This window comes from Mytilus californianus, unplaced genomic scaffold (assembly GCF_021869535.1).
Source record: "Mytilus californianus isolate M0D057914Y unplaced genomic scaffold, xbMytCali1.0.p SCAF_3, whole genome shotgun sequence".
NCBI classification, from domain to species: domain Eukaryota; kingdom Metazoa; phylum Mollusca; class Bivalvia; order Mytilida; family Mytilidae; genus Mytilus; species Mytilus californianus.
Genome location: NW_026262679.1, coordinates 7747070 through 8035427, shown reverse-complemented (window position 1 = coordinate 8035427; position 288358 = coordinate 7747070). Strand labels below are relative to the sequence as shown.

The window sequence follows — 288358 nt, the reverse complement described above, 5'->3', positions numbered from 1 at the left end:
CCAATTTACACTTTCATATTGATTATGACACTTCTTACATGTACAAAAAACTCAAATACTTTCAAGTGTGTTTCAACTATGCAATAGAGATTATATGTTGGCATATGGTGATAAATCATTTTTTTAACATGTATATTGTTATCCACATATGACATGTTTTAATACATGCTAAATTCATAAATACCATGTTTTCGCAACGAATCGTACAGTATAAAAAAGTGTACAGATCGATACGAAGCGTACACAATTTGAAAATAAAGACATGTAAAACCATGCATTTTTTTTTGTTTCTAGATAACACAAAAACCTACAGTCTTAACAAGTTTGATAAGTCTTAACTATAATATAATCAAAAATGTATGTTTTAAAACATATGAGGCACCATAAACTTGAAATCTATAACTATTGAAAAAAGTGAGCATGCTTTTATCAGTGGCAAGGTCGTGCGTTTTTTGATATTTGCCTATAACGATATAAATTTAAAAATCCTTGCAGTAGGTCTAGAGATAAGTATTACAGCAAATAATATATTGACGCACAATATCCGAAGAATTAATATTGGAATTTCCCTAAAATTGTAAATTCTTCTCTGTCTGAACTCCGTGGTACACGGTGTATTCGATTCGAACGCGTCAATGTCCGGATTCATTTGTATCGGGGTTATCGATACGGGGTGAACATATACGGAATTAAGTCACGCCAGCAAAGATCTAGACAAACTCACCTGCACGGAACATTCTGTCGCAGAACAACCTAGCCCATCGTGTCAGCTGTGTTTTAACGTGATAGTTTACAAGTTAACCGTCCAAAGAAAGACACGTAAACTTACAGTGCTCTTAAAACTGCGTTATCAGAGGAGAAGCCTTTAAGTCTTTGATTGTACAATTCCAGCTCTCTCGGCGGGCAGGATACATTAGTGATAAGTACTTGTGTAATCAGGTACTGTAAGCTAGGACGTTCAAACGATAGTTTAAGAGAAACGAGAAACACGTGGATGAACTCGTAAAACCAGAAATAACTTTCTTTGTTTCTTGACTATTAACAATCTACCTTTTGAATATATCGTTAATCGTAAATTATCCAGATCAGAGATATCCAATTAGTACACAGATGACGATGCCATTAAAATGCAAGAATATCACTTAAAAGATAATTATTTCTTGTTTTGTTGTCTTGGCCTGGGTTTCTCATCAACAGTTTTTGTTATAAGTATATAACAAGACAGTATGATGTGTTGAAACGATTTTTCACTACTGTTTCTGTTATATAATAGTCTGAAGAGTAGCATAACATGATGTAATTGTTATTTTGAGTCGTATCAGTAAACATAAACAATCGATAATATAGATAATTGATGAACGTTTTTGCAGACTCCTTTCTTACATTAAGATAAAAAGATGCATGTGATGTAGGTCCTGTACAGTTATAGATAAAAGTATTTGTTCGAGGCTAGAACTGTCCTATATTGTTTTAGGGTAGAACTATCCAAAACTGTTTTAGGGCAGAACTGTCAAAAACTGTTTTAGGAAAGAACTGTCTAAAACTGTTCTAGTGTAGAACTGTCCAAAACTGTTTTAGGGTAGAACTGTCCAAAACTGTTCTAGGGTAGAACTGTCAAAAACTGTTTAAGGGTAGAACTGTCAAAACTGTTTTCGGGTAGAACTGTCAAAAACTGTTTTAGGGTAGAACAGTTTACAAAAATTCTAGGGTAGATTTGTAAGAAAAAACTGTTCTAGGGCAAAACTGTCCAAAATGTTTAAGAGAAGATCTGTTAAAATAGTTAATATCTGTCATAGTTTGTTACAGGGTAGAACTATCCAAAATTATTCCAGGGAAGAACTGTTAGAATAGTAAACATACGTCAGAATTTGTTCTATGGTAGAACTGTCCAAAACTGTTCTAGGGAAGATCTGTTAGAATAGTAAACATACGTCAGAATTTGTTCTAGGGTAGAACTATCCAAAACTGTTCTAGGGAAGAACTGTTAGAATATTAATAGTAAACATACGTCAGAATTTGTTCTAGTGTAGAACTGTCTAAAACTGTTCTATGGAAGATCTGTTAGAATAGTAAACATACGTCAGAATTTGTTCTATGGTAGAACTGTCCTAAACTGTTCTAAGGAAGATCTGTTAGAATAGTAAACATACGTCAGAATTTGTTCTAGGGTAGAACTGTCCAAAACTGTTCTATGGAAGATCTGTTAGAATAGTAAACATACGTCAGAATTTGTTCTAGTGTAGAACTGTCCAAAACTGTTCTATGGAAGATCTGTTAGAATAGTAAACATACGTCAGAATTTGTTCTAGTGTAGAACTGTCCAAAACTGTTCTAGGGAAGATCTATTAGAATAGTAAACATATACGTCAGAATTTGTTCTAAGGTAGAACTGTCTAAAACTGTTCCTCATGTCAGTTTGACTCGTACTGATCTACGACACAGGTAGCTATTATAGTAAAGACTCATAGACATCATGACAGTTTGACTCGCACTGATCTACGACACAGGTAGCTATTATAGTAAAGAATCATAGACATCATGACAGTTTAACTCGTACTGATCTACGACACAGGTAGCTATTATATTAAAGAATCATAATCATCATGACAGTTTGACTCGTACATGTACTGATCTACGCCAAAAAAATCACACCTAATTAAATGGGCATTTAAAAAGTCAGAATGCGAATATATATGTTCTAACTCTTTTAGGTCATTTTTTAGTAACAACAGACAAAAGAACTATGTCAATTGGACCTGCTTTAATACGATAACTGACCTTGAATTTTTACTAGATAACATTTTGTTCGCTATGGAGATTCCGTATATCGTCAAGTTATCGGAATTCCAATGGAGACTAACTGTGCACAACTTATTGCGGACCTGTTTCTGTATTGTTATGAGATACAATTTATGACTAAAATCAGCAAAGACCCATCTGATACAAAAAATTTAATAACACTTTTAGATACTTATTTGGATTTGGATGATATATTGGCTCTCAATAATGATTTCAGTATGTACATTAAAGAGATTTATCCTGCTGAACTGACTTTAAATAAAGCTAATACTAACAATGAACACTGCCCTTTCCTGGATCTTGATATCTATATCTTTAACGAGAAGCTTGATACCAAAATTTATGATTTGTATTACTGACAAATCATAACACCAGGGTTTTCGATATCACAAACTAGTCAAAACATTTATCGTTACAAGGACATCATTCGTAATTATAAATCAACATGCAGACATTTTATACGTTCAGGTATTTCACATCCAATCAGTTATTTTAATATTCTAAAAAAAGAACAAAAATGTCGACATTCACCTCAAAATTAACCATACATTTAAACAGACTTATTCAGAAGGGATATAATTACGATACTGTTGTCAGGTCATTAAAGATGGCATATTTTGGTATTAATATTGATTCCCTCATAGGGTCTTTGCATCGGAAATAAACACATTTATTCTAAAACCAGTTGTTGGCATGATACCGGTTATGTTCTCACATATTTTATGATGGTATGATACTAAACCCATAACATGAGGGATTGTGCTTGATTTTCATATGATGAAGACATAATCTTTCAATCAGTTTAATTGAGGTCTGGAGCTGGCATGTCAGTAACTGCTAATAGTCCTTTGTTGATTTATGTATCATTGTCATTTTGCTTAGTTTCTTTTGTTACCTATTCTGACATCGGACTCGGACTTCTTTTAACTGAGTTTTACTGTGCGTATTGCTGTGTGTTTGTTTATTCTACATTCGGTAGAGGTATGGGGGAGGGTTGAAATCTCACAAAACATGTTTAACCGCGCCGCATTTTTGCGCCTGTCCCAAGTCAGGAGCCTCTGGCCTTTGCTAGTCTTGTATGTTTTTTTAATTTAAGTTCATTTATATGTTTTGGAGTTTGGTGTGACGTCCATTTTCATTGAACGAGATATAAGAAGATGTGGTATGAATGCCAATGAGTGTTTAGGGGCCAGTTGAAGCCCGCCTCCGGGTGCGGAAATTTCTCGCTGTGTTGAAGACCCATTGGTGACCTTCGGCTGTTTTCTTATGTTTGGTCGGGTTGTTGTCTCTTTGACACATTTCCATTCTCAATTTTACATATAAATAAAGAGGGTATCTATACCTTTTGCCATTTTGTATTGCTTTTTCATTGATATATTATAAAAGCCATTTTTTGTCTCCCGTATCCTATACGTTAGCACTGGCCAAGCACTTTTAACACAACAAAATAGGTATGCATAATTGACTTTGGTTGGCTTTCCTTTAATGTTGACAACACAAGTATGTACAATAGATGAGGTATGTATTATTGACGTTGGTTGGCTTTCCTTTAATGTTGACAACACAAGTATGTACAATAGATGAGGTATGTATGATTGACTTTGGTTGGCTTTCCTTTAATGTTGATAACACAAGTATATACAATAGATGAGGTATGTATTATTGACGTTGGTTGGCTTTCCTTTAATGTTGACAACACAAGTATATACAATAGATGAGGTATGTATTATTGACTTTGGTTGGCTTGTCTTTAATGTTGACAACACAAGTATATACAATAGATGAGGTATGTATGATTGACTTTGGTTGGCTTTCCTTTAATGTTGACAACACAAGTATGTACAATAGATGAGGTATGTATTATTGACTTTGGTTGGCTTTCCTTTAATGTTGACAACATAAGTATATACAATAGATGAGGTATGTATGATTGACTTTGGTTGGCTTTCCTTTAATGTTGACAATACAAGTATATACAATACATGAGGTATGTATTATTGACGTTGGTTGGCTTTCCTTTAATGTTGAAATCACAAGTATATACAATAGATGAGGTAAGATAGGATCTTGTCGAGAGGAGAGGAAAAAGTAATATTTTTTTTTGTACTGCTAAAACAACCACGCAGTCCTACCGGTTAAAAATTCATTGTACTGGAACATAATACTAAGTTGATCTATAACTTGTCATGGTGTAAACTTTATAACAAATATCAAGTCAATATCTTCAAGCATGACGAAAAAAAATGTGCAAAATTGATCATTTGAGTTAATTTTCCAAGTCCAAGGACCATAACTCTGCACAAAATCATCAGACCGGAACAAAATTCGCACTTGATCTGTAAATTATCATGATAAAACTATATACCAATTATCAAATCAATATCTTCAAGCATTACGAAAAAAAATGAGCCGGAAGACTGATTATTTTAGTGAATTTAGAAATTTATGTGCATCCTTATCAGATAATACTAGTTAACTGTACAGTTCAGGGCGAGGTTAATAACTATAGTTGTAGCCAAAAACATATACCGTCGTATATTATCAGATTAGAAAGTCACTTGATGCTCACAAAAGTTATATTAATTATACATTTTATTGGTTTAATCTAAATTTTTGTGAGGATCACTTCCAGACGTGACTTTTAATTTTCTAATTAATCATATGAATAGAAGTGTACTTTTTAATGGTGTTTTTTGCCTCTGAAATTTCAAAAGAGGACATTGTGTTCAAGTAATTGAGCCATGATGTGTTATTAGTTTTTAACCTTTGATAAATTGATATTTTCCTACTATTTTAATGGTTTTTTTTATAATGTAAATCCCCCATATACTTTTTGACTGATTTAAATCCCCTATATCCTTTTTGACTAATGTAAATCTCACATATCCTTTTTGCTCATGGTAATCCCCATATCCTTTTTGACTAATGTAAATCCCCAATGTCCTTTTTAGCTCACCTGGCCTGAAAGGCCGAGTGAGCTTTTCTCATCACTTGGCGTCCGTCGTCCGTCGTAGTCCGTTAATTTTCACAAAAATCTTCTCCTCTGAAACTACTGGGCCAAATTTAACCAAACTTGGCCAAAATCATTATTGGGGTATCTTGTTTAAAAAAATGTGTCTGACGACCCCGCCTGCCAACCAACATAGCCGCCATGGCTAAAAATAGAACATAGGGGTAAAATGCAGTTTTTGGCTTATATCTCTGAAACTAAAGCAATTAGGAAATCTGACATGGATTAAAAATGTTCAACAGGTTTAGATCTATTTGCCCTGAAATTTTTAGACGAATCAGACAACCCGTTGTTGGGTTGCTACTCCTGAATTAGTAATTTTAAGGAAATTTTGCCGTTTTTGGTAATTATCTTGAATATTATTATAGATAGAGATAAACTGTAAGCAGTAATAATGTTCAGCAAAGGAAGATCTTCAAATAAGTTACTGTAAATTCAGAAATTATTGCGTGCATTTATTATTGCGATTTTGTCATTTTAGATGCGATTTTAATTTTTGCGATATTGAGAAAAATCCTGTTTAATTCATATAAAAAATTTCAAAATGCGACATGACCAAAGCTGTCAATTGACCCCTCAAGGAGTTATTGCCCTTTATAGTCAATTTTTAGCAATTTTTCCTAAATTTTTGTAATCTTTTACAAAAATCTTTTCCTCTGAAACTACTGGGCCAAATAGAACCAAACTTGGCCACAATCATCATTAGGGTATTTAATTTTAAAAATGTGTCCGATGACCCCGCCTGCCAACAAAGATGGCAGACGTGGCTAAAAACAGAACATATGGGGTAAAATGCAAGTTTTGTCTATTATTCTAATAACCGTTATAAATAGAGGAAATCTATTCGGGGTAAAATTGTTCAGAATGTTGAACTCTACCAATTCTCCATATACGTCAAAACTGTCAGACGATTTCATGTAGGAGTTATTGCCCCTAACTCACAAATTTTACCACTTTTTTCGATTTTTGCCTATTATCTTGTAATCTATAATAAATAGAGAGAAACTTTAAATTGCAAAATTGATCAGTTCAACAAATAAGTTTTATGGTTGAAATCGTCTGTTGATTCCTTATTAGAGTTATTGCCCTTTGATGAGGATTTGTACAAATTTTTTTTGCGTTTTTGTCTTATATCATAAAACTTATAATAGATACAAAGAAACTTAGATATACAAAAATTATCAGCAAGACAAGATCAACAATTAAGAAAAATGGCGGAAATTGTCCGACAACTCCTTATTGGAGTTATTGCCCTTTAATGACGATTTTTAATATTTTTTTATATGATAAAAGTTATAATAGATAGACAGAAACTTAAATAAGCAAAAATGATAAGCAAGACAAGACCTACCAACAAGTCATATTTTGCTGATATAATTAGTAGACTGTTACTCTTAATAGGAGCCATTGCCCTTAAATTAGGATTTTTTTTTTACTTTCTTTTGTGTTTGGAGCAAAAGCTAAATAAGATAGAGAGAAACTAAATAGACTTCAATGCTCAGCAATATAAGATAATAAAAAAAAAAACAGAGATTTTTGTCATTGATTCTATTCTCGTCTGCAATGTTGGAGAGTGTCCTTTTTTGGATATGCATATAGACCAAGGTGAACGACACAGACTCTTTAGAACCTCTAGTTTTAAATGTAAACCCCATATCCTTTTTTTAAAGTCAATCTCTAATTTCCTTTTTTTAATGAAAATCCTCATATCCTTTGTTTTTAATGTAAATCTCAAATATTTTTTTTTTGTAATGTAAGTTCCCTATATCCTTTTCGACTATTGTAACTCCCCACATCCTTTTTTGTAATGTAAATCCCCCATATCCTTTTTTTAATGTAAATCCCTCATATTACTTTTTGACTATTGTTGTTGTTTAGAATAATGACTTATACTGTAATATGCTCTTGGCGAGCCTATTTAATGGAAATAAAACATCTTCGTCTATACATTTAATATGCTGAGGACCACCTCCGGGTGCGAGATTTTCTCGCTGCGTTGAAAACCCATTGGTGGCCTTCGGCTGTTGTCTGCTCTTTGGTCGGTTGTTGTCTCTTTGACATATTCCCCATTTCCATATTCAGTTTTATTTACAATAAAAGAGAGGCGAAAGATAACAAAGGGACACTCAAAAGTCGAAAAATAAACTGACAACGCCATGGCAAAAAAAGAAAAAGACCAAAGGACAAACAACCGTATACAAAACACAACACAGAAAACTAAAGACTGATCAACACGGTCACATTTGGGGAAAATGAGGGCGGAATTGTGGTTACAACGATTGGAACATATCCGTCGTCATCTGTAAAATAGATATCTCGTAACGGTCAACCAACTCTTGTGGCCGTCCGTAAAATTTTGGAAGAGATGATTTCAACTTCACCACTTGGAACTCTTGGTTTAATAGCTTCCTTGTGAGCAGCAACCTTCTATTATAGAAATCATTGATAGGACATGCAGGCCTTGAAATATCGTATCAACTGGGAGATATATACAATATATGCAGGCGCTGCTGGAATGTTGCTACAAAGAAATGGAAAGATCTCAATTGTGACGTAGAGTTTTGGTCTCAACCGACACTCATTGTCAATTTCCAGATGTAAGTCAAGATATGAGGAAGAGTTAACTGTATCTAATGTATCCTTTATTTTAAATTCGATGGGATAGATGCGTTCAACAAAGTCACCAATCTTTGAATTATTTAGTGAGAGGACATCATCTATATAGCGTAAAGTGAGGTTAAAGGACAATGCTACATGTAGCTTCTTTTCATTCTTCCTAAGAAGCTCCTGATATAAATATACATTAAATATGCTTACAATAAATATACATTAAATATACTTATGATATACATTTAATTTACTAACAACAAAGCCAAACATCATTCGGACCAAGAACTGCATTATAATGGACATAAACACAGAATACATCAGAATTATTTATATTATAGATGACAGGTACATGCGCAAACATAAAATATTTAAAACTAAACCAAACGAGGAAATTCTAACTGAAGTAATATATATTAAAAGTACTGATTGCCTTTACTTGAGTTAAAAGAAAAGCGTTCATAAGTAACATAGATCACATTGAATTATCTCGCTTTAACCAGAAAACTAATTAAAATATATGTTTCATCTGATATGTCCGATACTAGAGAAAAGTCTAACTCATCTCGCTTGTCTGAATCTATAAATAATTGGCAGATGATTCCTTACAGCACTAGCAACACGTGTATTATTATTGAACGAAGGGTTTTATACTAACCAGGTTCCCAAAGGAATATTATTATCATCGTCCTTCGTCGGTTTAAACCTGATGGTCATACAACACCTATAGGTGTATGTAGCTCCTGGTGGCACGGAGTTGTCTTTTTCTTGTCCTGCTGTACCATCCATGTAATGCGCCTTGAATAATCATATTTATAGTTTTTAAAACCTGTCATCACGGTCAGTTTCTATCTTAAATCGATGTTTAATAGCAACATGTAAGTCCTGGAACTATCAAACATGGGAAAAATACAATAGTAAAATAACTGTAGGAATCCTGACTTTTTTTCAGAGGTGACCATTCAAACGAATGTAAACAAGTTTTGTTTTAGAGGCGACCATGAAAAAAAAAACGTTAACCTGACTTTTTGGAAAGCGACCATGGGAAAAAGTAAACAGGCAATCTACTATCAACATTTACAATTGCACAGTCATGGATCTTTTACGTGAATTTCTATGCTCATTTACTTAGTATTAGACGTCCTGTACATTCTATGAGAAATAAGAAGAACGGTAATAAGACCTCCTGAAATAAAATGAGTCATTTATAAGTCTTTATATGAAATAAGGAGACGTGGTATGATTTCTAATCAGAAAAATATCCAACACAGTCCAAATGAAGTAGATTTAAGCACCCATAGGTCACTGTACGGCATTCAACAATGACAACAAACCGTAAAATCAGCTATAAAAGGCCCCGACAAGACGAAATACCAAACGTTTGTGTCTTTTCTTTTTAATATTAGTTAGTTATGTGCATCGTGCCGACCTCTTGACTCAATCCATATACAACTGATTTTTACAGTTTGTTCTTCGCTGTAATTCAGTGGTTGTCGTTGGTTGCTGTCTTTCATACTTGCTTTTCATGTATCAAGCTGTTGATTTTTCCGTTCAAATTGTTTTACATTTTTTCACATCGGGGCCTTATCAAGGGCCCATTAATGATGTTGTAATTTTGGGCCTTATTAATGATGCTGTCATGTCGGGGCCAAATTAATGCTGTTGTCATGTCGGGGCCTAATTAATGCTGTTGTCATGTCGGGGCCTAATTAATGCTGTTGTCATATCGTTGCCTTATTAATGATGTCATGTCGGGACCTTACTAATGATGTTGTCATGTCAGGGCCTTATCAATGATGTTGTCATGTCAGGGCCTAATTAATGATATTGTTATATCGGAGGCATATTAATGATGTTGTCATTTCGGGGTCTTATTAACGGTGATGTCATGTCTGGGCTTTATTAATGATGATGTCATGTCGGGGCCTTATCAATTATGTCATGTCGAGGCCATATAAATCAAGATGTCATGTCGGGTCCTAATTAATGATATTGTCATGTCAGGGGTTTTATTAATGATGATGTATTGTCGGGGCCTTAATAATGATGTCATGTCAGGGCCTTATTAATGATGTTGTCATGTCGGGCCTAATTAATGATGCTGTCATGTCGGGGCCTTACTAATGATGTTATCATACCGGGGTCTGATCAATGGTGTTATCATGTCGGGGCCTTATTAATGAAGATGTCATGTCGGGGCCTTATTAATGATGTCATGATGGGGCCTTATTAATAATGTTGTCATTTCAGGGCCTTATTAATGATGACGTATTGTCGGGGCCTTAATTATGACGTCATGTCAGGGCCTTATTAATGATGCTGTCATGTCGTGGCCTTACTAATGATGTTGTCATACTGGGGTCTGATCAATGGTGATATCATGTCGGGGCCTTACTAATGATGTTGTCTTGTTGGGGCCTTATCAATGTTGTTGTCAAGTCGGAGCCTTTGACTGCACTAGCATGTACCGTGACAAATTGTTTTCATGTGGAAACAAAATATTCCCTTTAAAGGTGTCAATGTAAGATATTTTTATAGCATTCGAGCTAAAAAAAGCTTCAATTGTGATTTACTGAACCTGATATATAACCAAGCTTTTTCTGTTGATTTACTGAACCTGATATACAACCAAGCTTTATCTATTGATTTACTGAACCTGATATACAACCAAGATTTATCTGTTGATTTACTGAACCTGATATATAACATAGCTTTATCTGTTGATTTACTGAACCTGATATACAACCTAGCTTTATCTGTTGATTAAATGAACCTGATATACAACCTAGCTTTTTCTGTTGATTTACTGAACCTGATATATAACATAGCTTTATCTGTTGATTTAATGAAATTGATATATAACCTAGCTTTATCTGTTGATTTACTGAACCTGATACACAACCAAGTTTAATTTGTTGATTTACTGAACCTGCTATATAATTAAGCTTTATCTGTTGATTTAATAAACTTATATATAACCAAGCTTTATCTGTTGATTTACTGAACCTGGTATATAACCAAGCTTTATCTGTTGATTTACTGAACATGATATATAACCAAGCTTTATCTGTTGATTTAATGAACCTGATATATAACCTAACTTTATCTGTTGATTAACTGAACCTGATATATAACCTAACTTTATCTGTTGATTTACTGAACCTGATATACAACCAAACTTTTTCTGATGATTTACTGAACCTAATATATAACCAAGCTTTATCTGTTGATTTACTGAACCTGATATATAATCAAGCTTTGTCTGCGTTATCACGATGGCAGTGAACTGATATATATATAACCAAGCTTTATCTGCGTTATGACGATGGCAGTGAACTGATATATAACCAAGCTTTATCTGCGCGATCACGATGGCAGTGAACTGATATATAACCAAGCATTATCTGCATTATCAGGATGGCAGTGAACTGATATATAACCAAGCTTTATCTGCTGACTTACGGAACCTGATATACAACCAAGCTTTATCTGCGCAATCACGATGGCAGTGTACTGATATATAACCAAGCTTTGTCTGCTTTATCACGATGGCAGTTAACTGATATAACCAAGCCTTATTTGAGTTATTTCGATGGCAGTGAACTGATATATAACCAAGCTTTATCTGCAATATCTCGATGGCAGTGAACTGATATATAACCAAGCTTTATCTGCGTTATCATGATGGCAGTGAACTGATATATAACCAAGCTTTATCTGCGTTATCACGATGGCAGTGAACTGATATATGACCAAGCTTTATCTGCGTTATGACGATGGCAGTGAACTGATATATGACCAAGCTTTATCTGCGTTATCACGATGGCAGTGAACTGATAACCTGCGAGTTTGGAACTAATTTAGCATCGGTGATATTGACCATTTCAACATATCTTAAATATGTCAATTTTTATGAAGCATGTACATACCTATTCGAGTGTACGAATGTTGATATTCTTTTTACAGCATTGGTGGAGGCGTTGTAGTGTAGTTTGTATTGGTGGAGGCGTTGTAGTGTAATTTGTATTGGTGGAGGCGTTGTAGTGTAGTTTGTATTGGTAGATGTGTTGTAGTGTAGTTTGTATTGGTGGATGCGTTGTAGTGTAGTTTGTATTGGTGGAGGCGTTGTAGTGTAGTTTGTATTGGTAGATGTGTTGTAGTGTAGTTTGTATTGGTGGATGCGTTGTAGTGTAGTTTGTATTGGTGGAGGCGTTGTAGTGTAGTTTGTATTGGTGGAGGTGTTGTAGTGTAGTTTGTATTGGTGGATGCGTTGTAGTGTAGTTTGTATTGGTGGAGGCGTTGTAGTGTAGTTTGTATTGGTGGAGGTGTTGTAGTGTAGTTTGTATTGGTGGAGGCGTTGTAGTGCAGTTTGTATTGGTGGAGGCGTTGTAGTGTAGTTTGTATTGGTGGAGGGGTTGTAGTGTAGTTTGTATTGGTGAAGGCGTTGTAGTGTAGTTTGTATTGGTGGAGGTGTTGTAGTGTAGTTTGTATTGGTGGAGGTGTTGTAGTGTAGTTTGTATTGGTGGAGGTGTTGTAGTGTAGTTTCTATTGGTGGATGTGTTGTAATGTAGTTTGTATTGGTGGAGGTGTTGTAGTGTAGTTTGTATTGGTGGAGGTGTTGTAGTGTAGTTTGTATTGGTGGAGGCGTTGTAGTGTAGTTTGTATTGGTGGAGGTGTTGTAGTGTAATTTGTATTGGTAGAGGCGTTGTAGTTATTGATTGGTGCGTTGTAGTGTAGATTGTATTGATGGAGGCGTTGTAGTTTAGTTTCTATTGGTGGATGTGTTGTAGGTTTTGGTGGATGTGTTGTAGTGTAGTTTGTATTGGTGGAGGCGTTGTAGTGTAGTTTGTATGGTGAAGGTGTTGTAGTGTAGTTTGTATTGGTAGAGGTGTTGTAGTGTAGTTTGTATTGGTGGAGGCGTTGTAGTGCAGTTTGTATTGGTGGAAGCGTTGTAGTGTAGTTTGTATTGGTGGCTGTGTTGTAGTGTAGTTTGTATTGGTGGAGGCGTTGTAGTGTAGTTTGTATTGGTGGAGGCGTGTTGGATAAGTTGTAGTGCAGTTTGTATTGGTGGAGGCGTTGTAGTGTAGTTTGTATTGGTGGAGGCGTTGTAATGTAGTTTGTATTGGTGGAGGCGTGTTGGATAAGTTGTAGTGTAGTTTGTATTGGTGGAGGCGTTGTAGTGTAGTTTGTATTGGTGGAGGCGTTGTAATGTAGTTTGTATTGGTGGATGTGTTGTAGTGTAGTTTGTATTGGTGGATGCGTTGTAGTGTAGTTTGTATTGGTGGATGCGTTGTAGTGTAGTTTGTATTGGTGGATGTGTTGTAGTGTAGTTTGTATTGGTGGATGTGTTGTAATGTAGTTTGTATTGGTGGAGGCGTTGTAGTGTAGTTTGTATTGGTTGAGGCGTGTTGGATAAGTTGTAGTGCAGTTTGTATTGGTAGAGGCGTTGTAGTGTAGTTTGTATTGGTGGAGGCGTTGTAGTGTAGTTTGTATTGGTGGAGGGGTTGTAGTGTAGTTTGTATTGGTGGAGGCGTTGTAGTGTAGTTTGTATTGGTGGAGGCGTTGTAGTGTAGTTTGTATTGGTGGAGGTGTTGAAGTGTAGTTTGTATCGATGGGTGTGTTGTAATGTAGTTTGTATTGGTGGAAGGCGTTGTAGTGTAGTTTGTATTGGTGGAGGTGTTGTAGTGTAATTTGTATTGGTAGAGGCGTTGTAGTTATTGATTGGTGCGTTGTAGTGTAGATTGTATTGATGGAGGCGTTGTAGTTTAGTTTCTATTGGTGGATGTGTTGTAGGTTTTGGTGGATGTGTTGTAGTGTAGTTTGTATTGGTGGAGGCGTTGTAGTGTAGTTTGTATGGTGAAGGTGTTGTAGTGTAGTTTGTATTGGTAGAGGTGTTGTAGTGTAGTTTGTATTGGTGGAGGCGTTGTAGTGTAGTTTGTATTGGTGGAAGCGTTGTAGTGTAGTTTGTATTGGTGGCTGTGTTGTAGTGTAGCTTGTATTGGTGGATGTGTTGTAGTGTAGTTTGTATTGGTGGATGTGTTGTAGTGTAGTTTGTATTGGTGGATGCGTTGTAGTGTAGTTTGTATTGGTGGATGCGTTGTAGTGTAGTTTGTATTGGTGGATGTGTTGTAGTGTAGTTTGTATTGGTGGAGGCGTTGTAGTGTAGTTTGTATTGGTGGATGCGTTGTAGTGTAGTTTGTATTGGTGGAGGTGTTGTAGTGTAGTTTGTATTGGTGGAGGCGTTGTAGTGTAGTTTGTATTGGTGGAAGCGTTGTAGTGTAGTTTGTATTGGTGGCTGTGTTGTAGTGTAGTTTGTATTGGTGGAGGCGTTGTAGTGTAGTTTGTATTGGTGAAGGCGTTGTAGTGTAGTTTGTATTGGTAGAGGTGTTGTAGTGTAGTTTGTATTGGTGGAGGCGTTGTAGTGTAGTTTGTATTGGTGGCTGTGTTGTAGTGTAGTTTGTATTGGTGGATGTGTTGTAGTGTAGTTTGTATGGTGAAGGTGTTGTAGTGTAGTTTGTATTGGTAGAGGTGTTGTAGTGTAGTTTGTATTGGTGGAGGCGTTGTAGTGTAGTTTGTATTGGTGGAAGCGTTGTAGTGTAGTTTGTATTGGTGGCTGTGTTGTAGTGTAGTTTGTATTGGTGGAGGCGTTGTAGTGTAGTTTGTATTGGTGGAGGTGTTGTAGTGTAGTTTGTATTGGTGGAGGCGTTGTAGTGTAGTTTGTATTGGTGGAAGCGTTGTAGTGTAGTTTGTATTGGTGGCTGTGTTGTAGTGTAGTTTGTATTGGTGGAGGCGTTGTAGTGTAGTTTGTATTGGTGGATGTGTTGTAGTGTAGTTTGTATTGGTGGATGCGTTGTAGTGTAGTTTGTATTGGTGGATGCGTTGTAGTGTAGTTTGTATTGGTGGATGTGTTGTAGTGTAGTTTGTATTGGTGGATGTGTTGTAATGTAGTTTGTATTGGTGGAGGTGTTGTAGTGTAATTTGTATTGGTAGAGGCGTTGTAGTTATTGATTGGTGCGTTGTAGTGTAGATTGTATTGATGGAGGCGTTGTAGTTTAGTTTCTATTGGTGGATGTGTTGTAGGTTTTGGTGGATGTGTTGTAGTGTAGTTTGTATTGGTGGAGGCGTTGTAGTGTAGTTTGTATGGTGAAGGTGTTGTAGTGTAGTTTGTATTGGTAGAGGTGTTGTAGTGTAGTTTGTATTGGTGGAGGCGTTGTAGTGTAGTTTGTATTGGTGGAAGCGTTGTAGTGTAGTTTGTATTGGTGGCTGTGTTGTAGTGTAGTTTGTATTGGTGGAGGCGTTGTAGTGTAGTTTGTATTGGTGGAGGTGTTGTAGTGTAGTTTGTATTGGTGGATGTGTTGTAGTGTAGTTTGTATTGGTGGATGCGTTGTAGTGTAGTTTGTATTGGTGGATGCGTTGTAGTGTAGTTTGTATTGGTGGATGTGTTGTAGTGTAGTTTGTATTGGTGGATGTGTTGTAATGTAGTTTGTATTGGTGGAGGCCTTGTAGTGTAGTTTGTATTGGTTGAGGCGTGTTGGATAAGTTGTAGTGCAGTTTGTATTGGTAGAGGCGTTGTAGTGTAGTTTGTATTGGTGGAGGCGTTGTAGTGTAGTTTGTATTGGTGGAGGGGTTGTAGTGTAGTTTGTATTGGTGGAGGCGTTGTAGTGTAGTTTGTATTGGTGGAGGCGTTGTAGTGTAGTTTGTATTGGTGGAGGTGATGAAGTGTAGTTTGTATCGATGGGTGTGTTGTAATGTAGTTTGTATTGGTGGAAGGCGTTGTAGTGTAGTTTGTATTGGTGGAGGTGTTGTAGTGTAATTTGTATTGGTAGAGGCGTTGCAGTTATTGATTGGTGCGTTGTAGTGTAGTTTGTATTGATGGAGGCGTTGTAGTTTAGTTTCTATTGGTGGATGTGTTGTAGGTTTTGGTGGATGTGTTGTAGTGTAGTTTGTATTGGTGGAGGCGTTGTAGTGTAGTTTGTATTGGTGGAGGCGTTGTAGTGTAGTTTGTATTGGTGGCTGTGTTGTAGTGTAGTTTGTATTTGTGGAGGCGTTGTAGTGTAGTTTGTATTGGTGGAGGTGTTGTAGTGTAGTTTGTATTGGTGGAGGCGTTGTAGTGTAGTTTGTATTGGTGGGTGTGTTGTAGTGTAGTTTGTATTGGTGGAGGCGTTGTAGTGTAATTTGTATTGGTGGAGGTGTTGTAGTGTTATTTGTATTGGTAGAGGCGTTGTAGTTATTGATTGGTGCGTTGTAGTGTAGTTTGTATTGATGAAGGCGTTGTAGTGTAGTTTGTATTGGTGGAGGCGTTGTAGTGTAGTTTGTATTGATTGGTGCGTTGTAGTGTAGTTTGTATTGGTGGAGGCGTTGAAGTGTAGTTTGTATTGGTGGATAAGTTGTAGTGTAGTTTGTATTGGTGGAGGCGTTGTAGTGTAGTTTGTATTGATGAAGGCGTTGTAGTGTAGTTTGTATTGGTGGAGGCGTTGTAGTGTAGTTTGTATTGATGAAGGCGTTGTAGTTTAGTTTGTATTGGTGGATGTGTTGTAGTGTAGTTTGTATTGGTGGAGGCGTTGTAGTGCAGTTTGTATTGGTGGAGGCGTTGTAGTGTAGTTTGTATTGGTGGATGTGTTGTAGTGTAGTTTGTATTGGTAAAGTCGTTGTAATGTAGTGTGTATTGGTGGATGTGTTGTAGTGTAGTTTGTATTGGTGGAGGTGTTGTAGTGTTATTTGTATTGGTAGAGGCGTTGTAGTTATTGATTGGTGCGTTGTAGTGTAGTTTGTATTGATGGAGGCGTTGTAGTTTAGTTTGTATTGGTGGATGTGTTGTAGTGTAGTTTGTATTGGTGGAGGCGTTGTAGTGTAGTTTGTATTGGTGGAGGCGTTGTAGTGTAGTTTGTATTGGTGGATGTGTTGTAGTGTAGTTTGTATTGGTGGATGTGTTGTAGTGTAGTTTGTATCGATGGGTGTGTTGTAGTGTAGTTTGTATTGGTGGAGGCGTTGTAGTGTAGTTTGTATTGGTGGATGTGTTGTAGTGTAGTTTGTATTGGTGGATGTGTTGTAGTGTAGTTTGTATTGGTGGATGTGTTGTAGTGTAGTTTGTATTGGTGGATGTGTTGTAGTGTAGTTTGTATTGGTGGATGTGTTGTAGTGTAGTTTGTATCGATGGGTGTGTTGTAGTGTAGTTTGTATTGGTGGAGGCGTTGTAGTGTAGTTTGTATTGGTGGATGTGTTGTAGTGTAGTTTGTATTGGTGGATGTGTTGTAGTGTAGTTTGTATTGGTGGATGTGTTGTAGTGTAGTTTGTATTGGTGGATGTGTTGTAGTGTAGTTTGTATTGGTGGATGTGTTGTAGTGTAGTTTGTATTGGTGGATGTGTTGTAGTGTAGTTTGTATTGGTGGATGTGTTGTAGTGTAGTTTGTATTGATGAAGGCGTTGTAGTGTAGTTTGTATTGGTGGATGTGTTGTAGTGTAGTTTGTATTGATTGGTGCGTTGTAGTGTAGTTTGTATTGATGAAGGCGTTGTAGTGTAGTTTGTATTGGTGGAGGCGTTGTAGTGTAGTTTGTATTGATGAAGGCGTTGTAGTTTAGTTTGTATTGGTGGATGTGTTGTAGTGTAGTTTGTATTGGTGGAGGCGTTGTAGTGCAGTTTGTATTGGTGGAGGCGTTGTAGTGTAGTTTGTATTGGTGGATGTGTTGTAGTGTAGTTTGTATTGGTGGAGGTGTTGTAGTGTTATTTGTATTGGTAGAGGCGTTGTAGTTATTGATTGGTGCGTTGTAGTGTAGTTTGTATTGATGGAGGCGTTGTAGTGTAGTTTGTATTGGTGGATGTGTTGTAGTGTAGTTTGTATTGGTGGATGTGTTGTAGTGTAGTTTGTATTGGTGGATGTGTTGTAGTGTAGTTTGTATTGGTGGATGTGTTGTAGTGTAGTTTGTATTGGTGGAGGCGTTGTAGTGTAGTTTGTATTGGTGGAGGCGTTGTAGTGTAGTTTGTATTGGTGGATGTGTTGTAGTGTAGTTTGTATTGGTGGAGGCGTTGTAGTGTAGTTTGTATCGATGGGTGTGTTGTAGTGTAGTTTGTATTGGTGGATGTGTTGTAGTGTAGTTTGTATTGGTAAAGTCGTTGTAATGTAGTGTGTATTGGTGGATGTGTTGTAGTGTAGTTTGTATTGGTGGATGTGTTGTAGTGTAGTTTGTATTGGTGGAGGTGTTGTAGTGTAGTTTGTATTGATGGAGGCGTTGTAGTGTAGTTTGTATTGGTGGAGGCGTTGTAGTGTCATCTGTATTGTTGGATGCGTTGTAATGTAGTTTGTATTGGTGGAGGCGTTGTAGTGTAGTTTGTATTGGTGGAGGCGTTGTAGTGTAGTTTGTATTGGTGGGTGTGTTGTAGTGTAGTTTGTATTGGTGGAGGCGTTGTAGTGTAATTTGTATTGGTGGAGGTGTTGTAGTGTAATTTGTATTGGTAGAGGCGTTGTAGTTATTGATTGGTGCGTTGTAATGTAGTTTGTATTGGTGGATGTGTTGTAGTGTAGTTTGTATTGGTGGAGGCGTTGTAGTGCAGTTTGTATTGGTGGAGGTGTTGTAGTGTAGTTTGTATTGGTGGAAGCGTTATAGTGTAGTTTGTATTGGTAAAGTCGTTGTAATGTAGTGTGTATTGGTGGATGTGTTGTAGTGGTGTTTTGTATTGGTGGAGGCGTTGTAGTGTAGTTTGTATTGGTGGGTGTGTTGTAGTGTAGTTTGTATTGGTGGAGGCGTTGTAGTGTAATTTGTATTGGTGGAGGTGTTGTAGTGTAATTTGTATTGGTAGAGGCGTTGTAGTTATTGATTGGTGCGTTGTAGTGTAGTTTGTATTGATGGAGGCGTTGTAGTTTAGTTTCTATTGGTGGATGTGTTGTAGGTTTTGGTGGATGTGTTGTAGTGTAGTTTGTATTGGTGGAGGCGTTGTAGTGTAGTTTGTATGGTGAAGGTGTTGTAGTGTAGTTTGTATTGATGAAGGCGTTGTAGTTTAGTTTCTATTGGTGGATGTGTTGTAGGTTTTGGTGGATGTGTTGTAGTGTAGTTTGTATTGGTGGAGGCGTTGTAGTGCAGTTTGTATTGGTGGAGGCGTTGAAGTGTAGTTTGTATTGAGAGGCGTTGTAGTGTAGTTTGTATTGGTGGAGGCGTTGTAGTGTAGTTTGTATTGGTGTAGGCGTTGTAGTGTCATCTGTATTGTTGGATGCGTTGTAGTGTAGTTTGTATTGATGGAGGCGTTGTAGTGTAGTTTGTATTGGTGGAGGTGTTGTAGTGTAGTTTGTATTGGTGGAGGCGTGTTGGATAAGTTGTAGTGTAGTTTGTATTGGTGAAGGCGTTGTAGTGTAGTTTGTATTGGTGGATGTGTTGTAGTGTAGTTTGTATTGGTGGAGGCGTTGTAGTGTAGTTTGTATTGGTGGATGTGTTGTAGTGTAGTTTGTATTGGTGGATGTGTTGTAGTGTAGTTTGTATTGGTGGAGGCGTTGTAGTGTAGTTTGTATTGGTGGATGTGTTGTAGTGTAGTTTGTATTGGTGGAGGCGTTGTAGTGTAGTTTGTATTGGTGGATGTGTTGTAGTGTAGTTTGTATTGGTGGATGCTTTGTAGTGTAGTTTGTATTGGTGGAGGCGTTGTAGTATAGTTTGTATTGGTGGAGGTGTTGTAGTGTAGTTTGTATCGATGGGTGTGTTGTAGTGTAGTTTGTATTGGTAGAGGCGTGTTGGATAAGTTGTAGTGTAGTTTGTATTGGTGGATGCGTTGTAGTGTAGTTTGTATTGGTGGATGTGTTGTAGTGTAGTTTGTATTGGTGAATGTGTTGTAGTGTAGTTTGTATCGATGGGTGTGTTGTAATGTAGTTTGTATTGGTGGAGGCGTTGTAGTGTAGTTTGTATTGGTGGAGGCGTTGTAGTGTAGTTTGTATCGATGGGTGTGTTGTAATGTAGTTTGTATTGGTGGAGGCGTTGTAGTGTAGTTTGTATTGGTGGAGGCGTTGTAGTGTAGTTTGTATTGGTGGAGGCGTTGTAGTGTAGTTTGTATTGGTGGAGGCGTTGTAGTGTAGTTTGTATTGGTGGAGGCGTTGTAGTGTAGTTTGTATTGGTGGAGGCGTTATAGTGTAGTTTGTATTGGTGGAGGCGTTGTAGTGTAGTTTGTATTGGTGGATGTGTTGTAGTGTAGTTTGTATTGGTGAATGTGTTGTAGTGTAGTTTGTATCGATGGGTGTGTTGTAATGTAGTTTGTATTGGTGGAGGCGTTGTAGTGTAGTTTGTATTGGTGGAGGCGTTGTAGTGTAGTTTGTATCGATGGGTGTGTTGTAATGTAGTTTGTATTGGTGGAGGCGTTGTAGTGTAGTTTGTATTGGTGGAGGCGTTGTAGTGTAGTTTGTATTGGTGGAGGCGTTGTAGTGTAGTTTGTATTGGTGGAGGCGTTGTAGTGTAGTTTGTATTGGTGGAGGCGTTGTAGTGTAGTTTGTATTGGTGGAGGCGTTGTAGTGTAGTTTGTATTGGTGGAGGCGTTATAGTGTAGTTTGTATTGGTGGAGGCGTTGTAGTGTAGTTTGTATTGGTGGATGTGTTGTTGTGTAGTTTGTATTGGTGGAGGCGTTGTAATGTAATTGTATTGGTGGATGTGTTGTAGTGTAGTTTGTATTGGTGGAGGCGTTGTAGTGAAGTTTTTATTGGTGGAGGCGTTGTAGTGTAGTTTGTATCGATGGGTGTGTTGTAATGTAGTTTGTATTGGTGGAGGCGTTGTAGTGTAGTTTGTATTGGTGGATGTGTTGTAGTGTAGTTTGTATTGGTGGAGGCGTTGTAGTGTAGTTTGTATTGGTGGAGGCGTTGTAGTGTAGTTTGTATTGGTGGAGGCGTTGTAGTGTAGTTTGTATTGGTTGAGGCGTTGTAGTGTAGTTTGTATTGGTGGAGGCGTTGTAGTGTATTTTGTTTTGGTGGATGTGTTGTAGTGTAGTTTGTATTGGTGGATGTGTTGTAGTGTAGTTTGTATTGGTGGAGGCGTTGTAGTTTAGTTTGTATTGGTGGATGTGTTGTAGTGTAGTTTGTATTGGTGGATGTGTTGTAGTGTAGTTTGTATCGATGGGTGTGTTGTAGTGTAGTTTGTATCGGTGGATGTGTTGTAGTGTAGTTTGTATTGGTGGAGGTGTTGTAGTGTAGTTTGTATTGGTAGAGGCGTGTTGGATAAGTTGTAGTGCAGTTTGTATTGGTGGATGCGTTGTAGTGTAGTTTGTATTGGTGGATGTGTTGTAGTGTAGTTTGTATTGGTGGAGGTGTTGTAGTGTAGTTTGTATTGGTAGAGGCGTTGTAGTTATTGATTGGTGCGTTGTAGTGTAGTTTGTATTGATGGAGGCGTTGTAGTTTAGTTTCTATTGGTGGATGTGTTGTAGGTTTTGGTGGATGTGTTGTAGTGTAGTTTGTATTGGTGGAGGCGTTGTAGTGTAGTTTGTATTGGTGGAGGCGTTGTAGTGTAGTTTGTATTGGTGGATGTGTTGTAGTGTAGTTTGTATTGGTGGAGATGTTGTAGTGTAGTTTGTATTGGTGGAGGCGTTGTAGTGTAGTTTGTATTGGTGGATGTGTTGTAGTGTAGTTTGTATTGGTGGAGGCGTTGTAGTGTAGTTTGTATTGGTGGAGGCGTTGTAGTGTAGTTTGTATTGGTGGAGGTGTTGTAATGTAATTGTATTAGTGGATCCGTTGTAATGTAGTTTGTATTGGTGGAGGCGTTGTAGTGAAGTTTTTATTGGTGGAGGCGTTGTAGTGTAGTTTGTATCGATGGGTGTGTTGTAATGTAGTTTGTATTGGTGGAGGCGTTGTAGTGTAGTTTGTATTGGTGGAGGCGTTGTAGTGTAGTTTATATCGATGGGTGTGTTGTAATGTAGTTTGTATTGGTGGAGGCGTTGTAGTGTAGTTTGTATTGGTGGATGTGTTGTAGTGTAGTTTGTTTTGGTGGAGGCGTTGTAGTGCAGTTTTTATTGGTGGAGGCGTTGTAGTGTAGTTTGTATTGGTGGAGGCGTTGTAGTGTAGTTTGTATCGATGGGTGTGTTGTAGTGTAGTTTGTATCGATGGGTGTGTTGTAATGTAGTTTGTATTGGTCGAGGCGTTGTAGTGTAGTTTGTATTGGTGGAGGCGTTGTAGTGTAGTTTGTATTGGTGGAGGCGTTGTAGTGTAGTTTGTATTGGTGGAGGCGTTGTAGTGTAGTTTGTATTGGTGGATGTGTTGTAGTGTAGTTTGTATTGGTGGAGGCGTTGTAGTGTAGTTTGTATTGGTGGAGGCGTTGTAGTGTAGTTTGTATTGGTGGAGGCGTTGTAGTGCAGTTTTTATTGGTGGGTGTGTTGTAATGTAGTTTGTATTGGTGGAGGCGTTGTAGTGTAGTTTGTATTGGTGGAGGCGTTGTAGTGTAGTTTGTATCGATGGGTGTGTTGTAATGTAGTTTGTATTGGTAGAGGCGTTGTAGTGTAGTTTGTATTGGTGGATGTGTTGTAGTGTAGTTTGTATTGGTGGAGGCGTTGTAGTGTAGTTTGTATTGGTGGATGTGTTGTAGTGTAGTTTGTATCGATGGGTGTGTTGTAGTGTAGTTTGTATTGGTGAATGTGTTATGGTGTAGTTTGTATTGGCGGAGGAGTTGTAGTGTAGTTTGTATTGGTGGAGGCGTTGTAGTGTAGTTTGTATTGGTGAAGGCGTTGTAGTGTAGTTTCTATTGGTGAATGTGTTATGGTGTAGTTTGTATTGGCGGAGGAGTTGTAGTGTAGTTTGTATTGGTGAAGGCGTTGTAGTGTAGTTTGTATTGGTGGAGGCGTTGTAGTGTAGTTTGTATTGGTGAAGGCGTTGTAGTGTAGTTTCTATTGGTGAATGTGTTGTAGTGTAGTTTGTATTGGTGGAGGCGTTGTAGTGCAGTTTTTATTGGTGGAGGCGTTGTAGTGTAGTTTGTATTGGTGGAGGCGTTGTAGTGTAGTTTGTATTGGTGAAGGCGTTGTAGTGTAGTTTCTATTGGTGAATGTGTTATGGTGTAGTTTGTATTGGTGGATGCGTTGTAGTGTAGTTTGTATTGGTGAAGGCGTTGTAGTGTAGTTTGTATTGGTGGATGCGTTGTAGTGTAGTTTGTATTGGTGGAGGCGTTATAGTGTAGTTTGTATTGGTGGAGGCGTTGTAGTGTAGTTTGTATTGGTGGATGCGTTGTAGTGTAGTTTGTATTGGTGGATGTGTTGTAGTGTAGTTTGTATTGGTGGAGGCGTTGTAGTGCAGTTTGTATTGGTGGATGTGTTGTAGTGTAGTTTGTATTGGTGAATGTGTTGTAGTGTAGTTTGTATTGGTGGAGGCGTTGTAGTGTAGTTTATATCGATGGGTGTGTTGTAATGTAGTTTGTATTGGTGGAGGCGTTGTAGTGTAGTTTGTATTGGTGGATGTGTTGTAGTGTAGTTTGTTTTGGTGGAGGCGTTGTAGTGCAGTTTTTATTGGTGGAGGCGTTGTAGTGTAGTTTGTATTGGTGGAGGCGTTGTAGTGTAGTTTGTATCGATGGGTGTGTTGTAGTGTAGTTTGTATCGATGGGTGTGTTGTAATGTAGTTTGTATTGGTCGAGGCGTTGTAGTGTAGTTTGTATTGGTGGAGGCGTTGTAGTGTAGTTTGTATTGGTGGAGGCGTTGTAGTGTAGTTTGTATTGGTGGATGTGTTGTAGTGTAGTTTGTATTGGTGGAGGCGTTGTAGTGTAGTTTGTATTGGTGGAGGCGTTGTAGTGTAGTTTGTATTGGTGGAGGCGTTGTAGTGCAGTTTTTATTGGTGGGTGTGTTGTAATGTAGTTTGTATTGGTGGAGGCGTTGTAGTGTAGTTTGTATTGGTGGAGGCGTTGTAGTGTAGTTTGTATCGATGGGTGTGTTGTAATGTAGTTTGTATTGGTGGATGCGTTGTAGTGTAGTTTGTATTGGTGGATGTGTTGTAGTGTAGTTTGTATTGGTGGATGTGTTGTAGTGTAGTTTGTATTGGTGGATGTGTTGTAGTGTAGTTTGTATTGGTGGATGTGTTGTAGTGTAGTTTGTATTGGTGGAGGCGTTGTAGTGTAGTTTGTATTGGTGGAGGCGTTGTAGTGTAGTTTGTATTGGTGGATGTGTTGTAGTGTAGTTTGTATTGGTGGAGGCGTTGTAGTGTAGTTTGTATCGATGGGTGTGTTGTAGTGTAGTTTGTATTGGTGGAGGCGTTGTAGTGTAGTTTGTATTGGTGGATGTGTTGTAGTGTAGTTTGTATTGGTAAAGTCGTTGTAATGTAGTGTGTATTGGTGGATGTGTTGTAGTGTAGTTTGTATTGGTGGATGTGTTGTAGTGTAGTTTGTATTGGTGGAGGCGTTGTATTGGTGGATGTGTTGTAGTGTAGTTTGTATCGGTGGATGTGTTGTAGTGTAGTTTGTATTGATGGAGGCGTTGTATTGGTGGATGTGTTGTAGTGTAGTTTGTATTGGTGGATGTGTTGTAGTGTAGTTTGTATTGGTGGAGGTGTTGTAGTGTAGTTTGTATTGATGGAGGCGTTGTAGTGTAGTTTGTATTGGTGGAGGCGTTGTAGTGTCATCTGTATTGTTGGATGCGTTGTAATGTAGTTTGTATTGGTGGAGGCGTTGTAGTGTAGTTTGTATTGGTGGAGGCGTTGTAGTGTAGTTTGTATTGGTGGGTGTGTTGTAGTGTAGTTTGTATTGGTGGAGGCGTTGTAGTGTAATTTGTATTGGTGGAGGTGTTGTAGTGTAATTTGTATTGGTAGAGGCGTTGTAGTTATTGATTGGTGCGTTGTAATGTAGTTTGTATTGGTGGATGTGTTGTAGTGTAGTTTGTATTGGTGGAGGCGTTGTAGTGCAGTTTGTATTGGTGGAGGTGTTGTAGTGTAGTTTGTATTGGTGGAAGCGTTATAGTGTAGTTTGTATTGGTAAAGTCGTTGTAATGTAGTGTGTATTGGTGGATGTGTTGTAGTGGTGTTTTGTATTGGTGGAGGCGTTGTAGTGTAGTTTGTATTGGTGGGTGTGTTGTAGTGTAGTTTGTATTGGTGGAGGCGTTGTAGTGTAATTTGTATTGGTGGAGGTGTTGTAGTGTAATTTGTATTGGTAGAGGCGTTGTAGTTATTGATTGGTGCGTTGTAGTGTAGTTTGTATTGATGGAGGCGTTGTAGTTTAGTTTCTATTGGTGGATGTGTTGTAGGTTTTGGTGGATGTGTTGTAGTGTAGTTTGTATTGGTGGAGGCGTTGTAGTGTAGTTTGTATGGTGAAGGTGTTGTAGTGTAGTTTGTATTGATGAAGGCGTTGTAGTTTAGTTTCTATTGGTGGATGTGTTGTAGGTTTTGGTGGATGTGTTGTAGTGTAGTTTGTATTGGTGGAGGCGTTGTAGTGCAGTTTGTATTGGTGGAGGCGTTGAAGTGTAGTTTGTATTGAGAGGCGTTGTAGTGTAGTTTGTATTGGTGGAGGCGTTGTAGTGTAGTTTGTATTGGTGTAGGCGTTGTAGTGTCATCTGTATTGTTGGATGCGTTGTAGTGTAGTTTGTATTGATGGAGGCGTTGTAGTGTAGTTTGTATTGGTGGAGGTGTTGTAGTGTAGTTTGTATTGGTGGAGGCGTGTTGGATAAGTTGTAGTGTAGTTTGTATTGGTGAAGGCGTTGTAGTGTAGTTTGTATTGGTGGATGTGTTGTAGTGTAGTTTGTATTGGTGGAGGCGTTGTAGTGTAGTTTGTATTGGTGGATGTGTTGTAGTGTAGTTTGTATTGGTGGATGTGTTGTAGTGTAGTTTGTATTGGTGGAGGCGTTGTAGTGTAGTTTGTATTGGTGGATGTGTTGTAGTGTAGTTTGTATTGGTGGAGGCGTTGTAGTGTAGTTTGTATTGGTGGATGTGTTGTAGTGTAGTTTGTATTGGTGGATGCGTTGTAGTGTAGTTTGTATTGGTGGATGTGTTGTAGTGTAGTTTGTATTGGTGGAGGCGTGTTGGATAAGTTGTAGTGTAGTTTGTATTGGTGGATGCGTTGTAGTGTAGTTTGTATTGGTGGATGTGTTGTAGTGTAGTTTGTATTGGTGAATGTGTTGTAGTGTAGTTTGTATCGATGGGTGTGTTGTAATGTAGTTTGTATTGGTGGAGGCGTTGTAGTGTAGTTTGTATTGGTGGAGGCGTTGTAGTGTAGTTTGTATCGATGGGTGTGTTGTAATGTAGTTTGTATTGGTGGAGGCGTTGTAGTGTAGTTTGTATTGGTGGAGGCGTTGTAGTGTAGTTTGTATTGGTGGAGGCGTTGTAGTGTAGTTTGTATTGGTGGAGGCGTTGTAGTGTAGTTTGTATTGGTGGAGGCGTTGTAGTGTAGTTTGTATTGGTGGAGGCGTTGTAGTGTAGTTTGTATTGGTGGAGGCGTTATAGTGTAGTTTGTATTGGTGGAGGCGTTGTAGTGTAGTTTGTATTGGTGGATGTGTTGTAGTGTAGTTTGTATTGGTGAATGTGTTGTAGTGTAGTTTGTATCGATGGGTGTGTTGTAATGTAGTTTGTATTGGTGGAGGCGTTGTAGTGTAGTTTGTATTGGTGGAGGCGTTGTAGTGTAGTTTGTATCGATGGGTGTGTTGTAATGTAGTTTGTATTGGTGGAGGCGTTGTAGTGTAGTTTGTATTGGTGGAGGCGTTGTAGTGTAGTTTGTATTGGTGGAGGCGTTGTAGTGTAGTTTGTATTGGTGGAGGCGTTGTAGTGTAGTTTGTATTGGTGGAGGCGTTGTAGTGTAGTTTGTATTGGTGGAGGCGTTGTAGTGTAGTTTGTATTGGTGGAGGCGTTATAGTGTAGTTTGTATTGGTGGAGGCGTTGTAGTGTAGTTTGTATTGGTGGATGTGTTGTTGTGTAGTTTGTATTGGTGGAGGCGTTGTAATGTAATTGTATTGGTGGATGTGTTGTAGTGTAGTTTGTATTGGTGGAGGCGTTGTAGTGAAGTTTTTATTGGTGGAGGCGTTGTAGTGTAGTTTGTATCGATGGGTGTGTTGTAATGTAGTTTGTATTGGTGGAGGCGTTGTAGTGTAGTTTGTATTGGTGGATGTGTTGTAGTGTAGTTTGTATTGGTGGAGGCGTTGTAGTGTAGTTTGTATTGGTGGAGGCGTTGTAGTGTAGTTTGTATTGGTGGAGGCGTTGTAGTGTAGTTTGTATTGGTTGAGGCGTTGTAGTGTAGTTTGTATTGGTGGAGGCGTTGTAGTGTATTTTGTTTTGGTGGATGTGTTGTAGTGTAGTTTGTATTGGTGGATGTGTTGTAGTGTAGTTTGTATTGGTGGAGGCGTTGTAGTTTAGTTTGTATTGGTGGATGTGTTGTAGTGTAGTTTGTATTGGTGGATGTGTTGTAGTGTAGTTTGTATCGATGGGTGTGTTGTAGTGTAGTTTGTATCGGTGGATGTGTTGTAGTGTAGTTTGTATTGGTGGAGGTGTTGTAGTGTAGTTTGTATTGGTAGAGGCGTGTTGGATAAGTTGTAGTGCAGTTTGTATTGGTGGATGCGTTGTAGTGTAGTTTGTATTGGTGGATGTGTTGTAGTGTAGTTTGTATTGGTGGAGGTGTTGTAGTGTAGTTTGTATTGGTAGAGGCGTTGTAGTTATTGATTGGTGCGTTGTAGTGTAGTTTGTATTGATGGAGGCGTTGTAGTTTAGTTTCTATTGGTGGATGTGTTGTAGGTTTTGGTGGATGTGTTGTAGTGTAGTTTGTATTGGTGGAGGCGTTGTAGTGTAGTTTGTATTGGTGGAGGCGTTGTAGTGTAGTTTGTATTGGTGGATGTGTTGTAGTGTAGTTTGTATTGGTGGAGATGTTGTAGTGTAGTTTGTATTGGTGGAGGCGTTGTAGTGTAGTTTGTATTGGTGGATGTGTTGTAGTGTAGTTTGTATTGGTGGAGGCGTTGTAGTGTAGTTTGTATTGGTGGAGGCGTTGTAGTGTAGTTTGTATTGGTGGAGGTGTTGTAATGTAATTGTATTAGTGGATCCGTTGTAATGTAGTTTGTATTGGTGGAGGCGTTGTAGTGAAGTTTTTATTGGTGGAGGCGTTGTAGTGTAGTTTGTATCGATGGGTGTGTTGTAATGTAGTTTGTATTGGTGGAGGCGTTGTAGTGTAGTTTGTATTGGTGGAGGCGTTGTAGTGTAGTTTGTATTGGTGGATGTGTTGTAGTGTAGTTTGTTTTGGTGGAGGCGTTGTAGTGCAGTTTTTATTGGTGGAGGCGTTGTAGTGTAGTTTGTATTGGTGGAGGCGTTGTAGTGTAGTTTGTATCGATGGGTGTGTTGTAGTGTAGTTTGTATCGATGGGTGTGTTGTAATGTAGTTTGTATTGGTCGAGGCGTTGTAGTGTAGTTTGTATTGGTGGAGGCGTTGTAGTGTAGTTTGTATTGGTGGAGGCGTTGTAGTGTAGTTTGTATTGGTGGAGGCGTTGTAGTGTAGTTTGTATTGGTGGATGTGTTGTAGTGTAGTTTGTATTGGTGGAGGCGTTGTAGTGTAGTTTGTATTGGTGGAGGCGTTGTAGTGTAGTTTGTATTGGTGGAGGCGTTGTAGTGCAGTTTTTATTGGTGGGTGTGTTGTAATGTAGTTTGTATTGGTGGAGGCGTTGTAGTGTAGTTTGTATTGGTGGAGGCGTTGTAGTGTAGTTTGTATCGATGGGTGTGTTGTAATGTAGTTTGTATTGGTAGAGGCGTTGTAGTGTAGTTTGTATTGGTGGATGTGTTGTAGTGTAGTTTGTATTGGTGGAGGCGTTGTAGTGTAGTTTGTATTGGTGGATGTGTTGTAGTGTAGTTTGTATCGATGGGTGTGTTGTAGTGTAGTTTGTATTGGTGAATGTGTTATGGTGTAGTTTGTATTGGCGGAGGAGTTGTAGTGTAGTTTGTATTGGTGGAGGCGTTGTAGTGTAGTTTGTATTGGTGAAGGCGTTGTAGTGTAGTTTCTATTGGTGAATGTGTTATGGTGTAGTTTGTATTGGCGGAGGAGTTGTAGTGTAGTTTGTATTGGTGAAGGCGTTGTAGTGTAGTTTGTATTGGTGGAGGCGTTGTAGTGTAGTTTGTATTGGTGAAGGCGTTGTAGTGTAGTTTCTATTGGTGAATGTGTTGTAGTGTAGTTTGTATTGGTGGAGGCGTTGTAGTGCAGTTTTTATTGGTGGAGGCGTTGTAGTGTAGTTTGTATTGGTGGAGGCGTTGTAGTGTAGTTTGTATTGGTGAAGGCGTTGTAGTGTAGTTTCTATTGGTGAATGTGTTATGGTGTAGTTTGTATTGGTGGATGCGTTGTAGTGTAGTTTGTATTGGTGAAGGCGTTGTAGTGTAGTTTGTATTGGTGAATGTGTTGTAGTGTAGTTTGTATTGGTGGAGGCGTTGTAGTGTAGTTTATATCGATGGGTGTGTTGTAATGTAGTTTGTATTGGTGGAGGCGTTGTAGTGTAGTTTGTATTGGTGGATGTGTTGTAGTGTAGTTTGTTTTGGTGGAGGCGTTGTAGTGCAGTTTTTATTGGTGGAGGCGTTGTAGTGTAGTTTGTATTGGTGGAGGCGTTGTAGTGTAGTTTGTATCGATGGGTGTGTTGTAGTGTAGTTTGTATCGATGGGTGTGTTGTAATGTAGTTTGTATTGGTCGAGGCGTTGTAGTGTAGTTTGTATTGGTGGAGGCGTTGTAGTGTAGTTTGTATTGGTGGAGGCGTTGTAGTGTAGTTTGTATTGGTGGATGTGTTGTAGTGTAGTTTGTATTGGTGGAGGCGTTGTAGTGTAGTTTGTATTGGTGGAGGCGTTGTAGTGTAGTTTGTATTGGTGGAGGCGTTGTAGTGCAGTTTTTATTGGTGGGTGTGTTGTAATGTAGTTTGTATTGGTGGAGGCGTTGTAGTGTAGTTTGTATTGGTGGAGGCGTTGTAGTGTAGTTTGTATCGATGGGTGTGTTGTAATGTAGTTTGTATTGGTAGAGGCGTTGTAGTGTAGTTTGTATTGGTGGATGTGTTGTAGTGTAGTTTGTATTGGTGGAGGCGTTGTAGTGTAGTTTGTATTGGTGGAGGCGTTGTAGTGTAGTTTGTATTGGTGGTGGCGTTGTAGTGTAGTTTGTATTGGTGAAGGCGTTGTAGTGTAGTTTGTATTGGTGAATGTGTTATGGTGTAGTTTGTATTGGCGGAGGAGTTGTAGTGTAGTTTGTATTGGTGGAGGCGTTGTAGTGTAGTTTGTATTGGTGAAGGCGTTGTAGTGTAGTTTCTATTGGTGAATGTGTTATGGTGTAGTTTGTATTGGCGGAGGAGTTGTAGTGTAGTTTGTATTGGTGAAGGCGTTGTAGTGTAGTTTGTATTGGTGGAGGCGTTGTAGTGTAGTTTGTATTGGTGGATGCGTTGTAGTGTAGTTTGTATTGGTGAAGGCGTTGTAGTGTAGTTTGTATTGGTGGCTGTGTTATGGTGTAGTTTGTATTGGTGGATGCGTTGTAGTGCAGTTTTTATTGGTGGAGGCGTTGTAGTGTAGTTTGTATTGGTGAAGGCGTTGTAGTGTAGTTTGTATTGGTGGAGGCGTTGTAGTGTAGTTTGTATTGGTGGAGGCGTTGTAGTGTAGTTTGTATTGGTGAAGGCGTTGTAGTGTAGTTTCTATTGGTGAATGTGTTATGGTGTAGTTTGTATTGGTGGATGCGTTGTAGTGTAGTTTGTATTGGTGGAGGCGTTGTAGTGTAGTTTGTATTGGTGGAGGCGTTGTAGTGTAGTTTGTATTGGTGGAGGCGTTGTAGTGTAGTTTGTATTGGTGGATGCGTTGTAGTGTAGTTTGTATTGGTGAAGGCGTTGTAGTGTAGTTTGTATTTGTGGAGGCGTTGTAGTGTAGTTTGTATTTAGATTCAAAAGTTTTCACTTGTAGATATTTTCTTTTGTAATAAAAAAAAGCTGTTAATCAAGAACACATTAATTGTACCATTGTTTAGGATAGTTTCTATCTCATATATCTATATCTAAAACTATCACATGCTGTAAATCACGAAGTTTTAATTTCGTTCATTCAGAGAAAACATCAGTGACAACGCCCACACTGTTATATGTACCATAGTTTAGCATCATAAAGGCAAAATGTTAGGAATTCGAGACTATATCGACTACATTGAAAAAAAGTGTTCATATGTATAAATGAAATTACCTTCTCCGTCTTTAAAATACTAGACACCATGAGGATGTAAGGAGTATTCACTTGATGCTAGGTTTTTAACAATCTCCGTACAGCGCTCGTTTCCTTTCCGTATACTCTGTACACTACAATACAATGACCTCTGCCGTACGTTGTTCTTAAGCCCGCCTCTTTATGCAAGATAAAGCACTTCTTTCCAAGTCTCTAAAAAAATATTATTAATAAAATATTTTGATAAGATTACCAAAACTGTCTGTCAATCACACCAAAAAGTCTTCTGTAAAAGATCTAGAGATTCTTGTAAAGTGTTTCAAAATTGTAGATCCTTTTAAATATCACAAAGGTAGAACTTTGAAGTCCTTTGGTAACATCAGAAAAGACTCTGATAAGATAATAAATATGGAAGAAATGTTAGATTTAATTAGGAAGAAAGTTAGGAAATTCTTCATTGATCATTCATAAGCACCTGTAGCTCAGTAAATATTAATCTCTCTCACATTCAGTTTTATTCAATAAATAGTACTAGAACTGGAATTTGAAATGTAATTCTAACAAATCTATTTTAAATCATAATTTTTTACTTAAAATATGTTATTCATCCTTTTTATATGATATTTTGCTCTTCTTGATGAAAAGCTCATAGTTCTGTGATAATGTGTTGTATAATTATAACTGTGATCTATCTTATATAAGTGTGTTTGTGTGTGATACATATAATTTCAATATATTTTTTATCTAATTTTTATAACATTGTGCTTTCATTTTTGATGTAATTTTTCATCTATATTTTAAATAGTTTTAGGTAGTGTCAGAACGTGTATATAGCTAACATTGTAAACCTGTGTAGATTCTCATCGAACTTCGAAAGAATAAGAAAAAGGATAGGGGGTTACTTTTTTTATTATTCTTTTTATAAAGTTATGAATTCAAAATAAGATTAGACAATGAAAGGCACAAATTGGGTGAGAGTCTTTATTATGACAGAAGTATTTGGAATTGACAAATTTAATGTTAAAATTATTTTCTAAGTAGTTTTATTTAGTGGCTTACCATTTGATTCTAAGGGGGTGGTTCAGGTATATTGATTATCTCTCTTTCTTAAAAAAAATTATATTTCACTTCTTAATAAAGGGTGTTACAATGTTTTAAAGAATATATAAAATGCCCTAAAACGGTATCAATTGGAAAACTATTAAATGTTTTAAAATCTATGTATAGCAATGTTAGAACCTGTATTAGATTCAATGGGCTAAACTCTGGTTACTTTTGTAACAACCTTGTTTAATGCAAGGGGAAGTTCTATCTCCTATTACTTATTTCTACGTGAATGCTTTTGAAAATTGAGTTAATTTGTTATGGCAATTGTGCCTTAGAGTTTTTATTTTTGTTGACGTATGCTGGTGATATATATTTGATGTCTGAAACAACAGATGGTTTACAGGAAAATGTTGAATACTTTGTCAATTTGCACAGAAAAATGGGGCTTGTCTCTTAATACAAAGAAAACATAAAAATGTTATATTTCGGAAGGGTTGAATTGTATGACCTAATAATACATTGGTCTATAACGGTCAAACAATGGATGTTGTGAAAAAAATTTGTTCATTAGGTGTATCACTACCTTATAATTGTAAATTTTTTAATACACAGAAATAGTGTGCAGAACAAGGTAGAAAAGCTATGTTCAGTATGAGGAGAACTACTCCATCTCTATGTTTAAATATATTTACAATGATTAGTCTGTTTGATACTAATTAGTATAGTAATGTATGGGTGTGAGATAAGGGGGTTTTGCATATCTCCTATGATAGAAAAGGTTCATTTGGACTACTGTAAAATGTTATTAATTGACAAAAGAACGACCTGAAATGTGACGGTCTACTTTGAATTAGGTGAATTTCCACTGCAGTATGAGTGTAATATTAGAATACTTAAATTTTTCGGTTCAAAATTTTAGTGAGTGACAATTGTATATTAAGGTGTTGTTATAAAGAGCCTGTGTTAAATTGTTTATAATGTATAAATTGGACAACATATGTAAAAAGATTGTTATATAGTCTTTGGTTTGAATAATTTGTGGGATAATCAGTGCATGTTGAATTTAGACAGCTGATATTTACCTTTAATAAGACAGCGTTTGTTTGATCAAGCTAACCAAGAGTTACATTTTTTATTAGATTCTTCTGCAAAGTGTAGATTCTTATATAAGTATGTGGTAACAAATGTAGTTTTGCAATTTTATTTAAAGAAATTCATTCCTGTACTTGATCTCAAATGTATAACAAGGATCCGTTTGTCTTCACATAACCTTTGTTTTGAAACTGGATGTTATGTTAGTACTATAAACAAAATGCTTCGCCGAGCGCAGCCTAATACGACCCCAGAGGTCGAATCCTGAACATAAATAAAACTTCAAAAAATTAATTTTAGTTGAAATCAAACAAAGTTTAATTTTGGACCCTTCAAACCTTATTATGGACTAATTTGAAAACAGGGCCCAAAATAAAAAATCTAAATGCACAATAAGATTCAGCATATCATAGAGCCGCAATATAATTCAGTTTTTGATGAAATCAGACAAAGTTTAATTTTAGACCCTTTTGACCTCAATGTAGACCAATTTAAAAATGGGGCTCACTATCCAAAAAAGTAAAACAAGGTAAGAACCCCCAAAAATTAAAGACTTAATTTAATCCCATTGAAATTGGTTAAAAGATTTGTATTCATTTTCAATTGAAGATGTCTTGCTATTGCGCAATACTGTGCTGTTGCACAATTCTTAGTTATCTGTTATATATAATAATTTACACGCCCTGTTTGGTGTGTATCTACTTGTCACATCAGTATTTGTTGCTTTTATATATAAATCAGAAATAATCAATGCAAAAATGGAAAATTTTGGGGAAAAAAAAAATTATGAAAAAAAAATTCCCCCCAAAAATTTGTCCCCCCAATAAAAAAATTGAAATTTTGTTAAAATCTTGAAGAAAAAAATATGAACCCCCCAAAAAAATTGGAAAAAAAATCCCCCCCCCCCCCCAAATTTTTTTTGAAATTTTGCTGATTATTTTCTTTTCAGAAAAAATGTACAATTTCAGAGAGTTCCATAAACTTTAACACAAGTTATTGTCTGGAAACTAGAAAAATGCTTGTTTTTGGCCCCTTTTTTGCCCTTATTTCTAAACATTTTGGGCAATTACCCCAATCTCAATCCCAGCCTTCCTTTTGTGGTATGGAACCTTGTAATACAATTTCAGAGCAATCCATACACTTAAACATAAGTTATTGTCTGGAAACTAGAAAAATGCTTGTTTTTTGCCCCTATTTTGCCCCTAATTCCTGAACGTTTGAGGCAATTATCCCCCCCCCCCCCCCAAACTCAATCCCTGCCTCCCCTTCGTGATATGGAACCTTGTGGTACAATTTCAGAGAGATCCATACACTTACACACAAATTATTGTCCGGAAACTACAAAAATGCTTGTTTCTGGCCCCTAATTCCTAAACTGTTTGTTCCATAACCCCCAAAATCAATCCGAACCTTCCTTAAAGATCCATTCACTTAAACTAAAGTTATTGTCTGGAAACCAAATGTGTCTTCGGATGACGACGACGACGCCGACGACATGATAGCATTATACAAACGCAATTTTTTTGCGGTCGTATAAAAATGAAAGAAATTGTATTTTTTTGTGATTTAAGGGTGATAGAGGATGAATTTCATTTCGTCCTACATTGTAGCCGATATCCTTATTTGCATAAAAAATATATCAAAAAACATTACTGGTCTATGCCATCAACTATTGAGTTAATAGAATTATGAAAACACAAAACAGCTTTGTAACTTAGGAAAATATATACAGTTCTCTTTTAAGTTAAGGAACAGTTTATTGTAAAGATATTTTGTAATCATAAAACTTCTGACATCACCTATTGTTATTTATACATATTGTTGATATTGTTTGTAATATGACATATGTAGCTATGTCAGGAAAAAAATAAAATTTCACTTTCCATATATTTTTTCTAAATATTCAGTAATTTATGACCTTCACCTGTCTCAAAACACTAAGCAATTCTATTGGTTGTCTCTTTAAACTATGCAATTCCCCTTTCCAAAAATATGACTACATGGGGATTTTCCATTCAAAGTGTTTTGGCCAAGAGAGGTAACTCTAATTTATTTTTGTTCCTATCATGGAATAAATGACACTTTGCTTTTATAGTCTGTTTCTTCAAATTAGTTTCTGCAAAGATCAAAGGAAAGTTATATTTTATTGATATTTATATATAAATGATTGTTTTATATTTTCAAGAAATATTAAAACATGATTCTAAAAATCTTAATTATTTTTTAATAGTTTAAAAAAATATGTAATCTAAATTTTATCACATGATTGAAACCTAACTGTCTTGTTTTTTTTAATGATATATTATGTTAGTATGCACCTTGTATAAATAAACATCACAAGTATGTAAATAAGTAAGTGTCGTTTCTTGCTGTATATCATATCAGCTTTTCATTTATCATTTTGTACATAAAATCAGGCTAGTTAGTTTTTTTCATTTTAATTGTTTAACAATTGACAATTCATGGCCTGTTATCGCTTACTATGCAGTATGGGTTTTGCTCATTGTTGAAGGCCATATGGTGACCTATAGTTGTTAACTTTACGTCCTTTTGTCTCTGGCGAAGAGAGAGTTGTTTTAATCATGCCACATCTTCTTATTTTTATATAAATCTGCTAAAATGCTCAATATATATTGAAACCTTGTGCTCGCACATGCAATTACGTACACTTGTCTTACTTAATACAAATAACAAACAGTTTTTGCCACGTACTGAATTGCGCAGTGACCACCTCAAACTTTATATTCAAATATGCAATACTTATTTATAGTATTTAAGTTTATCATGAAATCAAATTATATTTTTGAATTGTGTATGGTATGATTATAATAAGAAATTATTCTGAACACATGTGAGTTTAGGTGTTGCAGTTGAACAGAATATGGCTGTAAGTATTTAAGAATTTGAAACATGAAGGATTTATGGATACCTTGAATAAAAATTATAAAAATTAAAAAATTATATCATAAATATAAATAACATTCCAATGTCTTTTTCGGTTCAATTGTGATCTTTGGTTTCTGTCCAATTGCATATTAAAGAGTTCTGTCCTTTATTACTGTTTTATTAAAATGGTTTGTTATTCAAAAATAAGAAATGCGTGAAATTTATCGATGGATGCATAAGTACAAGGTTGTTTTTTTTAAACGACATTGACTATCAAGTATAACTGATTGAGGGTGGTTTATAAGGATCTTTACCCATGAGAGGGGGGATTTTTAACAATCTTGACTACACATGAGGGTTTTGCAAGGTCTAAACAATGATTAGCATCAACGACGAAGATTGTTTCTAACATCCTTGATTATACCCATGACAGTCTTGCACGATAATTTACATTGACGCGAGTAGTATTTATGGACCATGATTACCCATATATATTTTTTTATCTTTATCCATGATTACCCTTTTTTTTATCATTATATCCATGACTACCCATGAGAGATTTGCAAAGTCCTGGATTAAACCAATTTTTAGAAAGAACTATATATAAAAATATCAAAAGTTCTAAATTTTGGTAAACAAAAAATCAAAACATTTCAAAATAGACAATAAATAACTAAATGTTGATAAATATTTTATACAATTAAAATTATAAATACTACTATTTATTAATTGTTATATAATTTATAATGATTAAACATCAAATTAAATAATTATTAGTAAATTGAAATAACGAGCTTGTTCAAGGGAGACAACAAACACAGTTCAAGTGGTTTCTTGTATAGATTTCATTCACAGTAAATCTATTCATTCATTAATTATCTCCACCCCCATTTTAATGTGGATAATTGAACAATTTGTACTTATGATGAATAAATAAACACTATCATTATTTAAAACAGTTGTTGATTCTGTAGTATTTCTAATGAATTTTACTGAATATAAATATGTGTGAATAGTGAATTTTATCCCATACTACACATAAGAACGGACAGGGTCACCCTCATCCCCTCAACTCCAAGCCCTTAAAAAAAAACAACAATTCACACATTCTCATATGCTTTCATCCAAAAAATAATTGTATTTTGTATGAACTGACAACAGCAATAAGGTGGGTTTTTTTCATATCAAATTTATATCAGCAATAAACGCAACGCATAACCAAAAAAAATAATAGACTATAATGTCAAGGAAGACTGTCAACTATCGACATGCTTTTTAAAAAGATTCATTTGGAGATAATTAGACATTTTATTTTTTTTTAAATTACATGAAATGTCTTTAATTATCAATTTTTCTTGTATATGACTTTTTTAAAAGATTTTTGAAGGTATCCACGTTAAACAAAATATTTTGCCTATATTATTCAATAACGTCACCGTTGATTCATTTCAACAAAAAGTAAAGCTTAATAGTAACACTTTTACACTTTTGTTTGTTACAAAACATATTTAAATCGTTAATATTATGCTTAAGGATTGATATCAATGTGGTATTTTGATAAATAATCACTTGCCTACTTCAATTTTGTTATCCGTCAAAATATCCCCTGTTGAAAGTAAAACACGTGGTATCAAAAGTGGTTCAAGGCCAAATTTGTTATAGAGTTATCGTTCTTGACGAACTCTTTTGTGTACCTCCTTTTGTCTCCTGACGATGCTAACATATGTGTATACACTGTATTTGAAAACACTGATGAGCCATAAGGCTAAAAGTTAATAAAGAATTTGAGTTAAACTTCTAATAAAGATTGCATAATTGTTATTAGAAATCTATGCTGGAAATGTACATATTAAATGCAACCTGTAAAAATATTATTTAAATGTGTTTTGTTTTCATTCTGCTTGATTGAAAGAACAAAATCTACATCAAATCAGATTTTGAAATTTAAGTAAACAATGTTGGAAAAGTATGGATTAACTTGAAGCTATTCCTTTATAATTCAATTCTTAAAAGCTCACATTCAATACATGTGCAACTCTCTCTACAGCACCTACAACATTTATGATCAATCGTGTCTCCTTTCTTAAAACCAAACTGACCTAACATACATGAACGCAAACATGTATCATCATTACAGTATTGCACTATATCATTTTTAATTTCTGGTACATTACTTGATATGTCCCGTTTACAATAAAACAATGTTGACCTAGCTGTTCTGCCACCCTAGCTACCAGCACGTCCTATTTCTTGGACAAAATCAGACAATTTTCTGGGAGGCTTTGTGTGAATGACACAATCAATAGATGGGGAGTTGAACCCCATACCAATGACAAATGTACAAACAATTAATCTGATTCTTGGTGCCTTTTTGCCTAAATCTGTCAAAATAGTCGCTTTGACTTTTTCATCTTGCCCACTACACAAAGCACCATACAAACAGTTGTGTAAATTAGAATCTCTAAAAATAAATCTACAATAAGCAATTGCACTGCCCATGTATTGAATAGGAATGAATACAAGAGTAACAGGAAAATTTTCATTCTTTACAAATAAGTCATCACAGAGAGGCTTATGTATATTCTCAAACATTTCATACACATCATTTGATGAACCCTTCAGAGTTTTTTCCAGATAAATATTTGTTCTATCAGGACTTTCTTTAACTATACATGGGGTTTTCATACCCAGGGCTTTGACTATATCTTTCTCTTCTTTAAGGGATACTGTGGCACTTAAACTAAGTCTAGCTGCATCTGGTAGAAAAGCTGGTATATCCTGGATATGCTTAAAAGCAGTACGGCATGACTTTCCCCTAAATAAAAAAAATGAACAAAATATTCTTGTTTGCAGTAATTAATATATAGTATTCATTATGATAAGCTACACATGAAACACTTATGATCTTAATATGTTGCTATGTTTAATTCAAATGTCTATGAACATGTGTTAAAGACAGTCTTGTATATGCTAAAAAAAATGTATATATACCGGTATATTTTATAAGTAGAATGTGTCTATGGGTCACAGATGCCCCTGCTTTCACAAAGTGCATTGCACGATTTCCAGTTATAAAGAGGCATAACTCAAGATTCTGAAAAGTTACAATATCCAAATTTCAGGTTAATGTGTGTTTTGTGACAATAAGTATTGTACCTGATTTTCATAAGATATGGTAGAGGCAAACTAAAGTAAGAGAATTAAAACACATTTACGAATGTTTGTACAGACAACGAGAGAGGTAAACCTGAATAATCATGTTGCCAACTACAAGAGCATAAAAGATATGCAACAGACCTTGGTTATATTAAAATGTGTTTTTAATTCTATTACATATCAGATCACCTTGATGTTATCAAAGATTATTCATCAATCAGAAATCAGTTGAAACTGGATTTATTTATTGAGCATGGATTTACCTGGTACACATTTATCATAATCAACATTAAATCATAAAAAAATCTACAAAAAATTTTAAAGTTAGGAGTAATATCAACTTGGTACCTTTTGATAAAAATAGCCAATATTTGTCCTAAACCTACCATCAGTGTCATGTAATGCTTTTAAGATATTCCAGACAGGAATTAAATAAACCATGATGAAAATGAAAGACAAGAGAAAAATGTTATTGAGATGCTACTATATAATTAACACATCACTAATAACATGTCAAATTAACTGTAAGAACAACTTCATTCTCCAACTGATAAAGAAACTTGTAAAAAATTAAATCAAACAATTCAATAAATACAAAATGTATGTATATCATGTATATTGCAATAATATTAATACAAGACAAACATATCATTGCACAAATTGTACAACATGTTGTAAAGTCTAAATACCATTCATGAACCATGTGACATTCATCAATAACAATAGCTTTCACTCCAGATTTAAATCGATACATGGTAAAGAAAAAGTGATTATGTAATAAATAAATAATCATATGCTTAAAAAAAAGAAATAATAATTCTTATATTTGCAGATTAGGAAATACATTCATATGATAAGAAAATGATGAGAAACATTGTAATGATAACATATGTCGATGTACGATAACTAGCCTAACTATTATTATGAGAAACATTATAATGATAACATATGTCGATGTACGATAACTAGCCTAACTATTATTATGAGAAACATTGTAATGATAACATAAGTCGATGTACGATAACAAGCCTAACTATTATTATACACATGTGCATGTTTGCACTCCAGAGGCATGTTATGACTTAAATATATTGGTATTTAATATCACAGGTAAAAATTTAGACAGACATATACATGTTTAACCATTTAGGTACTCATAAAACTCAGCAGAATTCCACTGCATGAATACTTTAAATACTTTTTTAGTTTTTACTGGGCATTGCCTTAGTCCAACAGACTTTTGGAATTACTGGGATTCTCATACATGTAGCTACAGAAGAAGATCAAGAACAGTTTTAAGGATCTTTACTTTAGGAACATGTTAATATATAGTCAATTATAATATTTTTCACTATAGGATTAAACACCCTTTTAAAAGAATTTGAATAATTCACCCACAAACAAATAATGATACATGTACGTTTGTCGGTGACTTGGCATTCTCTATATGTACAACATATAATATTTCTATAATACCTGTCACAATCTATTAGTTGTCTACCCTCCTGTGTATTATAAAGAGCTTCAGGGTGTGCAAATATAAGATGACTACAGTAGATTTCTTCTAGTGTGGAATTTGACTGCAAGTCTACCATTTCTTCGTCTAAGTCAAGACCAGTGATAATTCTACCCTGTATATAAGATAAGAAGTTTTATCATCAATCAAGGGACAAACAAGGACCAGGATCATTACAGTGCTTACATAAATATGATAATTTAATACATTAAAGTTATATTAAAAAGATAACCATATATGTTCCGACTCTTGCAAAGACCTTTCAGGCTTTACAACACTCAAAACATAGAATATATGATGAAATATTCCTAATTAGACCAAGATATAGAAGACAATGAAAAATTGAGGAGAAAAATTGTCAAGTATATGGAATTACATTCTTTCATCATATGTTTTGACTGCTATGTTTAAAATTTTGTAGAATGTGTTTAAATAATAACCATCTGAACAAATTTTATTATATTATTATGATGGTTTAAAAGAAAAATTGCCTTTGGCATTTTAATCAAGGGACATTCTTGTAAAATTGGTTAAGTTAAAGGAAATATCCTGAGGTTAGATTATTGTTAATTGTTAGAACAACATATTTCAAATTATATGGCAATCATGTCAATAAATTGTTATTGTTTATAATTTTTAGATTTTTTATACATGGTAAAAAAAAATAAATAAATGAATTAAATACAAATAAGGATTATATTACTTGCTATAATGATTAATGAAGTACTTTTATGAAGGAATGATATATTTTTTCAACACATTAAAATATTCATAAAGTATTAAAAAAATCAAAGTACCAAGTTTCTGATGTGTAATTGGATCAGAAAAGCCCCACTTGTTTAAAATTTCCAAGCAAATATCTAAATGTAATTGAAAGTACTTGAAATGTTATTCATAATTACACGACAAAAAGGCAATGTAATTAATTACTTTCAATTACCTGTAATTAAAAATATGTTCAATTACACATTACACTGAATTACTTTCAAATTTGTAATTACATTTTCGATAACACCAGATCTAGTTCTTTGTATCAGTTTGTTAGAAAATCTGCAAATTCAAACTTCAGTTAAGAAAATGTACTTAACGATTGGAACGAACAAAAACAAATCATCAATAAACAGTTGTAATTGTCATTAAAAGAGAACGCAATGTGTACTATAGGTTTGCTACAGAAATACATTTCATAGTCAAAATCATTTTGCCAAAACCACTCCTGAACCTGAGATTTATTCGTTATAAATATGTTTATGTTGTCAAGAAACATCACAGATGATATATTTGCACTATACTACATGCATTGCCAAGTTATTCATACATGAACCAATAAAGAATAATAACGTCACAAAATAATCTCAAAACATTTTCTCCCTTTATCATGTGATTGCTGTCTCTTTATCGTTCACCAAACATCTCCCCTTATCATATGGATTGGTGTCTCTTTGTCGCAGTACCCATATCTCCCTCTTATCATATGAATTGGTATCTCTTTGTCGTATACCCCAGATCTCTCCTTATAATATGGATTGGTGTCTCTTTTTCGTAGACCCCAGATCTCCCTTATCATATTAATTAGTGTCTCTTTGTCGTATACCCCACATATCGATTTATCAAACGGATCGTTTTCTCTTTGTCTAAGACCCCAGATCTCTTATCATATGGATTGCTGTTTCTTTGTCGTTTACCCAACATCTCCTTTTATCATATGGATATGTGTCTCTTTGTCGTAGACCCCACTTCTTCCCTTGTCATATGAATTAGTGTCTCTTTGTCGTATACCCAACATTTCCGTTTATCAGACGGATTGTTTTCTCTTTCTCGTAGACCCCAGATCTCTAATCATATGGATTGATGTCTCTTTGTCGTAGACCCAACATCTCCTTTTATCATATAGATTGGTGTCTCTGTGTCGTATACCAAACATCTCCTTTTATCATATGGATTGATGTCTCTTTGTCTTAGACCACACTTCTCTCCTTGTCATATGGATTGATGTCTCTTTGTCGTAGACCCAACATCTCCTTTTATCATATGGATTGATGTCTCTTTGTTGTAGACCCAACTTATCCCCTTGTCATATGGATTGCTGTCTCTTTGTCGTATACCAAACATCTCCTTTTATCATATGGATTGGTGTCTCTTTGTCGTAGACCCCACTTCTCCCCTTGTCATATGGATTGGTGTCTCTTTGTCGTATATCCCACATCTCCATTTATCGTACGGATTGTTGCCTTTTTGTCGTTACCCCAGAACTCCTTTTATCATATGGATTGCTGTTTGTTTGTTTCATATACCCCACACCTCCATTTTTCATACTGTTGATTCATTTATTTTCCAGGGTACCAATGTTTATTGACTGAAAACATCTTGCATTTTCGTGTAAATTTTAATTCGTCTATCCACAAAATGCATGAACAGCAAACAGTATGTCTGAAAAAGGAAATGGGGCAACATGACCAACTTAAATCTCGAGTGGAAGACAAACATGCAGTACCATGATCAAGTAAAATCCACGAAAGAAATAGGAAATGGCAGCTTCATGACCAAGCAAAATAATGACTGGCAGAGGAACAACTGCAAGTTGACTAGACAGAAGTAATGACAGATGGACTGGCATCAACATGACCAAGTAAATACCGTGATTGACAGAGGATCTGACAGCAGCATGACTAAGCAGAATAATGAGTGTACGACGAACTTGCAATACCATGACCAAATAAAAACCATGACTGGAAGACTAATTGACAGCACCATGACCAAGCAAAAACTATGACTAGAAGACGAACTGTCAGCACCATGACCATTCAACAATTATGACTAGAAGACGAACTGACATCACCATGGCCAAGTAAAAACCATGTCTGGAAGAAAGACTAAGGCACTATGAACAAGCAAAAAATCATGACTGGAAGACGAACTGGCAGCACCATGACCAAGTAAAAACCCTGACTGACAGATGATCTTGCATTACCATAACCAAGTACAGTAAAAGCTGGACGAGCATATCGCAGCTTCATGGCCTAGAAAATATCATGACTGGAAGTAGAACAAGAACCACCATGACCAAGTAAAAACCATAATTAGGCGAGCAACTGGCAGCACCATGACCAAACAAAAATCAAAACATGACTCGAGATGACGCAGACGTCACTTGAAAATGAACAAAAAATCAATTTATTTACATTAAGTGTCCAATAAATGTAAAGCTGTTTTTAATCATGGTCCGTGTGTATTCAGACATAATATGTCTGGCAGCACCCACGACCGAGCAAAAATCATGACTGGAAAAGAACCTGGCAGCACTATGATAAAGCAAACACCATGCCTGGCAGATGAGTGGTGTCAGTACGAACAATCAAAAGTAATGACTTGCAGGTAACTGGTATCAATATGAACAATTAGAAGTAATGACTGGCTGTGGGCTGGTATCAATATGAACAATCAAAAGTAATGACTGGCAGTAAAATGGTGTCAAAATGAACAATCAAAAGTAACGATTAGCAGATAACTGGTATCAATATCAACAATCAAAATTGATGACTGGCAGCGACCTTGTGTCAATATGAACAATCAAAGATAATGACTGGCAGTGGACTTGTGACAATATGACCAATAAAAAGAAATGACTGGCAGGGAACTGGTATCAATATGAATAATCAAAAGCAATGACTGAGAGTGGACTTGTATCAATACGAACAATCACACTAATGACTGGCAATGGACTGGCATCAATATGAACAATCATAAGAAATGACTGGCAGAGGACTAGTATCAATATGAACAATTAAACGTAATGACTGGCAGTGAACTGGTATCAATATGAACAATGAAAAGTAATGACTGGCAGAGGACTGGTGTCAATATGAACAAACGCAGTAATGAACGGCAGAGGACTTTTATCAATATGAACAATCAAAAGTTATTGACTGGCAGTGGACTGGTGTCATTATGAACAATCAAAAGTATTGACTGGCAGAGGACTGGAATCAATAAGAACAATGAATGTAATAACTGACAGAGGACTTGTGTCAGTATGTTTGAACAATTGAAGTAATGACGGAGAGTGGACTGGTATCAATATGAACAATTGAAAGTAATGACCTACAGTGGACTTGTATCAACATGAACAATCAAAAGTAATGACTGGCAGTGGACTTGTATGAATATGAACAATAAAAAGTAATGACTGGCAGTAGACTGGTATCAATATGAACAATAAAAAATAATGACTGGCAGTGGACTGGTATTAATATCGACAATGAAAGTAATGACTGGCATTGGACTGGTATCAATATGAATAATCAAACGTAATGACTGGCAGTGGACTGGTATCAATATGAACAATCAAAAGTAATCACTGGCAGTGAACTGGTGTCTATATGAACAATGGAAGTAATGATTGGCACTGGACTGGTATCAATATGAACAATGAAAGTAATGACTTGCAGAGGACTGGTGTCAATATGAACAATGAAAGTAATGACTGACAGTTGACTTGTATCAATGTGAGCATTGAAAGTAATGACTGGCAATTGACGGGTATCAATATGAACAATCAAAAGTAATGACTGGCAGGGGACTGGTGTCTATATGAACAAACAAAGTTATAAATGACAGAGGACATTTATCAATATGTACAATCAAAAGTTATTGACTGGCAGTGGACTGGCGGCAATATGAACAATGGAAGTAATGACTGGCAGTGGATTGGTATCAATATGAACAATGAAAGTATTGACTTGCAGAGGACTTGTGTCAACATGAACAATGGAAGTAATGACTGGCATTGGACTGGTGTCAATATGAAAAATCAAAAAATATTGACTGACAGTGGACTGGTATCAATATCAACAATGAAACTAATGACTTGCAGAGGACTGGTGTCAATATGAACAATCAAAAGTAATGACTAACATTTGACAAGTATCAATATCAACAATCAAATTAATGACTGGCAGTGAACTGGTATCAATATGAACAATCTAAAGTAATGACTGGCATTTGACAGGTATTAATATAAACAATCAAACGTAATGACTGGTATCAATATCAACAATCGCATTAATGACTGGCAGTGGACTGGTATCAATATGAACAATCAAAATAAATGACTGGCAGTTGACAGGTATCAATATCAACAATCAAAAGTAATGACTGGCAGTGGACTTGTATCAACATGAACAATAAAAAGTAATGATTGGCAGTAGACTGGTATCAATATGAACAATCAAAAGTAATGACTGGCAGTGGACTGGTATCAATATCGACAATGAAAGTAATGACTGGCATTGGACTGGTATCAATATGAATAATCAAACGCAATGATTGGCAGTGGACTGGTATCAATATGAACAATCAAACGTAATGACTGGCAGTGGACTTGTATCAATATATACAATCAAAAGTAATGACTGGCATTTGACATGTATCAATATGAACAATCAAAAGTAATGACTGGTACTTGACAGGTATCAATATGAACAATCAGAAGTAATGTCTGGTAGTGTACTGGTATCAATATGAACAATCAAAAGTAATGACTGGTAGTTGACTGTTGTCAATATGACCAATGAAAAGTAAGGACTGACAGTGGACTTGTATCAATATGAACAATGAAAGTAATGACTGACAGTAGGTATGTATCAATATGAACAATAAAAGTAATGACTGGCATTTGACAGGTATCCATATGAACAATCAAAAGTAATGACCGGTAGTGGACTGGTATCAATATGAAGCATAAAAAGTAATGACTGGTAGTGGACAGGTATCAATATGAATAATCAAAAGTAATGACTGGTAGTAGATTGGTGTCAATATGACCAATCAAAAGTAATGACAACAATGAAAGTAATGAATGACAGTGGATTTGTATCAATATGAACAATGAAAGTAATGACTGGCATTTGACAGGTATACTTATGAACAATCAAAAGTAATGACTGGTAGTGATCTGGTATCAATATGAAGCATCAAAAGTAATGACTGGCAGTGGACTGGTATAATATGACCAAATAAGAATTCTGACTGGCAAAGGAACTGGCGCACCATGACCATGCACAAATCATGACTAAAAGGCAAACTGGTAGCATCATGACTAAGCAAATAAAAAAGATGTGGTATGATTGCAAATGAGACAATCCACTACCAGAGACAAAATGACATTAACAACTAAAAATCAGCGTACGGCCTTCAACAATGAGCAAAACCCATACTGCATAGTCAGCTTTAAGACCGGGAAATGACAAATGTAAAACAATATAAACGAGAAAACTAATGGCCTGATCTATGTATAAAAATATGAACAAAAAACAATATGATATGCAATATCAAAGGACAACCACTAAATTACAGGACTTGGGACAGGCACATACAGAATGTTTGCGGGCGCCCAAAACTTACCCTAACCTGGTACAGTGGTGTAACAGCACAACATATGAACAAACTATAAATTAAGTTGAGAGGGGCTTAACTAATCAGATCCATACAACGCAGAAAAACAAGTAACAAAACCACAGACAGTACGTAGCAAGGTATTTATACATCCCAACAACAGGAAAGACACCCAGTACAGATTGAGAGTACTCGTAGTTTCTGCCAGCTAGTTCAAGACAAAAAACAACTAATAAGATTTAGTTACTTAACAATTCAACGATTTTCGAATCCATGTGTCATTTTTTTAAAACCGTCTGTCTAAGTGTATTACATTTCTTTCATATTGCAACTGTAGTCAAATTTAACAAAACGTGACAGAATAACTAATGCTTTAAATGTTCTGTATACAGAAGTTTGACAGAACATACAACTTTTACAAGCCTTTTACATGTAGACGTAAATATTACAGACAATATGATGAAAAATCCATTGCCAATGCTAAACCTGACGTACTACCAACTGCAAACACATCACAACATACATGTGTGTCCTCTAAAACTATTACGTTGCTTTTATCTTCAACTCATTGTTGTTTCTTTCTCAACAAGGCTTAATAAATTTGCACAAAGGAATATTATAATACATGCAGGAGGTAGATGTTGCCCTGGCCATATTTCTGATTTGAATTTCAGTGAAAAAGCCCTTGACTGTTTGTCAGACTAAAGAAAATCAACAGATTTTAACCGAAGTGACATTTTGGACCTACTTCAAAAAATAAGAATGCTACTACTAAAAATGATGACAAAATATTATATTTTGATAAAGACTCAGCATTAAGTGATGCAGAGTACATCAGCTTAACAGGCATTGATATAACATCATTCAATGATTTAGCTACACATCTTGTTTCTATTAGAGATACGAAGGTGTGTAGTTCCAAAACATGCTTAGACATTTTCTTGACGAAAATGAAGTCAGGAATGTCCAACAAACTTTTGGCTACTATTTTTAATGTAGGAAAAGATTCGATCCGCCGAGCAGTTGCAACAGTACGGAAAAATCATATGCAGACAATCGTACCAAAACACCTAGGATTCAATCATATTTCTAGAGAAAAATTGATTGCAAACCATACTAGACCTCTTCCCAGACATTATTTGGCAATGAATTTAATCCCACAATTCTTGTTATAGATGGAACATACATATATATATACAGAAAAGCGGTCAATTTCAGTTTCAACGTTGTACATTCAGCATGCACAAGCATCGGCCTCTTTGTAAAACCCATGGTTTTTGTAAGCCCTACAGGTTATTTTGTCAGCGTGATGGGTCCATACTTAGCAGATAGCAAAAATTACGCCATCATGCTAAATGAAGGCAACAGTAGTATACCGGTGTTCAAAAGTCATAAATCGATTGATAGAAAACAAATCCGGGTTACAAACTAAAACCGAGGGAAACACATCAACTATAAGAGAAAAAAAAGGAACAACAGGAACACTAAAGTGCAACAAAAACAAACGCCAACATACATAGAAACGAACTATTTGATAACAACTGCCATATTCCTAACTTGGTACAGGACATTTTAAGAGTAAATGGTGGGTTGAACTTGGTTTTATGGCTAGCCAAACCTCCCGCTTATATGACAATGCTAAAAAATGTCGCTAAAATGACAACACTACGTGACAGAAATACAGCACAAACACACACAAGAACACTCATCACAAACGCACAAACAAATAATATAATAGACGACACAACTAAACCGCAGAACAACAACGAACATCTTCCATCAACGACAGACACCACAGGACATCACAAACAGTGACGCACTTACGTATCGAACATGCAATCTCGAACTTTATGCAATTATTTTCACAATACCAGTCCAAACAATTTTCATGACAATGATGGTATTGATAGGCTATTTTATAATTATTTGAACTACAAACGATAAGACATAAAAAGACAAACAGACAAATAATAGTACAGATCACACAACATAGAAAACTAAAGACTAAGCAACACGAACCCCACCAAAAACTGGGGGTGATCTCAGGTGCTTCGGAAGGGTAAGCCGATCATGCTCCACATGTGGCACCCGTCGTGTTGCTTATGTTATTACAAATCCGGTAAATAGTCTAATTCGGTAAGTCACATTCGTGAAAAGGGAAGGATATTGTAGTTACGACATAAGGAACATATCCGATATCATCTGTGAAACGGTTATTCCATAACGGTCAACCAACTCGTGATGGCGTCCGTAAAATTTACGAAGGGATGATTTCAACTTCACCATTTGGAACTCTTGGTTTAATAGCTTCCTTGTGAGCAACAATCCTCTATCAAGGAAATCATGATAAGAAACACAAGCCCGGGAATATCGTATCAATTGAGAGATATATACTCCGTATGCAGGCGCTGCTGGAATGTTGCTACATAGAAATGGAAAGTTCACAATTGGGAAGCTGAAATCATCTCTTTGGTCGTAAAGTTTTGTTTTCAACCGACCCTCATTGTCAATTTCTAGATGTAAGTCAAGATATGAGGCAGACTTAACTGTATCTGTAGTATCCTTTATCTCTAGTTCGATGGGATAGATTCGTTTAACATAGTCACCAAATTTTGTATTATTTAGTGAGAGAACATCATCTATATAGCGGAACGTAGAGTTAAAGGATATTGCTAACTTCTTATCTTTCTTCCTAAGAAGTTCCTGTATGAAGTCAGCCTCATTATAATAAAGAAACAAGTCGGCAAGAAAAGGGGCACAATTGGTTCCCATTGCAATTCCGACAGTCTGTTGAAAAACACGTCCTCCAAACGTAACAAATATGTTGTCAATCAAGAAATCAAGCATCTTGATAATGTCAGTTTCAAAGAATTTTTTGTTTGAATCAGAGTGATTCTTTACAAAGTAGGATTTATCCCTCCCCAAGACAAGATACTTGTATCTACGTTCGCCATTCTTTTTAATGAAACAAAGTAATACCAACTCTTCCAATTTGTCTTTTAGTTTGTAATAACACATTATCCAACCGAAACCATAACAGAAACATCAAAAATAAATACATGAATGTTGGATGTATAAAATACCGAGACACGTCGTATGGCAATGCAAATTCAAACTCGGTATAACAGTCATATTCGGGAATAGGTCACGTTCGGTACTTAGCAGACAGACGAAATAGATGTTAAACCACAATCTAAGACGTGAAAAAAATGGCATTAGTTAGTTTAGACACAGACACATTGTATAGATCAACCAATTCGTGATGTTGTCCATAAAATTTACGGAGTATCATTTTTAATCTTTCCTCCTCATAACTCTGTTGGAGCCGTTTCTGCGTAAGGAGCAAACTCCTGTATATGAAGTCAGTATAGTGTGAATATGCACAAGCATAACGTATCAATTGAGATAAGTAAACACCACACGACAGATCAGAGAGTATGTTACTGCTGAGAAATGGGAAATTGATAATTGGGAAGTTGAAATCATCCCGTTTGTCATAGATTTTAATGTGAAGTCGTCCATCTGTGTCAATATTGAGGAAAAGATCAAGGTATGAAGCAGTCCTTCTTGTATCAATAGTATCCTTAATTTCAAGTTCGCTGGGATATATGAGATGCAAGTACTGACTGAAATATGGGTATAATTGCTTCAGACAATGAGCAGATTAAAAGTTGGTTGCAGAAAGATGATGTTGTCATTGTTGACCGTGGATTTCGTGATTCAGTTGATCTTCTGGAGGAATTAGGAATACAAACAGAAATGCCATCGTTCTTAAATAAAGGTCAGTCACAGTTTACCACAGAAGAAAGCAATACTTTAAGATTGATAACAAAGATTCGTTGGGTTGTTGAATCTGCAAATGGCAGAATTAAGACATGAGTGTTTTTCAACCATGTTATGCCAAACTCCCAAATACCATAAATTGGAGAGTACCTACGCATTGTTTGCTCAATATGCAACAAGTATTTCAAGCCACTAAGTTCTTCAAGAAGACCAATTACTTGGGTGTAAAATTATTTATCTTTCTAAGCAAAAGAAAAAATTGAGTCGGAAAATCTTGACCGCATTAGAACTTCTAGTTGGTGCAAGACTGATGCTGCATCTGTTGATTTTCCTTCGATTACGGTAAAGATCTCAGAAACCTTAGGTGTTTACTAGATAAAATTGGCCAAGTCATACGCTGCTGAACATATTACTGAAAACAATGACTTTGAGGTACTGGTACATAAACAGGAAAACAATTTAATATGTGCCAAAATCAAAAGTAGACATGTTTCAGCAAGAGCTTATTTGTTATGGATTCAAAACGATGAAGTGACTTTTCTTGGCTGGTTCTGTAACTGTCGTGCTGGAGCAAGAATAGTTGGTATGTGTGCACACGTTTCAGCAGTAATCTGGTTTTTAATAGAGGGACGAAAGATACCAGAGGGACAGTCAAACTCATAGATCGAAAACAAACTGACAACGCCATGGCCAAAAATAAAAAGACAAACAGACAAATAATAGTACAGATGACACAACATAGAAAACCAAAGACTAAGCAACACGAACCCCAACAAAAAATGAAGGTGATCTCAGGTGCTCCGGAAGGGTAAGCAGATCCTGCTCCACATGTGGCACCCGTCGTGTTGCTTATGTTATTTTTAAGTTATGCTCGCTGTTTGAACATACCCTATTGTTCTGGTGACGATTGGACAAAATATCTAACAGATGCATGTAACATGCCAGATCCCGAGATCATTGATGAAAGTGATGATAGTGACTACAATGAGGAATGATTGCATAGCTTATGTCAAACTTTTGTCATTTACCGAGTAAGATTAATGACATATATATAATTGTATTTCATGATGTTTGCAATCTATCATATTAAATCTTTCTTCGGTGAGAGTCATGACAACAAAAAGGTTATACATGTATAACCCCTTTCACGATTTGAAGAGTATGATTTCTTAGACAGGCGAAATCGTCGATAAAATGTTGAATTGAACCTAACTTTTAGTACATTGCATTAGCATATTTATATTTTAACAAATGTTATTACTGTAAGAGACATATAATATAATGTATACATGTAGTATATCTCTGTTACTGAATAACCATCTGTTCATTTACAACAAAATCTGTTGTAGAGTCGTTACTGGTTCAGACGTACTTATATATATATATATATATATATATAGACGAAATTATATTAAACATCATCTTAGTTTCTTTACGTTTCTAGGCAATTGGATAATTTTTGGTTACATAAACATAAAATAATATCATCTTGAAAAGTGTGTTTCAAATTGTTAGTAATTTCAGAAATAACAATTAAAAATATACTTTTGATTATTTACACTGAAACAAAATTTCCATGCACCGTAAAAATCGACAAAACGTAAGATTCTGACATATATCTATGTATTTTGAAGCCATAGTAACGGTTGCCATGGTAAATACAAATAATCAGGGACCACAAAAGAGGAAGTATATTACTCTGACATTGATTCATAGAACGTCCTTTTGTATATTTTGTATATAAGAAGGTGTCTTTGTTTAAAATTGTCAACTTAAATACGTGCAATAACAACAGCACTAGTTTAAAAATTGATTAAAAATTCATGTTTGGTATTAATAAAGGGATACAATTTGACAACGTCATATTAAGTGATTTCAAGTAATATATACAAAATATATATTTTTTTGGAAAGCAGACACCTATAAGATATTTTGAGAGAAAAATCATCTACTTTTGACGTGGGGCCGATTTCGACCCTTAAAGCCCCTACTCCTTTGGCATAGGATGAAAATCCTTAACCAACGAAAGTATGATAGATTATGGCTTTGACATATAGAACATATCCGTGGTCATCTATATGACATAGCTATCGTAACAGTGTAATTAACTGAAAGTTTCCAAATGGAACCTCGCTTTCGCCATAATTTGAATTTTCTGACCTGAATGAAACGATACCTGAATAAGGGTGTCTTGGATCGGATAGAAGAACCAATAAGGAAGAAAATGAGGACATTGGTAAGGTATATGGTTACATAGGAATGATTTTGATATTTGTTTTTATTTCATGAAGGACGTACAATTCAAAATGGCGACTTAGATTCATTTCGAACTTTTCAGTATACGGTTATGGATAGTAAACTGAACATTGCTAGAAAACAACGAAATATAGATGTCAACGTTAAATACGTTAATAACGTTCTACAGTTAGACAGGAAATACGAAATTAAAAAAAAAAACCAATACTGATTGAACTTTATTTACTATGCTGAATAAAATCATCAAAGATAGATACATGATTTAAATTTGTACGTCAGACGCGCGTTTCGTCAAATTTGTAAGTCAGACACGCGTTTTGTCAAATTTGTACGCCAGACGCGCGTTTCGTCAATTTTGTACGTCAGACGCGCGTTTCGTCAAATTTGTATGTCAGACGTGCGTTTCGTCAAACTGGTACGTCAGACGCGCGTTTCCTCTACAAAAGACGCATCAGTGACACTTGAAACAAAAAGTTAAAAAGGCAAAACAAATTACGAAGTTGAATAGCATTGAGGACCCAAAATTCCGAAAGGTTTGCCAAATAATGCTAGGGTAATCTATTCCTTTGATAGGAAATCCTTAGTATTTTTAAAAAAATCAAAGTTTTGTAAATAGGTAATCGAGTCCCGGTGGGCCTAGTAAATTCAAAAGATATGCTGTCCTGTTTTATAGATATTTTAAACTCATTTTTTCGAAAGTTAACAAACCTTGTATATAAGATTAATAATTACAACTAATCATGTGTTGTAACAAGGAATGCGACCTTCTTTGTTTAATGGAACGTATCATGTACGATGACACATAGTTTTTAATTTTCATTTGCTTTTCAAACTTTTTTTTCTACTTTTACATTTCACAATGAATAATAAGTCCCTGACCACATGTCACCATTTAATTATATACAGAAACTGACAAGTATGAGATAAAGGGAAATTATCAAAGCCAAGCATACTTGTCTTTGTACGTATCACTGTAGCCATGGTCTCATCTGTCCTCCGATGGAGTATTTTCATATCGATATTCTCGTCCGTTTGCTGTTTAAGACGAGATTATTTTATAACTGCTGAGGAACAATGGTGGGACTATGCACCGAGTAAACAGAACCTTATAACAAACGACAGAACGTATGTATAAAACCCTGATAATGTAGTATATTTTTAAGTTGTAAATAGTCTTTTTGATGTACTGTTAAACTGTAGTTCGAATCAAATTATTTGTTTCTTGTCACCTTAACAGCATTTTTACATTGATTTATTTATTCCGCATAAGCGAGCTTTATTTCATTCTTTTTAAAGCATAATGTTTCCGCAAAAATTGACGAGAAAACGACTACGGTTATCTAGATAATCAAAGCTGCCAATATTGTTGAAGTCTTAAAATCATTTAGAAAACTCTAATGTAGTATTTAAACTCCTATATGTTGGGCCAAACAGAAAAACATGTGTGTGCTTGTGTTTCCTCTTTCCAAAACTGTTTGTTTTTCATTTGCACGTAATGATTCACAATATCGTTACGTTTCATCCCTTCGTAAATTTTAAGGACGCCATCACGATTTGGTTGACCGTTATGGAATAACCGTTTCACAGATGATATCGGATATGTTCCTTATGTCGTAACTACAATACCTTCCCTTTTCACGAATTCGACCTACCGAATTAGACTATTTACCGGATTTGTAATAACATAAGCAACACGACGGGTGCCACATGTGGAGCAGGATCGGCTTACCCTTCCGAAGCACCTGAGATCACCCCAGTTTTTGGTGGGGCCCGTGTTGCTTAGTCTTTAGTTTTCTATGTTGTGTCATCTGTACTATTATTTGTCTGTTTGTCTTTTTATTTTTGGCCATGGCGTTGTCAGTTTGTTTTCGATCTATGAGTTTGACTGTCCCTCTGTTATCTTTCGTCCCTCTTTTACAGTATATTTGCGTTTGTATATTGTTCTGTGCGGAGTCTGTAAAAAGCTTTATTTTGCCTAAGGAATATACTCTCGCATGTTCATAGTTATGGCGTATGTATTCACCAGTGGCCATTTTGTTTGTTGATTAAGTCAATCCGAATTATTAACCATATGCATATGTAGTTTGCTACAAAGGCATTTCTAAATGTGTGTAATGTTTCTGATTTTTTTATAATGAGATTGTAGAGTAATTCAGGACAGTTTTGTTAGACTTCTTTGCCAGATAATTTGTAATTTGTTGATATGTGACAGCTGTGTTCTTCATTAGCGAAGACAATAGCTCGAGTCCTGTGCTAGGGACCGTCTTAAACTTGCAGTTAGTTGAAAGTAATTTGTTCAATGTTGAAGGTCTAAATGAGACTTAAAAATATATCTCAAAAAAAAAGCGCTTTTTCTCTACAACTTTTTTTATTGTAAGACCGAGCGAAATGATGCTTCTCTTATTTGGACTTTTATTTAAAATTCACAATTCTGATATTTGGGACTTAAATTCATTGTGTTAACTATTTATTTTATAGTTTGGTTTGTACTTATATTTCGTATCAATAACTACTTAAAGGGGCAGAAGCGGTCAAATTTATGTTCACCGATTTGATAGAAATTCTCACATTTGATTTATAGCACACTAAAATGTATACTAAAATTACAAAAAGTCTGCACTGTTTAAACAAATGTCATTTTCTAATTTCCGTTTGCTCATCTATATGCCTTAATATCCATTTATTTTTTCCTGTTCAAAACATGTTAGTTCTATATACGCAGAACTCGAATTCCATAAATAGTACACTCAGTCTTACGAAATCACTATCCCAAAATTTCCATGATGAGATCCAATTACTATTGTTACTTCAACCATAATTACAATGCAATAGACCTAATAATTTACATTTGATTTTGATCAAATATTCTGTAACAAATATATTTGAAAATCTCTCACATGTATTATTACTAACTTATGTATTTATGCATAATGAACATTGTATATTATTGAAATATGTGTATATATTTAAAAGAATATTCTGAATTATGAGAATACAAGAATATTGTTGGGTAAGCTCAATAAACATTCAAATAAATATAACACAAATGAAATACTTATGACAAAAACAATTCATATATGTCAAGGTCTCAGAGTAAAAGATAAAAGACAGAGATTATGTTTGTGGATGAAATATCAAAAATGTAATGTTTTGTTTGTTCAGGAAAGTCATTTCACTGAAAATTTTGAGAAAGACTTAAATACTGAAATTAAAGGTCGACAATATCATAGCTTTGGAACCTCACAGTCCAGAGGAGTTTCAATTTTTATTAACAACGATTTAGAATGCAAATTTATAAATATATTTAAAGACCAAGAGGGCAGGCTACTCTTAATAAATGTTGAAATTGAAGACAGTATTTATACATTAGTGAATGTTTATGCACCAAATATACCTAAAAAAAGATATTTTTTTTCTTCAAAAATGTTAAAGAAGTAGTTACTAAAAAAAGTTTAGAAATGGTTATAATTGGAGGAGATATGAATGATACTTTAACAAAAATAGATAATAAAAAAAAAATGTAACAAAAACGTCATTACCGAGAGGTTAAATTCTTTATGAAAATACACCAAAATATCGTCCTCCATTTAAAATAGATTGGAAACAGTGTCGTCAGGTCAATAAAGACGCTCTTTAATCCTATTGTAAAAATTGACGCAAACGGGAAAAATCTTATAAAATATCTTTCCGAATAAATGAATAATTTAATATCACATTTTGAAAATCATTTAGAAAAAACAAGAGGGTACATAATACGCCTAATACGCCTTATTATAGAATACGAAGAAGAGTTCAAGTACTCGCAAAGCGCTTTGTGTTCGTACTGGCCAACACAGCAGTCACTAATGCGGTGGTGGTGGTATGACGTAAATATTAGGAAGTTCTTCAGAATGAAATTATAAATTCGTTTTTACTAACACGTGGGTCCGTGTGCTCCACTTTGGTTAATGAGCAGTGGTTCTTTTTATAATTGTTCTTTTCGCTTTACTATTATTAATTCGTAATGAAAATATCAAGTGTGTAAGGCGTGGTCACTTTTTTGATTTTTTAGACACGTTATACCTGTTTCTCCGATACCTTTATTTACAAATTTGGTGATGCTTAGCATGAGAACACGTGTATTTATGATTGAGGTATGTTCTTGGACAGATAATGTTTGTCAGGAGGGGGACATTGGATGCTGTCATATTTCACAGTAAATGGAAAAGCTTCTCAATAATGAATTATGTAAATGATATAGCATACGCTGCTTTAAAAGAACGAGGACAAAACAAAACTATGTGTTTTCAAGATTCTCCTGCCTATTTCATGCTTCAAAAGAACCATAACGAATGTTCTCATTGGTTCCTTAAGAAATAAACCTCACAAAATTTTATTCTTTCTTTAAATACAAGGTCATTCAAAAAGAAAAAAAATATTAAAGGAATCCTATCTAACTACCTCATATTCGTTAACGAATTTAATGCTTGGTGATTCGTGATCTCTTAATCAAATTCCTTTTTTGAATGGGTTTTTTCGTTTCTCGTTTATTGTTTCTACATAAATTGGGTCGTTAGTTTTCTCGTTGGAATTGTTTATCATTTCGTGTATAGCTTGCTATGTGTTATGGGTTTACCTCATTTTTGGAGGCTGTACAGTGACCTATAGTTGCTATCCTTCTACGTCATTTTGTTTCTGGTGGGGTAATCATGCCACATCTTCTTAATTTTATATTATTATGTATTAGTAAGCTGAATAACTCGTTATACTAATATTTGTCATCGAACTGTGAAGACTTCGTTATGCATTTGTTATTATTCGATATACAAAAGTTTGTAAATACGAATTTAATTCTTTATAAAAATGTTTTTAAATACATTGCAGGTCCTGTTTATTTTCTGTATTTCATTCAAACACAAAGAAAGCATACATGATATAAATGGATTTATACACAAAGGGGTATTTTGTTTGATAGATGTCTTGAATGGAGTTTTATATACAATGTTCAGACTGTTAAATCTTCAACCTAATTTTATATATATGTTTTTTGTGATTTATATATTCACCTAAGTCTGTATGGCCTTTTGTGTTGCATATAAATTAGACAGTAGTTACTTCATTAATCAAAGTCTAACACATCCGTGTCCGACAATACGCTACAACGTATTTTCGATTTAACGCATACAATACTGAAAAGTAAGTGGATATCTACTCACCTCGTTTCAAGAATGAAAGACGATACTGGGAGAATATCGGAAAGCACCACATTAAACTTTAGATATGACTTAGGGTAAAATCTAAGACTATTTGAACCAATTAATTTTATATCAAAGTTAATCTTTTTAAGACCTCTTTTAGATAACGCTGACCATGCACAAAATAAATACATCTTAGCAGTAGAACTGTTTTTGTTATCAATGACCGATGCACCACATTCGATATGATGAACATTCTGTTGTCTCCCATTTGTAATTCTGAATTGACAATTGATCGATACATACAGAGATTTTTTTTATATGCATAGTCATTCTAAAATTGTCTTTCTCATTTGATAAACATTATAATTATAAATAAATCAAAGTCAACAACTCTCTTTATTTTGGCTGCAATATTTGTGCGTGCAGTTTTCCAGTTTTAATCAGCCTATTACCATTCAAACTCTGGCTTTTACAAATCTAGAAAAACAGGGATTAAATTGTAAATGTTCAACATAAAACATAGTGTACTTGATATTTTCATTACAAAGAAGTTACGAACTGATAACAGTAAAACGCACAGAACAATCATTAAAAGAACAACTATTTATTAACGAAAGGACCTACATGTAAATGTAGAAAAATTCATAATTTGATCCTAATAACTACCGGGTAGTATTAACGATATTATAATATTATTAATGTTTAAATATACTTTTTCACTTTTTTCGTCTTTTGGAAAATGTTGTTTGTGCTGTATTTAGACCCCTCTACCAAGAAATTTGTTTTGCATGCACACGTATAAAAATTGCGGTTTTTATCCAACGCATTCATAGTTTTGAACGTTGTTTTCAATTTAAACTTATTTATATTTTTTTCGTTTGGGCTTGTATTATATTTGTCTTCGGGTTTATATGATCCGTTCATTCTATTTCGACTCTTCAAAATTCAAGAAAATCCGATTATGGTGTACAAATTTTTGCACCTCATGTTTGCGGTATACCATCTTTTCCGCAAGTTTATTGTTTTCTGTAGGTATTAAATTAATATAAAGATCCATTTTGTTACATCTTGTGATCCGTTTATTTGGCAATCGCCAATGGCAGTCAGCAAGGTTTAAGAACATCCGTTGTTCGACCTGTTAGTCAAATGCGTTTTGTTTAAATATACTTTTTCACTTTTTTGGTCTTTTGGAAAATGTTGTTTGTGCTGTATTTAGACCCCTCTACCAAGAAATTTGTTTTGCATGCACACGTATAAAAATTGCGGTTTTTATCCAACGCAATCATAGGTTTGAACGTTGTTTTCAATTTAGACTTGAATATATATATCTTTGCACCTTTGTTTGCGGTATACCATCTTTGTCGCAAGTTTATTGTTTTCTGTTTGGTATTAAATTTTTAATTAAGATCCATTTATTACACCTTGTGATCCGTTTATTTGGCAATCGCCAATGGCAGTCAGCAGGGTTTAAGAAAATTTGTTGTTCGACCTGTTAGTCAAATGCGTTTTGTTAAAATATACTTTTTCACTTTTTTGGTCTTTTGGAAAATGTTGTTTGTGCTGTATTTAGACCCCTCTAACAAGAAATTTGTTTTTGCATGCACACGTATAAAAATTGCGGTTTTTATCCAACGCAATCATAGGTTTGAACGTTGTTTTTAATTTAGACTTGTTTATATTTTTTCGTTTGGGCTTGTATTATATTTGCCTTCGGGTTTAGATGATCCGTTCATCCTAATTTGACTCCTCAAAATTCGAGAGTCTATCCTAAATTGAGGTAAATTACACGGCCTTCCAAATACTGTTTCGATTCCCAACATCACTGAACAGACATTAATTGTCGAAATCCGGATATGGTGTACAAAAATCTTTGCACCTTTGTTTGCGGTATACCATCTTTGCCGCAAGTTTATTGTTTTCTGTTTGGTATTAAATTTTTAATTCAGATCCATTTATTACACCTTGTGATCCGTTTATTTGGCAATCGCCAATGGCAGTCAGTAGGGTTTAAGAACATTTGTTGTTCGACCTGTTAGTCTAATGCGTTTTGTTAAAATATACTTTTTCACTTTTTTGGTCTTTTGGAAAATGTTGTTTGTGCTGTATTTAGACCCCTCTAACAAGAAAATTGTTTTTGCATGCACACGTATAAAAATTGCGGTTTTTATCCAACGCAATCATAGGTTTGAACGTTGTTTTCAATTTAGACTTGTTTATATTTTTTCGTTTGGGCTTGTATTATATTTGCCTTCAGGTGTATATGATCCGTTCATCCTAATTTGACTCCTCAAAATTCGAGAGTCTATCCTAAATTGAGGTAAATTACACGGCCTTCCAAATACTGTTTCGATTCCTAACATCACTGAAGAGACATTAATTGTCGAAATCCGGATATGGTGTACAAAAATCTTTGCACCTTTGTTTGCGGTATACCATTTTTGCCGCAAGTTTATTGTTTTCTGTTTGGTATTAAATTTTTAATTAAGATCCATTTATTACACCTTGTGATCCGTTTATTTGGCAATCGCCAATGGCAGTCAGCAGGGTTTAAGAACATTTGTTGTTCGACCTGTTAGTCAAATGCGTTTTGTTAAAATATACTTTTTCACTTTTTTGGTCTTTTAGAAAATGTTGTTTGTGCTGTATTTAGACCCCTCTAACAAGAAATTTGTTTTTGCATGCACACGTATAAAAATTGCGGTTTTTATCCAACGCAATCATAGGTTTGAACGTTGTTTTCAATTTAGACTTGTTTATATTTTTTCGTTTGGGCTTGTATTATATTTGCCTTCGGGTTTATATGATCCGTTCATCCTAATTTGACTCCTCAAAATTCGAGAGTCTATCCTAAATTGAGGTAAATTACACGGCCTTCCAAATACTGTTTCGATTCCTAACATCACTGAAGAGACATTAATTGTCGAAATCCGGATATGGTGTACAAAAATCTTTGCACCTTTGTTTGCGGTATACCATCTTTGCTGCAAGTTTATTGTTTTCTGTTTGGTATTAGATTTTTAATTAAGATCCATTTATTACACCTTGTGATCAGTTTATTTGGCAATCGCCAATGGCAGTCAGCAGGGTTTAAGAACATTTGTTGTTCGACCTGTTAGTCAAATGCGTTTTGTTAAAATATACTTTTTCACTTTTTTGGTCTTTTGGAAAATGTTGTTTTTGCTGTATTTAGACCCCTCTAACAAGAATTTGTTTTTGCATGCACACGTATAAAAATTGCGGTATTTATCCAACGCAATCATAGGTTTGAACGTTGTTTTCAATTTAGACTTGTTTATATTTTTTCGTTTGGGCTTGTATTATATTTGCCTTCGGGTTTATATGATCCGTTCATCCTAATTTGACTCCTCAAAATTCGAGAGTCTATCCTAAATTGAGGTAAATTACACGGCCTTCCAAATACTGTTTCGATTCCTAAGATCACCGAAGAGACATTAATTGTCGAAATCCGGATATGGTGTACAAAAATCTTTGCACCTTTGTTTGCGGTATACCATCTTTGCCGCAAGTTTATTGTTTTCTGTTTGGTATTAAATTTTTAATTCAGATTCATTTATTACACCTTGTGATCCGTTTATTTGGCAATCGCCAATGGCAGTCAGTAGGGTTTAAGAACATTTGTTGTTCGACCTGTTAGTCAAATGCGTTTTGTTAAAATATACTTTTTCACTTTTTTGGTCTTTTGGAAAATGTTGTTTGTGCTGTATTTAGACCCCTCTAACAAGAAAATTGTTTTTGCATGAACACGTATAAAAATTGCGGTTTTTATCCAACGCAATCATAGGTTTGAACGTTGTTTTCAATTTAGACTTGTATATATATATATAGTCTCTCTAATGTTAATTATTGTTGACGCGTTTATTTATTTACTCAGTATATCAGGGACTTGTACGTATAGTTTTTCAAATATTAGAGATTGTTGACGTGTTCATTTATTTATTCAGTATATCAAACAGACTCATACATATAGTATCTCCAATGTAAGATATTAATGACGTGTTTATTTATTTATTCAGTATATCAGACAGACTTATACATATAGTCTCTCCAACGTTAGATATTGTTGACGTGTTTATTTATTTATTCAGTATATCAGACAGACTTATACATATAGTCTCTCCAACGTTAGATATTGTTGACATGTTTATTTTTTTATTCAGTATATCATACAGACTTATACATATAGTCTCTCCAACGTTAGATATTGTTGACGTGTTTATCTATTTATTCAGTATATCAGACATAGATATTGTTTACGTGTTTATTAATTTATTCCGTACATCAGACAGACTTATACATGTATTATCTCCAATGTTAGATATTGTTGACGTGTTTATTTATTTATTCCGTACATCAGACAGACTTATACATGTATTATATCCAATGTTAGATATTGTTTCAGCAGCGCCTGCATACGTAGCATATATCTCTCAGTTGATACGATATTACAGGCTTGTATATACTTTCAAATATTCCTGACAGAGGGTTGCTGCTCAAACGAAAAAAAAAGTAAAATAACAAAAATACCGAACTCCATACTTCTAGATATTATATATTTGAATACATTTGAGTACATTTCATATTGTTTTGTGTGGCAGCAATTTTCACTCTATATATTGTTCATGCGGCAGTAATTTTCACTTTAAAAATGTATTTATATTGTTTCGAACTACAAGGGAAATTCAAAACGGAAAGTCCCTTATCAAATGGCAAAATAAAAAGCTCAAACACATCACACGAATGGAAATCAACTGTCATATTCCTAACTTGGTACAGGCATTTCCTTATGTAGAAAAAGGTGGATTAAACGACTTAAAATTCCATAATATTGACAACAATATGTGAACGTAGTAAACAGACATAATAGGAAAAATATATTAAAAATAAGGGTACAGCAGTCAATATTGTGTTACAATCTTAATCACTATAAAACAAACAAATATGTCGACAAAGAAAAACAAAATGACATATAGACAAAAACAGCTATTAGATCAAGAGTTGGTGAAGTTGAAATTATCCCTTCGTAAAATTGTCGTTACTTCAATACCGTTCCCTTTTTCCCTTTTCCCCTAATTATAATGTGACCTACCGAATTAGAATTATCACCGGATTTGCAATTACATGAGCAACACGACGGGTGCCACATGTGGAGCAGGATCTGCGTACCCTTCGGGCTTACATGAGATCACCCCAAGTTTTTGGTGGGGTTCGTGTTGCTCAGGTTTAAGTTCTCGATCTTGTGTTCTGTTTACTATTGTTTGTCTGTTTGTCTTTTTCTTTTTTAACCAAGGCGTTGTCAGTTTATTTTCGACTTATGAGTTTGAATATTCCTTTGGTATCTTTTGCCTCTCTTTGAAGTTTTTATTTATTTATTGAGTATATTAGAAAGATTTATAAATATAGTCTCTCCAATATTAGATATTGAGTGACGTGTTTATTTATTTATTCAGTTTATCAGACAGACTCATACATATAGTCTCTCCAATGTTGGATATTGTTGACGTGTTTATTTATTTATTCAGTATATCAGACCGATATATACAAACAACAGAGGATAGAATAGGAAGTGTTTATAAGAAAGTGATGTTAAAGCAGTTCACTGATGGTTTCTTCCAAAGGGAGATAAAACCAGCACCATGGATGGGATATGTTGGGCCTACAATTAAAGGAGAAACTGGTGATGTGTTGTATGTTCACTTCCGGAACTTAGCATCAAGGCCTTATGGACTTCATCCTCACGGTGTACAATACTTTAAAGACAGCGAAGGTACTTCATCTCAGGTCTCATAATGTTTTGCTAATAAATATGTATTTAGTGTACATTATATAGTAATAATTTCTGGATAATAATAATTATGAAAGGAGATGCGGTGTAGAACATTTAACTCAACGACACAAACTACTAACATATAGGTCGGAACATACGGTCCTGCATTATAAGGTGTGTATGGAAATAAAGAAGAAATAGACATTAAATGATTTTAACATGAGATATTTGAGGATGCCGAATGTATGGATATCCTATATATATAGTTTTTGTGCCGTACACTGTATCTTCCTTATTTATTTCAATCAAAAATATATGTATAACACAATTCGTCTCAATTTACATAAATTAAACATTTACAATGGTATTTACATAAATCAAACATTCACAATGGTAATTTACATAAATCAAACATTCACAATTATTACGGTAATTTACATAAATCAAACATTTACAATGGTAATTTACATAAATCAAACATTCACAATGGTAATTTACATAAATCAAATATTCACAATTATGGCAATTTACATAAATCAAACATTCACATTTATTATGGTAATTTACATAAATCAAACATTTACAATGGTAATTTACATAAGTCAAGCATTCACAATGGTAATTTTTTTAACGTTTGAGTAAGATTACAAAATGCTGCATATGATCTGTGTATGATATCTCATTGAGTTATGTTGATACAAAGTGGCATATACCAAATGCTGAATATGGTCTATATATAATTGTTTTTTGTTAATTTTTTTGTACATGAATTAGGCCGTTAGTTTTCTCCTTTGAATTGTTTTACATTTGTCATTTAGGGGCCTTTTATAGCTGACTATGCGGCATGGGCTTTGATCGGTGTTGAAGGCCGTACGGTGACATATAGTTGTTAATGTTTGTATCATTTAGTCTCTTGTGGAGAGTTGTCTAATTGGCAATCATATCACATCTTCTTATTTTTATGTGTATACTATCTCATTGAGTTATGTTGATACAATTTAGGATTTAGGTGTCAAACATTATCACCCAATCTAGGATGTAGGGGATCAAACATTATCATCCAATCTAGGATGTAGGGGATCAAACATTATCATCCAATCTAGGATTTAGGGGTCAAACATTATCATCCAATCTAGGATGTACGGGATCAAACATTATCATCCAATCCAGGATGTAGGGGATAAAACATTATCATCCAATTTAGGATGTAGGGGAGCAAACATTATCATCCAATCTAGGATGTAGGGAAGCAAACATTATCACCCAATCTAGGATTAAGGAGTCAAACATTATCATCCAACCTGGGATTTAGGGGGTCCAAATTGGCCATTACCGTAACTCGTTCCTCAAATAAATTTCCCTGGGCAATTTTTGAATAAGAAAAACGGAATTCTAACATGTTTGTAAATCGTTTGATTGATAAATGATTGGTTCAGTGGCAAATATTCCTGCATGTTCAGGGCGACTGATGGTAAGGATGGAAAAAAAAAGAATGGAGTTTGATATTCATAAATGTACATACATTCTACAGTTAATAATCATGCTAGTACAGATGTATTATTTGTTTGTTGAATAGGATCGTTGTACATGGATGGCACTTCCGGTAGAGATAAGTTAGATGATGCTGTACCACCAGGACAGACGTATACATACAGATGGTTCATGCAAAATACGTTTGCCCCAACAAAAGATGATGAGAACTGTATCCCTGTTGGCTACCATCCACATATCAGATCAACAAAAGACGTCGATACTGGGTTGATTGGGATCTTATTGATATGTAAACCTGGTAAGATTGTATACCATAAAAGCTCGGTGTCAGCAAGTAAATGTATTCATATCTGGTAAGTAATCTTGGTGTCATCAAGTAAATGTATTCATATATGGTAAGAATATCACACACGGTGTACAATCTTAATCTTTTCACTAACGTGTTCGCCTTTGCACGGTGTTGAGGATACCACTTTTACTGAAGAACAGATTTCAAATGCTTCTTTGTATTTATTTTTTTTTTGTCAAATGCGATTCGGGATTTTCTGAAACAAATAATACTAATACACCATATTCTACCTTTTCCGTTACTTGCATCATTTTTTATTATTACTAAATTACTCAACTGTCAGGGTATATTTTTCGTGATCAATAAATAAATAGAATAAATATTCATACGAAACAAGACAAAAAACAAAAAGGACAAAAAAAAAAAAAAAAAAATAGAAAATAAGAAATAAAATTATAAGAGGACGTTTACTTTTTCTAGACTTTCAGACTGAAGTTTCTTTCAGAAGTCAGCCCCTCCCTAACACTTTTTGAGTCTACTCCTATGCCTCTGAATGTGTCTTTTACGGCATATTTTGTTAATAGTGATCAAAAAAGGTAAAACATGCTACAGAGGAACAAGTCATCAGTATGCTGGAGTTAATATTGTTGAATTTGGAGGAAGACTTTTTCAACAAATTGTCGGTATTCGTAGGGGAAGGAACTGTGCGCCTCTCCTTGTCGACCTCTTCTTATTTTCTTATGAGTCGGAGTTCCTTCAGACACTTGTCAAAAAAAAAGATAAAAAAGCAAGATCATTTAATTTCACATTCAGATATATTGATGATGTTCTTTCCATTTACTATCCAAAATATTCTGGTTGGATTCCAATAATATATCTTCAAGAACCAGAAATTGAAGAAACAACAGACACGGCTTCCTCTGCCTCATCATATATCCCAGTGAATTTGAAATTAAGGATACTACTGATACTAGGAGGACTGCTTCATACCTTGATCTTTTACTCAATAATGACACAGATGGACGACTTCAAACTAAAATCTATGACAAAAGGACGATTTCAACTTCCCAATTATCAATTTCCCATTTCTCAACAGTAACATAGTATGGTGTTTACATATCTCAGTTGATACGTTATGGTCGTGCATGTTCACACTATACGGACATTATATACGCAGAAACTGCTCCAACAGAGTTATGGGGAGGACTCCGTAAGTTTTATGGACACCATCACGAATTGGTTGATCTATACGATATGTCTGTGTCTAAACTAACCAACGACATTTTACCACGTCTTAGATTGTGGTTTACCATCTACGTCGTCTGGTCTTCTAATTACCGAAAGTGACCTATTCCCGAATATGAGTGTTTTGCTGCGTGTAAATTCGCATTGCAATTAGACGTGTCTCGGTATTTGTACATCCAACATTCATGTATTTAGTTATGATGTTCCATTTGTAATTCTGGTTTTTTCATTATGTATGTAAAAGTAAAGATATTATTCACCTAGTTCATTTATAAGATTTTTAGGTTAAAAGCACAGGATTCATTTGTTTTTTTACAGTTTGATTTAGAAGAAAAACCATAGTTGAAAATTCAAATAATTACACCATTACTAACACAGTTCTACATTAATATTCTGGTAATGGTTAGAAAATACATCAAATAACACCATTACATACTTAATCCCAATTTCATATTGTATTTTTAGAAATTTACCCGTGACGTCACTTTTTGTGGCGTTGATACATTCGTGGGACTCATAGTTCATTATTCTATTGTGCTGTATTTGTGTTCTTTCGTAAATTAATTTAAGGTGTTTGTTGTTATTCTGTGGTTTACATGTTGAAATGGACTATTATTTTATTTATTTATGTATTTCTCTGTCCTGAAAGTTTATTTGTACTTAATTCCTGTCACGTAATTTTGTCATTTTAGCGGGATTTTTTAACATTGGTATATAAGCGGAAGGTTTGGCTAGCTATAAAACTAGGTTCAACCCACCATTTTGTCTTAAAATGTCCTGTACCAAGTCAGGAATATGGCAAATATGGCAATTGTTGTCACATAGTCCGTTTTTATGTTTGTTGACGTTTGTTTTAGTAGCAGTTCAGTGTTTCTGCTGTTCCGTTTTGTTTCCTCTTATAGTTGATGTGTTTCCCTCAGTTTTGGTTTGTGACCCGGATTTGTTTCAGTTAAATCGATGTATGACAATTGAACAGCAGTATACCACTATTGCCTTTATTTAGACTTATACCTCAAATTTGACATAAGCGGTCATCTCAGTACCAGAATCTATGACAAACGAGACGATTTTGATTTTGAAATTATCAATTTCCCCCACCTTAGTAGCAATATACCAACTTCACCTGCATTTGGGATATACATTTCCCAACTCATTCGATATTCAAGAGCTTGCAGCTGCTACTCAAACTTTATAAAACGTCACCAGTGTCTGACCAGAAAGTTGATGAAGCAGGGTTATGTCAAAGAACGAGTCCTTTTCTAAAAATGTTCATGGGAGGATACCAAGACCTTGTTGATAAATATTCTGTATCAACTTCACAAATAATACATGATTGTCTTGAATTATAGATTCTAGGTGCTGACGTTGTATTTCATCTTAATTACGTGTTATAGTGTTCTTTTATTTGTCTTTGTAAATTATTAGCCTTTTACTATTTAGTCTTTTTTTGGTAATATCCTTTTGGCGTGGCTCGGTACTTATACATCCCGCCATTGTTTTATTGTGCTATGGTCTTTTTTGTATTCTTGTCTTTCGTTTTTGCTTATGTGCTTTGTCTATATGCCTTTTTGTTTTTCTTTGTTGACATATTTGGTTTTTTTTTTGTGATTAGAATTATAACACAATGTCGACTGCTTTACCCCTATTTTCGATTTTTTTCCCCCTATTATATCTGTTTGTTTTGTTCACACGTTGTTGTCAATATAATGGAATTATATGACACTGTAATATAAGTGAGAGGTTAAGCTAGCATAAGACCAGGTTTAATCCACCATTTTCTACAAAAGGAAATGCCTGTACCAAGTCAGGAATATGACAGTTGTTTTCCATTCGGTTGATGTGTTTTTTATTTTGCCATTTGATAAGGGACTTTCCGTTTTGAATTTCCCTTGTAGTTCCAAACAATATAAATACATTTTAAAGTGAATATTACTGCCTGAAAAACAATATAAATGTATATATACAGTGAAAATTGCTGCCACAGAAAACAAATTATGAATTATTACAATGAATGTATAATGTGGATACTACTGCCACACAAAACAATATTCAATGTATTCAAATATACAATATCTAGAAAGGTATGTACTTATCCTTACCTGCTATATGAGTACATGTATTGTTTATCTCACACTTACATGGCGTATTCTGAGTACATGTATTGTTTTCCTCACACTTACATGGCGTATTCAGAGTACATGTATTGTTTTCATCACACTTACATGGTGTATTCTAAGTAAAACTGAGAATGGAAACGGGGAATGTGTCAAAGAGACAACAACCCGACGAAAGAGCAGAAAACAGCCCAAGGCCACCAATGGGTCTTCAACACAGCGAGAAAATCCCACACCCGGATGCGGGCTTCAGCTGGCCCCTAAACAAAAATGTGTACTAGTTCAGCAAAATAGACGTCACATTAATCTCCGAAACATATAAATGAACCAAAATTTAAAAAAAGCCCATGTATTGTTTTCCCCACACTTACTTGATGTATTTAGAGTAGATGTACTGTTTTCATCACACCTACATGATGTATTCAGAATACATGTACTGTTGTCATTACACCTACATGGTGTATTAAGAGTACATGTATTGTTTTCATCACAATTGCATGGTGCATTCTAAGTACATAGATTGTTTTCCTCACACTTACATGAAGTATTCAGAGTACATATACTGTTTTCATCCCACCTACATAGTGTATTCAGAGTACATGTATTGTTTTCATCACACTTGCATGGTGTATTAAGAGTACATATTTTGTTTTCCTCACACATACATGATGTATGCAGAGTACATACATGTATTGTTTTCCTCACACATGCATTGTTTTCCTCACACTTGCATGATGTATTCAGAGTAGCAAAACTGTCAGACGACATCTCATAGGAGTTATTGCCCTTAAATGACAAATTTTACCACTTTTTTCATTTTTGCCAATTATCTTGAAAACTATAATAGATATAGATAATCTAACAAATAATCAGCCAGACAAAATCTATAAGTAAGTTTGCATTGTTGAAATCGTCAGTCGACTCCTTATTGGAGTAATTGACTTTGATGACGATTTTTACCATTTTGTTTGCGTTTTTGCCTTATATCTTAAAAATTATAATAGATAAATAGACACTTTAAGTCACAAAAATGTAAGCAAGGCTGGAACTAATAAAAATGCGGTAAACCAACACCTTTCTTATAGCTTTCAAAATTACTGCAGTGATGATTGAGTAAAACATTAACACATGACATATACATGACAGGAACATTGAATCCAGATAAATCTAGGAAGGATGTTGACAGAGAGTTTGTTCTGTATGCCGATATCATCAATGAAACTAATAGTTGGTTGATAGACCAGAGCTTAAATCTATGTCGAAATCCACAACGCTGTCGACAACTTTTCGACCAGAAAAATGTGCCTTTCATTTCGGACACGTTAATGTATTCGGTAAGTTTCGAATAACCGAATACCATAATATGTATCAATTATAGATGAAACGTAGTAACCGTTATGAGATTTTGGTAAGATGCTTTTATATATCTTTTTATAACTATTATTATTATTATCACCATATACTTAAAATTAACTATTTCTCGGGAAAAACGTTTTAACACAGTTGGTGTTGATAGTATGCTTTTGATCCGTCAATTAAGAAATGTTCGCGTGAGTAGGCGGAGCTTAACGCATTTGTCGTTTGCATCCCCAAAGGTCAAACATTTAATAGTCTCATCCTTGGTGAATTTTTTTTAATAATTCAATAATTTTATTTCGGTGTAATGCTATTTTTCAAATAGTGGACATTTTGATATTAATGTAAACACTGATTTGGTTGAGTCTTGACTGTCAGTACATGTGCATAACATGAAACGTTTTGTGTTGAGAATTGACTTTAAGAAATATAAGCCTCAGTTGAAAACAACACATTTTGTCAACATTATTCCTTAACTATAATTATAATAATTGTATAATATCATTCATCATTTGTTTTTGGTCTTTATTTTTAAGATTGTTTTTAGTGAGTAACTGCTTATTGGAGCCTCTAATCTTATTAAATAATAAAAAAAATATTTGTTAGAGATCAGTTTCAAAAATCAAAGTGATAAATATATTGACTTGATTATCATAACATCCAATGTGTAAAAACATGTAATAGACTCGATTTGTTTTTAATTATTTGGTTCTTTAAAGAGTTTTTAATATTTCTAGATAAACGGGTATATTTATGGAAATATGCCTGACTTCCCAATATATGAAGGAGAGAAGGTAGCATTTTATGCCATGGGATTAAACTTGGGACTACATGTCTTTGGTGTACAAGGACAGTCATTTAAGTTTAAGCGTACAAGGTCTGTTACTTTTATATATTTTTATTTATAATAATAGGTGAACAAATACCGCGCCAACTGCTTAAAGGAGAATAATTTTCTCTTTAATAGTCTTTTATTTGGTTCACAGTTTTTGGACGATTCACACCGTGACATATTTTGAAGACACTTGTTGATATTCAGTAATAATACGGATCAGCTACTAGACATTTCCTTAGGTTATCATTTGGATTTCTATAGTGCTATCAATTTCCATTTTCTCGAAACCGCAAGGAAAATTTTCTAGTGGTACCATTTGCTTTCTTTAGTGTTAGTAACTTAAACTGTGTCGGAACCGCAACAAGAAGTTCCCTTAAGGTATCATTAACCTTTTTATAATGTTATCAACTTCCACTGTGTAGGAACCGCTACAAGACATTCCCTAAAGGTATTTTCTTCCTTTTTATAGTGTTTTTAACTGCCATTGAGTCGGAACAGTCACAAGACATTCCTTAAGGGTATCTTTTTTCCTTGCTATAGTGTTATTAATTTCCACTGTGTCGAAACCACCACAAGACATTCCCAAAGGGTATCTTCTTCCTTTCTATAGTGTTATTAACTTCCACTGTGTCGGATCCAATACAAGACGTTCCCTAATGGTATCTTTTTCCTTTTTATAGTGTAATTAACTTCCACTGTGTCGGTACAGCTACAAGACGTTCCCAACGGGAATCTTCTTCCTTTCTATAGTGTTATCAACTTCCACTGTGTCGGAACCGCTACAAGATGTTCCTTAATGGTATCTTCTTCCTTTTTATAGTGTTATTAACTTCCACTGTATCAGAACCGCTACAACATTTTACAAGATGTTCACTAAAGATATCGTTTTAGATAAGAAGACGTGGTATGAATGCCAATGAAACAACTTTCCACCAAGGTCACAATGTATAAAAAGTTAACAATTATAGGTTAAAATACGGCCTTCAACACGGAGCCTTGGCTCACACCGAAGCCATAAAGGGCCCAAAAATTACTAGTGTAAAACAATTCAAACAGGAAAACGAACGGTCTAATCTATATTAAAAACGAGGAACGAGAAGCAGCTATGAACCACACTTACAAACGACAACCACTGAACAACAGACTCCTGACTTAAGACCGGTGCATAAAAATGCAGCGGGTTTAAACGTTTTAATAGGTGCCAACCTTCACCCTAACCTGAGACAGTAGTGTAACATTACAACATAAAAAACACACTATAAAATATCAATTAACCTATCTAAATAGTTATTAACTTTCACTGTGTATATAAAGTTACATGACGACCCCTAAAGGTATCAGTTGCCTTTCTATAGTTTTATTAACTTCCACAAGTGTATCAAATCCCCCATCTTTATTGTTATTAACTTCCACTCTTGCCAGAACCGTTACCAGACGTTCCTACTGGGAATATTTTGCCTTTCTGAGTGTTATTAACTTCCACTGTGTCGAAATTGCTACGGCACGTTCTTTAAGGGTATCAATTCCACTGTCAGCACTGTTATAAGACGTTCCCTTAGGGTATCATTAACCTTTCTATACTGGTATCAGCTTCCACTATATCGAAACCGCTACAGGACGTTTCCCTAGGGTTTCATTAACCTTTTTATAGTGTTATTTATTCCCATAGTTTCGAAACCGCTACAGGACGTTCCCTAGGGGTATCATTAAACTTTTTAAAGTGTTATTATCTCCAACTGTGTCGGAACCTCTACTTGACGTTCCCTAAGGGAATCATGAACCTTTCTATAGTGTTATATGAACTTCCACTGTGTCGGAACCGCCACAAGATGTTCCCTAAGGGTATCATTAACCTTTCTTTACTGATATCAACTTCCACTATATCGGAACCGCTACAGGACGTTCCCTAAGGGTTTCATTAACCTTTTTATAATGTTGTTAACTACCACTGTGTCGGAACCGCTACAAGCCGTACCCTAAGGGTATTATTAACCTTTTCATAGTGTTAATAACTTCCACTGTGTCAGTACTACTACAACCGGTTCCCTTAGGAAATCATTTACCTTTTTATAGTGTTATTATTTTCCACTGTATCGGAACCAATACTTGACATTCCCTAAGGTGATTAGGGACTTTCCGATTGAATTTTCCTCGGAGTTCAGTATTTTTATGATTTTACTTTTTTCATTAACCTTTTTATAGTGTTTTTATCGTCCACTGTATCGGAACCACTTTTTGACGTTCCCTATGGGTATCAATAACCTTTCTATATTAGTATCAGCTTCCATTGTATCGGAACAGCTACAGGACGTTCCCTAAGAGTTGCATTATCTTTTTTATAGTCTTATTTACTCCAACAGTTTCGAAACCGCTACAAGACGATAACTAGGGGTACTATTAACCTTTTTATAGTGTTATTAACTTCAACTGTGTCAGAACCACTACTTGACGTTCCCTAAGGGTTTCATTAATCTTTCTTTCCTGATATCAACTTCCACTATATCATAACCGCTACATGACGTTCCATTAGGGTTTCATTAACCTTTTTATAGTGTTATTCACTCCCATAGTTTCGAAACCGCTACAAGACGTTCCCTAGGGGTACCATTGAACTTTATATGGTGTTATAAACTCCCATTGTGTCGGAACCACTATTTGACGTTCCCTAAGGGTATGGCATGGTATTGGTTGCAAAAATTTGATATTTTTCATTTAAATGCAATATTTCTTATTTAATTGGTATATTTCTTCATTTAAATGCAATATATTTTTATTTGAATGGTATATTTTTTCTTTAAATGCAATATTTTTATTCAGATGGTATAATTTTTCATTCAAATGGTATAATTTTTCATTCAAATGGTATAATTTTCGTTCAAATGCAATATTTTTTATTCAATTGGTATAAAATGTCATTTGAATACAATATTTTTTATTCAATTGGTATAGTAGTTTTTTTTATTTATATGCAATAATTGCATTATGGGAAATTCTTTGACGTCATAAGGTCAAATTTACAACAACGTTTGTGATTGGTCGGTAATTGTTTGGATTTCTCCCCTTTCTTTCTAAACTTGAGTGACCAAGAATTAAAAAACGCGTCAGAATATCGCCCCTCTAACTAAATTTGGCGTTCGTGCGAGTTCGTGCACTGGCTGTTAATGCCAATAATGGCCAGGACGAGCAAAAAATGCGAAAGACAAGTAATGATAATTGATTTGACACACAACTTGTTCATGGATAGAAACAGATGCCTGCGTGCATGGCAAAAACACCTCCAATGAAAACCTTTTCTGAAGAAACTCTCCTACAGTCTACACATTGAAATAAAAAAAATACATAGCTAGCCGCCCTCCCCCTTCTAAGTCCAGATACATGTAATCATGACGTTCTTTAGTAATGTGCTATATCATTTTTTACTTTTCTTGATCCTCAAAGACGTTGCAGGAAGGCACACATGAAAAAAGAATGAAAAGCATCCAGGACGTTACAATTATTTGGACTAAACCCCCTCTTTTGTACTACATGTAATCACCTAATTACGACAGCAGAACCAGAAACCCACAAGTAGAGACATAAGCTGTTATACTCCGGAACTAATTCTTTAATAAAAACAATTCAGGATAAATTGGAACCAGTTACTAACCCATGTTACAACAATAGTCCCATGACATAGGACTTCACTATATGAGGCGTGAACTTCATATTTAATACTATCTATAATATGTGCACTCATGTCTTATGCTGCAAATCATTTTACATTTAGAATTCGTTGCTGAGCTTTTTTTTACTGTTCTCGTCTCCGAATCCCTTAAATAGATTTTTTCAAGCCCCACAGCAATTCAATAATTACTATATGTCTTTGCATAAATAAGTATGCAGGGCATATTTCAAAACATACTTTATCTTCAGGACTTTTAAATGATTTACTTTTCAAGGGGGGTATACAAGTTTATTTTGTGACACATTATATAATATAATTAGTTATCCAACAAATTATATGATTGTACGTTTAGCTATTATCTAGACCCGTACAAAATGTATATAATTAGACACGTTTAACAGGGGCGGATCCAAAACCTCGGTGTCTAGATGGGGGGAGTAGGTTCAAATTTAGATATTTGTATAGAGATGTGTATACTAGTATGCGAGTATTGGCAGTAATGGTTATGGTGTGTGTGTGAGGGTAGGTGTTTCAGATCAAAGATCGTTTCTATAATTCTAAATCTTTTAGTTTTTACCATTTCACTCTATTCTTTATCTTTTGATCTCTACTATATTTGTCCTAAACATGTTTTTTTTTGTTCTTCGGAAGTGAGCCAGAAGAAGTCCATTTCTGTTTTTTTTTTGCATTGGGAAGATCTTCTGGCTCTCTTCCACCTCTTCTTTTTTGATAGGTTGACGGCAGAGGCACATAACAAACATGGCGTCGTTTAGTCTAAATGAAATTAATAAATTTATGAATGCAGATATATTAGAATGTGAGCTGTTTTATAAACGTTTTTATGGTATGACAGCCTTAGTAGGAATCACTGTGGGACGATAAGCTGGATAAATATAAGAACTACACGGACAATAACAGTTAAGGGACGATTATTTGATATTCTAGGGAAGGGATTTTGATTGATTGGTGTGTAACGTTACTTTCAACACTATTGGGCTATTCCGTGGTGGTCAGTTTAAATTTATAGATGAAGGATGGGGAAGGGAAGAGAGGGCATTATTATTCATTTCAATCTGTCGTTAATCATGCCTATTTTTCAGCTCTTACCAGGTAACCATATTCATATATGAAATCCTTCTGTCCCCTATCCCAACAAATAAATAAATATCAAATGGTTTTCCTCTTATTTAACACAAGTTTAAATTGATTGATTGTTTGTTGCTAATTTTAACGCCCAGTGAAAATTATTTCATGCTTGTTCAGGAAAACACGAGTTTAGAAGTCACGTATATAATATAAAAATGAAGAGATGGAATATGATTGCTAATAAGGCAACTATCCACCGGAGTTCAAATATGAAGTGGATGTAAGCAATTATAGATAAGATAAGAAAAGATAAGAAAAATTTATTTTAAGTCGGGTTACATGAAATACTACAAACATAAGCTATGTAGAGCTTTTTGCCGTCATGTAGACAAATGCTTTTTGTAGACAATCGTAAGGCCTTCAACAATGACAAAAACCTGATACTGTAAAGTCGTCTATAAAAGGCCCGACATGAAAAGTGTGAACAATTCAAACGAAAAAACTAACAGCCTAATTATACATAACAAAACAATTTACAAAATATCAAATATGAGTCGAGACAGGAACCAACGACAACCACTAAACTACAGGCTCCATCCCTGGGACAGGCAAATAAAGAATATGGCAGGGTGGATATAAAAACGAAGATGTGGTATGATTGCAAATGAGACAACTCTCCACAAGAGATCAAATGACACAGAAATCAACAGCTATAAGTCACCGTACGGCCTTCGACAATAAGAAAAGCCTACACCGCATAGTCAGCTATAAAAGGCCCCGAAATCAAAAATATAAAACAATTCAATCGAGAAAACTAACGGCCGAATTAATGTACAAAAAAATGAACGAAACACAAATATGTATAACAAAGCAACAAACGGCAACCACTGAATTACAGGCTCCTGACTTGGGACAAGCACATACATACAGAATGTGGCGGGGTTAAACATGTTAGCGGGATCCCAATCCTCCCCCTAATCTGGGACAGCGGTGTAACAGTACAACAACATGTTTGTGAGCAACCCATCCCGAAGCGGGAACAGTGGTGTAACAGTACAATAAAATAGCAACCTTCACAAATCAGCAAATTAACTCAAAAGATCGGTACGAAACACACAAAAAAACTAACATTAAGACAATAGACACAAAGCACCGACATAAGATTATTTGCAATTACTGGAAGTTTGCTCAAACCTAATTACAACATTTAATGAAATAAATCTTGTTCTCCCAGACTGAGTTATCAATCAGTACACAACGCGCGGCAAAGGATTTATTAAAAAAGAAAACAGTCTGAGAAACGTCTGGTTTACGTTGTATATAGATATAAGAAGATGTGGTATGAGTGCCGATGAGACAACTCTCCATCCAAGTCATTATTTGTAAATGTAAACCATTGAAGGTCAACGTACGGTCTTCAACACGAAGCCTTGGCTCAAACCGAACAGCAAGCTATAAAGGGCCTCCAAAAAATAGTAGTGTAAAACAATTCAAACGGGAAAACCAACGGTGTCTAATCTATCTAAAAAAACCGATATACTTGCATATAAATCCATATACAATGAAACTGTTTTTTAAAAGTGGACCGAACGTTTTGACCATCAAAATTTTGCAATAGAAATACTAGTTATGACCACAAGATTTTAACAGCCAGTGCAGGACTCGCACGAACGTTAGATTTAGTTAGAGGGGCGATATTCTGACGCGTTTTTTTAATTCTTGGTCACCCATGTTTAGAAAGAAAGGGGAGAAATCCAAACAATTTCCGACCAATCACAAACGTTGTTGCAAATTTGACCTTATGACGTCAAAGAATTTCCCACAATGCAATTATTGCATAAAAATTAAAAAACTACTATACCAATTGAATAAAAATATTGCATTCAAATGACATTTTATACCAGTTGAATGAAAAATATTGCATTTGAACGAAAATTATACCATTTGAATGAAAAATTATACCATTTGAATGAAAAATTATACCATCTGAATAAAAAATATTGCATTTAAATGAAAAAATATACCATTCAAATAAAAAAATATTGCATTTAAATGAAGAAATATACCAATTAAATAAGAAATATTGCATTTAAATGAAAAATATCAAATTTTTGCAACCGATACCATGCCATATAAGGGTTACATGAACCTTTCTATAGTGTTATTAACTTCCACTGTGTCAGATCCGTCACAAGACGTTTCCTAAGGGTATCATAAACCTTTCTACAGTGTTATTAACTTCCACTGTGTCAGAACCACTACTTGACATTCCCTAAGGGTATCATTAACCTTTCTATAGTGTTAATAACTTTCACTGTGTCGGAACCGCAACAAGACGTTCAATAAAGTTATTATAAACCTTTCTACAGTGTTATTAACTTCTACTGTATCAGAACCACTACTTGACGTTCCCCATTGTGTCGGAACCGCTACAAGACGTTCCCTAAGGGTATTATTAACCTTTTAATAGTGTAAATAACTTCCACAGTGTCTGAACCGCTAAAGGCCCGTTCCCTGAGGAAATCATTTACCTTTTTATAGTGTTAATAACTTCCACTGTATCAGAACCACTTCTTGACGCTCCCTAAGGGTATCATTAACCTTTCTATACTGGTATCACTTTCAACTGTATCGGAACCGCTACAGGACGTTCCCTTAGGGTTTCATTAAACTTTATATAGTCTTATTTACTCCTACAGTTTCGAAACCGCTACAAGACGTTCCCTAGGGGTATCATTAACTTTTCTATAGCGTTATTGACTCCCACTGTGTTGGAACCACTTCTTGACGTTCCCTGAGGGTATATTGAACGGTTCTATAGTGTTATTAACTATCACTGTGTCAGATCCGCCACAAGACGTTCCCTAAGGGTATCATAAACCTTTCTACAGTGTTATTACTTCCGCTGTGTCAGAACCACTACTTGACATTCCCTAAGGGTATCATTAACATTTCTTTACTGATATCAACTTCCACTGTATAATAATCGCTAGAGTACGTTACCTTAGGGTTTTATTAACCTTTGTATAGTGTTGAGAACTCCCACTGTGTCGAAACCGCTACAAAGACGTTCCCTAAGGGTATCATTAACCTTTTTATATTAACTTCCACTGTGGCTGAACCGTTACAAGCCCGTTTCCTAAGGAAATAATTAACCTTTTTATGGTATTATTAATTTCCACTGTATCGGAACCACTACTAGACAGTCCCTCAGAGTTATAATAACCTTTCTACACTGTTATCAACTTCCACAGTATCGGAACCGTACAGGACGTTCCCTAAGGGTTTCATTTGCCTTTCTAGGGTGTTACAGTGGTCGTAAATTTTACGGACGCAATCACGAGCTGATTGACTGTTGTGAAATATCTGTTCCACAGATGACGACGTTCCCTCAGGTTTAAATTGCCTTTCTATAGTGTCATTAACTTCTACTGTGTTCGAACCACCACAAGACGTTCCCTAGGGTATTAATTGCTTTTAAATAGTGTTCACATCCACTGTTTCGTTACCGCTACAAGACTTTCCCATAGTGTACCAATTGCCTTTCTCTAGTGTTATTATTTTCTATTTATATTCACTTACTTATATGTATCATGTGACTTTCTGTTGTACTTTATTTACCTACAATGTGTAAGAACCGCTACTGTACTGTTCCTTAGGTGTCATTTGCCTTTTGTTGTACTTTATTTACTAACAATGAATAGGAATTTCTTAACGTTCCCTTAGGTATTGTACGTTATTAACTTTTTTACGTCTTCGAAATTTTATAACTTCCTTTCGTCTTTTCTTTTTCCTATAGTCATTGTGGTGTCTAGATAGATATAAGAAGATGTGGTATGAGTGCCAATGAGACAACTCTCCATCCAAGTAAAAATTTATTAAAGTAAACCATTATAGGTCAAAGTACGGTCTTCAACACGGAGCCTTGGCTCACACCGAACAGTAAGCTATAAACGGCCCCAAAAATTACTAGTGTTAAACCATTCAAACGGGAAAACCAACGGTCTAATCTATATAAAAAACGAGAAACGAGAAACACTTATGAACCAGATCAACAAACGACAACTACTGTCCATTACTGGCTTATGCTTGTTTTGTTACCTACCTAATATCTTCTAACTTTTTTCAGAACACATGCTGTTGTGTTTGGTATAGCACGGTTTGAAGGGTTATACATGACAGCCAGAAATCCTGGTAGATGGATGATATTTTGTAAAGTCAACTACCATTTTGATCGTGAGTCGTATATACGGTTATCCAGAATGTATACAGTACGCAACCATTACTGTAACAGTAATAAAATAGCAGATATATTTCAAGGTTACCTCGAAAAATGATAAATAATTATGCAGAACTCTGATTATATAGATTATAAAATTAGTACTGAATTCATAAGAATTCATATAGCGCATCTATGAACTTCGGCAAACTTATGTTTATAAAATCGAGCTGGATTAGAATGAGGATACCATAATATAGATAATTGCAAAATTCGCAAGTTGTAATTTTGGCGATCTGAACACTTGTCAAGTAATTATTTCAATTCTTCTTCCTTATTACAAAAGCATAATACGATAGTTTTAAGTAGAAGGATAGAGATGTATCGATTTATGTATAAAAACGTCAAATTAAAAACCAGACAAACTGTTAAAAGGGTTTTAACTGGATTGATAAGATAATATTTTAGTAAGAGAACACGATATATAATAATATAGATAATGAAGTAATCATACTTTTTTTGAAATAATAGATGGAATGGCAGCTTTTGTAAATGTGATGCCAAGACCAGGAGTATTGCCGCCAACTAAAATAAGAAGAACACGTCGTTATTTCATAGCTGTAGAAGAAATTGTATGGGATTACAGACCGTCTGGTAGAGTATTGGCGAGAGTTGGTAAAGGTTCAACTGAAAGATCAAAGTAAGCGTGCCTGGTGAAGAGTGTAGCCTTTTAGTGTAAAATAGAATATACATTGTATTTGGACCAAAAAACCTAGTATAGCTGTATTCAATTGAGAATTAGTTTCTTTCAATATTGTAGTTACCTGTTTGATTTATCAAGAAATAACATGAGAGGACATAAGTATATCAACTTGCGTTGAACAATTCTAGGTAGGTTCATCATTTATGGATTGTAAACACGATCAGTTAAGCATACTTTTAATTGTTTTAAACAAAGATTCAATGTAAATATAACTAAAGGATAGTGACGGGAGCCATCACTGAGGGCTCACTTTGCGTGAATAAATAAATTGTAATGCAATTATGATTATTTCACTACATATTAACAAGGTGTTTTAGTAAAACTAGCTTTTTGAGCATGATCATCAACGTACGATTTTCTTCTGTTCCTTTCATTAGTGGTGAATGATTATCCCGACTTCTAAGGGATTTTAACGTAAAGGCGAGGAAACGATTTTTGTAGATATGTACAGGGATTGCAAAGTTGAATTACGAAAGTGTTTTCATATTGACGCATACCTTACGTTTACTTCTATTCGTTTCTAATATATTAAAGGCCAGGCGTACAAAATGTATGCCCAACATTTCCTTCAATTTGTATATATGCTGTGTACAAAGAAATTTTACTCCAATTTTGTATAAATTGTAATTTGTACAAGCACTGTTTGTACAAGTTACAATTTGTACAAGGTCAAAATACAAATTATAATATGTACAAAATACAAATTATAACAACATATATAAAAGAGGAAGAGTTTTTTACTACCTTTAACGCCGAAATTTGTTCAAGAAATATCCTTCTGGCATTCAAAGGAGCAATCTTCCGAGTATAAACTATAGAAAACACCGGTTTGAACAAATACGGTCAAACATTGAATAGGATAAAGCGTCCGTTAAATATTCTTGGGATAACTTTAGGGTTAGGGTTAGGGTCAAAACCGCTATAAAGAACATCGGTTTTTACAAAAAAGGTCAAACATTTAATCAAATAAAGCGTAACCTCGGGAGTGTGCGAATCGCATCATTGAAAACGAGTGCATGCTAACCTCGGGAATGTGAGTATGGAATAATCACTGGTAACGGGTGCAAGGTAAACTCGCGAATATGAGTATCGAATCACTGGTAGCAGTTGGATGATTTCCTCAGGACTGTCAGAACTATTTTTTGTATTTTGTAAATAAGGATTATAGTGTGGTCATTGAATAAAAAAAAATTTTTAGTATGTATCAATGCTTTTTTATAACGAAATCCATACTATAAATTATTGTACAAGTTCTGGGTAAATTTTACTCAAATTTTGTGTAAATAGTAATTTATACAAGCACTGTTTGTACAAGTTACAATTTGTACAAGGTCAAAATACAAATTATAATATGTACAAAATACAAATTATAACAACATATATAAAAGAGGAAGAGTTTTTTACTACCTTTAACGCCGAAATTTGTTCAAGAAATATCCTTCTGGCATTCAAAGGAGCAATCTTCCGAGTATAAACTATAGAAAACACCGGTTTGAACAAGTACGGTCAAACATTGAATAGGATAAAGCGTCCGTTAAATATTCTTGGGATAACTTTAGGGTTAGAGTTAGGGTCAAAACCGCTATAAAGAACATCGAACATTGGTTTTTACAAAAGGTAACCTCGCGAATTTGAGTATCGAATCACTGGTAGCAGTTGGATGATATCCCCAGGACTGTCATAATCAAATCAGTGTCAACATGTGGATTATAACCTAGGAACTGACAGTACCAAATCACTGACAATTGGTGGATTGTAACCTAAGAGTGTCAGTTTGAAGCAGTCATAACGGACGCATGGTAAACTCTGGACTGTCAAAAGTCCAGGTGTTATAGGTGGATTGTAATTTCGGGAATGTCAGTAGCCCGGTACAAACAGGTGGCACGCAACCTAAGGAATGTCAGTATCGAACCACCGGTTACAGGTGAATGGTTACCTCAATCTGTCAGCATCGAAGCAAATGTTACCTCGATATACTCGCTTGAGAAAGATTTTGGATAAGAAAATTAAACTTTGACCCCAATGATTCTTTTCAAGTGTTGTTTATAAATACATTATTTGTATGCTATGTAAACGTAATCATATAATTTGTCTTGAAGCCATTTGGATATTAAATAGTCTGAATGAATTGAACACCTACTGTAAAAGTATATAAGAAAAGCGCATTGACTTCGTGCCGAATCCTTATGTCAAGTTAAAAAGTTGAAAAGAGTTGCCATTAGTATGCTACAGACACAACTTCTATGTATTATCCTATTACATTACAATCTAGATTGACTGTTAGTATCAAGTCAATATCTTAAAAACATTTATGTAGTAGATCAACTTAATAACCCAATACTAGAAGGCCAATTTTCATTCATATTTTAGAAATGTATATCCAATTGATATGCCTATGTAACAAATGGATAATAATATCATGTTTATATTCCAGTTATATGATACTTCAAATTATAAAAAATGTTATAAAAAAAAACCAATCGGGAGGCGTTCTTATATCAAATTGTGTTTTTTCAATAAAATGCAACATTCATGACTGCACATGATTGTCATGACAACTTCACGACAATGCATAGGAAAATTAACCAAATTCCTGATAAAACTAGTCATTTTATGGTAACGTTAACGTGGTAGTATATATACATCTAATAATAAGAATTGAATCTGCTTTTTGTAATTTTATGGAGTGTTAAACGTTTGTCTTGCGCATATTTTTAGGATGAAGCGCTACGATCAACGCTTAAACATTCCCAATACAATGACAGGATGAAGCATGCAATTTCTAATTAGATATGATATTCATATTATTAGTTTTATAGTTATCCCTGTCTAGTCGTCTAAACAGTAACAGTTTAATAAATGTCAAAACTATTACACATATTTAGGATAGAGGAACGATTCTTCACAAGCGATGGAGCTGTTGGAGGCCGTTTTGTTAAAGCAGTTTTCATTGAGTATACAGACGGATCATTTCAAAAACGAAAAAAACGCATTAAAGACGAGAAACATTTGGGGATACTTGGACCACCAGTTAGAATTGAAGTAGGAGAAATGTTAGAAATTATACTTTTAAACAAAGCAAGCCGGCCTTATTCCTTTAATCCATTTGGTCTTGCATTCACCAAAGATAACGAAGGAGCATTCTATAAAAACGACAGATATAGTAAGTTACATAACAATAAAAGCTGATAATTATAACTTATCATAAAGACAAATATTTAATTAGTACATTGTAGTTCATGTTATTTCATGTTATATGAGTATATGAGAACTTAACAATAATTAAAATGACAATGCGTTTATGCTGGAAATCCATTATACCTGTTGACACTAATTTATTATAATTGCTTGTCGGTTTGTCATTATTTTTGATAAGGACAATAGCAAATACAATGAATACATTCTTAAAATAAAACAAAAAACATATAAGACGTGACTCTGGAATATCCTCTTCGTCTGTTAATAATTTTCGCTAGACTTCTTTTTTTACTTTTTGTCAGATATTCGGGATCCTCCGATTTAATGCATTTGGTGCTAGTAAAAAAAACTACTGTGGATTCATTTATTTTCGTGGGTATCAATTTTCGTGGATTGAGGAACACTTGCATTTTCGTGGATATTTGATTTCGTGGTTTTGCCAATCTCTGCATACAAAGCCAAATTAACATTTGTAATTTAAATTATAATATGATATATGTTAAATTATTATCTGGTATTTGTTAAAGTAAACCCTGAATCTGTTAAATTATAATCTGATATCTGTGAAATTAAACCTGATATCTGTTAAATTATAATCTGATATATGTTAAAATATAATATTATATCTGTTAAATAATAATCTGATATCTGTTAAATTATAATCTGATATATGTTAAATTATTATCTGGTATTTGTTAAAGTAAACCCTGAATCTGTTAAAATATAATCTGATATCTGTGAAATTAAACCTGATATTTATAAAATTATAATCTGATATATTTTAGAAGGGTCGGTTTTTGGTCTATAGTGGGTATTACTATCATGCTACAAAAAAAATTCCAACAACGTCACGAATATATTCTTTCCGGTATATGCTTATTATTGGGATTTTTCGTAAAACTAAATAAAAAAGCATACGATTTCACGCAAATTTGAACATCTTATTACCGACAATTATGATTATAGATAAAACACACCTGACCAATAACCTTCGGGAGCGTATCAGGTAGCACTAAAGTTATGATCAGATATCTGTTAAATGTTTAAATTATAATCTGATATCAGTTGAATTATAATCTGATATTTTTTAGTAAAATTGAGACTGGAAATGGGGAATGTGTCAATGAGACAACAACCCGACCAAAGAACAGAAAACAGTCCAAGGCCACCAATGGGTCTTCAACACAGTGAGAAAATCCCGCTTGAACAAAATTTGTACTAGTTCAATGAAAATGGACGTCACACTTAACTCCAAAACATGTAAATGAACTAAAATTAAAAACTAACAAAGGCCAGAGGCTTCTGACTTGGGACAGGCGCAAAAATGCGGCGGGGTTAAACATGTTTTGTGAGATCTCAAGACTCCCCCCATACCTCTAGCCAATGTAGAATATACAAACACACAGCAATACGCACAGTAAAACTCAGTTTAAAAGAAATCCGAGTCCGATGTCAGAATAGGTAACAAAAGAAACTAGTAAGCAAAATGACAATGATACATAAATTAACAAAGGACTACTAGCAGTTACTGACATGCCAGCTCCAGACCTCAATTAAACTAATTGAAAAAATATGTCTTCATCATATGAAAATCAAGCACAATCCCTCCCGTTAGGGATTTAGTATCATACCATCATAAAACATATGAGAAGAACATAACCCGTATCATGCCAACAACTGGTTGTAGGATAAATGAGTTTATTTACGATGCAAAGACCATATGAGTAAGTCAATATTCATACCAAAATATGCCATCTTTAATGACCTGACAACAGTATCGTAACTATATCCCTTCTGAATAAGTCTGTTAAAATGTTTGGTTAGCTTTTGAGGTGAATGTTGACATTTTTGTGCTTTGTATATAATATTACCATAAAAGATTGGATGTGAAATACCTGAACGTATAAGATGTCTGCATGTTGATTTATATTTACGAATGATGTCCTTGTACCGATGATAAAATTTAGTAAATGTTTTGACTAGTTTGTGATATCGAAAACCCTGGTGTAATAACTTTTCTGTAATACAGTGGAAACGTTAAAACAAATATGTTGTCACATACACGAGCGAATCGAACAAGTTGAGATATATAAACACCATAAGATGATGACAAGGGAACGTAACCATCTAAAAATGGATAATTACCAACAGGAAATGATAAATCATCCCTTTTATCATAAATTTTGGTATTAGCCTCCCCGTTAAAGTATTGATATCAAGATCCAGGAAAGGGCAGTGTTCATTGTTAGTATTAGCTTTATTTTAAATCAGTTCAGCAGGACAAATCTTTTAAGTGTACATACTGAAGTCGTCAATATTGAGAGCCAATATATCATCCAAATATCTAAAAGTGTTATTAGATTTTTGTATCAGATGTTGTTTTGATGGGTCTTTGCTGATTTTAGTCATAAATTGTAACTCATAGCAATATAGAAACAGGTCCGCAATAAGTGGCGCACAGTTAGTCCCCATTTGAATTCCGATAACTTGGCGATATACGGAATCTCCATAGCGAACAAATATGTTATCTAGTAAAAATTCAAGGGCGGTTATCGTATCAAAGCAGGTCCAATTGACATAGTTATTTTGTCTGTTGTCACTAAAAAATGACCTTAAAGAGTTAGAACATATATATTCGCATTCTGACTTTTTAAATGCCCATTTAATTCGATGTGTGCTTTTTTTCTTAATAAGATTATGAGGCAAAATGGTATATAGGGTAGAAAAATCAAAACTGTGAACAGATTCGAAATCTCAATTATAAGCATGCAATCTATCAAGTACTTCCAACGAATTTTTGACACTCTAAAAGTAATTAATTCCACTATTTTCAAAGGACTTATTTGAACAATTTATGACCAGGTTCTTGATTGTACCAAGTGTACTAGTAAGTAGAATTAAGAGATAACTGTATTGTATTTGAAGCTTTGCGGACGTCCATCGGTAGTTTTACTGTCGCAAATTTAGTTTACCTGGCGACGCAACGCTTGCAAAACAAGTACATAATTCAATTTCAATCATTATTTCAGTGTAAAATTTTCATTAAAGAAAATTCCGCGAAAAGATGTTATCTTCTTTGGCCCCTAAACAAGGTGACGTCATAGGTATGCTTCCGGCGTCAAACGTAAACACCGAGCGTTTTCTAGCTTCTTGACCGCTTCGGAATGTAATCAAATTTGATAAAAGAAGATTTCTAGGTTCAAGATGTGAGTTTCTTGCTTATTATCGTAGAAATTACATGTCAATACATTCCGCAATTCAAAATGTCGGCTTACTTAGTTACAGACAAGGATATAGAGAATTTTATGCTTACTGTCATCCAATCAGAACCATTGATACAAAATAATTGTATTAGAATAGACAGTTTAGTAGTGGAACAATGGCTTGAAGAAGAAATAAATCTAGTAGTCTATTTAAAGACGAAGACATCATAAGTCATGCACCAAATGTAGATTGTTCTATAAGTATATGACCTCTAGATCTGCTTTATTTAATTTTTTTATTTCGCCTGCGGTGAAGTCGCTTAAAGGAAATTTAACGACAGTAGGTATTCATTTGTATCAGCATTGGCACTTTATGATTAGTTAGTCGTCATGATTTTTCTTTATGTTGCATAGTTGAAACACTTTGAATTATATGATTAGGTCAGTTTGATTGGAACTACAAATGTTAATGCAATACTATCCTATATGCAATTTTAAAAACATAACACATCCGATTTCCATGAAGTTTAAATGTTAAAATGCGGCAATTTCAATTTCAGTATTTGGTTTATTTCATAACATTACATACAGACGACAGGTATCTCTGTATTAACCGTAACGACAAACAGACGACATGTATCTCTGTATTAACTCTAATGAAATAGAGACAATTGACATCTCTCTATTATTCGTAATGACATACAGACGGCAGGTATCTCTGTATTAACCTTTATTTTTCAGGCAGTGAAGTCTCAGGTGCTGCAGCGATGCCTAGACAACAACGTCGCTATATTTTTACTGTACCATGGGATTATGGACCTACAGAAGAAGATCCACAATGTGTAACAGAAACGTACCAATCATTTGTTGATTACACTAAGGACCAGAATTCTGGTTTGGTCGGTCCACTCCTTATTTGTAAACCAGGATCTTTAAACGCGTTCGGAAGGCAGGTAAGAAACTTTGTATAGCGTAATATATCGGTGGTCACATCACATTATATTTGGTATCTTCACAGGGGATTCTGTGCTCATATTCCCAGTCAGTGTTTTATATCTAGGGGCCACCCTACACAGGGTATAATGGCTCATAATTCACTGTCATTGTTTTATATCTTCTAAGCCGCCCTTCACAGCGGATGTGGGCTCATATTCCCTGTCAGTGTTCTATATCTTCTGATCTGCCAGGAGCAGTAACAAAACAACACCTACCAACGTCTTATACATAATGGACCATAACAGGACAACATCTACCAACATCTTATACTTACTGAGCCATAACAAGACAACATCTACCAACGTCGTATAAATAATGAGCAATAAAAAGACAACACTACCAACGTATTATACATAATGCAGAAATAACAAGACAGAATCTACCAACGTCTTATACATTATGCAGAAATAACAAGACAGAATCTACCAATGTCTTATATATATATAATGGCAACAGTAGTATACCGCTGTTCAAAAGTCATAAATCGATTGAGAGAAAACAAATCCGGGTTGCAATTTAAAACCGAGTGAAACACATCAACTATAAGAGGAAAACAACGGATCAACAGAAACACTGAAGTGCAACAAAAACAAACGCCAACGTACATAGAAACAAACTATTTGATAACAATTGCCATATTCCTGACTTGGTACAGGACATTTTAAGAAAAATGGTGGATTGAACCTGGTTTTATGGCTAGCGAAACCTCCTGCTTATATGGCAATATTAACAAATATCGCTAAAATGACAACAATACGTGACAGAAATACAGCACAAACAAACGCAAGAATACTCAGCGCAGACAAACGCACAAATAAATAATATAATAGTCGTTACAACATGTAATACAGCAATAACAATTCAGATATACTAAAACATTGCTTAATATATTGTTTTAATACAGTTATGAACGCTTCCAGTCCTACATCCTGCCAATACTTATATTTAGACATTGCATAAGGTCATGTTGTTCTCAGATTGTTAATGACATCTTTTCACTAAATCCATTAGATTTGTGCTGATTGTTTTGAGCCTAGGAAACATGATTTATTGATTAGTTGTAATCGGTTAAATACTAGCTTTCAGTAACTTTTAGTACTCTTAGATCGGTACTTTGTGTATTAAATCTTTTTGTTAGTTGTTTTTGTCTATTTTTCGATCTGATGAGTCGAGCATTTTGCAACTGATTTGTATAGTTTCCCGTTATGGAATATCTGTTTCACTGATGACAACGGATATGTTCCAATTGTCGTTACTGCAATCCCATCCTCTTTTCCCCGAATTTGACCTCCCGAATAAGACCGAATTTGTACTTTAATGAGCAACACGCCGGTGCCACATGTGGAGCAGGATCTGCCTACGTTTCCTGAGCACCTGTGATCACATTCCAGTTTATGGTGGTGTTCGTGTTGCTCAGTCTTTAGTTTTCCATGTTATTTTTGTGTACTGTTGTTTGTCTGTTTGTCTTTTTTTTTAATCATAGCGTTGTTAGTTTATTTTCGACACATGAGTTTAAAAGTCCCTCTGGTATCTTTTGCCTCTCTTTTATAGCTTGCCAAAATGGTGCTGTTCGAAAACTGTCCAATGTTATGTGAGGGTTGAGAGATCACAAATATGTTTAACATTCTGAATGTGCCTGTCGAAAATAAGGCGCTAATTTCAGTGGGTGTCGTCGGTTGTTGTCTAATAGCTTTGTAATTGTTTTATTTTGTCGGTTGTAAACAACAAGACATAGAAAGCCCCATGTCTTAAAGTTATGGTGTTTGTCACAAGTGTCTATACAATACATCAACAAAGAAAAAGCTCCGTGTCTAATGGTAATGGTGTTTGGCAATAGTGTATATACATTACATCAACAAAGAAAATGCCCCGTGTCAAATGGTAATGGTGTTTGGCAATAGTGTATATACTTTACATCAACAAATAGAAAACCTCATGTCTAATATTATTGGTGTTTGGCAAAAGTGGATATACATTACATCAAGAAATAGAAAGCCCTATGTCTAATAGTTACAATGGTGTTTGGCAATAGTGTCTATACATTACAACAACAAAAAAGGAAGCCCCATGTCTAATAGTTACAATGGTTTTTGACAATAGTGTCTATACATTACATCAACGAACATAAAGGCTCATGTGTAATAGTTATGGTGTTTGACAATAGTGTTTATACAATATATCAACAAATAGAAAGCTTAATGTCTAATAGATATGGTGTTTGACAATAAGATCTATACATTCAATCAAGAAATAGAAAGCCCTATGTCTAATAGTAATGGTGTTTGACAATAATGTCTCTACATAACAACTTGAAATAGAAAGCCCCATGTCTAATAGTTATGGTGTTTGCAAAAGTGTCTATACAGTACATCAACAAATAGAAAGCCCCATGTCTAATTGTTATGGTGTTTGACAATAGTTTCTATACAATACATCACGAAATAGAAAAGCAAATGTCTAATGGTAATGGTGTTTGACAATAGTAATTATGCAATACATCAAGAAATAATTAGCTCCATGTTTAATAGTTATGGTATTTGGCAATAGTGTTTATACATTACATCAAGAAATAAAAAGCCCCATGTCTAATAGTTATGGTATGACAATAGTGTATATACATAACATCAACAAATAGAAAAGCACAAGTCTAATAGTTATGGTGTTTGGCAATAGTGTCTATACATTACATGAAGAAATAGAAAGCCCAATGTCTAAAGGCAATGGTTTTTTGCAATAGTGTCTATAAAATGCATCAACAAATAGAAAGCCCAATGTCCAATGGCTATGGTGTTTGGCAATAGCGTTTATATAACACATAAACAAATGGAAAGCCCCATGTCTAATAGCAATGGTGTTTGGCAATTATAGTCTTTATACAATATTACATCAAACCACCCTAATTCAAATAAATATGATTTGTCAATTCAGTTTTCATAAACAGAACATATTCATTTAAAGCATGGTGTAGACAAAGAATATTTCCTAATGTTGATGAATTGGTTTGAACAAGATAGTTGGTACTTTAATCAAAGTATATCCTTGGCCATGCTGAATGGTAAAATAGTTGACCAAGAAAACGATATGTTAAGAGATGTGAACGCTTTAAGAGGTTGGTATCTAGATTATGAACTTATATCTATGATGCATGTCACCACTTTGAGTCAATGTATACTAGCCTTCAAGTTTCAGTGCAGAATGGTACAACAGGACAGAAGAAATACTAGTAGATCATTATTTTAATGATTGTTGTATCAAAGTGATTGTGATGACTGAAGGGCAGTATGCCAATCCATCAACAATCTGATGCCATCAATGTGTTGACAGCAAATGAAGATCTAGCTTCACCATGCAAACTATGTGTCTAACTGCTCATATGATATACCACCTTATAGGAAAACGGCAATGAGACAGCGTCCATGAGGACGTCACATTTTAAAACATTTTCTATTTTGGGGATTTATTATGTTACTTCATACTTCTTCAGTTACATGTTACTGTCTAAACTTATTTTGCTCCTAAACTTCAAACATCGTCACTGCTCGCTATTCATCTAACTTAATCTACAAATATATTTACATTTAACATTGTACGTTTGTATATCTCTCCATTGATGCACACTTTTAACATGTATTATGTTTTGTCTCAGCAATAAACGGTAGAGTTTTCGGCAACATTGGCGGTTTTGAAATGTGTGTTGGAGACAAAGTATCCTGGCATGTTCTTGGATTTGGTGCAAGATTTCAGTTCCAGAATCCAGTGTTTGAAGGAAACAATGTCCGATATGATGGACGAATGGTTGATCACGTGCCTGTTTTCCCGGGCACTAGTCAGACAGCTTATATGATTCCAGATAATCTGGGTAATTTTATGTTTTCTTTTTCAACTAGACTACCATAACTTAATGTTACAATTAATTTCCAAAAGGGCAACACAGACCGTTAGTTGAAGACAATCAGAAAAACCCATGGTCAAAAGATAAAACTGTCAGACAAACCCATGGTCAAAATATAAAAATGTCAGACAAACCCATGGTCAAAAGAAAAACTGTCAGACAAACCCATGGTCAAAAAATAAAACTGTCAGACAAACCCATGGTCAAAAGAAAAACTGTCAGACAAACCCATGGTCAAAAGAAAAACTGTCAGACAAATCCATGATCAAAAGAAAAACTGTCAGATAAATAACAGTCAACAAAACACTACATATAAAATTTATTGAACAACACAAATCCCTGTACAACCAGGCACCCCGGAAAAATAAGCATATCTTGCTCCCCCAATGACAGCCGCCATTGTACTCGTTAGATTATTCTAAATGATTTGCATTTGTTTTCCAAATGAATGTTTTCATTGGATTATGTTACCATGTTTCCCATTAATTATATTATATGATAGGTTTTAGTTTAAAGATGTATAACGTTATCTTTGTTGATACTTTGGCTTGAATTGGGATTTTTTTGGTTCTATTCTTATATTGTTAAACTTTTTAATCAATTAACTTTTGATATCTTTTCAACAAATATTTAACTATTTCCATTGATTTCAAATCTTAGATATGGTCGTTCCCTATGAAGGTTAATCCATAGAAGTGTTTCGAACGCACCAAATTTATATAAAGTGTTATTTAAAATTTTAACTTATCTTATCTGGCATTCTGTTATCTCTATCTATTCAGTTATTTCCCATTGTATATAGTAATTCTATACTCACGGACTTTAATAACGCAACACACATTTTGTTGATTTTTTTTTATCAAATCATTATTAATCTTCTGTTAACGGCTATTCATGCTTACCACACTTTTATTCTGATTACAAATATTCAATATGTGACTTACCTGAGACAATCAATTGGACATACCGCATTGTTGAAATCGCACGAATTTCTTTACACTAGATTTGACACCTATGATTTTAGTGATTTCAATGATTTACGCTTACAACGACTTAAGTCATTTGTCTACCAACTGTTTTGATCAAGCGGCAATGATAATTGTTAGTCGTGCTTGCCAAATTAAGTCTTTTATCGTGTCTTTGATAAATTTTAAGATTGGTTGAAAATATAATAACAAAAATACCGAACTCCAAGGAAAATTCAAAACAGAAAGTCCCTTATAAAATGCCAAAATCAAAAACTCTAACACATAAAACGAATGGAAAACAACTGTCATATTCCTGACTTGGTACAGGTATTTTCTGTTTCTTTGTATTTATAGGAAAGTGGCTTCTCCATGCTGGTCAGTTAGAATCTCAGACAGACGGCATGGTAACTAGATATAATGTAGGCCTGTGTAATCGCCATCTGTTAGTGTCTATTCCTGTCTTTAAGAAGACTGTAATTCGCAGGATTTATATAGCAGCAGTAGATGTTATCTGGGATTATGCACCGAGAAAATTAAACATTGTGACAATGGGGGATCTTAGAGATCCAAATACGTAAGTAGGGTGACATCAGCGGTCTATTGAAACTATTTAAATGGATTGAGAAAACCTATACATGTGTATTAAAGTAAGAAAGGTATTAAGATTTGAAGATGTCCAGAAACTATAACTATTAGGGTAGAATATCTTATCTCTAAATATAATGACTGATGGGTTAAGATTACAAATATTACTATCTTAGATCGCAGGGGACTCGTCAAATATGTTGAAAATAACAATCTATTTGGAACTAAAAAATTAAACAATGTTTATTAGATAACATAATGACGATTTACTGATAAACAATCATATATGGAAACAGCAGCGCTTTCAAAATTTTGTTTGCCTATTCATTCACCAACCAAATGAATTTGATTATTTATCAAGAATGTCAATTGTACTTTAACATGATGTTTTTATTTTAGACCGGGTAATCTTTATGTTCGTAACACTGACATGTTTATTGGCACACAATATAAAAAGACTGTGTACAGGGAGTTCTATGATGCATCATTCTCAAGACAGGTACAGCGTACAGAGAAAGATAACCATCTGGGAATACTCGGGCCATTCATTAAGGCAGCAGTTGGAGACGTCATTGAAGTAGTTTTCAAAAATATGGCGTCTTTTGATAATTCTATATACTTGAAGAATCTACCACTGGATAATGAAATGTCTAAACACTTAAGAAATGGTGTAAAACCAGGAGATATGAAAATGTACAGATGGCGAGTTCCAGAACGATCCGGTCCTGGCAGAAATGAGCCTAACTGTGTTGGATATTCATATAATTCGCCTGTTTACCCTAATAAGGATATTGCAACGGGTCTGATTGGACCGCTAATTATTTGTAAAAGAGGTGTTTTGGATGTTCATGCCAACAGAATCGACAAAACAAACAGAGAATTTGCGTTAGCTTTTGTTGTATTCAATGAATCTTATAGCCATTACTTTGACGAGAATGTACGAGTGAGAGCACCAAACAGAATAAATCGGGGTGACTCATTTTTCCAACAATCTAATAATAAGTTTAGTATTAATGGATTTATTTTTTCTAACATACCGAATCTAGAAATGGTAGTGGGAGATACAATAGCATGGTACACGTACTCATTTGGTTCCGCCGCAGGTGCACATTCAAATCATTTTCATGGACAAACTTTTATAAAAACTTCGGCATTATCTTTCCGGGATGATGTGGTTGGTGTTGTTCCAGGATCCTATGAAACTGTAGAAATGTTTGCAGATAACCCAGGAACGTGGTTTGTCCATTGTCATTTAGGAGTACATATGTCTGCTGGTATGCTAGACACGTACACGATTTTACCAAGGAATCACACAGAGGCCCTTATCGAGTTGGCCCTCAAAGGTTACCACGTATAGGCAGAGGAGACGGAACAAGATTAGACGAAGAGTGTATTGATGTTAATCAATAAATGTTACGTTGGTAGTTTGTTTTACAGAATGGAATCTTAGTATGTTAAACAGATCCTCATGTCGTTCAAAAGATTTTCTCCCAACAATTCTCGTCACAAATGGTGATATACATATTACTGATGCCTATAGTCTAATGTTATGCAGGTTTGATAGATTGATTGTTGTTTGCTTAATCTCCAGTGACAAATATGTCTTGCATATTCAGGACGACGAGAACAAATTAACAATAATTCAAAAATATATTTTGCATGTGGAACACTGACCTTACACAAGGCATCGAATTAAACGTCCCTATAATACTACTGTTAAGTCGTGGCTGCGTACATCACAAACAGTCATGTAGACGCTCCTCTTAAGCCTGTATTTACTACAGGGTGGGATTAATTCAGGCATGACTATATTTCTAGACCCCTTTATTTAGAATGTTAACAAATACTAATAATAAATCAAATTAATAGGTTCTGCTGTGTTGGCAGGAATGAAGGGCAGGACATTTAAACAACCACTTAAAAATGATATGTTTGATAGGGCCAGAAATATTTCCCTGCAACAGATCCACGTAGGAACACCACGAAGAGTTGTTGCAATCGTTCTTTTAAAGCATATAACTCTTAATACATGCGGCATTGGACGTCTATGTATATAGAATACGTACATCCTGCTTAGCAAAATAAACACTCAAATCCCTCGGTATGTGTGTTAATGCTGTTTAGGAGAAGTCCAGGTGACCATGTATATTTCTTTATCACAGTCCAGCCTTGGAAAAAAAATAGATCTTAATATTCATAATCGTAAAAGATTATAATTTGCGTTCGATCAAAATTATTAATTGAAAACATTGTTTAACATACTCGACTCAAAGCCTATCATCTATTAAAAACCAAAGCGTGATAGCGCTGGTAACATCATTTCCTATATCCTTTGAAATATATATATATATCAGTTATACGTTTATTTGGCAATCGCCAATGGCAGTCAGCAGGGTTTAAGAACATGTGTTGTTCGACCTGTTAGTCAAATGCGTTTTGTTAAAATATACTTTTTCACTTTTTTTGGTCTTTTGGAAAATGTTGTTTGTGCTGTGTTTGGGCCCCTCTACCAAGAAACTTGTTTTGCATGCACACGTCTAAAAATTGCGCAATCATAGGTTTGAACGTTGTTTTCAATTTAGACTTGTTTATATTTTTTCGTTTGGGCTTGTATTATATTTGCCTTCGGTTTTTTTATGATCCGTTCATCCTATTTTGACTCCTCAAAATTAAAGAGTCTATCCTAAATTGAGGTAAATTGTATGGCTTTCCAAATACCGTTTCGATTCCTAACATCACTGAAGAGACATTAATTGTCGAAATCCGGATATGGTGTACAAAAACCTTTGCACCTTTTGTTTGCGGTATACCATCTTTTCCGCTTGTTTACTGTTTTCTGTTTAGTATTTAATTTATAATTAAGATCAATTTATTACATCGGTGATCCGTTTATTTGGCAATCGCCAATGGCATTCAGCAGGGTTTAAGAACATTTGTTGTTCGACCTGTTAGTCAAATGCGTTTTGTTAAAATATACTTTTTCACTTTTTTGGTATTTTGGAAAATGTTGTTTGTGGTGTATTTAGACCCTTTTAACAAGACATTTGTTTTGCAAGCACACGTATTAAAATTGCGGTTTTTATCGAACGCAATCATAGGTGTGTACGTTGTTTTCAATTTAGACTTGTTTATATTTTTTCGTTTGAATTTTAAAGAGTCGAAATAGGATGAACGGATCATATAAACCCGAAGGAAAATATAATACAAGCCCAAACGAAAAAATATAAACAAGTCTAAATTGAAAACAACGTTCAAACCTATGATTGCGTTGGATAAAAACCGCAATTTTTATACGTGTGCATGTAAACCTTTGTTTTTGGTAGAGGGTCTAAATACAGCACAAACAACATTTTCCAAAAGACCAAAAGAGTGAAAAAGTATATTTTAACAAAACGCATTTGACTAACAGGTCGAACAACTGATGTTCTTAAACCCTGCTGACTGCCATTGGCGATTGCCAAATAAACGGATCACAAGATGTAACAAAATGGATCTTTAATAATATGAATTTAATACCAAACAGAAAACAATAAACTTGCAGTAAAGATGGTATACTGCAATCAAAAGGTGCAAACATTAGTACACCATATCCGGATTTCGACAATCAATGTCTCTTCAGTGATGTTAGGGATCGAAACAGTATTTGGAAGGCCATAAAATTTACCTCAAGTTAGGATAGACTCTTGAATTTTAAAGAGTCGAAATAGGATGAACGGATCATATAAACCCGAAGGAAAATATAATACAAGCCCAAACGAAAAAATATAAACAAGTCTAAATTGAAAACAACGTTCAAACCTATGATTGCGTTGGATAAAAACCGCAATTTTTATACGTGTGCATGCAAACCTTTGTTTTTGGTAGAGGGTCTAAATACAGCACAAACAACATTTTCCAAAAGACCAAAAGAGTGAAAAAGTATATTTTAACAAAACGCATTTGACTAACAGGTCGAACCACTGATGTTCTTAAACCCTGCTGACTGCCATTGGCGATTGCCAAATAAACGGATCACAAGATGTAACAAAATGGATCTTTAATAATATGAATTTAATACCAAACAGAAAACAATAAACTTGCAGTAAAGATGGTATACTGCAATCAAAAGGTGCAAACATTAGTACACCATATCCGGATTTCGACAATCAATGTCTCTTCAGTGATGTTAGGGATCGAAACAGTATTTGGAAGGCCATAAAATTTACCTCAAGTTTGGATAGACTCTTGAATTTTAAAGAGTCGAAATAGGATGAACGGATCATATAAACCCGAAGGAAAATATAATACAAGCCCAAACGAAAAAATATAAACAAGTCTAAATTGAAAACAACGTTCAAACCTATGATTGCGTTGGATAAAAACCGCAATTTTTATACGTGTGCATGCAAACCTTTGTTTTTGGTAGAGGGTCTAAATACAGCACAAACAACATTTTCCAAAAGACCAAAAGAGTGAAAAAGTATATTTTAACAAAACGCATTTGACTAACAGGTCGAACAACTGATGTTCTTAAACCCTGCTGACTGCCATTGGCGATTGCCAAATAAACGGATCACAAGATGTAACAAAATGGATCTTTAATAATATGAATTTAATACCAAACAGAAAACAATAAACTTGCAGTAAAGATGGTATACTGCAATCAAAAGGTGCAAAAATTAGTACACCATATCCGGATTTCGACAATCAATGTCTCTTCAGTGATGTTAGGGATCGAAACAGTATTTGGAAGGCCATAAAATTTACCTCAAGTTAGGATAGACTTTTGAATTTTAAAGAGTCGAAATAGGATGAACGGATCATATAAACCCGAAGGAAAATATAATACAAGCCCAAACGAAAAAATATAAACAAGTCTAAATTGAAAACAACGTTCAAACCTTAGATTGCGTTGGATAAAAACCGCAATTATTATACGTGTGCATGCAAAACAAATTTCTTAGTACAGGGGTCTAAATACAGCACAAACAACATTTTCCAAAAGACCAAAAGAGTGAAAAAGTATATTTTAACAAAACGCATTTGACTAACAGGTCGAACCACTGATGTTCTTAAACCCTGCTGACTGCCATTGGCGATTGCCAAATAAACGGATCAAGATGTAACAAAATGGATCTTTAATAATATGAATTTAATACCAAACAGAAAACAATAAACTTGCAGTAAAGATGGTATACCGCAATCAAAAGGTGCAAAAATTAGTACACCATATCCGGATTTCGACAATCAATGTCTCTTCAGTGATGTTAGGGACCGAAACAGTATTTGGAAGGCCATAACATTTACCTCAATTATATATATATATATATATATATATATATAGAACTCGTCTAAACATCAGCCTAACAATGTTAGATCTTTAAATTTGCTTTCGCAAATTTTTTGTTCTTCCCTATATATATATATGTGTGTGTGTGTGTGTGTGTGAAAGATGTGTCCCTTCTTAAATAACAAAAACAAGATAAGTTATGCTAAATTGTTAAGCACTTGACCAAAGTTTTTTTTTTCTCTTTCGTTTAAACAAATAGGTAAAAAAACGATTATTTCATTGTGCCAGGTTGCAGACCCGCAAACACACTTAAACACGCTTAAACAAGCAAGAGAGCCCCTATTGATTCTTTTATAATTGCAAAATTTAATTTGTAAATGATCAATTTAACCTTGTTGGTACGCTTTAAACTGGTAATTTGACGGATCGAGATTGACCGATAGAGGGCGCTGAATTTCATGAATCACTTATTTTCTAAGTAAAATGGTTAACTATTAAACTTCTATTTAAATATTGCATTTGATGAATGTTTAATCAAATTAACTTAATTTTCAATACAAAAATCAAGCAGAAACATATTTTTACTCGATCTTGAAGGAACTGTAGCATGAAAAAAATGTGCACTCTATTTCACGTGACTGTCGGTAAACAAAATGGCATGTACACAATGACCATAAAAGCAAATACTTTTAAAAACCAAAGTTGACATTCATTTCATGAGACAGCAACCAAACGACACAACACCCAATAGGCATAAGTGGTACTTGCATTCAGTTTCGAAGACAGACCTCCTGAACTTTTCAACAATCTCGTAAAAATGGGAATACAAGTGTCAAATATTTCTAATATGCACTCACCAATATTGTTTGGCACACAACAGGTGTTATGATATTGAACCTACTTCTGATACTTTTGTCCTCCGTGAAATTCTGAGAATGTCATTTAATCATCCTCAATCTTTGTTCTTGCTTCTCCTGGATTAACAATATGTTTATAAGGACGTAACTGTGACTTTAAGATGAAGAACCGCTATCAAAATGATTTTTTTCATTTTTTTTGCGTAATGATATGGGCATATTTTTTTTACACACCATATGCATTATTTTTTCTTTACTTTTGCAAATGTATACGAATGGTATTAGTTCATATGTTTTAACTACATGTACGAATTAATGATATGTGGCGTAAAAGTTACTGAGACAACATCACAACGGCTAAAATAACCGACAGACATTTAGAGGGCAACATAACGTCTACAACAAATTAGAGGGCAACACAAGATTTGCAACAAATTAGAGGGCAGCAACAAATAAGAGGTCAACATAATGTCTTCACCAAAATAGAGGACATCATAACGTCTGCAACAAATTAGAGGGCAACATAACGTCTGCAACACATTACAGAGCAACATAACATCTGCGACAAATAAGAGAACAATATAACGTTTGCAACTAGCTTGAGAAAAATATAACGTCTGCAACTAGTTAGAGGGCACCATAAGGTCTGCAACACGTTAGAGGGCAACATAAGGTCTGCAACACGTTAGAGGGCAACATAAGGTCTGCAACACGTTAGAGGGCAACATATTAACGTCTGCAGCAAAGGAGAAGGTCCGGTAAGTGCTAATTTTTTTTGAAGTATAACTGATGAAAGATTTTTGACATTTTTTTAAACACTCTTAAGTGTCTACTTCAGTCGATTCAATTACTTTATGAAAAAGATTTGAACTGATGTGTTCATTAAAGATGCTAAAATTCAAGCTTAAATAGGATATATACGTCTAGAGTTATAATTGCTGCTGAACAGATCTCAATCTGAGCAGCTTAATAACTGTATTTTAATGTTAATGATAGCGGATCGTGAGCAACGCAATCTTTTTTTTTTACAAAAATCTTCTCCTCCGAAACTTATGAACCAAGTTCATTATAGAAAGAGATAACTGTAAACAGCAAGAATGTTCAGTAAAGTAAGATCTACAAACAAGTCACCATCACCAAAACAGAGAATTTTGTCATGAATTCCATTCTTTTCTTTAATGTAGGAGATGAGTCTTAGGAAGACGAAACGCGCGTCTGGCGTATTAAATTATAATCCTTGTACCTTTGATAGCTTTGGTTTAATATGCACTGCAGCACATAGACCAAGGTGAGCTACACATGCTCTTTAGGGCCTCTAGTTTGTTTAATAAAATCCCATAACTCGGAAACATAAAATCTAAAATTTTCAAAATTCTAAAGGGAGGATGCCTCAATAGATATAAACAATTCACCGACGTTTATGTAAATTGGTAACCGCGTTTTTGAGTTATTGTCCGACATGCTGACAACGGACGGTTGGACAGACGGACGACGGACAACGGTATACCATAATACGTCCCCGTATGAAAACTCCGGGGTTCACCTCGAAAAAAATTATTATCTGTGACAACAAAAGTACCATAAAATGAAGTTGAAAAGATTATGAGTCCCCTGCACTATGTTCTAAGGACCTTTTAATAAAGAATCCAAAAATTTCTAATTTAATACTGGAAAGTTGTGGTAAAACGTTTTCCGAACAGAAAATTTGCATTAAATTGAAAATGGTTAATTTTAATCAACGTAGTAATATGTTTTGGTTACTTATTGAGAATAAATGATATTTTCCTTCATTAAATTACATTTATAAACTAGAAAAGTCATTTTTTAAAGTCAAGAATTCATTTTTTCTTATTAGAATTTTTGTTAAAAAACCCGGACCATTTGTTTAAAAACCAGGACGGTTTCACAGTTCCTCTCGAAAAAACCCGGACAATAACAAACACTGAATTTAATGGTTAAATACAAAGAAATTGTGCTTCTTTGTTACTCAAAACATGTATAGTATTCAAAATAAGATGGGTAGTCATTTAAAAGACTATTTTAATTACGAATTAGCGGTTAATTGACCTGATCGCATGTTTTATCGCTCGAAAAAGCCCGATCTACACTTGAAAAAATGGACAGATTCACTCGAAAAACCACGATCCTAGCCGGACACTATACCTACCGTGATACAAATATCGTATTTTTCGATAGGTACATGATGCTGGGTTGGCCTAAACGTTTTAAAAAGTTGATCAGCATTTCTCTTCTGAAAAATCTGCTGTTTATTCAATAAGTTACTCAGAGTAACTTTTGTTAAAACATTGATATCTATTTTAGATTTTGTTATTATCTGAACACGTATAACAAAAGTTACGGGATCTATATTATTTTACTAGAAATGAAGCAGGTAATTTCAATGAATATGTTCTTACTCAACTATTTTTTTTGTTATTTGAGGACGCATATGTGAGGCAATTCTGCATAAATGTTTATTTTCATTTTTTAAGGTGATTTCAAATGCCTCTTGTACATCAACCCCCTCCCTTATCTAACTGAATCAGGAATACAGATTTAGCAACTGCTTTTGCCATATCTTCATAACTCAAATGTTAACAATAAACCTAAATACTAGTATGTATAATAAATCAAGTGCAAAAGACTAAACAGGTCAATCGTAACACGTGATAATGTACAGGTTATTATGTCAACATAACCCGTAACAGTGTAATAACATTTAAACTGGGAGCTCTCGATTAATCATTCTAATATAAAAGGTATTGTGAACTTATTTAATTCATGGATAGCTACTAAAACACAAGTTAAAAAAGTAAGTACAATTCTCAATTCAATTGCTGTGATCCGTCCAAAACAGCTGCATTTAACATTTCCTTATGCGGACATGTATCATTTAGCATACTTATGCTCCCGTCAATGCATGTATTAATGTTTCAAAATTGTTCAAAAATAAAGTTTGTTTTTTTATTTTGGCGATTGACTAATCCAATGTATAATTTGCAATGCATAGTGGACTACAATGCATTTACAGTTGTCTATAACTGACATACTACTTAATTTTTCACTGATTGCCGAAAAGAACTTTTTTTACTTTTTCTTCATTTTTAATTACATTTACAGAACACGATTTATATTTAGTTCTACGCTCATATTCGCGAATAGTTGTTTCGTTTCTTAGAAAAGAGTGTTTTAAATCTACTCAAATTATGGATAAATAAATAAACAAAAATCAGACATTTGTTCACGAGACAGCAATCAAACGACAAGAAACCACAAAAGACTTAAGCTGAACTTACATTTTGGTTTCTAAAACAACGGAAGTAATTTCGTAAAATTAAAAAAAAAAAACCAAACGAGTGACAAATATCCATAAAATCAACTCAAAAAAGTTGTTTTGGCGCACACAATGGATTTTATGATCTATCATTACAAAAAAACTAGCAATTAAGAGAGCCATGGCTAAAAGACTTCAAATGAATGCACTGGAAAGTGCATAACAACAGACAAAACCTATTTAACTACTGTGATAAGACAAAACAGGCCGAACCCTGAAGCTGGTGAACACATTTTAAAAATCTGAGCGTGTAGATTGACGATTATGATATATACTTTACATTTATTACAAGACGAGCAAAGAAATGAAATGTGGGATTTTGAGCTGAAATGAAAAAAAGACAAATTTCAACCAAATTCCACGTATTCTTAGTCGTAGGTTACTCCTATTTTCATCTCATACGACAAAAAAGGCCGAACCCTAAAGCTGGTGAACACATTTTTAAAATCTGAGCGTGTAGATTGACGATTATGATATATACATTACATTTATTACAAGACGAGCAAAGAAATGAAACGTGGGATTTTGAGCTGAAATGAAAAAAAGACAAATTTCAACCAAATCCCACGTATTCTTAGTCGTAGGTTACTCCTATTTTCATCTCATACGACAAAAAAGGCCGAACCCTAAAGCTGGTGAACACATTTTTAGAATCTGAGCGTGTATATTGAAGATTATGATATATACATTACATTACATTTATTATTAAAGAAATGAAACGTGGGATTTTGAGCTGAAATGAAAAAAAAACAAATTTCAACCAAATCCCACGTATTCTTAGTTGATAGGTAACTCGTAGTAAACCACAGTTCATTGTGTTTCAATGTGTCGATTGGTCAATTGATCATGGACATGTTTACATTTTGTATTTTTCAAATTACCATGCAAATGTATTCTGATGTCAAAACACTGTTCATATCGACGTGTTTAAAGCAAAATCTTTTCATTATTACTATTTCTACATTTCCTTTTGTGTACATTATTCTCGTAGCATGCGTAGAGGTGCTGTCAGACTCATTGACATATATCCGACATCTTTATTATCATCTTGAACATGCATGAAATGTTTGCTACTGGACTTTAAGCAACCAACAATCAACCAATCTCCTTCAGTTATATAATACCGTTATCAAAACCTTACGTCTTTCCCTAAACTGTATAGATATTGCTACAACGAAACACATTTAAAATAACGAACCGTGATTTGTGCTCAATCAATTTGTGTTTATTTTATAATTTAAATTTTTTGCACGAAAACCACCGGATTCTTGAATGATTTTTCCACGAGTGAAATTCTGGATAGCATGATGTTTAAATAATCAAGAAACTCTTATCATAGGAGTCTTCAATGTGTCCCGTGCAGAACATTATCTAGTCCAGAGGACTAAAATAATGGTTTTCGTGAAGGTCCGGGATTCTTATTACAAAAAAGAAAACTGGTCGTAGGTTATGTTCATCTCATACGAATATATTTTATCGTGTTTTTCAATGAGCTATAGAACTTAAGTTTGTGCAAAGAAAAATTACAACATTTTTATGACTACTTGATGTTATGACCTCTGATGATATAATCTTTCAAAAGGAAATTTTTATGTGATTATATAAATCATATTTAAAACAAACTCCTATAAAATGTTATGCAAATACTTTTATTTCATGAATGGAAATGTGAAAGATAGTAATTTTGTACATCCCCATTGAGAGGCCCGTGACATACGTAATAGCGTAACATCTTTGTTGTCGACAGCCAGTGACGCACACGATAAAATTTAAATACCATGTTTCCATGTCCACGCTGTTATGAAATTATTTCTACAATACGATATCCCTTGAGCATGCAGCATCATTAACCCATTCAAAGATGTTTTTACAAGTTTTAAATAGTTCAGATTTTTATACCGGAAAGTGGTCATTTCAATATTAATTTCATGTGAGATGAATGCACAGGTGCAGTGCATAAAAAATAAATAAGAACGGTTCAACTACTTTGAAAAGACGGGTAAAAAATGAATGCATAAGCCGTTGAACATTGTAAATATATTTTTTTTATCTAAACACAAATATATATACAAGTCTAAATTGAAAACAACGTTCAAACCTATGATTGCGTTGGATAAAAACCGCAATTATATATACAAGTCTAAATTGAAAACAACGTTCAAACCTATGATTGCGTTGGATAAAAACCGCAATTTTTATACGTGTGCATGCAAAACAAATTTCTTGGTAGAGGGGTCCAAACACAGCACAAACAACATTTTCCAAAAGACCAAAAAAAGTGAAAAGTATATTTTAACAAAACACATTTGACTAACAGGTCGAACAACTGATGTTCTTAAACCCTGCTGACTGCCATTGGCGATTGCCAAATAAATTGATCACCACATGTAACATGGATCTTATATTTAATTTAGTACCAAACAGAAAACAATAAACTTGCGGAGAAGATGGTATACCGCAAAATATATATAGAATGACTGAATAATAGCAAACGATAAATCTAACAGGGCGATGAATCATATATTTATGATACAGTACACTACAAAATATGATATATAACAAGTCTAAAAGGGTACAATATCACCAACAAATAATAAAATCATGAACAAATGTTAGATATTTCGGATAACTAATATCCATCGAAGGATATTTTCACAAAACGCAATTGATATAGTTTCCAAAAATAGCAACAATCAACATTCAATCTATATAGGAGTAGATCAGTTTGAAATAAACTGATACAGTTACTGAATTAAATTATATATTAAATGCCTAAGAATGTAACTTTAACACACTAATGAGTATTATGGAAATAGTTGTTGTATTTTATATATTCACGCACTCTTTCGCTAAACAAATTAGCTTCATCAGGCGCGTGCAACCATTCAGGTAACAAATGGATGCTGAAAAGAAATTTTTGCAGCTTATTGTACATGTCCTTCAAATATATTTTTGCAGCTTATTGTTTATTGCGATTATTATATCAAAACAAATAATTGCGTTAGTTGAAAAGTAAGAAGTTCAAGATTTATTCATTTGGTTTATGATAAAACTGTTTTTCATCTCTCTCATTCAGTCCATCAGGTTCAAGAGTACTAGCTGATGCATCCGAAATTTCTCTTTGTTTTCTACTTTGGGTGTCCCAATTTTGGTTGACCACTAATATTTGAAAGGTGATATTTTCAAAAGCATGTCCTGTTCTTATGAGGTGGCTCGTGATTGGGCAGTTTCTTCCTTTGGTATAAAATGACCGGTGATTATTAAGTCTGATGTTGAATTTAGTTTCTTTTTCGCCAACATATTGCAGCTTGCAAGTTCCACATGTAAGAATATGTATACTATTTTCCGTTTTACAATTAGATGTATTATAGATGTTGTATCGCTGCTTTGTTACTGTGCTGGTGAAAGAGTTTTCAGTGTTGGCGACCTTACAGCACTTACAATTGCTTCGTCCGCATTGTTTTTCACATCCGATTTTAAAGGTCTCTTGTTTTTTTTTTTCGTTTTTTTTTTAACTTTAAATGTAACAAGTATGTCTTTGATATTTTTGGGTCTGCGATAAGCAATAATAGGAGGTGATGGACAAATTTCTTTTAAGGAAGAGTAATTTTTAAATAAGACGCCAGTGCTTGCGGACAGTAGATAAACAATATATCATCTACTGTCCAAAGGATGTGTAAAATAAGATATATTTTCTAATTGGTAGGCATTTCTAATCATAGTTATCGCACCTGTAACAGTTGGTAATGAAGTGTTAAAGCGACATGTATAAATGTTATACTTAACCAGAACAGTGAATAAGTTTAGGGAAACATCCCATGACTCTGAACCAAGAACAATATTTTTTGCATTTAATGGTAAAGTTGAATTTCATTTCACCTTTTAATTAAATCCTTAAATTTGACAGCAATAAACCAACCTACCAAACAATTTGGCATAATGTAAGATTAATGTATAATTGAGATAGCTGTAGATTTTTTATGAAAATCCAAGTTGATTTGAAACAGTTATAGAAAAAATTAAAGATGAATATCTGAGTTTAATCCAAACTGAAAATGCTTTTTTACCTATTAATTAAATCCTTTAATTTGACAGCAATGAACAAAACTACTAAGTAACCTGGAATTTTGTAAGATCAATATTTAATTGAGTTAGACTAGTCAAGACTAAATTTGAAGGTCAAGACTGGTCGAGACAGGTCGAGACAGGTCAAGACTGGTCGAGACAGGTCGAGACAGGTCAAGACTGGTCGAGAATGAGTCAAGACTGGTCGAGACAGGTAGAGATTGGTCGAGCCTTTGTCGAGACCATTTCAGACTACACCAAGATTATCAAATACTGAATCAGACTTATTAAGTAAAGTCGAGACCAAAGTCGAGTACAGTAAAGTACAGTTAAGTACTGTCGAGATAAGATTGAGACAGGTCAAGACTGGTGGAGACAGGTCGAGACAGGTCAAGACTGGTCGAGACTGGCCGAGACTGAGTCAAGACTGGTGGAGACAGGTCTATATTGGTCGAGCCTTTGTCGAGACCATTTCAGTCTACACCAAGATTATCAAATCCTGAATCAGACTTATTAAGTAAAGTCGAGACCAAAGTCGAGTACAGTAAAGTAAAGTTAAGTACTGTCGAGATAAGGTCGAGACAGGTCAAGACTGGTCGAGACTGGTCGAGACTGAGTCAAGACTGGTCGAGACAGGTCTAGATTGGCCGAGCCTTTGTCGAGACCATTTCAGACTACACCAAGATTATCAAATACTGAATCAGACTTATTAATTAAGGTCGAGACCAAAGTCGAGTACAGTAAATTACAGTTAAGTACTGTCGAGATAATGTCGAGTCTTAGCAAGTAAAATCTGTGCTCGACTTTACTGGTCGAGCACAAAATGTGGTCTTTTCAGACTCTGAGCAGTTTGTAGTGATTTTTCAAGGATACATATAAAGCTTATAAATTTAGAGCTACCTTTAAATAATTTTATTGTTCTCGGAAATAAAAACATCATAAATACCTCTCTCTTTTTATTCTTGAGAAACATCTCAAGTATATCGTTATTGCGGACTGTTGAATTTTCTTTACGGCTTAATTTAAAGACTCACAGTAATTTAGAGCTAGACATGCCGGTACTGTGTACACACTCCTGTATTAGTTAACACCATATGTTGACCTTTAGATATTGTTTCTGGATTTGGTTGGTGAGCTGCTGTTTCATTGACATACCCCCAAAACATCCCTTTTATTAATCTTTTTTAAGAATTTCACATTTTGTTATAATGTCAAACTATTATTCGGGTGAATGATTACAGTTGAAGAAAACTTTACAATAATTTTGAATTTTATTTATTGCAAAAATTATCGGAATTTATATCTGGAAGACAGGACATGCTACCTTTACCTCCCTGGTTAGGGAGCTCTCATTATCTCTCTCTCTCTCTCCCCTCCCCCAAAAAAAACATAACCAAAGAAACAAACCTCCCAGTGGTCTCCGACCGTGACGCGGTTGGTGCTCTTTTAAATCATCTGGAGATATATTTGTATCGAATATTTAGGAAGAATTACATAAAAATACCATGACTTCCACATATTTTTTTTAGTATTCCGTTACCTTTTCAAATGGACGTGCATATTGATGTCTAATGTTAGTGTGATATATATACCTATACACCTTAATATCTCTGTGAATCGTGGTTGTTTGTAATTCACATATAGATCGGGCTTTAAAATCGGTTTAGTCAAGTCTGCTATATATTCCATTGTTTGTCTTGTTTTACAAAGAGGGGGACACAAGTTTTCAATACGCTATTGCTCTTGCACTGACTGACCCATTTACATAAAAAACCTTATATACTATCGTTTTCATGCTGACATTTATGCATCAAGACTATTTCTTATAGTTCCTTTTTGATCTACATAATTACTTATGAATTTCATCATTTTTCATTGAATCGTGGACAGGATGTTAACTTTACAGTACTTATTTCTCCTTTTTTCCTCATGGTATGTTAACAAAACTTTCCCAAAAATATCTTTCTATGTTGTCATATATTATTGCATAATAGATATAAATATTTTTTGTCGATAATTTCCGTAGATATAGATTTTTTTTTTTCTTTTTCTTACATGTTGGATGCCGGGGTATACATCACGAATCTCTGGCATTCAGGCAAAAATATGACAAGCTGAATTTGTGCAACATTCCTAAAGCATGATTTTATAGAATGAAATTCTGTTATTATGAGGGTCTACCGTGAACTTGTCCAAAATGTCCATGAATTGCGAATTCTTAAAATCCCCCATTTTGACTTTTGACCACAGTTTTAAAAAACATCTGCACCACCTTGGCACTCTACGTCATGCCTTAGTTTAAGGGTAGTATATGTATCTTCAAAATAAGACTAAAATTAGCCGTGAGGTATTTCAGTCCACTAAAATTTTAAATTTAACTTCCTTGTCACCGTACTATAAGGTCCGTAAAAATTGAAATGTTACCTATATAATACAAAGCAATTTGTATTAATTTTGTAATTTACCATTTGTATCATGTTGATTATTCACTATCATTTAATTATTGGTGAGACTTTCATTGCATGATAAACATAGGAGAGACCTACACTGAATGATAAACAAAGGAGAGACCCACACTGAATGATAAACATAGGAGAGACCTACACTGAATTATAAACATAGGAGAGTCTTACACTGTATGATAAACATAGGAGAGACCTACACTGAATGATAAACATAGGAGAGACCTACACTGAACGATAAACATAGGAGAGACCTACACTGAACGATAAACATAGGAGAGACCTACACTGAACGATAAACATAGGAGAGACCTACACTGAACGATAAACATAGGAGAGACCTACACTGAATGATAAACATAGGAGAGACTTACACTGAATGATAAACATAGGAGAGACCTACACTGAATGATAAACATAGGAGAGACCTACACTGAACGATAAACATAGGAGAGACCTACACTGAATGATAAACATAGGAGAGACTTACACTGAATGATAAACAAAGGAGAGGCTAACAGGGTAGAATAAACATAGAAGAGAAAAAAATAATAAAAAAATGCCGAACTCCAAGATAAATTCAAAAAGGGGAAGTCCATAAAAACTGACAAAAGCAATCGTTAGACTTTATGAACTAACGAATCGAAAAAAAATCAATTTTCATATTCCTGACTTGGTACATGTGTTTTTCGAAGAAAATAGTGGGTTAAACCTATAGCTAGTTTTATAGATAGCCAAACTTCCCACTTGCGAGACAGTGGATTATAGTTCCGTTACAGTCACAAAATTGAGCGAGCAACCAAAACAGACATAATAGGTTAATGTGACAATAATTCGGATCCAGCAGCCAAAACTGTGTAAACATATACAACAGACATACAACACAACTGACTAAACAAATAAAACAAACATACAAATAAATCTAACAAAGACGCCAAAACAAAATTTGGTGTAATTAATATTAAAGGGGAGGCGAAAGATATTGAAAAAGATATATATCATAACAATTGGACTCGTACTGATCTACGACATAGATAGCTATTATAGTAAAGAATCAAAGAAATCATGACATTTAGATTCGTACTAGTCTACGACATAGATAGCTATTATACTGAAAAATCATATAGACATCATGAAATTTGGACTCGTACTGGTCTACGACATAGATAGCTATTATAGTAAAGAATTAAAGAAATCATGACATTTAGACTCGTACTGGTTTACGACATAGATAGCTATTATACTGAAAAATCATAGACATCATGACATTTGGACTCGTACTGATCTACGACATAGACAGCTATTATAGTAAAGAGTCATAGATATCAGGACAGTTATACTCGTACTGATCTACGACATAGATAGCTATTATACTGAAGAATTATTGTCATCATGACATTTGGACTCGTACTGATCTACGACATACATAACTATTATAGTGAAGAATCATTGTCATCATGACATTTAGACTCGTACTGGTCTACGACATAAATAGGTATAATAGTGAAGAATTATAGACATCATGACATTTGGACGCGTACTGGTCTACGACATAGATAGGTATTATAGTGAAGAATCATAGACATCATGACATTTGGACTCGTACTGATCTACGACATAGATAGCTATTATAGGTGAAGAATCATAGACATCATGGCATTTAGACTCGTACTGGTCTACGACATAGATAGGTATTATAGGTGAAGAATCATAGACATCATGGCATTTAGACTCGTACTGGTCTACGACATAGATAGGTATTATAGTGAAAAATCATAGACATCATGACAGTTGGACTCTTACTGATCTACGACATAGATAGGTTTTATAGTGAAGAATCTTAGACATCATGACATTTGGACTCGTACTGGTCTACGACATAGAAAGGTATTATAGTGAAAAATCATAGACAGCATGACAGTTGGACACATACTGGTCTACGACATAGATACCTATTACACTGAAGAATCATTGTCATCATGACAATGGACTCGTACTGGTCTACGACATAGATAGTTTTTATAGTGAAGAATCATAGACATCATGACATTTAGACTCGTACTGGTCTACGACATAGATAGTTTTTATAGTGAAGAATCATAGACATCATGACATTTAGACTCGTACTAGTCTACGACATAGATAGGTATTATAGGTGAAGAATCATAGACATCATGACATTTGGACTCGTACTGATCTACGACATACATACCTATCATAGTAAACAATCTTAGACATCATGACATTTGGACTCGTACTGATCTACGACATACATACCTATCATAGTAAACAATCTTAGACATCATGACATTTGGACTCGTACTGATCTACGACATACATACCTATCATAGTAAAGAATCTTAGACATCATGACATTTGGACTCGTACTGATCTACGACATACATACCTATCATAGTAAAGAATCTTAGACATCATGACATTTGGACTCGTACTGATCTACGACATACATACCTATCATAGTAAACAATCTTAGACATCATGACATTTGGACTCGTACTGATCTACGACATACATACCTATAATAGTAAAGAATCTTAGACATCATGACATTTGGACTCGTACTGATCTACGACATACATACCTATCATAGTAAACAATCTTAGACATCATGACATTTGGACTCGTACTGATCTACGACATACATACCTATCATAGTAAACAATCTTAGACATCATGACATTTGGACTCGTACTGATCTACGACATACATACCTATCATAGTAAAGAATCTTAGACATCATGACATTTGGACTCGTACTGATCTACGACATACATACCTATCATAGTAAAGAATCTTAGACATCATGACATTTGGACTCGTACTGATCTACGACATACATACCTATCATAGTAAACAATCTTAGACATCATGACATTTGGACTCGTACTGATCTACGACATACATACCTATCATAGTAAAGAATCTTAGACATCATGACATTTGGACTCGTACTGATCTACGACATACATACCTATCATAGTAAACAATCTTAGACATCATGACATTTGGACTCGTACTGATCTACGACATACATACCTATCATAGTAAAGAATCTTAGACATCATGACATTTGGACTCGTACTGATCTACGACAGATACCTATTATGATGAAGATTCACAGTCATCATGACAGTTGGACGCGTACTGGTCTACGACACAGATAGCTATTACAGTGAAGAATTATAGACATAATGACATTTGGACTCGTACCGATCTACGACACAGATAGCTATTATAGTTAAGAATCATAGACATCATGACATTCAGATTGGTACTGGTCTACGACATAAATAGCTATTATACTGAAAGCAATCAAAGGACATCACTCTTGATTTTTTTTCGTTTTTAATACTACATGTAAATTTTTTTCCCTCATCCTCGCACATCCACATCAAAATAGCATATTTGAACACGATTCTTTATTTTAAACGACATAGAATCTTTTTAATTTAGAACTGTATTTTCCATTCCCCTTGGTGCTGGTTAGATCACTGGAAACAAATCTGTAAGTTTCTTGTTGAAAGAGACTTATAAAGTTGGTGTTTTTCCGGATCGTTTGGCGTAGGAGTTTGAAGTAGTTTTGACAACGGTAGAAAAAATATCCACGTTGTTGTGTCGACCTCGGACATAGTAGTCTTTGCACTTGTTTTGTTTGCTCAACATCAAATCATCAAATACCATCAAGTTCTTACGATGGGGTCAATTTCTTGAGTGTCTGGTATATCTCCCCTTGTAAAAAAAGAATGCATCAATACCACTGCGTTGTTTGGGTGGGAGTAGACCATTAACAACATCGATCAGTAATGTGGGACACTTAGCTTTGACGGATAAGAAATCGCGTATATCCTCTTTTGAGAAAACTTTCTCCAATGCTTTTTACAAGAGCTGATAGATGATTTGGTGAAGAGATTTCCCAAAGACATTCAAGCAATCATAATCTAGCCAACCCGACTGGAGGAGAAGGTTGTTGAGCAGCGTTGTTTTACCATAGTCTGACTTTTCAATAATCAGTCCTCTAATCGACCGCTGTGGAAGAAGTGAGTCAGTAGTTTCATTGTATGAAACATTAGTAACGTCCATTTGTTTAAAAAAGATGACAATATATTGTTTGAAATGTAAGAGGACTAAAGAAACTAAAAGTCGCTTCGTGGTAATCACAAGCAATGGACAACGAAGAAAGGGTGGAATCTGCGCTGTGTGTGGATCAAAGAAATCCAAGTTTGTGAGGTCTACCGGTGGTGGCTTTATGAACAAACTGATTAACAACCTGCATCTTCAGATACATAACTTCACTGGACCTAGCACTAAGCTGCATAAACGACTCAATGCTAAATGGAATAGCAAAACTTTGGTCCAAAACCATTAACAGAGTGGATGAAGTTGCGTATCATCTTCATCTTTGTTATGCTCAAAACAAGGATACAACCACTTCCAACTATCTGTGTGATAAATTATGCTTAGTCAATTAGACACCATCAACACTCCAACCAAGAGGGAAAAGATGAACCGCGGTATCATCGATACCAAAGTACGATTTGGTTTGGAGATTTACAAAAAAAGTTCTTTGGACATATTACTAGTAATTAGCAGAAGAATTTTACAAATCAGTTCGATGTAAATTTAAGAAAAGACGTATGATTGTTGGGGGTGTGGATGGCATTTGGACTGCGGACCTAGTCAATATCAGCTTTTTCTCTCGCGACAACAAAGGTTTTAAACTTTTCGAGTATCATCGATGTGTTCTCCAAAAAAATTTAGGGGTCTCTTTGCCGTATTCCCAAATCTCCTTTTATCATATAAATTGATACCTCTTTGTCGTTTACCCTACACATCTCTGTAAGTGACTGTCATACAAGTGAGAAGTTTAGCTAGCTATAATACCAGGTTTAATCCACCATTTTCCACTTACAGAAATGCCTGTACCAAGTCAGGAATTTGACAGTTGTTTTCTATTTATTTGATGTGTTTAAATTTTTGATTTTGCCATTTCATAAGGGCTTTCTTTTTTAATTTTTACTTGGAGTTCGGTATTTTTGTTTACTTTTTGTCGTTTATCCTACACCTCTTTTAATCATATGGATTGGTGTCTCTTTGTCGTTTATCCTACACCTCTTTTTATCATATGGATTAATGTCTCTGTGTTGTATACCCGACACTTCCTTTTATCATATGGATTGCTAACTTTTTGTAGTTTACCCAACACAAACTTTTATCATATAGATTGGTGTCTCTTTTTATTATATGGATTGCTGCCTCTTTGGCGTATACCCATATCTCACTTTATCACATGGATTGCCGCCTCCTTGTCGTATACCTCACATCTCCATTTATCATATGGATTGCCGCCTTTTTGTCGTATATCTCACATCTTCATTGATCATATGGATTGCTGTCTCTTTGTTGTATACCTCACATCTCCATTTATCATATGGATTGCTGTCTCTTTGTCGTATATCTCACATCTCCATTTATCATATGGATTGCCGTCTCCTTGTCGTATACCTCACATCTCCATTTATCACATGGATTGTTGTCTCTTTGTCGTATACCTCACATCTCCATTGATCATATGGATTGCCGTCTCCTTGTCGTTTACCTCACATCTCCATTTATCACATTGATTGCTGTCTCTTTGTCGTATATCTCACATCTTCATTTATCATATGGATTTCTGTCTCTTTGTTGTATACGTCACATCTCCATTTATCATATGGATTGCTGTCTCCTTGTCGTATACCTCTCATCTCCATTTATCATATGGATTGCTGTCTCTTTGTCGTATACCTCACATCTCCATTGATTTTATGGATTGCCGTCTCCTTGTTGTATACCTCACATCTCCATTTATCACATGGATTGCTGTCTCTTTGTCGTATATCTCACATCTTCATTTATCATATGGATTTCTAGCTCTTTGTTGTATACGTCACATCTCAATTTATCATATGGATTGCCGTCTCCTTGTCGTATACCTCACATCTCCATTTATCACATGGATTGCTGTCTCTTTGTCGTATATCTCACATCTTCATTTATCATATGGATTTCTAGCTCTTTGTTGTATACGTCACATCTCTATTTATCATATGGATTGCCGTCTCCTTGTCGTATACCTCACATCTCCATTTATCACATGGATTGCTGTATCTTTGTCGTATACCTCACATCTCCATTTATCACATGGATTGCTGTCTCTTTGTCGTATATCTCACATCTTCATTTATCATATGGATTGCTGTCTCTTTGTCGTATACATCACATCTTTATTTATCACATTGATTGCTGTCTCTTTGTCGTATATCTCACATCTTCATTTATCATATGGATTGCCGTCTCCTTGTCGTATACTTCACATCTCCATTTATCATATGGATTGCTGTCTCTTTGTCGTATACCTCACATCTTCATTTATCATATGGATTTCTGTATCTTTGTTGTATACGTCACATCTCAATTTATCATATAGATTGCTGTCACCTTGTCGTATACCTAACATCTCCATTTATCATATGGATCGCTGTCTCTTTGTCCTATATCTCACATCTCCATTGATTATATGGATCGCTGTCTCTTTGTTGTATACCTCACATCCCCATTTATCACATGGATTGCTGTCTCTTTGTTGTATACCTCACATCCCCATTTATCACATTGGTTGCTGTCTCTTTGTTGTATACCTCACATCTCCATTTATCACATTGATTGCTGTCTCTTTGTTGTATACCTCACATCTCCATTTATCACATGGATTGCTGTCTCCTTGTTGTATACCTCACATCTCCATTTATCATATGGATTGCTGTCTCTTTTTCGTATACCTCACATCTCCATTTATCATATGGATTGCTGTCTCTTTGTCGTATATCTCACATCTTCATTTATCATATGGATTGGTGTCTATTTGTCGTATACCTCACATCTCCTTTGATCACATGGATTGCTGTCTCTTTGTCGTATACCTCACATCTCCATTTATCACATGGATTGCTGTCTCTTTGTCGTATATCTCACATCTTCATTTATCATATGGATTGCTGTCTCTTTGTCGTATACATCACATCTTCATTTATCACATTGATTGCTGTCTCTTTGTCTTATACCTCACATCTTCATTTATCATATGGATTGCTGTCTATTGGTCGTATATCTCACATCTTCATTGATCATATGGATTGCTGTCTCCTTGTCGTATACCTCAAATCTCCATTTATCATATGGATTGCTGTCTCTTTGTCGTATACCTCACATCTCCATTGATCATATGGATTGCCGTCTCCTTGTCGTATACCTCACATCTCCATTTATCACATGGATTGCTGTCTCTTTGTCGAATACCTCACATTTCCATTGATCATATGGATTGCCGTCTCCTTATCGTATACCTCACATCTCCATTTATCACATGGATTGCTGTCTCTTTGTCGTATACCTCACATCTCCATTGATCATATGGATTGCCGTCTCCTTGTCGTATACCTCACATCTCCATTTATCACATGGATTGCTGTCTCTTTGTCGTATATCTCACATCTTCATTTATCATATGGATTGATATCTCTTAGTTGTATACGTCACATCTCTATTTATCATATGGATTGCCGTCTCCTTGTCGTATAATTCACATCTCCATTTATCACATGGATTGCTGTCTCTTTGTCGTATACCTCACATCTCCATTTATCACATGGATTGCTGTCTCTTTGTCGTATATCTCACATCTTCATTTATCATATGGATTGCCGTCTCCTTGTCGTATACCTAACATCTCCATTTATCATATGGATCGCTGTCTCTTTGTCCTATATCTCACATCTCCATTGATTTTATGGATCGCTGTCTCTTTGTCGTATATCTCACATCTTCATTTATCATATGGATTGGTGTCTATTTGTCGTATACCTCAAATCTCCTTTGATCACATGGATTGCTGTCTCTTTGTCGTATACCTCACATCTCCATTTATCACATGGATTGCTGTCTCTTTGTCGTATATCTCACATCTTCATTTATCATATGGATTGCTGTCTCTTTGTCGTATACATCACATCTTCATTTATCACATTGATTGCTGTCTCTTTGTCTTATACCTCACATCTTCATTTATCATATGGATTGCTGTTAATTGGTCGTATATCTCACATCTTCATTGATCATATGGATTGCTGTCTCCTTGTCGTATACCTCAAATCTCCATTTATCATATGGATTGCTGTCTCTTTGTCGTATACCTCACATCTCCATTGATCATATGGATTGCCGTCTCCTTATCGTATACCTCACATCTCCATTTATCACATGGATTGCTGTCTCTTTGTCGTATATCTCACATCTTCATTTATCATATGGATTGCTGTCTATTTGTCGTATACCTCACATCTCCATTGATCATATGGATTGGTGTCTATTTGTCGTATACCTCACATCTCCATTTATCACATGGATTGCTGTCTCTTTGTCGTATACCTCACATCTCCATTGATCATATGGATTGCCGTCTCCTTGTCGTATACCTCACATCTCCATTTATCACATGGATTGCTGTCTCTTTGTCGTATATCTCACATCTTCATTTATCATATGGATTGATATCTCTTAGTTGTATACGTCACATCTCTATTTATCAGATGGATTGCCGTCTCCTTGTCGTATAATTCACATCTCCATTTATCACATATATTGCTGTCTCTTTGTCGTATACCTCACATCTCCATTTATCACATGGATTGCTGTCTCTTTGTCGTATATCTCACATCTTCATTTATCATATGGATTGCTGTCTCTTTGTCGTATACATCACATCTTTATTTATCACATTGATTGCTGTCTCTTTGTCGTATATCTCACATCTTCATTTGTCATATGGATTGCCGTCTCTTTGTCGTATACCTCACATCTCCATTGATCATATGGATTGCCGTCTCCTTGTCGTATACCTCACATCTCCATTTATCATATGGATTGCTGTCTCTTTGTCGTATATCTCACATCTTCATTTATCATATGGATTTCTGTCTCTTTGTTGTATATCTCACATCTTCATTTATCATATGGATTGCCGTCTCCTTGTCGTATACCTCACATCTCCATTGATCATATGGATTGCCGTCTCCTTATCGTATACCTCACATCTCCATTTATCACATGGATTGCTGTCTCTTTGTCGTATATCTCACATCTTCATTTATCATATGGATTGCTGTCTATTTGTCGTATACCTCACATCTCCATTGATCATATGGATTGGTGTCTATTTGTCGTATACCTCACATCTCCATTTATCACATGGATTGCTGTCTCTTTGTCGTATACCTCACATCTCCATTGATCATATGGATTGCCGTCTCCTTGTCGTATACCTCACATCTCCATTTATCACATGGATTGCTGTCTCTTTGTCGTATATCTCACATCTTCATTTATCATATGGATTGATATCTCTTAGTTGTATACGTCACATCTCTATTTATCAGATGGATTGCCGTCTCCTTGTCGTATAATTCACATCTCCATTTATCACATGGATTGCTGTCTCTTTGTCGTATACCTCACATCTCCATTTATCACATGGATTGCTGTCTCTTTGTCGTATATCTCACATCTTCATTTATCATATGGATTGCTGTCTCTTTGTCGTATACATCACATCTTTATTTATCACATTGATTGCTGTCTCTTTGTCGTATATCTCACATCTTCATTTATCATATGGATTGATATCTCTTAGTTGTATACGTCACATCTCTATTTATCATATGGATTGCCGTCTCCTTGTCGTATAATTCATATCTCCATTTATCACATGGATTGCTGTCTCTTTGTCGTATACCTCACATCTCCATTTATCACATGGATTGCTGTCTCTTTGTCGTATATCTCACATCTTCATTTATCATATGGATTGCCGTCTCCTTGTCGTATACCTAACATCTCCATTTATCATATGGATCGCTGTCTCTTTGTCCTATATCTCACATCTCCATTGATTTTATGGATCGCTGTCTCTTTGTCGTATATCTCACATCTTCATTTATCATATGGATTGGTGTCTATTTGTCGTATACCTCAAATCTCCTTTGATCACATGGATTGCTGTCTCTTTGTCGTATACCTCACATCTCCATTTATCACATGGATTGCTGTCTCTTTGTCGTATATCTCACATCTTCATTTATCATATGGATTGCTGTCTCTTTGTCGTATACATCACATCTTCATTTATCACATTGATTGCTGTCTCTTTGTCTTATACCTCACATCTTCATTTATCATATGGATTGCTGTTAATTGGTCGTATATCTCACATCTTCATTGATCATATGGATTGCTGTCTCCTTGTCGTATACCTCAAATCTCCATTTATCATATGGATTGCTGTCTCTTTGTCGTATACCTCACATCTCCATTGATCATATGGATTGCCGTCTCCTTATCGTATACCTCACATCTCCATTTATCACATGGATTGCTGTCTCTTTGTCGTATATCTCACATCTTCATTTATCATATGGATTGCTGTCTATTTGTCGTATACCTCACATCTCCATTGATCATATGGATTGGTGTCTATTTGTCGTATACCTCACATCTCCATTTATCACATGGATTGCTGTCTCTTTGTCGTATACCTCACATCTCCATTGATCATATGGATTGCCGTCTCCTTGTCGTATACCTCACATCTCCATTTATCACATGGATTGCTGTCTCTTTGTCGTATATCTCACATCTTCATTTATCATATGGATTGATATCTCTTAGTTGTATACGTCACATCTCTATTTATCAGATGGATTGCCGTCTCCTTGTCGTATAATTCACATCTCCATTTATCACATGGATTGCTGTCTCTTTGTCGTATACCTCACATCTCCATTTATCACATGGATTGCTGTCTCTTTGTCGTATATCTCACATCTTCATTTATCATATGGATTGCTGTCTCTTTGTCGTATACATCACATCTTTATTTATCACATTGATTGCTGTCTCTTTGTCGTATATCTCACATCTTCATTTGTCATATGGATTGCCGTCTCTTTGTCGTATACCTCACATCTCCATTGATCATATGGATTGCCGTCTCCTTGTCGTATACCTCACATCTCCATTTATCATATGGATTGCTGTCTCTTTGTCGTATATCTCACATCTTCATTTATCATATGGATTTCTGTCTCTTTGTTGTATACGTCACATCTCAATTTATCATATAGATTGCTGTCACCTTGTCGTATACCTAACATCTCCATTTATCATATGGATCGCTGTCTCTTTGTCCTATATCTCACATCTCCATTGATTATATGGATCGCTGTCTCTTTGTTGTATACCTCACATCCCCATTTATCACATTGGTTGCTGTCTCTTTGTTGTATACCTCACATCTCCATTTATCACATTGATTGCTGTCTCTTTGTTGTATACCTCACATCTCCATTTATCACATGGATTGCTGTCTCCTTGTTGTATACCTCACATCTCCATTTATCATATGGATTGCTGTCTCTTTTTCGTATACCTCACATCTCCATTTATCATATGGATTGCTGTCTCTTTGTCGTATATCTCACATCTTCATTTATCATATGGATTGGTGTCTATTTGTCGTATACCTCACATCTCCTTTGATCACATGGATTGCTGTCTCTTTGTCGTATACCTCACATCTCCATTTATCACATGGATTGCTGTCTCTTTGTCGTATATCTCACATCTTCATTTATCATATGGATTGCTGTCTCTTTGTCGTATACATCACATCTTCATTTATCACATTGATTGCTGTCTCTTTGTCTTATACCTCACATCTTCATTTATCATATGGATTGCTGTCTATTGGTCGTATATCTCACATCTTCATTGATCATATGGATTGCTGTCTCCTTGTCGTATACCTCAAATCTCCATTTATCATATGGATTGCTGTCTCTTTGTCGTATACCTCACATCTCCATTGATCATATGGATTGCCGTCTCCTTGTCGTATACCTCACATCTCCATTTATCACATGGATTGCTGTCTCTTTGTCGAATACCTCACATTTCCATTGATCATATGGATTGCCGTCTCCTTATCGTATACCTCACATCTCCATTTATCACATGGATTGCTGTCTCTTTGTCGTATACCTCACATCTCCATTGATCATATGGATTGCCGTCTCCTTGTCGTATACCTCACATCTCCATTTATCACATGGATTGCTGTCTCTTTGTCGTATATCTCACATCTTCATTTATCATATGGATTGATATCTCTTAGTTGTATACGTCACATCTCTATTTATCATATGGATTGCCGTCTCCTTGTCGTATAATTCACATCTCCATTTATCACATGGATTGCTGTCTCTTTGTCGTATACCTCACATCTCCATTTATCACATGGATTGCTGTCTCTTTGTCGTATATCTCACATCTTCATTTATCATATGGATTGCCGTCTCCTTGTCGTATACCTAACATCTCCATTTATCATATGGATCGCTGTCTCTTTGTCCTATATCTCACATCTCCATTGATTTTATGGATCGCTGTCTCTTTGTCGTATATCTCACATCTTCATTTATCATATGGATTGGTGTCTATTTGTCGTATACCTCACATCTCCTTTGATCACATGGATTACTGTCTCTTTGTCGTATACCTCACATCTCCATTTATCACATGGATTGCTGTCTCTTTGTCGTATATCTCACATCTTCATTTATCATATGGATTGCTGTCTCTTTGTCGTATACATCACATCTTCATTTATCACATTGATTGCTGTCTCTTTGTCTTATACCTCACATCTTCATTTATCATATGGATTGCTGTCTATTGGTCGTATATCTCACATCTTCATTGATAATATGGATTGCTGTCTCTTTGTCGTATACATCACATCTTCATTTATCACATTGATTGCTGTCTCTTTGTCTTATACCTCACATCTTCATTTATCATATGGATTGCTGTCTATTGGTCGTATATCTCACATCTTCATTTATCATATGGATTGCTGTCTCTTTGTCGTATACATCACATCTTCATTTATCACATTGATTGCTGTCTCTTTGTCTTATACCTCACATCTTCATTTATCATATGGATTGCTGTCTATTGGTCGTATATCTCACATCTTCATTTATCATATGGATTGCTGTCTCTTTGTCGTATACATCACATCTTCATTTATCACATTGATTGCTGTCTCTTTGTCTTATACCTCACATCTTCATTTATCATATGGATTGCTGTCTATTGGTCGTATATCTCACATCTTCATTGATCATATGGATTGCTGTCTCCTTGTCGTATACCTCAAATCTCCATTTATCATATGGATTGCTGTCTCTTTGTCGTATACCTCACATCTCCATTGATCATATGGATTGCCGTCTCCTTGTCGTATACCTCACATCTCCATTTATCACATGGATTGCTGTCTCTTTGTCGAATATCTCACATCTCCATTGATCATATGGATTGCCGTCTCCTTGTCGTATACCTCACATCTCCATTTATCACATGGATTGCTGTCTCTTTGTCGTATATCTCACATCTTCATTTATCATATGGATTGATATCTCTTAGTTGTATACGTCACATCTCTATTTATCATATGGATTGCCGTCTCCTTGTCGTATAATTCACATCTCCATTTATCACATGGATTGCTGTCTCTTTGTCGTATACCTCACATCTCCATTTATCACATGGATTGCTGTCTCTTTGTCGTATATCTCACATCTTCATTTATCATATGGATTGCTGTCTCTTTGTCGTATACATCACATCTTTATTTATCACATTGATTGCTGTCTCTTTGTCGTATATCTCACATCTTCATTTGTCATATGGAGTGCCGTCTCTTTGTCGTATACCTCACATCTCCATTGATCATATGGATTGCCGTCTCCTTGTCGTATACCTCACATCTCCATTTATCATATGGATTGCTGTCTCTTTGTCGTATATCTCACATCTTCATTTATCATATGGATTTCTGTCTCTTTGTTGTATACGTCACATCTCAATTTATCATATAGATTGCTGTCACCTTGTCGTATACCTAACATCTCCATTTATCATATGGATCGCTGTCTCTTTGTCCTATATCTCACATCTCCATTGATTTTATGGATCGCTGTCTCTTTGTTGTATACCTCACATCTCCATTGATCACATGGATTGCTGTCTCTTTGTTGTATACCTCACATCTCCATTTATCACATTGATTGCTGTCTCTTTGTTGTATACCTCACATCTCCATTTATCACATGGATTGCTGTCTCCTTGTTGTATACCGCACATCTCCATTTATCATATGGATTGCTGTCTCTTTTTCGTATACCTCACATCTCCATTTATTACATTGATTGCTGTCTCTTTGTCGTATATCTCACATCTTCATTTATCATATGGATTGGTGTCTATTTGTCGTATACCTCACATCTCCTTTGATCACATGGATTGCTGTCTCTTTGTCGTATACATCACATCTCCATTTATCATATGGATTGCTGTCTCTTTGTCGTATACCTCACATCTCCATTGATCATATGGATTGCCGTCTCCTTGTCGTATACCTCACATCTCCATTTATCACATGGATTGCTGTCTCTTTGTCGAATACCTCACATTTCCATTGATCATATGGATTGCCGTCTCCTTGTCGTATACCTCACATCTCCATTTATCACATGGATTGCTGTCTCTTTGTCGTATACCTCACATCTCCATTGATCATATGGATTGCCGTCTCCTTGTCGTATACTAGTACCTCACATCTCCATTTATCACATGGATTGCTGTCTCTTTGTCGTATATCGCACATCTTCATTTATCATATGGATTGATATCTCTTTGTTGTATACGTCACATCTCCATTTATCATATGGATTGCCGTCTCCTTGTCGTATACCTCACATCTCCATTTATCACATGGATTGCTGTCTCTTTGTCGTATACCTCACATCTCCATTTATCACATGGATTGCTGTCTCTTTGTCGTATATCTCACATCTTCATTTATCATATGGATTGCTGTATCTTTGTCGTATACATCACATCTTTATTTATCACATTGATTGCTGTCTCTTTGTCGTATATCTCACATCTTCATTTATCATATGGATTGCCGTCTCTTTGTCGTATATCTCACATCTCCATTGATCATATGGATTGCCGTCTCCTTGTCGTATACCTCACATCTCCATTTATCACATGGATTGCTGTCTCTTTGTCGTATATCTCACATCTTCATTGATCATATGGATTGCCGTCTCCTTGTCGTATACCTCACATCTCCATTTATCATATGGATTGCTGTCTCTTTGTCGTATATCTCACATCTTCATTTATCATATGGATTTCTGTCTCTTTGTTGTATACGTCACATCTCAATTTATCATATAGATTGCTGTCACTTTGTCGTATACCTAACATCTCCATTTATCATATGGATCGCTGTCTCTTTGTCCTATATCTCACATCTCCATTGATTATATGGATCGCTGTCTCTTTGTTGTATACCTCATATCTCCATTTATCACATGGATTGCTGTCTCCTTGTTGTATATCTCACATCTTCATTTTTATCATATGGATTGCTGTCTCTTTTTCGTATACCTCACATCTCCATTTATTACATTGATTGCTGTCTCTTTGTCGTATATCTCACATCTTCATTTATCATATGGATTGGTGTCTCTTTGTCGTATATCTCACATCTTCATTTATCATATGGATCGCTGTCTATTTGTCGTATACCTCACATCTCCTTTGATCACATGGATTGCTGTCTCTTTGTCGTATACCTCACATCTCCATTTATCACATGGATTGCTGTCTCTTTGTCGTATATCTCACATCTTCATTTATCATATGGATTGCTGTCTCTTTGTCGTATATCTCACATCTTCATTTATCATATGGATCGCTGTCTCTTTGTTGTATATCTCACATCTCCATTTATCACATGGATTGCTGTCTCCTTGTTGTATACCGCACATCTCCATTTATCATATGGATTGCTGTCTCTTTTTCGTATATCTCACATCTTCATTTATCATATGGATTGCTGTCTCTTTGTCGTATACCTCACATCTCCATTTATTACATTGATTGCTGTCTCTTTGTCGTATATCTCACATCTTCATTTATCATATGGATTGGTGTCTATTTGTCGTATACCTCACATCTCCTTTGATCACATGGATTGCTGTCTCTTTGTCGTATACCTCACATCTCCATTTATCACATGGATTGCTGTCTCTTTGTCGTATATCTCACATCTTCATTTATCATATGGATTGCTGTCTATTGGTCGTATATCTCACATCTTATGTTCTAATTCGCCAGACTTAAACGAACATAAATTTTTTATGCAATAAAACTCAACACATGTATCAGAAATGAGCTCTCCTTGTGAGGGTAGCATACTTTTTATTAACCAATGTATAATATAAATCAAACAGTTCGTTTCAAAGTTCATTTTAAGCACATTACGGCTTAATCTCAGTCGTTATTAATTAGGTATAAAAACTGTCATACAGGCTCGATCACAGTCAGCCAACCATTAATACATACAAATATACACCAATCTACAAAACAAGAAATACAACTTAAATAAATCATTATAAGTAAAACATTACTTTCCACATAAAAACAATAGATGGTCTTGATGATGGTGGGGGGTGAGGGGGCTTAATACAGGCAAGGCAGTAGTACGGCGTATGCTACTCAGCGTAAGGCAGAACTTCGAATAATAACATTATAAATTACATTTAATTTATATCAAACAGCAAGCACGAGAAACACGAGCCAAAATCATACGATACATAGAATACCTGTTTTAAATTCGCAATGCGACGAATTTCATCCAATGGAATACATTGTAAACATTACAGGTATTCTAAAAACATGTGTTGATGTAAACAAACACACGTGTTTTACCAAAACATATACATGTGCTTCCGTACTATTATTAAATATATTTCATTGATCATATGGATTGATGTCTCTTTGTTGTATACCTCACATCTTCATTTATCACGTGGATTGCTGTCTATTGGTCGTATATCTCACATCTTCATTTATCATATGGATTGATATCTCTTTGTTGTATACATCACATCTCCATTAATCATATGGATTGCTGTCTCTTTGTCGTATACCTCACATCTCCATTGATCATATGGATTGCTGTCTCTTTGATGTTTAATTGGACTCTTCACTTATCACGTTGATTGCTGTCTCTATGTTGTATTCCACACACCTCCTTTAATTATATAGATGCATCTTCAATTGATTTTACCCTTTAAAGTATAAAAGCGACATATTTACCCTTTTATTCGGAAGTTCTTGAGCTTTTTCAAATGCATGGAAAAATTAATGAAAATAATAGTACAGCTCGATTACGTTTACATCGTTTTTACATACATGTTTAGACTAAACTTAATGGAATATTAGGGGGGAAAATTCCCAATAGATCAAAAAAGTACATGTAGTTACAAAATGCATAGTTTCAAAAATATGCAATGATGGAAGATTGTTAGTGGAGATAAATTCATCGACCTTGTTGGATAACATTAAAGAGGTATATGTCATCCATCACCTGAGATAGACCGTGTAATTACACATTAACCTATTTAAATTGAATGTCATCCATCAGAAAAATAAAATAATCGTTTGTTTTCAAATTTTTATTAATACATGTAAATGGTTGTGACGTTTTTTCATACAAGGAAACTTAACCACTGAATGAACTAAATGATTGAGACGTTAATTCATACAAGGAAACTTAATGACATTGTACTCTCTCTCTCTCTCGTATGAATACAATCGGGTGAAACACATTAACGGGGACATTCACAATTGGTCTTTATTACATGTATGTCAGCTCTACAGCTAACTTAAAGTGAGAGGTTTAGCGCTATAAACCAGGTTCAATCCACCATTTTCTACATTTGAAAATGCCTGTACCAAGTCAGGAATATGACAGTTGTTGTCCATTCGTTTGATGTGTTTTGTCATTTGATTTTGCCCTTTCCGATTGAATTTTCCTCGGAGTTCAGTATTTTTGTGATTTTACTTTTTAAATACATTAGGATGTCAGTTTTCTGTTTTTTATATTTGACATTGAATGTGTTAACCTCATTCAAAATTTTAAGATTCCGACTTGAATAGTTTTTGAACACCGGTGAGATTAGTGGTCCGAAAATGGTCATTTTCAGACGTTATGCGGTTGCGCTTCAAACTTTACATTTTTTTTTATCTTCAGAAATATTTTTAATAGTAAGTGTAATGATCATTTCTCATGTTATCATTTACAGATTATGAAATGGCAATTAAAATGATTCCAACATTACAAAAATCTAAGCTAATTTGAAAATTTAACATGCGGAATTGTAAAAGTGGTGCTTCGTTATACATTTTTAAATTTAATAAGTGTTGATCATTTAAGGGCCTGAAAATAAAACTAATTTCATGATTATTCATTAAATATGTATGTCAACATACATTCATACAGTTATATAAATGATATGATTCATACAGAAAATTTGTGAAATTTTCAAAGTAGAAAAAAATATTTTTCAAAAAAGTGAAGTGTCCGTAACCAGCTTATTATTCTCCTAGAAAGAATAGCTACAGTAAACAATAGGCTATTTTTCTGTATAGATTTGATACTGAACACAAAATTATAACAAAATTTTGCACCTTCTTATTAAAATTTAGTCAGAATAAATGAAAATATTGTTACGGACACTACAAAAATGATGTAGTGTCCGTAACCATGATATTATAAATATTCTTGTGTCATCAAAATAAGCTTAATTTCTAGGTTCTACTTTGCTGCATCATCATTGTCTTTTGATTAAATAAAGGCAACAGTAGTACACAGGTGTTAAAAAGTCATAAATCGATTGAGAGAAAACAAATCCGGGTTACAAACTGAAACCGAGGGAAACACATCAACTATAAGAGGAAAACAAAGTAACAACAGGAACACTGAATTTCAACAAAAAACAAACGCCAACATACAAAGAAACGAACTATTTGATAACAACTGCCGTATTCCTGACTTGGTACAGGACATTTAACGAAAAAAATGGTGGGTTGAATATGGTTTTTTGGCTAGCCAAACCTCCCGCTTATATGGCAATGTTAAAAAACATCGCTAAAATGACAACACTACGTGACAGAAATACAGCACAAACACACAAGAACACTCATCACAGAGAAACGCACGAATAAATAATATAATATTCGTAACAACATGTAAACCGCAGAATGACAACGAACATCTTCCATCAACGACAGACAAACAGTCATTTAAAAAAATTTGAAAAACAGATAACTGTTGAAAATTTTTGAGCTGATAGTATTCCTTGACGTACTAATTAGAAACCAGAACATCTTATTGCAAAACCTCCATTTTGGTATCAGTTTGTTACAAACTTAAAAGATGAGTTCTTTTGTAATAATAGGTTAAGAAAATTCATCTTCATGATTATTTTTATGGTTTTTGTATCATCAGATTATTTTTGTAGTGTCCGTAACCCAGGGATTTTTTTTTATTTCTGAGTTAAGAAAATTAAATATTTTTTGTCATTTTTCAATATCTCATTTTTTTCTTCATATAATAGATTTATACTTTGTATACTAGCATGTAGATTTGTTAAAGATCTGTACTTGACATTAGTATATGACATTTTATTAAATACACTTAAAAGTTAATTTAATGAACTCAAGTATATTTGAAGGTAAAGTATGCTTTTTTTTTGTTTTATCTACAATTCTGGTAGTGTCTTATGATAGAAAATTATTCATTTATGAAGTTCTGTAGAAATGACTTCCGTTTAATCCACAAATAATGTTATTTTTAGAAAATTGTTGGAAAAAGTAGCCAGTGTGTAGTGTCCGTAACCATCAGGATTTCTTTTTTTCTAATTAACTAATGTAATTCGAAGGATTTTCTTTTCAGAAATGTATTTTTTTATCATTCCTTTAAGTGAAAAGCACATACTTTGTTTAGATATGTTTTAGGTTTTACTTCAGATTTGAAATGATATACTTGGGCCTATCCATGTCAATATGTCATGTATGTTAACATTGGAAATAACTTTAATTACATATATTTATTTTCAGTCATGGGTCAATCTGTTGTTAAAAAATGTAAACAATAAAAAACAATACACAAACTTAATATGTTACCCATGAAAAGTTATTCATTATAAGTAAATTATAAACATTAGATCAATTTAGTGTCCGTAACTAAAATAACTTAGGGATTTTATTTTAGATACTATTTATGTAAGGAATACGTTTTCTGTTGTGATTTATATTCCCATGAATAGAAGGTCAACTCTTAATGGTTTGGTGGGCTTCATGTATATAGTCATTCATTTTAAGAGTGGTGCTGTTCTTACAATAATCCTTTTTTACTAATAAAGAAAGGGGTATACTGTTGCAGATACTAAAGTTTCACTTTATTCCTGTGATTTGTTTTTTGTTGGTTTTTTTGTTAATAAATTGCATTGGAATTATAATTGTGCAAAAAGACTTGGGATAGTTCATTAAAGACATAATTTCTAGAGGTTTATTTTACAAGTAGTGTTCGTAACCAGCTCTTGCCTTACCCCATACAAAGTAGAAAATAAAACATTTCTCATTGTTTTTTCCACTTACCAAATGAGTTTTACAAATTTCAAGCATTACTTATTCAAGATCACATTTTCTTTTCTATTGTGTTGACCTTTATTTTTGACCTCGCGTGCAACTTTACTGTTCCCTTTATATGTTTACCCGAATGCAAATTTAAAACAAAATTGAGTTCAGTAGGCTTGGACAAATAAAACAAAAAGCAAATGTCATTGTTGAAAACAATCCAACTATTTTGTTATCAGTTGACAATGGAAGGATGGCTGTTTAACGTCCAATGGCAAATAACATGCATATTCAGGACAGGACCGCGTGTTATGAGTATAAACCCTGCTTTGTGCTAGACCGACATGCTGAGTCAGATTTTTAAGGTGATAATTCACAAGGTAACAGTCTGCAGGAAGACATGTCATCCTAACTGGACAGATTATTCTGACTAGGAGACGCCGACCAGTCTTTGCTACTACTCCTTAATGCCGCGTGCTTAGCGGAGAAGCAGTAAATACCAATTTTCAGACTTTGGTTTGACCCGGCCAGGGATCGAACCCATGACATCCTGCACTCGAGATGAACACGGTACCATGAACAAAACCACCGAAACGGTCAGTTTACAATTCAGATATTGAAGTGGATGGCCATTTGGTATTCGGGGTTGGGGTGGGATGGGCTGGAAGATTTTGTTACGGAATATTTTCGCTTTGATATAACTGAACTGAAGATAAATAAAGTATCCCAAGACAGAACAGAAATGAACACTGTGCGGGACACATTTGCCATTCCAGAATTGGCAAATATGACTTTGTTATTTTACAAGCTAACAAAAATATTTTTGACCAAGAGATGAATAATATACAAATAGTAATGTTCCCATATGTTCTAACATGTCACTGCTGTCACTATTGTCACTACAGTTGAACAAAAGTACATTTCCCATGGAAAATTGAATAATTCTCATGGGAATATATGAAGTTCCCATGAGAAAAAGTACTTTTCATAAGAACTATAAAGTTCCCATGGGAAAATAAAAACAAAACAAGTTCCCATGGGATTTAACTTTTCCTTCTCATGGGATCATTTATTCTTTCTATGGGAACATTTTTTTCTTCCGATGGGACCCATTTTTCCGCCCATGGGAACATATATTACAGTTATATTGCACTATAGTTTCAAAATTATATATTGTCCTTAACATTAACGGTCTTTAACTTGAAGATTGGAGTGGTCTTTTTCTTCGTCGGCACGAAATGTCAAATTCTGCCCGTACAAAACAGTGCATGCATTCTCATTTATACTTTTTTACAGTCTTGTCATTGTTTAATACAGGGCATATTGTAGTTTAATATTTGAAAGTACTAAATTGTCAAGATAAAAATTCATGTTTCGTTGTCGTTGGTTCGTGTCTGTCATAATTGTTTTTCGTACATTGTATTGAATAAATTAGGCCGTTAGCTTTCTTGTTTGAATTGTTTCACATTTTTCATGTCGCTGCCTTTTATTATAGCTGACTATACGATATAGGTTTTTTCTCGTTGTTAAAGGCCGTACAGAATGAATTTATCTTTGTCATTTTAACTCTGGTAAATACGTTGTAGTGTCATTGGCAGTCATAAGTTACATCTCCTTATTCTTTTAAATAAGTATTTTGGAATTGAGATGAAATAAGTTTGGGTTAGGGTTGAACCATGCAAAGGATATATATATTTCGTAATGCCATGAAACTAGACTAAATTAAGTCAATAAGTCCTTTTGATATTTTGTTTTCCTAGCAAAAATGTATAACTATTGGTGTTTTACTACAAATATATTCAATATGTTTAAGTAGATTTTATTTTTAAATCTTTACCAAAAGATTATCTAAAATCTAAATTGTGACTTCTTGTCTTTCAATTTTTATTGTGACCTTCTGTCCTACCTTCTTATTGATGAATGTAGGAATAAAAGTCATAGGAAAAAAGTCACGGAAAAAAGTCGTGGAAAAGTCACAGGAAATAAAGTCACAATAATAAATTTGTCAGTAGTTATTGTCGAAATATTTTTTTTACCTTGTATTCTCTTATAAAAACATTAACATTTTCAAAAACGATTGATTGTATTTAATTTGTATTCTATTATAGTAAATGAAAAAGTATTCAAAAACAACTTTGTTACCGGTTGCTTCGAATTACCACACATTTTGATTGTTTTAATATAAAGTACAAGACCCATAAAACAAAAAACATAGAACGTGCTGAAATAATATATTATACATGTTCAACCTGTATACACCTGCGTAATAAACTGGTCTTGGTTGAATGAATCGGTTACACAAGTGACAATCAATTGATTGTGGCACGTGTCGATAAAAAAATCAAACAACTTCGTAGTTACTAAACAGGTCGGGAACACTAGATTTCCTGATGTCAGTATATATTTGCATAGTAATTTCCCAAATAGAAGGTAAACATAGCCTTTAAAAACTGACCATTCTATTCAATGAACTACAATGCATTGTGGGCTACTACGAGTGTACAACCACTTGAAAAGACGTGGAATTATTGGGGAAACTGTCAACTTAGACAGTGTCTGGGACTCTCATAATACATATTTTAGTTCAGCCAATGTATTAAATGTGAAATATATAACATAATCTTCAATTTACATGCTCAGATTAAAAGCAAAATATTGTTTACTGGCTACACAATTCGTCTTCCTTTTTCGCCTTGTAAAAATAGTTGAGCAGGTTTTGTCCAGTGTTATGCATTGTACCTGTGCGTTAATTTCACGTGAAATAGTGAAATTTTTAATGAAATGATCGATGTCTAGTATAAAAATCATTTGAGCTCTATGAAACCTTTCCAAGCGGTTTGTAAGAATAGGTTACACGCCTCTCTTTATATTTGATCTTGAATCTTTTTGTATCCTGTATAATGCCATTTCAAAAAACATAGCTGCTTCGAAAAAAAACAAAGAACATGACACTTAATTTCAAGCATGTTACAGGCTACATGGCAATATGGATGTAATGACAGACGCAAACTTATCTGCACTTGATGTAAACATTTTATCAGGACCTGATCTAAAAGTAACTACATTATATTCAGTGTTCTCAAAAAATTGTGTTCTATAAAGTGGGAACGGCAAATAGCTTAACATATTTTGTACACTTTTGTCCATACATGAATTCCGTCTGTTGTTAATTTTATCCCAAAATACATTTACTAATAAAAGCGAAACCAGTCCATTACAGACTTACACCTGGCCATTATGAATGAGCCGAGCCATTCTGAACGAACAGGACCATAACGGAATTTCAGTTGTTATAGATTTAAATATATATTACGGGAAAATGAAGTATTATGAAATTAAGAGATCCAAAGAACAAATATTTTATTTGACCCATATGACAAATTAATATCTTTTGATAAAATCTTTTCAGAATAAATATAGATGAAACATAGATTACAAGCTAAATTTCATTCAACTTTAACTTTTGTTCCATGAAATAGTTTTCTACAAGTGGAGGTATCTTTGATCACTTATTTATTTGCATATAGTAATGGGGAGTCCGACCGTCCAGCTGTCCGTTCGTCTTTTAGTCCGTTCGTCTATTCGTTCGTTCGGTACGATACGTTTCACTTTTGTATCTTTTGTAACTCCGACCTCTTTAACTACATTTCATAATGAAATGAAACTATCTCATATTCCTCACGTTACCATACAATGCCATTTTGCACTTTATATATTTTTATAATTAAGGCTGCCCCTCTTTACGATCCCACTCAACATTTCAGGATCCCTTTTCTTTCAACTATCTGAATGAAAGTTCATTGTGGACGAATATCTGAAATCTTTGTTTAATCATCAATAATATTAATGACTATATTTCGGGTAATTCAAAAAATCGTTTCTTTGCATAGAAACAACTTTTCGTTAATCTGAGCATAGAACGAACTACAAATGTAGATACAAAAGATAAAAAACTGAGCGAAATTCTTTATCCCGCAATGCATGAAAAAAGTGTTGTATTTCAGTAAATAACACGTGTTCTCGGTTGATCGTAAATACATGTACGTAGTAGTCAATCATGCATTGTTAACCATTTAGTGGATTGGTCAAAAGTACAGGTGAAATAAAATTGCGTCATACGTAAATAAACAATTATTTTTGCGACGACATTAGTATGCTAATTTATGCATATCCATAAAAAGTAGTGTTCCCGACCTGCTAAAAATATGATAATACAATTTAGACATATTTTTTGTAATATAATCTACTTCTATATTTCATGTCATTTGTGCCAACTACAAAATGTTTATATTCGCATCGGGTCCCTAGTGCAAAATCCTGTTCTTTGTGCACTAAGAATGTCCGTTGCGGTATTTCTACGGACCCCTTTAATTATTTCAACATTTCAATTTCTTCCGTTTTATATTCTGAGATGATTGGCAGGACAGGAAAAATAGTAAACTGAAACCACATAATTTGTCTCTGTTTTGTTGTTTTAAAAACTAAATATTACAGAAAAACAAAGTATATGAGGTATCCATGCATGACACAAAATCAGTTCATGCATAGCCAAAAAAAAAAAACACACAAAAAATAAAGGAACAGCGCTTTTGTTGCTTTTCTTCATCTCAAAGTCACAGTGAGGCCTTCAACACTGTGCAAAACAACTCTCACCTCACTGCCACTAGCACCAGCATGAGCGGAATTCTTTGCAAAAATAATTTGAATAGACAGTAAGAGGTAACCCCACCTAATCGTGCTCGGTCAAAAATGAACATACTTTGAAAGTAGTACACATTTAAAACAAAATTGTTCCTACGTATAAGGGTAAATCTTAAAACTATGTAGTCTAAGCATACATTTTAGTAATTAAGGTATCAGATGAATTGTGAAAGACTGGTGACCCTTGTAGAACACACAGTTTATTGATAATTTTCAACAGTACCAAAATGTATGAATGAATTCTAAAATTGCGGGCATATATGGCCTGTTTCTCAGATATAAAATGCCTGGTTTGGTGTATCCAAAATTCCGGTAACCAGTGCAGTACGGTCTGATGTATAAATACAGGTATATTGATAAAATGTTTTGAAGTGAAAAAAATTACGAGGATAGGAATGAGGACCAAGAATAGGTGATGTGCGTCTTATTAAAATTTTAGTATACAAACTGGCCTTAAATTTAGAGGATGATGTGGCACACATAAGAGAAGTTATTTCAAGAATAAATACACCATAATCAACATGGACAAGTGACGTTTTCTGTTACTTTTTTCCTAAATATACATCTACCCAATGTGAAGACTGTTACTTTTCCATGTGTCTTTTTGTTTATAGCGAATAACTTCCGTTCATTAATGGCGTACATTTTGTACATAATCCAGCTTGGAGTTATCATGTGTTAAGAAATAAAACCACTAATACTTAGCCTCATTGCTTTCTATGTTAACTTCTGCAACTTCAAGCATTAATGGCTACTTTGGCTTCACTTCAAATAAAGTGGCAGTTATTTCATGTCAAAACTATACCTTATCCTGACTAGTGCTGAAAAATTCAACATGTCTTTAATTGCATATTAGAGCGAACTGGTTCCCGGAAGTTTGATAGTACAAAAACAGATACTTCTGATCTGAACAACAGAGCAAATGTGCCCTCCTATTACAATTTCATACTCTTTTCTTATTATTCAAATCAAACTTTCAACAAGGAATCTAGTGATCCCAAGCCTTCAAGCTTTCATTTGATACCAAAACTACCCAAATATTTCACCTATTGATAAAAGATACAGCTATGCATTGGAACTATTTTGTTTAAAATATGTACTACTTTGTATGTTCTTTCTTACCGGGCCCGAATTAGTGGTTCTATACCTATAACAGCACCAAACTTGTTATATTAACTTCTGCTTTACTTCATTTCCTTCTATGATCTATTTCTAGCATAGAAAAACACATAACGCTTTTGTCGAAACACTATATCACTGAATTCAAGCTCAAATTGGACTGGTAGCAACATATGCGTTATACAAAGAAAACTCCATATGAATATTGATAGTGACCAATATGAGACTTTTTCATTTTTTACTAGTTCTTATTTGTTAATATCTACTCAAATAACAATGTTCTTACCTATATGTCTTATTTTTATCAGATATTATTTATTGAAAATAAATATAGTGGTCCAAACATAAAATATAATTGATAATGTTGTCCACCCTTTTTTCTACACGTTGAAAAAGGAGAGTGATCTGGTAAAAACCATCCTTTTATGTAAAAACATGGATCAACAAGAGCATTTGTTTTATCTCCCAGCTAAACAACTTGCTTAACTGGTTATAAATTGCATTTCAAGTGAGATTTTGGAATTCTTATATGAGTATACACCAATTTCCTTTGAAATAAATGATACACTAAGAAACCCAATAAAACATGAAAATTCACTAGATAATTTGACCAAAAGCTATATTTATACTATAAACCAGTCATAATATACATGTTTCATTGGTTATAGTATTAGATAATGCAAAAATTTAAACTTCAGGTAAAGTCTTAACTGTGTGCATGCTTAATGGCTAGAAAAAGGCCGAAATACCCTATTGGAGCAATTTCAGGGCAGTGATTAGACATCAACATAATTGGTACACAAAGAAATTACTGTAACATGCTTACTAATAACAAATGTGACCAATTTTCATTGTAATGGGTATGATTTCTAAATTGGCATTTCACGTGCCTTTCAGTGATTGTAATGACACCACTTACTCATAGCCCACTGCTTTTTATGTTAACTTCTGCAATTTCAAGCATTTATGGGTACTTTGGCTTCAGTTCAAATAAAGTGGCAGTCATTTCATGTCAAAACTATACCTTATCCTGACTTGTGCTGAAAAATTCAATATAACTTTAATTGCATATTGGAGCGTACTGGTTCCCGGAAGTTTGATTGTACAAAAACAGGTACTCCTGATCTGAACAACAGTGCAAATCTCCCCTCCTATTATAATTTTATACTCTTTTTTATTATTCAAATCAAACTTTCAACAAGGGTTCTACAGTGATCCCAAGTCATCAAGCTTTAATTTGAAATCAAAACTACCCAAATAGTGGTTCTATGTAGACGAAACGCGCGTCTGGTGTATTAAATTATAATCCTGGTACCTTTGATAACTATTTACACCACTGGGTCGATGCCACTGCTGGTGGACGTTTTAGTCCCCGAGGGTATCACCAGCCCAGTAGTCAGCACTTCGGTGTTGACATGAATATCAATTATATGGTCATTTTAATAAATTTCCTGTTGACAAAACTTTAAATTTTTCGAAAAACTAAGGATTTTCTTATCCCAGGAATAGATTACCTTAGCCGTATTTGGCACAACTTTTTTGGAATTTTGGGTCCTCAATGCTCTTCAACTTTGTAGTTGTTTGGGTTATAACTATTTTCATCTGAGCGTCACTGATGAGTTTTATGAAGACGAAACGCGTGTCTGGCGTATTAAATTATTATCCTGGTACCTTTGATAACTATCTATACCTTAAGTAAGACTACCATGTGATGATTTTATATAAAAAAAAGATATGGTATGATTGCCAATGAGACAACTCTCAACAAGAGACCAAATGACACAGAAATATTAAATACAGCAAAAGAAATATAACATTAATATTATGTAATATGTTGATAGCTCTCTCACAAGCAAAAACCCTTACTGTAAAGATATAAGGGCATACACTTAACTTATTTCAGACTGAATTATGTAAAGATATGTGTATTCATATTTAATTTATTCAGCAAAAGTGTATCACTATCAATACGTTTTGTATTGCATAACTTCCCAGGCATGTTATCACCTTCAGTTCCGGTACACTCATAATAATTAGCTGTGAATTTGGAGTTTACGAAACAATTTCAATTTGTCAAATAGCAATGACATGAAATGCACCAGTGAATTTTTGAATTGGTATAATCGTCTAATATCTTAATTGCATCATTTCTGTCATCGCTGCTTGACGCAAGGACCTTCAGGGCCTGTTCTTTTCTTAATTTTCTGTTTTTTAAAAGATTTTAAAAAAAAATAATATTTCGATTACTTTTCCTTATACTTTACAATAACTGTAGTTTAATCGTGCTTCGACCAAACCGATCTATAAATGCCCTCCAGTCATTTTTTTTTCTTTGTCATTGACGTAACTATATAAATCACTGCTCCTTTTGTTCATACATATAGTGTGACTTCTGTATTAATGCGGATGTACTTATGAAACAAGGATGAAAATTCAGGTGTAACAAATGATCACCAAAGAGCCACACAAACAAAAATTGAAATATTTACTCTTACAGTTATATATTTCCTCAAGAATTTTTAAATCATCCCTGGCTTTTAATATTTTGAATTTTAGTGTTCCCGATGACGGTAAATACCAAATAGCGCTTCGAACGCACCAAATTTACTTGTTATTTTCATTTAACAGAGAGTGGAATCAATGACATATAATTGTATTATATATCTCTGTTAGAATATATAAAATCATCTGTTCCGGTAGATAGATAATTTTCCAGGAGTACATTGCAAGTACTATATCATATTTGACTGATTGATTGTTTGTTGCTTAACGCCCAGTGGCAAATAGTTCATGCATGTTCAGAACAATATCATCTTTGAAATGCAAACACGCAATATTGAGTAACAATTAATTCAGTAGAACAACAAATTGTTTTGGGGGACAATATTTCAAAGGACAATATGTTTCTTTACAATTACAGGGAAGTATATCATGTAGCAATTTCCATCGAAATATTTTATCATCTAGAAACGTAAAGATAAATTTCAATGTTTCATATGCAGGGTTAGTATTTTCTAGTAACAAATGTGGTTTCTATTTCAAAAAGCCGATGGGTGTATGTATTCCTCTTGTTTTTAGTAAAAAGGTATAAATGTCATGATTATTTAGGGATTGAATAGGTTTTGTTATTTATGATATTAATATTTTTATTTTATTTATTTAAAATTGAGAATGGAAATGGGGAATATGTCAAAGAGACAACAACCCGACCAAAGAGCAGACAACAGCCGAAGGCCACCAATGGGTCTCCAATGCAGCGAGAAAATCCCGCACCCGGAGGTGGTCCTCAGCTGGCCCCTAAATAAAATTGTGTGTTAGTTCAGTGAAAATGGACGTCACACTTAACTCCAAAACATATAAATGAACTAAAATTAAAAAACATTCAAGACTAACAAAGGCCAGAGGTTCCTGACTTGAAACACGCGCAAAAATGCGGCGGGGTTAATCTTGTTTTGTGATATCTCAACCCTCCCCCTATACCTCTAGTCAATGTAGAAAAAAGAAACACATAGCAATACGCACAGTAAAACTCAGTTTAAAAGAAGTCCGAGTCCGATGTCAGAATAGGTAACAATAGAAACTAAGCAAAATGACAATGATACATAAATGAACAAAGGACTACTAACAGTTACTGATATGCCAGCTCCAAACTTCAATTAAACTGATTGAAAGATTACTTAGATATGTTTGGATGGTGATTTTTTTATGTTGTTTATCCACTGTTTTGGAATAGCTTTCTTTAATTTGGTTAGTTCAGCAATAGAGTTTTTCTTATTTTTTAGTTTACTTAGTATGATGTCTGACGATGTTTCCTTCGTCATCTAATAAATCATTCATTTAAGAAATGATTGCTTATTTTTGTAATTTTATTGGGGTGTAAAAGTGTTGACCGAAGCACATTTTGTATGAAGCGCTTCATTCTAAAAATGTGTTCACGATCAACACTTTTACACCCCAAAAAAAATAAACAAAGAAGCATTCATTTCTTATAATTACATTTTTATGCTAATAAGACCATGAAAAAAAGTTTTATCAGATTTTTCTGTATTACCTGTGCATCACGAATGTAACATTTCATTTTGATTTGATTGTTAATTTTTGAATGACGCACGATTGTTGTTAGCTAATCAAATTAACGGATTCTCGTGAAACATACATGTAATGTAATTATAACTATAATGTGGCACTGTATCCAGTTTTTAAACAGTAAACATTTATTGTTGACTTGGATATATTTGTTGCCCCAAATTATTTGTTTCCTTATTTCCAAAAAAGTTGTAGGCTTTTGTATTGTTTATTTCTTTTGCTTTTATCCAGGTCTTTATTAAATGCTGATAAAACTCTAGAATTTGTTTTATTATATTTTTTTCAATTAAACTTATATTGTCTGTATTCATCTTGAATATTGAAAAGTTATCTCCTATCTAATTCAGAAATGATTTTGGCATTTATCTTCAAATTTTGTTTAACATTTTCTTCAAGCAGTAATTGTTAAATCCATTTGAGTTTAAATTGTTGAAATATAATCATATTGATTGAGATATATATGTTTATATTTAGGAGTATGAGGGACTTCATTGCAGTTTTTCTTCCTACTATACTTAGCTTTCATTTTGACCACATACTTATAATCTTTTCAATTTCATCAACTTGTTTTTGATAATTCAGTTTTAGACACTTTTCTTTATTATAGCCAAAATAAATGCCTAAAATTTTTATTGGTTCTTTCGTCTGATTGATTCTTTCGACTTTGTCTTTAGTATGTTTAAGTCTGCGAAGCTATGCTAGTACATTCACAGCTAGTACAAAAACCAGAGAAGACAATGGATATCCTTGTCGACCTCCAAGACAGATCTTCAAGGGTTTTATATCCACCCATTATTTACAATGCACCCAGATAAATCATTATACATAGTCTCAACCCAATGGACAAAAAAAAAGTAAAATAACAAAAATACCGAACTCCAAGGGAAATTCAAAACGGAAAGTCCTTTATAAAATGGCAAAATCAAAAGCTCAAACACATCTAACGAATGGAAAATAACTGTCCTATTCCTGACTTGGAACAGGCATTTCCTTATGTAGAAAATGGTGGATTAAACCTGGTTTTATAGCTAGCTAAACCTCTCTCTTGTATGACAGTCACATAGAATTCCAAACTCTTAATTAAAGCCAAATGTTTTAATGTTAGTATCATGATATCCATTTAATTGAATCAAAAGCTTTTGAGGAGTGAAATTTTTCCCCTATTTTCCCTCTATGTTAATTTCTTTACAATACAAACAGTATGAATTATCATTTTTGCTAGACAGAATAAATAATACAAAAGATATTTAAAACTTTGATAATTTTTTGACTGATGTGTAACATGACATACAAAAACAATACAATTTACATTATGTAAATATAAACATCACATTACAACACAACAATTTGTTTAAGATACTCTCACTGAAATTTTGTCAATGAAAAGTATGTACTAATATAATAAGCAATACATAACTATATCATCCCTATTCAGAACCAATGTTTGTCGATGAATATTGGCGGGTATACAATTTTGAAATGTATGCAATAACATATTTTTGTACACAAATTAAAATTGAATAATTTTTTTTTTTTTTTAAATTATTATCGTGAAACATTAATATTTGGTTATTTTTGTAAGCTTTTGATGAATTGTAATAATTCTGATACATCAAATGAGTGTTCATTTGCTTTAAATACATGCTACATTATATATTTAGGCATTTAAAAGCAATTTTTTTCAATATTTAAATTATGTAGGCCCAAATTTTAATAGTTGAAATTGTTCGATTCAAACGTAAAAAAAATAACACCCAAAGTTCAAACATAAGAATGACCATATGGTCTTTAATGTATATTCTATTGCCATGAAACTTGGTAAACTGTCTTATAATTTCTTAATCTTAAACCATGCCAAGTTTTATCAAAATTTGTCAAGTCTTTGTATTCTACAAGGTCCGGGGACACACTAACCGTCCTTTAATGTTTCGTTGTCCACAAATAAAATCCCTAGTGTGAACAGTGTATAACTATGTATATAGCATACACCTTCCAAATTTATTTCTTCACATTTTATGGATAAAACAGTAAGTAAGGGGATGCAATTACATATGAAAAAAATTGCAGCCATTTTTCTTAGGTAAAGTAGTGATTTGGCCCAGTTTGAAAAGGTCTCAAATTCGTATGTCTGAAGTTGTCAAACAGAATTAAAGACCCCCTTTACGTCAAATTGTCCATATTTTGAGTTGTAGCCAATAGACTTTTCTATAACTTTGATATAATTTGTCCAAAAAGTAGTACACTACACTGTCAAATTCTTTTTATGATATTTGCCTTTTTTGTCTAAAAGAAATGCACAACGCAATAACTGTGTTCTCGGGGTTGTTACCTATTTTTTTTTTTGGAAAAACTGTAATAGATAAAGAAAATATTAAACAGCAAAAATGATGAGCAAGACTAGATCTACAAATGAGTCAACATTGCCAAAATTGTCAGTTGCCTACTCATAGTAGTTATTGTCATTAAATGATAATTTTTACTCTTTTTATGTTTCATGTGTTTAAGGCAAGAACGATAGAAGAACAATAAACAGCAGAAATGATCTGCAAAACAAGATGTACAGAAGTCAACAAGTCTTAAATTGTAAGGCCACTTCTATAAAAGTTATTGCCCTTGAATGATGACTATTATAAAAAAAAGAAGATGTGGTATGATAAATAAGAAAACTATCCACCAGAGTTCAATGAAGTAGATGTAAGCAATTACAGGCCAAGAAGGGCCCTCAATAATGAGAAAACCCATACCTTATAGTCAGAATTTGAAACAATCAAACTATAAAACTAACGGCCTAATTTATAACAAAACCATTTACAAGAAACAAATATGACAGATGATGATGATGATGGATGGCTGCTTTACGTTCAGTAGCAAATTATTATGCATATTCAGGACGAGAACATGTTAATGTAATATGAATATTAACCCTGCTTTGTACTAGGCTAACACGCTGAGCCGGATTTTTACCGTGCTCGTTCACAAGGTAGCAGTCCACAGGTAGACATGTTACCTTACCCAGACACATTATTCTGACTCCGAGCTGACCAGTCTTTGCTCATACTCCTTAATGTTTAGCGGAAAAGCAGCAAATACCAATTTTAAAGTCTTTGGTTTGACCCAGCCGGGGTACGAACTCACGACCTCCCGCACTCGAGGCGAACACGCTACTACGAGACCACCGAGGCAGTTCCAAATATGACACAGGTGAACCAACAACAACCACTGAACTACAAGCTCCCGACTTGATCACAGGCACATTAAGAATATGGCGGGGTTAATATAACAATAAGATGTTGCATGATTGCGAATGAGACAACTATCCACCAAAGACCAAATAACATAGAAATAACAACTATAGTTCACTGTACAGTCTTCAACAATGAGCAAAACCCATACCACATAGATAGCTATAAAAGACCTCGACATGACAAATGTAAAACAATTCAAAGAAGAAAGTGAATAGCCTGATTTATATTCAAAACAATAAACGAAAAAACAAATAAGATATACAGCAACAAAGCACAACTACTAAATTACAGGCTCCTGACTTGGGACATGCACATGCAAAATGTGGTGGGCTTGAACATGTTTGCTGGCGCCAATTTCCCTCCAAACCCTCCCCCTAACCTAGGAAGTTGTATAACAGTTCAACATAAGAACAAACTATAAAAATCAATTGAAAAAGGCTTAACTCATCAGAACAATACACAGCAGAACTACACTAACAAAAACACAGGCCGGACGTGGCAGAAAATTTATACATTCCCTATAACAAAAAAGACACAAAGTACAGATCTGTTAGTACTCACAGTTACTGACAGCCACTTCAAAGTCAATAACAACTAATAAAAAACAGGTTTGTGAGCACTCAACCCTACCCTAACCTGGGACAGTGGTTTAACAGCACAACGTAAGAACAATCTGTAAAAATTCGTTGTAAGTGGCTCAACTAAAAAATCACTACAAGGTACAAAAACAACTGATATAAAAATTCGTAAGGGTTCCGCGGAACCCAGTGTCTCGCCTACTTCTGCTGCTAGTCACAGGCTCAACAAAACTGGGGAAAAAATTATTAAACATTTTCTTATAGATACCATCTTTTGATTCTAAGAAGCTTCTGTCCAAGTTTGGTAAAAACCCAGAATGGTTTATGAATCTAATGTTTTAAAAACTTTAACTGCAGACTGTATGTAATGTTAACAGGAAGAAAAACTAAGTCCATTTATAAGTAATATACGGAAAAACAGGAAATATATTTTTACAAAATTTCCTTCTAGATACTAGCTTTTGATCATAAACAAGTTTCTGTCCAAGTTTGGTAGAAATCTAGGATAGTTTCAGAAAGTTATTAAAATTTTAAAAACTTTAACCACAGAGTGAATGCAATATTAACTGGCAGAAAAACTAAGTCCATTTATAAGTAATATACGGAAAAACAGGAAATATATTTTTACAAAATTTCCTTCTAGATACTAGCTTTTGATCATAAACAAGTTTCTGTCAATGTTTGGTACAAATCCAGAATAGTTTAAGAAAGTTATTAAAATTTTAAAAACTTTAACCACAGAGTGAATGCAATATTAACTGGCAGAAAAACTAAGTCCATTTATAAGTAAAATACGGAAAAACAGGATTTTTTTTACAAAATTTCCGTCTGGATACTATCTTATGATCATAAACAAGCTTCTGGCCAAGTTTGGTAGAAATCTAGGATAGTTTAAGAAAGTTATTAAAATTTCAAAAATTTTAACCACATAGTGAATATTTGTGGACGCCACCGCCGCCGCCGCCGCCGCCGCCGACGACGACGACGACGACGACGACGACAAAATGTAGGATCGCTATGTCTCGCTTTTGCGAGAAATTAAAGTCGCAGGCTCGACAAAAACCAGAAAGCACTGAAAAAAGAGTACTCATAAGTAAGATTCAAATGAAAATTTCTGTCTGTGCAAACAGTTGATGAACCAGGGTTATGTCAAAGAACATCTCGTCCTTTTTCTAAAAAAATTCATCGGAAGATACCAAGACCTTGTTGATGAATATTCCGTATCAACTGCACACATAATACATGACGGTCTTGATGTATAGATTCTAGGTACTGACGTTGTTGATCATCTTCATTTCGTGTTATAGTGTTCTTTTATTTGTCTTTGTAAAATATTAACGTTTACTGTTTGGTCCATTTTTGGTAATATCTTTTAGACGTAGCTCGGTACTTGTATATCCCACCAGTATGTTGTTGTGCTGTTGTTAAATTTGTATTCTTGTGTTTCAATGTTGCGTATGTGCTTTGTCTATATGCCATTTTGTTTTAATTTGTTGACATATTTGTTTGTTTTTATAATGATTGAGATTATAACACAATGTTGACTGCTGTACCCCTTTTTTTGACATTTTTACCTATTATGTCTGTTTGTTTTGTTCACACATTCTTGTCAATATAACGGAATTTCATGCGACTGTCATACAAGTGAGAGGTTTAGCTAGCTTTAAAACCATATTTAATCCACCATTTTCTACATAAGAAAATGCCTGTACCAAGTTAGGAATATGACAGTTGTTTTCCATTCGTTTGATGTGTTTCAGCTTTTGATTTTGCCAATCGTTAAGGGACTTTCCGTTTTGAATTTCACTTGGAGTTCGGTTTTTTTGTTGTTTTACTTTTTTTCTCAAAATGTTCATAAACATGATAAAATAAGCTTTTTTATATAACATTTGTTTTTTCTATTTTGTGTATTTATAGGTCAGACATCTTGATTTTCATAATCATCAACAGGTCAATATTGAAGAGGAAACTTAAAGTTGATATTTTTCTACATTGTGTGCTATTTAATTTAATGTGAAATGAAATGTGTGCTTTCCTACAAAAAGAAATAGGAAATTTCAACATAATGGCTATAAATAAAATGGACTACTATCATAGATGCACAAGAATACAATTGTGTAAATGCAACAAAATAAATCTTCATTAAAAGAAGGAAGAAATGTAGAAAAAATTAATATTTTGTTGTCGAAATGAACACTTGCTTTGTTAACTCATTTGAATCGCTCCCTCCAATCAAATATGCAGAGGAAGATCTTTGAAGAACAAATTACAAAAGTGTTTTCTCTAAGAATTAAAGGATAATGTCTAGTGGATGGAATAATTTATACACTGAACTCTTATATAGTAGATTAAATAATTGTACACAGCAAGCTAAAACAGAAGAAAATTTAACTTAACATGAAAAGTGCTTATTTTATTTAATCTGCAAATATGAAAACAATATCAAGAACAAATGGTATGATATCCAAATCGGTTGCTTATTAATGTATTGCAAAGAAACAATAACAAAAATAAAAGAATAAAAGTTTGCTACAAAAAACATTTTATGAATCAAAATTAAAATCATATAAAGTATACTCTGACCTATAACAGTCAGGATATTAATCTTTCACATAAATGTATACACTTAATACAGATAATTTCAATTCTAGTTAAATAAAATAAGCATCAATAAATGGTATTTTAAAAAAAAAAAATCTCTGATAATTTCATGCAACATAACTTTGGTAATGTAGCGAGCCGCCATTTTGTGTCATTTTGTCACATATAAAATGCATAGTATGTGCTTCAATAAAGTTCAATTTTCTCATTTATCGGACCCGTTTTATAACTTTTGCAGCTATATCCTTGGTATTCGAACATAATTCTACCTAAAAATGTTGGTCCTGACAATCTAATTTTGATTAAATTACGTCCTTGGAAATTCGTAAAAATCGTACTTTTTCTCGTTATTTCTCCGTTGACTCAATGGTAAATCTAGCGACGCCATCCCTACTTGTACATCAAATTCATAAATTCCGCAGATAAAAGAAATACTTTGCAGCTCTATTGACAATATCAACACATATATTTAGCAAAACAGGCTACTTTTAAGAGTTTAAATCGAGGGGAGCTTACGTCCCACATCAATTTAAAAAGTGAATTTTTTCGGGATTTTTCAATATGGCGGATTTGTTGGGAAGTGTCGAATAAATGTTTATACATCTTGTATTTTTCATGCAGAATTTATGCTGTTTCTGTTATTTTCTTCGTTGATATTCTAATATGTTTGATTTCTATATTTCTTGATACGAAAAATAATGTTTTCAAGTGTGAAGTGAAAAAATTAGCTACCACTGAAATTTAGAAGAAAAATATTTTTCATTTTTTAAAGAATTTTCCTTTTTTTCTGTATAATTTTCTTTATATAGAAAATAATATATTCTTTTTAGAAAAAACTAGTTTTGTCTCGGGAGAAAAAAAAAACATGCACAACAAAAGATATATGCTCTGTACCTATTAAACCTAATGTCCGTTAAAAGTTTCTATGACCAATATGACCAATATACGAACAGGTTAACTCACATTTAAGTTATAATGTTACACAACAACAAATTGTCAAGTAATGTAAAGGAATCGTGTCAAACCAGATGCCAAAAGGCGACATTAACATCATGTGTAGTTTTAGTGATATACACAAGTTTTCTAAAATGTACAGCTATATAATTCTCTTTCCCGTGTACACTACCGAAGAAATATATATCACAAAGAACTTTAAGAAAATATGTATATAATGACAAATTCTTCGATAAGCTGAATTTTGCTTTAAAAAATAACCAAATATTAACGTTTCACGATAACAATTGTAAAAAATATTCTAAATCAAATTTTATATTTAATACATTTTTTTTCATTTCATAGAAAATTAGACGAGACTTCATTGCATAAAAAGTAAAATGACAAAAATACCGAACTCCAAGTGATATTCAAAACGGAAAGTCCTTTACAAAATGGAAAAATCAAAAGCTCAAACACATCTAACGAATGGAAAACAACTGTCATATTCCTGACTTGGTACAGGCATTTCCTTATGTAGAAAATGGTGGATTAAACCTGGTTTTATAGCTAGCTAAACCTGTCAGTTGTATGACAGTTGCATTGAATTCCATTATATTGACAACAATGTGAAAGCAAAAAACAAACAGACATAATAGGTAAAAACGTCCAAAATAGGGGTACAGCAATCAAGATTGTAATATAGTTCTAATCACTATAAAAACAAACAAACTGTTTCAACAAAGAAACACAAAATGACATTTAGACAAAGTACATATTAAGCAAAAATGAAAGACATATGATTTTTGTCATTTATTTTTTTAATTCAATATTTTAAGCAAAATCCAGGCATTAAAAATAATCAATACTGAAATTTTAATTTGTGTACAAAAGTATGTTATTGCATACATTTCAACATTGTATACCCGCCAATATTTATCGACAGAGTTATCGGTCCTGAATAGGGCTGATATAGTTGGGTATTTCTCATTATATTAGTACATATTTTTCATTGACAACATTTCACTGAGAAGTATTTTAAATAAAGTATTGTGTTGTAATGTAATGTTTTATATTTAGATATTGCACATTGTATTGTTTTGTATGTCATGTTACACATCAGTCAAAACTTTATTAAAGTTTTTAATATCTTTTGTTTCATTTACTCAGTCTAGCAAAAATGATAATTCATACTGTTTGTATTGTTTGTATTGTTATTAAGAAATTTCCATAGAGGAGAAATAGGTGAAAAAATTTCCCACATTTCCCCTAAATTTGATGCACAGAAATTTTCATGGAGGAAATTTGGAGTTCAATATTTTCCTTAGAGGAAATTTGCTGTCTTGAATTTTCCCTCAAGGAAAAATGTTTATCAAAAAATGTCCTCAAAGGAAATGGTAGTTGACAGAATTTCCTCACAGGAATAAGTTATGCAGCAAGTTTCCTAAGAGAAATCTTTTCCCTTTGAGGAAGACAAAATTTCTTTTGTGGAAAAATCTTTTTCCATTAGGGAAATCAAATTTCCCTTGAGGAAAACAACTTTTCCTCTTAGGAAATTTAAAGAAAAAGGCATAATTTTTTCAGCAGTGGTGCTAGAGCCAAAAAAATAAAAAAACAAATATCAGGGATTCAATACCAACCAAGTTATAAACAACCGTTTGATTTTCTGGTGGGAAAAATGAATAACCTGGCCTGGTGAGAGCTAAAAATAAATAACTTCGCAAAAGATAGGAGGAAAAGATGTACAAAAATGAAAACCATTTTCGGAAAAAAGAAACATGCGTAGCCACAGACATATGTCTAAGTTGAAAAAATAGATAATCCACAAAAAATCCTTCAGCCCAATCTCAATCAGTAAACTAATTTATTGTTTGTTTGCAAGTAGTCCAGAGTAGCGAGTCGACATATGTGTTATCATGCAAAATCTACAGTATACCTTTTGGGATTGTCATAGCTCACTGCAAATGGATCACTAGTAATAGGGGAATGGAACCGATAAATTGATCGGATCAGATATGAGGTTCCCAGTAACAGAGTTAAAATAAATAGTGTCGGTGGTCTCACAAAAGAATCTAAAGGTGAATTGCAGGTACATTAATTAGCAGAGGTGAGACAATTATCAACCTTGCACATTAATCTCGCAGTTATTTACGGTTAATTTGCTGTATATATCACACATTCGTGTGTGTGTGTTTGTGTGGCTAAAAAAGGGGACGTTGATTTTTTTATTTGGGACAAAGAATTTGTTTCCATCTTTATTCAAAAACTTTTTTTGTAAGACCAACCAGAAACTTTTTTTCAAAACTCAATGTCGTATTTTATAGTTTTCAATCAAAGCTTATTTTGTACATAAATCAGGCCGTTAGTTTTCTCGTTTGAATAGCTTTACATTTATCATTTCGGGGCTTTTTATAGCTGACTATGTGGTATGGGCTTTGCTCATTGTTGAAGGCCGTACAATGACCTATAGTTGTTCATTTCTGTGTCATTTTATCTCTTGTGGAGAGTTGTATCATTGGCAATCATACCACATCTTCTTATTTTCATATTTATATTTGTTATACTTCCCTTCTGGTTTTTTTTTATCAAAAAATTATAGAATTATTAAATGTATAGATCTTATGCATGTCTGTGTGAGATCCATTTCATGAGACCAAGGATTTGAATCGAAATTAACATTTTAAGTAAAGTCTTACCTGAAGAAAATTTCTCAGAATTGGATCATGCTGAAAAATTGAACTTTTTAATGACTAACCACACAATTAAATTATCAAAATATTTAGTTCATCAGCTAAAGTATAGACGTCAGTTGCTGTATAATCAATAACATTTAATTAATTTTCATATTTAATCTAAATATTTCAACATCAATTTTAATTTTGAATTAATTGAGAAGTATTATATTTACATGTTGTCCGTGATTCTGTATAAACTTACCGTGCTAAATTTGTCAAATAGGTGATTTATACATTGTAGGTCCAATGGGCCGGGTGCAACATTGACTACACAAACTTTGTAAAATTTGTTCTATTCATTTATACATGTTCACAAGTCATTATGACAAACTAATTACTTACTTACAAGGAAACCAATCCTTTTTTTTCTCAAATTAAAATTCTAAAATTGGCTTCTTGAACATAAAAGTTTGAGTTTATTCAACAATTTCCCTTGATGCCAAATAAAACAAAGGCATCGTTAATAAAAAATTTCAATTGTTCGTTCCTCAATTTGAAAATATGCCACACCAAACCATTAAGTTTATTCAACAACTACCATTAACTATCAATTAGTAACTACCATCAACTATCAATTAGTAACGATCAAAAGACAATTGTTTATTGGATAAGGTTGGTTGGTCATGATGATTGAGAATTTGTAATAAGTTGTGGGTCACGTGCCGAGTGGCACGCGCTGACCAAAAAGTCATTTAACTTCCAAATCATAATATCTATTGATACCAAACTTTATATTTATAGTTAATATACTTATATCTTCTTATAACCATTTTCTTTGTGCTCATTAAACACCGTTTTAATTTCCTTAGGGAGCTACCATTTGATTTTTATGGGGTGGGGGGCTAGGATGAAATTTGAAAAAAATAGGCAGGACAGGAGTTTGGAGTAAAAAAAAAAAGGCAGGATGAGACACTTGCAAAAAAAAAGTCAGGATGACAATTTAGGTAAAAAAAATCAGGATACACTTAAAAAAAAAAGGCAGGACCGAATACAGTGAAATATAAAAAGGCAGGACAGAGATTACAACTAAACAAAAATGAAGGACAAAAATTTTCATCCTAGCCCCCCCCCCCCCCCCCCCCCCCCCCATAAAAATCAAATGGTAGCTCCCTTAGTGCAAAATCTTTGTTCCTAGTGCACTAAGAAGTCCTTTACGCAATGCCCGGAAAAATCAGAAGTAAAGTTTAAACCAGCGCAAAAATATTATTATTTCATGAAACTGAAGAGTTACCATCGTAAATTTGATGGAGAGAACATGTAGAAATGTATTTTGAACAACATAGTATACAATTAGTCATTTTATCTCGATTATTTAAAGGATTTCTAGTTTGAACATTTAGAGATCAAACTTTACTCGCTTCTACTCGAGACACGAACTTTACTTCCGGTGTAAACATAATCACTGAGGACCAACTTTTTACATTTTACTTTTTAAGATGATGTTTTACCAAGTATGTGCTTTTATACTAACTGTATCATTACATCAGCAAACAGAGCATCACATATGTAACAATTAAATGTATTGTCATATTTTAACAGTACTTCTGACATACTACACTGTCAAATCTCGAAAGACACGTACAACATGACACTAGCAAACGACCTTGGTATTGAATTTCACTTCATGATATTTTACCACAAAAAAACATAGCACACGATGCTCACCATCTATCAAAGTTGAGTTTTAGCAACAACATCATAGACTACTTATACTTCTTGTCACGGTGATATTTCATTCAATCCAGGACCAGCTAAACATCCATGCGGTCACGGCTATAAAGCAGTTGCGAAAAACCAACGTGCAGTACTATGTGAGGCTTGCAACTACTGGTGGCATATGAAATTTGCCAATATTTCACCGACCATTTACACTGAACTATGTAATTCTGTGGATCCTTGGTTATGCAAAGACTGCATCTCATTTAAGTTTACTAACTCATTTTTTGATATTTCGTTACAAATTAAAATTGTATGAGCACTAGCAAATTATCGTCATCAACATAAGGTTCAGACAGAGACATATTTACTGAACTTGGAGAGGCTAGAAAGAACATATAAACAATTTTCATATATGTCATTTAAACATTAACAGTATGCGTTACAAATTTGACGAAATTAAACAAATTTTGCTTGATAAAATTGTTGATTGTCTAATTATTTCTGAAACTAAATTAGACTCTTGTTTTAAAGACTCCTTATTTAAAGTTGATGGGTACAAACTACAGCGAAGAGACCGTACTGACCATGAAGGAGGTATAGCTACTTTCATGCGAGCTGACATATCAGTCAGAAGAAGAATTGACGTTGAATGTAAGACTGTTGAAAACATTGTTTATGAGAATACTCTTGGTAAAACCAAATGGTTAATTTATGCCATTTATCGTCCACCATCAATGGCGAATAATATATGTTATGACTCAAAAAATATCCTTTTAGATAAAGGTTCTAAATATTTAGAAAATTATATGGTTATTGGTGATCTTAACTATGATTTTATGGTTAAAAACAAATCACAAGTGTTTGAGGATATATGTGATATTTTTATCTGTCAAATATAGTGAAAAAAACCTATAATATGTTATATGAAAGGGTATGAACCATCACTTGAGGTTGTTATTGTTACAAATAGAACAACTCTTTGTTTCAAAACACTAAATTTTAACACTGGTGTTAGTGATTGTCATCATATGATATCTACTTTTATAAAATTGTTTAACAGCAAGACACAATATAGATGTTTTAAATCTTTTGATGTTGAAAAGTATATTAATGATCTTGATAATATTAATTTTTTACATGAGTCAGATGAATGTATAGATGACTTAAACTTAGTATATAATGATTTTGAAACTAAAGTCTCTGATGTGATAAATTGTCATGCACTGATAATGTACAGATACCCTCAGTACCATATATGAACAGAGAACTGAGAAAAGTTATTTTTCACAAACAAATGCTGAGATCAAAATTTGAAAAATACAAAACAAACAAAACTTGGGTAGCATATAGAAAACAATGAAATATGATAACAAAATTAAAAAGAAAATCTGTGAATATTTATTTTCAAAAAAGATGTGCTGGAGGACAAAAATCAAAACACTTTTATAGTACAGTTAAACTTTTCTCTCTACAAAGTCTACCTGCAGCCAACAAAAAATTGTACTAGTGGAAGAAAATAAAATTTTAAGCAACACTAAAGATGTTTGTGACAACTTTAATACTTTTTTTGTTAATGTTGCTAACGACATAGGCGAATGTACTATTTTTGAAGAAAAAACACATCCTAGTATTAACATATATACAACATGATTAACTTTTTGATTTTAAACCTATACATTTTGACATTGTAGACAAACTGGTGAAAAAGATCAATATACAAAAAGCTACAGGAGTAGATCAGATATCATCTAAGTTATTACGAGCTGGGGCACCAGTACTTAACAAACATATAACAAAACTTATAAATAATACTGTAGAATCAAGTGAATTTCAAAAAAGGCTTAAAGAAGCTCAGGTCGTACCACTACACAAAAAGAACGATCCATTTGATGAAAAGAACTGTCAGCATTTTACCTACAATAGTATATTAAAAATGGTTATGTCTGACCAGTTAACTGATTTTTTTGAAAATATATTTCATGCTTTTTTATGTGCATTTAGAAAAGGTCATGGATGTCAGACAATTTTGCTGAGACTCCTTGAAGATTGGTAAACAGCTTTGGATAAAAATATCTATGTGGCAGAAATACTTATGGATCTTTCGAAAGCTTTGACTGTCTACCACATGACATTCTTTTAAGTAAATTATCTGCCTATGATCTTTCTTCAAATTCAGTGAAATTACTACAAAATTATCTTACAGATCGTAGGCAACAAATCAAACTTCAGGAAGTCCTCAGCAGTCAGGCTGACATCCAGAAAGGGATACACCAAGGCTTAACCCTCGGGCCTCTATTATTTAATATTTTTATAAACGACATATTCTTTTTTATTGAACATGGAACCCTTTATAACTATGCTGACGATAATACTCTGTCATATGCTGATAACGATTTTGAAAATTTATTATGTACACTTGAAAGAGAAAGTGCTGGTTTAATTGTATGCAGGCAAATCCTGATAAATTCCCAGTCATTGCAGTTAGAAATAAAACATTTGCAAAGAAGCCTGTTTTTAATATACAGTCAGCAAAACTATCATGTGATGAGATTGTCAAACTTTTAGGTATTGATATTGACTATACACTTAATTTTAATCATCACATTAAATATATATGTCGTAAATCATCTCAACTACTGAATGTTTTAAAGCGCATTGGTTGCCATCTTACTAAATTAAATACATTGACCATTTTTCACACATTTATTCTATCTAATTTTAATTTTTGTCCTTTGGCATGGCATTTTTGCAACAAAAATAATACCACTAAATTAGAAAAAAAATCAAGAAAGGGCTTTACGATTTATATATGAAGGCTATGTTAGTTCGTATGATAAATTACTTGTACGAGCAAAGGTTCCATCAATGAAAATTAGGCGTATGCGTAGCATGGCTATTCAATGTTTTAAAATTTTATATAAATTGTCACCACCGTGTTTACATGATTTAGTTGTATTAAAAGATTGTAAATATAATTTTAGATATTCTAATATTGTAGATATACCTAGGGTTCAAACATCAACCTATGGTAGGAACTATTTTAATTAAAACCCTTATACTGCCAACGGGCCGATTGACGCTACATTTAACTGCAATTGGGCCGATCGGGCCGATGTTTAATGTTATTTAGATAATTAAAACATTGATTTCAGCTATGATAGCATACTATAATGACGTTCGTCAATTGTCTTTCATTCTATTTTCATTTTTCATTATTTCATGACGTCATTTAGCCATTTCTATTTCAAAGCCAATAACAACTAATAAAAATCCAAGTTTGTAAGCACTAAACCCTACCCTTACTTATGTTACTTACGACAATATTATTTTACTCGCGTAGTAGTATTAACCATATGTGGATTCTTAAAAATTCTAAAGAATTTCTGGATAATTTTAAATCTCGGTCTTTTTCTGAAATTAGTTCTAACAAAAACTTTTGATTTTTCAACCCTGTATACCACCATTCCCCATGTGAAATTATAATTTTGAAAAATAAATACTTCGAACGACAAAATTATTTTATATTTCTTCCTGTGTCGTTTACATTTTCTGACGTCAAACACGCGTCTCTACACTAAGAGTAGATGTGAATGCAGTCACAGGACTTTAAATATTTCAATCCTATATGGGTTGATTTAAAATACATATATACGTAAGCAATGAATGTGTTTGTTAAATTAGATGTTTTTGTGCTTATTTGTTAAATGTTTGTTTGATTTGAGATTCTGACACAGTGATGACTTCTGTACCCATATTTTGACAATGTTACCTATTATGTCTGTTTTGTTCAAACATTGTTGTAAATATAATGGAATTTGGTGCGACTGTCATACAAGTGAGAGGTTTAGAGCTATAAAACCAGGTTCAATCCACCATTTTCTATATTTGAAAATGCCTGTACCAAGTCAGGAATATGACAGTGATTTTACTTTTGAGACAGTGGTTTAATAGCACAATATAAGAACAAACTGCAAAAATCGGTTGCAATTTGCTCAACTGAAAAGATCGCTACAATGCACAAGAACAATTAATATAAAAACCATAGACACAAAGGACTGAAATAAGAGCACTCACAAGTAAAATTCAAATGAAAGTTTCTCAAAATGTTCATAAACATGATGAAATAAGCTTTTTTAATGCTGTTTTTCTCTCCATTTATAACTTTTTTTTGTATTTATAGGTCAGACATCTTGGTTTTTATGATCATCAACAGGTCAATTCTGAAGAGGAAACTTAAAGTTGATATTTTTCTACATTGTGTGCTAATTAAATTAATGTGAAATGGAATGTGTGTTTCCTGCAAATTCAAAATAATGGCTATAAACAAAATGGGAGTTCTATCATAGATAAACAAGAACACAATTGTGTTGTCGAAACGAACACCTGCTTTGTCCATTCATTTACATCGCACCATCCAATCAAATATACAGAGGAAGATCTTTGAAGAATAAATTGCTAAAAAGTTTTCTCTAAGAATTGAAGGAAAATGTCTAGTGGGTAGAAACATTTATACATTCAATGAACTCTTATATAGTAGATTGAATAATTGTACACAGCAAGCTGAAACAGAAGAAAGTTTAAATTAACATGAAAAGTGTTTATTTTTTTAAATCTGAAAATATGAACACAATATAAAGAACACCACAAATAGTATGATATTCAAATCGGTTGGTTATTAATGTATTGCAATGAAACAATAACAAAAACAATAGAAAAGTTTGCTACAAAAGATATTTTATGAATCAAAATTAAAATCATATAAAGTATTACAATACCTAGACCTAACAGTCAGGCTATTAATCTTTCACATAAATATATACACTTAATACAGATAATTTCAATTCTAGTTAAATAAAATAAGCATCAATCAATAGGATTATAATTGGCGGCGATAGCGTAAGCTATTTTTATAAAGCTTTATATTTCAGAAGGTCGAAGACCTGTGATCAGTTTCTCAAAAAATCTTACAACTAAAGTTGATCGTTAGTATACTGAAATGTTCATGATCCACAATCAACTTTAGCCGTTTTTACTTTTTTTTTTTTTTTTTTTTTTTTTTTTTTTGTGAAACTGATACAAGATGCTTTAAACCTTTTATGCAGATACTTATGCTATAAAGTTTCCATCTGTCGTAAGTCCATTGTACTTGACATCATTTAAATGGTTTAGTGACTACTAGACAAAAAAATATAAGACAAAAAAATTATATTTTTTTGTCAATTGAAATGCGCACTTATAATGAGCAATTTGATAACAATATTTGGTATATGCAACGTCTTCATGTCTGTCAAGTACGGTTCACCTGACCTCAACCTCATTTCATGGATCAGTGATCAAGGTTAAAGTTACGTAGTCAAGTCTGTATCTAATTTACTATAAGCAATAGGTAAACTATATGGGGTGTATGGAATCATTGTAAGGTGTACATGTCAGACTGACAGGTTTCATCTATACTTGACCTTGACCTCAATTTCATGGTTCATTAGACAATGTTTAGTTTTTGTGGTTTGGTCTATTTCTCAGATACTATAAGTAATCGGGACACATTATTAGGTGTATGGAATGATTGTAAGGTGTTCATGCCCGACTGACAGGTTTCATCTGACCTTGACATCATTTTCATGGTTCATTGGACAAATGCTGATGATGATAAACTAACAAAACCATGAAAACTTATCATTGACCAATGAACCATGAAAATGAAACCTGCCAAATATAGTGGCCCTATTGCTTATAGTATCTGAGAAATAGACCAAACCAGAAAAACTAAACATTCAAATTAGCTTACATACTTAAACAGATACAGGCGCCATTCTATTAAAAATTATGAGAGACTATTAAATGAATAATTATATACAATATTTTACATAATTTCAAAACTGTATATATATCTAAGATTTATATTACATCATCAGCTATGAATAAACAAGAAATTTGTTCTTCTACATAAAATATTAAATATAAAAATAAAGAGATGAGGTATGATTGCCAATGAGACAACTATCCACCAAAGTTCAAATAAAGTGGATGCAAGCAATTATAAGCAACCTTACGGCCTTCAACAATGAGAAAAATCCATATTGCATTGTCGGCTATAAAAGGCCTCAACATGGAAAATAGGAAACAATTCAATTGAGAAAACTTACGGCCTAATTTATAACAAAACAATTAAAGAAAAACAAATATGACAGACATGAACCAACGACATGTTTTACTTCTTCACTATACAATATAGTTCGAAGGTCTGCATATAAAGAACATCAAGTAAATACATGTTTTTCATCTTCAATTTCATTTTTACACACAAAATAAGATCTTACATAAATTTCATATCTGCTGTTTCTATTCTAAATGGCGCAACGCCACATCTAAATTATGCATAAGCACTTCTAAATTTAATAGAAATATTTTGTTTGAAATATAACTCTGTACAATGTTGTGATTTATTTAGCTTGTTACTATTACTCTATGACTGTGACAAATATTTTGTTTGCCATTCTTCAATATATTTATTAAATAAAATATCTTCAAGTTGTAAAACAATATTCTCTAATGAAGCGCACTATCAGGACTACCATACAATTCAGCGTTACAATCTCTAATTTTTTTCATGACTCTATTACAGCAGGTTTCTTATTATTTACAGCATTTTCATGTGACCATTTGAACACTTTATAATTAGGTCTTTCCACTTTTCTGTGAAAAGACCTATTGTATTTGTTTTGATTATTAGGTCTTTCCACTTTTCCGTTGAAAGACCTATTGTATTTGTTCTGATTATTATTAGGTATTTCCACTTTTCTGTTTTCTAGCCATTTTTGCACTTTCTTCATGGAAAAGTACTCGGAATCCATATATTTTGTAATTTTAATACATTAACTTATCACTGAAGACTAGAAATGACTTTCGATAAACCGGAAGTGGCCAATTATCTCCTGGTTTACAGAAAAAGTATATAGAAACTATATTTTTGGAATCAGTGTGAAAGAAACTATCATATGAGACCGGAAGTGACATTTACTTCACCGGAAGTAGCTAATTATCTCCCTTATTTCACTCAGAAGTATATAGAAACCACTTATTTATCGCATCAGTATGAAGAAACTGATAAGATGCCAATTTTGACTTTGAGTAAACAAGAACTAGCTTCTTTTTAATAAATTTGAAAATTGCTGTGGAAAGACCTTCAATTGTTCTCTGAACAATTGGTTTTTAATTTATTCTGTCATTGTTCATGACACTACATCTTGTCCAGTTCCTAAAGACACATGTATATTGTTTTACACTAGGTGGTCTCCAGTCCATGTCCCCGTTAATAGCATCATTTGGCGTATACTTGCCAACACCCATTAAAACCTGATAGCTCTGTTCTGGTTTTACACTAGGTGGTCTCCAGTCCATGTCCCCGTTAATAGCATCATTTGGCGTATACTTGCCAACACCCATTTAAACCTGATACATGTAGCTCTGTTCTGGACAGCGTTTATACAAGAAAAATAACGAGTGTCCCAAATAGATGCACCATAGCTTATGACTGGCCAGACCAGAGTATCAAATAATTTTGTAAAGAGACTGTGCTGGAAACCACCATGTGTTTTACTTTTAACAATCAATAATCACAGATATCGACTTGTAGACCTTCTTACAGCTTTAACCATCTCATTATAATCGAGAAATTCTGTCAACAGTAGACCCAGATATTGGTAACACATTAGAAAAAACGCATATCGAGTTACGTAGTTGAAACAAATAATTATATTAATAATGATTATAATGTTGATTTAAAAAAATCAAGGATTATAGCCAGAAAACGACCTTAAATAATATTCCTAATTTCCCATATACATAAATGTTCAGTCTTAAACAAAGCAATGCATATTCAAGCCACTTTTATATGTTCCATGACACAAATGTAAATAGATGTGAATTAAAGGTTACAATTGAAGCATAATAAACTGCATTTTCACTGAATCAAACTTTAATTTTCTTTTCAGTCAGTGCCCAATTCGTGAAGCTGATTATTGATAAAAAATATGTGTACCGTATGCATAGAGCTACTTAAGATTTTCCTTCGTAAAAACTTCAGTTAAGGAAACTCCGACCTTGGTATGCATAAAAAATCATAAACTAAGTATTTCCTTAGTAAAATCTTAGTTGGTTTAAATCACGCCCACAAAACTTAAGTGGTATGCATAAAACCCTCTATACTAAGAAAACGCCCACGAGTACACTTACTTTAAGATACGTTATGCCCTTTGAACTTAAAATTTTGGCCTAAACTATGATTCAAAATAGATAAAATCAGTCGAAAGTATGCATATTTGCAGAACATTGATAGATTAGCTTAGACTTAGATTACAAGTGACGCAAGAACAAAGGTCAGCAGTAATGAGCTGAGGCTGGAAAACGTGTGCAAAGTGATTTTTTTTTAGATTTGTATAGTTTATGATCCAATTTTTTAAACACAAATTAAACTTAGAAAAATGCTGTGTTTGAAATGTTTACAATGGTTTAAATATAACTCTTTGAATTTTTTAATGCACAGTACATTGTTTAATCAGGGCCCCAGATAGCTTCAACTGATATGAAAGAGTTGTGCAATTTTAGAAATTTTCCGGATTGGAATAAATAGCGAAATATCGATAAGGTTTATCATATCAATAATATTTCGTTTGTTTATTGCTTAATGGTAACGACCATTGTAATTTTCATAAAATCTCGTCTAATCAACAAAATCAAAAGATAAAAGAGAGTAGTTTATTATTTCATTCTACCTGTATGTCTCAATCTCGCTTTTGTGTATTCCGAAAAGTAATCGCAGTTTTTACACGCATGGAATTCGTGCTATTATTTTTCTTTTGATTCCTCTGGTTCGTGCATGCTTACACAAATAACATTGACCATTGAATGTTGTACTGCTCAAATACACCACCTGGTATCGATTGTAACTGTTAGTACAAAACAGTATGAAGAAAGGAAGCGATGAGGATAATTTTGGAATGCCAAATCATTTTTTCTGGGAGGGGGGGGGGGGGTGGGGGGGGGGGGGGGGGGGGGGGGGGGGGGGGGGGGGGACATCGGTTTAATTTTTTCGATTATAAAGTTTCATTCTAAAGAAATAGGGCAAACCTCTGAATTTGTTACACTAACTGGGACAAAATCAGAAAGTTTTTTAGACTAACTTTACGGAATTCGAAGTCTTCATACCATATTCATGATACTTATTTTTCATACTTCCTTATATATTCAGTGAAAAAAATATTGCATTTCAAATTTTGCATAGAAAGGAGACTTTCAAACCAAATCAATTATGGTGTATCTGAAAAAAAAAACAAGTAATTACTTCCTATAGAATTTTCGTTTTGGTTAAGTAAGTCCTTCTCGCCATTTTTTGGGTTAATTGTTAAAAATTTCTAAAATCTAGCAAGAATGCATGCAGTTTTAAGTCATCTTTAGGCATTGTTAACTTTCCAGTGAAGTATTTCGAAAGACGCTAACATGTTGATAATGCCTTATAGTAAACATATGAATCTAGTAATGTGTCTTTTAGTAATGATTGAAGTTTTGTTTGCCATAAAAAAAATGCTAGTGGATAATTTCGAAATATTTTTGATACCTTACATTTCTTTTGGATCTCTTATGGAAGGTTTGTACTTGTTATATTGTTCTATATTAATTTTTGTTATTTCCTTTCTTCTCAAAAGATGACTGGCGAATATAAATACCGTCACTTTGGTCTATTTTCGACCGACAGTAACACCTTTGCCAAAGTTGGGCGTAGCAGTAGAGGGAAGTTTTGCATTACAAATAAACGTTTCTTCACATGGTCATCAAACAAAACATACTTTTCTTTAAGCACCAGTTTGTCATTTTGTTTGTACATTTCAGTTGGTTTCGTATATTTTTAATTTTTTTACACACCAACATCAACTCAACCCCAGTTCTTAATAAAGATATGTATTGTTCAATTAATATAAATTTACAAGGATGAGTACATGCGATGAGCTAACTCATATTATACGGTAATTAGAGAAAGGTTCCGATTTAAGCATTCCTTAGTTAAGTGAAGACTTTTTAAAAAAAGTAATTTTACTTAACTAAGGCGATTCTTAGTGAAATCTAAGTTTTAAGTTAAGATGTTTTATGGAGGTCTATAGTGTAGGTAAAGCTTCAATCGTTGTTGCCGAATTAAGAGGACTATCGGCGTTAAATAATATATTGCTTGAACTTTTAAATACTGATTTTTTAACTGAAAAAGATGTTTCTCAAGTTTAATCGTCGTTTCAAAAGTGAGCCTCCAAAACGCTACGGCATTGAATACAAAAATATAAATACCATATCCATGTTTTATAGAAAAACGTCTATACATGTGACATAGAAAATTCTGGTTTGGTTTACACATGCAGATAGACAAATGTTTTTTTTTTTTCTCGGTCAAACTACATTAAAACAAAATGACAAATACTTGTCCAATAGCATTAAATGACTGGTATGCTCAATGTAATGTCAAAACAAATCTTAAGGTCTTTATTAAGTGTAAAGAATGTTTAACATGATCCACTGAACGTTGTCCTATCACAAGAATGGTATACACCCATCTAATTTACACCATGTTATTATTGTTAATTTGTTAATGCAAAATGATAACTTTCAATAATTTAAGAGGGGGTCTTTCGGCAATTTAACCTTATTTTAAAGTAAAGCATGATTAATGCAAGATATCCACTTATATATAACGGCTTCATTACGGTGTGAGTTTCATTGTAGCAAAGAAACGTTTCTTCTGACTGTTGCTTCGCATAACGGTGCGAGGCTATTACAATGTACATGTAGTTTCAGTCGATATACACGTCATCTTGAAATTTTTACTTAACAACCGTTAGTTCTGATTGGTTGTTTAATGATTTGTTTAAGATTTAAGGGAAAGCGTTAATTTCTTTCCTCCATAGGCGAGAGAGTTAACATTTTCTAAATTTACCACTTTTTGTAATGATAAACAGGACAAAACAGTTCTACGAGATATTCATATCATTTTGTTTATAAGAAATTCCAAATAGTGGCATGATCATCTTCGAACGGAGCTTGTTTATAAAATCCATGGACACCGTCATTTTGCACTAAAAATTATGAGAATTTTGGAAGCCATTTGTTTCAAAATTTATTTCATTGTAAATATACAAACTGCAGTTATTATAATTCAGAAAATACATTTTGAAAAATATTATACCGAAAACCTCCAATATTACTGCTTAGTAAATATAATTTACTGTGGTTGTAGACCGAAGACCGAAGACCTGACCCAATATTGACAGTATTTAATGAAAAAGTTAAATGATGCTGGGAAAAGACACGAAATTGACTCGTTCTGGACGATGGATGGACGAATATATGGCAAAAAGACATCGCAATCTAGCAGAAAATTTATTCGAGGAATGGAGAATTTGATTGAACTATTTTTCTCATAATTGTTAAAGTATTCATGATTAATATTTGTACTACCCATGTTATAAATTGAAATTCAGATTATTATTTGTGTCATGGATGGATACCCCATATCCTTTGTTTTCTATTGTATAGATGAATACCACAATAAAATATATAGAAATGATCGGAACTGCTTTGGTGGGGGTGTCTTGATTCATGTATCTAAAAAACTAAAAACTAAGAGACGATTAGATTTAGAATTTGCAAACGGTGAACTTATATGGTTAGAAATTGATTTTCATCATCACGTGCTGTTTACCGATCACCAGGTTCAAGTCTTCCCTTCTGGCAAAATTTTAAACATTCACAGAACAAGCATATAATTATACAACTAAAATTGTAATTACGGGTGATTTAAATGTTGTTTTATTTACTGAACACAATCATGTCTTAAATGATCTAATGAATATGTTTTGTTACAAAATGTTGTAAAAGAAGCAACCAGATTTGATCATAGATCTGGAAGAGCTATTTTTTAGATTCAATTTTAATTTCTTAAGATTGATGTGCTACCTTTTCTGAATTTATTGATATAAAATATAGAGAAATGAGTGATCATTGTTACGGTCAGAAATCATCTTTAAATTGTAGCCAACAAAAGACACAAATCAGTTATAAAATTAACAAGATTTATTATACACAAGTTAACAAATTGAAATGTCAACTTAACTGTTAAAATATATGTCCGACCTTTTGTCTTTTCTTTATCCGGAAATCTTTTCTTAACTGTAACGGAATAGAAGATGTTTTATTTCCATTAAATGGGCTCACTAGGAGCATAATACAAATAAGACATTGCTAAGACAATAACAACAAAAAAAAAAAAAAAAAAAAAAAAACACAACAATAGTCTCGTATACATACAAAGAAAAAGCAGTTTGAACAGAAATGAACTACACACATATATACGTTTAACAGTGTTTTACCTCCTTCTCAGGTACATGTTGTACACCCCAATATGAAAAGGTTCCTTAAATAGATTGGCAATGTATTAGATATTTAACTTAACTGCAAAGGGACAGCTAGTGCTGGAATATGTCCAATAAGTTCACAAACTAGTATGATGTAGTTAGCGTAAATAAAAGTGTCCAGAATTATTATGTAAGTCAAATAGAAAGTTCTAATCATTCCATCAGTATCTATGATTGTTCCAGTGATTTCTAAACTGCACAATTATAACAGTATCTTGTAAACAACTAGTAACAAACCCCCCCCCCCCCCCCCCCCCCCCCCAAATTATGTATCTTATAAGGCCACACAAAACAAATTAGGCCAAGATAAATAAACATGATAATTACAATATTGTAACATCATAATGATACCAAACTATATATACAAATTCCGAATTATAATGAAAAAGCTTTTAGATGAACTATTTAGTTTTATAAACACGCAGACTTTATAAAATTTAATAATAATATTCAGAATTTTGATTGGCGAACTTCTTTAGCTGCTTTTGAGAACGACGTAGACGGAATGGCAGTTTTTTTTCACATAGCAATATATAGATAGTCACTACTCGATCATCAGATAAACCGTGGTTTAACTCGGAAATTCGAAAAGAGATTAGACTACGTGACAGGCTTCATAAAAAAATACGAAAATTGAGAACTGTGCAAAATATTGAAACATTTAAAGTCAACTTAACACAGTAAATAGTATGATTATTTATGCAAAAGAACAGTTTTATTTAAACGCTTATGTTCTTTTAAATGAAAAGTCAAACACAAATCCGAAAGCATTATGGTCTCTCGTTAAAAAAGTTATGGGTAATTGTCGTTCCACGTCGATTCCTCCCTTAATAACTCCAAATATTGATGAAATTTCGGTAAGTGAAAAAGAAAAAGCAGATTTGCTTAACTTATATCTTTGAAATATTTCTACATCTTCGGATGATGGAATTTCACCTCCAGGTTTACCACTAAGTACCCAACATATTGATGAAATAACGGAGGATGAGATTAAAGACGTACTCAAATCTTTGAAAATTAGTAAAGCATCCGGTGAAAATTGTATTAGTCATCAAATGTTGAAATATACTGCTTACAGCGTGTGTTTACCTTTATCATATATTTTCGATTGTTCAATGAGAACTTCAAACTTTCCAAGTTGCTGAAAAGTTGCTAATGTTTAAGCTTTTTTCAAAAAGGTTATAAATCGATGGTTACAATTATCGTCCTATTGCAGTGTTAAACTGTGTGGGTAGTGTTTTTGAAAGGATAGTTTATGATATAAAAATAAGGAGATGAGGTATGATGCCAATAAGACAACTATCCACCAAAGTTCAAAAAAGTGGATGTGAGCAAATATAAACATATTTTTTAATTCATTATTGAACACAAGTTGTTATATAAATTCCAGATAGGTTTTGTTCCTGGTCATTCAACATTTCATCAATTGATTGAGATTTATCACAGAATTTATTTAGCCATGGAAGATAAAGAAATTATTTGACTGTATGAATTTTTTTGTGATATCTCGAAGGCTTTTGACTGACTTTGGCATAAAGGTCTACCGGCAAAAATTCAAACTTATGGTATAAAAGGCAAATTATTGGGTTGGATTGGAAATTATTTAAGTAATAGGAAACAGAAATTCAGAATACACATTTTGAACATTAAAAGCAGATGTGCACAAAGACTCAATACTTGGGCCCTAATTATTTCTTATGTTTAGAAATGACATAGCAGATGAAATTCAGTGTTTAGTTAGACTTTTTGCCGATAATAGTTCACTTATGCTTTTTTCGAATAATGCTATAGATAAAGAGAGGAGGTTAAATATGGATCTAGAAACTTTAAACAATTGGTCAAAACAATGGCTTTTAATCCTTAAAAAAAACAGACTATATGGTTTTTAATTTCCGTAAGGATTTCCAGCCTAATAATTTGAAATTTAATGGAAAATTTATTAAAAGAGTTGATAACCACAAATATTTGGGTGTTACGTTTTCTAACAACTGCACGTGGTCAGTACATATAGATTATATGTGCTGTAGTGCCACTAAACAGATTTTTGTTCTCAGGAAATTGAAATATATTCTTAACAGAAACAATTTTAATAAGAAATATCTAGCATACATACTTCAGCTTTTATAATATGCATGCGAGCTATGAATGGGTGTTGTGTTAAAGATTCTGACAAAATGAGCACTTGCAGCTTGAGGCAGCCAGAATAATTACTGGACTTCCGAAATTTGCAAGCAGAGAATCCCTTCTTTTTGAAACTGGATGGGAAATAGAAATAAGAAGATGTGGTATGAGTGCCAATGAGACAACTCTCCGTCAAAACTTTGAGTTCTAGAAGAAATAGACGTAAAGTATGTTTATTTCATAAAATACATAATAATAATGTTCCAGAATATCTTATGGATTGTATCTCAGATTATGCAGACAACAAGTTTTATAATACTAGAAACCGTTGATTCTCACTACAGAGAACCGAGATGTAGATTGGACATATTTTCTAAATCATTTTTCCCTTCCTCAATTCGCGCATGGAATTGATTACCGTTAGATATTAGATCCATTCAATCATCTCCAAATTTCAAAAATACAATCCATCGAAATGACATTTCATTTTTGGTACCTAAAGATTACCTTATTGGAAATAGGATAGAAACCATATTGCATACAAAATTACGACACAGATGTAGTCCCTTAAAATCTGATTTATACAGAGTTAATTTAGTAAATGACCCAAGTTGTTTTTGTGGGTGCCCATTGGAAGATTCATGTTTTCTTAGAATGTCTACTCTACATAAATTTTAGAAATCAACTCTTTGAAAATATTCCACACTTAGTTGCTCTTTCCATAGAACGTATTTTATTTGAAACAGACGAAATAAGTGTTGAACAAACACAATTCCTTTCAGAAATATACATACATGTAGTTATATACGCCATACAAAAATATTCTTTGATTAATATTGCTGTATCTTAAAATTTACTTGTATCCAATTGCTATTATTCAAACATGATATATTTATTGTATATATTTTCAAATTGTACTTAATTTTACAATTGCTGTCATCTTGAAATTGTGTATATTGTACTTATTTGGAGATGATTATGTTAATTTGTTATAACTTGTATCCAATCCTATTGTTTATTCAGACAATGAAATATGTCTAACCTAACTGTGGTTGTTTCCATCTAAAAATAAATCATCTTGATATATAATCGTTTGCAAATGACATATGTGGCGTGTAATCTAACTTTAAATATCGAGTCCAAATATTGATACCAACTGGCTGTGTATATTTTTGATCAACTAAAATATTTTAAAAAAGTATAAAATTTTATTGTGAATATCTTTTGCTTCAATGTGTTTATTTCCCCATCTCAAACTACTCTTCCAAATATTGATTTTACTCCTTATAGAGTTTTCAGTCATTTGAACTTGCTGCCATTCCTTCGGGATGAAGGATTTTAACGTTTTACACTCCAATCCAGTGCAATGCAATTTAATTTATTGATTAACTATTCTAAAATAAAAACCTCTGATTTAATTTATTGATTAACTATTCCAAAATAAAAACCTCTGATAACTTTCCCTCACGATCCATTATGTCACTAAAAATATCAATTCACTTGTTAACAGTTTTAAAAGAACAAGCTTATGTTACAATGTTTAATGTGTCTATTTACAATCTATTTTCTGATATTTAAAACATGACATTTAAATTGTGTTAAACCTCCTCCTGTTTTCACCCAACATGAAATTACTTGCAAATAAAATTCCGGTATTTTACCCAATGCTTTTGGTGGTTTTACTTTAACTAAATTCATGTTAAAGACAAAACAGTTTTTACCGAGATTGTTGAAATATTTGATAGGAATAATCTTCAAGTTAAGCATATTGGTTGTTGTTAATTTGGATATCCATGAAGCTTTCAGTGCTATAAAAAAGTTGTCAAAATCAACCATATTTAACGTTCCTCTTTGATATTCGCTGATAAGTGTATTTTTAACTCGAACCTTTTGTAATTTTTACAATCTCAAATAACTTATATTTAAAACAGCAGCTTTCAATTTCTTTAATGCATATGCTTGAAACGATACATGAAGAAGCCAAAAATGTAAATTTTGGGAGCACTAAAAATTCTATAATCAATAATTTCCCAACCATAGATAGTTTTTCTTTACCCATGCCTTAATTAAGAATTTCATTTTATCTATTTTAGGTTACCAATTTAATTTTTCGCATTCGTTTTTATCGTGACCAAAATTTTATCTATGCTATGTGTAAGCGCCCCAATCCAAATTCCTTCTGTTTTATTACTTATAAATCTCAGGCCAGATAAAGAACCGAACAATTCCATTTTATTCAAAGCTTTTGAGTTGTATCATCTGCCAGTAAAAATATTTTTATACTATGTGTTTTATTATCAAGAGTTATCCGAATACCTTTAACGTCGGAGGTTTGTCGTAATCACAAAGCCATAATTTCTACTGACAAAACAGAAAGTAAAGAACGTCTAATACAATCCCAACAACAACAACAACAACAACAAATACTTTATTAGAGTCTCACCTCTTTAAAACATTTGATATAAAACACAATATAATAATAACAGATCAATCTATAAACGAGCAACTCTAAAAAGAGTTATGAGAGACTGTAAAACACACAATAAAATTACATTCATATTACATATATACAGGTATGGGGTAATGCAAATTTGTAATTGTACTGCATGGTAATGCATTACATTTTTCCAAGTAATTGCATGTAATGTGTAATGCAGCAATTTGTGCATTACATGTAATTGTAATATTATGCATTACTTTAGCAAAAAGTTGTGTAATTTCATGCATTACATGTCATTACATGTCATTACTTTTTTCACATACTACATCTTTAACATATTGTTGGAGTTTTAACTAAACCAAATTTAAGATTTCTTGATTAACTAAGAATATGTTAATCATTGGAATATATTCTTTAGTTCATCTTATTTCATACATTTTCCTGCATAAAAAGATTGATATTTGAAAAGCATAACTGTATTGTTGTCATAAGATCAAAGAATATCTTGTCTTACTTAACACTACTTTGGAACGATGTATGTAAAGCCGAACGTGCGTGGCATAAGTGTCATAGCGGATGCAAGAAGGATTTACGCCATATATTTGTAGAAAAACGGAAATTATTCGACAAAAGCAGTCAGAAAGCTAAACGACAGTTTTGGTACCACAGTCAGGAACAACTTCTAGATGACCAACAACGGGATCCTCGAGAGTTCTGGAAGAAGATTGGTAAAGTCGGCGTTGGAAATGAACGACAGAAATCTATACCGATGGAAGTGACACTAAACGATGGGACAACTAGTACAGATACAAACACTGTGTTAAATAAATGGAAAAACTGTTTTGATAAATTATTAAATTGTAATAATCAGACCATTGACACTAATGTTAATATTAATATTCCAGATGATTTTTTAGATAGGGAAATATTGTTTGAAGAAGTAGTAAATGCTGTTGCTAAAAGTAAAAATGGCAAGTCACCTGGTATTGATCAGTTGTCAGTAGAATTATTTAGAAATAATGCATTGATGTTAACTTTGCATAAGTTATTTAATATATGTTTCAAGTATGGAAAAATTCCTTCTGTATGGGGTAAAAGTATTATAACCCCAATTCCTAAGTCTTCAACTTCAGATCCACGAGATCCTTTATCATACAGGGGCATAACTTTAGCTCCCTGTGCATATAAATTATATTGCAGTGTACTAAATGATAGATTAGTGTATTGGTTAGAACAAAGAGATATTATTCATGATGAGCAAAATGGCTTCCGTAAAGGTAGAAGTACCATTGACCATCTAAGTACATTAACTTCAATTATTGAAACTAGAAAACTGAAAAAGTTATCAACATTCACAGCTTTCATAGATTTTAAAAAAGCGTATGATACTTTTAGTAGAAAATTATTGTTTACTAAATTGGATGATTTAGGAATTAGTACACATTTTTTATGTACATTGAAAGCTATATATTCACATGTAGAATGTTGTATTAAACTTAATGGTAATATGACAGACTGGTTTAGCGTTAATTCAGGTTTAAAACAAGGATGTGTATTATCGCCTGTTATGTTCAATATTTTTATTAATAGTTTAATTGATGTAATAAAAGCACTAGACATTGGTGTAGACATTGATGGTGAAAAAGTTGGTATACTTTTATATGCTGATGACATTGTATTTATTGCTGAAAATGAAAATAATTTACAGACTCTATTAGATGTATTAAGTAGTTGGTGTGTTACCAATTGTATGAATGTGAACCTAGATAAAACTAAAGTTATCCATTTTAGGAACCCTTCGGTTCAACAAACATCTAAATCTTTTTTGTTAAATAATAATACAGTACAAATAGTATCTTGTTACCAATATCTGGGTCAACTGTTGACAGAATATCTCGATTATAATGAGATGGCTAAAGCTGTAGCAAGGTCGGCAAGTCGAGCTCTAAGTTTATTGATTGTTAAAAGGAAAGCACATGGTGGTTTCCAGCACAGTACCTTTACAACATTATTTGATACTCTGGTCTGGTCAGTCATAAGCTACGACGCATTCATTTGGGGCACTCGTTCATTTTCTTGTATAAACGCTGTCCAGAACAGAGCTATCAGGTTCTTTATGGGTGTTGGCAAGTATACGCCAAATGATGCTATTAACGGGGACATGGGCTGGAGACCACCTAGTGTAAAACAATGGACATGTATCTTTAGGCACTGGGCAAGATGTAGTGTCATGCCCAATGACAGAATAAATTATAAAGTTTTCAAATGGTCACATAAAAATGCTGTGAATAATAAGAAAAACTGGTGTAATAGAGTCATGAAAAAACTTGAAGGTTGTAATTTTGATTTGTATACTAGTATTGATAGTGTGCTGCATAAGAATATTGTTCTACAACTTGAAAATGTTTTATTTAATAAATATATTGCAGAATGGCAAACGAAAATTTTGTCACAGGGTAATGGTAACAAGCTTCGTACTTATAAGCTATATAAATCACAATATTGTACAGAGTTATATTTAAAACAAAATATGTCTATCAAATTTAAAAGTGCTTATGCAAAATTTAGGTGTGGTGTTGCTCCACTTAAAATAGAAACTGGACGATATGAGAATAAACCAATAAATGAAAGATCTTGTTTTATGTGTAAAAATGAAATTGAAGACGAAAAACATGTATTTACTTTATGTCCTTTATATGCAGACCTTCGAAATATTTTGTATAGTGAAGCAGTAAAACATAATGATCAATTTTATAACTTGTCTAATGACGAAAAGTTTATATTTTTATTCAGAAATGAAGAACTATGTCAGGTAGTTGCTAAAACCTGCTTTAATATTTTATGTAGAAGAACAAATTTCTTATTTGTATATAGCTGATGATGTATTTTAAATCTTAGATATATATAGTTTTAAAATTATGTTAAATATTGTATATAATTAATCATTTAATAGTCTCTCATAATTCTTAATAGAATGGCTCTTGTATATGTTTTAGTATTTAAGCTAATGATATTTTACTGTTAGTTTTAATATACTATATGTTTTATATATGTTTTTCAATATTTTATGTTATACGCTATGTTTTATATGTATATTGGAATGTATAATGTTATACAAGTGGTGAGACTTTAATAAAATATTGAATCTGAATCTGCTTAGATAAAAAATAATTAAACTTTGTTATAAAACACTAATTAGTTTGTTTTGCAATCAATATGTTCCCATTTAGACAACTGTTCATTAATTACGGTCTATGTTTATTTTATAATTAGGGAAGTAACTCACAGTAATTAAATATTTCGTTTAAAATTAAATAAAAACAACAAAAAGTATATTTATAAAAGTAAAGTCAACATTAAGTTAAAATAATTAAAATTGTAAAAGCCGAATTAAATAGACTTTTTACATGTATACTTATATTCAATTCATGGAACAGTTACTGCATATGCTAGAATCTTTTGTGATTTCTAGTTGTTTTTCAAAATGTTTAATTTTTCTATTCACTTAATAAAATTTTCAAATGTAATGTGTAATTCAAGGCATTACTTTGCAAAAGTAATTGTAATATAATGCATTACTTTGACAAATGCATGTTATTGTAATTGTAATATAATGCATGGTTTGGTCAAAGTAATTGTAATATAATGCATTACATTGCGATGTAATTCGCCCCATGCCTGCATATATAACATATATAAATATGTCTTCGCATAAAACACCAAAATATTAAAAAGCAATTCTTTTGTAATCGTAATCAGAAGATTAAAAACAAAACATTATATACAGTTATTACGAGTACTGTATAGAATACACTTACTCTTAAAAAGTACTTCATTGCAGATTTTGGCTGTGAAATAGAAAACTCGGTCGTCATGAAACATAAATAACATAAATGGACATTCTAACAACACATGCTTTTCATCTTCAATCACGTCTAAATATTTTTTTCTACAATTAAAACAAAACCTTTCATTTACATATATACCTTCATATCTGCCAGTTTCAATTCTAATTGGAACAAGATCTGCTCTAAATTTAGCATATATATGCACTTCTGTATTTACCCGGCATAGTAATTATCAAATATTTTATTGTACAATAATTTGATTTAAATAACCTGTAAATACGCAATTTACTGCTTTCATCAGCTAGTAAATTTGTATGCCGTTTATTCTGGTACATGATGCAAATGTTGTTCTCAATATTTTTAATAACAGACTTGCTCAAAATACATTCAACATCACAACACTGATAAATATCAAGTTAAACTCTGTATTCTCTCTACAGTTCCAATTCGTTACTTTATTAAAACTGAGATTATCACTCCAAAGAAAATTTTTCTTATTAAGTCTACAATCAGACATCTTATTAAATCGTGACCAAGTTCTAAATATGGTAGACCATTGTTATACAATACATAGTTTCCATCCCATATCTCCATAAAGTTAGGGGTATATCTACCCACACCCATAATGCCCTACTGACAGATTTAGCAACTGCTTTTGCCATATCTTCATAACTCAAATGTTAACAATAAACCTAAATACTAGTATGAATAATTTGATAATTTATCAACAAATTTTCCATTAAAAACAAAAGGAAAACTAGTACATGGCACAGAAGTTGTTCAAAAATGCAAACCCTTTGATTTTTCTAGAATTAAAATTGTTTTTTAATTTCTTTTCACTTTCTGTTAAGAAAACTACATCGTCTGCATATAACATTATACACACCTTTTCTTCACCTATTTTAATACCAAAATCTAACTTTTTATTTTCATCAATTAAATCATTAATGAAAAAATTGAACAATAATGGTGAAATAATGCACCCTTGTTTCAAACCAGTATTTACTCGGAACCAGTAAGTTGAAATACCATTTACCTTAATACAAGACTGAACATTATAATTATATAAAGATCTTAATATCTTTATCATTTTAGAACTAACACAAAGTAACTCTGATTTATTAAATAATAATGTTCTATTTATAGTATCGTATGACTTTTAAAAGTCAATAAACGCAGTAAATGTAGACTGTGTGCGTAGTTTTCTAGACTCTATAATACTTGTTATCGTCAATTGCGTTACGATTTTTTCGAAAACCATTCTGCTTATCCTGGATAATATCAAATGTATCAAATTTTTCAAGAACACCACAGTACAACTTGTAAGTAGCTGGAGATAAAGTTATCCCACGATATGAAAGAGGGTCTCTGTGGTCAGACGACAAACATTTCGGTACTGGTATACTTACCCCGTGGCCCATAGAACAGGAACTTTCCCCGTATTGTAACACACATTAAACAAAAGAACTAAAAATGATAAAGCGGTTTGGTTTTTTAACACTTCTACCGGTAGCTCATCGAGACCGGGCGCCTTCCCATTTTTAGCCTATTTTGATACATTAAAAAATTTCTCACTTGTAATTTCACAATCCAATAAAGAATCACAAGTATCTTGATCACGAGCATAGACACTTTCAGAAGGCAGTACACTACTTTTTACTTTTAACAATGACGAAATATTTCTTCTATTTATTTAAGACTGAATCTGGATCTGTTGATAAAAAAAACTAGTTTTGTTCCCATCGGGATATTACGTTGCCTTTCTGCACCAATGGTAATTTTTCTAATTTTTCGCCAAAATTCCTTCGGATTATCACATGAACTGGTCAAATCATCCTGCGGTTTATACTAATATCGACGTTTTTCCTGTTGTACATTTTTGTCAAAGAGTTTCCTGTTTTGACAATATATATGGTGCAACTGCTTTTTCGAAAGACGACTTTTGGTTTTAAGGTACATAGCTTCCGACTTGCACACATCGTTCCAAAGCTCCGTTAATTCTGTATTCCACCAAGGTTTCTTGCATCTCCGATGCTTATTACTGGAACCGTTGTTAATATGAATCATCTTATTTGGGATTTTTTTCCGACATTTCCGACTTGATATTTTTAACAAAGCTTTTATACGTTTTGTCAACATCACACTGGTTCGCCTGAGACTCTTCTAATATACAAGGTATACGATAAAAAATGAAAACAACACGTTATTATAGATTTATAATGGTCCGAAGCGCTGTTCTGGATTTTCTTCATCAGGAACGCTCAAAGCCGAATATTTGAAAGCCAAGGATGTATAAAACCGAAACAGTTGAAGAGCTATATGATCAAAAATGACCTAAAATAATAGCCAAATCCTTCGAAGGCCAACTTTGCCTGAAGGAGTTCTATTTCCGAGGTAAATGATTCACTACGTAACCAGTCGTCGGGTGCTTTCCAAATGTCATACAACTAAGTAAAGAATGGTCTGGCATTCACCTTGTCTGATCTCCAATACCGATAATATCCACCTCTTCAATAAGCGCAGCAACGCGTCCAACAACTTCAAACATATTAAAAGATTTTAATAGTTCGTATGGCACGATGTAATAGTCAACAACACTTAATCCTCTTGTCGATACATAAGTATAGTCATTATGGCTGGTATTCCTACAGTTCAACATACAACAGTTAATGTCCGCTAGAAATTCACAGTAAATGCTGTCGTAATTATTAGTTTTATAATCAACTACTTTTCTTTCTGGCAAGGTATCTACTCCTTCAACTCCTTCAACAATCATTTAACACACCACACCTTGAATTCAAATCTCCGTCCGCATACATAAAACTGTTTACCATTTGGAATCATATAAATTTGTGTCATAAACGATTCTAAAATTTCATAGACATTCTTCACGGCTCGCGTTGAATTTTCTGGTGGCAAATACACTACACATGCATAGAACATATTGTCGAAGTTTATCTTATCCTCGAACTTTTGCCAACAGATACCGTCTGTTGAATCTTTCACAACTATAACGTTAAAAAGTTCCACATCCAACTCCGCCAGAGCCATCCTTTGCGCGTATATAAATACCTATATATTCGGTTATTTCAAAGTATTATAATTAATTTAGACATTAACTCATTGCGAGCTTTAATGACACAGGTCAGATATTTTTGCCCATTTCATCAACCTTTTTTCCCATATCATCACTGAACAAAAAAGCTCTGTCGCCGTTGATTAATTGAAGTTTATTAAAGCGAGGCAACTCTGAAAAAAACACGCCGGTTCCTGCATTGAGATGAAAATCGTGCAAATAAGAAAAGAAAAGTTCTCGAATATCATTATATGCCTGACATTCCAAAAATACATGCAAAACAGATTCTTCAATACAACATGTTTGACTTGCATCACTATCTTTCAATTTCATGCGGAACAACACAGCATTCAACGGCAGACAGTTTGTTCTAGTCAAAAACTTCAGACGAGAGGCCCAAAAATCATCAACTTTTGATAAATAAGATTGTCGTGCTTGTGTAACGTAAAATGACGTTAATCATCGAGGCTTCGCTTTTAAAGGATTTCAGACTTAAGCCTATTACCAGCTTCTATACCAACAAACTTATAAAACGTTTTTATATTAACGTTTCCATGTATATAATGGTCTAGTCCAGTTAACTGGAAAATGCCGTTAATATGGTTAAAATATTCATTTTTTGATAATTTAAGTTCGTTAAAAATCATTTTGCAATATCTTGTACCAGCTGGTATAGAATCGAACCTAGCAAAATATGTGATTCTTTGACGGTCCATATAATTTGTTAAAGATTCCCATCCTAACTCCGATAAAACAGAGAATTTGGGAAAGTTCATTATAGAGTTAATTATAACTTTTGCAACTTTGTACTGCCAGCTGTCTAGCATTTCGATTCCGGATTTTGACGTTCGGTACCATACGCCTCAAGCATGAGCAACGGAAGGACGTATAACCGAAATCCACAAAGCACAGCCAAAATTAAACCGATTAAAATCACCGTGTTCTCCAAAGACGCTAATAATATAGTTTAGTTTCTTTTCAAAGTTTTCCTTTAGGTATATCTCGATATGATGATTAAATTTTAACGTTCTTGAGAAATAAACCCCCCAGTATTTATATTCGTTTACTTCATCAATTTAAAACATCCCCTAGAAACCAGTTTTTATTTATGTTAAGCTTAACATTACAACATCAATAATTTTCACAATACAATACAAACAATGAGAGAAAAAAAATAAAATAAAGAACAATTTAAGTTCTTAAAGTAATATATAGATAAAGAACCTATAACCAGGTTCAATCCACCATTTTCTAAATAAGAAAATCCCTGTACCAAGTCAGGAATTTGACTGTGATTGTCCATTCCGTTTTGAATTTTCCTCGGAGTTTAGTATTTTTGTTATTTAACTTTTATAATGCATTATGATGCAAGTGTGGTTGATATTATAGATAACAAACAAACAGCCAAAAATAGATATCCAAACACATATAGAACATAATTAGTTTAGATAAACGTATAAACAACGCGCAAAAAAAAAGAAAAAAAAGTTAAGCATGTCTACGGGCCATCCTTGGTCAGCAGCAAATAGGAAAGCATTATGGTTTCCTAAAGGCAGCTGACACCAGAGGGTGATACCTTATGGACCATAGGCATGTAAAATATGTGTAAATGTCTCGTTTCTACCTGTATCAAAAGCAAACAAGGAAGCATCATAGGTAACTTGAATGCAGTTGACACCAGGGGACGATGCCTTAAGGATATAAGAGAACATTTGAATAAATTATGTATTCTATGAATATAAATATATATATATATATATATATACACGTCTAAATTGAAAACAACGTTCAAACCTATGATTGCGTTGGATAAAAACCGCAATTTTTATACGTGTGCATGCAAAACAAATTTCTTGTTACAGGGGTCTAAATACAGCACAAACAACATTTTCCAAAAGATCAAAAAAGTGAAAAAGTATATTTTAACAAAACGCATTTGACTAACAGTTCGAACAATAATTGCTCTTAAACCCTGCTGACTGCCATTGGCGATTGCCAAATAAACGGATCACCGATGTAATAAATGGATCTTCATTATAAATCTAATACTAAACAGAAAACAATAAACTTGCGGAACAGATGAAATACCGCAAACAAAAGGTGCAAAGGTTTTGGTACACCATATCCGGATTTCGACAATTAATGTCTCTTCAGTGATGTTAGGAATCGAAACGGTATTTGGAAAGCCATACAATTTACCTTAATTTAGGATAGACTCTTGAATTTTGAGGAGTCAAAATAGGATGAACGGATCATATAAACCCGAAGGCAAATATAATACAAGCCCAAACGAAAAAATATAAACAAGTCTAAATTGAAAACAACATATATATATATATATATATATAAAATCGGCGAGTATGTTTGTGATATTGAGATCAATATATTTTTCCAAGATGTCCAATCAAATGTACATACACACATAGATTCCTATTAAATAATCTTCACTAAGGAAGATTTTTTATATAAAATTACATATTATTTTAAGTAAATCAAAATTTTCTACGCTGAATAACCAGACGATTTTGTTGTGACTGCTCATATTATTAAAATACGAATTACATTTTGCAATGCTAGCTAACATATAATTTCTATCATCCTCAAATTTGTTGCAATCAAAAAGAAAATGAGCCTCGCCTTTGACAGTATTGGAAGAACATTTATTACATATTCTGTTAAGTCTGGGAATACCCTGACATCTACCTAGTTCTATTTGTAACTTATGAGAAGGTACACGTAACTTTGTAAAACTTTTTCATAGCTCAAAATTCTTGATCAATGTTAGATATTTTTCAAAACCAAAGTTTATCAAGTTTTTTTTTTTAATTTAGCTAATGAACAATATTGATAGTTTGGTTTGTACATACTTTTTAAATTTGTATACGGATTCATAAAATGGAGCATTTATAGCATTTGTATAGTAAGTTCCAAGTAGTTTTAAAATAACATTTATTGAACCATACCAAGATGTTTTATTCATCTGCTGTGGTGTCTTAGATTGAATATATACCTCTTTTAATAGTGGAAAATTATTACCTAAATTCTCTAATCTATACCAGTACAATAACATTATTTTATAATATTAAAATATATTGGGAATCTTCCAAGTTCAGATAACACTGCAGCATTTGTTGTTTTCTTGTGAACCTCAAGTATAGATTTACAAAATCTTATATGAAGTTTCTCACAGGGTAAACCTGGATATAATTTTTCAAAAGATATATCTCCCTTCTTACATTTAGAGGAAAGAGAATTACACATCCCCCATATTTTGCTACAATATAATAAAAAAGGTTTTACAGTGTGATCAAATACATGAATACTTGTTTTTACGTTACTAGGTTTAAGTGATAAAAAATCTTTCCTTAATTTAAAATAAGCTTTCGAGGATTTCTTGTATAGTTCATTTTGAGCATAACTAAATGAACCAGATGAGCCTAAATATAAACCAAGGTATTTGTATTTTGAAACACATTCTAGATTTATATTCTGAAATGTGAATATATGTTTTCCATGTCTGCCTGCTTTGTTGAAAATCAGAACCTTTGTCTTATTAGTGTTCACTTTGAGACACCAATGTTTGCAAAATATATCAAGCATTTTCAGCTTTTCTTGTAGTCCTGGCTTCAGCTGATGTAGACAATGCAACAATATCATCGTCATACATTAAACAATGCCAATCTTTGTCATTGTCATTAACTGGGTCTCTAGTCTTAGACAAATTTCTGGACAAATCATTTATGAATATCTTGAATAAGCCAGGACTGAGGTTTTCGCCTTGCTTGACTCCGATATCTAATGGCAAAAATCACTTACTTGATTTTGAAATTTGACACATGATTTGCTAATTCCATACATACTCTTAATAATACTATTATAGAAATAAGACCCAACCCCAATATCTAGTAGTTTGATCTTGATCCCTGTATGTATAACAGTATCAAAAGCCTTCTGAAAATCAACAAAACAGGCAAACATCCTCCCTTCTTTTGAATTACAGTATTTGTTAATAAGACAGTTTAGAATAAACATATGGTCTGCAATTCTGGCTTTCCTTGTGAATCCAATTTGACTACCATGTATAATATTATGTTCATGAAGAAATTTGTCCAGTCTTAGACTTAAAATTCTATTGAAAAGCTTTCCAATTGCACCTGTTATTATTATACTTCTATAATTGACAAGGGTCACTTGCATCATTGCATTTAAAAATTTGTGTAATATAACCTTCAGCCCAAGATGTTCGGTATATACCTGAAGACAGACAAGTATTAAACATCTACAGAAAACTTTTTAAAAGAATTTCTGTCCATTTTTTATCATATTATTACTAATGTTATACAAGCCTGATGATTTATTGCATTTTAAGTGTGAAATGGCTTTTGGATATTTCAGACTCTGTGATGGCGGAGTCCAATTTGTGAAACATTTTGAGTTTTCTAACTGTTTCAGTTTTTCACATAGCTCTGTATATCTACTTTGAAATTCACCTTTCAATTGTGACAAATTTTGGAAATGTAATATCAAAGTTAATGATGGTACTCATCATTTTTTATTCGGTTTCGTTTTTTTCCTGTAGTTCACTAACTAAGTTCCAATACAGTTTTGGATTCTCTTCGTGCAAGGAGTCCAGCTGATTAATCAATGATTGTCTGTGTTGTTTGTATTGTATTTCCTTAACTTGGAGTATTAACGGTTCCGGGAGGGTTGAACTCATAACTCAGAAATAAACTCACAACGCCATGGCTAAAAAAAAGAGAAGACCAACAAACTACAGTTCACAAAACACATGAAAATTAAACATTGAGCATTATGAACCTGGTGTGGATCTCAGGTGCTCGGGAAGGGAGAGCAGATACTGCTCCACATGTGGCACCCGTCGTGTTGCTTATGTTAGTACAAATCCGGTATAAATTCGGTAGGTCACATTCGAGGAAAGGAGACGGGATTGTAGTTACGACAATTGGAACATATTCGCTATCATCTGTGAAACGGATATTCCATAACGGTCAACCAATTTGCGATGGTGTCCGTAAAATTGCCGAAGGATGAGTTCAACTTCACCACTTGGAACTCTTGGTTTAATAGCTTCCTATCAAGGAAATCATGATAGGAAATGCAACCCTTGGAATATCGTATCAACTGGGAGACATATTCTACGTATGTAGGCACTGCTTGAATGTTGATAGATGTAAGTCAAGATATGAGGCAGACTTTACTGTATCTGTTGTATCCTTTATCTCAAGTTCGATGGAATAGATGCGTTCAAAATAGTCAACAAAATTTGAGTTATTTAGTGAGAGAAAATCATCAAAAGTGATTCAAATTAAATGAGTTTTGTTGTGCCTTTATCATTTAATTGTGTTTGCATCATATATAAATATTGTTATAACTTTCGTATTCATAACTAATTTGCCTGTGTATTTTAGAACAGATCTTGAGTTGAGTTACAAATCATTAATAAAGTTATAGTTATCACTCATCCGTATTGTTATACAGGATAATACTATCACACAATTATCTATAAATAGCCGAAACTGCGATTTTGTTTTAAGGTTTATTAAATGATATGAGCAAGTCAGCCCTAATACGGATAAATCAGCCTGTGCAATACTGGTGACGTTGTACTGTCGATATAAATGCGGAGTTAATATTGGTTTTCGGACAGGGCCAATACGGCACGTTCACTTCCGGTTTCAATTTTCTTACGCCTAAGCTTACTTAATAGTTAACTTTGGGCGTATCGTTATGCATAAAGTACATTTGTATTCATATTTTTTAGCTTAATATCATATCAAAGTTTAAATGATGTTCAGTGTTTTGTAACGTCTTGAAACGGAAATATTTCTCAGCCTTTTCGAGAACGACTTCCGATTATTTTTTACTGTTTCATTTCCGTTGATCAATCATCAGAGTGCAGACGATTCTAGAGCAAGAATAGTTAAACTGTCTGATTTATTCTTCCCAGCTACTTTATATTTGCTAGATAAAATGAATTGTAATAGCATAAGATTAAGTACTTGGACGAGAAATCCGAAATTACATCTAACAATGTTGACGAAAAATCCATCGTGAATGCGAAAAAGACGAGTTCAGATCACTCAGTCTGATTAGTCATAAGATATGAATTTCTGTAAGTTGCTTAGTTTAATTGAAGAATTAAAATCATTTAATAAAAGTGTTATGAATTGGCTCTTCGAGTCTCGGGTCCAATACAGCTAACCTCGAATCTATAACAGGGCCAATACAGAAACAGCCAGTTAATAACAATATAGAATAAAATGCACACGTAGTGATTTAACTAATTTGCTCTAAATGGAGTAACACAATGTCGTGATTGTTCAGAGCCATTTACAAATGTTACGTTCATAAAAACATGTAAATATAGGAATGATCGCGTATGCTTCTGTCTGTAGTTAACACACATTAAAGATAAGTATCTATTAACTGATAAAATTCAAAAGCATATAAAAATGCTGAAAACATGTATCTTTAATTCAAATGACATATTTTCAATTTATTTGTTAATGTTCTTTTATCTCGGGTTTATAGGATAGTATAGAACAAGGTGGGTTGATGTAAGCTAGAAATGCGTCGAAGTTCCTTATCACGACAACGTCCAGAACGGTACAGTGAAGCAGTAACAACAAATTATTCACCAAAAGAGAAGCTTTTTATGTCCCTCTCTGGAATGCGGCGTAAATTTAAGTTTTACGTAAGGACTTATTGAAACCTCCTTGGAGACAGTAAACTTTTATACGGATAGTTCATTCAGCTTGAATACTTCAATTAATCATTTATTATAACATTTCTATCATAAATGAATGAAAGTTACCCCCAATTTTTTATTTATTAGCCTAAAAAGTAGAAATTTTGAGGAAATGAGAGGTATAAATGGACCAAAAGAGACCTTATAAGGAAGACAAAGAGGTCCATTAGTAGTATTTATCATCCTAAAGTCATCTCTTGTATCACATTCAACTGTTTGTAGGCAGATGAGATAAATATTTGATCATTTATTGGTCCACACTATATTCTATCATGATGTGGCTTGGTTTGGATTTTTTCGAAGAAATTTTGCTCGAATCGCTGTAGATGTCGTCTTACATTATACTAGATTTTTCTCAAACTATTGAACTGATTATGACAAAACTTGACAGGAATGCTTGAAATAACCAGTATTACAAAGGAAAAAAGTCACATTCAGTTTATTTAACAAAAAAGTCTTCTTTAGGTGTAATACCACCAAATCATAGTAAGTCACATCCGGTTGCATACGAAAATAGGTCGAAAAAAAATATTCCCTTGAATTTGACAGTTGTAGGTAATTGATCCTACATTTCATTGCAGTAAAACATTTCTGGGTCATAAACATATATCTTGGGTATTTCAAAGCACCATTATTTTTTTATTTGGGGTTTCTATAGAATATTTTGGAAACTTGAGGTTACATGGTTACTAAAGCTTGTACACAGGTTAAAAAAGGGGGAAAATTTGATTGGTTAACTTCCAGTGATGGTTATTTTCTTATATGCAATGAAATGTTATGTGAATTTTTTTCTATAGTACTGGACAGGATAAAACTTTACTCATGTCAAGTATTTCTTTATTTGAAACAAAGATAAATTCTGCACAATTTTTTGAAAAGTGCAAATTTAACAAAGACTAATAGTGGAAAATCAATGGTGGTATTACACCTAATATTGGAAGCTGTACATGCACTTTTGACCTTGTGAGTACTCTCATGTGTTAAAATTTCTTGCTATTTAAGTGAAATAATACAAATAATGAAATATTCTGAGTGGATTGAGTCTCCAAAACACATTTAATGAGAAAATTTCCTTGAAATAGGACTTTTCCATGAATATTAGTTGACAGAACAAGCCATACTTTGAGTTTTGGAGAGCTTTTTCTCCTTATTTCTTATATTCTGCTATACTAGAAAATTTTTCCCAAGAAATACTTTAACAAATATATAGTTTGAAATAAATGAAATTATTTTTAAAGCAGTAACAACAAATTATTCACCAAAAGAGAAGCTTTTTATGTCCCTCTCTGGAATGCGGCGTAAATTTAAGTTTTACGTAAGGACTTATTGAAACCTCCTTGGAGACAGTAAACTTTTATACGGATAGTTCATTCAGCTTGAATACTTCAATTAATCATTTATTATAACATTTCTATCATAAATGAATGAAAGTTACCCCCAATTTTTTATTTATTAGCCTAAAAAGTAGAAATTTTGAGGAAATGAGAGGTATAAATGGACCAAAAGAGACCTTATAAGGAAGACAAAGAGGTCCATTAGTAGTATTTATCATCCTAAAGTCATCTCTTGTATCACATTCAACTGTTTGTAGGCAGATGAGATAAATATTTGATCATTTATTGGTCCACACTATATTCTATCATGATGTGGCTTGGTTTGGATTTTTTCGAAGAAATTTTGCTCGAATCGCTGTAGATGTCGTCTTACATTATACTAGATTTTTCTCAAACTATTGAACTGATTATGACAAAACTTGACAGGAATGCTTGAAATAACCAGTATTACAAAGGAAAAAAGTCACATTCAGTTTATTTAACAAAAAAGTCTTCTTTAGGTGTAATACCACCAAATCATAGTAAGTCACATCCGGTTGCATACGAAAATAGGTCGAAAAAAAATATTCCCTTGAATTTGACAGTTGTAGGTAATTGATCCTACATTTCATTGCAGTAAAACATTTCTGGGTCATAAACATATATCTTGGGTATTTCAAAGCACCATTATTTTTTTATTTGGGGTTTCTATAGAATATTTTGGAAACTTGAGGTTACATGGTTACTAAAGCTTGTACACAGGTTAAAAAAGGGGGAAAAATTGATTGGTTAACTTCCAGTGATGGTTATTTTCTTATATGCAATGAAATGTTATGTGAATTTTTTTCTATAGTACTGGACAGGATAAAACTTTACTCATGCCAAGTATTTCTTTATTTGAAACAAAGATAAATTCTGCACAATTTTTTGAAAAGTGCAAATTTAACAAAGACTAATAGTGGAAAATCAATGGTGGTATTACACCTAATATTGGAAGCTGTACATGCACTTTTGACCTTGTGAGTACTCTCATGTGTTAAAATTTCTTGCTATTTAAGTGAAATAATACAAATAATGAAATATTCTGAGTGGATTGAGTCTCCAAAACACATTTAATGAGAAAATTTCCTTGAAATAGGACTTTTCCATGAATATTAGTTGACAGAACAAGCAATACTTTGAGTTTTGGAGAGCTTTTTCTCCTTATTTCTTATATTCTGCTATACTAGAAAATTTTTCCCAAGAAATACTTTAACAAATATATAGTTTGAAATAAATGAAATTATTTTTAAAGCAGTAACAACAAATTATTCACCAAAAGAGAAGCTTTTTATGTCCCTCTCTGGAATGCGGCGTAAATTTAAGTTTTACGTAAGGACTTATTGAAACCTCCTTGGAGACAGTAAACTTTTATACGGATAGTTCATTCAGCTTGAATACTTCAATTAATCATTTATTATAACATTTCTATCATAAATGAATGAAAGTTACCCCCAATTTTTTATTTATTAGCCTAAAAAGTAGAAATTTTGAGGAAATGAGAGGTATAAATGGACCAAAAGAGACCTTATAAGGAAGACAAAGAGGTCCATTAGTAGTATTTATCATCCTAAAGTCATCTCTTGTATCACATTCAACTGTTTGTAGGCAGATGAGATAAATATTTGATCATTTATTGGTCCACACTATATTCTATCATGATGTGGCTTGGTTTGGATTTTTTCGAAGAAATTTTGCTCGAATCGCTGTAGATGTCGTCTTACATTATACTAGATTTTTCTCAAACTATTGAACTGATTATGACAAAACTTGACAGGAATGCTTGAAATAACCAGTATTACAAAGGAAAAAAGTCACATTCAGTTTATTTAAAAAAAAAGTCTTCTTTAGGTGTAATACCACCAAATCATAGTAAGTCACATCCGGTTGCATACGAAAATAGGTCGAAAAAAAATATTCCCTTGAATTTGACAGTTGTAGGTAATTGATCCTACATTTCATTGCAGTAAAACATTTCTGGGTCATAAACATATATCTTGGGTATTTCAAAGCACCATTATTTTTTTATTTGGGGTTTCTATAGAATATTTTGGAAACTTGAGGTTACATGGTTACTAAAGCTTGTAGACAGGTTAAAAAAGGGGGAAAATTTGATTGGTTAACTTCCAGTGATGGTTATTTTCTTATATGCAATGAAATGTTATGTGAATTTTTTTTTCTATAGTACTGGACAGGATAAAACTTTACTCATGCCAAGTATTTCTTTATTTGAAACAAAGATAAATTCTGCACAATTTTTTGAAAAGTGCAAATTTAACAAAGACTAATAGTGGAAAATCAATGGTGGTATTACACCTAATATTGGAAGCTGTACATGCACTTTTGACCTTGTGAGTACTCTCATGTGTTAAAATTTCTTGCTATTTAAGTGAAATAATACAAATAATGAAATATTCTGAGTGGATTGAGTCTCCAAAACACATTTAATGAGAAAATTTCCTTGAAATAGGACTTTTCCATGAATATTAGTTGACAGAACAAGCCATACTTTGAGTTTTGGAGAGCTTTTTCTCCTTATTTCTTATATTCTGCTATACTAGAAAATTTTTCCCAAGAAATACTTTAACAAATATATAGTTTGAAATAAATGAAATTATTTTTAAAGCAGTAACAACAAATTATTCACCAAAAGAGAAGCTTTTTATGTCCCTCTCTGGAATGCGGCGTAAATTTAAGTTTTACGTAAGGACTTATTGAAACCTCCTTGGAGACAGTAAACTTTTATACGGATAGTTCATTCAGCTTGAATACTTCAATTAATCATTTATTATAACATTTCTATCATAAATGAATGAAAGTTACCCCCAATTTTTTATTTATTAGCCTAAAAAGTAGAAATTTTGAGGAAATGAGAGGTATAAATGGACCAAAAGAGACCTTATAAGGAAGACAAAGAGGTCCATTAGTAGTATTTATCATCCTAAAGTCATCTCTTGTATCACATTCAACTGTTTGTAGGCAGATGAGATAAATATTTGATCATTTATTGGTCCACACTATATTCTATCATGATGTGGCTTGGTTTGGATTTTTTCGAAGAAATTTTGCTCGAATCGCTGTAGATGTCGTCTTACATTATACTAGATTTTTCTCAAACTATTGAACTGATTATGACAAAACTTGACAGGAATGCTTGAAATAACCAGTATTACAAAGGAAAAAAGTCACATTCAGTTTATTTAACAAAAAAGTCTTCTTTAGGTGTAATACCACAAAATCATAGTAAGTCACATCCGGTTGCATACGAAAATAGGTCGAAAAAAAATATTCCCTTGAATTTGACAGTTGTAGGTAATTGATCCTACATTTCATTGCAGTAAAACATTTCTGGGTCATAAACATATATCTTGGGTATTTCAAAGCACCATTATTTTTTTATTTGGGGTTTCTATAGAATATTTTGGAAACTTGAGGTTACATGGTTACTAAAGCTTGTACACAGGTTAAAAAAGGGGGAAAATTTGATTGGTTAACTTCCAGTGATGGTTATTTTCTTATATGCAATGAAATGTTATGTGAATTTTTTTCTATAGTACTGGACAGGATAAAACTTTACTCATGCCAAGTATTTCTTTATTTGAAACAAAGATAAATTCTGCACAATTTTTTGAAAAGTGCAAATTTAACAAAGACTAATAGTGGAAAATCAATGGTGGTATTACACCTAATATTGGAAGCTGTACATGCACTTTTGACCTTGTGAGTACTCTCATGTGTTAAAATTTCTTGCTATTTAAGTGAAATAATACAAATAATGAAATATTCTGAGTGGATTGAGTCTCCAAAACACATTTAATGAGAAAATTTCCTTGAAATAGGACTTTTCCATGAATATTAGTTGACAGAACAAGCCATACTTTGAGTTTTGGAGAGCTTTTTCTCCTTATTTCTTATATTCTGCTATACTAGAAAATTTTTCCCAAGAAATACTTTAACAAATATATAGTTTGAAATAAATGAAATTATTTTTAAAGCAGTAACAACAAATTATTCACCAAAAGAGAAGCTTTTTATGTCCCTCTCTGGAATGCGGCGTAAATTTAAGTTTTACGTAAGGACTTATTGAAACCTCCTTGGAGACAGTAAACTTTTATACGGATAGTTCATTCAGCTTGAATACTTCAATTAATCATTTATTATAACATTTCTATCATAAATGAATGAAAGTTACCCCCAATTTTTTATTTATTAGCCTAAAAAGTAGAAATTTTGAGGAAATGAGAGGTATAAATGGACCAAAAGAGACCTTATAAGGAAGACAAAGAGGTCCATTAGTAGTATTTATCATCCTAAAGTCATCTCTTGTATCACATTCAACTGTTTGTAGGCAGATGAGATAAATATTTGATCATTTATTGGTCCACACTATATTCTATCATGATGTGGCTTGGTTTGGATTTTTTCGAAGAAATTTTGCTCGAATCGCTGTAGATGTCGTCTTACATTATACTAGATTTTTCTCAAACTATTGAACTGATTATGACAAAACTTGACAGGAATGCTTGAAATAACCAGTATTACAAAGGAAAAAAGTCACATTCAGTTTATTTAACAAAAAAGTCTTCTTTAGGTGTAATACCACAAAATCATAGTAAGTCACATCCGGTTGCATACGAAAATAGGTCGAAAAAAAATATTCCCTTGAATTTGACAGTTGTAGGTAATTGATCCTACATTTCATTGCAGTAAAACATTTCTGGGTCATAAACATATATCTTGGGTATTTCAAAGCACCATTATTTTTTTATTTGGGGTTTCTATAGAATATTTTGGAAACTTGAGGTTACATGGTTACTAAAGCTTGTACACAGGTTAAAAAAGGGGGAAAATTTGATTGGTTAACTTCCAGTGATGGTTATTTTCTTATATGCAATGAAATGTTATGTGAATTTTTTTCTATAGTACTGGACAGGATAAAACTTTACTCATGCCAAGTATTTCTTTATTTGAAACAAAGATAAATTCTGCACAATTTTTTGAAAAGTGCAAATTTAACAAAGACTAATAGTGGAAAATCAATGGTGGTATTACACCTAATATTGGAAGCTGTACATGCACTTTTGACCTTGTGAGTACTCTCATGTGTTAAAATTTCTTGCTATTTAAGTGAAATAATACAAATAATGAAATATTCTGAGTGGATTGAGTCTCCAAAACACATTTAATGAGAAAATTTCCTTGAAATAGGACTTTTCCATGAATATTAGTTGACAGAACAAGCCATACTTTGAGTTTTGGAGAGCTTTTTCTCCTTATTTCTTATATTCTGCTATACTAGAAAATTTTTCCCAAGAAATACTTTAACAAATATATAGTTTGAAATAAATGAAATTATTTTTAAAGCAGTAACAACAAATTATTCACCAAAAGAGAAGCTTTTTATGTCCCTCTCTGGAATGCGGCGTAAATTTAAGTTTTACGTAAGGACTTATTGAAACCTCCTTGGAGACAGTAAACTTTTATACGGATAGTTCATTCAGCTTGAATACTTCAATTAATCATTTATTATAACATTTCTATCATAAATGAATGAAAGTTACCCCCAATTTTTTATTTATTAGCCTAAAAAGTAGAAATTTTGAGGAAATGAGAGGTATAAATGGACCAAAAGAGACCTTATAAGGAAGACAAAGAGGTCCATTAGTAGTATTTATCATCCTAAAGTCATCTCTTGTATCACATTCAACTGTTTGTAGGCAGATGAGATAAATATTTGATCATTTATTGGTCCACACTATATTCTATCATGATGTGGCTTGGTTTGGATTTTTTCGAAGAAATTTTGCTCGAATCGCTGTAGATGTCGTCTTACATTATACTAGATTTTTCTCAAACTATTGAACTGATTATGACAAAACTTGACAGGAATGCTTGAAATAACCAGTATTACAAAGGAAAAAAGTCACATTCAGTTTATTTAACAAAAAAGTCTTCTTTAGGTGTAATACCACAAAATCATAGTAAGTCACATCCGGTTGCATACGAAAATAGGTCGAAAAAAAATATTCCCTTGAATTTGACAGTTGTAGGTAATTGATCCTACATTTCATTGCAGTAAAACATTTCTGGGTCATAAACATATATCTTGGGTATTTCAAAGCACCATTATTTTTTTATTTGGGGTTTCTATAGAATATTTTGGAAACTTGAGGTTACATGGTTACTAAAGCTTGTACACAGGTTAAAAAAGGGGGAAAATTTGATTGGTTAACTTCCAGTGATGGTTATTTTCTTATATGCAATGAAATGTTATGTGAATTTTTTTCTATAGTACTGGACAGGATAAAACTTTACTCATGCCAAGTATTTCTTTATTTGAAACAAAGATAAATTCTGCACAATTTTTTGAAAAGTGCAAATTTAACAAAGACTAATAGTGGAAAATCAATGGTGGTATTACACCTAATATTGGAAGCTGTACATGCACTTTTGACCTTGTGAGTACTCTCATGTGTTAAAATTTCTTGCTATTTAAGTGAAATAATACAAATAATGAAATATTCTGAGTGGATTGAGTCTCCAAAACACATTTAATGAGAAAATTTCCTTGAAATAGGACTTTTCCATGAATATTAGTTGACAGAACAAGCCATACTTTGAGTTTTGGAGAGCTTTTTCTCCTTATTTCTTATATTCTGCTATACTAGAAAATTTTTCCCAAGAAATACTTTAACAAATATATAGTTTGAAATAAATGAAATTATTTTTAAAGCAGTAACAACAAATTATTCACCAAAAGAGAAGCTTTTTATGTCCCTCTCTGGAATGCGGCGTAAATTTAAGTTTTACGTAAGGACTTATTGAAACCTCCTTGGAGACAGTAAACTTTTATACGGATAGTTCATTCAGCTTGAATACTTCAATTAATCATTTATTATAACATTTCTATCATAAATGAATGAAAGTTACCCCCAATTTTTTATTTATTAGCCTAAAAAGTAGAAATTTTGAGGAAATGAGAGGTATAAATGGACCAAAAGAGACCTTATAAGGAAGACAAAGAGGTCCATTAGTAGTATTTATCATCCTAAAGTCATCTCTTGTATCACATTCAACTGTTTGTAGGCAGATGAGATAAATATTTGATCATTTATTGGTCCACACTATATTCTATCATGATGTGGCTTGGTTTGGATTTTTTCGAAGAAATTTTGCTCGAATCGCTGTAGATGTCGTCTTACATTATACTAGATTTTTCTCAAACTATTGAACTGATTATGACAAAACTTGACAGGAATGCTTGAAATAACCAGTATTACAAAGGAAAAAAGTCACATTCAGTTTATTTAACAAAAAAGTCTTCTTTAGGTGTAATACCACCAAATCATAGTAAGTCACATCCGGTTGCATACGAAAATAGGTCGAAAAAAAATATTCCCTTGAATTTGACAGTTGTAGGTAATTGATCCTACATTTCATTGCAGTAAAACATTTCTGGGTCATAAACATATATCTTGGGTATTTCAAAGCACCATTATTTTTTTATTTGGGGTTTCTATAGAATATTTTGGAAACTTGAGGTTACATGGTTACTAAAGCTTGTACACAGGTTAAAAAAGGGGGAAAATTTGATTGGTTAACTTCCAGTGATGGTTATTTTCTTATATGCAATGAAATGTTATGTGAATTTTTTTCTATAGTACTGGACAGGATAAAACTTTACTCATGCCAAGTATTTCTTTATTTGAAACAAAGATAAATTCTGCACAATTTTTTGAAAAGTGCAAATTTAACAAAGACTAATAGTGGAAAATCAATGGTGGTATTACACCTAATATTGGAAGCTGTACATGCACTTTTGACCTTGTGAGTACTCTCATGTGTTAAAATTTCTTGCTATTTAAGTGAAATAATACAAATAATGAAATATTCTGAGTGGATTGAGTCTCCAAAACACATTTAATGAGAAAATTTCCTTGAAATAGGACTTTTCCATGAATATTAGTTGACAGAACAAGCCATACTTTGAGTTTTGGAGAGCTTTTTCTCCTTATTTCTTATATTCTGCTATACTAGAAAATTTTTCCCAAGAAATACTTTAACAAATATATAGTTTGAAATAAATGAAATTATTTTTAAAGCAGTAACAACAAATTATTCACCAAAAGAGAAGCTTTTTATGTCCCTCTCTGGAATGCGGCGTAAATTTAAGTTTTACGTAAGGACTTATTGAAACCTCCTTGGAGACAGTAAACTTTTATACGGATAGTTCATTCAGCTTGAATACTTCAATTAATCATTTATTATAACATTTCTATCATAAATGAATGAAAGTTACCCCCAATTTTTTATTTATTAGCCTAAAAAGTAGAAATTTTGAGGAAATGAGAGGTATAAATGGACCAAAAGAGACCTTATAAGGAAGACAAAGAGGTCCATTAGTAGTATTTATCATCCTAAAGTCATCTCTTGTATCACATTCAACTGTTTGTAGGCAGATGAGATAAATATTTGATCATTTATTGGTCCACACTATATTCTATCATGATGTGGCTTGGTTTGGATTTTTTCGAAGAAATTTTGCTCGAATCGCTGTAGATGTCGTCTTACATTATACTAGATTTTTCTCAAACTATTGAACTGATTATGACAAAACTTGACAGGAATGCTTGAAATAACCAGTATTACAAAGGAAAAAAGTCACATTCAGTTTATTTAACAAAAAAGTCTTCTTTAGGTGTAATACCACCAAATCATAGTAAGTCACATCCGGTTGCATACGAAAATAGGTCGAAAAAAAATATTCCCTTGAATTTGACAGTTGTAGGTAATTGATCCTACATTTCATTGCAGTAAAACATTTCTGGGTCATAAACATATATCTTGGGTATTTCAAAGCACCATTATTTTTTTATTTGGGGTTTCTATAGAATATTTTGGAAACTTGAGGTTACATGGTTACTAAAGCTTGTACACAGGTTAAAAAAGGGGGAAAATTTGATTGGTTAACTTCCAGTGATGGTTATTTTCTTATATGCAATGAAATGTTATGTGAATTTTTTTCTATAGTACTGGACAGGATAAAACTTTACTCATGCCAAGTATTTCTTTATTTGAAACAAAGATAAATTCTGCACAATTTTTTGAAAAGTGCAAATTTAACAAAGACTAATAGTGGAAAATCAATGGTGGTATTACACCTAATATTGGAAGCTGTACATGCACTTTTGACCTTGTGAGTACTCTCATGTGTTAAAATTTCTTGCTATTTAAGTGAAATAATACAAATAATGAAATATTCTGAGTGGATTGAGTCTCCAAAACACATTTAATGAGAAAATTTCCTTGAAATAGGACTTTTCCATGAATATTAGTTGACAGAACAAGCCATACTTTGAGTTTTGGAGAGCTTTTTCTCCTTATTTCTTATATTCTGCTATACTAGAAAATTTTTCCCAAGAAATACTTTAACAAATATATAGTTTGAAATAAATGAAATTATTTTTAAAGCAGTAACAACAAATTATTCACCAAAAGAGAAGCTTTTTATGTCCCTCTCTGGAATGCGGCGTAAATTTAAGTTTTACGTAAGGACTTATTGAAAACCTCCTTGGAGACAGTAAACTTTTATACGGATAGTTCATTCAGCTTGAATACTTCAATTAATCATTTATTATAACATTTCTATCATAAATGAATGAAAGTTACCCCCAATTTTTTATTTATTAGCCTAAAAAGTAGAAATTTTGAGGAAATGAGAGGTATAAATGGACCAAAAGAGACCTTATAAGGAAGACAAAGAGGTCCATTAGTAGTATTTATCATCCTAAAGTCATCTCTTGTATCACATTCAACTGTTTGTAGGCAGATGAGATAAATATTTGATCATTTATTGGTCCACACTATATTCTATCATGATGTGGCTTGGTTTGGATTTTTTCGAAGAAATTTTGCTCGAATCGCTGTAGATGTCGTCTTACATTATACTAGATTTTTCTCAAACTATTGAACTGATTATGACAAAACTTGACAGGAATGCTTGAAATAACCAGTATTACAAAGGAAAAAAGTCACATTCAGTTTATTTAACAAAAAAGTCTTCTTTAGGTGTAATACCACCAAATCATAGTAAGTCACATCCGGTTGCATACGAAAATAGGTCGAAAAAAAATATTCCCTTGAATTTGACAGTTGTAGGTAATTGATCCTACATTTCATTGCAGTAAAACATTTCTGGGTCATAAACATATATCTTGGGTATTTCAAAGCACCATTATTTTTTTATTTGGGGTTTCTATAGAATATTTTGGAAACTTGAGGTTACATGGTTACTAAAGCTTGTACACAGGTTAAAAAAGGGGGAAAATTTGATTGGTTAACTTCCAGTGATGGTTATTTTCTTATATGCAATGAAATGTTATGTGAATTTTTTTCTATAGTACTGGACAGGATAAAACTTTACTCATGCCAAGTATTTCTTTATTTGAAACAAAGATAAATTCTGCACAATTTTTTGAAAAGTGCAAATTTAACAAAGACTAATAGTGGAAAATCAATGGTGGTATTACACCTAATATTGGAAGCTGTACATGCACTTTTGACCTTGTGAGTACTCTCATGTGTTAAAATTTCTTGCTATTTAAGTGAAATAATACAAATAATGAAATATTCTGAGTGGATTGAGTCTCCAAAACACATTTAATGAGAAAATTTCCTTGAAATAGGACTTTTCCATGAATATTAGTTGACAGAACAAGCCATACTTTGAGTTTTGGAGAGCTTTTTCTCCTTATTTCTTATATTCTGCTATACTAGAAAATTTTTCCCAAGAAATACTTTAACAAATATATAGTTTGAAATAAATGAAATTATTTTTAAAGCAGTAACAACAAATTATTCACCAAAAGAGAAGCTTTTTATGTCCCTCTCTGGAATGCGGCGTAAATTTAAGTTTTACGTAAGGACTTATTGAAAACCTCCTTGGAGACAGTAAACTTTTATACGGATAGTTCATTCAGCTTGAATACTTCAATTAATCATTTATTATAACATTTCTATCATAAATGAATGAAAGTTACCCCCAATTTTTTATTTATTAGCCTAAAAAGTAGAAATTTTGAGGAAATGAGAGGTATAAATGGACCAAAAGAGACCTTATAAGGAAGACAAAGAGGTCCATTAGTAGTATTTATCATCCTAAAGTCATCTCTTGTATCACATTCAACTGTTTGTAGGCAGATGAGATAAATATTTGATCATTTATTGGTCCACACTATATTCTATCATGATGTGGCTTGGTTTGGATTTTTTCGAAGAAATTTTGCTCGAATCGCTGTAGATGTCGTCTTACATTATACTAGATTTTTCTCAAACTATTGAACTGATTATGACAAAACTTGACAGGAATGCTTGAAATAACCAGTATTACAAAGGAAAAAAGTCACATTCAGTTTATTTAACAAAAAAGTCTTCTTTAGGTGTAATACCACCAAATCATAGTAAGTCACATCCGGTTGCATACGAAAATAGGTCGAAAAAAAATATTCCCTTGAATTTGACAGTTGTAGGTAATTGATCCTACATTTCATTGCAGTAAAACATTTCTGGGTCATAAACATATATCTTGGGTATTTCAAAGCACCATTATTTTTTTATTTGGGGTTTCTATAGAATATTTTGGAAACTTGAGGTTACATGGTTACTAAAGCTTGTACACAGGTTAAAAAAGGGGGAAAATTTGATTGGTTAACTTCCAGTGATGGTTATTTTCTTATATGCAATGAAATGTTATGTGAATTTTTTTCTATAGTACTGGACAGGATAAAACTTTACTCATGCCAAGTATTTCTTTATTTGAAACAAAGATAAATTCTGCACAATTTTTTGAAAAGTGCAAATTTAACAAAGACTAATAGTGGAAAATCAATGGTGGTATTACACCTAATATTGGAAGCTGTACATGCACTTTTGACCTTGTGAGTACTCTCATGTGTTAAAATTTCTTGCTATTTAAGTGAAATAATACAAATAATGAAATATTCTGAGTGGATTGAGTCTCCAAAACACATTTAATGAGAAAATTTCCTTGAAATAGGACTTTTCCATGAATATTAGTTGACAGAACAAGCCATACTTTGAGTTTTGGAGAGCTTTTTCTCCTTATTTCTTATATTCTGCTATACTAGAAAATTTTTCCCAAGAAATACTTTAACAAATATATAGTTTGAAATAAATGAAATTATTTTTAAAGCAGTAACAACAAATTATTCACCAAAAGAGAAGCTTTTTATGTCCCTCTCTGGAATGCGGCGTAAATTTAAGTTTTACGTAAGGACTTATTGAAACCTCCTTGGAGACAGTAAACTTTTATACGGATAGTTCATTCAGCTTGAATACTTCAATTAATCATTTATTATAACATTTCTATCATAAATGAATGAAAGTTACCCCCAATTTTTTATTTATTAGCCTAAAAAGTAGAAATTTTGAGGAAATGAGAGGTATAAATGGACCAAAAGAGACCTTATAAGGAAGACAAAGAGGTCCATTAGTAGTATTTATCATCCTAAAGTCATCTCTTGTATCACATTCAACTGTTTGTAGGCAGATGAGATAAATATTTGATCATTTATTGGTCCACACTATATTCTATCATGATGTGGCTTGGTTTGGATTTTTTCGAAGAAATTTTGCTCGAATCGCTGTAGATGTCGTCTTACATTATACTAGATTTTTCTCAAACTATTGAACTGATTATGACAAAACTTGACAGGAATGCTTGAAATAACCAGTATTACAAAGGAAAAAAGTCACATTCAGTTTATTTAACAAAAAAGTCTTCTTTAGGTGTAATACCACCAAATCATAGTAAGTCACATCCGGTTGCATACGAAAATAGGTCGAAAAAAAATATTCCCTTGAATTTGACAGTTGTAGGTAATTGATCCTACATTTCATTGCAGTAAAACATTTCTGGGTCATAAACATATATCTTGGGTATTTCAAAGCACCATTATTTTTTTATTTGGGGTTTCTATAGAATATTTTGGAAACTTGAGGTTACATGGTTACTAAAGCTTGTACACAGGTTAAAAAAGGGGGAAAATTTGATTGGTTAACTTCCAGTGATGGTTATTTTCTTATATGCAATGAAATGTTATGTGAATTTTTTTCTATAGTACTGGACAGGATAAAACTTTACTCATGCCAAGTATTTCTTTATTTGAAACAAAGATAAATTCTGCACAATTTTTTGAAAAGTGCAAATTTAACAAAGACTAATAGTGGAAAATCAATGGTGGTATTACACCTAATATTGGAAGCTGTACATGCACTTTTGACCTTGTGAGTACTCTCATGTGTTAAAATTTCTTGCTATTTAAGTGAAATAATACAAATAATGAAATATTCTGAGTGGATTGAGTCTCCAAAACACATTTAATGAGAAAATTTCCTTGAAATAGGACTTTTCCATGAATATTAGTTGACAGAACAAGCCATACTTTGAGTTTTGGAGAGCTTTTTCTCCTTATTTCTTATATTCTGCTATACTAGAAAATTTTTCCCAAGAAATACTTTAACAAATATATAGTTTGAAATAAATGAAATTATTTTTAAAGCAGTAACAACAAATTATTCACCAAAAGAGAAGCTTTTTATGTCCCTCTCTGGAATGCGGCGTAAATTTAAGTTTTACGTAAGGACTTATTGAAAACCTCCTTGGAGACAGTAAACTTTTATACGGATAGTTCATTCAGCTTGAATACTTCAATTAATCATTTATTATAACATTTCTATCATAAATGAATGAAAGTTACCCCCAATTTTTTATTTATTAGCCTAAAAAGTAGAAATTTTGAGGAAATGAGAGGTATAAATGGACCAAAAGAGACCTTATAAGGAAGACAAAGAGGTCCATTAGTAGTATTTATCATCCTAAAGTCATCTCTTGTATCACATTCAACTGTTTGTAGGCAGATGAGATAAATATTTGATCATTTATTGGTCCACACTATATTCTATCATGATGTGGCTTGGTTTGGATTTTTTCGAAGAAATTTTGCTCGAATCGCTGTAGATGTCGTCTTACATTATACTAGATTTTTCTCAAACTATTGAACTGATTATGACAAAACTTGACAGGAATGCTTGAAATAACCAGTATTACAAAGGAAAAAAGTCACATTCAGTTTATTTAACAAAAAAGTCTTCTTTAGGTGTAATACCACCAAATCATAGTAAGTCACATCCGGTTGCATACGAAAATAGGTCGAAAAAAAATATTCCCTTGAATTTGACAGTTGTAGGTAATTGATCCTACATTTCATTGCAGTAAAACATTTCTGGGTCATAAACATATATCTTGGGTATTTCAAAGCACCATTATTTTTTTATTTGGGGTTTCTATAGAATATTTTGGAAACTTGAGGTTACATGGTTACTAAAGCTTGTACACAGGTTAAAAAAGGGGGAAAATTTGATTGGTTAACTTCCAGTGATGGTTATTTTCTTATATGCAATGAAATGTTATGTGAATTTTTTTCTATAGTACTGGACAGGATAAAACTTTACTCATGCCAAGTATTTCTTTATTTGAAACAAAGATAAATTCTGCACAATTTTTTGAAAAGTGCAAATTTAACAAAGACTAATAGTGGAAAATCAATGGTGGTATTACACCTAATATTGGAAGCTGTACATGCACTTTTGACCTTGTGAGTACTCTCATGTGTTAAAATTTCTTGCTATTTAAGTGAAATAATACAAATAATGAAATATTCTGAGTGGATTGAGTCTCCAAAACACATTTAATGAGAAAATTTCCTTGAAATAGGACTTTTCCATGAATATTAGTTGACAGAACAAGCCATACTTTGAGTTTTGGAGAGCTTTTTCTCCTTATTTCTTATATTCTGCTATACTAGAAAATTTTTCCCAAGAAATACTTTAACAAATATATAGTTTGAAATAAATGAAATTATTTTTAAAGCAGTAACAACAAATTATTCACCAAAAGAGAAGCTTTTTATGTCCCTCTCTGGAATGCGGCGTAAATTTAAGTTTTACGTAAGGACTTATTGAAAACCTCCTTGGAGACAGTAAACTTTTATACGGATAGTTCATTCAGCTTGAATACTTCAATTAATCATTTATTATAACATTTCTATCATAAATGAATGAAAGTTACCCCCAATTTTTTATTTATTAGCCTAAAAAGTAGAAATTTTGAGGAAATGAGAGGTATAAATGGACCAAAAGAGACCTTATAAGGAAGACAAAGAGGTCCATTAGTAGTATTTATCATCCTAAAGTCATCTCTTGTATCACATTCAACTGTTTGTAGGCAGATGAGATAAATATTTGATCATTTATTGGTCCACACTATATTCTATCATGATGTGGCTTGGTTTGGATTTTTTCGAAGAAATTTTGCTCGAATCGCTGTAGATGTCGTCTTACATTATACTAGATTTTTCTCAAACTATTGAACTGATTATGACAAAACTTGACAGGAATGCTTGAAATAACCAGTATTACAAAGGAAAAAAGTCACATTCAGTTTATTTAACAAAAAAGTCTTCTTTAATATTGGAAGCTGTACATGCACTTTTGACCTTGTGAGTACTCTCATGTGTTAAAATTTCTTGCTATTTAAGTGAAATAATACAAATAATGAAATATTCTGAGTGGATTGAGTCTCCAAAACACATTTAATGAGAAAATTTCCTTGAAATAGGACTTTTCCATGAATATTAGTTGACAGAACAAGCCATACTTTGAGTTTTGGAGAGCTTTTTCTCCTTATTTCTTATATTCTGCTATACTAGAAAATTTTTCCCAAGAAATACTTTAACAAATATATAGTTTGAAATAAATGAAATTATTTTTAAAGCAGTAACAACAAATTATTCACCAAAAGAGAAGCTTTTTATGTCCCTCTCTGGAATGCGGCGTAAATTTAAGTTTTACGTAAGGACTTATTGAAACCTCCTTGGAGACAGTAAACTTTTATACGGATAGTTCATTCAGCTTGAATACTTCAATTAATCATTTATTATAACATTTCTATCATAAATGAATGAAAGTTACCCCCAATTTTTTTATTTATTAGCCTAAAAAGTAGAAATTTTGAGGAAATGAGAGGTATAAATGGACCAAAAGAGACCTTATAAGGAAGACAAAGAGGTCCATTAGTAGTATTTATCATCCTAAAGTCATCTCTTGTATCACATTCAACTGTTTGTAGGCAGATGACATAAATATTTGATCATTTATTGGTCCACACTATATTCTATCATGATGTGGCTTGGTTTGGATTTTTTCGAAGAAATTTTGCTCGAATCGCTGTAGATGTCGTCTTACATTATACTAGATTTTTCTCAAACTATTGAACTGATTATGACAAAACTTGACAGGAATGCTTGAAATAACCAGTATTACAAAGGAAAAAAGTCACATTCAGTTTATTTAACAAAAAAGTCTTCTTTAATTGGAAGCTGTACATGCACTTTTGACCTTGTGAGTACTCTCATGTGTTAAAATTTCTTGCTATTTAAGTGAAATAATACAAATAATGAAATATTCTGAGTGGATTGAGTCTCCAAAACACATTTAATGAGAAAATTTCCTTGAAATAGGACTTTACCATGAATATTAGTTGACAGAACAAGCCATACTTTGAGTTTTGGAGAGCTTTTTCTCCTTATTTCTTATATCCTACTATACTAGAAAATTTTTCCCAAGAAATACTTTAACAAATATATAGTTTGAAATAAATGAAATTATTTTTAAAGCAGTAACAACAAATTATTCACCAAAAGAGAAGCTTTTTATGTCCCTCTCTGGAATGCGGCGTAAATTTAAGTTTTACGTAAGGACTTATTGAAACCTCCTTGGAGACAGTAAACTTTTATACGGATAGTTCATTCAGCTTGAATACTTCAATTAATCATTTATTATAACATTTCTATCATAAATGAATGAAAGTTACCCCCAATTTTTTATTTATTAGCCTAAAAAGTAGAAATTTTGAGGAAATGAGAGGTATAAATGGACCAAAAGAGACCTTATAAGGAAGACAAAGAGGTCCATTAGTAGTATTTATCATCCTAAAGTCATCTCTTGTATCACATTCAACTGTTTGTAGGCAGATGAGATAAATATTTGATCATTTATTGGTCCACACTATATTCTATCATGATGTGGCTTGGTTTGGATTTTTTCGAAGAAATTTTGCTCGAATCGCTGTAGATGTCGTCTTACATTATACTAGATTTTTCTCAAACTATTGAACTGATTATGACAAAACTTGACAGGAATGCTTGAAATAACCAGTATTACAAAGGAAAAAAGTCACATTCAGTTTATTTAACAAAAAAGTCTTCTTTAGGTGTAATACCACCAAATCATAGTAAGTCACATCCGGTTGCATACGAAAATAGGTCGAAAAAAATATTCCCTTGAATTTGACAGTTGTAGGTAATTGATCCTACATTTCATTGCAGTAAAACATTTCTGGGTCATAAACATATATCTTGGGTATTTCAAAGCACCATTATTTTTTTATTTGGGGTTTCTATAGAATATTTTGGAAACTTGAGGTTACATGGTTACTAAAGCTTGTACACAGGTTAAAAAAGGGGGAAAATTTGATTGGTTAACTTCCAGTGATGGTTATTTTCTTATATGCAATGAAATGTTATGTGAATTTTTTTTCTATAGTACTGGACAGGATAAAACTTTACTCATGCCAAGTATTTCTTTATTTGAAACAAAGATAAATTCTGCACAATTTTTTGAAAAGTGCAAATTTAACAAAGACTAATAGTGGAAAATCAATGGTGGTATTACACCTAATATTGGAAGCTGTACATGCACTTTTGACCTTGTGAGTACTCTCATGTGTTAAAATTTCTTGCTATTTAAGTGAAATAATACAAATAATGAAATATTCTGAGTGGATTGAGTCTCCAAAACACATTTAATGAGAAAATTTCCTTGAAATAGGACTTTTCCATGAATATTAGTTGACAGAACAAGCCATACTTTGAGTTTTGGAGAGCTTTTTCTCCTTATTTCTTATATTCTGCTATACTAGAAAATTTTTCCCAAGAAATACTTTAACAAATATATAGTTTGAAATAAATGAAATTATTTTTAAAGCAGTAACAACAAATTATTCACCAAAAGAGAAGCTTTTTATGTCCCTCTCTGGAATGCGGCGTAAATTTAAGTTTTACGTAAGGACTTATTGAAACCTCCTTGGAGACAGTAAACTTTTATACGGATAGTTCATTCAGCTTGAATACTTCAATTAATCATTTATTATAACATTTCTATCATAAATGAATGAAAGTTACCCCCAATTTTTTTATTTATTAGCCTAAAAAGTAGAAATTTTGAGGAAATGAGAGGTATAAATGGACCAAAAGAGACCTTATAAGGAAGACAAAGAGGTCCATTAGTAGTATTTATCATCCTAAAGTCATCTCTTGTATCACATTCAACTGTTTGTAGGCAGATGACATAAATATTTGATCATTTATTGGTCCACACTATATTCTATCATGATGTGGCTTGGTTTGGATTTTTTCGAAGAAATTTTGCTCGAATCGCTGTAGATGTCGTCTTACATTATACTAGATTTTTCTCAAACTATTGAACTGATTATGACAAAACTTGACAGGAATGCTTGAAATAACCAGTATTACAAAGGAAAAAAGTCACATTCAGTTTATTTAACAAAAAAGTCTTCTTTAATTGGAAGCTGTACATGCACTTTTGACCTTGTGAGTACTCTCATGTGTTAAAATTTCTTGCTATTTAAGTGAAATAATACAAATAATGAAATATTCTGAGTGGATTGAGTCTCCAAAACACATTTAATGAGAAAATTTCCTTGAAATAGGACTTTACCATGAATATTAGTTGACAGAACAAGCCATACTTTGAGTTTTGGAGAGCTTTTTCTCCTTATTTCTTATATCCTACTATACTAGAAAATTTTTCCCAAGAAATACTTTAACAAATATATAGTTTGAAATAAATGAAATTATTTTTAAAGCAGTAACAACAAATTATTCACCAAAAGAAAAGCTTTTTATGTCCCTCTCTGGAATGCGGCGTAAATTTAAGTTTTACGTAAGGACTTATTGAAACCTCCTTGGAGACAGTAAACTTTTATACGGATAGTTCATTCAGCTTGAATACTTCAATTAATCATTTATTATAACATTTCTATCATAAATGAATGAAAGTTACCCCCAATTTTTTATTTATTAGCCTAAAAAGTAGAAATTTTGAGGAAATGAGAGGTATAAATGGACCAAAAGAGACCTTATAAGGAAGACAAAGAGGTCCATTAGTAGTATTTATCATCCTAAAGTCATCTCTTGTATCACATTCAACTGTTTGTAGGCAGATGAGATAAATATTTGATCATTTATTGGTCCACACTATATTCTATCATGATGTGGCTTGGTTTGGATTTTTTCGAAGAAATTTTGCTCGAATCGCTGTAGATGTCGTCTTACATTATACTAGATTTTTCTCAAACTATTGAACTGATTATGACAAAACTTGACAGGAATGCTTGAAATAACCAGTATTACAAAGGAAAAAAGTCACATTCAGTTTATTTAACAAAAAAGTCTTCTTTAGGTGTAATACCACCAAATCATAGTAAGTCACATCCGGTTGCATACGAAAATAGGTCGAAAAAAATATTCCCTTGAATTTGACAGTTGTAGGTAATTGATCCTACATTTCATTGCAGTAAAACATTTCTGGGTCATAAACATATATCTTGGGTATTTCAAAGCACCATTATTTTTTTATTTGGGGTTTCTATAGAATATTTTGGAAACTTGAGGTTACATGGTTACTAAAGCTTGTACACAGGTTAAAAAAGGGGGAAAATTTGATTGGTTAACTTCCAGTGATGGTTATTTTCTTATATGCAATGAAATGTTATGTGAATTTTTTTTCTATAGTACTGGACAGGATAAAACTTTACTCATGCCAAGTATTTCTTTATTTGAAACAAAGATAAATTCTGCACAATTTTTTGAAAAGTGCAAATTTAACAAAGACTAATAGTGGAAAATCAATGGTGGTATTACACCTAATATTGGAAGCTGTACATGCACTTTTGACCTTGTGAGTACTCTCATGTGTTAAAATTTCTTGCTATTTAAGTGAAATAATACAAATAATGAAATATTCTGAGTGGATTGAGTCTCCAAAACACATTTAATGAGAAAATTTCCTTGAAATAGGACTTTACCATGAATATTAGTTGACAGAACAAGCCATACTTTGAGTTTTGGAGAGCTTTTTCTCCTTATTTCTTATATTCTGCTATACTAGAAAATTTTTCCCAAGAAATACTTTAACAAATATATAGTTTGAAATAAATGAAATTATTTTTAAAGCAGTAACAACAAATTATTCACCAAAAGAGAAGCTTTTTATGTCCCTCTCTGGAATGCGGCGTAAATTTAAGTTTTACGTAAGGACTTATTGAAACCTCCTTGGAGACAGTAAACTTTTATACGGATAGTTCATTCAGCTTGAATACTTCAATTAATCATTTATTATAACATTTCTATCATAAATGAATGAAAGTTACCCCCAATTTTTTATTTATTAGCCTAAAAAGTAGAAATTTTGAGGAAATGAGAGGTATAAATGGACCAAAAGAGACCTTATAAGGAAGACAAAGAGGTCCATTAGTAGTATTTATCATCCTAAAGTCATCTCTTGTATCACATTCAACTGTTTGTAGGCAGATGAGATAAATATTTGATCATTTATTGGTCCACACTATATTCTATCATGATGTGGCTTGGTTTGGATTTTTTCGAAGAAATTTTGCTCGAATCGTTGTAGATGTCGTCTTACATTATACTAGATTTTTCTCAAACTATTGAACTGATTATGACAAAACTTGACAGGAATGCTTGAAATAACCAGTATTACAAAGGAAAAAAGTCACATTCAGTTTATTTAACAAAAAAGTCTTCTTTAGGTGTAATACCACCAAATCATAGTAAGTCACATCCGGTTGCATACGAAAATAGGTCGAAAAAAAATATTCCCTTGAATTTGACAGTTGTAGGTAATTGATCCTACATTTCATTGCAGTAAAGCATTTCTGGGTCATAAACATATATCTTGGGTATTTCAAAGCACCATTATTTTTTTATTTGGGGTTTCTATAGAATATTTTGGAAACTTGAGGTTACATGGTTACTAAAGCTTGTACACAGGTTAAAAAAGGGGGAAAATTTGATTGGTTAACTTCCAGTGATGGTTATTTTCTTATATGCAATGAAATGTTATGTGAATTTTTTTCTATAGTACTGGACAGGATAAAACTTTACTCATGCCAAGTATTTCTTTATTTGAAACAAAGATAAATTCTGCACAATTTTTTGAAAAGTGCAAATTTAACAAAGACTAATAGTGGAAAATCAATGGTGGTATTACACCTAATATTGGAAGCTGTACATGCACTTTTGACCTTGTGAGTACTCTCATGTGTTAAAATTTCTTGCTATTTAAGTGAAATAATACAAATAATGAAATATTCTGAGTGGATTGAGTCTCCAAAACACATTTAATGAGAAAATTTCCTTGAAATAGGACTTTTCCATGAATATTAGTTGACAGAACAAGCCATACTTTGAGTTTTGGAGAGCTTTTTCTCCTTATTTCTTATATTCTGCTATACTAGAAAATTTTTCCCAAGAAATACTTTAACAAATATATAGTTTGAAATAAATGAAATTATTTTTAAAGCAGTAACAACAAATTATTCACCAAAAGAGAAGCTTTTTATGTCCCTCTCTGGAATGCGGCGTAAATTTAAGTTTTACGTAAGGACTTATTGAAACCTCCTTGGAGACAGTAAACTTTTATACGGATAGTTCATTCAGCTTGAATACTTCAATTAATCATTTATTATAACATTTCTATCATAAATGAATGAAAGTTACCCCCAATTTTTTATTTATTAGCCTAAAAAGTAGAAATTTTGAGGAAATGAGAGGTATAAATGGACCAAAAGAGACCTTATAAGGAAGACAAAGAGGTCCATTAGTAGTATTTATCATCCTAAAGTCATCTCTTGTATCACATTCAACTGTTTGTAGGCAGATGAGATAAATATTTGATCATTTATTGGTCCACACTATATTCTATCATGATGTGGCTTGGTTTGGATTTTTTCGAAGAAATTTTGCTCGAATCGCTGTAGATGTCGTCTTACATTATACTAGATTTTTCTCAAACTATTGAACTGATTATGACAAAACTTGACAGGAATGCTTGAAATAACCAGTATTACAAAGGAAAAAAGTCACATTCAGTTTATTTAACAAAAAAGTCTTCTTTAGGTGTAATACCACCAAATCATAGTAAGTCACATCCGGTTGCATACGAAAATAGGTCGAAAAAAAATATTCCCTTGAATTTGACAGTTGTAGGTAATTGATCCTACATTTCATTGCAGTAAAACATTTCTGGGTCATAAACATATATCTTGGGTATTTCAAAGCACCATTATTTTTTTATTTGGGGTTTCTATAGAATATTTTGGAAACTTGAGGTTACATGGTTACTAAAGCTTGTACACAGGTTAAAAAAGGGGGAAAATTTGATTGGTTAACTTCCAGTGATGGTTATTTTCTTATATGCAATGAAATGTTATGTGAATTTTTTTCTATAGTACTGGACAGGATAAAACTTTACTCATGCCAAGTATTTCTTTATTTGAAACAAAGATAAATTCTGCACAATTTTTTGAAAAGTGCAAATTTAACAAAGACTAATAGTGGAAAATCAATGGTGGTATTACACCTAATATTGGAAGCTGTACATGCACTTTTGACCTTGTGAGTACTCTCATGTGTTAAAATTTCTTGCTATTTAAGTGAAATAATACAAATAATGAAATATTCTGAGTGGATTGAGTCTCCAAAACACATTTAATGAGAAAATTTCCTTGAAATAGGACTTTTCCATGAATATTAGTTGACAGAACAAGCCATACTTTGAGTTTTGGAGAGCTTTTTCTCCTTATTTCTTATATTCTGCTATACTAGAAAATTTTTCCCAAGAAATACTTTAACAAATATATAGTTTGAAATAAATGAAATTATTTTTAAAGCAGTAACAACAAATTATTCACCAAAAGAGAAGCTTTTTATGTCCCTCTCTGGAATGCGGCGTAAATTTAAGTTTTACGTAAGGACTTATTGAAACCTCCTTGGAGACAGTAAACTTTTATACGGATAGTTCATTCAGCTTGAATACTTCAATTAATCATTTATTATAACATTTCTATCATAAATGAATGAAAGTTACCCCCAATTTTTTATTTATTAGCCTAAAAAGTAGAAATTTTGAGGAAATGAGAGGTATAAATGGACCAAAAGAGACCTTATAAGGAAGACAAAGAGGTCCATTAGTAGTATTTATCATCCTAAAGTCATCTCTTGTATCACATTCAACTGTTTGTAGGCAGATGAGATAAATATTTGATCATTTATTGGTCCACACTATATTCTATCATGATGTGGCTTGGTTTGGATTTTTTCGAAGAAATTTTGCTCGAATCGCTGTAGATGTCGTCTTACATTATACTAGATTTTTCTCAAACTATTGAACTGATTATGACAAAACTTGACAGGAATGCTTGAAATAACCAGTATTACAAAGGAAAAAAGTCACATTCAGTTTATTTAACAAAAAAGTCTTCTTTAGGTGTAATACCACCAAATCATAGTAAGTCACATCCGGTTGCATACGAAAATAGGTCGAAAAAAAATATTCCCTTGAATTTGACAGTTGTAGGTAATTGATCCTACATTTCATTGCAGTAAAACATTTCTGGGTCATAAACATATATCTTGGGTATTTCAAAGCACCATTATTTTTTTATTTGGGGTTTCTATAGAATATTTTGGAAACTTGAGGTTACATGGTTACTAAAGCTTGTACACAGGTTAAAAAAGGGGGAAAATTTGATTGGTTAACTTCCAGTGATGGTTATTTTCTTATATGCAATGAAATGTTATGTGAATTTTTTTCTATAGTACTGGACAGGATAAAACTTTACTCATGCCAAGTATTTCTTTATTTGAAACAAAGATAAATTCTGCACAATTTTTTGAAAAGTGCAAATTTAACAAAGACTAATAGTGGAAAATCAATGGTGGTATTACACCTAATATTGGAAGCTGTACATGCACTTTTGACCTTGTGAGTACTCTCATGTGTTAAAATTTCTTGCTATTTAAGTGAAATAATACAAATAATGAAATATTCTGAGTGGATTGAGTCTCCAAAACACATTTAATGAGAAAATTTCCTTGAAATAGGACTTTACCATGAATATTAGTTGACAGAACAAGCCATACTTTGAGTTTTGGAGAGCTTTTTCTCCTTATTTCTTATATTCTGCTATACTAGAAAATTTTTCCCAAGAAATACTTTAACAAATATATAGTTTGAAATAAATGAAATTATTTTTAAAGCAGTAACAACAAATTATTCACCAAAAGAGAAGCTTTTTATGTCCCTCTCTGGAATGCGGCGTAAATTTAAGTTTTACGTAAGGACTTATTGAAACCTCCTTGGAGACAGTAAACTTTTATACGGATAGTTCATTCAGCTTGAATACTTCAATTAATCATTTATTATAACATTTCTATCATAAATGAATGAAAGTTACCCCCAATTTTTTATTTATTAGCCTAAAAAGTAGAAATTTTGAGGAAATGAGAGGTATAAATGGACCAAAAGAGACCTTATAAGGAAGACAAAGAGGTCCATTAGTAGTATTTATCATCCTAAAGTCATCTCTTGTATCACATTCAACTGTTTGTAGGCAGATGAGATAAATATTTGATCATTTATTGGTCCACACTATATTCTATCATGATGTGGCTTGGTTTGGATTTTTTCGAAGAAATTTTGCTCGAATCGCTGTAGATGTCGTCTTACATTATACTAGATTTTTCTCAAACTATTGAACTGATTATGACAAAACTTGACAGGAATGCTTGAAATAACCAGTATTACAAAGGAAAAAAGTCACATTCAGTTTATTTAACAAAAAAGTCTTCTTTAGGTGTAATACCACCAAATCATAGTAAGTCACATCCGGTTGCATACGAAAATAGGTCGAAAAAAATATTCCCTTGAATTTGACAGTTGTAGGTAATTGATCCTACATTTCATTGCAGTAAAACATTTCTGGGTCATAAACATATATCTTGGGTATTTCAAAGCACCATTATTTTTTTATTTGGGGTTTCTATAGAATATTTTGGAAACTTGAGGTTACATGGTTACTAAAGCTTGTACACAGGTTAAAAAAGGGGGAAAATTTGATTGGTTAACTTCCAGTGATGGTTATTTTCTTATATGCAATGAAATGTTATGTGAATTTTTTTTCTATAGTACTGGACAGGATAAAACTTTACTCATGCCAAGTATTTCTTTATTTGAAACAAAGATAAATTCTGCACAATTTTTTGAAAAGTGCAAATTTAACAAAGACTAATAGTGGAAAATCAATGGTGGTATTACACCTAATATTGGAAGCTGTACATGCACTTTTGACCTTGTGAGTACTCTCATGTGTTAAAATTTCTTGCTATTTAAGTGAAATAATACAAATAATGAAATATTCTGAGTGGATTGAGTCTCCAAAACACATTTAATGAGAAAATTTCCTTAAAATAGGACTTTACCATGAATATTAGTTGACAGAACAAGCCATACTTTGAGTTTTGGAGAGCTTTTTCTCCTTATTTCTTATATTCTGCTATACTAGAAAATTTTTCCCAATAAATACTTTAACAAATATATAGTTTGAAATAAATGAAATTATTTTTAAAGCAGTAACAACAAATTATTCACCAAAAGAGAAGCTTTTTATGTTCCTCTCTGGAATGCGGCGTAAATTTAAGTTTTACGTAAGGACTTATTGAAACCTCCTTGGAGACAGTAAACTTTTATACGGATAGTTCATTCAGCTTGATTACTTCAATTAATCATTTATTATAACATTTCTATCATAAATGAATGAAAGTTACCCCCAATTTTTTATTTATTAGCCTAAAAAGTAGAAATTTTGAGGAAATGAGAGGTATAAATGGACCAAAAGAGACCTTATAAGGAAGACAAAGAGGTCCATTAGTAGTATTTATCATCCTAAAGTCATCTCTTGTATCACATTCAACTGTTTGTAGGCAGATGAGATAAATATTTGATCATTTATTGGTCCACACTATATTCTATCATGATGTGGCTTGGTTTGGATTTTTTCGAAGAAATTTTGCTCGAATCGTTGTAGATGTCGTCTTACATTATACTAGATTTTTCTCAAACTATTGAACTGATTATGACAAAACTTGACAGGAATGCTTGAAATAACAAGTATTACAAAGGAAAAAAGTCACATTCAGTTTATTTAACAAAAAAGTCTTCTTTAGGTGTAATACCACCAAATCATAGTAAGTCACATCCGGTTGCATACGAAAATAGGTCGAAAAAAAATATTCCCTTGAATTTGACAGTTGTAGGTAATTGATCCTACATTTCATTGCAGTAAAACATTTCTGGGTCATAAACATATATCTTGGGTATTTCAAAGCACCATTATTTTTTTATTTGGGGTTTCTATAGAATATTTTGGAAACTTGAGGTTACATGGTTACTAAAGCTTGTACACAGGTTAAAAAAGGGGGAAAATTTGATTGGTTAACTTCCAGTGATGGTTATTTTCTTATATGCAATGAAATGTTATGTGAATTTTTTTCTATAGTACTGGACAGGATAAAACTTTACTCATGCCAAGTATTTCTTTATTTGAAACAAAGATAAATTCTGCACAATTTTTTGAAAAGTGCAAATTTAACAAAGACTAATAGTGGAAAATCAATGGTGGTATTACACCTAATATTGGAAGCTGTACATGCACTTTTGACCTTGTGAGTACTCTCATGTGTTAAAATTTCTTGCTATTTAAGTGAAATAATACAAATAATGAAATATTCTGAGTGGATTGAGTCTCCAAAACACATTTAATGAGAAAATTTCCTTGAAATAGGACTTTACCATGAATATTAGTTGACAGAACAAGCCATACTTTGAGTTTTGGAGAGCTTTTTCTCCTTATTTCTTATATTCTGCTATACTAGAAAATTTTTCCCAAGAAATACTTTAACAAATATATAGTTTGAAATAAATGAAATTATTTTTAAAGCAGTAACAACAAATTATTCACCAAAAGAGAAGCTTTTTATGTCCCTCTCTGGAATGCGGCGTAAATTTAAGTTTTACGTAAGGACTTATTGAAACCTCTTTGGAGACAGTAAACTTTTATACGGATAGTTCATTCAGCTTGAATACTTCAATTAATCATTTATTATAACATTTCTATCATAAATGAATGAAAGTTACCCCCAATTTTTTATTTATTAGCCTAAAAAGTAGAAATTTTGAGGAAATGAGAGGTATAAATGGACCAAAAGAGACCTTATAAGGAAGACAAAGAGGTCCATTAGTAGTATTTATCATCCTAAAGTCATCTCTTGTATCACATTCAACTGTTTGTAGGCAGATGAGATAAATATTTGATCATTTATTGGTCCACACTATATTCTATCATGATGTGGCTTGGTTTGGATTTTTTCGAAGAAATTTTGCTCGAATCGTTGTAGATGTCGTCTTACATTATACTAGATTTTTCTCAAACTATTGAACTGATTATGACAAAACTTGACAGGAATGCTTGAAATAACAAGTATTACAAAGGAAAAAAGTCACATTCAGTTTATTTAACAAAAAAGTCTTCTTTAGGTGTAATACCACCAAATCATAGTAAGTCACATCCGGTTGCATACGAAAATAGGTCGAAAAAAAAATATTCCCTTGAATTTGACAGTTGTAGGTAATTGATCCTACATTTCATTGCAGTAAAACATTTCTGGGTCATAAACATATATCTTGGGTATTTCAAAGCACCATTATTTTTTTATTTGGGGTTTCTATAGAATATTTTGGAAACTTGAGGTTACATGGTTACTAAAGCTTGTACACAGGTTAAAAAAGGGGGAAAATTTGATTGGTTAACTTCCAGTGATGGTTATTTTCTTATATGCAATGAAATGTTATGTGAATTTTTTTCTATAGTACTGGACAGGATAAAACTTTACTCATGCCAAGTATTTCTTTATTTGAAACAAAGATAAATTCTGCACAATTTTTTGAAAAGTGCAAATTTAACAAAGACTAATAGTGGAAAATCAATGGTGGTATTACACCTAATATTGGAAGCTGTACATGCACTTTTGACCTTGTGAGTACTCTCATGTGTTAAAATTTCTTGCTATTTAAGTGAAATAATACAAATAATGAAATATTCTGAGTGGATTGAGTCTCCAAAACACATTTAATGAGAAAATTTCCTTGAAATAGGACTTTACCATGAATATTAGTTGACAGAACAAGCCATACTTTGAGTTTTGGAGAGCTTTTTCTCCTTATTTCTTATATTCTGCTATACTAGAAAATTTTTCCCAAGAAATACTTTAACAAATATATAGTTTGAAATAAATGAAATTATTTTTAAAGCAGTAACAACAAATTATTCACCAAAAGAGAAGCTTTTTATGTCCCTCTCTGGAATGCGGCGTAAATTTAAGTTTTACGTAAGGACTTATTGAAACCTCTTTGGAGACAGTAAACTTTTATACGGATAGTTCATTCAGCTTGAATACTTCAATTAATCATTTATTATAACATTTCTATCATAAATGAATGAAAGTTACCCCCAATTTTTTATTTATTAGCCTAAAAAGTAGAAATTTTGAGGAAATGAGAGGTATAAATGGACCAAAAGAGACCTTATAAGGAAGACAAAGAGGTCCATTAGTAGTATTTATCATCCTAAAGTCATCTCTTGTATCACATTCAACTGTTTGTAGGCAGATGAGATAAATATTTGATCATTTATTGGTCCACACTATATTCTATCATGATGTGGCTTGGTTTGGATTTTTTCGAAGAAATTTTGCTCGAATCGTTGTAGATGTCGTCTTACATTATACTAGATTTTTCTCAAACTATTGAACTGATTATGACAAAACTTGACAGGAATGCTTGAAATAACAAGTATTACAAAGGAAAAAAGTCACATTCAGTTTATTTAACAAAAAAGTCTTCTTTAGGTGTAATACCACCAAATCATAGTAAGTCACATCCGGTTGCATACGAAAATAGGTCGAAAAAAAAATATTCCCTTGAATTTGACAGTTGTAGGTAATTGATCCTACATTTCATTGCAGTAAAACATTTCTGGGTCATAAACATATATCTTGGGTATTTCAAAGCACCATTATTTTTTTATTTGGGGTTTCTATAGAATATTTTGGAAACTTGAGGTTACATGGTTACTAAAGCTTGTACACAGGTTAAAAAAGGGGGAAAATTTGATTGGTTAACTTCCAGTGATGGTTATTTTCTTATATGCAATGAAATGTTATGTGAATTTTTTTCTATAGTACTGGACAGGATAAAACTTTACTCATGCCAAGTATTTCTTTATTTGAAACAAAGATAAATTCTGCACAATTTTTTGAAAAGTGCAAATTTAACAAAGACTAATAGTGGAAAATCAATGGTGGTATTACACCTAATATTGGAAGCTGTACATGCACTTTTGACCTTGTGAGTACTCTCATGTGTTAAAATTTCTTGCTATTTAAGTGAAATAATACAAATAATGAAATATTCTGAGTGGATTGAGTCTCCAAAACACATTTAATGAGAAAATTTCCTTGAAATAGGACTTTTCCATGAATATTAGTTGACAGAACAAGCCATACTTTGAGTTTTGGAGAGCTTTTTCTCCTTATTTCTTATATTCTGCTATACTAGAAAATTTTTCCCAAGAAATACTTTAACAAATATATAGTTTGAAATAAATGAAATTATTTTTAAAGCAGTAACAACAAATTATTCACCAAAAGAGAAGCTTTTTATGTCCCTCTCTGGAATGCGGCGTAAATTTAAGTTTTACGTAAGGACTTATTGAAACCTCCTTGGAGACAGTAAACTTTTATACGGATAGTTCATTCAGCTTGAATACTTCAATTAATCATTTATTATAACATTTCTATCATAAATGAATGAAAGTTACCCCCAATTTTTTATTTATTAGCCTAAAAAGTAGAAATTTTGAGGAAATGAGAGGTATAAATGGACCAAAAGAGACCTTATAAGGAAGACAAAGAGGTCCATTAGTAGTATTTATCATCCTAAAGTCATCTCTGGTATCACATTCAACTGTTTGTAGGCAGATGAGATAAATATTTGATCATTTATTGGTCCACACTATATTCTATCATGATGTGGCTTGGTTTGGATTTTTTCGAAGAAATTTTGCTCGAATCGCTGTAGATTTCGTCTTACATTATACTAGATTTTTCTCAAACTATTGAACTGATTATGACAAAACTTGACAGGAATGCTTGAAATAACCAGTATTACAAAGGAAAAAAGTCACATTCAGTTTATTTAACAAAAAAGTCTTCTTTATAATATTGGAAGCTGTACATGCACTTTTGACCTTGTGAGTACTCTCATGTGTTAAAATTTCTTGCTATTTAAGTGAAATAATACAAATAATGAAATATTCTGAGTGGATTGAGTCTCCAAAACACATTTAATGAGAAAATTTCCTTGAAATAGGACTTTTCCATGAATATTAGTTGACAGAACAAGCCATACTTTGAGTTTTGGAGAGCTTTTTCTCCTTATTTCTTATATTCTGCTATACTAGAAAATTTTTCCCAAGAAATACTTTAACAAATATATAGTTTGAAATAAATGAAATTATTTTTAAAGCAGTAACAACAAATTATTCACCAAAAGAGAAGCTTTTTATGTCCCTCTCTGGAATGCGGCGTAAATTTAAGTTTTACGTAAGGGCTTATTGAAACCTCCTTGGAGACAGTAAACTTTTATACGGATAGTTCATTCAGCTTGAATACTTCAATTAATCATTTATTATAACATTTCTATCATAAATGAATGAAAGTTACCCCCAATTTTTTATTTATTAGCCTAAAAAGTAGAAATTTTGAGGAAATGAGAGGTATAAATGGACCAAAAGAGACCTTATAAGGAAGACAAAGAGGTCCATTAGTAGTATTTATCATCTTAAAGTCATCTCTTGTATCACATTCAACTGTTTGTAGGCAGATGAGATAAATATTTGATCATTTATTGGTCCACACTATATTCTATCATGATGTGGCTTGGTTTGGATTTTTTCGAAGAAATTTTGCTCGAATCGCTGTAGATGTCGTCTTACATTATACTAGATTTTTCTCAAACTATTGAACTGATTATGACAAAACTTGACAGGAATGCTTGAAATAACAAGTATTACAAAGGAAAAAAGTCACATTCAGTTTATTTAACAAAAAAGTCTTCTTTAGGTGTAATACCACCAAATCATAGTAAGTCACATCCGGTTGCATACGAAAATAGGTCGAAAAAAAATATTCCCTTGAATTTGACAGTTGTAGGTAATTGATCCTACATTTCATTGCAGTAAAACATTTCTGGGTCATAAACATATATCTTGGGTATTTCAAAGCACCATTATTTTTTTATTTGGGGTTTCTATAGAATATTTTGGAAACTTGAGGTTACATGGTTACTAAAGCTTGTACACAGGTTAAAAAAGGGGGAAAATTTGATTGGTTAACTTCCAGTGATGGTTATTTTCTTATATGCAATGAAATGTTATGTGAATTTTTTTCTATAGTACTGGACAGGATAAAACTTTACTCATGCCAAGTATTTCTTTATTTGAAACAAAGATAAATTCTGCACAATTTTTTGAAAAGTGCAAATTTAACAAAGACTAATAGTGGAAAATCAATGGTGGTATTACACCTAATATTGGAAGCTGTACATGCACTTTTGACCTTGTGAGTACTCTCATGTGTTAAAATTTCTTGCTATTTAAGTGAAATAATACAAATAATGAAATATTCTGAGTGGATTGAGTCTCCAAAACACATTTAATGAGAAAATTTCCTTGAAATAGGACTTTACCATGAATATTAGTTGACAGAACAAGCCATACTTTGAGTTTTGGAGAGCTTTTTCTCCTTATTTCTTATATTCTGCTATACTAGAAAATTTTTCCCAAGAAATACTTTAACAAATATATAGTTTGAAATAAATGAAATTATTTTTAAAGCAGTAACAACAAATTATTCACCAAAAGAGAAGCTTTTTATGTCCCTCTCTGGAATGCGGTGTAAATTTAAGTTTTACGTAAGGACTTATTGAAACCTCCTTGGAGACAGTAAACTTTTATACGGATAGTTCATTCAGCTTGAATACTTCAATTAATCATTTATTATAACATTTCTATCATAAATGAATGAAAGTTACCCCCAATTTTTTATTTATTAGCCTAAAAAGTAGAAATTTTGAGGAAATGAGAGGTATAAATGGACCAAAAGAGACCTTATAAGGAAGACAAAGAGGTCCATTAGTAGTATTTATCATCCTAAAGTCATCTCTTGTATCACATTCAACTGTTTGTAGGCAGATGAGATAAATATTTGATCATTTATTGGTCCACACTATATTCTATCATGATGTGGCTTGGTTTGGATTTTTTCGAAGAAATTTTGCTCGAATCGCTGTAGATGTCGTCTTACATTATACTAGATTTTTCTCAAACTATTGAACTGATTATGACAAAACTTGACAGGAATGCTTGAAATAACCAGTATTACAAAGGAAAAAAGTCACATTCAGTTTATTTAACAAAAAAGTCTTCTTTAGGTGTAATACCACCAAATCATAGTAAGTCACATCCGGTTGCATACGAAAATAGGTCGAAAAAAAAATATTCCCTTGAATTTGACAGTTGTAGGTAATTGATCCTACATTTCATTGCAGTAAAACATTTCTGGGTCATAAACATATATCTTGGGTATTTCAAAGCACCATTATTTTTTTATTTGGGGTTTCTATAGAATATTTTGGAAACTTGAGGTTACATGGTTACTAAAGCTTGTACACAGGTTAAAAAAGGGGGAAAATTTGATTGGTTAACTGCCAGTGATGGTTATTTTCTTATATGCAATGAAATGTTATGTGAATTTTTTTCTATAGTACTGGACAGGATAAAACTTTACTCATGCCAAGTATTTCTTTATTTGAAACAAAGATAAATTCTGCACAATTTTTTGAAAAGTGCAAATTTAACAAAGACTAATAGTGGAAAATCAATGGTGGTATTACACCTCAATAGTGTAAAGTAAAGTATATCAATAGTGTATAATTATCAAGTGCGTGAATCTCTCTTTTCCTTATGTACTGATTCTTTATAAATTGTTACAAGGTTTTCCTTCCCTTACTAAATCTTTCATATTGTGTTTTAATTAATTGAAATGACAAATGCATGTTTATGTGAATTTCTCTAACTAAAATATATATTCTAATTCATCTGCATGCAATTTATATATACCAAGTACAGACTCTAAATATAACATAGAATTAAAGCCCTCATATATTTTGCTAAGTAGTTGCATAATCTGTTTTTTCGGCTAACCACATATTATAATGTTATTCATTAAAATAATACAAATTTAAAAATTAAAAGCATTTATCTAAATTTCCCTTAAGTTTGTAATTATATTCATGATATATACATGTGTAATCATTAATTGTTCAAACCAGTTGATTTATACTAACATAACTCAAATTATGATAAACTTCCCTAACCGATATGTAATAACACATTGATCAACCTTTAAATCATAAGAAAACAATACCATAACAAAAAACATCGAGTCATTATTTCTAGAATAATTATAATATAAAAAAGAGTAGATGTGGTATGATTGCCAATGACACAACTATCTACCAGGGACAAAAAGACAGAGAAGTTAACAACTATAGGTCACTGTACGGTCATCAACAATGATCAAAAACCATACCCCATAGTCAGCTTTAAAAGGCACCGAAATGACAAATGTAAAACAATTCAAACGAGAAAACTAACGGCCTGATTTATGTACAAAACAATGAACGAAAAACAAATATGATATACAGCATAAAACTACAACCACTAACTTACGGGATCCTGACTTTAACTTCAAGGTAATACATTGTTATGTATCATGGTTGTAACATTGTGTCACATTTGTTTATGCGGTATCGCTATTTTTTTATTTTTTTTTAGGGGCCGTCTCGTCTCACAGCTGAAATTATCATAAGGCTGGAAGAGTAAATATTATACTATTATTTTATCGTAGAGTCTTCCTACTGTGCAGATCTTTGTAAAATTGTAATCAAGTGTGACTTTCCGATGTTTTTGTTGTTTCATCATCTGACATGGGAACAATTATAATAACTTTTTATATGAAAATTTTCGATAAAATTAATTTATTTTGTTCGTCGTACCATTGCCATAAATGTTTAAAGTGACTTGTAGGTCATAGGCTCTTGTGTCTGTATCATAAACTCTTTGTCAAAAAGACATGTCACTATAACAAATAATTTAGTTAGTTAGTTAGTTAGTTAGTTAGTAATGGGTTAGTTAGTTAGTAAGTTAGTTAGTTATAATTAATTTCCAAATGATGATTTCAACAATTTTTTGCATAAAGAAAACTCACAAATTGTCAGGTATTATATAATATTTTTTCTATATTATTCGTAGAAATTTCAATTTTTTTCTCGTTTGTATTATGCGAGTACAAACAAAATGACGGACACCGACTGTTATGATTCTGTTAAAGAAAGCCCTTCAGTAAGCATAGGCTATAAGTTTGACTTTTCAACAAGTAGAATGTTTGATAATTCTACAGAAAGGGGAGCAAGAAACGCAAATTTGCAACCCCAAGTCCAAATAAGAGTCTCGTATAAGGCTGACTGTGATGAACTTGCACATGGTTTGTGGTTTCCAGTTGATGAATGAAGACTTTTAACCACTGTAATTAATAAAACCGGTGTTTTTCTTAATAAAAGTTTGGTTTTTAGGTTTTTGTATTAGATAATTTTTCACATACCTACATTGTTTTAGTGGATATCCCTATTTAAAGAATGAAATATTTTGTTAAATACTTTCAGTTCTTATCCTGCTTTAAATGATTATCATGATTATACTGGATACATTACTTGTAGTTTTCATTTTTATTCAGATTTTCTTGACTCCATTTTATAATGACATTTCAAATAGAACTGGCAGAAATAATAAAATATCATAAATCATGTATCAGTGTAAAATAAAAGCATCATGGTGATAAGAAAAAAAAAACGGTATTCTAAATAAAGTACACTGACAAATTGAAACTGCACCACGAGCACCATAGAAACCTTTTGGCACATATGCAACAATGGTTTATATATTTCGCTGCAGTTAAAAATCGAGTGAAATATGGCATGGGATGAAAATTCTTAAACTATGAAAGTAGGTTTGAATTATGGCTTTGACACACATATATATATATATATATATATATATATATATATAACATATCCGTGGTCATCTACACAGGCACTTGTCTCTGAAAAAAATCCTATATATCTGAATATAACACAAGGTACTTAACTAGCATTTTTAAAAAATGTCACCCGGTCTCGAGCTTCCATTATATTTCAATTTGTCGGTTGTCTACCCCACTAAAACTTGTTATGCCGTAAATCTAAATTGATTTATCTACACAATTGTGTATAACACGCCTACCTTTATTGTCGGAATCATTTCGTAGCAGGCCTCCCTAGGTATGTCAACCGTTTTATTTCGTCTTTCCACAGCCAATTGGAGATATAAGACGCGCTTTCGTCGGAAAATTTGAATTTTCTGACCTGAATGAAACGATAGCTGAATAGGGGTGTCATGGATCGGATAGAAGAATCAATAAGGAAGAAAATGAGGACATTGGAAAGGTATAAGGTAACATAGAAATGATTTTGATATTTCTTTTTTATTTCATGAAGTGCGTACAATTCAAAATGGCGACTTAGATTCATTTTGAATTTTTCAGTATACGGATATGGAGAGTAAACTGAACATTGCTAGAAAACAACGAAATATAGATGTCAACGTTAAATACGTTAATAATGTTATACAATTAACAGGAAATACGAAATTAAAACAAAAACAAACTCTGAATAAATTTCATTTACTCGACTAAATAAACTCATTATAGATAGATCCCAGATTAAAATGTATACGCCAGACGCTCTTTTGTCTACGAAAGATGCATCAGTGACATTTGAATCAAAAAGTTAAAAAGGCCAATAAAGTACGAAGTTGAAAAGCATTGAGTACCCAACATTCAGACAGGTTTGCCAAATAAAGCTAAGGTAACCGATTCTTGGGATAGAAAATCCTTAGTATTTCGAAAAAAAATCAAAGTGTTGTAAAGAGGTAACCGTGTTCGTGTGGGTTTAGTTAATTAAAAAAGATATACATGTTTTCGAAAGTTAACAAACCTTGTATTTAAGATTTATAATTACAACTTATCATGTGTTGTAACAACGAATGTGACCTCCTATGTTTAATGGAAAGTATCATGTACGATGACACATAGTTATTTTCATTTGTATTTCAAACTTTTTATCTAAGGTTACAATGAACAATATATCTCTGATCACGTCACTGGTTAATTATACACAAAAACTGACAAGTATTAAAGAAAGAGAGATAACCAAAGCAAAGCATACTTGTCTTTGTACGTATCACTGTATACGTATCATCATGGTCTCATCTGTGCTCCAATGGAGTATTTTCATATCGATGTTATCGTCCGTATGCTGTCGAAGACGAGATTATTTTATAACTGCTGAGGAACAATGGTGGGACTATGCACCGAGTAAACAGAACCTTATAACCAACGACAGAACGTATGTATAGTTTGATCAGCTTTATTGTAGTATCTTTTTTAAGCTGTAAATAGTCATATACTGTTAAACTGTAGGTCAAATACAAGTATTTGTTTCATGTCACATTAACAGCATTATAACATTGATTTATTTACTCCGCATAAGCGATTTTTATTTCATTTAAAAGCATAATATTTCCCCCAAACAAATGATGACAAAACGACTCAGGTTATCTAAATAATCGAAACCTGTATTGTTAAAGTCTTAAACCTTTTTGAAAATGTTAAAGTCTAAAAACTTTTTGAAAATGTAGTAGTTTGAGCTGTTAAGTTTGCCATTTGATAAGGGACTTTCCGTTTCCGTTTTGAATTTTCCTTGGAGTTCTGTATTTTTGTTATTTTACTTCGTTTTCTATATATTGGGCCAAAAAAAAAAAAAAAAAAAAAGAAAAAAAAAACAACATCTGTGTGTTTGTGTTTCCTCTTTCGGAAACTGTTTGTTACTTATTTGCACGTTGTGATTCCCAATATTGTTACGTTTCCAGTTTATTAACAGGTATCCGTAAAAAGCTTTATTCAGCCTGAGGAGTATACTCTTGTATGTTCGTATAACCATAATAAATACTTTAGATATATCAGTGAAATGATAATTAACAATAAACACATTATCAGAGGGATTAATGTTTTTATTACGATAAGAACAACAATCTTCTTCCCTCTTTGATAATTATCATATCTTGTTATTGTATGTATCATATTTTATTAAAAATAATATTTTATTTCTTTTTATTAAAATTCAACATTTTTGAATACTTCATAACACTCTTTTAATTTAAAACAATTTAATCAATGAATATAAATTAATTTAAAATAAAATTGAGAATGGAAATGGGGAATGTGTCAAAGAGACAACAACCCGATTAAAGTAACATGTTATACCGCTGTGAAATGTTAATCAATTTAAGAAAAACAATATGCTTGAACAAAAATATCAGCCATTTGCAATTACTTTAAACACAGGTAAATGAAAATAATTTTGTTGTTAGGTACATACGTGTACAGTTCAAATGGAGAAAGGAAATATTTTTACAAAATAAATAATTTTGATGTTCATAGTTCGAAGAAGTGAAAATTTATAGTAATACTAAACACTTATCAAAGCTGGTATATAGACCAGATATAACCCTGAATAACATTAAATAACAAAAAAAGCATTACAATTAGTAACAACAGGTCAAATAAACAAGAAAGTACGATTTGAGAGGACTCGCAGTTTATATTACAATGATTTAAGATTATATTACAATATTGACTGCTGTACCCCAATTTTTCACATTTGTACCTATTATGTCTGTTCGTTTTGCTCACACATTGTTGTCAATGTAATGGAATTTTATAAAGGACTTTCCTTTGGCACCATCTTATGGTGTTTATATATAACAACTCGTTCGCTATGCCCGTGTCTGTTGTAAAGTTTTGGATTTCAATGAACGTAATCTATGTATTACTGGTAAATTATTAAGTCAGGGATTTCGTTACTACAAATAACTTAAAACCTTTACTAAATTCTTCCATAGATATAATGATTTGGTTTTGAAGTTTAGTTGAATGAATGAATGAATCTTTATTGCAAAAGCATAAACATGCTATGGCAAAATTAACAACATATATTACATATAAAGTTATGAGACTATATTAGATCGAATACTCCATGCAGCTTTTACATAAATATATAATTTGATCGTAAGAGACTTACTAGAAGCTTGTAGTATATTTAATAGTTTGCGATTATTAGGCCAAGAACAATAATATTTTGGTAAAAATTGTGTTTGTACAGATCTATAAGCTGAACAAACAAGAACAAAATGGTATTCATCTTCAATAATACACATTTTACAACATTCACATAAACGATTTTCTCTAGGAATATTATTACAACGATCAACTTCAATATTTAACTTTAATGTTCCACTACGTAACTTTGTTAACAGACTAACATTATTACTATGAGAAAGATATTTTTCAATATAAAAAGTTAATTTAAATCTACAATAAAAAGACAGTTTACTACATTCCTGAATAGTTGTTGACCAATTGTGCAAGTATTGATCTTTTATACGAGTTTTAATATTATTTATACATATAGTGCTAGCATCTTGATTTAGCCTTACATAATTTAACCCTCGATCATATAATATATCCCATATATTTGAGGCACAGTTTACTTAACCATTGATAGCATCGTCATACAAGAATTTATACACATCGTATACAACTTTTGGTTTATTTGTAATAGTATGTAACCAATATTTCAATATTTTTTGTTTTCTAAAAACAAAAAGAGGTAAATGGCCAAGTTCGCCATATAAAAAACATGTTGGTACATTTCGACCCAATTTTAACACAAATCTACAAAAACGGTTATGGATAAGTTCGATATCTTAAGCACGATGGAAACCCCATATTTCTGAGCATAGCCTAAGACGGATCCGACCATACTGTCGAAAAGAAACATCTGTTCTTCTGGGGTAATAAAGAATTGTCTGAGAGAGTTCATTAGAGATGACATGGCTCTAGATCCTTGTTGTACTAAACGTTTTTGAGTATGCAAAAACTTTCCGTTGTATTGTAATAATATACCAAGGTACATCTATGAATTAACAACTTGCAGTTCATTGTTATCATAATTTAATTATAGACCTATAGTATTAGTAAGCATCCTTTCGAAATTGTTAACTAGTATTCTAACTGACCGTTTGTTATCGTGGTCTCAGGGCAAAAATCATATAATAGACAACCAATTTGGATTCCAGCCAGGACGTTCGACTGTTGACGCTATATTTACTCTGCATGGAATTATTTCTCATACTCTTCTGCATAAATCAAAATTATACTGTGGTTTCGTAGACTTCCGAAGGGCGTTTGATAAGGTGGACGATTTTTTTATAGAAACAATGGGTGTCTATTGGTCTAAATCTATTTCTAAATACCACTACTTTGGTTTTATCAGCGTTTACTTCAATATTCCATTTATTGCAGTAAAGTAAAAGTTTATCAAAAAAGTGTTGCAGAACAGTCGGTGTTTTTCCAAATAAAACGGTGTCGTCGGCAAAAAGTATAAGATATATAAGAATTCCCATTCAAAGATATGACATCTTCGTTTACATCAGTGGAGATATCTTGAATAATGTCAATTATAAAAAAAAGAAAAATAAGGGAGATAAGGGCTCGCCTTGTTTTACACCAAGATGGTTATCAAAAGCCTCTGATAGTACTCCACCAGGCCGCACACGTAAACGCACATATGAATAAATATAATTTACCATTGATACAAATTTACTGCTTACTCCAGATATGAGAAGTTTGTCTAATTCATTCATAATTGTACTGGGCTTTTCGCTTCACTTTATTGTAAGAATTTCTAGCAATCATGTATTCACTCCTGTTTGCATCCGTTTGGTGACGTATAAAAAAGTTTCTCGTGACATGAAATCTTTTTCGGGCGTTTTTGCAATTTTCATCAAACCATTCATTATTCGGACGATTTTGGCGATTTAGGTTTTTATGAATAGAAACTGATTGTCCAAAAACTTTTAAAGCGCTATCGTAAATAATACGAGTTATCTCCCTTACGGCGTTATGTATGTCGACATCTGAAGTAATATTATTCACAACTGACAGTAGTTTTTCTCTATGAGGTTGTAACATTTGTGCATATTCACCATTTTTATTTGTTTCCCATTTAATGTAATTGCGTGTTGTAGTATGTGTTCTCTTTTGAAATATAGTGGAGAAGTTAAGTTCAAAAAATAAAGGCATATGATCTGAGAACTCATTCATTTCTAGAACTTCAAAGTCACTAATAATACCATAATTGTTCGGAGACACAAGAAGATAATCGTTGACACTCGTCCATTTACTATTACAAAACGTGAATTTACCATTCGTGTCGCCACCGAGTCTACCTTTAGCTATAGTTAATTCCGTGTTGTAGCACACCTGTAATAATTTACGTCCAAAGGTGTTTACAACTTTATCAATTGAGCATCGATCAGAAATAATGAGGTTTTCAAAATGATTTACACTCGTTACAAATTTATCTAATTGATCATTATATTAAACGTCACTCACTTTACCAATGCGACTGTTAAAATCTCCGCATATCAAAACAATGCCCTTTTCACTATAATCTAAAACAATACTTTCAATAATCTCATGAAAATCAATATCACAAATATTATAATATTTCGATTTCTCGTGTGGAATGTAAGAAAAACAAACAAAGACATCTTTAGTTGTATTGAAAAATGTGTGCTCAAATTTTAAAAGTAAAATACCATGGTTGACTTCTTTTTCAACAAACATACCTTTACATAAGTGCTGTTTACAATATACAGCTAAACCACCTTCATTTCTGGTACCAATATTTTTATTTCTACAAAGACAAAAAAAATTTTCAAACCCTTCAATGTTTGTAAAGTTATTTTCTTGTAACCATGTTTCACTAAAAAAATAAAATGTTATACCTGTCTATTAGATTCAGAAAGTTATTATCATTGTAAACTGATGTAAGGCCATTGGTATTCCAACATAAACATTTTCTCTTCTTCGCGCAACTCCTTTAGTATTGGTAATTTTTCCTTTCTCCGTATCTGGATTTCTTTAGGCAATTGTTCCGAGACGCCAAGTTTCAAACCTTTCAAATTTTTTGTGTTTTTCTTTACCAATTCTACAATCTGTCGATACCTGTATCTTGGCATTGCACAGGGTCATGTTTTTTCTGACTGTTTATGATGTCTTTACACTAAATCCATTGGACGTTGGATGTGTACTGCTTGATATTTTAGTCTTAGATGCATGATTATTTTCATAAGTTGTTATTGGCTTTGAAGTAGCTGTCAGTAACTTCGAGTACTCTCAAATCTGTACTTAGTGTCTTTCTGGGATGTATAAGTACCCGTCCACGTCTACTCTGTTTTTTTTTTTTGTTAGATGTATTTCTATTTGTAATCATCTGATGAGTTAAGCATTTTACAAATGATTTTTATAGTTTGTTCTTATGTTGTACTGTTACACTACTGCCCCAGGTTAGGGGGAGGGTTGGCACCTTTAAACGAGTTTAACCACGCCACATTCTGCATGTGCCTGTCCCAAATTAGGAGCCTGTTATTTAGTGGTTGTCGTTTGTTACTGTGTAACATTTTTTTTTTCGTTCTTTATTTTGTACATAAGTTAGGCCGTTAGTTTTTCTCGTTTGAATTGTTTTTACATTTGTCATTCCGGGACCTGTTATAGCTGACTATAGGGTATGGGTTTTGCGTCTGTGTCATTTGAACTCTTGTGGAGAGTTATTTCATCGGCAATCATACCACATCTTTTTATTTTTATACTTCTGTTTTGAATTTCCCTTGGAGTTCGGTATTTTTGTTATTTTACTTTTTGTCTATACCAATTTATATATAAAATACTATGAAGAGAAATTAATGAAATAAAATACTCGGGACAATATCAAACATTGAAGACACTAAGTGTATAAGTTCATCTGATATATAAATACGTGAAAAATATCTAACATTAGAGAGACTACGTATACATGGGAGCATACCGATATTGATGTCAAATAAACTTATAACTAAACGCTTATATTTCCATGGCGATTAATCCTCACTTATTTGTTTGTTCTCTTTAGTGTCATACTGTCTGCACACAGCATTTTTTTACTGAATAATTTTGCTGTTTTGATATTGTTTTGAAATGTTTCTCCCCGACAAGATTGTTAAATTTGCTGTAGAAACAAAATAATGTAACAAGACTACACTACATGCTTATTTTTCGTGCCATATAAATGAAAGAACGGATTTTTTTTCCATATTTTTGGTGGACGTATAGCTTTGTTTACCCAATTCATACGCAAATTATAAATATGTACTTAAAAGGATTCAGAAATAACAAGGAAAATCACATAAACAGTTCGAAATTTCCCGTAAAATTATCGAACTGTCTTGGATTAAACGACTGCAATTAAATGGCACAATTGAACATATCTAAAACTTCTTTTACTGATATCATGAATATTGTTAATAAACGACAACATAATATTAGGCCTCATGGCAAACGTATCAAATGACATCAACGGATCAAACTTCGTAATAACTATACACTTGATGATCTATCTTTATCTAAAAACAATGGCAGGCATCAGTTGTTATATAAACTAGGTCAAATACCAATTAGTAAACTGTATTATATTTTCATGGAGTGTGACATAATCTCGTTTTTCAGCCCACTCTATAAATGTACGCCTATAGTTACATCTTTTGTCACAATACAATTAAGAATAGAAACGGTGAATGCGTCAAAGAGAAAACATCCCGACCAAAGAGCAAAAAACAACCCAAGGCCACCTATAGGTCTTCAACAAAGCGAGAAAATCCCGCACCCGAAGGCGGGCTTCAACTATAGTGTATACTAGTTAAGCAAAAATGGACGTCAAACTTAACTCCGAACCACAATTAAAAAAAAAACATACAAGAATAACAAAGGCCAGAGGTTCCTGATTTGAGACAGGCACAAAAATGAGGCGAGGTTAAACAGGTTTTGTGGGATCTCAACCATACCCCTATAACTCTAGTCAATGTCGAATAAACAAACACACAGCATTTCGCACAGTAAAATTCAGTTCAAAAGAAGTCCGAGCCCGATGTTAGAATAGGTAACAGAAGAAACTAACAAGAAGAAAAAATTAACAAAAAGGACTACATTTAGTTACTGAGATACCAGCTCCAGACCTTCATTTACCTGATTGAAAGATTATGTCTTCATTATATGAAAATTAAGCAAAATCCCTCCCGCTAGAGGTTTAGTATCATAACATCATAAAATACACGAGAAGAACGTAACCCGTATCATGCCAACAATTGGTTTTAGAATAAATGTGTTTATTTCCAATGCAAAGACAACATGAGTGAATCAATATTAATTTTTTAAAAATGCCATCTTTAATGACCTGACAACAGTATCTCAACTTTATCCCTTCTTAATAAGTCTGTGTAAAGGTTTGGTTAGCTTTTGAGGTAAATGACGACATCTTTGTGTTTTGTATAGAATATTACCATAAAAGGTGGGATGTGAAATAATTGAACGTATAGGATGTCTGCACGTTGATTTATATTTACATATGATGTGATATCGAAAACCCAAGTCTATTAATTTTTCAGTAATACAGAATTTTTTTCGTTTAAATCAAATACGTTGTTACAAACACGAGCGAAAATCTTTTATCTTATTTAAATCTTAAAAAAGTACTGCTATTGAAATATTGTCTTCCGTACAATAATTCACCGAGATTATTCTGAATGCAAATTGCTGAACTACGATCCTATAGTCAAAACTTCGGCCACCGCATAGCGCAAGTACGAGGGGAAACCAGTCGTGAAAGAATGTAAACAAACGTGCACTGAAAGGTTAATAGCAATAATCGATCATCATAGAATATTCTTGACCACCTGAGATCACCACCGATGTTTGGTGGAGTTTTGTGTTGCTAAGTCTTTAGTTTTCTATGATGTGTTTTGTATACTGTTGTTTTTCTTTTGAACTTTTTTCTCTTTATTTCCCATGGCGTTGTCATCTTTTTTTTTTACTTATGAGTTTGAATGTCCCTTTGATATATTTCGCCTCTCTTTTAAATGCACAACATACATCATGTAACAACTGTTATGGAAATTTTCAAAGTTTAAAGAAAGAAAATAACATTGCTCTATCAATTGACTTATCTTTTGCATGCTCCATGATTCTGCGTCACGATCCGTTAGACGTTTAAAACAAATTCGACAGTTAATTAGCTTGCGATCAAAAATCACTGAATGAAATATAATTATTTGTCGAATATACGTTTTAGATTCGTTATACATGTAAGAAAACTTGCATGCATTAGTTCAATATTAAATTTCCTTAACATTATATTTTCAAGAAACTTTAAGATCATAAACGGCTTTTTCTGATATTTGAGATATTGACTTTATCAACATATCAAGTGTATTTGATGACTCTGCCTTTCAACATTTTATACCTCCTTATTTTGGGACACAGAACCACCTATTATTTCGTAAACATGCAGAAAAACCAGTAGAGGTTTAATTTTTAATCATACGTCAGTTATTCAAACGAAAATATTACAATGATGCTCCTTCAACTTGAGACTGTGAATCATTGAGACATCATCATTACGACCAGGTTATTACGGGGGACCTCTACATCGCCAACACCGAGAGGTTAATATCTTTTAGAAGAAGCAGCAAACAATTGTCCTCCATCTAAAATAGATTAGAAGCAGTGTCGTCAGGTCATTAAAGACGCTCTTTTATCCTATTGTAAAAATTGGTGTTAACGGGAAAAATCTGATAGAAAATATTTTTTAATGAATATATTCAATATTCGAATAACAAATTAAAAAAATATCGCCTTCTATACTAACAATTGATATTATGTTGATAGTCCTAAATATAAAGCTTTACTACAACTGTCACATAAACTTAACATGATCCAAGAAATGAGGTCAAGGTCATATAAACCCAACGAGAAATTCATGTACACCTTACAATCATTCAATACACTAAATATATTTGACCTATAGCTTATATTTTCTAAGAAACAGACTTAACCAAGAAAACTAAACATTGACCAATGAACCATGAAAATGAGGTCAAGGTCAGATGAACCATGCCAGGCAGACATTTACAGCTTACAATCCTTCCATACAATAATATAGATGAACTATTGCTAATATGTTTAAGAAAAACAGACCAAAAAACAAAAACTTAACACTGAGCATTGAACCGTGAAAATGAGGTCAAGATCAGATGACACCTGTCAGTTGGACATGTTCACCTTACAATCATTCCATACACCAAATATAGTAGACATATTGCATACAGTATAAGAAAAACAGACCAAAACACAATAACATAACTGTAACCACTGAACCATGAAAATGAGGTCAAGTTCAGATGACACCTGCCAATTGGACATGTACACCTTACAATCCTTCTATACACCAAATATACTAGACATATTGCTCATAGTATCTGAGATATGGACTTGACCACCAAAACTTAACCTTGTTCACTGATCCATGAAATGAGGTCGAGGTCAAGTGAAAACTGTCTGACGGGCATGAAGACCTTGCAAGGTACGCACATACCAAATATAGTTATCCTTTTACTCATGATAAGAGAGAAATTAATATTACAAAAAATCTTTTTATTCAAGTAGTCACTGAACCATGAAAATGAGGTCAAGGACAATGGACATGTGACAGACGAAAACTTCGTAACATAAGGCATCTATATACAAAGTATGAAGCATCCTGGTCTTCCACCTTCAAACATTTAAAGCTTTTAAGAAATGAATTAACGCCGCCGCCACAGGATCACTATTCCTATGTCGTGCTTTCTGCGACAAACGTCGCAGGCTCGACAAAAAGAGAGTACATAATACGCCAATCTTTTTAACTAAGAAAAAGAGTTCAAGTAATCGCAAAGAGGTTTGTGTTCGTACCGGCCGGCATAGCAGAAACTGCAAATTGTAGCCAAAATAAAGAAAGGTATTGACTTTGAGTTATTTATTATTATAATGTTTGGTGCGTCAGTTATCAATTACGAAAACAGCTCTACTGCTAAGATGTAAACATTCTGTACATGATCAGCGCTATCTAAAAGAAGTCTTAAGAAGGTTAACTTTGATAGAAGATGACTTAGTTCAAATAGTCTTATTATCAAGTATTAATACTTCATATTTAAAGTTTTTACTAAATCAATATTAACCAGTAAAGTTTGCATATTGTATGTTCCCCAACGCTTTGATTTTTTATAACTATGACATAGAGATATGACTCTTTGGTAAAAGATAGGACTAATTGAACCAAGCAATTTTCTTTCAAAGTTAACCTTCTTAAGACCTCTTTTAGATAACGCTGACCATGTACAGCATGTATACACAATTCGTTATTAATGACAGACGCACCAAACTTGATATTCTTAACATTTCGTTGTCTCTCATTTGCAATTCTAAATTGACAATTGATCGATATTTAAAAAAAGATTCAATTATATGCATAGTCATTCTAAAATCAATCACTCAGAATGATAATCATTAAAATAATAAATAAATTAAAGCAACACCTTTCTTTATTTTATTCCGTATATCAGACAGCATTATACATATAGTCTCTCCAATGTTAAATATTGTTGACGCGTTTATTTTTTTATTCAGTATATCAGACAGACTTATACATATAATCTCTCCAATGTTAGATATTGTTGACGTGGTTATTTATTTATTCAGTATATCAGACAGAAATATACATATAGTCTCTCCAATGTTAGATATTGTTGACGTGTTTATTTATTTATTCAGTATATCAGACAGACTTTTACATATAGTCTCTGCAATGTTCGATATTGTTGACGTGTCTATTTTTTATTTTAAAAAATTTACCTGTGATAATATTAACGTCACAAAAAATCTGTCACTTTTTGTGACGTTCATCCATTCATGTTACGAACAGTTTATATTTTGTTTGTAATGTCCTTGTGTGCTGTCATAAATTCATGGGAGGTGTCCGTTTTTTTCTGCGGTTTATATTGTGTAATGTACTATTATATTATTTATTTATGTATTTCTCTGTGCTTGGTTTTCTTGCGTTTGTTTGTACTGTATACCTGTCACGTAGTGTTGTCATTTTAGCGGTATGTTCAAGATTGCCATATAAGAGGTAGGTATGGCTAGCCATAAAACCAGGTTCAACCCTACATTTTTTCTTAAAATGTCCTGTAATAAGTCAGGAATATGGCAGTTGTTATCAGACAGTCCATTTCTATGTATGTTGGCGTTTGCTTGTGTTGTAGTAAAGTGTTTCTGTTGTTCTGTTGTTTTCCTCTTATAGTTGACGTGTTCCCCTCTGTTTTAGTTTGTTACCCGGATTTGTTTTTTGCATAATCGAATTATGACTATTGAACAGCGGTATACTACTGTTGCCTTTATTTTTTTATTTATGCAGTATAGCAGACAGATATATACAAACAGCAGAGGATAGAATAGGAAGTGTTTATAAGAAAGTGATGTTAAAACAGTACACTGATGGTTCCTTCCGAAGGGAGATAAAACCAGCACCATGGATGGGATATGTTGGACCTACAATTAAAGGAGAAACTGGTGATGTGTTGTATGTTCACTTCCGGAACTTAGCATCAAGGCCTTATGGACTTCATCCTCACGGTGTACAATACTTTAAAGACAGCGAAGGTACTTTATCTCAGGTCTTTTTACATCAAACTCATATTAGTTTGCTTATAAATATTTAATTAGTGTACATAATGCAGTAATAATCTCTGAATAATAATAATTATGAAAGGAGATGCGGGTGTAAAACATTTAACAAAACGATACAAATTACTAACATATAATATGTGACCAGTCATGAGATTTTCAAGTACCAGGGATTTTGTTTTGCATTTTTATAAGGTATACACAGATTCAAAACACCCTGACAAGCAACTTTGTTAGATTCTGCAAAATAACAGAATTATGATATTTTTTGTTACTTTCAATTTTATTAAAAAATTTCATTTTTTTCAATTTTTGATATGTATATTTATCTATATACTAGTATTATAGTTATCTTTGGAGGGGTTCTTATCTTTAATTAATCAAAATAGGTAGGCATAGATAAAAAAAAAAGCGAACATGAGATGAGAAACTATTGGGGTCTTAGTGGGCAAGCATATCTTGCTTGATTTACATGTACCGCTACATGTCCATACATATGTTCATATTTTCCTTACAATGTGAAACTATGAGATGTACTCCAAAATCTTTGTGGTCATGCACAATCTGTATTGGTAATAAATCAGAGAAAAATATAATCACTGAACATACAAATGCCTATAATGATATAAAGTTTATTTATAGGCCCTCTTGATAATTAATTTGAATTCAGACCAATGCGATGAAGGCTAAAAAAAAATTGTGTAAATTTAGAACGCGATTCTAAACGGGATTGTAACCTACATTATTAAATTTACGTAAACATCTACTTGTTCTGTATATCTTAATATAAGACTCAAAAAGTCAAGAAAAATGAAACTTTTTTTTACCGCATGATATAATTGAACATTTAATAACAGGTACCCCGATTACATTACGTGACTTTACATCGACGTTTTCTCATTATGACGTTTACCGCCACAAGCCTGGAAATGTCATGGCGGATCATATAGGTCGGAACATAAAATCCTGCTGTATAAGGTGTACATGAAAATATAGAAGAAATAGACATTAAAATGATTTTACCATGAGCTATTTGAGGATGGCAAATGTATGAATAATCTGTATCTATAGTTTTATATACCGTATACTGCATTTTGACTTCTTGATCACTTTCATTTAAACATATATACTTAACACAAAATAGTCTTAACTTTCATAACTCAAACATTTACAATGGTAGCTTTTTGGAACGTTTGAGTCAAATTATATATCAAAAAAAAAAAAAAAGGTATGGTATGGTTGCCAATGAGACAACTATTCATCCAAGTTCAAATGAGGTGTAGGTTAACAATAATGATTATAGGCAAACGTTCGGCCTTCAATATTGTGAAAAACGCATACCGTATAGTCGGCTATAAAAAGCTCTGACATGAAAAATATGAAACAATTCAAGTGAGAAAACTAACGGTCTAAGTAATAACAAAACAATATACGAAAAACAAATATGACAGGCAAGAACCAACGACACCCACTGAATTACAGACTCCTGACTTTGGACAGGCACATTAAGAATGTGGCGGGATTAAACGTGTTTGCTGGCGCAAAACCGTCTCCCTGACCTCAGACAGTAATGTAACAGTACAGCATAAGAACAAACTATAAAAATCAGATTATAAGTGCTTAATTCATCAGATCGAAACAAATTTAAAGCAGAAAAACTAAAACACAGTATGGACGTGGCAGGGAATTTATAAATCCCTCATAATGTTTTTCAGGTATATCATAAAAATTGTGGCTGCTGGAAAAGTAGTTGTTTGTCTTTGTTGGCTGCTTAAAGTGTCTGTGAGCTTCAGTCTAGTAACTGTTATTGTAATGTTTTGTAATTTTGTAAATAATCTGTAGAAATTCTGACAAATATTAAATCTGCAATGATCTTGCAACTGTTCCATTACCTCTCCACCAAATAATCCTTCCAAACTTTGCAAACGTATCCGCCTGTAGCATCTGATTCAAAATTATCAGCCTCTAGCATCTGATACAATATTATCTGCCTTTATCATCTGATACAAAATTATTCGCCTATAGCATCTGATACAAAATTATCTGCCTGTAGCATCTGATGCAAAATTATCCGCCTTTATCATCTGATACAAAATTATCCGTCTATAGCATCTGATACAAGATTTTTAATCAAATGACAAAATGTGGTCTTACTTTTGTCAAACAATTATGTTACCTCTGTCAAATGATCTTCTTATTTTTAGAAAAATATCTCTTCCTCCTGTTAAATGTTTTTACTGCTAATAAATATGATATATTACATTCTGCTTCAAGTAGTAAGAGGTTAATCCACCATCTTAAATCGAAAATAGCAACAAACGATCGATTGTTAATGAAATGAGCAAATTAATTTGTAAGGCTATCATTTACTTAACGATAATGATGTGATTTGATCTTATTATTTTGACTGTTTTTAAAAATACCAAAAACGTTTTGATTGATTCAAAACATTGTTAATTTTGCATCAGTAGGGAAGATAACATAGATAATTTAATCTTATAAGGGAATGTAAAGCAGTTTTTACTATTCTGTCATAACAAGAAGAAAAGCACGATGAACCTTTTCTTCTTTTTTTTATCTCAAGCATTTGAAATAGCTATCTTCTGATATCTTATATCAAATTGTCTTTCTATTCACATAACTATGCCTTTTCCTTGTATAATACATACAAAATGTGCCATTTTTTTCACAATCTGTAGCTTGAAAACAAGCACGTAAACCTGTCATTTTGATGATATCTTAACAACACGATATTTTGAAAAACTGTCACATTTTTTGTATATTCCTCTATACTTTAGTTGGAGGTTTTTCTTTTAGGGCGTCAAAATTTTTCATGCTGAAAATCATGTTATGCATGTAAGTATCACGAAGTCTCTTTGGACATATCAATGAATAAATGGAAATAATATTATATGGCTACTATAACACAAGGATCAGAAGGAAACATTTAAATAACATCTACAGATAATTAAACGACAAATATTTAGTTATGTTGCTACGAAGTGGCATATACAAAATGATGAATATGATCTGTGTATAATATCTAATTGAGTTATGTTGCTTCAAAGTGGCATATACAAAATGCTGAATATGATCTGTGTATAATATCGTATTGAGTTATGTTGTTGCGAAGTGGCATAAACAAAATTTTGAAAATGATCTGTGTATGTACATTGATGGCAAGCCGTTCTCGTCAAAACTATGTTTAAACCATTTTTTCAAAAAAATTACACACTGAGAATTTAAAAAATCACAATGAGATTTAAGAACGTAAAATAACACACTGAGATTTAAAAAAATGAAAAACACACTGAGAATTTAAAATTACACACTGAGATTTTAAAAAGACACACTGAGATGAAATAAATTGAAAAAACACACACTGAAAATTGTTAATTACACAATGAGATTTCAAAAATACACGCTGAGATTAATATGCAAATCACTAATGAATATTCATGAGATGAATAATTCAACAGATTAATATCTTGGTATCCCGAACTCTTGTCAGTATAATGAAATGCGGTTCCTACAACCAACATTTGTAATAAATTTCAAGACTTAACAATTAGTTTTTGCTAAATCATATTCATAAGTTTGTTGCCTATAATTAAGATTATAACTAACAGTATATCGGGATTTGTTGCTTAAAACTGTTCAAACATGGACCCTTTTCAAAAGTCTTTCAACTGTTACCCTGATTTCGCAAGGTAATCTTTTATTTTTTTGTTACGTATATATGCTATAATAGGAACTTGGGAAAAAAATTCACTGCATTGTTTGTATTTTTGCAGATTGTTTCAATGTTTTCTTATAATTTTAATAAAGTTTTTCACCATTTGGTTATATTTTGTAATGAGAGTAAGTGGTATTTTTCTTCTTCTATTGGTCTTTAATATTAAACGTAGTTTTTCTATACGTTGTATTTTCAATGTTTTTTATAAAACCTTTAGCGCCAAATTGAAGGACTAACGAGTTATGTCCCCTAGTTGTTTTAAGTTTTTAATAGATTCAGATTAAGTATGCTAATTAGATATGTGCGCATAAAAAGTGCGCACAAATCTCAGTGTGTAATTTCAAATTCTCAGTGTGTGTTTTCCAGTTTATTTCATCTCAATGTGTCTTTTTGAAATCTCATTGTATAATTTTCAATTCTCAGTGTGTAATTTTCAATTCTCAGTGTGTGTTTTTCATTTTTGTAATCTCAGTGCGTTTTTATGAAATCTCAGTGTGTAATTTTTAATTCTCAGTGTGTGTTTTTAGATTTTTAATCTCAGTGTGTCTTTTTTTCGAAAAACGGTTTAAACATATTTTTTACCAGAACGGCTTGCCATACTTATTGAGTTATGCCGCTGCAAAGTGTCATATACTAAATGCTGGAAATCATCTGTGTATAATAACTCATATAGTTAGGCCATCTATTTTAGAAATTAAAAAAAGAATTATCCCCATGTCTAAAATAGACATAACACGGTAAACAGGTCATTTAGGATATGTTTGTACAAATGTAGTCAAACGTTACCATCAAATCTAGGATTTAAGTGTCAAATACGGCCATTACTGTAACTCCTCCTTAAAATAAATTGTCCCGAGCATTCTTCGAATCAGAAAAACAAAATTCTAACAAATTTGTTAATTCTGATGGTTTGATCGGTTATTTTTGGTTGGTTAACGTCCAGTGATGGTTGAAATGAAGTTTGGTATTCATCAGTGTACATACATTCTACAGTACATAATTATACACGTAGAGGTTTGATATTCATCAATGTACATACATTCTACAGTACATAATCATACACGTGAGGTTTGATATTCATAGATCACACACATTCTACAGTACATAATCATACACGAGAGGTTTGGTATTTAAAAAGTAACATACATTCTACAGTATATAATCATACACGTAGATGTTTGATATTCATAAATGTCCATACATTCTACAGTACATAATCATACACGTAGAGGTTTGATATTCATAAATCAAATACATTCTACAGTACATAATCACACACGTAGAGGTTTGATATTCATAAATGTTCATACATTTTACAGTACATAATCATACACGTAAATGTTTGATTTTCATAAATGTACATACATTCTACAGTAAATAATCATACACGTAGAGGTTTGATATTCATCAATCACATAAATTCTACAGTACATAATCATACACGTAGATGTTTGATATTCATAAATCACATACATTCTACAGTACATAATCATACACGCAGAGGTTCGATATTCATAAATCACATACATTCTACAGTACATAATCATACACGTAGAGGTTTGATATTCATAAATCACAAACATTCTACAGTACATAATCACACACGTAGAGGTTTGATATTCATAAATGTTCATACATTTTACAGTACATAATCATACACGTAAATGTTTGATTTTCATAAATGTACATACATTCTACAGTACATAATCATACACGTAGAGGTTTGATATTCATCAATCACATAAATTCTACAGTACATAATCATACACGTAGATGTTTGATATTCATAAATCACATACATTCTACAGTACATAATCATACACGCAGAGGTTCGATATTCATAAATCACATACATTCTACAGTACATAATCATACACGTAGAGGTTTGATATTCATAAATCACATACATTCTACAGTACATAATCACACACGTAGAGGTTTGATATTCATAAATGTTCATACATTTTACAGTACATAATCATACACGTAAATGTTTGATTTTCATAAATGTACATACATTCTACAGTACATAATCATACACGTAGAGGTTTGATATTCATCAATCACATAAATTCTACAGTACATAATCATACACGTAGATGTTTGATATTCATAAATCACATACATTCTACAGTACATAATCATACACGCAGAGGTTCGATATTCATAAATCACATACATTCTACAGTACATAATCATACACGTAGAGGTTTGATATTCATAAATCACATACATTCTACAGTACATAATCACACACGTAGAGGTTTGATATTCATAACTGTTCATACATTTTACAGTACATAATCATACACGTAAATGTTTGATTTTCATAAATGTACATACATTCTACAGTACATAATCATACACGTAGAGGTTTGATATTCATAAATTATAATCATTCTACAGTATATAATCATACACGTAGAGGTTTGATATTCATAAATGTACATACATTCTACAGTACATTATCATACACGTAGATGTTTGATACTCATAAATCACATACATTCTACAGTACATAATCATACACGAGAGGTTTGGTATTTAAAAAGTAACATACATTCTACAGTTCATAATCATACACGTAGAAGTTTGATATTCATAAATCACATACATTCTACAGTACATAATCATAGACGTAAAGTTTTAATATTCATTTGTTAAATAGGATCGTTGTACATGGATGGCACTTCCGGTAGAGATAAATTAGATGATAATGTACTACCAGGCCAGACGTATACATACAGATGGTTCATGAAAAATACGTTTGCCCCAACAAAAGATGATGAGAACTGTGTCCCTGTTGGCTACCATCCACATATCATATCACGTAAAGACGTTGATACTGGGTTGGTTGGCGTCTTATTGATATGTAAACCTGGTAAGATTGTCTACCATAAAAGCGTGGTGTCAGCAAGTAAATGTATTTATATCTGGTAATTAATCTTGGTGTCAGCAAGTAAATGTATTCATATGTGGTAAGTAATCTTGGTGTCATCAAGTAAATGTATTCATGTCCGGTAAGTAATATTGAAGTTAGTTGGAAAATAAACTCATATCTGGTAGGTATATCACACACGGTGCTTGTACTATCCTGAACTTTCACTAATGTGTTAGCCTTTGTTCGGTGTTGAGGGTACCATTTTCAAATTGAAATAACGAACAGCATTCAAATGCTTCTTTGGTTTTTGTCAAATGCGTGTCATGATTTTGTGTAACGAATAATACTAATGCATAATTAACTTTCTTTGTCATTACTTGCATCATATTTTTATGATTACTAATCTGCTAAGGTCATATTATTCGTAACAAATAAATAAACATAAGACATATTCATAAGAAAACAAGACAAAAGCTAAAACGCAATCCTTTCACTTTTTGGCAAGAACGAAAAAATGTAGAAAATATAACTTTAAGAAGACGCTTACTTATTTTTAGCCTTTCGACTAAAGTCTCTTTTGAAGTTGTCCCCTCCCTCACACTTGTCTCGTCCACTGAATGTGTCTTTTACGTGCAGTTAACGTGTCATGTTGCCTACACGCGACATTGGAATTAACGTCCTCATTCAAAACGGGTGAGCACCTAATACTTATTAGCTGTGAATTATTATCTATTTCAATACTTATCAGTTCTGACTATTTTATAAAGACAGGAGAGATTTTATCTAATTTTTATCAGCTGCAAAAAGTTACATAAGTTGTCACAAAGTGTGTTGATATAGTAAGGGTTTTGTTTATTGTCGAAGGCCGCATGATGATCTATAGTTGTTTACATCTTCGTCCTGTGGTCGATGGTGAATAGTTGTCTCGTTAACAATCACACCACTTCTCCCTGTATTTATATAAGCCAGAAACACTACAAATCGGTAAAGATAATTTATGTTCTTTTGAAAACTGGATTTTATAACGACATAGACTAAGGGCAGGTTTTAATGTAACGGTTATACATGAAGGGTGTCGAAAGAGTGTCTCACTTCCTATCTTAGCAAATTTTAAAACAGCATAGACATTAATTACAAAATTATTTAAACGAATCTAAAAGAATTGGAGATAGTTTACAACGTCTGCTGATACCCACGTTCTGGGCACTTCCCACAAGACTACAACCTCTGTGGATACCAAACTTTTTAGGCACTTCAGACACGAGTTAAACCTCTGTGAATACGAAACGTTCTTGACTCTTCACACTAGTGTCCAACCTCAGAGAATACCAAACGTTCTTGGCACTTCACACTAGTGTACAAACCTCTTTAATTACACAACATTTTGGCAATTCACACTAGTATTAAACCTCTATGGATACAAGCGTTCTTTGAAATTCACACTAGTGTACAGCCTCTATATATATCAACGTTCTTGGCACTTCACACTAGTGTACAACCTATTATATAACAAACGTTCTTGGCACTTAACACTAGTGTACAACCTCTGTTAATACCAAACGTTCTTGACAATTAACACAAGAAAAAAAGTAAAATAACAAAATACCGAACTCCAAGGAAAACTCATGAGAAAAGTCCCTTATCAATTGGCAAAATCAAAGCTCAAACACATCAAACGAATAGAAAAAAAACTTGTCATATTCCTGACTTGGTACATGAATTTACTTATGAAGAAAATTATGGATTAAACCTGGATTTATGGCTAGATAAACCGCTCACTTGTAAGACAGACGCATAGAATTCTAGCATATTGACAACAATGTCTGAGCAGACATAATAGGTAAAAAGTGGACAACCAATGTGGATACTAAACTGTCTTAACGATTCACATTAGTGTACAACATCTGTGGAAACCAAAGTTTCTTGACACTTAACACTAGTGAACTACCTCTTTATATACCAAACATTTTGGCATTTCACACTTTTTAACGACCTCTATTGATACAAGCGTTCTTGGGAATTCACACTAGTGTACAACCTCTGGATACCGAACGGTTTTGGTAATGCATACTAGTGTACAATCTTTAATGATACAAGCGTTCTTGTCAATTTACACTTTTGTTCAATCTCTATCTATACCAAACTTTCTTGGCACTTTACACTAGTGTAAAACCTCTGTAGATACCAATTGTTCAGGGCACTTCACACTAGTGGACATCCTCTGTGGATACAAAACGTTCTTTGCAATTCACACTTGGACAAGTTTTATGAATATTAAACGTTCAATGCAATTCACACTAGTGGACGACCTCTATGGACACCAAACATTCTTGGTAATTCACACGATTGTACAATCTCTGTAGATACCAAACGTTCTTGGCATGTCTAACTAGTGTACAACCTCTGTAGATACAGAACGTTTTTAGCAATTCATACTAGTGTACAACATCAGCGGATATAGAACGTTTTTTGCAATTCATACTAATGTTAAACCCCTATGGATACCCAGCGTTCTTGGCAATTCACACTTGTTGACAACCTCTATGGATAACAAGCGTTCTTGACAATTCACACTAGTGTACAACCTCTGTGGATACCAAAGATTCTTAACACTTTAATTTTACACTAGTGGACAACCTCTGTGGATACCAAATGTTCTTAGTAGTTCACATTAGTGTACAACTTTTGTGGATATCAAACGTTCTTGGCAATTCATAATAATATACAACCTCTGTGGATACAAAACGTTCTTGACACTTTACAATGGTGGACAACCTCTGTGGATACCAAACGTTCTAGGTACTTCACACTAATGGACGAACCCTATCGATACCGAACGTTCTTGGCAATTCACACTAGTAGGTAACCTCTGTGGACACCAAACGTTCTTGACAATTTAAACTAGTGTAAAACCTCTGTGGATACTAAATGATATGGGCACTTCATACTAGTGTATAACCTCTGTAGATACCAAACGTTCTTGGCAATTGATACTAGTGTACAACTTCTGTATTTATCAAACGTTCTCGTCAATTTACAGTAGTTTTCAACCCCTGTGTATACCAAAAGCTCATGGCACTTCACACTAGTGTACAACCTTTGTGGTTAACAAACGTTCTCGGCAATTCACACTAGTGTACAATCTCTGTATATAACAAACGTTCTTGGCAATTCACATTAGTGTACAATCCCTCTGGATACCAAACGTTCTTTGCAATTTATACTAATGAACAACCTCTGTGGATACCAAACGTTCTTGTCAATTCATACAAGAAAAGAAATAAAACAACAAAAATACCGAACTCCAAGGAAAATTCATGAGAAAAGTTTCTTATCAAAAGACAAAATCAAAGCTTAAACACATCAAAGGAATAGAAAGCAACTTGTCATAGTCCTGACTTGGTACAAGAATTTCTTTATGTAGAAAATGATGGATTAAATCTGGTTTTATAGCTAGATAAACCGCTCACTTGTATGAAAGTCGCGTAGAATTACAGCATATTGACAACAATGTGTGAGCAAAAAAACAGACATAATAGGTAATAAGTGGACAACCAATGTGGATATTTAACTTTCTTCACGATTCACATTTGTGTACAACCTCTGTGGAAACCAAATTTTCTTGACACTTACCACCAATGAACTACGTCTTTATATAACAAACAGTTTTGGCATTTCACACTAGTGTACGACCTCTATTGATACAAGCGTTCTTTGCAATTCACACTAGTGTACAACCTTGATGGATACATAACGTCCATGGCAATTGACACTAGTGTACAACCTCTTTATAAACCAAACATTCTTGACATCTCACACTAGTGTACAACCTTTATTGATACAAGCGTTCTTGGCACTTTACACTAGTGTACAACCTCTGTAGATGCCAATTGTTCTGGGCACTTCACACAAGTGGACATCCTCTGTGGATGCCAAACGTTCTTGGCACTTCACACTTGGACAACCTCTATGGAAAATAAACGTTCTATGCAATTCATACTAGTGTACAATCTCTGTGGACACCAAACGTTCTTGGCATATCACACTAGTGTACAACCTCTGTAGATACAGAACGTTCTTGTCAATTCATACTAATGTACAACCTCTGTAGATACCGAACGTCCTTGGCAATTCATACTAGTGTACAACATCTGTGGATACCGAACGTTCTTGTCAATTCATACTAGTGTACAACCTCTGTGGATAATAAACGTTTTTGTCAATTCATACTAGTGTACAACCTCTGTAGATAATAAACGTTCTTGTCAATTCATACTAATGTACAACCTCTGTAGATACCGAACGTCCTTGGCAATTCATACTAATGTACAACCTCTGTAGATAATAAACGTTCTTGTCAATTCATACTAATGTACAACCTCTGTAGATAATAAACGTTCTTGTCAATTCATACTAATGTACAACCTCTGTAGATACCGAACGTCCTTGGCAATTCATACTAGTGTACAACCTCTCTGGATACCGAACGTGCGTGGCAATTCATACTAGTGTACAACCTCTGGATACCGAACGGTTTTGTTAATGTATACTAGTGTACAACCTCTGGATACCGAACGGTTTTGTTAATGTATACTAGTGTACAACCTCTCGATACCGAACGGTTTTGTTAATGTATACTAGTGTACAACCTCTGGATATACCAAACGTTCTTTGCAATTCATACTAGTGTTCAATCTCTGTGGATACAAAACGTACTTTGCAATTCATACTAATGTTTAATCGCTGTGAATACCAAATGTCCTTGACGCTTCACGCTAATAATCAATACTGATAAACATGCGGTTAACCTGTTCCTTTTTCTAAATTTCAAAATACGGCAGTGGTGATTGAATAAAACATTAACACATATCATATACATGACAGGAACATTGAATCCAGATAACTCTAGGAAGGATGTTGACAGAGAGTTTGTTCTGTATGCTGACCTCATCAATGAAACTAATAGCTGGTTGATAGAGCAGAGCTTAAATTTATGTCGAAATCCACAACTCTGTCGACAACTTTTCAGCCAGAAAAATGAGGCCTTTCTTGATGACACGTTAATGCATACGGTAGGTTGCGAATAACCAAATAACATATTAATACGTAACAATTAAAGACGAAACATGGTTATGAAATTTTGATAAGATGATTTTATATATACTTTTATAATTATTATTATTATCATCATTATACTTTTTATTTAAATATTCTTAGGTGATTTGAATACTTTAATTAGCATATGTTTAAAATAAATTATTTCGGAGAAAACGTGTTACTATAGTTGGTGTTAATACTATGCTTTTGATCCGTCAGTTGATACATGTTCACTCGAGTACGCGGAGCCAAACGCAATTGTGGTGTGCATCCCCAAAGTGCATACATTTAATTGTCTCATCCTTTATTAAAAAAAAAAAATGGTTTGTGAAACTTTTTGATAATTTAATAATTTTATCTCAGTTTCATGCTATTATGGAAAAGGTGGATATTCTGAGATTAATGTTCATACTTGTTTGGTTAAGTCTTGACAGTCAATACGTACATGTATATAATAAAAAGAATGATTCTGTGTTAAGAATTAACTTTGCTAAATATTAGCCTCAGTTAAAAACATATTCAATGTTAAACACATTTTTCAACATTATTCTTAAAGTATTGTTATTATCATTGTTCAATTTATTTATGATATTATTTATGGTTTGAATTTTTTTAGGTTGTTTGAATAAATGCTCATTGGAACCTCTATTTTCATTAATTAATGAAAAAAATAATAAGTTTGAGATCTGATTCAGTTTCACAAATCCGAGCCTAGATATATATATTGACTTGATTATCATGAGTTCCAATATGTATGAGATGTAAGAGACTCGATTTGTTTACAATCATTTGTAACGATCAGCGAGTCTTTAAAACGTTTATAATATTTCTAGTTAAACGGGTATATATATGGAAATTTGCCTGACTTCCCTGTATACGATGGAGAGAAGGTAGCATTTTATGCCATGGGATTAAACTTGGGACTGCATGTCTTTGGTGTACAAGGACAGTCATTTACGTTAAAGCGTACAAGGTCTGTAACTTTAATATATAGTTTTTTTTTGGGTTTTTTTTTGTTTTTGTTTGGTTTTTTTTTTTAATATAATAATAGGTTAACAAATACCGAACCAACTGCAGACAATAATAATCATATTTCTATTTAATATAAACAAAATAAGAAGATGTAGTATTATTGTCTATGAGTCATCCCTCCAGAAGACACAAAATGACACAGAAATTTAAAACTATAGGCATTCTTACAGCCTCAACAATGCGTAAAACCCACATCGCATAGTCAGCTATAAAAGACCCCGAAATGACAAATGTAAAACTATTCAAAAGAGAAAACTAACGGCCTGATTTATGAACAAAATAATGAACGAAAAACAAATATGATATACAGCAACAAACGACAACCACTGAATAACAGGCTCCTGACTTGGGACAGGCACATACAGAATGTGGCGGGGTTAAACTAGGTTGAAGACCCCTCCCCTAACCTGGGACAGTGGTGTAAAAAATACATCATAAGAACAAACTATGAAAATCAGTTTAAAAAGCCTTAACTCATCAAATAGATACAAAGCAGAAAAAACATTTAACAAAAACACAGAGTGGACGTAGCAGGGTACTTATAAATCCCCACAACAAAAAGACACTAAGTACAGATTTGAGAGTACTCGCAGTTACTGACAGCTAGTTTAGAGCCAAAAAAAAAACTAATAAAAACAATCATGCATCTAAGACTAAAATATCAATCAGTACACATCCAAAACCCAATGAATAAGGTGTAAAGACGTCATTAACAGTTAGATTGTGCAATGCCAAGATACAGGTATCGACAGATGGTAGAGCCATGAATATGCATATATATATGAACATAATATTAAGTTAGATTTTAATTTACTGATAACAAAATCAATATTTATACCAATAAAAATAATAATCAAAGATCTAATCACAGTGTTGAATTGAAAACCTTTTAGAATAAGTTTATTAAAAAATCGATAAGTTTATCCGGTTCGTTTCTAAATTTCCGAGCTTGGTAAACAACATCTCCGTAAAAATTAGGATGTGCTATCCAGTTTGAAATAAATTTTCTACAGGTACATCCAAACTGCCAAACCAAATCTTTATATATATGGAAGACTTTTGTAAAGGTTTAAAGTAATTAGTGGTAACGAAATTCCTGACTGAATAATTTACCAGGTACAGTATTACATGCATTACGTTCATTGAAATCCAAAACGTCACAACAGACACGGACATAGCGAACGAGTTGTGATATATCTAAACATTGTAAGATGAAGCCAAAGGAACATCACCTTCAAAAAAGGAAAATTAACAATAGGGAACGAACAATCGTCTGAAGAAAAGTCTGTTAGTTGGTTCACAACTTTCGGACGATTCAGAACGTGACATATTTTGAAGACACTTGTTTATATTCAATAACAATTACGGACAGCTACTGGAAGTTCCCTTAGGGTATCATCTGACTTGCGTTAGTGTTATCAATTTTCCCCGTGTCGGAACCGCTACGGAACGTTCCCTAAGGGTACCATTTACCTTTCTATAGTGTTATAAACTTCTTCTTTGTCGGAACCGATACGGGACATATCCTACTGGTAGCATTATCCTTTCTATAGTGTAATAAATTTCCATTGTGTTGGAACCGTTACGGGACGTTCCCTACGGGTAACATTAACCTTTCTATAATGTTATTAACTTCCAATTTGTCAGAACCGCTACAAAACCGTTCCCTAAGGGTATCATTAATCTCTTTACAGAGTGTTTTGTGTACTGTTGTATGTCTTTTTGTATTATTCCGTATTTTGCTTTGACACTGTGAGTTTGTTTTCGACTGATGTGTTTGAATATCCCTTTGGTATCTTTTGCCTCTCTATTATTAACTTCCACTGTTACAGTGCAAGAACATCCACAAGACGTTCCCTAAGGATCTCTTAAAAGTTCCCGGAGGTATTGTACGTCTTTGAAATTTTATAATTTCCTTTCGTCATTTTTTTTTTCTAATAGTGATTGTGGTGTCTGTCCATCACTGGTTTATGCTTGTTTTGTTACCCTTCTAATATCTTCTTACTTTTTCAGAACGCATGGTGTTGCATTTGGTTTAGCACGGTTTGAAGGGTTTTACATGACAGCCAGAAATCCTGGTAGATGGATGATATTTTGTAAAGTCAACTTCCATTTTAATCGTGAGTCATATTTACCATTTTAATCGTGAGTCATATTTACGGTTATCATGAATGTACAAAGTAGGTAACGGTTACTGTTACAGTAATAAAGTAGCAGGATCTGATTTATTTCAAGGTTATATCTAATAACAATAAATAAATATAAAGAGCTCTTATTATATAAACTTAGTAGCAGGATCTGATTTATTTCAAGCTTATATCTAATAACAATAAATAAATATACAAAGCTCTAATTATAAATTAAGTAACAGGATCTGATTTATTTCAAGGTTATTTCTAATAACAATAAATAAATATACAGAGCTCTAATTATAAACTTAGTAGCGGGAGCCGATTTATTTCAAGGTTATATCTAATAATTATAAATAAATATACAGAGCTCTTATTATAAACTTAGTAGCGGGATCCGATTTATTTCAAGGTTATATCTAATAACAATAAATAAATATTCAGAGCTCTAATTATAAACTTAGTAGCAGGATCTGATTTATTTCAAGGTTATATCTTATAACAATAAATAAATATACAGAGCTATTATTATAAACTTAGTAGCAGGATCTAAAAAAAATTTTCAAGGTTACATCTATTAATGATAAATAAATATACAGAGCTCTAATTATAAATCTAGTAGCAGGATCTCATGTATTTCAAGGTTATATCTAATAACAATAAATAAATATATAGAGCTCTAATTATGAACTTAGAAGCAGGATCTGATTTATTTCAAGGTTATATCGAATACCAATAAATAAATATACAGAGCTCTTATCATAAACTTAGTAACGGGATCTGATTTATTTTAAGGTCATATCTAATAACAATAAATAAATATACAGAGCTCTTAATATTAACTTAGTAGCAGGATCTGATTTATTTCAAGGTTATATCTCAAAATAATAATAATAATTATATAGTGTGATAGTGGCCTAATATGATATATATAGTGTTAATTCCATATGGGGGAGAGCTTTGTATTAGGTCACTAGCACACTGTGTAACGAATTTATCGTACCGACTATCTTAACATATAGACTAGTGGTCTATTAAAGTGATCAAGTCTTCAAATAGAATGATACATCGATATATGTATAAAGACGTCAAATAGAATGACACATCGATATATGTATAAAGACGTCAAATAGAATGATACATCGATATATGTATAAAGACGTCAAATAGAATGATACATCGATATATGTATAAAGACGTCAAATAGAATGATACATCGATATATGTATAAAGACGTAAAATTAAAGACCAGACAAACGGTTACATGGTATTTTCTAACTGGATTGATAAGATAATATTATAGTAAGAGGACACGATATATAATAATATGAATAATGAAGTAATCATACTTTATTTGAAATAATAGATGGAATGGCAGCTTTTGTAAATGTGATGCCAAGACCAAGAGTACTGCCGCCAACTACAATAAGGAGAACACGTCGTTATTTCATAGCTGTAGAAGAAATTGTATGGGATTATAGACCGTCTGGTAGAGTATTGGCGAGAGTTGGTAAAGGTTCAACTGAAAGATCAATGTAAGCATACCTGGTGAAGGTTGTTGCCTTTTTGTGTTTAATTGTATATATTTTGACAAACAAACTTTATATAGCTTTAAACCATTTAGGTGACGTCAGCCTATTCATTTACCGTGGATTCTTTTTCTAGAATCAACGCTTCCTAAATCTGCCGCTGAAATTGATTCACCAAATTATATTCAATTGTTTCCTTTGTGTGTCTAATTTCATTAAGTTTGAATTAGCTAATTTACTGATTTCTGTTCACTAATGGAATTAATTTAAAAACTTACCTTTAATTTTTGTAATTTTGATATGCCTTCACTGGGAATCGAACCCTTCCTTGAAATCTGTTATGTGTGACTGACATCAACACACCGACGAAACCTCTCGGCTACCAATGGTTTACACTATAGATGTTTATTATATATATTTAAATGAACATCTGATATACATCGGTTCATCGGACACACAGGGCTTGTACCTTTATATAGACACAATAGGCAGTTGTATAGTATGAGTTGGTAGCCGCGAGGTTAGCATGGTTAAAATCAATGAGTTAAAGATCGGGATTTGTCGGTTTAGGTTCGAATCCCTGTATTCTCTCTGTTGTTCCAATTCTTAAGTTATCCTGTTTTTTTCTAATTTTGCAAGTTATAGTGGATTTTTTTGTAATAATAGCGAGTTTTACCGGTTTTTTATTTATTATTATTGGCTATTTCACATGTTTGAAACAAAAATGATTACATTCTATTTGTCAATTTTTGTTTTATAAATATAGTATGATTTCATCTGTTTTACTACATAATTTTACAAAGGTTTGTTCGCAAATTCCTATGCGAGAAAATCGTGATGTGCCTAGAGTGCTAGAAAAATTTCGATAACATACTTTATATATGCTTTTTGGTCGGGTTGTTGTCTCTTGGACACGTTCCCCATTTCCATTTTCAATTTTTTTAGAAATAATTTCGAATATATCTTATTTTGTATAAACAGATAATATTCATATGCCTGGTAATATAAAGATCTTTAAAGGTAGAAGTGTTATATTTGTATTTGTTAACCGATTAATTGTGATCTGAGATTTATCAATGCTATCGTTGGACACGATAACATGGTTATTTAAACTCACTTACAATACCTTCTAATTAAGAAAAGGCTTTAATTTTGAAAAGAAATTAACACAATAGTTTAAGTTATAGATACAATGGATAAGCGTAGATTCATGAAAAACAAACCATTCGCCCTCCGGGCTCATGGTTTCTTTTTCAAGAATCCACGCTTATCCCTTGTATCTATATAACGTATTCAATTGAGAAAGTGTCTTTTAATACTATAGGAAATTATAGTCGATGACATCAGTATGGATTGTAAACAAGATGATTTAAGCATATTTTTACATAGAGATCCAACACATGTAGTTAAAACTAAATGATAGTGATTGTAGCTACCAGAGAGAGCCAAATCTCACAATTTTGAAAACATAACAAGAGTGCACACGCTGAAATGTCTCGCCTACTATACTGACCATTGATTTAATGTTGATAGTCCTACATGTACATATAAAGTTTTACTACAAGTATCACATTAACATTTATGATCCAAGAAAATGAGGTCAAGGTCAGATAAACCAAGCCGGAAATACATGTACACCTTGAATACAATCCCTCCATACACAGAATATAGATGACCTATTGCTTATAGTATAAAAGAAACAGACCAAACCAGGGAAATTCTATATTGACCAATGAAATATGAAAATGAAGTCAAGGTCATTTAAACCCTGCCAGATAGACATGTACACATTAAAATCATTCCAAATATAGTTGACCTATTGCTTAAGGTATCTAAGAAAAACAGTTAACCAGAAAAACTGAACATTGACCAATTAACCATGAAAATGAGGTATAGGTCAGATGATACCTGCCAGACAGACATATACACCTTACAATCATTCCATACACCAAATATAGTTGACCTATTGCTTAAAGTGTAAGAAAAACAGACAAAAACACAAAACCTTACATAAGCAATGAACCATGGAAATGAGGACAAGGTCAAATAAAACCTGCCAGACTGACATGTACATTATTAAATATTTCCATACACCAAATATAGTTCACCTTCTGCATACAGTATAAGGAAAACAGACCAAAACACAAAAACTTAACATTTAGCAATGAACCTTGAAAATGAGGTAAAGGTCAAATAAAACATGCCAGACTGACATGTACATCGTAAAATATTTCTATACACCAAATATAGTTGACCTACTGCATACAGTATTACAAAAACAGACCAAAACACAACAAGAGTGCACACGCTGAAATGTCTCGCCTTCTTTACTAATCATTGATATTATGTTGATAGTCCTAAATATAAAGCTTTATTACAACTGTCACATAAATTTCACATTAACCAAGTAAACTAAACATTGACCAATGAACCATGAAAATGAGGTCAAGGTCAGATGAACCATGCTAGGCAGGCATGTACAGCTAACAATTCTTCCATACAACAAATATAGTTGACCTATTGCTTATAGTTTAAGAAAAACAGACGAAAACACAAAAACTTAACACTGAGCAATGAACCTTGAAAATGAGGTCAAGGTCAAATAAAATCTGCGTGACTGACATAAAGATCATAAAATATTTCCATACACCAAATATAGTTGAACTATTGCATATAGTATTAGAAAAAAAGACCAAAACTCAAAAACTTAACTTTGACCACTGAACCATGAAAATGAGGTCAAGGTAAGATGACACCTGCCAGCTAGACATGTACACCTTACAATCATTCCATACACCAAATATAGCTGACCTATTGCATGCAGTATTAGAAAAAAAGACCAAAACTCAAAAACTTAACTTTGACCACTGAACCATGAAAATGAGGTCAAGGTCAGATGACACCTGCCAGCTAGACATGTACACCTTACAATCATTCCATACACCTAATATAGTAGACCTATTGCATACAGTATAAGAAAAACAGACCAAAACACAAAAACTTAACTATAACCACTGAACCATGAAAATGAGGTCAAGGTCAGATGACACCTGCCAGTTGGACATGTACACCTTACAGTCCTTCCATACACCGAATATACTAGACCTATTGCTTATAGTATCTGAGATATGGACTTGACCACGAAAACTTAACCTTGTTCACTGATCCATGAAATGAGGTCGAGGTCAAGTGAAAACTGTCTGACGGGCATGAGGACCTTGCAAGGTACGCACATACCAAATATAGTTATCCTACTACTTATAATAAGAGAGAATTTAACATTACAAAAAATCTGAACTTTTTTTTCAAGTAGTCACTGAACCATGAAAATGAGGTCAAGGACATTGGACATGTGACTGACGGAAACTTCGTAACATGAGGCATCCATATACAAAGTATGAAGCATCCAGGTCTTCCATCTTCTAAAATATAAAGCTTTTAAGAAGTTAGCTAACGCCGCCGCCGCCGCCGCCGCCGCCGCCGCCGCCGGATCGCTATCCCTATGTCGAGCTTTCTGCGACAAAAGTCGCAGGCTCGACAAAAACTTAACATTGAGCAATGAACCGTGAAAATGAGAACAAGGTCAAATAAAACCTGCCAGACTGACATGTACATAATTAAAAATATTTCCATACACCAAATATAGTTGACCTACTGCATACAGTATTAGGAAAACAGACCAAAACACAAAAACTTAACATTTAGCAATGAACCTTGAAAATGAGGTCAAGGTCAAATAAAACATGCCAGACTGACATGTACATCGTAAAATATTTCTATACACCAAATATAGTTGACCTACTGCATACAGTATTACAAAAACAGACCAAAACACTAAAACTTAACATTGAGCAATGAACCGTGAAAATGAGGTCAAGGTCAAATAAAACTTGCCAGACTGACATGAACATCGTAAAATATTTCCATACACCAAATACAGTTGACCTATTGCATACAGTATTAGAAAAACAGACCAAAACACAAAAACTAAACTATGACCACTGAACCATGAAAATGAGGTCAAGGTCAGATGACACCTTACTATCATTACATACACCAAATATAGTAGACCTATTGCTTATAGTATCTCAGATATGGACTTGACCACCAAAACTTAACCTTATTCACTGATCCATGAAATGAGGTCGAGGTCGAGTGAAAACTGTCTGACGGGCATGAAGACCTTGCAAGGTACGCACATACCAAATATAGTTATCCTATTACTTATAATAAGAGAGAATTTAACATTCAACAAAATCTGAACTTTTGAAAATGAGTTCAAAGACATTGGACATGTGACTGACTAAAACTTCGTAACATGAGGCATCTATATACAAAGTATGAAGCATCCAGGTCTTCCACCTTCTAAAATATAAAGCTTTTAAGAAGTTAGCTTACGCCGCCGCCGCCGGATCACTATCCCTATGTCGAGCTTTCCGCAGGCTCGACAAAAACGACACGTTCTAAATTCCATGCGTCCGGGCCGCCTTTCTGGATTTACCTTTATCAGGAACGCTTAAAGCCGAATATTTGAAAGCCATGAATATATAATATCATAAACAGTAGAAGAGCTATATGGCCAAAATGGACCTAAAATTAGCCAAATTTATTTAAGGTCAACTTTGCCGGATGGAGTTAAAACCGTAGTTTTATATAATTTATATAATTTGAAAATTTTACTGCTGTAACACAAGTTTGGACATATTTACCTATTGTGTCTGTTTGTTTTGCTGACACATTGATGTCAATAAAATGGATTTCTATGCGACTGTCATATAAGTGAAAGATTTAGCTAGCTATAAACCAGGTTTACTCCACCATTTCCTACATAAGAAAATGCATATATCAAGTCAGGAATATGACAGTTGTTTTCAATTTGTTTGATGTGTATGAGCTTTTAATTTTACCATTTGATAAAGGACTTCCTGTTTTGAATTTTCATTGACTTTTAGAGCATGATCATTAACGTACGCTTTTCTTCTGATCCTTCAATTAGTGGTGAATAATTATCCGGACTTCCCGGGGGTGTTAACGTTAGAGAGGGGAAACAATTTTTGTAGATATGTACAGAGACAGCAAAGTTGAACTACGTCTTTGTCTTCAGCGTTTTCCTTCCTTCAATGTACACACAATCTGGTAATGATCTATAATTACCTCTGATCTCTACGGGGATTAAACGATAGAGAGCAGAAACGATTTTTGACGGACTGACGCACAGATGCACGGACGAAAGAAAGTTGTTTTTTTTATTGACGTATACCTTGCATTTACTTTCATTCGTTTCTAATATATTAAAGGGGTTGAAGTACAAAATGTACACCTAGCATTTCCTTATACTTGTATACATTAAAGAGTGATTTACCACCTCAAATGCCGAAATTTATTCAAGAAATATCCTTGTGTCATTTTATGGAGTAATCTGCCGAGGATTAGCTATACATAACACCGGTTTGAACAAATACGGCCAAACATTGAATAGAATAAAGCGTCCGTTACATGTTCTTTGGATAACCATCTTCAAAACCGCTATAAAGAACATCGGTTTATACAATAAAGGTCAAAAATTAAATAAAATAAAGAGTAACCTAGGGAGAGCGAGTATCGCATCACCACTAGTAACGGATTCAAAGTAAACTCGGGAATGTAAGTATCAAATCACTGGAAACGGGTGGAAGGTTACATCGAGACTGTGAATATCGAATCACAGGTAGCAGTTCGATGGCTACCTCAGGACTGTCATTATTAATTAACTTACAGACCTAGGTGGATTGTAATCTCGGGACAGTCAGTACCCATTCACTGGCAACAGGTGAACTGTAATATCGGTACTGTCAGTACCGAAGAATGGGTAACGGGTGGATTGTTACCTCTGGACTGTCAGTATCCAATCACTGGTAACGGGTGCATAGTAAACTCTGGATTGTCAGAAGTACAGATGTTATAGGTGGATTGTAATCTCGGGAATGTCAGTAGCCCAGCTAAAACAGGTGGCTGTATCGAATTGCGAACCTGCGCTGACGAACGAATGGTTTCCTCAATCTGTCAGTATCGAAGCAATTGTTACGGGTGGATTGTAACCTCGAGATTTTTAGTATCGAAGCAATTGTTAAGGGTGGGTTGTAATCTCGGTACTGTTAGTATCGAAGCATCAGTAACGGGTAGGTTGTAATTTCAGTACTGTTAGTATCGAAGCATCAGTAACGGGTGAATTGTAAACTCGGGACTGTTAGTGTCGAAACATAAGTATCGGGTGGATTGTAACCTCGGGACTGTTAGTACCAAAGCATCATTAACGGATGGACTAGAACCTCGGGACTGTATATTAAGCCCAGCTGTAACACAGACGTAGTTCCTTAGATTTGAATGTTAAGGCACGTGTGACTTAGCCAAAATCGTCTAAGATCATATTTGCTTGAGAGAATTGTACAGAAATGTTTCTTTTGTTCCATTTATTTTTTTTTTTTAATTTAAATTATGTAATCTTGAAATCAAATTTAAAGTAATCCCATTGCAATTTCTTTATTGTATAATGAGTTAATCTTATATAATAACCAACGAAACCCAATGTAAATTTTATCAAAATCCAATATATACACTATATATATATATATCAAAATTGTGTATAGTTAATGTCTACTAAAGATAAAGATGTACTTCAAAAGTTGAGTCATTTTCTTATACAGAGATTTGAATTGAGATCCAAAAAGTCTGTTAATGGCTAAGTCTGTTTAAGTTTATGCATATATTTTAAAACTTTTAATAAATACACATTACTTTATCTATGTGAATGCTTTATACATGTATGTGTTAATGCCTTTTACGTCTGTGTTAAACTGCAGTCAAAATTGTAAAGGTGCTAATCCAGTTCTTACAATTTAAATGTTGTATACATAAATATTCTGTAATTGTTGCTGCATTGACATGGGAGAAAATTACCATTATATTTAATCAAAAGGGCTTCTCGTTTTCTCCAACTCTGAACAACATCATATCTTGAAAGATAATTAGATACTGTTCAAAGGGAAATAATCCTTTCATATTAACTGATTGTCTCCGCTATTAACTTTTCACTCTCATGTGCATGCACTGACTATTCATTGTCCTATTATATTGTATTTTATTATTTCATTGTTATAAAAAAAATCATTGTAATCATTGCATGAAATTTAAAACCCGCAAGTGTCTGTTATTGGTCAAATAAAGAATTTCTATATGTGTCATAATAATACGTACTATCATGTTCTTTTGATTGGAAAACAACAATCGTGAGGCGTAAGGGTGTTGGGCAAATGCGGTGTCGGACTATTGGGGTGCCGGACTAATGGGGCGTCGCGCTAATGGGTGTCGGAATAGGGGGCGATTCCAATGATTCTATTCTTGTGTTGCTTATACATACATTATAAGTATGCAGTATAAAAGTAATCTTATTATTTTTCTGGAAGTCAATTGGATACTATAGTATCTGAATGAACTGAACACCTTCTGTAAAAGTATATAATAATAGCGTATTGACTTCGTGCCGAATCCATATGTCAAGTAATAAAGTTGAAAAGAGTTACCGTTATTATGCTGCAGACACAACTTCTATGTATTTTTCTATTTCATTAAAATCTAGATTGCTGGTTAGTATCAAGTCAATATCTTAAAAACATTTATGCAGAAGATCAACTTAATAACCAAATACTAGTAGGCCAATGTTCATTCGTATTTCAGAAATTTGTATTCAATTGATATGCCTATATAACAAATGTATAATAATATTATGTTTATATTCCAGTTATATGATACTTCAAATTTGAAAAAAAGTTAAAAAGAGAAAAAACAATCGTGAGGCGTTCCAGTATCAAATTGTATTTCTCAATAAAATGCAACATTCGTGACTGAACGTGATTGCATAGGAAAACAAACCAAAAGCTTTATATAACTCATAATTTCATGTTTGTAGCATATGCATGTTATTATAAGAATTGCTGTTTTCGTTTTGTAAGGTTATGGGATGTTAAAGCGTTGATCGTGTACATATTTTAAGTATGAAGTAGTCAACGTTTTAACATTCCCAATAACAAGTCTAGACAGTAACACTTTATTAAATATCAAAACTATTACACATATTTAGGATAGAGGAACGATTCTTCACAAGCGATGGAGCTGTTGGAGGCCGCTTTGTTAAAGCAGTTTTCATTGAGTATACAGACGGATCATTTCAAAGACGAAAAAAACGCGGTAAAGAGGAGAAAAATTTGGGGATACTTGGACCACCAGTTAGAGTTGAAGTAGGAGAAATGTTAGAAATTATACTTTTAAACAAAGCAAGCCGGCCTTATTCCTTTAATCCATTTGGTCTTGCATTCACTAAAGATAACGAAGGAGCATTTTATAAAAATGATAGAAACAGTAAGTTTATTTACATAGAAATAAAAACTGATAATTATAACTTAAAAGTCTTGCTTATCATAAAGACAAATATTTAATGACTGCATTTCAATACATGCTGTATAAGTGTGTGATATCTTAAGAGTAATTTATTTGATACAAAGTTGTGAATATAGAAATAAGAAGATCTGCCAATGAGACAACTTTCCACAAGAGACCAAAATGAGACAGAAATTAACAACTATAGGTCACCATACGGCCTTCAGCAATGAACAAAGCCCATACCACATAGTCAGCTATAGAAGGACCCGAAATGAAAGTAAAACTTTTCAAAAGAGAAAACTAACGGCTTGATATATGTACAAAATAATGAATTAAAAACAAATATGATATACAACAACAAACGACAACCACCGAATCACAGGCTCCTGACTTGGGACAGGCACACACAGAATGTGGCGGGGTTAAACATGTTAGGGGGCGCCCAACCCTGTCCCTAACCCGGGACAGTGTGACAATGTTTCTCTGTTGGAAGTGCATTTTACGTGTTGACACTCATTTGTTATAATTGCTTGTCAGTTTGTCATTACTATTTAAAAAAAAACGTATGATGTGTGACTCTGGAATAACATCTTCATCAGTTAAGGATGTTCGCTAGACTTATTTTTAACTTTTTGTTAGACAATCGGAATCCTCTGGTTTTATGCATGTTGTGCAATCAAAACACTAACCGCTAAAACTCTATTTTTCTTTTCATAATTTTATTACATATAGTTTTAAATGCCTTTTTTCAAAATCTTTTAAAATCTTTGTTTTCATAGTTTTTGAAAGAAAAAAAGATGCCATTGTAAATTGTATGATAAAATCTACAGAGAATCATTCCCCGTCCAATTTTGAATGGCTTATATCGCTAAAACAAGGACCTTGCATTTGTTCTGCTTTTTTTTGTTACGTTATATGTATATATATATATATATATATATATATATACTTTAAATTTATAGCGGTCTTTAAAAAAACTTATTATTTGGGGTAGAAAGCATCTTTCAGCTCGAAAACAATGGTTAAGTGAGACACGATTATAACGTGTTCAAACAGGCTTAAAATAGATGTACAAACAGTACAGCCGAAGTTATCAAAGGTATACTTGCCTTATACATTATCCCTCCCCCTCCCTGAAGCCCTTTTTATAATCTAATAATTATTGAACAAGCAGCAGTATTTAAAACACTATGTGTATAAATGCATCACTAAAATAAAGTGTTTCTACTTTCTGTTTTAAACACTTAATATTTTACTGAATATCCATGCTTGCCGAACTACTTGACAAATTATACCCTAAGAAATTGAGAGTCAACTGAATGTCTATGCTAGAATAATACCTAGAAGAATCACACCTTTAGGAATAGGGAGTCTTTTGAATATACATGGTAGACTGACTGCCAGATGAACTATACCCTTAGAACTTGAGAATAAACAGAATGTGTATGCTGAACTAACTACTTGACGAAATATACCCTTAGAAATATAGAGTTCACTGATGGTCCATGCTAAACTAACTACTGGACGAATTGTACCCTTAGGCATTGCTAGTCCAGTGAATGTCTATGCTAAACTAACAACTGGACGAACTATACCATTAGACACTGTGAGTTCACTGAATGTCCATGCTAAAATAACTATTGAAAACATTATACCCTCAGAAATTTTTGGTAAACTAAATGTCTATGCTGAACTAACTGCTTGAGGAATTATACCCTTAGAAATTTATAGTCCACTGAATTTCCATGCTAAACTACTTGACGAATTATACCCTTAGACAATATGATTCCACTAAATGTCTATGCTAAACTTACTACTTGACGAATTATACCCTAAGACATTGTGATACCACTGAATGTCCATGCTAAACTAACTACTTCACGAATTATACCCTTAGAAATTTAAAGTCCACTGAATGTCCATGCTAAATTAACTACTTGACGAATTATACCCTTAGACATTGTGAGTCCACTGAATGTCCATGGTAAACTAACTACTCAAGACGAATTATACTCTAAGAAATTAAGATACCATTGAATGTCCATTCTAAACTAATTACTAGACGAATTATACCCTTAGACATTGTGAGTCCACTGAAAGTCATTTCTAAACCAACTACTCGACGATTATACCCTTAGACATTGTGAGTCCACTGAATGTCTATGCTTAACTAACTACTTGACGAATTATACCCTAAGACATTGTGATACCACTGAATGTCCATGCTAAACTAACTACTTGACGACTTATACCCTTAGAAATTTAAAGTCCACTGAATGTCCATGCTAAACTAACAACTCCAGACGAATTATACTCTATGAAATTGAGATACCGCTGAATGTCCATTATAAACTAATTACTAGACGAATTATACCCTTAGACATTGTGAGTCCACTGAATGTCATTTCTAAACTAACTACTCGACGATTTTACCCTTAGACATTGTGAGTCCACTGAATGTCTATGCTAAACTAACTAATTGACGAATTATACCCTTAGACATTTTGAGTCCACTGAATGTCTATGCTAAACTAACTACTTGACGAATTACACCCTTAAAATGTTTGAGTCCACTTGATGTCCATTCCAAAGGAACTACTGGACGAATTATACTCTTAGAAATTGAAAGTCTACTGAACGTCCATGCTAAACTAAATACAGGACGAATTATACACTTAGAAACAGAAAGTCCACTGAATGTTCATGTTAAACTAACTACTTGACGAATATACCCGTAGAAATTGTGAGTCCACTGAATGTCTATGCTAAATTTACTACTTGACGAATTATACCCGTAGACATTTTGAGTCCACTGAATGTCCATGCTAAACTAACTACTGAATTATACCCCTAGAAATAGGCAGTCTTCTGAATATACATGTTAGACTAACTACCTGACAAATCTTACCCTTAGGAATTGGGAGTCTTCTGAAAACCTATACTAGACTAACTGCCAGACAAATTACACCCTTAGGGATCGATAGTCTACTGACTATACATGATAAAGTAGCTACTTAACGAATTATACTCTTGAAATTTAGAATCTTCTGAATATCCAAGCTAGACTAACAGTTAGACAAATTATAACCCTAGGAATCTATAGTCTACAGAATATACATGCTGTACTATCTGCCAGACGAATTATACCCCTAGGAATAGGGAGTCTTCTGAATATCCATGCTATATCAACTGCCAGACGAATTATACCCCTTGAAATCAGCAGTTTTCTCAATATTCATGCTGTACTATCTGCAAGACAAGTTACACCCCTGGGAATAGGCAGTCGTCTGAATGTCCATGCTATACTAACTGCCAGACAAATTATTTCCCTAGGAAAAGGCAGTCTTCTTAATATCCATGTTGTACTAACTGCCAGACAAATAATACCCCTAGGAATAGGGAGTCTTCTGAATATCCATGCTACCCAAACTGCCAGACGAATTATACCCCTAGGAATAGGCAGTCTTCTGAATTTCCATGCTAGGCTAACTGCCTGACGAATCATACCGTAAGAAATGGAGCGTTTTCTGAATGTCGATGTTAGATATTGCCTGACGAAATATACCCTTGGAAATTGGGAGTCTTCTGAATATACATGCTAGACTAAATGCCTGAAGAATTTTACCCTTAGGAATAGGGAGTTTTCTTAATGTCCATCCTGGACTTGACGATCGCGGGTTACTAGTTTACCCTTAGGAAAAAACTATTGAAGGTTTACTAAAAATTAAAATCTGATAAGTGTTAGATTAAACGCTGATATATCTGTTTCATTATAATGATATCTGCTAAATTAAACCCTGATTTTTTTAAAATAAAACCCCGATTACTGTTACATTATGATATGATATCTGTTAAATGAAACCGTGATACCTGTTAAATTATAATCTGATAACTGTTAAATTAAACCCTTATATGTGTCTGTTAAGTTATAATCTGATATCCGTAAAATCAAACCCTGATATATGTCAAATTATATTCTTATATATTTTAGAAGGGTCTGAAGTGGGTTTTACTCTCATATTAAAAAAAATCAACAACGTGGAGGAAAAACTCTTTCTGGTTTATTTTTATTTTCTGGATTTTTCGTAAATTCTTCCCGGTTTATGTTTATATTCTGGATTTTTCGTTAAACATCATATAGAAGCATGCGGTTTAACATATACATTTGAACATCTAATTACCGAAAAGTATGAATATTAATAAAACAAACCTGACCAATAACATTCGGGAGCTTATCAGGCAGCACTTAAATTATAATGAGATATCTGTTCAATGTTTGAATTATAATCTTGATATTATATCTGTTGAATTATAATCTAATACCTTTGTAATCATAATATGATATATGTTGCATTAAAATCTAATATCTTTTAAATTAGTGGTCCATGTATAGACGAAGACATCATCAAACATGCATCAAATGTAAATTATTCTATAAGTATTGTCTTCTAGATCTGCTTTAACTTTATTTCATATTTCGCATCCGTTGAAGTCGCTAAACTAAAATTTAGACCCGATGTTTGCCGGGGGAGGGGGTGGCGGCGTCTACACTTGTCAATATGTTTAATTAAATAATTTTAAGATTAAGTAATTCGATGATATTAGGTATTCAGTTGTATCAGCATTGTCACTTTAATGGTAGTCAGTCGTCTTGATTTTTTTCATTATTTTGCATACTTAACACGTTGAATTATATGATCATACCAGTTTAATAGGACAACAAATCGTAATTCAGTAAAACCATAACATATCCAATTTTCATGAAGTTTAGATGTTAAGATGCGGCCATTTCAATTGTAGCATTTGCATTATTTTATAAAATGACGTACAGACGACAGGTGTCTCTGCATTTACCGTAATGACATACAGACGACGGATATCTATGCATTCACTGTAATGACATACAGACGACGGGTATCTCTGTATAAACCGTAATAACATGCAGACGACAGGCATCTCTGTATAAAACGTAATGACATGCAGACGACAGGCATCTCTGTATTAACCGTAATGAAATGCAGACGACATGCATGTTTGCATTAACCTATTGACAAACAGACGACATGTATCTCTGCATTAACCGTAATAACATATGGACGACAGATATCTCTGCATTAGCCGTAATGATATACAGACGAAATGGACTTTCTGTATCAACCGTAACGATATACAGACGACAGGTATCTCTGCATTAACCGTAAACAATACAGACGACAAGCATCTCTGCATTAACCATAATGACATACAGACGACAGGTATCTCTGCATTAACCGTAATGACATACAGAAGACAGGTATATCTGCATTTACCGTAATGACATACAGTCTACAGGTATCTCTGTATTAACTGTAATGACATTTAGACGACAAGTATCTCTGTATGAACCATAATGATATTCAGACGACAGGTATCGCTGTATTAACTGTAGTCACATACATACGACAGACATGTCTGCATTAACCGTAATGACATACAGACGACAGGTATCTCTGCATTTACCGTTATGACATACAGACGACAGGCATCTCTGTATTAACTGCAATAGACTAGAGTCGACAGGCATGTCTGCATTAACCGTAACGATATACGGACGAGCGTTATTTCTGCATTAACCGTAATAACATACAGACGAAATGTATCTCTGCATTAACTGTAATGACATTTAGACGACAAGTATCTCTGTATGAACCATAATGACATTCAGACGACAGGTATCTCTGCATTAACCGTAATGACATACAGACGACAGGCATCTCTGTATTAACCGTAATAATATATAGCCGACAGGTATCTCTGCATTAAACGTCATGACATACAGAAAAAAAAGCATATCTGAATTAATCGTAATGACATACAGGCGACATGTATCTCTGTATTAACTGTAATGACATACAGACGACAGGCATCTCTCCATTAACCGTAATGACAAATAGACGTCAGATATATCTGCATTAACCGTAATGACATACAAACGACGGGTATCTCTGTATTAACTGTAATGACATACAAACGACAGGTATCTCTGCATTTACCGCAAACCATACAGACGACAGGCATCTCTATATTAACCGTAATGACATACAGACGACAGGTATCTCTGCATTTACCGTAATGACATACAGTCTACAGGTATCTCTGTATTAACCGTAATGACATTTAAAAGACAAGTATCTCTGTATTAACCATAATGACATACAGACGACAGGTATCTCTGTATTAACTGTAATGCCATACAGACGATAGGTATCTCTGTATTAACTGTAGTCACATAAATACGACAGACATGTCTGCATTAACCATAATGACATACAGACGACAGGTATCGCTGCATTAACCGTAATGACATACAGACGACAGACATCGCTGTATTTACCGACGTGACATACAGACAAAAAGTATCTCTGTATTAATCATATCAACATACAGACTACATGCATCTCTATATCAACCGTAACGACATACAGACGACAGGCATCTCTGTATTAACTGTAATGGCATACAGACGACACGCATCTCTGTATTAATAATAATGAAATACAAAGGACAGGCATATCTGTATTAACCGTATTGACATACAGACGACAGTCATGTCGGCATCAACCGTAATCACATACAGACGACAGCTATCTCTGCATTTACCGTAATGACATACATACGGCAGGCATCTTTGCATTAACAATAAACCATACAGACGACATTCATCGCTGCTTTATCCGTAATGACATACAGACAACAGGTATCTCTGCATTAACCATAATGACATACAGACTACAGGTATCTCTGTATTAACTGTAATGACATACAGACAACAGATATCTCTGTATTAACCGTAATGACATACAGACAACAGGTATCTCTGCATTAACCGTAAACCATACAGACGACAAGCATCTCTGTATTAAACGTAATGACATACAGACGACAGGTATCTCTGCATTAACCGTAAACCATACAGACGACAAGCACCTCTGTATTAACCGTAATGACATACAGACGACAGGTATCTCTGCATTAACCGAAATGACATACAGATTACAGGTATCTCTGTATTAACTGTAATGACATTTAGACGACAAGTATCTCTGTATTAACCGTAATGACTTTATGCGACAGCCATCTCTGCATAAACAGTTATGACAAACAGACGTCAGGTATCTCTGAAATAATCTTAATTACATACAAACGACGGGTATCTCTGTATTAACCGTAATGACACACAGACGACAGATATATCTGTATTAACCGTAATGCCGCACAGTCGACAGATATCTCTGCTTTTTCCGTAAACCATACAGGCGACAAGCATGTCTGTATTAACTATCATGACATAAAGACGACATGTATCTTTGCATTAACCATAATGACATACAGACTACAAGTATCTCTGTATTAACTTTAATGACATTTAGATGACAAGTATCTCTGCATTAACCATAATGACATACAGACTACTGGTATCTCTGTATTAACCGTAATGACACAAAGACGACAGGCATCTCTGCATTTACCGTAATGACAAACAGACGTCAGGTATCTCTGCATTAACCGTAATTACATACAAACAACGGGTATCTCTGTATTAACCGTAATGACATACAGACGACAGGTATATCTGCATTAACCATAATCACATACAGACGATAGGCATCTCTGCATTTACCGTAATGACATACAGAAGTTTTGTATCTCTGTATTTATCGTATTGACATACAGACGGAAGGCATATCTGCATTAACCGTAAACCATACAGACAACAGGTATCGCTGCATTAACCGTAATATTATACAGTCTACAGGCATCTCTGTTTTAACTGTAATGACATACAGACGACAGGCATGTCTGCATTAACCGTAATTACATACAGACGACAATTATCTCTGCATTAACCGTAATGACATACAGACGACATGTATCTCTGCACAAACCGTACCGTAATGACATACAGACGGCATGCATCTCTGTATTAACCGTAAACCATACAGACAACAGGTACCACTGCATTACCCGTAATTACATACAGACTACAGGCATCTCTGTTTTTACTCTAATGACATACAGACGACAGGCATCTCTGTATTAACCGTAAAAACATACAAACAACAGGCATTTCTGTATTATCCGTAATGACATACAGACGACAGGCATTTCGGCATTAACCGTAATGACATACAGACGACAGGTATCTCTGTATTTTGCGTAATGACAAACAGACGACAGGTATCTCTGTATTAACTGAATTGACATACAGACAAAAGGCACATCTGTATTTATCGTAATGGCATACAGACGACATGCATCTCTGTATTAACTGTAATGACATACAGACGAGAGGCATCTCTGACATACAAACGACAGGTATAACTGTACTAGCCGTAATAACCGTTTATCTTTCAGGCAGTGAAGTCTCCGGTGCTGCAGCAATGCCTGGACAACAGCGTCGCTATATTTTTACTGTACCATGGGATTATGGACCTACAAAAAAAGATCCACAATGTATAACAGAAACATACCAATCATTTGTTGATTATGCTAGGGACCAGTATTCCGGTTTGGTCGGCCCACTTCTAATTTGTAAACCAGGCACCTTAAACGCCCGTGGAAGGCAGGTAAGGAATTTTGTATAGCGTAATATGTCGGTGGTTATATCATATAATATTCGGGATCTTGGCAGGGATATGGGCTCATATTCCCTGTCAATGTTTTATATCTCCTGGACCACCCTTCGCAGGGGGATATGGGCTTATATTCCCTATGATTGTTTTGTATTTCCTGGTCCGCCCTTCACAAGAAATATTGGTGCATATTCCCTGTCAGTGTTTTATATCTTAGGAGCCGCTCTTCACAGGGAATGTGGGCTCATATTCCCTGTCAGTGTTTTATATTTACTGGTCCGCCCTTCACACTATTAACTTATATTCCCTGTAAGAGTTTTATATCTTCTGATCCGCCAGGCGAAGGGAATATATGGCATTGAATGGGAATATGAGCCAATATCCCTATGAATAGCGTAATATTCAGTCCGTTATATAGTGTAACATGTCGGCGGCTATATAGCGTTTTATGTTATTGGTTTGAATATATCAATGGTTATATAGCGTACAATGTCGTTGGTTATATAGCGTTATATGTCGGTGGTTATATTGCGTAATATATCGGTCGTTATATTACTAGTTACATAGTGTGCTAGTGACCTAATACGGTATATATGGAATTTACTGACCCCATATATACCGTATTACGTCACTAGCACACTATGTAACGAATTTATCTTACCAACTATCTTTACGTGTGAAATTTAAACAAGTGACCTATCAAAATGAGCAAGTCTTCAATACCGTTAGCATTAAGAAACTACTTCCATTGATCCTACAAAAACAGATGCTAACAATAACAACTTGTTAGGTTTAAATGTGTTTTATAAATATTTATTTCAATCTTCATCATCAATTTCTTCGTCTGTTGAAACCTTTAAGATTTTTTCTCAGTACCGTTTTGTTTTTATAAAGGGACGTAACACCACTACTAACCGTGTATGAAATAATCCCCGCCTCCCTACTAACCTAATATGGAATATACACGGTCTCCACGCGGACGCTTTTAACCAATCGTATTCCTAGAAATGTATAGGAGGTAAGATAAAGCGTAATATGTCAATGGTTATATAACGTAGCATGTTGGTGGTTATTAAGCATAGTATGTCGGTGCTTATATAGCGTAACTTGTCGTTGGTTATATAGCGTACAATGTCAATGGTTGTATAGCGTAGCATGTCGGTGGTTATTTAGAATTGTATGTCGGTGGTTATAACGCGTAATATGTCGGTGGTAAATATTGCATAATATGTCGGTGGTTATATAGCGAAACATGTCGTTGGTTATATAGTGTGTCGATGGTTATGTAGACTCATCAGTTTGGGCGTTAATAACTCTGAGTAGGGTTCTATATGGTTTATTATAGGCAATCTCAAATAAACACCCTGTCACATATAACACACAATAAGACACAATACACACGTTCTAAGAACGATCACTCTAATTATCTCCGTATCAGTAAAATCAAATATAAATTATCCAAGTAGTTAACTTCAGTTTGAAATATAATATAATTAATAAAATACGTTTTACTACAAATCATAAGCATCTGTACCAAAGTATATAGCCGGTAACTGATCAAAATGCAGTATTACAAATGTCAATAACACCATGTGTCAACGATCATTATCTAAAGTAATCAATTCTAATACACTATTCTTTTTGGAGATAATCGTAAACTAAACAATAACACATTACAATCACACACAATTAAGACACAAATGAATTAAAACACATAAGTACAAATAGACAACACGTGAATGAATAAACATGTAAACACAGAACACAGCTTACCGTGTAATACTGTATAATACATGGGCTGAGCAGTGCTCCTCTATAAAGTGACTGTACTCTATATACTTCACATACTAGAATCTGAATATAAAGAAATATTGACTTCTTAAGTCTTAATGTCAAAAATAGTATATAATCTAGTTTAACTCAATGCAAGATAATATTCTATGCTGGAATCTAATAACAGCCAAATATGAAAAATAATATAATAACTGTAGTATTCTTTCTGTCTTGCAAATACCAACTTAAAGTAAAAATATGAACTCTTTCATACTCATGGGAATCAAACTGGACTTTCATACACATTTTCATAACACATTCATATCTTTCATACAAGATAAAAATATAGAAAATACATGCATCAAAGACTGATGTAAAGAATATAACTGACCTGAATATAAAGAATGGTTTCCAGAATAAGAATAATAAATATATGAATATCACAATAAAGTGTCAGTGTTCTATATCTCTGTGAAGAATTTGAAAAAAAGAGTGCCTCAATATCAAAGGAGTTCACAGAGTAACCAATCGGAATAAATGCATAAGTGAATAGAAAATCAAAGTTCTTGTCATACTGTATACTCTGTCAGAGTCAGTCAATAAGTCAATGCATGAACAAATATAAACACATACATGCCAGGGATTTAGTGTGTTACGACCAGAATCACCTTTAAATTGTAGCCAACAAAAGACACAAATCAATAATAAAATTAAACAAGATTTATTATACACAAAGTTTACAAGAAGTATTACACAAATAGAAATGTCAACTTAACTGTCAAAATATATGTCCGATCTTTTGTCTTTTTTTATCCGGAATTCTTTTCGGGAATTCAAACATGATGTACTTCATAAATAAAGTATCAATCTAACTGCTGAGAATATCAATGTCTATGTCTGAAAGTTATACTTTAGTGTCTTTATTATATAGTTGTCACGGAAATCTCTAGAACACTGTAGAAAGGAAACTCTTAGAAAACTTAAGAACGGAAAATTCTAGAATAATATAAGCAGTTTAAATTACACATCTTTTATAATGATCATTCTGGAATCGTTATGTAAGTCAAATAGAAAGTTCTAGTCATTCCATCAGTATCTATGATTGTTCCAGTGATTTCTAAACTGCACAATATAAGTTTACCTTGTAAACAACAGAAGGCCTCACAAAACAAATTAGGCCACGATAATATCATAACAAGTGTTTCAACGCCATATGGACAGTCAAAGAAGACATGAATTGTGCAATGCCAAAATAAAAGTATCGGCATGAAGAAGGATAGTTGGGATTAACCTTATAATAAATATGTGCCATGTTATATATGAATAAAGCAATCTCTAAATAGAAAATAAACGTGGACGTGTATTTATACATAAAAAAAAAACATTCGTAAGAAAACAAATTTTGTTGTTGATGACAAAATCGATGTAAGTGCCAAGGTAAACAATATTCAAAGATCTTATTAAAACATTAATAGGATAACCTTTACTAATAAGATTGCTTTAAGGTTCGATGAGTTTACATGGCTCACATAGTGATTTCTGCGCTTTTAGTACAACATTGCCGTAAAATTTAGAATGTGAAATACCGTTTTTAATAAGTTTTCTACATGTACAGCTAAATTTACTAATCAAATCTTTGTATCTATGAAAGAATTTAGTAAATGTTTTAAGTAATTTATGGTAACGAAATCCCTGACTTAATAATTTACCAGTGATGCATTGATTACGTTCGTTAAAATCTATGATGTCACTACACAAACGGGCATAACGAACGAGTTGGGATACATAAACACCGTATGATGGAGTCAAAGGAACAATTGATAATCTCGTTTTGGAGAACTTCCGTGTAGTATATGCGTCACACCACCACTACATTATTGGCTGCTTTGTCTGCCGGTACGAACACAATCCATTTTGCGATTACTTGGGGTTTATATTTTATTCTAGAAGTGGGTATAGCATGAACCCTATTATTTATTTCAGAATTGTTTTCAAAATGAGATATACGAATATCAACAGTATTCATAATTTTATTGAAATAACTGTCAAGAGGTTTTTTATCAGATTTTTCACGTTTACACTAGTTTTTAAAGTAGGCAGACAGAGCGTCTTTAATGACCTGACTACACTGTTTCCAATCTATAATAGATGGCGGACGATATTTGGGTCCTTTCTTAAGAAACGTTTTGACCTCACGGTCTGCAACGATGTTGAGGTTTCCTGTAATGACATGACCACAGGGAACATATCTAAATAAAGGCAACAGTAGTATTCCGCTGTTCGAAACTCATAAATCGATAGAGATAAAAACAAATCCGGGTTACAAACTAAAACTGAGGGAAACGCATCAAATATAAGAGGAGAACAACGACACAACAAAAACACAACATTAAAATGTAACACACACAGAAACGAACTATAATATAACAATTGCCATTTTCCTGACTTGGTACAGGACATTTTAAGAAAAAAATGGTGGGTTGAACCTGGTTTTGTGGCATGCCAAACCTCCCGCTTTAATGGCAACGTCAAACACAACACCAAAACGACAACATCACATGACAGGACCACAATACAAATAAATGGGAGAACATATAGGACAAAGAAACACACGAATAATAGCTAACAAATAGTACTAGGCTTAAAATTCAATACGCCAGACGTGCGTCTCGTCCACACAAGACCATCCAGTGACGCTCAGATGAAAAAAGCTTGAAAGCCAAAACAAGTACAAAGCCGAAGAGCACCGAGGACCAAAATTTCCAAAAAGTTGCGCCTAACACGGGCAGGGTTTTCTGCCTGGGACAAGAACATCCTTATTATTTAGAATAATTTATAATTTTGCAAACAGTAAATTTTATAAAATGACTATATAATAGATATACATGATAAAACTGAAGTGGGGACTAACTACAGAATAAAAACGGATACATTACATTAAACAACTTAATCCAACATATAAAAATACACAGCCGAGTTAGCCAAAGCATCAACGCACAAAGTGACGTCACATTTGAAATTCTAAAAAAAACACACAAAGTGACGTCACATTTGAATTTGTAAAAATATTTCCCAAAAATAAGATAGGATTAGGATTGATTCAAGATTAGATTTGTAATACTGACATTACATTTATTAATAACAATGAAAATTACAATACTTATTAATATCAAATTGTGGTAGTAATTAGATAATTAATTGTATTATCTAGCTATGTCGGTGTTTCTTCTGAATCAAACTGTAAACCAAATATATCGTATAAATTTCGTTGAACCAAACTAAAATCTAATAAATTAAGGGGGTGATTAATTATCTTTACCATTACACACGAATATAACAGAAAAGACGTTAAGACATTTGACAAAATCCGACGAGAATAACAAATATAACATCAAAATTAAATACATGAATTTGGGATAGAAAGGTACCGTGACACGTCTTATAGCAATGCGGTTTCACACTCAGCAAAACAGTCACCATCGGGAATAAGTCACGTTCGGTAATTAAAAGATCAGACGACGTAATGACAAACCGCAATCTAACACGTGGTAAGGAGCATTATTTTCTATATTGACGTCTGATGTAACTGATGTACAATTAAAAATTAATCTTTTGTTGGGATTTTTGTACGAATGCGAAATGATAGGTGGTTCTGTATTATCAAAATATTGAGGTATTTGGCTATAGATGGTAGAGTCATTGAATATACTAGATAAGTTAATAAAATCAATACCTCTATTTATATATTTTAATTTAAAAAGCCGTTTATGATTTTCAGGTTTATCATATTAGGAAACTGCCTGTGATGACAAAAGATTGTAATAATACGGGCTTATTCATACAACGGCCTTAAAAATAAAATTTTATCACACTCCAGAAAAATATCATATACTTTACTTATTGGTATATGACCAAGATTGCATAATAGTTGATGTCTACCATTATTTTTCATTATAAATAACAGATCAGCAAGTGTATAATTTATACGATGTTTAATACGTAGATTACGGTTTTTACATCGCGATGACCGTGAGGGCATTCCGAAGTATTGTTGCCGATTAGATTTCTACTTACGTAACTTTCGTGTTTGACTGGTAACTGATCTATAAATACACGGACATTATCGAGTGCAAAATAAGATTCCTTGTCGCTTGTTATAAATTCATTTCTTAAATGAATACTCATAAAATTTTTTTTTTTAGAACATAAATTGATAATATGAAAATGTTTTGTCTTTAGAAATATATATATAAGTAAAAAATCATTGATGATATCTATGCACACGTACAGAAAAATTGTGTTAACGCATGCGGAAGAATATCTCAAGAACGTTTTGCGGGAAAATATGAATGCCTGCTCAAATCCAATCTATTAGAAAAATCATATTATTACAGAAGAGTGTCCACCATGCACTTGCACTGCACTATCATTAGAATAGTAAAATAGAATGATAAACAAATGGATGAAAATTATATTTTATACATGTAACTGTTGTATACAAACATTAATATAATATATAACAACAAACCAGAGTATACTGATTTGTATCACTACAATATAATAGTTATTACGGTGACGTTGAATTCCCTGTCATTTATTTATTGTCCACGCACGAACTTGTCTCAGAAAAAAATATATCTCTGTACATTAACCTCACTTTCAGGTATACAGATGTGATTTTTTTTTCTGAGACAAGTGCTTGTGACCATCCACAAGAACTTGCGGTCATCCGATGTTCAGTACTTCAGTACTTTGATTACATTTATCCATGAGACCTATTATTTCTTAGTCGTTTATCGAAAATATTCATGACATCGATAGAAGTTTTAGATATGTTCCCCTGTCCCAATATTTTTTTTATTGAGACCGAGAGGATAAGCTGTTTGTTTTTATCCAAAATAGTTCGCGAACTTCACGGGATTTTTCAAATTGTTTGTGTGATTGCCCTGGTTGTTTCTAAACAGTTTCAAGTGGTTGGAATTTTTTGGAATTTAGATTGTGATTATGCTTATCTAAATGTTGGTATATCAACCTTTTGAATTTAGGTTATAAGGTTATATTATGACTGGAATAAGCCTGTAAAATTGGACTGCTGCTAATCAAACCATGCTTTTCAACACTTTTATTGGTTACTTGTTTTTGGAATTTATGTAATCTGGATAAGTAATGTATGGGAACTTAGATATGCCCATAAATAAATACTTGTGTCACCTATACTGCATGTTGTTATTTATATTTGAAGTAGATACCAAGATTGGATTTTATTATGCTCCGCCATAAATGTGGGTAGATTCTATAGATATATCCTTGTTCATCCATACGTACGTATGTAACAGTAAATTTGGTCCGGTAGTAAAATTTGTCCGCCGAACTTTTTTTCCTAGGTAATCAAGTCCGTGACCATAATTTTACTAGGAAATTAAGTCCCTGGATAAATATTCCGAGAAAAATAAGTCCGTACTAGTAAAATATACCTGGCACCTATTTTCCTAGGAAAAATTTTATATTTCTGTATTCTCCTTTTTTGTATGAAAAAAGTCCCTTTAGAAGTTTATTTCTTAAGACATCATTTAAATTAATATCAAAATCAAGAAAGGAACATTTGTGATTATGTACATCATAAAAGCCTGTGATATTAATTTTCCTAGGAAGAAAAGTCAGTTTAATTATTAAAAAACACCCGTATTTTGATAAAATGGTGAAATATCAATGCACAACTGTTAAACAATTTAAAAACATATAAGTTACAATTTCCATTGTTATGGTGTTTGACAATAGTGTTCATAGAATTCACCAACAAATAGAAAACCCATGCCAAATGGTTATAATGTTTGACAATAGTGTTGATATAATTCATCAACAAGTAGAAAGTCCCAATGTCTAATGGTTATTGTGTTTGACAATAGTGTTGATACAATTCATCAACAAATAGAAAGCCCCAATGTCTAATGGTTATTGTGTTTGACAATAGTGTTGATACAATTCATCAAGAAATAGAATGATCCAATGTGTAATGGTTATGGTGTTTGACAATAGTGTTGATACAATTCCTCAACAAATAGAAAGCCCCAATGTCTAATGCTTATGGTGTTTGACAATAGTGTTGATACAATTCCTCAACAAATAGAAAGCCCCAATGTCTAATGCTTATGGTGTTTGACAATAGTGTTGATACAATTCCTCAACAAATAGAAAACCCATGTCTAATGCTTATGGTGTTTGACAATAGCGTTCATAGAATTCACCAACAAATAGAAAGCCCCAATGTCTAATGGTACTGGTGTTTGACAATAGTGTTTATACAATTCACCAACAAATAGAAAGTCTCAATGTCTAATGGTTATGGTGTTTGACAATAGTGTTGATAGAATTCACCAACAAATAGAAAACCCATGTCTAATGGTTATGGTGTTTGACAATAGTGTTGATAAAATTCACCAACAAAAAGAAAGTCCCAATGTCTAACGGTTATGGTGTTTGACAATAGTGTTGATAAAATTCACCAACAAAAAGAAAGTCCCAATGTCTAATGGTTATGGTGTTTGACAATAGTGTTGATACAATTCATCAACAAATAGAAAGTCCCAATGTCTAATGGTTATGGTGTTTGACAATAGTGTTGATACAATTCATCAACAAATAGAAAGCCCCATGTCTATGGTTATGGTGTTTGACAATAGTGTTGATACAATTCACCAACAAATAGAAAGTCCAATATCTAATGGTTATGGTGTTTGACAATAGTGTTTATACAATACATCAACAAATAGAAAGCCCCATGTCTAATGGTTATGGTGTTTAACAATAGTGTTGATACATTCATCAACAAATAGAAAGTCCTAATGTCTAATGGTAATGGTGTTTGACAATAGTGTTGATACAATTCATCAACAAATAGAAAGTCCCAATGTCTAATGGTTATGGTGTTTGACAATAGTGTTTATACGATACATCAACAAATAGAAAGCCCATGTCTAATACATCAAATCGCCACATGTCAATATGATATGTCAATATGATTTGTCAATATGATTTATCAATATGATTTGTCAATATGATTTGTCAATATGATTTGTCAATATAATTTTCATAAACAAAACATATTTGATTTAAAGCATGGTGTAAACAAAGAATTTTTCCTAATGTTGATGAATTGGTTTGAACAAGATAGCTGGTACTTTAATCAAAGTATATCATTGGCCATGCTGAATGGTAAAATGGTTGATCGAGAAAACAATATGTTTAGAGATGTAAACGCTTTAAGAGGTATGTATCCCGATTATAAACGTCGTATGAACAATGGTTGACCAAGAAAACACTATGTTTAAAGATGTAAACGCTTTAAGATGTATGTATCCCCATTATAAACGTCGTATGAAAAATGGTGGACCATGAAAAAGAAAACACTATGTTTAGAGATGATGCAAACGCTTGAAGAGGTATGTATCCCGATTGTAAACGTCGTATGAACAATGGTTGACCAAGAAAAAGAAAATACTATGTTTAGAGATGATGTAAACGCTTTAAGAGGTATGCATCCCATTATAAACGTCGTATGAAAAATAGTGGACCAAGAAAACGATATGTTTAGAGATGTAAACAATTCAAGAGGTATGTATCCCGAATATAAACATATAACTATGATGCATGACACCACTTTGATTCAATGTATATTAGCCTTCGAGTTTGCAATGCAGAATTTTGGATTCATTGATTATTTCATTGATTTTGGTATCCAAGCATGTATTAATGGCAGTATGCCATTTCATCAAACATTTGATGCCAGGAAATGACGATCTAGATCCACCAAGCATACTATGTGTCTTACTGCTCATACGACATACAACGTCATAGGAAAACGGCAATGAGACAGCGTTCATGAGGACGTCAAACTTAAAAACATCCTATATAATGGGATTTATTGTGTTACTTTATACTTCTTCAATCACATGTTACTGTTTAAACCTTTTTTGTTCCGAAATTCCAAACACCGTCACTATTCGGTATCCATCTAGCTTAATCGTCAAATATCTTTACATTTATAATTGTACGTTTGTATGTCCCTCTTATGATGCAATGCACTTTTAACATGCATTATAGTTTATCACAGCAATAAACGGTCGAGTTTTCGGGAACATTGACGGTTTTGACATGTGTGTTGGAGACAGAGTATCCTGGCATGTTCTTGGTTTTGGTGAAAGATTTGATCACCAGAATCCAGTGTTTGAAGGAAACAACGTCCAATATGATGGCCGAATGATTGATCACGTAACTGTTTTCCCGGGAACTAGTCAGACTGCTTATATGACTCCAGATAACCTAGGTAATTTTATGTTTTCTTTTTTTTTTTAACTAGACTGCCATTACTAAGTGTTAGAATTTAATTTAGAAAAGGGCAACACAAACCATTAGCTGAAGACAATCAGACAAACACATGGTCCAAAGGGCAACACAAACCACTAGTTTAAGACAATCAGACAAACCCATGGTTAAAAGAAAAAAACTACAAAAAGACAAATAACAGTCGACAAAACACTACATATAAAATTAAAGATTGAGCAATTAGATTCTTCTAAATCACTTGCATTTGTTTTTTCAAATGACTGTTTTTCATTGGATAATTTTACCGTGTTTCCTATTAAGTATATCATATGATAGTTTTACCGTGTTTCCTATTAAGTATATTATATGATAGTTTTAGTAAACAATTGTATAACGTTACCTTTGTTGACACTTTGGTTTGTAATGGAATTTGTTTGTTTTATTCTTATATTGTCAATCGATTAACTTTTGATATCTTTTCAACAAGCATTCAAATATTTAAGTATTTCCATTGCCATCCATAAAGGTGTTTCGAACGCACCAAATTGATATAAAACGTTATTTAAATTTTTAGCTTATCTTAACTAACGTATTTCTGACATTATTCTTCAGGCTTTAAAAATTGTAGTTTTAAGACTGGTTGAATATTCCGTTTCTTTGTATTTATAGGAACATGGCTTCTCCATGCTGGTCAGTTAGAATCTCAGACAGACGGCATGGTAACTAGATATAATGTAGACACGTGTAATCGCCCTCTGTTCGTGTCTGTTCCTGTCTATGGGAAGACTGTAATTCGCACGATTTATATAGCAGCTGTAGATGTTATCTGGGATTATGCACCGAGAAAATTAAACATTGTGACAATGGGGGATCTTAGAGATCCAAATACGTAAGTAAGATGACATCATTGGTCAATTGAAAATGATAAATGAATAAGAAAACCTATACATGTGTATTAAAGTAAGAAAGTTATTTAGATATGAAGATGTCCAGAGACTATAATTATTAAGGTAGAATATTATATAATATAATTACTGATGAGTTACGGTTACAAATATTGCTATCTTAGATCGCATGAGATCCTTCCAATTCTTTGTGATTTTTATTATTTATCAAGAATGTCATTTGTACTTTAACACTGTGTAGCATCACCACCGGATATAGGTACCCCCAAAGCAAAGAAACAATAATAGCCAAAAGTACCTTTTCCAATCCCCGCACAGTAAACAACTGTTCGCCGCTGTTCGCTGTACAATTTATCTGCTTTATTTACATGAATTTCTCTGTAAACAAGTTTATTGCGAAAAACAGTATTGTTCAAGCTTAAATATGATTTACCTTTGCAGTGGGAGGGGGGTCCGGGGGTTGGAACCCCCTTTCTTTGACGATCAATGCTTTTGAATGGGGACATATGGTTGCCCTCCCCCCCCCTCTTTTTTTACGATCAATGCTTTTAAATTGGGACATATGGTTGGAAACCCCCTTTATCCTGGGTTGGAACCCCTCCCCTTTTAAAAATGGCTGGAACCGCCCCTGCTTTATACTACGCAAAACGTCAAGTGAATAGTTGGAAGATAAATGTGTTTTTAATAAGTTTGAACTCGTTACATGCTCCGTTAAACAGGTACTTCCTTATCCGATTCTGACGATTGGATTTGATTTTTTGATTTTTTGGTGTTTTAACGCTACTTTTAAGCACCGCTTTTGGGCTATTTCGTTGCGGCCAGTTTTTATTGGTGGAGGAAGCCGGGGTGCCCGGAGAAAACCACCGACCTTTGATAGGAAAACTGACAATCCTAGTCAATTAAGATTGGAGTCGAGTGCACCCGCACGAGCGGAGTTCGAACTCACAACCTCAGTGTTGACTAGCTAGTGATTACAGTAGTCACTACTTAGACCACTCGGCCACCGAGGCCCCCTGACGATTGGAAGAGAGAGAAAGCCAATTAAGGATAATAATCAGCCCTAAATAGTAGCTACACTATTAGGAATAACTATCACAAAATAATTTTAACTTGTTAGCAAAACGTACAATGTAATGAAAATAAGAAGATTTTGACCTGACTTCACATTTGTTTTTTCCACCTCTTCGGGGGTACCTTTATCCGGTGGTGATGCTACATAAAGTTTAACATGATGTTTTTATTTTAGACCGGGTAATATATACGTTCGTAACACTGACATGTTTATTGGCACACAGTATAAAAAGACTGTGTACAGGGAGTTCTATGATGCATCATTCTCAAGACAGGTACAGCGTACAGAAAAAGATAACCATCTCGGAATACTTGGACCATTCATTAAGGCAGAAGTTGGAGACGTCATTCAAGTTTTTTTCAAAAATATGGCGTCTTTTGATAATTCTATATACTTGAAGAATCTACCACTGGATAATGAAATGTCTAAACACTTAAGAAATGGTGTAAAACCAGGAGATATGAAAATTTACAGATGGCGAGTTCCAGAACGATCCGGTCCTGGTAGAAATGAGCCTAACTGTGTTGGATATACATATAATTCGCCTGTTTACCCTCATAAGGATATTGCCACAGGTCTGATGGGACCGCTACTTATTTGTAAAAGAGGTGTTTTGGATGTTTATAACAACAGAATGGACAACACAAACAAAGAATTTGCGTTAGCTTTTGTTATATTCAATGAAGCTAATAGCCATTACTTTGACGAGAATGTACGAGAGAGAGCACCGAACAGAACGAATCTGGATGACTCAATGTTCCAACTATCTAATACTAAGTTTAGTATTAATGGATTTATTTTTTCTAACATACCGAACCTAGAAATGGTAGAAGGTGATACAATAGCATGGTACACGTACTCCTTTGGTTCCTTCCGAGATATACATTCAAATCATTTTCATGGACAAACTTTTATAAAAACTTCGGCATTATCTTTCCGGGATGATGTGGTTGGTGTTGTTCCAGGATCCTATGAAACTGTAGAAATGTTTGCAGATAACCCAGGAACGTGGCTTATTCATTGTCATTTAGCATTACATATGTCTGCTGGTATGCTAAACACGTACACGATTTTACCAAGGAATCACACAGAGGCCCTTATTGAGTTTGCCCTCAAAGGTTACCACGTATAGGTAAAGGAGACGGAACATGATTAGATGAAGTGTGTATTGATGTTAATCAATAAATGTTACGTTTGTAATTTGTTTTAAAAAATGGAATATTAGGATGTTAGACTGATTTTCATTTCGTTCAAAATGTTTTACAATTCTCGTCACAAATGGTGATATACAAAGTGCACATGTGCGTATTGTTTATTTACTAGGTACACATCCTTGTTTACATTAGTTGACAAATGCTTCCCGCCGAGCATCCATATTTAATTGTATTATAAATTGACAAAATTATCCGTGCGTGTATGCTTAATATAGACATAAAGAGATGTGGTATGATTGTCAATGAAACAAATATCTAGTAAACCAGTGACCCTTATTTGTAGTGAGTCAAACGACTTACTGATGCCAATAGCCGAATGTTATCAGGTTTGATTGTTGTTTGCTTAACCTCCACTGACAAATATATCTTGCATATTCAGGAAGAGAAAAAAATAATGTTATATGTTCTTTTTATTTGTCTTTGTATATTTTAACCCTTTACAGTTTAGTCCATCTTTGGTACATACTTTTGGCGTGGCTGGGTATTTATACATCCCGCCTTTGTGTTATTGTGCTATGGTCATTTTTGTATTCTGGTCTATCATTTTTGCTTATGTACTTGAGTCTATAGAGTGTCTATATGCATTTTTGTTATTCTTCGTTAAAATAGTTTTTTGTTTTTATAGTGATTACGATTATAACATAATATTGACTTCTGTATCACAATTTAAGACATAGTATGTCTGTTTGTTTTGCTCACACATTGTTGTCAATACAATGGAATTCTATAAGCCTGTTATACAAGTGAGAGGTTTAGCTAGCTATAAAACCAGGTTTAATTCACATTATAAATAAGGAAATGCCTATACCATGTCAGGAATATGACAGTTGTTTTCCGTTCGTTTGATGTGTTTGGAGCTTTTGATTTTGTCATTTGATAAGGGACTTTCTGTTTTGAAATTTCCTTTGAGTTCGGTTTTTTTGTTATTTTGCTTTTTAACAATAATTCATAGATATATTTTTCATGTGTAACACTCTCCCTACACAAGACATCGGATTAAACGTCTCTATATTACTACTGTTTAGTCGTGGCTGCGTATTTATACATCGCACACAGTCATACAGACGCTCATTTTAAGCCTGTATTTTACTACAGAGTGGGAAAAATCTAGACGTAACCATATTTATTGACCCTTTCAGAATGTTGACAAATATTAATAATAAATCCATATTTGGTTCTGCTGGGTTGACAGGAATGAAGGGCAGGACATTTGGGCTACCACTTAAAATGATATGATTGATATTAATAATCATAAAAGATTAGATTTTGCAGTCGTTCTAAATTATTAATTGAAAACAGTGTTTGGCATACTCAAGCTAAAGCCTATCATCTATTAAAAAAATCCAAAGATGACACTCATTTCATGAGACAGCAACCAAACGACACAAAACCCAATAGACATAAGTGGTACTTGCATTCAGTTTGGAAAACGGACCTCCTGAACTTTTCAGCAATCTCGTAAACATGAGAAAGCCAGTGTCAAATATTTCTGAAATGCCCTTACCAATACTTTCGGCACACCACAGATGTTATGATATTGAACCTACATCTGATACTTATTTCCTCTGTAATTCTGAGAATGTCATTCAATCATTATCAGTCTTCTCCTAAATTAACATCATGTTTATACGGACGTAGTGATATAATCATTTTTTTTACACACCATATGCTTTATTTTGTCTTTACTTTTGCACACGCATACGAATTTATGGTATCAGTTCATATGTTTTAACTACATGTACGAATTAAGAATCTGTGGCGTGAAAGTCAATGAGACAACAACCCAACGACTAAAATAACCAACAGACAAATAGAGGGCTACATAACGTTTGCAATAATTTAGAGGACAACATAACGTCTGAAACAAATAAGAGGGCACCATAACGTCTGCAACAAATTAGAGGGCAATATAACGTCTGCAATAAATAAGAGGGAAAATTAACGTCTGTAACAAATTAGAGGACAACATAACGTCTGCAGCAAATCTGAGGGCAGCATAACGTCTGCGGCAAATTAGAGGGCAACACATTAACATCTGCAACAAGTTAATGAAAAAAACATTGATTTATTGGTGTTTAACACCACTTTCAACACTGTTGGCTATTTCGTGGCGGCCAGTTTACATTGGTGGAGGAAGCCGGAGTCCCCGGAGAGAACTATCGACCTTCGGTAGGCAAACTCTCAATCCTAGTCAATTAAGATTGAAGTCGAACGCACCTGCCACGTGCGGAACTCGAACTTGCAATCTCAGTGTTGACAGTAATGAGAATACAGATTTAGATTATGCAGTGCAGATAAATTCTGTTGTGTCTTTAAACCCATGGTGTTTTGAAGCCTGTAATGTTGAGACCGTTACGTGCTTGATTACAAATAGAAATTCTCTCTCATATTTTCTGTACTTTCTGAAATAGTATTGTTTTAAGAAAGACATACTAATATACAATACGATAATGCCTTGAGCATATAGCATCATGCAACCCATTCAAAGATATTTTAACAAGTTTATAGAGTTCAGATTTTCATACCGGACAGTGGTCATTTCAATGTTAATTTCACGTGAGATTAATGCACAGGTGCAGTGCATAAAAAATAAATTAGAACGATACAACTACTTTGAAAAGACGTGAAAAAATGAACGCTCAAGCCGTTGAACATTTTATATATTTTTTTATCTGAGCAAGTATATTGAAGATTATGCTCTGTACATTACATTAAGTACATTAGGTAAGGAAAACAACATGAGATTCCGAGGAACAAAAAAAATGTCACCTTTCAACAATTTCTTGAGTGATAATGAACTCGTAGTAGCGCACAGTGCAGTGTGAATCATTGTGTCCATTGTCCAATTTCTCAGAGACTGTTTACATTTTGTAATTTGGAAAATTACTATGTAAATGTATTCTGACGTCATATAAGATCAAGTATGTCACAAAATATTGATTGGATTTATCCATATGTTGCTGTTTGATGTAAGTCCAGTAGCAAGTCATCACAGGATTGCATGCGTCCAGGACGAGAACAAATTAACATTGAAACAATTGTAGTTTTTTAAATAAGGGTCGACCAGGATAAACCCGGGAAATTTGGAAGGCCAATAAAAATTATGGTAAATTGGATAGTGACATACACTTGTTCTTGCATCAGACTACCTTCCGCGTAAACCCTCAATGAGTAGTCGAATTAGACCACATTCCGCGTAACCCTCAATGAGAAGATGATTCAGACCACCTTACACGTAACCCTCAATGAGTAGTCTATTCAGACCACCTTGCACGTAACCCTCAATGAGTAGTCAATTCAGACCACCTACCGGGTAACCCTCAATGAGTATTTGATTCAGACCACCTACCGCGTAACCCTCAATGAGTAGTCGATTCAGACCACCTACCGGGTAACCCTCAATGTGTAGTCGATTCAGACTAGCTTCCGCGTAACCCTCAATGAGTATTTGATTCAAACCACCTACCACGTAGCCCTCAATGAGTATTCGATTCAGACCACCTACCGCGTAACCCTCAATGAGTAGTCTATTCAGACCACCTTCCGCGTTACCCTTAATGAGTAGTCGATTCAGACCACCTTCCGCGTAACCCTCAATGAGAAGTCTATTATGACCACCTTCCGCGTAACCCTCAATGAGTAGTCGGTTCAGACCACTTACCACGTAACCCTCAATGAGTATTCGATTCAGACCACCTGCCGCGTAACCCTCAATGAGAAGTCGATTCAGACCACCTTCTGCGTAACCCTTAATGAGTAGTCTGTTCAGACCACCTACCGCGTAACCCTCAATGAGTAGTCTGTTCAGACCACCTACCGCGTAACCCTCAATGAGTAGTCGATTCAGACCACCTACTGCGTAACCCTTAATGAGTAGTCTGTTCAGACCACCTACGGCATAACCCTTAATGAGTAGTCTGTTCAGACCACCTACCGCGTAACCCTCAATGAGTAGTCGATTCAGACTACCTTCTGCGTAACCCTCGATGAGTATTTGATTCAGACCACCTACCGCGTAACCCTCAATGTGAAGTCGATTCAGACTACCTTCCGCGTAACCCTCAATGAGCATTTGATTCAGACAACCTATCGCGTAACCCTCAATGAGAAGTCGATTCAGACTACCTTCCGCGTAACCCACAATGAGTAGTTGATTCAGACCACCTACCGCGTAACTCTCAATGAGTATTTGATTTAGACCGCCTACAGCGTAACCCTCAATGAGAAGTCGATTCAGACTACCTTCCGCGTAACCAACAATGAGAAGTCTGTTCTGACCACCTCCCGCGTAACCCTCAATGAGAAGCCTATTCAGATCAATCTACCACGTTACCCACAATAAGTAGTCGATTCAGACCACCTACTGCGTAACCCTCAATGAGTAGTCGGTTCAGACTACCTTCCGCGTAACCTTCAATGAGTAGTCGGTTCAGACCACCTTCCACGTAGCCCTCAATGACTAGTCTATTCAGGCCACTTTCCGCTTAACCCTCAATGAGTAGTCTATCCAGATCAACCTACCACGTAACCCACAATAAGTAGTCGATTCAGACCACCTACTGCGTAACCCTCAATAAGTAGTCGATTCAGACTACCTTCCGCGTAACCCTCAATGAGTATTTGATTCAGACCACCTACCGCGTAACCCTCAATGAGAAGTCGATTCAGACTACCTTCCGCGTAACCCTCAATGAGTATTTCATTCAGACCACCTACCGCGTAACCCTCAATGAGAAGTCGATTTAGACTACCTACCACGTAACCCACAATAAGTAGTCGATTCAGACCACCTACTGCGTAACCCTCAATAATTAGTCGATTCAGACTACCTTCCGCGTAACCCTCAATGAGTATTTGATTCAGACCACCTTCCACGTAACCCTCAATGAGTAATCGATTCAGACCACCTACTGCGTAACTCTCAATGAGTACTAGTAGTTGATTTAGATCCACCTACCACGTAACCCTCAATGAGTAATCGCTTCAGTCCACCTACCGCGTAACCCACAATAGACCACCTATCTCGAAACCCTCAATGAGAAGTCGATTCAGACCACCTTCCGCGTAACCCTCAATGAGTAGTCTATTCAGACCACCTATCTCGTAACCCACAATGAGTAGTCTATCCAGACCACCTTCCGCGTAACCCTCAATGAGTAGTCGATTCAGACCACCTTCCGCTTGGTAACATATATAGACCACCAAATAGTAATGCAGAGTGGATTACAAAATTTGAATCAATGTTAACAAATGTTGATATTGAAGATAAGGAAATAATCATTTTGGATGACTTTAATATTGATTTGGCGTCGAGAAAAATTCCAGCTAAATGGTCCCATTTGAAAAGCATTTTTAACTTGTCTCAAATAGTCTCAGTTCCCACTCGAGTCACACAAACATCTTCCACTTTGGTAGACCATATTTATAGTAATGAACCAGATAATATTCATTTTTTTTCTGTTCCAAAGTATTCTATCAGTGACCATTATCCAGTATGCATTTCTCACAAAAGAGGGTTAAAATCGAAAAAGAAAATTCATGAATATATTACGTTCAGATCTACTAAACAGTTTAATGGAAATGATTTTATCAATCACATATCACAGTGTTCATTTGATAGTGTTTTAGAAATTGATGACCCCGAAGAAGCATTGTTGTCATTTTTAAATATTTTTACTGAAGTATTAAATCATCATTCTCCACTCGTTAAAAAGAGAGTAAAACGTTTGTATCAAAATGAGTGGATGAATGATGAAATTCTAGATAGCATGAGAAAACGTGATTTTTATCATAAGAAAAAAGATATGTATAGTTATAGACTCTGGAGAAACAAAGTCAAATATCTCATCGAAAACTCTAAACAAAATTATTATACCAATATCATAGAACACAAAAAGGGCAACAGTAGTAAATTATGGAAGCACCTACATACTGTCAGCGGAACCGACAATCATACCAGTATTAAAATCATAAGTGATTGTAACAAAAAGGAAATTTTAGAACCGAAAAGCGTTGCTGATGTATTTAATGCTTATTTCACAAATATCACAGATAATCTTAATATAAATCAAAACAGTAACAATAGTTCCTTTAACAAACTTGATGATTTGATATCGGGTCATGTACCAGATAACGTGTTTCTATACCACTTATGAGTAATGATTTTGTGTGTTTACAACTAAAAGCACTAGATGAATCAAAAGCAACAGGTCTTGATAACATAAGTGCAAAGTTTTTAAAGATGTCTTCTCATGCTATTTCACTACCACTTTGTCATATTTTTAACTTAAGTATTAAAAAATGTATTTTTCCATCTTCATTTAAACTGGCAAAAGTCATACCAGTTTATAAGAACAAAGGTTCAAAACAGGATGTTTTTAATTACAGACCAATTGTAATTTTACCACTCATTTCTAAAATCCTCGAAAAACATGTGAAAACACACTTAGTAAAGTATCTTAATAAATACAACTTATTGTATAGAATGCAGTCAGGCTTTCGCGCAAACCATTCTTGTCAAACTGCGTTAACAGCTTTATTGGATAAATGGCTTAAAGCCATTGATGATGGCGATCTTGTTGGGGCAGTGTTTCTAGATCTAGCAAAAGCCTTTGATCTTCTCAATCATGAACTGCTTATTCAAAAATTAAACAAATACAAATTTGCTTATACTTCGCTACGATGGTTTACATCATAAATGGCTGACAGATATCAGATGGTATCTATTTCAAATACATTTTCAGACTTACAAAAACAAAAAACCGGTGTACCTCAAGGATCCGTTTTAGGACCTGTGTTGTTTTTAATTTTTATAAATGATCTTCCTTTGTCTAATCCTAATCATAACACCGATTTATTTGCTGATGATAGCACCATATCAGTCATTGGACAAAATAAAAGTTGTATCAGTCATAAACTTAATACGGTTTTACAAGATATTTTTCGCTGGTGTGATGACAATAAAATGGCTGTAAATGTATCTAAAACGAAGGCTATATGTATTGGCTCTAAACAGAAGCTTTCAGTTACATCAAATGAAAACATTAATATTGCTGTGAATGGACAACAAATTAAAGAAAGTACATGTGAAAAGGTTCTAGGTATTTTTGTTGATGCATCTCTATCCTGGTCTTCTCATATTGATTATATCATAAAAAGGGTTAACTCTTCTTTAGCTTTACTAAAAAGGATAAAGAAATATTTAAATCACACAGCTAGACAAATGTTCTATAACGCTTACGTTTTACCTCACTTAGATTATTGTTGTTCAATATGGGGAAACTGTAATAACTTTCTATTAGATAGTTGACTAAAACTGCAAAAGAGGGCAGCAAGAATAATTTTAGACGAACATGATTACACCAAACCTTCAAGCGAATTATTTCACGAATGTAACATTGTACCGATTACACAAATAATACATTATCATAAATCATTACTAATGTATAAGGCAAAACATGGCTTAGCTCCAGAATATATGTCCAGTCTTATTTTATCAGCTTCTGCAAACCAAAAATACAATACGAGATTTTCGTCCTCAGATAATTTTATAATTCCAAAACCAAATACAGAGTTGTATAAGTCTAGTTTCTCGTACAATGGACCAAAAGTATGGAATGCTCTTCCTAATTCAAATAAAAAATCAAACACCAAACACAGTATTAGAATTTAAACATAACTACAAATCTATGTACTTTTAACATTACCATGATATTTGTACTGTAATGTCATATATAATAATTGTTTATTGTATTTAAATTGTATTACATCGTTTATTTATCATTATTATTGAATATGTATTGTTTATTTTTAATTTAATTATTATTGTATTTAGAGAGCCTTATTGAAAATTGGTATAATCCAAATGAGTTACTCTCTCTAAATAAAGATATTATTATTATTATTATTATTATTATTATTATATAGTTATTGCGGATTGTTGAATTTTCTTTACGACTTAATTTAAAGACTCGCAGTAATTTAGAGCTAGACATGCCGGTACTGCGTACACACTCCTGTATTATTTAAGAACAGATGTTGACCTATAGATATTGTTTCTAGATTTGGTTGATGAGCTGCTGTTTCATTGACATACCCCAAAACATCCCTTTAATTAATCTTTTTTAAGAATATCGCATTTGTTCATAAAATCAAATTGTTATTCGGGTGAATGATTGCAGTTGAAGAAAACTTTACAATAATTTTGATTCTTTTTTATTTGCAAATTTATATCTGGAAGACAGGACATTGTTACCTTTACCCCCACCCCCCTTTTCCCCCTCTCCTAGAATTGTGTGTTCTTTTTATTCATCTCTCAAATTTCCGACGTATACCGAAAATACAATTTTAAAGCAAGTCACTTAAAGCATTTAAATAATCTGGTTAGTAAATGTTCAGAAATACCACATAATGTTGAAGAAACCTCAAAATATAGCTGTGGTGATTTTTGTACAGATATAAAGACTTTGAAAAAAAAACAATCAGTGTGTAATGAATTTATGGAAAATTGGCCGTACATTTACCTCTTGGTTTTGTACTGTTATATGGCATACTTTCTCCTCGCAATAACCAGCATTTC

At 33.3% G+C, this 288358-nt stretch overlaps 1 protein-coding gene across 2 annotated transcripts; it reads left to right on the top strand.

Annotated features, from left to right (window-relative positions):
* The first annotated feature begins 54516 nt into the window (after positions 1 to 54516).
* LOC127733906 (ferroxidase HEPHL1-like) lies at positions 54517 to 279798 on the top strand. 2 transcript variants are annotated; one of them, XM_052243359.1, is made up of 13 exons: positions 54517 to 54717; positions 64310 to 64554; positions 66131 to 66343; positions 70840 to 71027; positions 71787 to 71926; positions 80764 to 80870; positions 81385 to 81553; positions 84502 to 84779; positions 88759 to 88970; positions 91972 to 92122; positions 92660 to 92872; positions 94228 to 94447; positions 278741 to 279798. In XM_052243359.1, exons 1-13 carry the CDS (start codon positions 54572 to 54574, stop codon positions 279696 to 279698), a joined length of 3240 nt encoding a protein of 1079 aa, XP_052099319.1. In that variant the 5' UTR covers positions 54517 to 54571; the 3' UTR covers positions 279699 to 279798. The 2 variants fall into 2 exon arrangements, with proteins under 2 accessions (XP_052099319.1, XP_052099318.1); XM_052243358.1 differs by lacking the exon at positions 278741 to 279798 and adding an exon at positions 94858 to 95882.
* Positions 279799 to 288358: the final 8560 nt, after the last annotated feature.

Excerpts from the sequence above, each read along its gene's own strand:
- LOC127733906 (XM_052243359.1), top strand. The coding sequence starts at position 54,572 with ATGGTCTCATCTGTCCTCCGATGGAGTATTTTCATATCGATATTCTCG. Across the intron at positions 71,927-80,763 it reads TTTAAGTTTAAGCGTACAAG|AACACATGCTGTTGTGTTTG; the intron begins GTCTGTTACTTT and ends AACTTTTTTCAG. Across the intron at positions 81,554-84,501 it reads GGTTCAACTGAAAGATCAAA|GATAGAGGAACGATTCTTCA; the intron begins GTAAGCGTGCCT and ends ACACATATTTAG.